General features: G+C 33.5%; 35 protein-coding genes, 2 long non-coding RNA genes and 2 other non-coding genes across 47 annotated transcripts; 16 read left to right on the top strand and 23 right to left on the bottom strand.

The window, feature by feature from the left end:
• The first annotated feature begins 1801 nt into the window (after positions 1–1801).
• Positions 1802–6450, top strand: LOC122579476. The gene is made up of 7 exons (XM_043751657.1): positions 1802–2418; positions 2654–2740; positions 2862–3089; positions 3924–4088; positions 4916–4969; positions 5071–5217; positions 5860–6450. The coding sequence occupies exons 1-7, from the start codon at positions 2035–2037 to the stop codon at positions 6235–6237; spliced, it is 1443 nt and encodes a 480-aa protein (XP_043607592.1). The 5' UTR covers positions 1802–2034; the 3' UTR covers positions 6238–6450.
• A 7061-nt stretch (positions 6451–13511) lies between these two features.
• On the bottom strand, positions 13512–14726 carry LOC122610939 (glutathione S-transferase T3-like). The gene has a single exon (XM_043783889.1). The coding sequence runs from the start codon at positions 14724–14726 to the stop codon at positions 13512–13514; it is 1215 nt and encodes a 404-aa protein (XP_043639824.1).
• A 4472-nt stretch (positions 14727–19198) lies between these two features.
• On the top strand, positions 19199–22496 carry LOC122579358 (lipase-like). Its single transcript, XM_043751522.1, has 8 exons — positions 19199–19703; positions 19905–19999; positions 20242–20345; positions 20536–20636; positions 20791–20894; positions 21209–21646; positions 21936–22067; positions 22169–22496. The coding sequence occupies exons 1-8, from the start codon at positions 19461–19463 to the stop codon at positions 22320–22322; spliced, it is 1371 nt and encodes a 456-aa protein (XP_043607457.1). The 5' UTR covers positions 19199–19460; the 3' UTR covers positions 22323–22496.
• A 5339-nt stretch (positions 22497–27835) lies between these two features.
• Positions 27836–32043, bottom strand: LOC122579234 (lysM domain receptor-like kinase 3). The gene is made up of 10 exons (XM_043751356.1): positions 31404–32043; positions 30675–30887; positions 30224–30363; positions 30056–30145; positions 29866–29971; positions 29632–29783; positions 29030–29127; positions 28639–28777; positions 28410–28508; positions 27836–28173 (listed from the first exon to the last, which is right to left on the bottom strand). The coding sequence occupies exons 1-10, from the start codon at positions 32041–32043 to the stop codon at positions 28009–28011; spliced, it is 1842 nt and encodes a 613-aa protein (XP_043607291.1). The 3' UTR covers positions 27836–28008.
• A 1361-nt stretch (positions 32044–33404) lies between these two features.
• On the bottom strand, positions 33405–38835 carry LOC122579235 (protein POOR HOMOLOGOUS SYNAPSIS 1). Its single transcript, XM_043751357.1, has 9 exons — positions 38521–38835; positions 37339–37455; positions 36380–36445; positions 36219–36304; positions 35907–35966; positions 35309–35505; positions 34489–34538; positions 34362–34389; positions 33405–33837 (listed from the first exon to the last, which is right to left on the bottom strand). The coding sequence occupies exons 1-9, from the start codon at positions 38791–38793 to the stop codon at positions 33776–33778; spliced, it is 939 nt and encodes a 312-aa protein (XP_043607292.1). The 5' UTR covers positions 38794–38835; the 3' UTR covers positions 33405–33775.
• A 16702-nt stretch (positions 38836–55537) lies between these two features.
• On the top strand, positions 55538–57400 carry LOC122610938. Its single transcript, XM_043783888.1, has one exon. The coding sequence runs from the start codon at positions 55538–55540 to the stop codon at positions 57398–57400; it is 1863 nt and encodes a 620-aa protein (XP_043639823.1).
• Positions 57401–63968: 6568 nt separating this feature from the next.
• On the top strand, positions 63969–69299 carry LOC122578914 (protein DETOXIFICATION 29-like). Its single transcript, XM_043750964.1, has 8 exons — positions 63969–64429; positions 67098–67639; positions 67746–67832; positions 68161–68217; positions 68321–68559; positions 68659–68777; positions 68880–68966; positions 69088–69299. The coding sequence occupies exons 1-8, from the start codon at positions 63971–63973 to the stop codon at positions 69175–69177; spliced, it is 1680 nt and encodes a 559-aa protein (XP_043606899.1). The 5' UTR covers positions 63969–63970; the 3' UTR covers positions 69178–69299.
• Positions 69300–79800: 10501 nt separating this feature from the next.
• On the top strand, positions 79801–80771 carry LOC122578371. The gene is made up of 2 exons (XM_043750319.1): positions 79801–80069; positions 80290–80771. The coding sequence occupies exons 1-2, from the start codon at positions 79898–79900 to the stop codon at positions 80670–80672; spliced, it is 555 nt and encodes a 184-aa protein (XP_043606254.1). The 5' UTR covers positions 79801–79897; the 3' UTR covers positions 80673–80771.
• Positions 80772–80822: 51 nt separating this feature from the next.
• LOC122578370 (BTB/POZ domain-containing protein At1g67900-like) lies at positions 80823–86106 on the bottom strand. 2 transcript variants are annotated; one of them, XM_043750318.1, is made up of 6 exons: positions 85829–86106; positions 85303–85496; positions 84862–84931; positions 83481–84677; positions 82439–82893; positions 80823–81041 (listed from the first exon to the last, which is right to left on the bottom strand). In XM_043750318.1, exons 2-6 carry the CDS (start codon positions 85359–85361, stop codon positions 81029–81031), a joined length of 1794 nt encoding a protein of 597 aa, XP_043606253.1. In that variant the 5' UTR covers positions 85362–85496; positions 85829–86106; the 3' UTR covers positions 80823–81028. The 2 variants fall into 2 exon arrangements, with proteins under 2 accessions (XP_043606253.1, XP_043606252.1); XM_043750317.1 differs by lacking the exon at positions 80823–81041 and adding an exon at positions 82032–82279.
• Positions 86107–91710: 5604 nt separating this feature from the next.
• LOC122579563 lies at positions 91711–95540 on the top strand. The gene is made up of 3 exons (XR_006320665.1): positions 91711–91983; positions 93901–94016; positions 95127–95540. It is a non-coding gene; the product is annotated as an uncharacterized LOC122579563 (long non-coding RNA).
• A 2762-nt stretch (positions 95541–98302) lies between these two features.
• Positions 98303–102997, top strand: LOC122609982. Its single transcript, XR_006325436.1, has 3 exons — positions 98303–98370; positions 98686–98750; positions 102614–102997. It is a non-coding gene; the product is annotated as an uncharacterized LOC122609982 (long non-coding RNA).
• Positions 102998–104663: 1666 nt separating this feature from the next.
• On the top strand, positions 104664–107282 carry LOC122609980 (beta-1,4-mannosyl-glycoprotein 4-beta-N-acetylglucosaminyltransferase-like). Its single transcript, XM_043782945.1, has 2 exons — positions 104664–105140; positions 105662–107282. The coding sequence occupies exons 1-2, from the start codon at positions 105054–105056 to the stop codon at positions 106757–106759; spliced, it is 1185 nt and encodes a 394-aa protein (XP_043638880.1). The 5' UTR covers positions 104664–105053; the 3' UTR covers positions 106760–107282.
• A 3847-nt stretch (positions 107283–111129) lies between these two features.
• On the bottom strand, positions 111130–113620 carry LOC122579181. The gene is made up of 3 exons (XM_043751295.1): positions 113375–113620; positions 112268–112610; positions 111130–111886 (listed from the first exon to the last, which is right to left on the bottom strand). The coding sequence occupies exons 2-3, from the start codon at positions 112595–112597 to the stop codon at positions 111245–111247; spliced, it is 972 nt and encodes a 323-aa protein (XP_043607230.1). The 5' UTR covers positions 112598–112610; positions 113375–113620; the 3' UTR covers positions 111130–111244.
• A 1304-nt stretch (positions 113621–114924) lies between these two features.
• LOC122578136 lies at positions 114925–120530 on the bottom strand. 2 transcript variants are annotated; one of them, XM_043750030.1, is made up of 15 exons: positions 120425–120530; positions 119725–119761; positions 119528–119624; positions 119330–119429; positions 118737–118874; positions 118121–118225; positions 117646–117845; positions 117455–117556; positions 117233–117349; positions 116693–116749; positions 116245–116311; positions 115746–115799; positions 115571–115645; positions 115449–115484; positions 114925–115286 (listed from the first exon to the last, which is right to left on the bottom strand). In XM_043750030.1, exons 3-15 carry the CDS (start codon positions 119569–119571, stop codon positions 115173–115175), a joined length of 1209 nt encoding a protein of 402 aa, XP_043605965.1. In that variant the 5' UTR covers positions 119572–119624; positions 119725–119761; positions 120425–120530; the 3' UTR covers positions 114925–115172. The 2 variants fall into 2 exon arrangements, with proteins under 2 accessions (XP_043605965.1, XP_043605966.1); XM_043750031.1 differs by lacking the exon at positions 119725–119761.
• Positions 120531–133118: 12588 nt separating this feature from the next.
• LOC122578872 (sufE-like protein 2, chloroplastic) lies at positions 133119–134053 on the bottom strand. The gene has a single exon (XM_043750921.1). It carries the CDS (start codon positions 133946–133948, stop codon positions 133298–133300), a length of 651 nt encoding a protein of 216 aa, XP_043606856.1. The 5' UTR covers positions 133949–134053; the 3' UTR covers positions 133119–133297.
• A 2963-nt stretch (positions 134054–137016) lies between these two features.
• LOC122579099 (protein PECTIC ARABINOGALACTAN SYNTHESIS-RELATED) lies at positions 137017–143561 on the bottom strand. Its single transcript, XM_043751199.1, has 11 exons — positions 143101–143561; positions 142884–142934; positions 142698–142788; positions 141679–141755; positions 140871–140959; positions 140659–140778; positions 140148–140264; positions 139925–140068; positions 139162–139285; positions 138488–138679; positions 137017–138000 (listed from the first exon to the last, which is right to left on the bottom strand). The coding sequence occupies exons 1-11, from the start codon at positions 143452–143454 to the stop codon at positions 137641–137643; spliced, it is 1719 nt and encodes a 572-aa protein (XP_043607134.1). The 5' UTR covers positions 143455–143561; the 3' UTR covers positions 137017–137640.
• A 12135-nt stretch (positions 143562–155696) lies between these two features.
• LOC122609883 (coilin-like) lies at positions 155697–161467 on the top strand. Of its 2 annotated transcripts, none has more exons than XM_043782832.1 (14): positions 155697–155968; positions 156883–156947; positions 157030–157272; positions 157661–157816; positions 157898–157967; positions 158195–158272; positions 158359–158448; positions 158529–158628; positions 158732–158763; positions 159040–159234; positions 159329–159400; positions 159495–159626; positions 160126–160300; positions 160781–161467. In XM_043782832.1, the coding sequence occupies exons 1-14, from the start codon at positions 155771–155773 to the stop codon at positions 161260–161262; spliced, it is 2088 nt and encodes a 695-aa protein (XP_043638767.1). In that variant the 5' UTR covers positions 155697–155770; the 3' UTR covers positions 161263–161467. The 2 variants fall into 2 exon arrangements, with proteins under 2 accessions (XP_043638767.1, XP_043638766.1); XM_043782831.1 differs by having other exon boundaries at positions 157658–157816.
• An 87-nt stretch (positions 161468–161554) lies between these two features.
• On the bottom strand, positions 161555–164443 carry LOC122609882 (protein-tyrosine-phosphatase MKP1-like). Its single transcript, XM_043782830.1, has 2 exons — positions 161914–164443; positions 161555–161819 (listed from the first exon to the last, which is right to left on the bottom strand). Exons 1-2 carry the CDS (start codon positions 163957–163959, stop codon positions 161727–161729), a joined length of 2139 nt encoding a protein of 712 aa, XP_043638765.1. The 5' UTR covers positions 163960–164443; the 3' UTR covers positions 161555–161726.
• A 7844-nt stretch (positions 164444–172287) lies between these two features.
• LOC122579845 (glycosyl hydrolase 5 family protein-like) lies at positions 172288–174858 on the top strand. Its single transcript, XM_043752095.1, has 4 exons — positions 172288–172719; positions 172957–173204; positions 173305–173825; positions 174241–174858. Exons 1-4 carry the CDS (start codon positions 172294–172296, stop codon positions 174729–174731), a joined length of 1686 nt encoding a protein of 561 aa, XP_043608030.1. The 5' UTR covers positions 172288–172293; the 3' UTR covers positions 174732–174858.
• Positions 174859–175109: 251 nt separating this feature from the next.
• Positions 175110–178238, top strand: LOC122610090 (glycosyl hydrolase 5 family protein-like). Its single transcript, XM_043783080.1, has 4 exons — positions 175110–175652; positions 176593–176840; positions 176915–177435; positions 177668–178238. The coding sequence occupies exons 1-4, from the start codon at positions 175236–175238 to the stop codon at positions 178153–178155; spliced, it is 1674 nt and encodes a 557-aa protein (XP_043639015.1). The 5' UTR covers positions 175110–175235; the 3' UTR covers positions 178156–178238.
• Positions 178239–178525: 287 nt separating this feature from the next.
• LOC122610089 (proteasome subunit beta type-7-B-like) lies at positions 178526–181842 on the bottom strand. Its single transcript, XM_043783079.1, has 9 exons — positions 181736–181842; positions 181460–181613; positions 180189–180330; positions 179989–180085; positions 179834–179903; positions 179273–179377; positions 179055–179153; positions 178884–178971; positions 178526–178727 (listed from the first exon to the last, which is right to left on the bottom strand). Exons 2-9 carry the CDS (start codon positions 181598–181600, stop codon positions 178648–178650), a joined length of 822 nt encoding a protein of 273 aa, XP_043639014.1. The 5' UTR covers positions 181601–181613; positions 181736–181842; the 3' UTR covers positions 178526–178647.
• Positions 181843–185179: 3337 nt separating this feature from the next.
• LOC122580481 (cytochrome P450 86B1-like) lies at positions 185180–186772 on the bottom strand. The gene has a single exon (XM_043752755.1). It carries the CDS (start codon positions 186770–186772, stop codon positions 185180–185182), a length of 1593 nt encoding a protein of 530 aa, XP_043608690.1.
• A 1197-nt stretch (positions 186773–187969) lies between these two features.
• LOC122580553 (cytochrome P450 86B1-like) lies at positions 187970–189559 on the bottom strand. The gene has a single exon (XM_043752823.1). It carries the CDS (start codon positions 189557–189559, stop codon positions 187976–187978), a length of 1584 nt encoding a protein of 527 aa, XP_043608758.1. The 3' UTR covers positions 187970–187975.
• A 2271-nt stretch (positions 189560–191830) lies between these two features.
• LOC122579532 (protein SIEVE ELEMENT OCCLUSION C) lies at positions 191831–199395 on the top strand. Of its 4 annotated transcripts, none has more exons than XM_043751716.1 (8): positions 191831–191931; positions 195945–196078; positions 196164–196250; positions 196330–196787; positions 196898–197010; positions 197267–197397; positions 197864–198352; positions 198687–199395. In XM_043751716.1, the coding sequence occupies exons 2-8, from the start codon at positions 196040–196042 to the stop codon at positions 199299–199301; spliced, it is 1932 nt and encodes a 643-aa protein (XP_043607651.1). In that variant the 5' UTR covers positions 191831–191931; positions 195945–196039; the 3' UTR covers positions 199302–199395. The 4 variants fall into 4 exon arrangements, with proteins under 4 accessions (XP_043607651.1, XP_043607652.1, XP_043607653.1 ...); XM_043751717.1 differs by having other exon boundaries at positions 191840–191935; XM_043751718.1 differs by lacking the exon at positions 195945–196078 and having other exon boundaries at positions 191840–191931.
• LOC122579533 (cytochrome P450 86B1-like) lies at positions 192392–194201 on the bottom strand. Its single transcript, XM_043751719.1, has one exon. The coding sequence runs from the start codon at positions 194072–194074 to the stop codon at positions 192479–192481; it is 1596 nt and encodes a 531-aa protein (XP_043607654.1). The 5' UTR covers positions 194075–194201; the 3' UTR covers positions 192392–192478.
• Positions 199396–199440: 45 nt separating the features above from the next.
• On the bottom strand, positions 199441–199632 carry LOC122580736. Its single transcript, XR_006320877.1, has one exon. It is a non-coding gene; the product is annotated as a U2 spliceosomal RNA (small nuclear RNA).
• A 1041-nt stretch (positions 199633–200673) lies between these two features.
• Positions 200674–200745, top strand: TRNAT-UGU. Its single transcript has one exon. It is a non-coding gene; the product is annotated as a tRNA-Thr (tRNA).
• A 2665-nt stretch (positions 200746–203410) lies between these two features.
• On the bottom strand, positions 203411–204779 carry LOC122580568 (agamous-like MADS-box protein AGL16). The gene is made up of 2 exons (XM_043752839.1): positions 204687–204779; positions 203411–204364 (listed from the first exon to the last, which is right to left on the bottom strand). The coding sequence occupies exon 2, from the start codon at positions 204358–204360 to the stop codon at positions 203452–203454; it is 909 nt and encodes a 302-aa protein (XP_043608774.1). The 5' UTR covers positions 204361–204364; positions 204687–204779; the 3' UTR covers positions 203411–203451.
• Positions 204780–213959: 9180 nt separating this feature from the next.
• Positions 213960–215177, bottom strand: LOC122610937 (protein JINGUBANG-like). Its single transcript, XM_043783887.1, has one exon. It carries the CDS (start codon positions 215175–215177, stop codon positions 213960–213962), a length of 1218 nt encoding a protein of 405 aa, XP_043639822.1.
• A 1477-nt stretch (positions 215178–216654) lies between these two features.
• LOC122579069 lies at positions 216655–218419 on the top strand. The gene is made up of 2 exons (XM_043751158.1): positions 216655–216910; positions 218163–218419. Exons 1-2 carry the CDS (start codon positions 216806–216808, stop codon positions 218247–218249), a joined length of 192 nt encoding a protein of 63 aa, XP_043607093.1. The 5' UTR covers positions 216655–216805; the 3' UTR covers positions 218250–218419.
• A 495-nt stretch (positions 218420–218914) lies between these two features.
• LOC122579584 (vignain-like) lies at positions 218915–220970 on the top strand. The gene is made up of 4 exons (XM_043751773.1): positions 218915–219414; positions 219671–219903; positions 220052–220192; positions 220569–220970. Exons 1-4 carry the CDS (start codon positions 218973–218975, stop codon positions 220821–220823), a joined length of 1071 nt encoding a protein of 356 aa, XP_043607708.1. The 5' UTR covers positions 218915–218972; the 3' UTR covers positions 220824–220970.
• A 7834-nt stretch (positions 220971–228804) lies between these two features.
• On the bottom strand, positions 228805–231812 carry LOC122610936 (protein terminal ear1 homolog). Its single transcript, XM_043783886.1, has 5 exons — positions 231098–231812; positions 230288–230804; positions 229979–230116; positions 229696–229837; positions 228805–229179 (listed from the first exon to the last, which is right to left on the bottom strand). Exons 1-5 carry the CDS (start codon positions 231810–231812, stop codon positions 228871–228873), a joined length of 1821 nt encoding a protein of 606 aa, XP_043639821.1. The 3' UTR covers positions 228805–228870.
• Positions 231813–239161: 7349 nt separating this feature from the next.
• Positions 239162–239925, top strand: LOC122578221 (photosystem II core complex proteins psbY, chloroplastic). Its single transcript, XM_043750131.1, has one exon. The coding sequence runs from the start codon at positions 239257–239259 to the stop codon at positions 239812–239814; it is 558 nt and encodes a 185-aa protein (XP_043606066.1). The 5' UTR covers positions 239162–239256; the 3' UTR covers positions 239815–239925.
• Positions 239926–239942: 17 nt separating this feature from the next.
• LOC122578220 (very-long-chain 3-oxoacyl-CoA reductase 1-like) lies at positions 239943–241915 on the bottom strand. Its single transcript, XM_043750130.1, has 3 exons — positions 241278–241915; positions 241112–241181; positions 239943–240401 (listed from the first exon to the last, which is right to left on the bottom strand). The coding sequence occupies exons 1-3, from the start codon at positions 241913–241915 to the stop codon at positions 240147–240149; spliced, it is 963 nt and encodes a 320-aa protein (XP_043606065.1). The 3' UTR covers positions 239943–240146.
• Positions 241916–243309: 1394 nt separating this feature from the next.
• On the bottom strand, positions 243310–245292 carry LOC122578405 (very-long-chain 3-oxoacyl-CoA reductase 1-like). The gene is made up of 3 exons (XM_043750361.1): positions 244606–245292; positions 244433–244502; positions 243310–243680 (listed from the first exon to the last, which is right to left on the bottom strand). The coding sequence occupies exons 1-3, from the start codon at positions 245241–245243 to the stop codon at positions 243426–243428; spliced, it is 963 nt and encodes a 320-aa protein (XP_043606296.1). The 5' UTR covers positions 245244–245292; the 3' UTR covers positions 243310–243425.
• Positions 245293–249047: 3755 nt separating this feature from the next.
• LOC122578206 (nucleoprotein TPR-like) lies at positions 249048–256237 on the bottom strand. 2 transcript variants are annotated; one of them, XM_043750115.1, is made up of 8 exons: positions 256082–256237; positions 255324–255545; positions 251800–255244; positions 250695–251347; positions 249806–249935; positions 249643–249724; positions 249301–249437; positions 249048–249178 (listed from the first exon to the last, which is right to left on the bottom strand). In XM_043750115.1, the coding sequence occupies exons 1-7, from the start codon at positions 256220–256222 to the stop codon at positions 249335–249337; spliced, it is 4776 nt and encodes a 1591-aa protein (XP_043606050.1). In that variant the 5' UTR covers positions 256223–256237; the 3' UTR covers positions 249048–249178; positions 249301–249334. The 2 variants fall into 2 exon arrangements, with proteins under 2 accessions (XP_043606050.1, XP_043606049.1); XM_043750114.1 differs by having other exon boundaries at positions 249048–249437.
• A 9054-nt stretch (positions 256238–265291) lies between these two features.
• On the bottom strand, positions 265292–270562 carry LOC122609668 (probable LRR receptor-like serine/threonine-protein kinase At1g67720). The gene is made up of 15 exons (XM_043782622.1): positions 270405–270562; positions 269681–270218; positions 268330–268841; positions 268112–268241; positions 267946–268017; positions 267799–267867; positions 267643–267714; positions 267487–267555; positions 267203–267375; positions 266861–267117; positions 266599–266725; positions 266452–266517; positions 266182–266368; positions 265971–266103; positions 265292–265826 (listed from the first exon to the last, which is right to left on the bottom strand). Exons 1-15 carry the CDS (start codon positions 270475–270477, stop codon positions 265509–265511), a joined length of 2796 nt encoding a protein of 931 aa, XP_043638557.1. The 5' UTR covers positions 270478–270562; the 3' UTR covers positions 265292–265508.
• A 1181-nt stretch (positions 270563–271743) lies between these two features.
• On the bottom strand, positions 271744–277039 carry LOC122609669 (probable carboxylesterase 11). 2 transcript variants are annotated; one of them, XR_006325364.1, is made up of 4 exons: positions 276193–277039; positions 274578–275209; positions 274066–274120; positions 271744–271956 (listed from the first exon to the last, which is right to left on the bottom strand). XR_006325364.1 is itself a non-coding variant. In XM_043782623.1 (2 exons), the coding sequence occupies exons 1-2, from the start codon at positions 276828–276830 to the stop codon at positions 274672–274674; spliced, it is 1176 nt and encodes a 391-aa protein (XP_043638558.1). In that variant the 5' UTR covers positions 276831–277038; the 3' UTR covers positions 274185–274671. The 2 variants fall into 2 exon arrangements, 1 of the variants encoding a protein (XP_043638558.1); XM_043782623.1 differs by lacking the exons at positions 271744–271956; positions 274066–274120 and having other exon boundaries at positions 274185–275209; positions 276193–277038.
• A 4146-nt stretch (positions 277040–281185) lies between these two features.
• LOC122578092 (phosphoribosylformylglycinamidine cyclo-ligase, chloroplastic-like) lies at positions 281186–285534 on the bottom strand. Its single transcript, XM_043749969.1, has 9 exons — positions 285431–285534; positions 284926–285309; positions 284597–284691; positions 284407–284508; positions 283856–283915; positions 283339–283511; positions 282868–282970; positions 282359–282517; positions 281186–281639 (listed from the first exon to the last, which is right to left on the bottom strand). Exons 2-9 carry the CDS (start codon positions 285251–285253, stop codon positions 281478–281480), a joined length of 1182 nt encoding a protein of 393 aa, XP_043605904.1. The 5' UTR covers positions 285254–285309; positions 285431–285534; the 3' UTR covers positions 281186–281477.
• Positions 285535–286870: the final 1336 nt, after the last annotated feature.

Here is a 286870-nt window from a genome sequence, read left to right as displayed (position 1 = left end):
TGTGACTATTTCATCATTAAAGTTGGTCTATCGATCTGTCTATAATAAACAATTTAATTTAATTTTGAACACCAATTGCATCGATCCTAGCTATAAAGTCATTTTTCTTTAATGAGCTCATATTTTGGTGTATTCATATCAAACTACGAGTATATATATGTACATAGAGAATGGGTATGTATATAGGTACGTACATGGAAATTAATGGATGTGAAGAGAAGAGTGGAATATATAGATATTAAGAAAAAGAAGAGATCGAACAGAAAGAACATATAGGGAGATGTGAAAGAGAGAGATACGACAGTACTTAAAGCAAGCAGGCAACTTTGAGACCCAGAATCAAGTGTAATTCCCTTCAATTCCCCCAAAGTAAAAGAATATCACTCCCTTTATACATTTACCCATTTTTATATTTGACTACCCCAAAACCCCCCACACCCACCCCTCCTTTAATTAGATTAATTAGCCATTATCACTATAACTATAAAACTTTCTTTTCATATATTCATCAGAAAGTGCATGTATACAATTTTAACATTCACAAATGTATACAAATTATATATAACTTACTTAAGTATGGACAAATAAAAAGATTCATTGTATATACACACTTAATATTGTCATAAACAATATTTTATATGTAAAAAATATATAACTGTTACCGCTGTTAACGATATATAAATCAATTATATACATCCGGTTCTATGCATTTCACCACCGCACAGAAACTTAGCGAGTAGGATTGTCTATAGTACAACACTAACATTTTTATGCATTTAAAAGTTTGAACATTTTTTTAGCCGAGTTTCGGGTGACCCAAACTAGACGTGAGATTGAATTTGCATTATCTTAAAAAAAAAGTTTGTTAATTATGCAAAAATATAATTTCATTTTCCAAAATTTAGAAAATAGTATGTATCTATACTCCTTATTAAAAAGAATAGATCACCTGTTGAAAGTTACAGGGGAGAAAATAAGTAAATTAATAATATTTATATCAAAAAGCTTTTGATTATACGATTCTTGAATACATCAAACATGGTTGTAATATCAATAGAAAAGTCAATGACAAAATAGATAATTACAAACTATGTAAATTAATAAAAACTACTGTATTAATTAAACAAAGCCTTAAGGGCTTTTGTTAAGTTGTATTAATTAGTTGTACATTTATCATAAAATTTAGGGAGTTGACTTTTAATATGGAAATGTATAAATTTTTTATGCACGTTAAGTGAAGCCCTAAAGGCTTTATTTAGCATTTTCCATAACGTAAATCATATTTTGTTGTTTGGTATATTTGTAAAAAAATTTAAACATTCATTATTACTTAACATTTTATGTAATTCATCTATAAATGAAGGTTCCAACTTCTATATTTAATAAATATATTATTTGAGTTATTTGGATTAAACCAAATTATATTTGTAAATCAAACCGATTAAATTGTGTGTTATTTAGGTTAACTCTACTAACAATCCATAAAACGAATAACTTATATTACAATAATCTATTCTTATATAATTATGTACATTTCTATCTATAGATCTCATTAGTGGTTATTTATTTTGGTAGTTTAACTAGCCGAAATTTAAGTATTTAATAAGATGAAAATAAATACCAAAATAAACTTTAGTGGTGAAAAAAGGTAAAGTTGCAGTCTTTGTATTGAAGACTGGAAACAAATCCCTCTCTCTCTACTCAATTTTTTAAAAAAATAAAAAATTGCATGTCTTGGTCACAACCCAATATTTATGTGCAAACCCACATGCTTAAACTCTAAAAAACTCAAAACACTCCATTTTTTGTGCTCATATCATAAATACTTGAGATATTTAATTTACTTCTTGCCTAGAAGAAGTTGTTGTCAGAGCATAGAAATCAAGGCATGGAATTAGAATAGAAACTTTGTGAGAGAGAAAGTGTGTGTAGCACAACTGAGATTCTATCATTTTTATTTTTATAATTATATCATCATTTGAAGCTTTATTGCATTAAAAATGAGGCTAGAGTGAATTCTAAAAACTCTTTGGAATGGCTAGTTTTCATTGGGAGAAAATAGATGAGACTTGCTTTTGTTTTGATTTCAGAAGAAGACAAGAAGAAGGCAAATGCACAAAACAAAAACAAGAAAAACAAAAGCAAGAAACAGAAACTGGTCATTTGTTTGGAAGAACGACACAAGTACATACAAGAATGGGTTATTTCACTTCTAGTATTCAGATCCTTCCAATCATTTCCTCATTTGTATACTTCCTTTTGCTGTTTACCACTCTTTTTCCGACCACATCAGCATCACGATTTGAAGATTTCCAACGAATGAATCAAACGTTCCGGCCAGGCGAAGAATCAAAGAAAATGAGATTGATTAGAACACATCTCATGAAAATCAACAAACCTTCGGTCAAAACAATTCAGGTAATTAACTTTTTTAATGTTTCATAAAAACACCTTATGTGTGTATATATGGTACCTTTTGAGCTACAACATTTAATTATTTACATATAAGTAGAATATTGATCATAAACATGAACATTATTCTACATATCTATTCTATATATAAACATGGAAAAAATATACTATATCTATATAATTTTATATATCTCAGCTCATTCTGTTTAATGTGAAGTAATTAATGAGGTTATTGATGTAGAGTCCAGATGGGGACATATTGGATTGTGTTTTAGCTCATCATCAGCCAGCTTTTGACCATCCTGAGTTGAAAGGAACAAAGCCATTGGTGGGTGTTTATACTTAATAATTTGTTCTTTAAAAAAGTTGCAAGTTAAAACACTGCTACTACTACTTTTTTATTCTTTTTCATTTTGTCTAATGCGCGCTATAATAATTTGAATAATTAGGAACCACCAGAGAGACCAAATGGGCATCATTATCATCATCATGAGGCGGGGATGGAGTCGGAAAACTATCAACTATGGAGTTTATCGGGCGAATATTGCCCTGAAGGAACAATTCCGATCAGAAGAACGACAGAAGAAGATGTATTACGTGCAAATTCCATCAAACGATTCGGTAGGAAAAATATAAGACCAGTTAGACGGGATTTCTCAAATAATGATGGACATGAGGTAATTAATTAATTTCTTACATCGTACTACATTTTTTTCATATAATAATAAAACAGGATTATATTTGATGAATTGAATGACTGATTTAATTTTAGTTTGAAATTTCTACCAATTAAGATGTTTTATATTGACATTTCAAAGATTATTAATTTACTCTTATATGTGAACTATCCTTATTGTCAATTAAGCATAATTATATATGCTGTTATTAATTACATTCAAATATTTAAGAAGTTTTGAAAAGTCAATCAATATATGCTATTCTCATTCAAAAGCTCGTGGCTGTGTATAGACGAAAAGAATATACGGAAGAAATTGTCAACTTTAATAAATACAAAACGAAATATCAAATATATATAACAGTTTCATGTCATCTACAACAAATATACATGTTATACTGTACAGTGTACAACTGTATAGAACACACATTGTTGTGAATGACTAAAAATTATTATAAATATATCACTTTCCTTTTCTTAATTCAGTAGTGTTAAATATTCCTCCATAATTTGGATATGGAAAATGATAAATTCTCCTAAAACTCTAGGAAGGTGACATGTGTTATCCACTATTAATTCTCTTTCCTAATCTTGCCACCTAATTTTGCCACATGTTTTCATCTAATAGTTAGCAGGATTTTTAAGTCATTATATTAGGACAATTAATCATTTCCCGTTGGATATAGTATCAAGCAAGTTTCAATAATACCATTGTGATACGAAGGAAAAAGAAGTTAATTCGTTGTAAAAAGTGTGAATATTGTGTATTATTATATATATATATATATATATAAATTATATATTGTTGGTAATGAATGAATGAATTGATGAACAGCATGCAGTTGGGTATGTAAGTGGAGAACAATATTATGGAGCGAAAGCAAGCATAAACGTGTGGGATCCGAAGGTGACGGATAGATTTGAGTTCAGTCTGTCACAAATGTGGGTTATTTCGGGTTCTTTTGGTGATGACCTCAACACCCTTGAAGCTGGCTGGCAGGTACGTACTCCATCTACATACCATACTTTCTCTCCTGCATATATAACTTAAGTACAACTTCAATCAAAGTCTCTATACAATCTTGGTGCTCAATTAACTCACTTAGTGAGTAGGATTGGTCATTGGTGTGTCTTAGGGTGGGTCAGAGTGGAGTTTTACCTGACACTCAAGGTTTAAGTTCAAGTATTTGACAAGAGGATTTTCCTCTTCGAGAAGTTTAACTAAAGAGAAATTGTTTGTCGAAGAGGCTCTTTATTGCAGACCCGGTTAAAACAACGTATGTTAGACCTCCCGACATTTACGAGTAATTTACACCTAATAAAAATTACAATGTTGGTGCTAGTTAGCTCTTAGTTATTCTTCTTTTTTCTTTTAACCAAATTAAGGGCTCATTTTTTAAAGTCATTAAGTGGCAAGGGTATTAAGTTTGACTGAGTGTATTAAGAATATCTGTATATATTTAGTAAAATATAAGTAATTGATGGTTATTTTTGTTTATTAAATACATGAAATTCGACCGCTGAATAATTAAGTTCGTAAATATTGAGTTTAATAAGTAAAAAAGAAACAAGGCCTAAGTTACACAGATACTTGCAAATTATTTGGTCTTGCGATATTCAAGGTGATTCATCAATAACAAAACTTTAAGTTCAAATCCCATATTAGATGAAATGAATATGCGCAAATCAACGGACGCGTATGATATATATTTTTCTTTTAGAAAGGTTTTTGGTCACTATGATTGTCATTATCCATTAACTTGCAACATATAGATTTTTTTGAACTTTTCTAACGACATTACTATTCAATTATGTTATGTCTAACAGGTTAGCCCAGAGTTGTATGGGGACAACTACCCTAGATTCTTCACTTATTGGACTGTAAGTTTTACATTTTTTTTTTTTGAAATCTTTTGCCCCTTTGTATAAAATGTACTATTAATTTGTCAAAAAGACTTGCTTCTAAGCTATGAAAAATGCAGAGTGATGCATATCAAGCTACCGGATGCTACAATCTGCTATGTTCGGGTTTTGTTCAAACAAATAATAGGATTGCGATCGGGGCAGCAATATCTCCAACTTCATCATATAATGGTGGACAATTCGATATTAGCTTAATGATATGGAAGGTAAATCCTTTAACTACTTCACCAAATCCGTTCTCAAGTTTAATAATACGTACGCACAGTCACACATACTTCGTTGTAAATATCATGTTTTAGCGAGAAAGGGTGCACAAATATACAAAAGTATAATCTTGCATAACAAATGTCTAAACATTTGGTACTGATTATCTATTTTTGAGGGAGAAGTTCAAAATACAAACCTTTAAATGTCATTTCCAATGATAGATGTGCAAATTGTTTGTCAATTTTGAATAGAATAAGTATTTGAAAAAGGGAAATGTAAACGATGAATTAATACTTAAAACTAACATTGATTTTGTATAAAAGTAAAAGGTAAAAGGAAATAAGACAGAATCATTTGGTTTCTTTAGGAGTAGTGGAGGTGTCATCATGTATTGCAAAGTAGTCTTTGCCTTGTACACTACGGAGAAATTATAGCTTAGAAATCATTTATGTTTTTCAGTGTAACAAAAAAGCTTGCATATATTAAACTTCTAGCGAGATGCTTAAAAATTGAAATCATTTATGTATACGTAAGATGCAAGCATGAAAATATATAGAGGAATTTTTAAATATTTTAGAGTTTGATTAATTGATACATATAACAAATTTTCTTTTTATTTTACCTTTTTGTAAACTTTATAGGACCCGAAACATGGAAATTGGTGGCTTGAGTTCGGATCAGGGGTTTTGGTTGGATACTGGCCAGCCGCTTTGTTCACTCATCTTCAGGATCATGCAAGTATGGTACAATTTGGGGGCGAAGTTGTGAATAGTCAAGCCTCGGGTTCTCATACAGCAACCCAAATGGGAAGTGGGCATTTCTCGAGTGAAGGGTTTGGGAAAGCGTCGTATATTAGAAACATGCAAGTCGTAGATTGGGATAATAGTTTGATCCCCTTGTCTAATATGAAAGTCTTAGCTGATAATCCAAACTGCTATGACATTAGAGGTGGGATTAACAATGTTTGGGGTAACTATATTTATTATGGTGGGCCGGGCAGAAACTCGAGATGTCCCTAAAATGGGCCGGGCTATCTGTTTCTTGTGCAGTACAAATACACATGGGTGAATTTTTACAGTCGCTTTTGTTACTTTATTTCGATTGGGTAATCGAAATTCTTGTCATATGGGTTATTCTTTCAATTTTTCGGCTCTTTAGTCGATTTATAGAGTTAAAGAATCATGTAAATTTGAGATTTTGAGTTTTAATGGTTCATATGTTATGGTTTGTCTTGTTATTTTCTACTTTGTGTTATCCACATTGCGTTATATATTCGGTTATATGGTACATAAAATATACCCAATAAACTAATTAAATGGGTATGACCGTATGAGCTCTTAATAATTGTCTCTTATTGTTGAAAACTACAAGTGAAAAGTATAGCATTCGATTCGATCAATAGGACATATGATGATACTTTAGGAAGAGGAGGGTTCAAGACTTTAGATTTAACAAGAACCAGGATTTGTATTATTATTTAATATTGTGAAACATGTTTAGTGAGCTACGGTTAGAAAAAATGATGTACGGATCACCTTTCATATTTGATGCTTGATATTGTGCAACATCAACTATACCTACTTATAAAGTTTATAGTCATTTTTGGAAAATGTTAAAAGTTACTATATGTGATATGACAAAAATATTCTTTTTTTTTATAACATCATCTTCTTTATTCACTGATTTAATTATTTTTAATAATATACCTAAAAAACCGTTAATATCAGTCTCAACTCTTTAAATAATTACACTACTTATTGTATCAGTTACATTTACAACATAACCCACTACTTGTTGTCACCATCACCCAGTCGCCACCACCACTTGTCACCACCACATTGCCGCTATCACCGGCGTATTGAGCGTGAACCACGCTAGTATCTTTTTATTAAAATGCTCGAACTATATATTAGATACTTGCACCGTGCAACTGCGCCACTGCGGTGCTTAATATTGCTTTCGGGCTTTAGCCCATAATAGATTAGTCTATTTTGTTTTGTAGTAGTTATTGGGCTCCCAAATCATGATCCATTTTTTGTTGGAAGACCCAATAATTATACACGTGTTTGTCTTACGAGTTATTCACTTTCAGCTTACTTTGTTAATATTAGACTTATGCTCGCACAGTGCGAGGTAGTGATAACGGAGGTGGTGGGGACGGTGATGGGGGCGAAGATAATGGTGAATGTAAAAATTATTCGGTGAATATTTCCTATTTCCCTTAGTAAAACGTTGGATTGTCAAATTGCCCATGATTCATTGTTCTTTGAAGACGGGAACAACTCTCTCCCAGAAACCAAGTGTAGCTGGTGAAATTGCCCTAAGCGGTCTGGTATCAAACATGAGACATGTAACTAGCAAAGTGTGTTTGCGAGGATGAATCCTTCCTCATTCCCCTAACATTAGAGTTGAATATATAAACAAGTATGCCACTAAACGCAAAATTGCCATAAAAAAAAGAAAACAAAGATATAAAATCTAAACTACTTATCCTATTTATGGTTATGGTCAGTACTCAATAGTTGCAATATATACATCTTTTGTAATTGACTTTAGAAATGAACAAAAACATGAAAATGAGCCATTTGATGATGATGATGATGATGAGGCGGAATGGGACAAAGGTTTGAGTGAATCCAAATCCATTACACATAATAACTCCACATGCTGACATTCCAATGTTAAATGCATCGCATGTGGAATCGATCTTTTTTGTATGGTGACAATTGATAGTTAAAACTTAAAGATGGTAATGGTAATATGTTTTGAAATTGAAATAAACTTTATAACTTTTAGATAAATAAGTATATTTTAAGTATATGTGCTTTTGTGACGCAACACTTACGGACCCGACTATTTGACTCAACAATTAGACGATCTAAAGTAGAGTTTCAAACGGTTTAAACTTCTAAAAATAGGCTAATTAAGGGCTATTGAGCCCAACTATATACCTTGCAACAAAGCCAAGATCCATGAATAAAATAAATATACCTTCTTCAAGCCCGGGAACATAGATCGATCACATCTAGGTCAGTATGAGCCTTGTTTTCCTCTTCAAATTTTTATCGAATTTTATTTAGTTTTTGTTGTTATTATTATTTTTCTTAATCTGAACTCTTATTTTGTTTTTAACAATAATTACCATTCGATAGATCCTATTGAGCAATCAAGCATTTTTTGAAGACTATGGTGAAAGTGATACACATGAGGTGTTGAATAGTTAACCGCACTAAGGTCGCGTTTGATTTACAGAATTTGATAAAATCTGATGGTATTATAACCATTCCTTACTTGAGGAATCTCATGTCGTAAGAATGTAAACATTTCATCAATTGATGGAATCTACATTCCTTGGGGATGAAGGAAGGAATTTCATTTTTTTCGTCACTTGAATTTTCAAAAAATCAAAACATTCCGTCAAATTTCATTCCTTCAAAATTCCAATTCCTTTAATAAATTTTATTCCTTTCAAAAACATCATATGAATCAAACACACTAAAAGTTTTGGAGGAGAGTTTACTTGTTGCAATATGTGTCTTAAGAATTTATGGTCCAGATGAGTCGAGGAAAAAGAATTTAAGTAAGGCTCAAGGAAACTAGTGAGAAGTAAAAAAATAAAAGGATGACCCCAACAATATTCAACTTTGTAACCTAATAACTAATAAGCATCCCTAACGTCTTAGCCATATGATCAGAATACAGATATTTAGAATAACAAAAGTAATTTATTATATAACACCCACACTTTAAAAAAGTTCCGACCAGCCAAAAAATCGAGTAAGCAACCGTCCACTTCGCCTATCCTTAGGTGGCCCTTATATCTTGATGTAAGACGTGTTTTTAGTTGACACCTTACATTTACACGAGAGGAAGATATCTGCACGTTGCGGTGGTGATAAAGGTGATGGTGGGGTGGTGATGTAATAGTGGCGGTGGCTGTGATGGGGTGATCTACCTGACGGACTCGGCCCTCGGATTTAAAAATTCATCAAAAGTATATCGAATGACCTCTCTAATGAAAGAACATGAAATTTTAAAAACACCCTTATATTTTTTATAATTTATCAATTTATGAGCTTTTGAATGAATTAGATAAATAAAATGATTTATTAAGAAGAGAAAAAAAAATGAGTGGTTGAAATTTGAGAAGAGAAAAAAGGTATTATAATTATTTTATGTAAATATAGAATAGATAGTAGGGACATTTTGAGGAAGTAATGATGAAGTTTAAAATGTTAGACAGAGACTATTTATTTTATAATATTATATAGATAAATTTAGAATAAATAAGAGGGATATTTTTGAAAAGTAAATGTTGAAACTTAAAATATTAAACAGTGAATATTTATTTTATAATATAGTATAGATTTAAGTTGTAAGTAAGTTGAGTGGAGCTCATGCTCACTTACACTATGTTTATGAGTTTTTTTATGGATGAAAAAAAATTATAATGAATTACAAAATAAGTTGTGTTCTCAAGTTATTTTTAAGATTAGAAAGAAAAAAAAAATGATAAAAGATTGAAAGGAAATTTTAGTTAGTTTTATTTAAAAGATGTTCTCTTCATATTTAGGGTGATTAAAAATAAATTTCTAACCTTATCTCTATTTTTTATGAAACAATTTTGAGAACACATTTTTAAGATTGAATCATCACATTTAATTTGCATTTTGTGATTAACTGATTATGCTCATGCTTATCAAAGTATGCTCTATTTTGGGTTGAGCATGTTTAAGTTTTGCTAAGATCGAGCTTTTCATGAGTTAACTCGAACAATAACTAACGAATAAATTAGCTCATTTATACTCCATTTTAGAATAATAAGTTTTTTTTTAAAGCAAATTATTACATCATATATATAAATCTAAGAATACCCAAAGAAATTTTGGTTTTGTTATAAGAGACATAACTATAAGAGAAATTTCTTTAACCGAATGTTTATAGTAGGAAAAAACTAAAGTTGTGTGTATTGTATGTAAGCAACTCGAAAAAATATTTATTGTATGTAAAAAAACATACGTGACAACCATATACAGGTGCCACTTGTCAGATTTTAATTAGTTGAAACGAAATTCTTACATACAATAAACATTATTTCGAGTTGTTTACATACAATACACACAACTTTAGTTATTTTCCTACTATAGATATTCGTTCAAAGTTGCTTACATTCTAGAAAACTAATCCCTAACTATTTAGCATCTTTATGGTTCTCAAAATGCTCCACACTACAACACTATTCAGTGGATGTATAAATAGTATATTGGAGACATAATTATTTAGCATCTTTATGGTTCTCAAGATGCTCATCCACACTACAACACTATTTAGTGGATGTATAAATATTATATTAGAGACATAACTATTTAGCATCTTTATAGTTCTCAAAATGCCCATCCACACTACAACACAATTTAGTAGATGTATAAATATTATATTGGTTTGTTTTTTGATTTATTATATTAGTACATTATTTTTGTTATCAATTTTTAATTGATTATAATTTAATTAACATTGATCTTTCTAATATGATTTTAAAACAATTAACATAATCTCATTATCTATATTTTTGATACACTCTATAACCAATGTATTCATCCAAATAAATAATTATAAAATTTCGTCGCAACACACGAATATTATACTCGTAATAAATATGTTTTGACAATTGACACATATAAGTAGAAGTAAACCCATAAGGCTATCTCCAATGGTAGTTACAAAATGCCCAAACATACTGACCATCTCAGCAACACGTCAGCAAACTGTATAGCACATTGAACCAACACATTGAACTTATTTTGCCTATAACCCAACATACCAAAATCCAATTTGCTTATACATTAGTTAAAGAAAATATAATAATAAAAAACCCAATAAAGCACAATCCTCTAGTGGTCAAATGAGAAAAAATAATAAAAATATATCAAAGGTCCACTAAATAAGAATACCTTCAGTATGCTACCAAGCATTTCGGTCGAACAAACTAGACGGCATTTTGAAGCTCCAATGGAGGCATATTGGTGGTCGGTGTGCTGCCCAGTATGCAAACTGGCATGGGATTTTCATTGGAGATGGCATAATACATTGACACTAATATATACTGTGATAGATCATATATACGGTAAAAATATAGAATGAAATGAAATATATAATAACATATAACCCACTGCTCACGTGGATCTGTTATATTTATGGTAAGTTAATTAACTAATTAATTAATCAATTAAGTAATTTATATATGCGGCATTGCTGCGATGCAAAAGCGTAGCGAGATAGGAAGTCAACACAATGGGTCTAAAGTTGATGGGAAAGTCAAAAGTCAAATAAAGAGGAAAGATTTATTCCACATGAGTAGATGACCATGCCCAGAGTTACATACTCTGCACGATCTATCCACTTTCTTCCCTTGAAGTCTAGAACTCTCTTGTTTTTTGTTTTATCATTTTACAAAGATCTATCCTCTCACAACCTCAAACGTTGAAAATAAGATCAGAAGTCATTATTTATATATGTTCTGTAAATTTGCATCATTGATTTTAATTTAATAGATGATGCTATATATCGTCATTACCGCCATACCATAGCATGTCATTATGACCCGTCACCATCATTTTATGTTCACCATTATACAGCCACATCATACAGGTTTTTTATAATATACTAAGCTATGTACATGTAGTTTGGTTAAAGATTACTAATTATATTTTTATTAGTAACCATATTAAAGATGGTCTCATAGTTTTAGACAATATATGTGGCCAATTAGCTACATCAAATTCGTTGGGTTAATCGCATGAATCGAAAAAATCATCCGTTCACTTAAGAGTGTTTGTAATGGTGTTTGTGTGGACAAGGTGGAAGACTTCCACCTTGGTGTCATCAAGGTGGTCCATTACAAGAGTTGGTGTGGTTGTTATGTGGAAGCCTCAAGGTGGGTGTGTCCACCTTGGGAAGAATTGGGTGGTGGTGGTGTGGTTAATTTTTTTATTGTTTTCTTTTGTTTTTGATTGGTTATTCTAATATTATGGGGTATAATTTTTTGGGTTATTGTTATGAAAGTTGTGTGGTTGTGGTGTGGTTGTGGTGGAGTGATGTCATGTGGCACTATCACTTTAGTATGATAACACTACCATTACTAATGCTCTAAAGCAATTGTAATGGAGGAGTGTGTGGACGGCGTGGAAGTTAAGACATCAACCACATGGTGTGAAGCCATTACACCCTCAAGGTCTTTTTGGGGTGGATGGTTCAAGGTTGAAATATCCACCTTGAAGTTGTGTTGGGTTCTTTCATTTTTTTCCTTTTCAAAGTGTTAAAAGTTATGGTGTAGTATGGTTATTGTTATAGATGTGGTGTGGTTGTTGGGTGGTTCTTGTGTTGTATTATGTGGCACTGATGTGTCATACCACCTAGTGTGATGGTGTGAACCTTTGGTTCTTGGATCTCGTATCAGCTACTGCGGTCTGAGTTATTGGTTTTACGAATTCGCGTATACAGTTTATACCCTAGCAAAGAAGTGGCTTATCCATAATCGTTGATTATATTATTTATATTATTATTATTATATTTATTTTATTGGAATAAGATTTTGTTCCATAAAATGATCAAGTGGGCCAGAAATCAGTCATAAAAGGATAGAATCCAAACTACTAACCACCAGCCAACGCGGTATTCCATGTGCTTTCTTTTTTTTTAATCACGATTGTCCAATTGCCGATAAACTCTTTTACTCCCCCACCAATCTTTTTTCGTCCCCAATATAATGCATGTGTTATTATTAATTAATATATAATTCAATTTTTAAGTTAATATGTACAAAATGATAATGTGTTAGAAAACTTTTTTTCCTAAACGGTGATTTAGGCTCACAACGTCTTTTTATATATTTAGTTTTAAACTCTAATTAGAAAAACTATATAGTATTTATTTTGGTAGGTATTTTTCTCACTATAGTATAGAACTATAGATATAGATAATAGATGTTAGTTACCCTATGTTGGATAATTGTTTCTTGTGTAATTACAAAAGTGACTAATTTCTAAGGGTGGGGGAGGACTTGCCCACTCCTCCCCTCCCTGATTTTTCTTCTCCTCCCCCCGCCCCCCTCCCCGATTGTTAGGAGCATCTCGCCACCCCTCCCTTCCCCTCCCCATCCTTTTCTATTTAATTTAATCTCTATTTATTTTTAAAACTAAAACATTTTATTTAATAAATTAAAACTAATACAACAACTAACACAATTAAAACACATAATTTTATTCAAACACACAGAAACAAGTAAAACATACAACTAAGGCGTCAGCCATCCGTACTGCTCACAAAGGGCGCGTTTCTGCGCCAAAACCATCTCCAACATCGGCCCGCTGAGGTGATCGTGTGGCCTGATCACGAAGTCCATATCATTCTGTCGCTGCTGACTCTGGACCATCCGTGTCATCTCCTCCTCCTGTTTCTTCCTAGCCTCCTCCGCCGCCATATAGCTATCCATCATCGCCTTCTGCATCTGCATCTTCTCCTCCCGAGCTCGTTTTTTATCCTCATTGTCGCATTTCAACTCCGCGACCATCTTCAAGAACTCCTCAGATGTAGTAGAGGCGGAAGGAGCAGCCTGCTTACCCTTAGCTTTACGGCGGGGTGGCACGGGTCTAGCATGATGTACTGGTGCATCATCCATGTCGTTCCCTCCCTCCTCTTCTTGCTCCAAGTGGTCCTCATTCAAGTCAATATGGACCGACGACTCCCCTGATGAACGTACATGGACAGACCCTCCCGTTCTTGCCCTTTTGCTACCTGACTCCTCACAAATCCCCTCCAAACTAAGAACCTCTGACCATTTCGGTCCTCTCCTCAAAACCTGCCACGCCTCTACATGCGGAAACCCGGACTTGTTATTGTATTTCCGCATATACAATGCCACGACCGACTTAAACACATCCTCGTCACTTTGGCCACTCGACATCTTACTTTTCTTCACATTGTAGATACCACAAAAACCCGACACCTTATGCTTCAAATCCTTCCATTTCGACCGACACATTTCTGGGGTACATCCCGACTCACGGTTCAAGTGTGAGTCCAACTGAAACTTCACCTTCTTCCAAAACGAACCCGCCGTTTGGGCGTTTCCGACGTATGGATCCTCGGAAACGTTTAACCAAGCTTTTGCCAAACACGCCTCTTCATCCTTCCCCCAATTTCGACACTCTCTTTTACCTTTAACCGAGACTTGGGTCTCGGGTATTGCTTCCACCTCATCCTCCTCCTCCACCTCTTCTTCTTCTTCTTCTTGAACCTGTTGACTCGCGAAGTGTGATGATGAACCACCCGCGAAACCCGAAAACCCGGGTTGAGTTTCATTCGCAAAACCCGAAAACCTGGTATTCGGTTGGACACTTGACGGGACAGATTCGAAAAACAATGGATCCATACTATTCAAGAAATCTTCAACACGTTGTGGCCTATACACATCTTCGGCCGTATTTTTTTGCGAAGGAGGAGGTGGCATAATATCGCGATTGTTTGGCGGTGGCGCGTTTCTGCGTTTTTTGGGTAGATTTGAGTAACTGGGTACTTTTGGTTTCTTCCCCCTATTGATTTTTGTAGGTTTAGATGGATGATTTGATTGAAAAAAAAATAAAGGAAGAAAGAAAGGAGCAGGGGGCGTCGGCCAGAAAAAAAAAAAAAAAAAGGAAAAGTGAAGAAGAAAAGAGAAAGAGAAGAAAAAGAGAGAATTTTTTTTTTTTTGTTTCAACCGTTCATGTGGGACCCACGGCCTTTTTTTTGTAACGTTCAAATACTTGGGCACCCAAACCGGCACCACTGTGCCCAGTCTCCTCCACACCCAACCGGTACCGGGGGTCGGGGCGGTGTGCCATCCGGTACCGGTCCGGTGCCTACTCCACTCCGTCCAGCCTAAATACTGTTGGGAGAGGGGCCGCCAGGAATTGCTTGGATAAGGAATCATCCAGCTCAAATCCAGCATCCCTTGTTTTTATATTTTATTTTCATTTTTCGGTGGAGAGCCATAGAGAATCTTCCATTTCTTTCCAAACTTTACCTCTCGTTTTTTTTTTCACGATTTATGATTTCAAACAACACTTTAATCAACCATGTCATTATCACACCATTATTCACAAATCACATTGTGGTTTTAGGTTTCCCCATAAAAAATCTTCCATCATAAGCTCCTAATGAGTGTGTTGTTTCTTTTCTAATTAATGATTCACGTTAGTTTATATACAACTTTAAAAAATGATACCGAAAGGTTGTATCTTTTATAATACCTGTAACACCCCGAGCTAGGGCTCGAAATATTAGGAAATCATATAGCACAAGGAGGGATTATCGTAGGCAACTAAATGAAAATAATGAATTCGGTGAATCCACAACAAGTCAAATATTCATACAATGCACAAGGAGCAAATGACCATCAAAGTTTACAAAAGAGAATTCTAAATATGGCTATCGATCCTAAGCATTAGTCAAAAGTGGGCGAATGAATCCTTGATCCATAAAGTCCATGCCCGAATCCAAAAGCTACACCAGATCATGCATCACATCCTTGAACTACCTGATTACCTGAAAATTGTTCTACAAGTCAACACGAGGTTGGTGAGTTCGTAGTGGTGGTCCTAGAGGAGCCACCGACAATAACCACATATCATAAAAGCAAGAGCAATCATCGCATACGAGTAGACTTACACGTCATCCAATCAATGCATCACAATATAATGAGCGTATAAAAATAACCAATGCAATATCAATGCCAATGTCAATGTCAATGTCATGATGCAAATGATATGTACGCCAAACCGAAATGCGAGTGATAAGTGTGGCCATCATGCCATCTATGCAACGATACTCACAGGTCATCACCATGACCAATGTGGCATCTCAAAAACATCGGCGAATATACGTCCCGGATGACCAACACCAGTGTATACGTCTATACCTGGATAAACACATTTGTCTCAACAGACAACCAAATCATCTCAAAGCAACCAACACAATGCAAGCCCAACAATCCATCAATCCAACATCCAATAACCAACAATATGATCAAACTATACATACATACACTTGAGAGGGCTTGCTTTCAAAGAGTCCTCGATGTTTGTATACAGGGTGTACAGCGGCTAACCCTCCACATCTCAAACCTTTTGAAAGCGAAGTCGACTTCCATGTCTGTACATCTAACCTAAATATAACCTTTCTCAATACCAACATACACAAAACAATTCAATTCATCCATCAATCATCATTCAATCAACAAACAACTAATTCAAACAAATAAACACACAATGTACACTTTTCAGCCCGAATCTCAATAGAGCAGGGAGATACGAACTCACCTTGATTGGCTAAGAGAGGTTAATACGAATTAAAACCAACTAAAGTTGTCTTGCGTTCACTTCACGTCCACCACCTATCATTAGTATCATATTTGATTATCAACACGATTCATTCACGTCTTAACACATAACGAAAACAATCCTAGCTAGGTTATCAAGAAAGATTACAATTCTAAGCGACTCCCGGAACTTGATAAAGTTGTTAGAAAGTCTAGGTGAGGTCTAAACCAAGTTTAAGTCGGCCACCACGTACCAAAGCATTAGTAACTTCTCCCGTGTAAGGACTTAGACACAAAAGACTCGACCTTTTTAGAAATGGGGGAGGTTTCATCCTAAATGAGGGTTATTACAAGAAACTAGACTCTTTCACGAATCCAACGATAGGTCACACGTCTCGATTGGACTTACAGTTTGAGAGATACGACTATTTTAAGAAACAAGTGAGTTTGCGATGTTTAGGGGTCAGGTGCGGCGCACTAGAAGGGTGGTGCGACGCATTTTTTTGTTCAGAAAACTCACTCAGACCCTGGTGCGACGCACCTATGCCCGGTTCAGTTCCAGATCATCCAAACACGAACCAAACTCGACCCAAACTCAATTTTTGACCTAGAAATCGATTTAGGAGGCTTCGAGACTCATTTTGAAGCATAATTAAACATACCTTAACATAAATAAACATAACCCACCTTACAAATCCATTCCATAACTCAAATCAAACTCAAATTCTTGAATTAACTTCCTAAAACCCTAAATGACACTTGCAAGCTTTTCGACTCGATTCAAGACCCGAATCCACTTGACATCAACTAGAAACAAGTAAACCAAGATAAAATAAAGGTTATGGAACAAGTTTAGCTTACCAAATCTTCACCTAGCACTCAAACCCGAATCTTGACCTGTATGGGATGTTTTCTTGCACCTTGGAGCCCAAATCTTTGATATGGTATTATTATGATGATAAGGTTTATTATTCTTGCAATTTCCAAGCTTGAATTACCATAAACTAAGAATTAATCTAGAGAGAGAGAGGAAAAAAAGAGTGTGTGGGTGTTCTTGTGAGTAAAGTAGAAAGAGAGAGAGATAAGAAAAATGAGGGAAAGGGAAAGAGATAAGGTGGGTGGGGGAAAATGGGTTGACTTGCTTAAGTCTTGGGTCTTAGTTTTTACCCATGGATTGACCCATCAACATAAAACTAGTTAATTCATAACCCGCAACGTATCATCTAGCACACCGTCAATCGACCCAACGAGTATAAAGTTAGTCATTTAATCACAAGATAGACCTAAAGATATCATTAATTTCAATAATCCATTAAGTTACACTTAAAGTCAACGGGTCAAAATTCACGGATGTTACAATACCATTGTATTTTTATCGTATCAAAAATTTCACCTCAATATTATGGTATACTTTATGCACATTACCAACAACTGATGAGGTTGTCATTAGCACGACTCTATAGTTTATATACATTGATAATAGTTTATAAATCTATCTTATAATGATGTTTGGATATTATATTTTGTATTAAAACGATTAAACTTATACAACATGTATTTCTAACTAATGTATTAAAATATAACAAAATATGTGACATGGTTTGTTATATTTTGTATTAAAACGATTAAGCTTCCATCACCATCAACACAACAGGCATCCACTATTGTCCCGCCGTCACCACCGCCATCACCCTATTGCATTATGTGAGCAGCTTGATAGTTAATAATAATGTTTTTCCAAAATTTATGTGTTTTGTTTGTTCATGCTTTTTCTATCTTTTAAGTGGTTATCAATTAATTATGTTTTTTTTTTTTTTAAAAGGTGATTCATATATAGAAGTTTTTTGACATACATAAATATAAAAATATATTTATATTATTTGATTATATCTATACTCCCTTAATAAGCAAACTATCACACCCCTCTTTTAACACCTTTACCTTTAAAATGTCTTTTATGTCCTCCTAATTTACACTACCTTATTTTTTTCTGCATCACGCTCATTACACACACACATCCGATTTCCGATTTTCTCTCCCTCCCCCCTTCTCTGATTTTCTCCCCCATAAACACCATCCACCACCGCCCCAAATACCACCATCCACCGCCGCAATCCACCTTCGATGTACGCTATCCCCCCATAAACACCATCCACCACCGCCCCAAAAACCATCATCCATCGCCGCCGGCTTATTTTTTTTCTTTTTCATCGCCGCCGCCCCACAAACTACCATCAAACCACCAGCGTTTTTTTCTTATTTCCCGCTGCATCGCACGGGTACAACGCTAGTTGTATTATGCATACAGTATACATTTTTATATATGTCAAAGAAATTTTGTATAAAGATTATTACACTTTTTCTATGTTAGCTACAAAACACTTACTATTAACCACATTTATCCACTTTTAAACATGCGTCTCCTACAAAACTAATAAAAATTTTGTAACTATCTGATCAACGTTTAATCCTATGCCACGTGGCACCAATCAATGACAACCTTTGTGGACCACTTTTATGTACAAATTTGATTTGATGTCAAAATGAATAAGTGAAGAAAATCTGCCTTCTGGAATGAGTTGTGACTTCCAGTTTTTTTTTTAGATGACCTACAAAATATACACATGTATCAATGTATGTATATTTTGTGAGAAATTTGTGGAAACCTCTCAACCTCTTTTAACCAACCAACAAACATACCAACCAAACTCTAATACAAATCCTATATATATATAAAAGCAAATTTTTTTAGAGTAATCTTTTATCTGGGGTTTCATTTTCTTGAATTACATTGAAACCCCATAAAATTTTCTTGAAGAAATAAGGGCCTTCTTCTAACAAATTAGAAGAAGGAAGAAGGCTCTGTTTCTTGAAGGAAAAATAATTAAGATGTTTAGATTTTCTGTATTAGCCCTTCAATTAATTGAGTTATTTGTGAGCTCTGTTGTTCATTTATTATATGGGTTTTATATATTTAGCTCCGCAGTTGCTGGGGATGTTTCATTGGCTTTAAATGCTTTCTTTTCTAAGTCAAATATTGAAGAATCAATTAGGGATGATAAGTTAATTGGGTCGGATAATGATTTGCCTCCCATTGTTTTGGTTCATGGAATTTTTGGCTTTGGAAAAGGGGTAATAATTCTTTGTGTTCCCACCTCACTTTTTTATTTATTTATTTATATTAAAGATATGTTAAGCGATGAGGTTGCTGAACCTGATTTATTTACTTGGTATACAAAAGATTTGATTTTTTTGGGTTCATTGATCATATATTGGTTAAATTTGAGTGCTTTATGTAAAAAGATTTGATTTTTATTGTGTTTTCTTGAACAGAGGTTAGGTGGGTTATCTTATTTTGCCGGTGCAGAGAAGAAAGATGAAAATGTTTTGGTGCCTGATTTGGGTTCATTAACCAGTATTTATGACAGGTTTGTTTGTTTCTTATGTTTATTTTTGGATAAGGATAAGGATTTGGCTAAACTCAACAAAATATATGTTGTACATAAAAATAACTGCCCTCTGATAATAAGTTATCTCCAACATTTTACTGCGTTAGTCAAATCTTTATATGATGTAGATTTGTATCCTAATTGTTGTTTTCTTGATTTTATTTCTTTATGTTTGTAAAGATGTTGTGGGTGTTGATTATAGATTGTTGGGTTTGTTTTAGGGCAAGAGAATTGTTTTATTATTTAAAAGGTGGACAAGTTGATTATGGTGAAGAACATAGTCAGGCTTGTGGGCATTCCCAATTTGGAAGGAGATATGAAAAAGGTTAGTTAGAAAATTCCATATGTTTGTAAATATTAAAATAATCAGGCAATGATCAAACCGAAGTCAAAGTATTAAAGACTTGATTACAAAAGTAATCATAGATTAAGAAAACGAATGGGTTTTCGGTTTGAGTTATAGTTTTTAAAGGATTTTAACTAAATGCTATGATATCTGGTTTGATGATCTTTAGGGCATTTTCCTCAATGGGATGAAGACCATCCGATTCACTTTGTTGGGCATTCGGCTGGGGCACAAGTGATTCGAGTTTTGCAGCAAATGTTGGCTGATAAGGTTAGTTTTTTCTTAGGATCAATATCAACATTCTAATTTTATGGCCTTTTACGTGAATAAGACGCACATGATTTTGGTCACATGTGAAACATGACTATAGTGTAAATTAACGGTTTTAAACGTATTGACAACATGAGCTTTTGTAAATTTGCAGGCATTCAAAGGATATGAAAATTCTTGTGAAAATTGGGTACTAAGTGTAACAACGTTATCTGGTGCGTTCAATGGGACTACTAGAGCTTACTTGGATGGAATGCAGTAAGTTTGACTTTATCAATTTCCTCAAATATTTACTTATATTGACAAAACACTTTAAGATATTAATATAAACTTCAAACTCTTCCTGATTTTTATTCATTTCATAAGATGGAAAATCCAGTTAATATTAATACTTTATAGTTTTTCTATATATTTCAAACTTATTGCCTACTTGAGCTGATATCCACAAGATTTCAAGTTTTATACGATAAAATTCACCAGAAGATGAAATTCTAAAAGACTTCAAGTCTAGTTATTGACTGAAAAATATTGCTTATTTAAAAACCAAATGTAACTTCTTTTTCTTTATTCAGGCCTGATGACGGGAAATCCATGAAATCCATATGTCTTCTCCAGTTACTGCGTGTAGGAGTTATTGTTTATGATTGGATCGACATTCCTATCCTGAAGTACTATTACAACTTTGGATTTGATCATTATAATATGTCATGGAGAAAAGCTGGCATTTGGGGACTTGTTGATTGTCTTCTTGGAAATTCTGGCCCATTTGCTGCTGGTGATTGGATCCTTCCAGATTTAACGATCCAAGGCTCATTACGTCTCAACAGCCATCTAAAAACCTTCCCCAGTACATACTATTTTAGCTATGCAACCAAACGTACTAGAAAATTCATGGGCCGTATTGTTCCTTCAAACATACTTGGAATCCACCCATTGCTTTTCGTTAGAGTCTTGCAGATGTGTCAATGGAGGCACCCACCTGATGTTCCTCCCCCTTTCAAGGGCTACAGGTAGGTCTATATTTGAAAAGACGTGCTACATGTGTGCTTAACAGTTCGTATTGGTTAGATGGTCGGTCCGGGAGGGTTGGGTAATGGGTCAAATAGGGTATTGGCAAAATATGTGTCACTTTGTATCTTGGGTACTGGAAGCATCTGAACAATTGAGCCAATGTTTGGTGACTTCTGCTCAGTATCATTTAGAGATAAGAGAGTTACCTGAGTTAATGCTGTCAGCTGTTCTATACAAATGGGTCGCAATTGTGAGATTGTATACTCATGTTATGGATATGATTTTCAGGGATGAAGAATGGTGGGATAATGACGGCGCATTAAATACTGTGTCGATGACACACCCTCGTTTCCCAGTTGAACACCCTAATCGGTTTGTGGTTGAAGATTCTGAATGCCACCCATTGCAACCAGGCATTTGGTGAGTACAGTCAAGTCCTATATAAACAGTAATGATACGTGAATAAAATGCTTTATAAAACGAATAATTAAGGTTTGTAACTCACTTTTTCGCCTTTGCAGGTATTACAAGATAGTGGAGGGGGATCACATTCTTTTCATAGTGAATCGAGAAAGAGCAGGGATACAATTTGATTTAATATATGACAGTATTTTTGAGCGGTGTAGGAAGCACGCGTTTAGAAAGATCCCAACATTACCAGACCATGTTCAATGACAAGATTAGCTATACAATTTAACATTTGTATCTCACAAGTGCGGAGCCTTGTAGTTTCATTTTCATCACATATCCATGTTGTGCCGATAGAATGATGCAGATACACACTGCTGTTGTACAGATGTTTATTCGATCCATACCTAAGTTCTATGAATCATCCTCTTCTATTAAAAACGCATACGTTCCCCTTGCGCAGTTGAGAAAGTATTGTTTCTCGCAATTTGTGTAAGATTTCAACGTAAACTTTGTTGCCATAAACCCGGAAAATTGAATTGACAATGAAGCAGAACATATTACATTTGCTTATGTTATTTGTTCTAATTTTCTTTGGATCAAACCAATTGTCTGTTTACATAATTGTTTAGACATCGTTTCAACCTGGTTCGAAATGGGAACCAAACTGGTTTCTTTGTTTCTTCTCTTGTTGAAACTTGATAAACAATGCCCACTTATCAAATAATACAAGTTTTTGGTAAGACCCTATCCAGATCATCATTTAACACCATATTTGTTAAAAGACTGCTTAGTACGTTACATTATCATGATTTGCTAGTCTGTTAGATAATTTTCATTAAACTTTAAAACAATTTTATAAAAATACCCTTTCCTATAAAGAGAAAGATGGTCCAACAAACAAAAAAATACATTATAACTTGTGTAATTAGTTCAAGGGATTAGTTTCCTGGAATGTAAGAAACTTTGAACGAATGTCTATAGTAGGAAATAACTAAAGTTGTGTGTATTGTATGTAAACAACTCGAAATAATGTTTATTGCATATAAGAATTTCGTTTCAACCAATTAAAATCTGACAAGTGGTACCTGTATATAGTTGTCACGTATGTTTTCTTACATACAATAAACATTTTTTCGAGTTGCTTACATACAATACACACAACTTTAGTTTTTTTCCTACTATAAACATTCAGTCAAAGATAGTTACATTCCATGAAACTAATCCCTTTGTTTAATTGATAGAAACCTTCTATTTAAGACAAACCTCTATGGCTCTATCTAGTGCCTGTTTGGCAAAAAGTCATCTTTTCTTACCATGTCGGACTCAAATTCTGTCTTAGACAAATCTGAAGTGTAGCTATAACCATCATGGAAATTTTTTTGTACAAGTTTGTAAGGATAATGATCAATCCTCCTAAATTATTCGCCTAAAAATCCTCCTAATTAATAGGATTGTGACATGTGAAAAATCAGGGGTGAGATTAGGAAGAGAATTAGTGGATTCTATGTGTCAACAAGTGGATATATTAGGAAGATTGGTTAGGAGGATTTATCATTTTCCAGTTTGTAATATATGAGTCAGAAGCCGCATATCAAGATTTTCATATGTTGATCCGTTTACCCTTATTAATGTTAAATTAAGAGGAGTAGCCCGTTTCTTTTCGTTTTTTTCACCCGGAACGCCCGGGAACGCCCCCGGAACGCCCAATCTCGGTCCCGGGGGCGTTCCACTCCCTTAATTCGCGTGCCCATTCCAATTTCGAACGCTTCCTGGCTTTTGTTTGTTTGTGAGATTTGCAGCCGTTTGCTGCTAATATTCTGCTGCCTTTTTTTTTAAATTCCTAAAATCTATCCTATATATATATATATTCTTAATATATGCTGCCATTTTTATTTTAAAGTATTATACCAGGTACAAAGAAAATGAAAATGGAAACATGAAAGAACAGTGGTGGCATATACTGTAGTTGCTGAAGTAGGGAAGATGACATACATTTATAAGTTTACTCATTTAAGTCCTTTTGGTATAATCAAAGTTTCAGTCTAGTCCCTACTTCCAAAGTTTTTGTTAGAAAAAGTCCATAGTATACTAGTAAAGGAACTATTGGTAAGTATATATCACTAGTTTTTATATTTGAAATTCTTTCTCAAGTTAAAACTGCTTACGAATTTGTCTAGTTTATTTAGGTAGGTTTTTTAATTTACTTAAAATTATGTCTAGCTTAATTTTTTATTAAATGAAATTATTTTCTTGTATTTTTATATTATTTAATGAAATTAGGTTTTATTTAAATTGTATTAACTTTGTTATATATAATATAAATAATATATATAACAAATTTAAAATAAAATAAAAAAGGAATGCCCCTGGAGGCATTCCTCTACCCTAAGGGAATGGGGGGAATGCCCCTCATGATTAGGCTTGGACATGTGTCACGCAAGGAGTGGAGGAGGGGCATTCCCATAACCCTCTACTCCTCTTAGTCTTATCTATCTATATCTATAATACCTATATAAACAAACTATCCTCTCTCCTATTCAACTCTCTACCTTTGAATTACTTAATATACCCTCTACATTTAAACTAACTCTACACATCTTATCCCTGAAATTCTGAAATCACCCTTAATAAAAAAAACTCACAATCTCTAAAATTATTATTGCTTGTATTGCTACGGATAAGAAAAAACATTTTAATTGTCATATATTATATTACAAAATGTTTAAACAATAATGACCTTTTTATAACTCACGAAATTACGAACCAATTATGTCATTTGTAAATTCGTATTAAACTTTAATCTTTGACTATTTATTTTTTTAATTGCTTTGGTCTCCTCCCCTACAATTGTAAGTGGTTATTTTTCATGGTTAGTGTTTTCACTTCATTATTTTTTGCACCTAATCCGCGACTTATTTTTATAATGATATATACGGTTAGATCATGCATTGACGCATCCCATTAAAGTAAACTAAATGTTATAAACCGTTTACGGTGTCTAAAGCGTTATAAACCGTCGCCTCTGCAATGCGCGGGCACCACTCTAGTATCATAATACATTTGGTTGACTCCTAAAATTTCTCTTTTTTATTTAGTGTTTTAAAGATCTTCGTTTTAAATACTTATAATATTTACTTGAAATAAATATAATACCCTTAATGAACTTAATTTACCATATTTCACTTTTAACTCTTAAATGACTACACGTCTACACTATCTTTTTCCGCCGCCCGTCACCACCACTGCTGCCGCCACCACCGCTACACCGTCTCATCGTGCAAAATATGAGTAGTATTTAATAATACAATTGACTTAAATTTTGTCATTATGGTAATAATTAAAGATTTAAAGATATCAAATGAGAAAGATGAATAATTAACATGTGAATCTATACGTTTTTAATAGCATATAACTAAGATATTTCTAAAAGTCAATAAAAATCACATGTGTATGTATGCACATATATTTTGTGCTAACTAATCAATACAAATATTAAATCAAATAGTTTTGTTTTTAGTTTATTTTGTATCGGTCAAATATTTATATTTATCTTTATAAAAACATTATGAAGCATCTAATCAAATAGTATACAAAATGTAATACTTGTAAAGTTGTAATTATGAAAAAGAAAAACGATTTATATCACAATACTATGAACCCGACGATAACCAGGCAGTGTGACAAAAGATAACGTATTAATTGCGGACATGAGATAACAATATAAAGTGTATGACCTGCACACCACATCAAACTACAATGGATAAAGGTGGATATTTACTTATGAAAGTAGAAAATACTTTTGCCAAATCTAGCACTCCTCTAACTAAACTTCGCAAGACACGGTAAGAGACGGAACAATTTTTTGAAGTGTTGTATACTTATAGAAAAGTATTGGCTTAATGGGACGAAAATGAACATTTTGATTGTTGTTTGTTATACTAAATGATTACGATGGAATACAAATAACATTTTGTTTACAATTTACGAATGCAATGATCTAGAACTAACACGATATCTGTGAAATGCGACGTTACGATGACAACGACGGATGGTGATAGTGGTAACAACGTCAAATGATGTAGGTAATTGATGTAAATACGTTTGATTTAAAAGAGTATTATAAATATTTTATAATGTAAGGGATTGATGATGTAGTTTTATATTAAGGGTTGGTGATGATTTATTTCATTAACGATAGTTTATTTAATTCATTTGTCTTATTTTAACTTTTAACATAGGGTCATCTATTAAACAAAATGTGATATATCTTTATATTAAATAAAAGAGGATTGTTGTGACATCATTATTCTATAAATATTGCTTATTTGTCACATCCAAATTATTTATTAAAATTAAGTTTGTTTTTTTTAAATTTACTTAAGATGTCATAACACTCTTATTCTTAACATTTATTGCATTTTTGTTTTTGTTATTTTATAAAAAAAAATTTAGAGATATATATTTTTTAATTTTTTAAGAAAAAAACTCTTATAAATTATACATTGTCTTATAAATTTCATCGTCTAAATAATTTTATCATAACATATTTTTAATTATTCACATATTATATTTTGAAGAAACGAGTGCTCTTAGACTATCGCAACTTCGGTGGCGAAAATGCAATTTTATAAAACTTTGATTGATATGCCCGGGTTAAACCCGGGTTAATTAGCTAGTAATAATAATAAAAGAATATTGATTTTTTGGGTACCAGTGTCTTTTTTTTTCCATTCCATGTGTTGAATCACATCGAAGTCCTTTCATGTTATGTATTTTTTTCTATACCTAACCAAGTTTTAATCACTTTGTATCATACTCACTTATTTGTTTAATTTCATTCCATCAAGAAACTAAAAATAACAAAATGGTAATGAAAAAATGAAAAGGGATAATTAGGTTCTTTTATAATTAAAAATGAGTATACGAAGTAAGAATGTCATTGAACCCAATTTATGATTAAAAAAATAATGAAATTGTAATGATCCATTTACTTACCAGATTTTTTTTTTAGTTTCCATTAACTATTTTATCCCGTCTTTATTTTACTTTGTTCAACCAACCATGACATATGATAATGGTTGTTTCTAGGGTAAATTACACTTTTAGTTATCGAAGTCGGCAACTTTTTGAACTTTTATTCACTAAACTAAATAAATAGCAAAAAGCACATAAACTATCCACCTTTTTTCGCTTTTGATTACCGTGTCCAACTTTATTGGTTTTTTTCTTGTTAACTTGACCACGTTTGTTAGTTGCATCTCACTTTTCATTCTTTCCATAAATTCGACGAGTAAAAGTGATAATCAACCCAACTTCAGGTATAAGATATTGTTTTTGCCCATTAATAAAAATACATTTTCATTTATTGAGTTTTGAAACAACCTTTCTACTAGTTTTCATATATATATATATATATAAACTAGCACGATATCCACGGAATGCAGCGGTCTTCATGTGGGTGACTGTTGGTGGTAGAGACGCATCGAGCGAAGTAGATAATTGCTGTAAAAAATTAATAGATATTTTAAAGATTAAGAACTGTCATTAAGGGTATTTTAGACAATTTTTTAAATGTAATCTAATCATGACTGATTATTTCACTGCTTTTACGTTGTATTTAGGTACAAATTTGACCAGAAAAACCCACCAATTTGAATGAGCCATGCATTAACCATGTTACATGGCTCAGATTCTGGTTAATAGGTTGTTGATCAGGATTCAAATTTTTAACTTAAAACTTTTAATGGGTCCTGTTAGGATAAGAATAACTCCAGTCATTGGCAAAAAGAAAACTGTTACCATTTTCATTGCATCATATGAGCTAAAAACGGCTTACATATCATGCACATGAAAGAAAAATCAATGACAATATCAGTTCTTAGCAGATTCTTTTTTCGACATGGGGACCATGTAATTTCTGTAACTCCAGTCATTGATGTTAAATGATCTTTTATCGCCCATCGAATACACCACTAAAAACTTGGCTACTCCCTCCCAATGATGCTTCCCATTCGATGGAAGACATCACAATTCGAGCTAAAGAATCCACTACTTCTCGTATTTCTGGTCTATTATTTGGGTCTTCACTTAGACACCAATACGAAACTTCAGCCATCTGCATGGACAAATTGCATTATTGGAAGGCCTTAAAAATGCAATACACTTTGTATAGATTGCATGCTGTAAAAGTATAAAACTTGTTCATAATGTGAAACATATTTACACACAAAAAAAGACCGAATTTTGCACACTTTTTAAGACATTTTTACATAAAAGAAACTCCACATTCTGCTACCGGAGCAAAAGAAATCAAGTTTTTTATGTGAGTTATAGGTATTGCGCGAGTCAAACCTTATAAAGATCGTCAATAGGATAACTGTCCCTGAGGCTACCATCTCTAACAGATACTAGTGCACCTTCCGGATCTTCTTCTTCAAATACTTTGGTTATCTGGACATCAAAACTTTGGTAAGATTGATTGATGTGCATAATAAGGACATGATAGCAGTTTCGATTGTCGTAACAAGAACATATATATGATCCTGAAGTTGTTTATGGAGTGCTTCTTATATCAACTTACAACTGTTATGAGTGATTTCATCTTGTTGGTCTCACGATTGTCACGCATAAGAGCACGCTTTCCAGTAATAAGCTCCGCTAGAACCACTCCAAATGCAAAAACATCGGTTTTTGTAGTTACATGCAATTCTTTGACTGACCTGTTGGGAAGGGATAAGGCTTTTTAGGTCGGATTAATTTTAGGTATATATTACCCATTTTTTCTCCTTTCAAACAAATTGAAATGATTGAAGTTTTTCTATTTGGAATTTTGTTAGGTCTAATTCCTATTACTTTGGCTGGATTATTTGTAACTGCCTATTTACAATACAGAGAATACATTTTCGTATGAGGTTAATGAGTTTCCAATGACGCTATAACTGATATAATGATTATCTGACATGGAAACTTACTCTGGAGGAAGATATCCTGGGGTTCCAACAAGGCGAGTTGCTATAAAATCATCATCATTTGTCCTCCCAACAAGCTTTGCCAAACCAAAATCTGCAACCTTGTTAACATTTCTATCTAGGTCAGTCTCAATATGATTCTTTTATTGCTTTTCTGACAATTTAAGAATAGTGTGTTCTTGATTGGAAAAAGTAGAGGTGGCAACTTTAACCCATCTACTTATGAAAGGGTTGATTTGGGTTGCTAAACAGGTTGAAAATTGCCGAAGTCTATTTGTAATGCATACGGCCTCCTTAATAGTTTCATCAAGATTTTACTTGTTATTGTAAAATATATTTACTCTCTAATATTGGACAAAAGATGTGTTTGCAGGTCAACCCAACCCGGCTCATATTGCCCATGTACTAGAAATTGCCTTTTTTCAACCCAAACCAGTTACCCGATCCTTCTGACCCACCCAACTTGCCACCACTACGGAAAATTTAAGAAATTTCAGCAAAGCTAAAAGGTCTCTCAACATACATCAAGTAATTGGTGTTCTGGTTTTGGAAACCACAAAAAATAATCAAGTTGGATACTACAAACTGATGTATTTAGTAGGTACCTTTGCACGTAGGCCTTTATCAAGTAGTATGTTAGTCGTCTTTATATCACGGTGTACATACCGCTCCTTTGTGTGATCATGAATATACTCGATACCCTTTGCAGCATCCAACGCGATCTGTGCTCTTGCAGTCCAAGATAATGGCTGGTGACCTGTTTAATCTTCTGATTAGTAATGGCTTTTCTTGTACATATACTGGATATCCAATTATTTATTTTGACTTCAGTTTGTTACCTTTGAGTAAAGGGTCATGAAGATGCTCACTTAAAGATCCATTTGAAACGAATTCATAGATCAAGTACAAATGGTCTTCTCCACTGGCAAATCCCAATAACTCCACCTGGCAAATCCACTCGTTGAATCTGATCGTCAACAAGTTTTATGATGCTAGAGAAATCCGATATATGAGAAGAATATAACTTACCACATTAATATGATGAATCTTGCACAAAACTTTGAGTTCTGCTAAAAATTCTTTTGACTTGTTGGATCTCATTTTCTTTATGGCAACCTCCTAAAATCATGGGACAGATCATGAGTTTAAATACTGAACGTTTTGGGGAGAAATGAGGTAGAATGATAGCTTTTCTACCTTTTCTCCTAATATACCGAAATATACACTCCCATATCCACCTTCTCCAATTTTCCTGCTATCATCGAAATTATTTGTGGCTTCAGCTATCTCATCAAGATCATATACTAACGGTCTTTCTGTGTCAAAACCTGTGATACCTGTATATATGTTTATACAAGAGTTAATTCATATATGCCTGTGTGTTTCAGCACCCTTTAGATTTAGAGTACACAGTCTTGAGTATCTCATATCTACAGATGCGGGATGGGGATAACTAAAATTGGAAAATAACAGTCAAAACGAGTGCTTTTGGTGACTTTAAACACAATCTTATAAGTTATATTTCCTTTAATGTACCTATTTAACCTGTTAAAGTGATGTGTAACCTGAACCGATCCATTTATAGATAAGTCGGTCAATTGTTGCCCTTAAGAATAACTAGTAACTAAGAGTAGACTGATGAACTGACCTTCTATATTTTCTTTACTCAGGTATCGGGTATGCATGGGACCTGATTTACGAAAACTCGTAGTTTTAGATACAGCTTTTACGCTCTCATTGTCGTGTTGCTGGGATCTTCTTCGCTTCATGAACAATATGAATGACACACATAATAGAAGTGCAACGACTGCTAAGAGTACACCAAATACAATTGCCCACTTGTGATCCTTTCCTGACGAAGCTAAGATAAGATTGGTAAACTTAGTGTATGCATATGATAATGGAGGCAAGAAATGTGGGTTGTGCACATTGGTTCAAGTTGATATGAGTCATTTTATATATGGTTTGAAATGGGTCAAGTTGGGCTGGTTGGGTTGACAGCAAACACACTAATGTCCCATTTTGAAAAGATTTTGTACATAATTAATACATTAGTTATAACTGCAAAAGTAGCTGCTTTCCATAGTAAATACACATAATTGAATAAGAATGACTTTAAGGTTGGGATGCATTAAAATTAAATGTTTGACAAACTTGAACATGTTTGATCCGTCTCCCTTTTAGCTTAACTTTTACTTGACGATTTGCTATCACACAATCTAGATCAACCATTTCATAAGTAAATGTGTTAAAAATTGCCACCTAACTGTTTGAACATTGTAAGTTCATGTAACCCCCAAAAACATTAAGGGTCCATCTAATAGATGCAGGAAGTATATAATTTCATTATATATATCTTCTTAAATAAAAAACTTACCTTTCTTTGATTTTAGTGATGGAGCTCCATTCTTATACATAGGAACAAACAGGACCCAACCAGCCTCTATGAACCCCGCTTTCTTAATCAAACCATTATTAACACTCTCGATCTCATCCACTTCAGCTGAAAGTCGGCTAGCAATATCCGAAAGTGTATCATGTTGCTCTACTGTATACGTAACCATAACTTGAGTATCTGCCTCTGTACACGCACACAATAAATGCATAGTTGCATTTGTGTCAGCTGTAAAGTTTCGACCTTCATTTCCAATCTCCCAAGCTTGCCCACTATAAAACTGATTAGAAACTTCCAGGAATGTATCATCTAGCTTTATTAAATAGGTTGTATCATAAAAGTATGCAACTGTGTTGTTCACATTTTGGCAAGAACACGGGACAGTTATAAGGTGGTCTCCTTGACCTATGGTTTTAATATGTGATGTATCCACCGAATAAAGCAAAGATATATTACTTGCAGAGAGATCATTGTTTTGATAGAGTATAGAATTGCATGGCTTAGATTGTTTAGAGCAAGTAAAAGGGATCTCGTTTGATTGATTTGGAGGAAGAGCGAGGATCATGTGGACCAAAGATGAGATGAAGACAAGAAGGAGAAAAACCTGATTCTGTGAAGCCATAAACTGTTTGCAAGAGAAGCAAAACAAAAGGCAATAGAAATGCTTTTTAGGTTAGCATTATATCTATTGTCACCATGTGTTTGTTTGCTATTTCATTGAAAGATCTATTTTGTATTTTATTCTCTCCATTTGTATAGTAACAAAGTTCTGGTTAAATCAGCTTTGTCGATTTAAACAATTATCGTTGTGGATTAAACAGTTTTCTAGTTGAAAAGTCTGTCACTGTCTCTGTTTATCATGCGACGTTAAGAGGTAAGCAGCTGTACATTGGTTTTATCTTTTTAGGTGGAGTTTTCAACAGGATATTGTAAGTATCTGTTTTAACATTCATATATAAGAAATATTCACCAAACAGATAACAGATAGCAGGTCCGATATGCTAATACGCATAAGTTTCCAATACCTTGATGCTTATGTATCATTATGTTCGTTTTGTATAGTGGGTTACTCTTTGGAACTAAATCCACATGTCAGTTCCCGTTCTTGTCTAACCCAACAGTTTTAGTGGTCGCCCTATTTTTCCATGTGTTTTGGGTATATTCCTTTTGTCTGCCTAGCATTGGTAGTTACATATGTACTGCTTGTGATATGTTTGGTTTGTTGATTAATAAAATAAGTCAATTTAAGTAGAGTATGGACAAGGAGAAGATACTATTCGGCCGGCAAGATTAGTGAGAACATCACTATCAGTTAAGACTCAAGAGTTACTTAACAATGCTATACACCTTGTATGCTTAGTGACCAAGGTTCAATTATGTGCGTTAAAAAGTATAGCACTGTGAAATGTAGACATTAACTTTCAATAAATTCTTGTAGCAACTATGGTATTCAATTTTTGACCAGTTAAATGCTAACAAGCGAGTGTATATTTTCATGTAACATTTAACCTAGGAAAAGTCTATCAATTATCATTATTAAGAAAAAAATAAATACCACATGACAGAATTATATATGCGAGAGTAAGGATATATACGCCTAAAACATAGGTTTAAAAACATGTCTTCAATGCATGATATCTCCTTACCTTAACATTTGATTTAAATACTGTTTTCACTCTACATACATCTCACTGAATCTTGCCTCAGTTTATTGCTTTCCTCTGATGGTGTCGTATATTTTCATCCATTCAAAACTATTTTTTTTGGATTTTTTGTCATTTATTTGTCAAACAATTATCTCAAACACCAAGAGGTCATTCTTCCATTTTCGTGGCAACATTAAGAAGTCACATCTTAATCAAAATATGACAGGAAGCACAACAAATCCAAATTCATAGCTCATTCTCAATATCGTGTGTCGTTATAGATATTTCTCACACAAAGAGGTTCAAACTGCCTAACTGTAACGTGCATGTACTATTATATTTAAACTAGTCACGGGCAACCAACATGATCAATTACTTAAGGCTTAGCCATGCTATGCAAGTCTATACTGAAAACTTATGCCACCAGCCCATTGATTCGGACCTCAAAGTTAGTTCAAACCACTTACGTAATGAGCCAACAGGGCTTTGTCTAATTCTTATTCTTCTTTTAACCATTTTGTTGTTTATTTTTATGCCTACCAATATCTATCTTTTCTAGAAATGCATAATACTTTATCTATCTACTATACCTTAGTACCATGTAATTAATGATGATGCCAAAAGAAAATGGAGCAGATGAACTGTCTTTGACTGCTTGTCAACGCGACTGCGGTTTTGCTTGGTGATGGCTTCATATGAACATGATAGTTACATCATCAGAAGATCGTCTTCAAATTCACTTACAACCTTTTGTACCTTGCTCAGCATATCTATCAGCAAATAGATGTCATAAATAAACTTTTAAACAGTGAGATGTTTTAAAACAGTAACAATACTTCAGCAGCTTATTAAGAACTAATCTCCATCAGTCTGGTCAGCAATTGTTCCAGAATGTTTCATATTAGTTATTACATCTTCTATATATCTACTTTTCATTCTTACGATGTTTAAATGTAGTGAGATGTTTTAAAACAGTAACAATACTTCAGCAGCTTATTAAGAACTAATCTCCATCAGTCTGGTCAGCAATTGTTCCAGAATGTTTCATATTAGTTATTACATCTTCTATATATCTACTTTTCATTCTTACGATGTTTAAATGTAGTAAGTAGTAACTTTATATTTGGTCCACTAGGTTCCACCTATAAAGAACAACATTTAATTAATACTCAAATGCTCTAATCAAACTACAAATAAGGTTAAATATTGCAGATTCACGGTACACAAGGATATTGATTAAAATTGTTTGAAGAACTAGCATGAGCTCAATTACAGTAGCAAGATCAGTACATACCTTGGAAAGAAGAGTCATTCAGATATTTCTGCAGAACAAATGAGAGTTTATTATTGCATTTGCAGTTATAATGTAGAAAAAAATTACGTGAAGTAGAGAAACGTGAATATTCAGCGATATGAAATACCATGATCTCGTTTTTGAGAGTGACTTCCTCTGGAAAAGTTGGCTGTGTTGCTGTAATGATAAAATACAGGTTCATGTCATTGTAAGTATAGAAGTGACTGCACTTTACTTTCTCTTCTACCCTATGCACCCACCTTAAGGTAGTAGTAGACTTGCAAAATGGGTAGGTCAGTGGATTGGGTAATGGTTTGAAACAGTTTCGAGTCAGAACTGATTCTTTTTAATATACTTCTTGAGTGATCCGCCAGCAATATATGTTCCTTCTTTCTCGAACTTTATGAACAATTAATGCGTTAAATAAGATAACAAAACTATATTACTATGACGAGGGAAAGTGCCCGCGCGTTGTGGCGGTGAGATGGTGGGGGTGATAGGTCATAGGAGTTGATAAGTCATAGAGTGTGATAGCCAAATGCTTTAGCCGTACGGGCTTCGTCCTCAGATTTGATTTATAGAGGAGAGAGAAGAAAATGAGTGGTTGCGATTTAAGGGTATTATAGGTATATTAGGTAGAGATGTTTAAATTAGTGAAAAAAGAAGAGGGGTAACTTAGGTAGTTCAAATCATCTTTTGAGATTTTAAAAAAGGGCAAAATGCTTTATAAGATAGTATCGATATTATTATTTTTCCTTTCATTCATGAACTTTTAAGTTGTTGGCATATAGATACACCTACAACCACCCCCAACCAGTTTGACCCAATTCATTTTGAACTAGGTTTTCAAAGACTACATGCTGTTAGATATAAAGTATAGCCCATATCAACTTCTTTACAAGTAAATTAAATTAAATATATAACCTATATTTAGTAGATAAATGTACCATGTTCAGTCACAGGGTAGCAGTTCATGAGTAATGATGTGAAACTAGGAGGAAATGCTGACAGCTTTTGAACATCTTGACTAAGTGTGGTCCCCAAGGAATTTGAGCTTTCACTGGCATTATGGTTTTCGCTTTGGTGCATTGGTTGGATATAAGTGTCGACAGAAGACATGGATGGACTCCAGTCCTGTATTGGTCTACACAAACAAGTCATATCTCGGCTTAACTGCTTGTGTGTTTGCTCTGGGCTCTAAACAATGTAGTTGTAGAGTTGCAGATAAGTTATAATTTTCTGTCTCACCTATACGAGTCTTGAGAATAGTCGGCAGAAGATGTTGTGAAACTAGGAGGAAAGGCCGAAAGATTTTGAACATCCCGACTAACTGTGGCTTCCAGAGGACTTGAATTTTGGCAAGCATCATGATTCTCACCTAGGAACATTGGTTCGATATACTTGTCACCGGAAGTTGCCATTATACTCCAATCGCGTGTAGGCCTGCATAAGCAAGTTAAATCTCAGTCAATCTGCCTACATTCACTCTAGTCTCAAAACAATGTAGTTGCAGACTTGCATACGAATTGTTATATTCACTCCCACCTATACGCGTCTTGAGAATAGTTGGCAGAAGATGTTATCGGGTCCCAGTCCTGTATTGATCTGTAAAGAAATATATGCTCTTAGTTTCATTCCAGTTAAATAATGCAATCAACTCATCATTTTGTCAAGATAAAAGAGACACCACTTTTTTGCAAAAATTTCTCTACAGTTTTTTGTTACATTGTACACTATAGTACCTTCTCTAGCAATTTCACAAGAAGGGTAATTAGTTGGAAAAAAAAATCCATGTTAACTTTTGTTAAAAATCAGATCAATCAACACATGCAGTTAAGTAGGGCATAATATTCTCACCGAGGGATGAACTCAGATTGATATGATGTTTTGGATTTAGAGATACCAGACATCGACCCATCAATTGTATCATGACCAAACATTTCCTAGAAAAGACAAGACAGCATTATACATGGCACAAACCAAAGAGAAGATAGGAGTAAAAGGGAGAAAGTTCAAACCTTCATCAAATTTATAAATCTCTCAGTCTCATCAATTGAGAAAAATCTCACAACAAACTTTTGGTTCTGCAAGCAACGAAATGGCATATCTGAGATCTGATGTTGTAGTATCAATGTAAATATTTTAAGCAATGAGTACCATATCAATGTGTGAAATCATGTTGCCTACCAGAAGTTTAAAAATAGGTGAAAATCATCACAGAAGATCAATTATCTTTACAGGAACAGCATGCAGATATCTATGCTAGTCTAAAAGCAAACATTCTGATAGCAGCACAGATGAACAGGACAACTCGTTTGCTAACTTAGAAAGTGATCAGATGAAAACTCATGATCAGTATACACACAAAATTATACTCCGTATGGACAGTATCTAAGCCATCACATCCACATCCACTGTTGATCAAGTGATTGAAAAAGGGTCCTTATGTTCTATAATATATACACGATTGAACAGGAACATGTTCTGGGTCCAACCCGTCCCCAGTTGTTGACTAACTCTGAGCACTATTCTTTACACTTGCTTTTGTGTAAATGATAGCGGATAGCCATTCTGGCTTTAAATAAGTGATCTATAGCAGTCACCTCAGAATGTATGTAATATTATATGTAAACTAGTTTTAGGCAGAATAGAGGGAAACCCAATCGTGTCCAACAAGTTCATAAAAAAATGTGAACATATGGACTAACAGCCACATGAGCAGCATCTATTTCAAAATCGCTACAAGGATACCTATTTTGTGCGTCATTACATGCATTGCTCACAGATTTAAAAACTAATTCTTTGACATTGATGATCATTGTTATGATCTCTATAATTATATGGAGAGAGAAGGCATATTTTAGCCATGATGTGTCACTTCTCACTACGGGAGTATAAGAAAACGGCGATAACTTTAAATTTGGACATGACAGGATTAAGATATACAAGAACGAAGAGTTCATTTTGAGGGCTTTACCTGGCCATCTTGATCTTTGTAACTCATGAATACAACTTTGCTGCCCCTGGGTGGGTATCCAGACATGCATGAGACCTGAGGCCATGTGAAATGTAGCTTTGAAATGTAATGCTCTTCCTGCAAATTTTTAGCAACCAAAGCTTTGTTAGCTTCGTACTAAAATGAAATACTAAACTGACTAGACAGTCATAAAACCCAGACACAGGAACGGTCATTGTAAAGGAAAAATGTAACCAAACTAATTAATGCTACAGATATACTAGTTAAGTGCAAGAACGAAGGCTAGGATGTCTTTTGATCTTGTGTTCAGTGATAATCAGCATCAAAAACAACAATACGTTATCACAGGGCAAAAGCCCTAAACTATTGGTTCCAGGGACTACGACGATCAATCAAGAACACTAGTCACAAATTACTACCATACATAGTCATTTTTGGAGATATCAAAAGTTGCAAGGCAAACAGGAATGCCAAAGAAAATACCATAAACTCATCAGAAAGCAGTAGTAAACTAGTAATAGCTCCTAACGACAGTGCATAGATCAACACTTAACAAGAAGGTTTGATTTAAACAAGTAATTTATTGTCAGCAACTAAGACCTCAACAGTAAGTAGCTCAATAAACAACGAGAAAAGGTGAACCGACCAGAATTGGATCAATGACTAGTAACATAACATCTGAAACCTTTTCAGGCATCCTGCTACAATTTTAACCAGGAAAGTAGTGAACCAGCCTCACTTGAAACTAAAATCGATACCTGACTCGTGTATATATTTTGACCGAGACTATTCATTTGCCACTGCAAATTTTCACTCTGTGTATATGAACTAATTAGTTGAATCTATTACTCAGGCCTACATACGACAATTATCCAAAATCACCTAACTACAAGAGCCGTTTTTAGTGTTTGTTTCGATTTGTGATCGAATTCGATTGCTACAAACAGAACAGAGCTTTCCTAATGATAGACAGCACAAATTAAGGCCTATAATATAAGGATCCTAAATCAGTTAATCAATTTGAAAAGTAAAAAACAGATCTAGAAAACTAAATGATAATTGTTACACATAAGGCATATATAACGATCCTAAATCAGTAAATCAAATGACGAAAAATATAAGCAAATAATATATAAATTTATAGATATATATGTATAGGTGAATTAGGAAAATGAAAGTTACGATGACGTTGCCGAGAAGAGTAACTGTGAGAATAACAGATCGGAAAGAATGGGAGTGATAATCAGCTGTGAGTAAATTGAGATGAGCGAGTGAAGAGAAGGATGAAATCCAGGTGCCTTTTTCGCCTTTACGCAGCGGAACGAGAGACGGATGAAGAGGCGAAGATGAGTGAGGCGATGGACGGTTGAAGTAACGACCGTATTGAACCTCCCAATGCTCTCCGATTGCGCTAGTGGTTGTTACGATCGATAGGTTTTGAGATTCCGTCGTCATTTTCCGATGTCGATTAGTACTCGTAGTATTTTGTTGATAATCGGTTTCCGTTGGACATATGAAATCCCCCCCGCCCTTTTTGTCAAACAAGCACACGCGGATTTTGTGTATACGAATTGAAGTTTGAAATTTGTTAAGGGTGTGTCAGATTAAAAAAAAAATGTATTGGCTATTTGACTTTTGGTGGTTATTCCAGAATTCCTCCCAATTTCAACATTTTCACTTCCTGTTTCATTTCATTTCACTACGCGCCCCGTATCGTGACCAGGGTTTTTAGTAATTTGACCACCCACATATTGCAGCGAGGGTCGCTATAAAAAAGCCCGCCACGTCAGTATTCCACTAACACCGCTTTAAATGGTTGACCGACTTTATTCCACTTATTGCAACGAGGATCGCTGCAATAAGTATACCCGGACCCAATTTCGAAATAAAACCGATCCACCCATCCATTCCATCATTTTCATCCGATTTTCTTTCACAATTTCTACCAAATCCATTCACCAAAACACCTCCGGCTACTAACAATCCGGCCACGACGACACCACCAAAACACCTCATATTTTAACAATTCAGTCCCCATGGTATAACAATCCGGGTACCACGAAGTTTCGGGATCATCACCCCCGCCAGCCAGTACCGCCTGCCGCCACCGCCAGCCACCGCCACCCATCACCGTCTGTCTTACAGGGAAGTAGTATTAGCAGCGACATCTGGACTTTTAAGAGCCCGCTATTTCCCGTCCGCCATTTGATTATCCGGCTATCCTCCCCTAAATTCCGGCCGGTCGTCCTCCCCGTCGTCCTCCCCCAAATTTTCCAGCCATTTCAAATTCTGGTATGTATTTTATGCTTTTTTATTTTTATTATATGTGTTTTTGATAGTTAATTGGTTATATTGGTATGTTAGTATAGTTTTTGTATGCATATTAGTTTTGTCAATTTGTTAGTTTTGTTAGGATTATTAGTGGTTTATAGGATTTTAATAGGTTTGTTAGTATAGTTAGTTTTGATTTGTTGATAATTTAGTGATTTGTTAGGAGCCACTAATTTGTTTTGTTAGTGATTTGTTAGAATATTTTAGTCATTAGTTTTAGGTGTTTTAGTGTTTGGTTAGAATATATTGTTAAATGCAAAATTACGTAGATTAAAATTTGTTAAAAAATTAATTAAAATAAATAGGCAAGATTATGATCAAAATATATGTATTGAACTAAATACCCAAGATTATGTAAAAAAATTGATTAAAAAAAATGACTTAAAACTTATAAAAAATTAGTTTAATAAAAATATAGATAAAACTATATATAAAAATTAAGTTAAAAAGTATGACGTGTACAAAATTTAGTTAAAAAGTTAAAAATATATTATAGAACTAAATTGCCAAGATTATGTAAAAATTTTGATTAAATAAACTACTTAAGACGTATTAAAAATTAGTTCAACAAAAATATAGATAAAACTAATTATAAAAATTAAGTTAAAAAATATGACGTATAAAAAATTAAGTTAAAAAGTTAATATAAAGACATTGATTTGTTAGAATATTTTAGTCATTAGTGTTAGGTGTTTTAGTGTTTGGTTAGAATATATTGTTAGATGAAAAATGACGTAGATTAAAATTTGTTAAAAAATTGATTAAAATAAATAGCAAAGATTATGTTAAAAATATATGTATTGAACTAAATACCCAAGATTATGTAAAAAAATTTATTAAAAAAAATGACTTAAAACTTATAAAAAATTAGTTTAACAAAAATATAGATAAAACTATATATAAAAAATAAGTTAAAAAGTATGACGTGTACAAAATTTAGTTAAAAAGTTAAAAATATATTATAGAACTAAATTGCCAAGATTATGTAAAAATTTTGATTAAATAAACTACTTAAGACGTATTAAAAATTAGTTCAACAAAAATATAGATAAAACTAATTATAAAAATTAAGTTAAAAAATATGACTTATGTATAAACGGAGTTCTAAAAATTATTATAAAGTTAAAATTAAAAGTATAAAAGTAAATATATATTGTATAAACGGAGTTCTAAAAATTATTATAAAGTTAAAAAGATATATATATATAAGTAATAAAATTTGTGATAATTTTGTTATATGATTTGTATTTTGCAAAAAACGTATCATATGATTTGTATTTTGCAGTATAGATGGCTACTTACCATGGTGGTGATGGTGGTAATGAAGACCCGCATAGACCATGGTGGAAGATTACATGGGGCTGCAAAGGCAGCGGCGGTAAGGAAATTGGTTCTTTATAGTTCATATTTTAATTTAATATTTTTTTACTAATTTGTCTTTTTAATTTTTGGTAGCCCCACGAAAGGGAAAGGGGAGGGGGCCCTGTCAAAACTTAAATCTCGAGGCCGAGTTCGCCAAAAAAGGTCGTCTGTCGATAGACTTTGACACCAGCAATTTAAAAACGTGGCAGGCGAGCGGCCCAAACTACAGCATGTACAAGAGCCTCATTGGCACACTGGTCCGCCACATCCCTCAGACCTACGACTCTTGGGACCATGTGCCTGCTGAAAGAAAGGAGTTTATCATCCCGACTTTAAACGTAAAATATTATTAATTTTTAATTTCTTCTTTGATGTTTGTATAAATTTTTAATTTCGCTAACTATTACTTTTATAAATTGCAGACTCGGTTCAAATTGGACCACTTCATTCAGATTCCTAACCCCGAGGATCCTATCAGGCGGGGATTCAGGCTGTGTGTTGATAGGGACTACTCAGATCAGTATCGGCTCCGAAAGAGCCAGTTCAAGAGAGCCCACTTTTCCAAAAGAGCCAGTTCAAGAGAGCCCACTTTTCCAAAAAAGGGGGCTTGAAAGCAGTTCCCCAGTTGGAACAAGCTGTTCCCCTAGAGGGTATATCGCAGGAGGACTGGAGAGCTTTGTTGGGGTATTACCAGAGGGAGGACCGGGTCAAGAAGTCGGAGACAAACAGCATGAACAGGGGCAAGCAAGTTCTTGCGGGGACTCATGATCGTAAGTCTTACTCTCAGTACGTCCACCAGGAGAAGGTTAGTTATGAAATATATATGTATTAAATATATATACTTGTGTTTAAAAGTATAAGTTAAAGAATGTATATTTCTTATGATATATATATTAAATATATATATACTTGTGTTTAAAAGTATAAGTTAAAGAATGTATATTTCTTATGATATATATGTATTAAATATATATACTTGTGTATAAAAGTATAAGTTAAAGAATGTATATGTCTTATGATAAATTGATGTGTTTACAGGTTGAAAATAACCAGGACGTGGACTTGGTGGATTTGTTCAAGATTAAGCACAAGAAGAAGAAGGATAAAAAGTAGGAACACCCCATGGCTGAAGAAATATATATAGGTGTCTCTCTTTAGGATTTTATATTTTTTAGTATTAAATGTTAATTAATCAACCTTATGTATAATGTAACGTTTTTTACAGTCTCAACTCAAGAAGAAGAAGGAGGAGGCTGAACAGAACCCCGTTCCAACACCAGATCCTGACATTGTCATGGAGGTGCGGGGACCCCGGGCGGGGCATCGTCGAGGCATAGGGCGGGTCATCAGGCAGATGGGTACCCAGGCGTATGACTATACGCATCTTACAGAGGGATAGCCACGTGCAGAATTCGACTTGAACAATGACCCACCTCAAACTAGCCAGAATTCCTCCTTATTTGAGGAATTATTTAACTATGCTAGTTATGCACAGACTCCTTTTCCTCCTCAGCCGTCCCAGCAGTTGCCCACAGCCCCTCAATTCTCAGCCGGATCGTATCATGTCAATTAGGATGATGATGATGATGAGATCGATGATGCTCATCATTAGTACTTTCTGGTTATAAACAATATATTTTGTATCGTATGAATTATGTTTGTGGTGTATATGTGTTTATCTTTTCGGATGTGTTGATGATGATGCTTATAATAACCAAAAAAACGTAAAAAAAAAATGCCTCATCTATATAAATAAATAATAACAAAAACATCAAAGATAGCTATAGAATACGTCAACTATTATTAGTAATCATCATAACAAATATAAGTAAAAAAATACATCAACTATATCTAGTACTTATAATAACTATTATTACATACGTTAAAGAATTACAAACAAATAATTATACGATATAAATAAACTATTCAAGGATCTCATATCCCGTAGGTGCCTTATTAGCTTGAATGTGTCTGTGGTACTCAACCAAACGGTCTCTGTACTTCGGATGTCTTACCCAGGCCTGCGATGCAGGTTTATCATGTCCCCAAGCTGAGGTGTAAGGCATTGGGCAATCCTTATCTAAAAAAAACCGTAACAAAATGTGTCGACCCCGATACCAGGGCAATGCATATCGGGTCGTCTATGTATAGCTCGTCTGGCCCCTTCCAAAAAGGAAAACATGTGATGTTCTCCTCTAGACTTAAACAGATAATGGCCCCTTCCAAAAAGCTGAGGCTGTCACAGATACAACATAAAGCAGGTCTTTCAAACATGGGTAATTGTGTTTACCAGCTCTATAAATCCTGCTTTCCTCCAGTTGGCCCTTGATTTCTGTATCTTGTCCGAGGAGGATATCATTAACACATTGAATTATTCTTTGAAATGTACATCTCCCCTGCAACTCGGACTTGAGGAGTGAATGCTCAGCCTCAACTCTGTTGGTAGTGTAGTTACGGTAGTTGAGGTGCTGATCGACCCAAAAGGACACAAACTTTTCCTTGTACGGGAAAAGCCACTCCTTCTGCAGGTACTTGTAAACCTCTGTCAATTTAACATTTGATTAGCTTGTGTGGGTATATGTGATTTACCAAAAATTTAAAAATAAAAAACTTCAAAAGCACTTCACTTACTGTCTAAACGAGGACCCATCTTCTCTTTTAAATCTTTTTCGTTGTTGGTGTACTCTTCTAGTGTGCGGGACTCGTAAAGTTTTTTCCACCATCCGTAAAAATGCCCCCATTTCCCTTCCCCTTTTAACGATGGCATGCTAAATTTGTCTATGTTCCTCCATATGTGCACTCTACACAGTAAATGGTATGCTTCAGGCATAACGGTTTTGCATGCTTTCATTAGCGCCAGATCCCTGTCCGTGAGTACCACACGCACAGCAAACCCTTCACCTAACGTCGACTTCAAACACTCCAACACCCATCTATAATTATGCTCTTGTTCGCTTATGATAAACGCATATGATATGCTAAAGGTCTTGTTTGTTGGAGTGACACCAACGATCTCGACCAACGGCATGTTGTACAAATTGGTTTTGTACGTGGCGTCTATTTGGATAACATAAGGAAATGCACGCCACAAATTAAATGATGTCGGATGTATAAAAAACAGATTCTCCAACCGACCGGATACACTGTTTGTTGTATGATAATACAAGTAATTATGCTCCTTAAGCAAACTGAACATGACCTGTTTCGTTTGAACAATATGGCGTACGTATGTCGTTTCAGATACTCTATCATAGTAAATAAATAAAAGATATGTAATTTGATATAATATACCTGCATTGGAGTGTTCCCATGTTTTTCGGCCGCCTTCTTCCGCATAGCTTTTTGGAAATTGTAAATGTCATCACTGCGGGTCAAGTTTCCTGGAAAATTTTCTTTCAATAGCTTTAACATCTTACGGGGCGTAGTACCGCGATGATATTCATCTTCCAGAAATGATCTCTCATCTTCAGTTAACCTTCTTGCGTACGCGTAACCCTCCAGATTCTCAGCTGGATAGTGATTATGTGTGTCGTCTATAACGGCCGATTAATCTAAAGGGGCACTGACATTTAAGTATCTTTTTAACGAGCCCGCCTATCCTATCATCCATTTTCCCAGAAAGATTACAGACTATCGTCACTTTATTTTTTACACCAACTAAGTTGGAATTTGTTCGTCGATTGATTAACACATAACCAAGCTGCAATCCTGTACTTTTGACCCAGTTGAACAATTCTTCGTGTGAATCGAACACCTAAATTAGTTTTTTTTTTAAATTATCATTAATTTGTATACTTATAAATATCTAACATTTTAAATATGCAATAAATTTAACAACGAAACACAAATTAAATAGTACTAAAATATAAATATTTTAATGATATTTGGTATAAAAGGTAACGTGATTTCTTTTAATGCAAATATTCTTTATATTAAGTGAGAAAGTAAGTGATTATAAAAGTTAACAAGGATACCTGATCGGTGTGGAAAACCCTAGCGTCGTAGTCAAAATGAGGGGCCGCCTTTGGTATCTCAAATTCTTCATCAGGTTCTTCTAAGTGAAGTTCAAAACCTTCCGCACCCATTTCGCCCCATATACTTTCAAAATCCATTTGAAATAATGATAAACTATAATAATAATACTAAAGATCTACAATTTATAGTATAGAGTCTGCCATATATTGAAAATCTAATGTATATCTATATATCTATATCTCCATCTGAAATAATGATAAACTATAATAATAATAATAATAATAATAATAATACTAAAGATCTACAATTTATAGTATAGAGTCTGCCATATATTGAAAATGTAATGTATATCTATATATCTATATCTATATATATAAATGAAAACAATAACATATACATATATATATATATATATTAAAAACTATAACTATAATAATAATAAGGAATATCTTCCCTACAATTTGAGGTAGCAACTTCTCTATATTACATTTTTAAAAATAGCCCCCGTACATCAACAAAACTTTAGTCATCCTATTCCATCATCAAAATCTCATTTTGCCTTTATAATTAATTTAATATTTAAAATCTTATTTAATATCAAAAGCATTTTCGTTAGTTTGCCTCCGTAGTCAATTTAATAGTTAAATGCATGAATATCTCATTTAATTTAAAAATCAATTTTACTTCAAAAAAAAATACAATATACAAGAATATCCATATTAAAGATTTCATTTGTTTCGAAACCAAGTTAATAAAATCCGATCAAAGAGTGTAGTTTCTTCAATGGCCAACTCAAAAAATAGAGACCATTTTCGACATATTAACTTGAGTTGCTTGACTAATCTATGCATGAATGCAACAATTGTTAGAGAGTTTTTCTTGATGATAATAATTCACTGTTTAAAGAACTACTCCTTTCTATCATATTTCGATGTTGCCATTTTTGTTTTTTCATTTAGCATAATAAAGTTACTATGTATATGTGAATGTTTGATTTATTATTAATTTTATCTTTTTTTATTTATTAATTACAGTATGTTTTTATTTTATGACATAAAAAACACCTCTACTTGCTTTATCATGACAGAATAATATTTGTGATTGTGGAAAAATTTGATGAAAACGAAAAAGAAGCGAAATTGAAAATGGTTTTGAAATTAAATGAGATTTTGAATGTTAATTAATTATGGAGTCAAAATGAGATTTTGGCGGTGGTTTGAAGATGACTAAAAGGTAAACAGATTTTGTTTTGGGCTATTTTTAAAGATGTAATATAAAGAAGTTGCTACCTCAAATTGTAGGGAAGATATTCCCATAATAATAATACTATAACTATAACTATATTGAAAATGAAAATGATAGATAGAACATTTAGATAGAACATACCTGTGGGAAAATGATAGAAATAGAAAGAACTGAAAACGAAACGAAAACGATTGAGGGAAAATGACGCTACGAGTTTACATATATAGAACTGTTCGTACACTGTGGATTGATGGTCCACAGTGGACTTTTGTTTTTATTCACTTTTTGCAGCGAGGGTCGCTGCAATAAGTAGATAAAAACAAAAGTCCACTGTGGACCATCAAGTCCACAGTGTACGGTTACGTACGATGGACTTTTTGCAGCGACCTTCGCTACAAAAAGTGTGGTCATTTTACTAAAAAACTGGTCGGGTCACCAGACGCCTTTCACTACTATCAAGTATTAATTACCGTAAATGTGAATAATAACTATTTTGTCTCTATATCAATTAAAGCTACGGTACATTTTTAAACTTTTTGTTTTCATCATTAAACTTTTAGTTTTTTTACTTTTGACATAAAATACTATTACTTTTATTGTTTTACACATTTACTCCAAACTTTCACATCTGTTATTTTTAATACAAACTTAGAATATTTAGATTTTTAGGTTTCTTAATTTTTGCTATATAACTTTAACCTTTTAACTTTTGTTACATAACTTTAAATTCTTTTACTTTTAGCATGAAAGTTTGATTTTATTTGGTTTTTAAACATATGTTTTTCTAACTTTTGTCACAAAAGTTTCATTCTCTTTTCTTTTTGTCAAAGACACTTTAAACTTTTTACTTTTGTCAAATAAATTTAATTTCTTTTACTTTTGGCACGAAAGATTCGTTTTATTTGGATTTTAAACTTCCGTTTTGCTAATTTTTTGCCACGAAACTTCATTCTTTTTACTTTTTTATCACATAAACTTTTACTTTTTGTCACATAACTTTTATTTCTTACACGAAATTTTTGTGTTTTTTACTTTTTTAATTTTTGCGTTTCTAACTTTTGCCACGAAAATATGATTCTTTTTACTTTTTATCACATAATTTTACTAAAGTTTTCGTCCTTTTACTTTTTCTCACATCACTTTCGTTTCTTCTACTTTTCACACAAAAGTTTTGTTTTATTTACTTTTTATACCTTTTTTCAACTTTTGCCAGTAAAGTGTCATTTTCTTACTTTTTACCATATAAATTATTTTTTTATAACTTTTGTCAACAATTTTTACTACATAATTTTTGGGTTTTTAACTTTTGTCAACGAAGTTTTATTTTCCTAACTTTTTACCATTTAACTTTAAGTATTTGAAGTTCAGTCACCAAAGATTTATTTTATTTACTTTTTACCATATAACTTTGTGTTTTCGACACATAACTTTCAATTTTGTAACCGTTTTCACGAAAGTTTCATTTTTCTTACTTTTCACCACATAACTTTTGGATTTTTTCTTTTTGTCAACGAAGTTTATATTCTTAACTTTTTACCACATAACTTCAAATTTTTTAACTTCAATCACCGAAGTTTCATTTTCTTTACTTTTGACCACATAACTTTTCACTTTTTAACTTTTGTCACAAAATTTTCATTTTATATAATTTTTTCCACATGTGTATATGTTACGTAATGTTTCCCGTGGCAACGCCCGGGGACAAAAAACTAGTTTTGTAAACAAGTATTGACAAGTTGTTAGCGTTTTACTATTTATATTATTTTATACGAGAACGGTACCTGCGCGTTGCGGCGGTGATGAAGGTGATCGATGACGGGGTGGTGATGTAATGGTGGCGGTAGCGGTGATGGGTGATCTACCTGACGGATTCCGCCATCGGATTTAAAATTCGTCGAAAGTATGTCGAATGACCTCTAATGAGAGAGCATGAAATTTTAAGAACAACCATATAATTTTCATAATTTATCGATGTACGGTTTTTAGATAAAAAATTTTGAATGAATTAGAAGAATAAAATGATTTATGAAGGAGAGAGAGAAAAATGATAGCTTGAGATTTGAGGAGAAAAAAAATATATTATAATTATTCTAGGTAAATATGGAATAGATGAGAGAGACATTTATGGCCTCAACCCAACCCAACCCAACCCAACCCGACGGCTCTCATGCCTAATTATGTGTGGTCTGGTTTTGATTTATCTCTTTTTTTTTTATATAGTTCGCGTTTTCATCATCTATATATATCGTTAGTAATAAACTTAATTCTAGTCTTGTCTGGTTATAATATATATAGCATAGCCTACATGATTTATAAGAAAAACAAGTAAGCTCGATCTTATTAATGGAAACTAAATACTCGTATATACGTACCTTATGTGGACGATGATGATGTTAATGACCGAACGTACACGTACAGCAGATGAAGGCAAACAAAACTTGTTTTTTGATGGTTTTTATGTGATTCATATAACTTTTATGACAGTATAGTGTTGTTTGTAGGAGTGATTTTTGATGGTTTTTATGTGATTCGTATAACTTTTATTGCATGAACCTTAATTTGGAAACCAAGTCACAATTACATGTTAGAACATGGAAACATATGAATTAGGAAACTATTTTCTACTCCGATCACCATAGTCTTAATGTACAACTGATTCTAAATCGTTGTTAAATACAACTGATTCTAAATCCTTGTTAAATACACATATGAATATAAAAATTAGTATATGGAAAAAAATACTTATATTTTATTTAATTAAAAAGATATGTTATAAACTATTTAATTCGTTGAACATGAGTTTTATATTTTATATATTTTATTCCAATAAAATTATACTTATATGGAAAAAGTTTAATATATATTGATATTATATTATGACATGTGTTAATTTAATTAAGTTAGTGAAACTGACAGTTGTGATTGATCAATTATGGTTAGGTTAGTTGCCTTTTAGTATACACTAGATTTTAAACTCGTATCAAATACACTAGATTTTAAATCCGTATCAAATACACATATTTTACAACATTATCTATAAAATCAATATATGGAAAAAAAACTTATACGTTAAAATTTTAAAAATATACTTAAAAAATAATCGATATATTCGAATGTAAATACTAAATGTTAAATCATATCAAGGTTGATTATAAACTCTTCTATACAAACAATATCTTAACCTTAATTACAGAATTGACCAATTTCACATTGATGTCTTGCAAAAAAGTAATTGTATGTTCGTTAGTCATTGTTATTACGAACACTAAAATTAAGTAGCAGTTGGTATCAATGATAAATAATACGGTGCAAATTAATTAAATCCAGAGATCGATTTCAATTCCCTTTTATACATATACAAACGTACTGCATGTACTTAATATTTTAGCTAGGGGAAACCAAATTACATAAGCATGCCATAAATAAATTACAGTAATGAGGTTTTGAAGAAATTAACTTAACGAGTTTTGCTAAGCTTTGGTGCTGGCCGGTGGAGGCAACACAGATTCCTTCGTTTCTTAAAATCCACGCCCGGCCTCGGTTGCATTAATGCTTGGAATGGATCAACTCTCCCAATCGTTGAGTGTTATGGCGACCAACAAACACATGATCAATTTCCGCAAGTAGTTATTAGCTAGTCATCATGACAGTAACTTACTTCAGTCTCATGCCCGTGCCATGAATTTTGGGTATCTAGCTCGATAATATATTAATGATGCTCATTAAACGTTAAAATTTGTCATTAATGGCTGAAGTATAGCAAGTATATATAAAAAGTTATCAAAACAACCATAACAACAATGTCGTTCGAAAATATAAAGTAACTATAGCAAAGTTTTCTAAATTATTTTTAAATGCATCAAAATTTAAGTTTTGATAATTAATACCATAAGTTGTTTAAGTCTCACATAAAAAAATTAATCAAAGTATATAAATCAATATATATGTTTGAACAATGAACACTTCGAGTTTGCGTATTCACTCTTTGCGACTATCTGCATATATTAACGTCAAAAAATATAGGATGAGATTATTATGTATGGTATAATAATAAAACAATAATATAATTCATAAGATATTGATGGACTAGTGGACTTTAATATATAAGATAACAATAACATCTTTTGCCTATAGATATATCTTTAGCAGCAAAATTAATTTAATATATCAATATATAGAGTTACTAAGTGACGTATTGTATACAAAATTTGGTGTCCCTTACTTTTTGGTGCCCTGCTCAATTGAGCCTTTCGCACTTGCTCAAGACCTGGCCTTTTCAGTCTTTGGTATATATAGATAGATAGATAGATATTTTCGTTGGAAATAAAACCGGCTTTAATTTTGATGGTGATGCAACTGTGCGAACATCAATTATATGTTTGCAGGAATTAAGCTAGCTAGTTCGAAATAAATAATCATGAAATTAATTGTGTTCACACAAGTTCATTGATGTTATGAAGTTTTTTATTCTTCATGTAATTAAACAGATAACAATGTTCAAAAAAAAAAAAAATAAAACAAATAACTGATCCATTGTTGGTCTCCCACTGACGGAGTCAACAGAATGCGAGAAAAGTTAAATCACGTAATACTATGGTTAAAGGAACATGGGCAGGATTCAAACTCGATCCTGATCATCTCTGTTTTTATATTGCATACCATGCATAACGGGAGCTTGTTATTCTCCTCATGTATATTTTTGTAAAACATGGTTTATACTATATATATATATATATATAACAGAAAGCTAATTAAGTATAGAGTGACAAAACTATGGCTACAATTAGCAGTTAAAACAAATGATCCAATAGAAGATATATATATAGTCAATACCTGAAAGGGCATGACTGGCATGAAGTAATGCTAGAAAGAGAAACATCAGAAGTACTGGTTTAATTTGTAGAACTTAATTTAGCATATATCTTCCTATATACAGTATGCAAGAGTATTTTGTTTTTTTTAGTCCTTCAATTCAAATATATGCATAAACTGATTTTAACAGGTCAACCTTATATATAATGATATATAATTGTTTCTGTTGCTATATTGTTGTTATGATGAGTTGACTTCCTTTAATGAATTAATTGACATCTGGGAATCCTTAGGGTATACTTAACGTGTATAAAAAAATTTGTACCTTTTATATTAAAAGTTCATCATCTAAAACTTATGTTAAGTGTACAACTATTTAATGCACCTCTAAAGGTTGCGTTTAACAAAACTCGGGAGAAAACGTGATAATATTAGCGGTTTAACCTTTTTACGAGTACGTACTTAACATGTTTAAGTGTTTAGCCTTTATACGTATGGAATGTATATAGCACAAATGAGGAAGGGTTATTTGAGAACTTACAAATAAAAAAAAACGCGAGAACAATTCTGGACCACTCATTTTCTTATATTTTCTCTCTCTTCCATTAAATTAGGAAATTCACCTAAATCATTTAAAATGTTTTATCTCACAAACCATAAATCGTTAGACGAAACAAAAAGCATGGGTAGTCTTAAAATTTCGTCCTCTTTCATTAGAGATACAATTCGATATAATTATAACGACTTTTTAATTTTCGTTTTTTTTCCCATCGTGTTCATCCTACACATGTGTAAGATTATTGTTTTCACATGTAAATTAGTAAATGAACATATGTACACAACAATAAAGGTCAAGGGTGGAGCCCGTCAATCCATGGCAGAGCCATGGTAGCCAAGGACGGAGCCCGTCAGTCCATGGCGGAGGAATAGCGGCTAAGGGCAGAGCCCGTTAGGTAGATCACCCTTCACTGGTCACCCCCTATGACCTGTCACCCTCTATGACCTATCACCCTATATGACCTATCACCCTATATGACCTATCACCCCCACTAGCTTTGGTTTATGAATATCCTTAAGGGCGAAGCCCGTTCCGAATCATAATTTTTGTTCAACCTACACATGTGTAAGTTCAACCTACACATGTGTAAGTTATATGTAACTACCAAAAAGAAAACGAAAATTAAAAAGTCGTCAAAAGTATATCGAATTGGATCTCTAATGAAAGAGGACGAAATTTTAAGATTAACCATGCTTTTTGTTTCATCTAACGATTTACAGTTTGTGAGTTAGAACATTTTGAATGATTTAGGTGAATTTTATTATTTAATTGAAGGGAGAAAAAAGGGAAAAAAATGTGTGATCCAAAATGATTCTTGACTTCTTCTTTTTAGAAGTTCTCAAAATAATTCACCCTTACCACAAATAATGAAGATGCATGTGAATCATCATGTTTGTCCTCTATTATTCTGAGTATTTCCATCAAACTCCAAATATAAGATTAAAGGTATTTTTGCATTTTAAGTAGCAAATGAGCGAATTAAGAAAGAAAAAAAAATAGCAACAATAATGGGGATAAACTTGGGAGAAAACGACAACTCATTATTGTAACTTAATTTTCGAAGAGAAAAAATTGGATAAAACGACGTACATACCACATGTACATACGGTGATCATATGGATGGGCCTTGTAATTTACTCAAACTAAAATAACGAGCACTCCTATAAATAAGAATCAGAATCTCGCAGCACCAAAAAGATGTATTTCCTTTGATTTCATATATTATACAATTACTAATCTCTATTGTATAGTATACTATAAACTTCAATAAAACTTCCTATGTCAAAGTAACGTACAGACAAGCACTAAAAAAGCTTGATCGGCTTTGAACATGCATTGCATGTGTTGAATTATTTAATGAGTGTTATTGAATACTTTGTGTATAGTCATTTTATCTAAACATAAAAAAACAAACTAATCAGATTTGCAATAAATTTAATTAGGCTGGTGCTCCGCTTTTTATCTGTGAATTCTAGTTTTCCCTAGCTTAGGTGATGGCGGACGCTTCACTGTCCTTAGCTTTCTTTGAATCTCAGAAATCACAATACTCTGTTGCGGACTGCAAGGATATCGACAACCATCTTCTGTGTATTACAGTACGTACACACCAATTAGTACTTATAAATTATTTAACCATATGTATATATATATAGATTAAAATTATAAACAGTTAAACACGATATAGTTCACAGTTAACAACATACGTACACTGGCAACTAAATGTAAAACTATTACCTGAATGCATAAGTATATATAGCTTAATTACCTGAATTGGCATGAAGTAATGATAGAAAGAGAAACACGAGAATAAGTACTACTTTTGGAGAAAACTTGGCCATCTTTATTCCTTTGAATGGGTGTTTTTGTTGTTTAATGTTCTTGAATTAATAGATAGATAGATGCCTTTGCTAGCTAGCTAGGTTGACTTTGAAAAATTCAACTACATGATGCTTAATTGGCTCCCGGGCTACGCTGTTAGTTTGTTGTTAACTTCTCCGTACTTGTTAGGACTTAATTAGCAAGACTTTATGACTCAAGTATAAATTAAAGGGACTCATTATTGATAGCTTTAATACAACTCATCAATTAATTTGCAAGTGGCATGGGTATGTATGTACTTTCTCAATAGTTTTTAGCCAAATTGATGTATATATATATATTCGGAATGTTTGATACGGAATTTTTAGGAGTTTCAAGTTTCAAACTTTTAAAAAAAAGCTCCTATCTAGTAAAAAGTCTTGTTTGGTTAAAAGAGCTTCAAGCTTTTAAATTGAAAGAAAAAACTTAAAACTTAACGTTGGTTTTACAAACATTTTGGAGAAGCTAGTATTTTTTGTATGTTAATTACATAAGTAACCTTCTATCTTTTTCACATACTTCGGTTTCTTTGCCATTCTGCATTTCTATCCAATAACAAAGGTTTCTGTCGAAATGTTTTGGACGCTAAAGCATTTGAAAGTAATTTTATACATACACCACTTTTTTACATGCATGTTTATTTTTATTTTATTTTTATTTTAAACCGAGCACTTTTTGTATATAATTTATATGTTTATATAAAAAACAAAGTAATTTCACATATAAGCATGTACTCCGTACCACCAAACTCATACGATGCGTTATTATGGCTAAATTAGTTAACAAGTTAATCTAATTACACTAAAATCCACAATATTCTTGTAAGAAATAACAAAGGAATTTCGAATGAACTGAGGCCTTTAATTTTCAAAACATAAACATTATTAAACAATATACACACATCAACATGAACATGACTCAAAGTTTGCATTCAAAGTAACTCAAAATCGTGATATTATTTACTTTTACGTCGTAGGTGGTGGTGGAGGAAGAGCGACATTGAAATTATGATTGTTGGCTGACTTCGGTGGTGGTGGGGATCTCACCGTTCTTAGGTTTCTTTGCTTATCGGAAACTACGATCCTTGGCTTCCAAACCTGATTCAACTTCCTTGATCTTTTGATGTAAAGACAATCATCATCTGAATACAAAAGATCGACTACAACAATATAACCACTAGAAAAACGAATTTAATTGAATAAGCAAAGATCGGTAGATAATAATAGTAATCGTGTATGTTTCTAGCTAGCTTCTTGCTAGAAACTTATTTATGAAAGGATACTTTCTGTCAAAAATAATATAACTTAATTATAACCTGAAACGGAAGAATTGGCATGAAATGGTAATAGAATTAATACAAACACCAGAGCTATAAGTTTTAGAGTAAGCCTGGTCATCATCTTGGTCTTCATGAGTTTTTTAATTGTAAATGTTAGTTTATATCTGTTAAGATGTCGTAGGTTGAGTTTAGAAAAAGGAAAGCAAAAATATACTAGCTAGTATGATGTTGATGATGATGATGATGATTGGGTATTTGGCTTTCAAGCTTTGTTCTGCTACGTTGATATAAGTTGACTTTGTATTAATAAATCACTCGATTCACTCCCATCTTTATCTTACGCTTAGGTTAACTTCATACTAATTTTTAATCACCGTTAGAAAAAAATCTAATCACCGTATAATTAAGCCTTTGGTCGTTGTAGGCTTTTAAAATGTTTCATTATGTTCTAATTTGTAATCCTACACAAACTTAACTTTGGGCTTAAAAAGGTTACATAAAATATAGGTATAGAATTTGGGCTTTGAAACGTACACAGAAAACATATTTGTCTCGTGATAAAAAGAAATAATATTATTTTTATCTCGTTAACATATCTAAAATTGAAAGGAGGATATAAAAACGAAAAGTTAACCGAAGCACGTCGGATACACACCGTCACCAACTCTCCAACTTCCCCAAACAAACCGCCGAGTAAAAAAAAAAAACTTCCGCATTCTCCCCTCCATCAAAATAAAAACTTCCCCGATGCACCACTTCACAGAATCATCACCCAAATCATGAATCCACATTCACTCATCATTCATCACGCCGACCAACCCCAACAACCACCATCAATCACCCAAATCCTCTCCCTCCCTATCCTTCTAACTGACAAAATCCATCACGCCGTCAACGACGCTAAATCCTTCAAACAAGAATGCAACCAGATCAGTAATCACGTCGACCAGTTATCTCATCTTCTCCGGTCCGTCATCCGGTTCAATGACTCCACCGCTTATTTATACGACCGTCCGGTTCGCCGAATTTACACAGACCTCACCACAACTCTTAACCGTGCTCTGTCTCTGGTCCGCAAATGCCGCCGCCGCTCCATCTTCCGACGATTTGTCAGCATTGTCAGCGCCGCCGATTTCCGTAAAGTAACCAACCTACTTGACGCTTCCACCGGCGACATGAAATGGCTTCTCAACATATTTGACGGCGCCGCCGGAGATTCCGACGGCGGCGGCGGCGGTGTTGTTTTAACCTTGCCCCCTGTTGCTAACAATGATCCTATATTGGCATGGATATGGTCTTATATATTGTCGTTATATTTATCTAGTTTAGATGTGAAAATGGAAGCCGCACGTGAGTTGGCTGTATTGGCACGTGATAGCGAGAGGAATAAAACGGTTATTGTTGAAGAAGGTGGGATTTCCCCACTTTTAAAGCTTTTACATATTGACAATTCTAGTTCCTCTGGCGCACAAGTTGCGGGTGCTGTTGCGCTTTTTAACTTGGCTAATGATCGGTATCGAGCGAGATTGATTTTTAATGAACACGGTGTGATTATTGTCGTAAACGTATTTCGTAATTCGGGGATATTAGTTCAAATCGAAGTTGCTAAACTGATAGCCAGAATGGCGGAATTCGACACCGTTTGTCAAGAGGCGTTTGCTAGAGAGGATGTGGTTGGAGTAGTTGTTATGTTGTTGGCGTTTGATGACGAAGACGATTATAGTAAATGTGGCAAGTATTTGAGGAGAAGTATGGGTTCGCTTGACGATATTTATCACCAGATGGATACTAGTATTAAAAGTTATGGTAACAGGAGGGCTGCGTCGTCGTCGATATGGTTAAGGCATAAGAAAGAGAGTAAGACCGAGACACCAGAGATGATACTGGAGTTGAAGACTAATTGTTCGAGAGCGTTATGGATGCTTGCTAAAGGAAACGTAGCGAATTGTAGGAAGATCACAGAGACCAAGGGTTTGCTTTGTTTGGCTAAGCTTATTGAAAAAGAAAAAGGGGAATTGCAGATTAATTGTTTGATGACGGTATTGGAAATCACGGATGCTGCTGAATGTCATCCTGAATTTAGAAGAGCCGCGTTTAAGACTAGCTCACCGGCTGCAAAGGCAATAGCGGAACAACTTGTTAAACAGGTTCATGAATCGGATACTCATGTGATTGTTATTCCGGCTGTTAGGGCTATAGGTCATCTGGCACGAACTTTTCCTGCTAGACAGACTGATCAGGTTATCCGTCCATTGGTTAAACAACTTAGTCATGAGAATCCGGATGTGGCTACTGAATCGGTTATTGCATTGGGGAAATTCACGTGTCCGGATAATTTCTTATGTGCGGAGCACTCAAAGACTGTAGTTGACTTTGAAGGAGTCCAACCTGTGATGAGATTGTTGAGGGGGAGTGACAGGACACAATATCATGCTCTGGCACTTCTTTGTTATATTGCAATGCATGCTGGAAACTGCCAGCCGGTTCAACAAGCAAGGCTTTTGACATCTTTAGAAGGAGCAGATAAGTCGGCTGCTTGTCAGCGTCCCGAGTTGAGAGAATTGGTGACCAAGGCGATATATCATCTTAAGATGTCAAGTGCTGGTCTGATTCGTCCGCAAAATATGTCTTATTCACGTTAAACAACATAATTAGGTTGGTATATACATTTTAGACTAACACTGTAATTACCTGGGAAGAGTTGGTCAATATATGTAGTTATGTACCAATGTCTGTAGGAAAGTTCTGTTTTATCAAGAAATTTTCCAAGAGTAATGTGTCCCCGGCCACCTAATGTATGGTTACATATTCTGATATTGTTTTTATCTTTGTTTTTTTTTACTCATTCGTGTCATTGGCAGTTTGAAATGTTTTTTTTTTTTTGCCTGACTGCGAGTTGAGATTTCATTATATTCTTAAGAGTTTTTAAGGTAAAGCCGTAACTGACCCACAAACACTTTTGTGTCCACTTTACAATATTTTGTTAAGTACATAACTATGTGTTAAATATGTTTACAATGACAATATTTGACATTGATTAATGATGACAACTTTCAAGTTGCTTAACTTGTTTAGCTATTTCCTTTAACTAAACTTTCTGATTTGGCCCGTTTTAGACTTTTTGATGAAATACAAACCAAATCAACGAATTTATATGTGAATGGATCATGGATCAAAACTGCCCCTTTGGTTTTGTAGGGAGCTTAATCCGCACACAAACGTGACTAACAGTACAGCCCTAATTGGAAGAAATACTTCTCTGAAGGTGCATTAACCACACAAAATGCAGACTGCAACCTCTATCAGCAGTTGCATCGTTGCGGGGGCTTAAATCATCTGGGCTTACGTAACTTTCTACTGAAATGAGTTGGTGGGTTATGTTGTTTGAAAATGCTTAAACTAGCGAGGGAGGACAAATGCATGCTTCACATTAATTCATCATATTTGTCATGTTCTGTGACTAAGAAACACAACCTACTAATGTCAAACATAATAATAACAAATAGAACCTAAGGATATATATTACGTACAAAATTCCCATTTGCTAGATTTAAAAAGGAGTCGGCTCTTTCTAACAACAGGTGTAGCATGAGAGCCAATCATTATGTGCTAGATTCGAGAAAAAAGTCAACGTACCCACCTATTTGAACAAACCTAAACCAACAAGAAATAAAAACCCATGAAAAGAAAGATGGCTAAGTTTTCTCCAAAATTACTAATTCTGGTGTATTTCTGCCTATCATTAATTTGTAGTATTTGCTGTCTTTCAGGTACTATTTTCGATCATATATATTTATGTGGATAAATGTTTTGTCAAGTACATACTTGACCTATTGTTGCATATACGTTTACAAAAAGTGCATAAGTGAATTCCAGGTTTTATAAATTTAATATATCTGAAATCCTTGCAAAAGTTGTAAGGATAATTAGTTTGCAACATGAGTCAACTATATGTTAATCATCCTCAAAACTAAATTTATTAATTACTTGAGTTTGGTATGTGTAATTAGATGATGATTATGGAAACACTGGAAGATTTCGAGAGTTGATTCAAGCTTGGCGACAGAGAGTTGTGGTTTCTGAGAGCCGAAGGACACTAAGAACTGTGTTACCTCCACCTGCACCCAAGCCTAGCAAAACTCGATATGTGGTAGTGCAAAAGAATCTCTAAATTTGATTCATTCATAGTAGTAATTGTTATTCTTTAAACAAGTGACGACCGAGTATAAATTATTGGCAATAATCAATTTCTGTAAACAAACGATATTCAACAGGCACAATCTATTGTTTTTGAAGTTTGTATAGTAATAATCAAATGCATGCAATCGTAAATAATTATTCTCTGAATCAAACCAGTAGCTAGTTTTGTAAAGATACATTAGATTTATAATTATGAACCATATTACATGCGTCTGATGTACGGTGTTTGCATCTTGATGCAACAGTAGGTTTTCACTTTTGATCATTTGATGCATCAAAGTGTAAAAAGCTGTAATTCTTATTATCTACTTCTATAAACAGAAGTCAACACTGACTCAAATGACTCTTCTATTTGGATTTTGGATCTTATTTAATGGGCCTAGATAAACAAACCCATCAATGGATACCTAATTTCATGGACATGAAGCAACCAATAGTCCAATACAAATGGGCTTGTATTTGTAATCTCACTTGATTAAAGAAGACCTACGATCGAGAGTGTCTTACGTAAACAATTTCCATTATCGTGGATTGTATAGAAAACTTCTGAACTATTTTCCATGAACCCTTTGACAATTATTTTTTTAAAGTTCAAAAATTCAATAAAAGTGAAATTAAAGAAGACAATTTAAAGCAGACTTAGCAAGAAAAAAAGGTTACTATCCGAAAAGAGTACGAATATGTTTGTTCAACCAAATAAATTCCTGTATTAAATAAAAGGTTATTCGTTAATATTGTCAAATTTTATTATTTATCATATCAATCGCTAAAAAAAAAAGTCTTGACGAAGCAAGAGTTAAATAATGGAAATTTTTTCAAAAAAGACAAAATAAATTACTTGAAATGACAAAATATTGGAAAAAGAAGTAATGAAACTCATACAATAATCATCAAGGAAACATTCGAAACCCATAAAACAACAAAAAATGTGATCACAAATACAATAAAAAATATCAAACAACTAAAAAAGTAAACCCATAAAACAACTAAAAAAAAACCATAAAAACTATCATGCGGCTGTATTAAAAAAATTATCAAACATTTTCACATTTAAAAATGTGAATTTAGTTTGTTACGCTCAATTTCTTCGTACTTACTCTTGTGTGAGAAAATTTGGTGTGAAAAATTATTATATGAACAATTATATATTTTTACATACTTAAAAGCGTAATTCTTTAATTTGTTTTTACTTATATAAGTGAACAAGTTTTAATTTTTTAAATTTGTTCACATTTTTAAATGTAAGTTATTTTCACATATTTATAAGCGTGAATAAATTAATAATTTCTTTGACACTTTTTAAAAGCACGAAGAAATGATCAAGTGTGAACAAATAAAATATTTGTTATAGTGATGATAGTCTCTTACACTATGTTTTTGAGATTGATTTATAAAAGAAATGAAAAGATTAGAAGATAAGTTTGCTTCTTCTCAAATCATCCCAAATATAGGGAGAAATTTTTTTAGACAAAAACAACTAGATTACCCCCTCAAATCATATCATTTCCCTTATTTTCTATCTTAAAAATAAACTCAAGAACACAACTTGTTTTATAATCCATCAGATTCTTTTCTTTTCTTTCTTAGAAAAAACTCAAGAACATAGTGTTAAAGTTGTTCTACTCTGTAATACTCTTAAACATAGAATGGAATAGAAATGTAGTGATTTTATTATGGGAAAGGTTAAGTAAAATATGCAATACCTATCTTAGGTAAAACAGAGAGAGATTAAGTAAAATTCAGGGGGGTATGTAAAATTCAGGGGGGTTATGTATGTTTATCAAATTCAAAGGTTTAATCTGTAACTTTTTTTAAAGAGATAATACCTAAACTTAGGTAAAGTCTGCAGTACGGATCATTTTCCTATTTATTATATGCTAAAATGCAATCATGAATACTTACTTTCTTGTAGCATTTTGTAAACTATTATTATTATTAATAATAATAATAATAATAATAATAATAATAATAATAGTAATAATAATAATGGGCAAGAGAATAAGTATTTGAATATATATATATACACACACACATATATATATATATTAAAACAGTAGTTGACTAAGCTTTTTAAAGCCCTCTTCAAAATTTGTCACATAAAATTTATCCTATGTGTCATTCTCCTATTTTTTTTTTGTTAATGTTTCTCTTATACATGTGAAAAAACACTTTCAAGTGTGTAAAAATATGTCAATAGTTCATACTTAAAACTGTGAAAGTTAATTTGTAACACCTATTTTCTCCACCTAAGGGGAGTGCGAAGAAAACATGTGTTACAAATGATTTTTACACTTTTAAGTGTGAAAATATTTGACAATTACATTTTTAAGTGTTAGTATTTTGTTTACACATTTATAAGTGTGTAAATATTGTGATTTTTTAAATTTCTTCAACGGATTAGTTTGGTTTTCAGTTTGTTCAGTTCAGATTTTTCAAATTTTGATTTTCCAATTCGTTTTGTGCTTACCCCTAATAAATCGTAATGTAATGTAATTCAAAATATTAGTGATATGAGGATTGACCAAGAACTATAACATATCAATTTTTACATAATAAACTTATAGAGTAATTACTAATACGTTAAATAGTTATTGGAACCTGTATATGTGTATATTTTTTTTCTTAGGATAACCTTTTTTATATATGTATTAAATAAATTTTTTTAATTATCGCACATCGTGCCAGTAAAGTAAAGTACTTAGTATATATACATATATTGTGAATGTGATATTGATAATAAGATAATTCAAAAGAAAAACAAAAGAAAGATAAAAATAATGAGAAAAAATAATAAATTGTTTTTACATTTTATCATTTAATAAATAATTAAAATTAGTAAATAAAACCAATCGAAACTTAAAAATAAAAAAACTAAAATATTTCCATTCTTTTTAATTTTTTTAAAAAACGAAAAGAATGAAAATTATTACACCCTATCTTTTCCTAAAGATGGGTACCGATTTATACTAAGACCATAATTCAATATCGATATCCTCAAAACGAGAGTAACCAGGAAAATATCAAAATATACTAAAGATGGGTACCGATTTATACAAGACCATAATTCAATATCGATATCCTCAAAACGTATAGATGACGGAACTAGGACGTTCATCTATGAACCACATTTTAACAAACAATAAGTTGGGAAATGCGCGCTTTTTCAGAAGACAAACTTTTCAAAATCTAGATTTATAATCCAAAAATAACAATCCGAAACATCTTTTTTGTACCAAAGTCTAAAACACCTACTCATAAATTAAGCGGGTTCAACACGCTATTCTATATATAATGCTACGTGGCCAGCTCTAGTAAATTAGTAATGATGCATCATCTATCGCTGTCGAAAAAGTAGTTTATAATTTATGTCATTGTAGTTTCCAATAGACTTTGTATAAAATCTTATTAATTGCGGGTGATTCTAAGTTTCGACAAATGACAAGAAAAAATAATAAATAAATAAAATACACAAACACAAATGATGAATTATGTGCTTCAATATATAATGTGAGATCTTAAACTAGGTATATCTACCTACGTATACAAATTAAATTAAAGATATTGGTTTCTTTTATCTTTTTTGATACAGGAAGCAAAATCAATACGGATAGCATAGTAACATCGAGTTCAATAATGTGACACCATAAGTCACTTATGGACTATCGATTACGTACTATAATGTCACGGACGGCATACTAACTTAATAATAGTATGTTTTAAATTTTTTTTTTATGTTTTTTTTTTTTTTATGTCTATCTAAAGAGTACTTTACGATATATACAGTATGATGATATATAAAAACTTTAACAAAGAGACATGTATGTCTGTAAAATTGTAACCAATCATTACTTTGCTGGTATACTTTTTAATGAGTCAATAATAATATAAAAAAAAAATATTAATGTCTATGAATAAAACCAAAAGTCCAAAAGTACATATATAACTTTATGCAGAATTTATATTAATATAATAATATCAAAACTTTATTATACATATACTTAAAAAACTATGTAAATATACAAGTATTTTATGCGTGAAATGTACAAGTTTTTAAAGCACATACTAATTTTAACCAAATTTTGTTTTAACCCTTAAATTTAAACCAAATTTCGTTTTAACCCCTTAAAATTTCTATTATTTAAATTTTTAGTCCACATCAAACTTTTCGCTTTCATTTTCTTGACACTAAATCTTTAAATTCTCATGTTTTAATTAAATAACTTTCACACAGTTACGGTTTTACTTTTAAACATTTGGTCATTGATTATTTTTATTTGTCTTTTTATGCATATAGCGTTTTCATTATACAATAACTTTTATCATCGTTAGTCCTACGTTCATGTTACATTTAAAACATTAATATAGTTATTATTCATGTTTTTTATACATCTTAATATTCTCTACATTATTTTATTGTATTGCTACATGTTTAATTATTTTTTTAATGAAAGTTTTCATCTTTTTAACTTGTATCCCACATCAAAATTTTATTTTTATTTTTATTGACACTAAACTTTTTGGTTCTCAGGTTTTCATCATACAATTTGTACACAGTTATGGTTTTACTTGTAAAGATTTAGTTTTTGATTATTTTCTTCCGTTTTTATACATATATAACGTTTTTAATACATAATAATTTTTTATCATGCTTACGTCTTACATTCAGGAAACATTTAAAACATTAAAATAGTTATTATTTGTGTTCTTATACGACTTATTATTCTTTTACAATATTTTTAATGTTATTGCTAGATGGTTAGTTGTAATTTTTAAAGTTTGAGTTCGAATATTTGACATAAATTAGCCTAAACTTTATTATATACCCTCCGCTTCCTTAGGGCCTCACTTTCTCACTTAACTCACTCAGACGCTCGCCAAAAACATACCCCGCGACAACGTGCGGGGTCAACGACTAGTTTTCAACTAGTGCAAGTTTACCCTCTAGCTCCATCCATAATTATATTACGACTAAAAAGTTCAAAACAAAGAAAATTGTGTTAGCATGTCTTTTAATGCTCAACAATGAAATATCTATATATTCGAGATCGAGTACACTGCACGTGGAAATTTTATTTGAACGGAGGAGCGGCCTAGTTATAATTCACCTCATATTTGCAAATATACATTATCCACACGTACACCTCATGGAGAATGATCAGCAGCAGCCACTTCTCTCCGGTGATACCTGCCGGAATAACTACACACACTTACCGGCGGCGGCGTCTGACTCATCTCAAAAAGGTGAAGAAGAAGTAGATGTGCAGATAAATGGAGTGGGAGATTTTTGTAGGGAGGTCTATATGGAGTCTAAAAGACTATGGTATCTGGCCGGACCAGCTATCTTTGCCTCCTTTTGCCAATACACCATCGGTGCCACCACCCAACTCTTCGCCGGACAACTCGGAACCTTGCAACTAGCTGCCGTCTCCGTCGAGAACTCCGTCATTGCTAACTTTTCTTACTCCATTTTGGTACGTATTATCCAGGGACGGTACCAGAAAAAATTTAAGCAGGAAGGGCAAAAAATTTTTATAAAAAAACCATAGAACTATTTCTTTTTTGAAAAGGGACAAAATTTTGAAAATACAGAGATTTTTTTTGAGAGGGTATTAGTTCCTCGGGCCCCCACCTTTTGGTACCGCCTTTACTATTATACTCGTAGTATTATATGAATTGAATGAATATATGGGCACGTTTGGCCGGTGTGCCGTGACTAGAACCACAAGGCCTTGGAATTATAATCTTGTAAGTTCAAGCTCATTAATTATTAAGTTTATTATAATTAATTTGGCTACTAAAGTTATTGGTATTTCTAAATCATAATTTGTTTGAAAATAGCTCATAAGATTGGCGTGAGCTTAATTATATAAATGCAAATATTTTTTAGCTAGTTTGAGAGCATGTATCCCGTGACAGTTACACAACTTAAAATCGTGCTAAAAAGTTTGTTGCATAACAATTACACACATAACCTTAACAAACACCAATATCACAAAAATAAAATTATACCACTTTTTCCAACTAAGAATCAAATAAACTTAAAAATCAGCCATTTCAACCTGAAGAAATAAAAAAAAATTAAGCCAAAAAGCAAAATTCCCTAGTAGGCCTTCAATTCCTTCCGGCCGGTGGTTTTCTCGCGGTGATTTAATTGAGCCACTTGGAATAAACCACGCCAACACTACAAGAGTGTTACTATGTTAGTAATAGTTGTGGTATGGACTAGGTGGAATTATGACCGATCGATCCACCACCCTGGGTGGTGGTGTCAATCGTTAGGTGGGTTGATGTCTGGTGCATATGGGTACACAAAGTATCTCCACACCGGGTTTCGGTGGGATGAACAAATTAAGCGAGTCATTATATATATATATTCTTTGTTTTTTTTTTATTTTTTATTATGAGGTATATACTGAGGTAGCTAGTGTGGGATATGGTGTTGAGTGTTGTAAGGTTTAGTTTTTGAGATAATTGGTTAAATTGTATGGTTATGGTGTGGCCGGTAATGATGTGTCACACCAAACACGTTACTTTGATGTGGTAATGTGACCAATACTAATGTTTCGAGTAGCTACGGAAGAAATGCACTACGCCAGGTTCCTAATGTGGTCCTGTCAAAGCAACAAGCATGATCTTTTTGGTTGAGTATATACCACGGGGTGGTCTCGTGATAGAGTGTCGGTTTTTCAGTTTTATTCGTTAAGTAACTATCAATGTGATTGTAAAAGTTTTGGGGGGATGTCAACTAGCCGGTATTGCGTCATTGTTTATCTCTCTCCACCACATATATTATGTTGAAGTTATTTTTTTTAATTTAAAATAAAATCTTTTTTGTAGGTACTTGATAAGTAAGTGTAAAACTCATAAATGTAAACTTTTTACAAAGATGTCTTTATTTACAAAACATCTTTTTTAATTTGGTATATAAAATCTCAGACTAAGAGTTTCTGGCTTTAAATTTTGATGTGAGCAAAATGTTTTTAAGAATGAAAACATGGTTTAGAATTGGAGTTAGACATATGAAAAAACACGTCGCTGAGCCCAAATTTACCGTTTAATAAAATATCTCTTTTACACATTAACTCTATCTATAAAATTTTAGGGAAATGTTAAATATGTGCATAAAAAAAAACTTGTATCGTCCATATTAAAAGTCCGCTCCCTGATTTTCATGGTAAATGTACAAACAATTTATGCACCTTAAATTAGGGTTGTATTTTGCAAACCCCAACCTTTTATACGAGTAGTTATTATACATAGATAAAAAGATGTCTTTACGGATGTCTTTACACATTAACCCTATCTATAACTTTTTCTATAAATAGATAAAAAGATGTCGTTACGGATTATTAGAGGTTTACAAATTTTATTAATCACACTTATTAAAAAGATGTTACAAAAATTTAAGCGATAATTGCGTGGTTTATAATTAAAAGTACGAGTAGTTTAAACGTCACTGTGGGGTTAGTATAGTTGGTAGAGGCTTATAACTCTTATATGGAAGATGCTAGATTATGGTTCAATCTTTGGCATAAGAATCGTTAGGTTAGTTTTAAAAATAGGAATAGATCGATTTGTGTAATATTTGAATAATATTGTAACACATGCATAAAGTTTTGTTTAAGTGTCAGAAACTTAAATGGTGACTTTATTTGATTATACCACATGGATAAAGGAGTTATAAAATGTCTGATAATTAAAAGTGGTATATGTTTTATAAAATTTTATAAATAAAAACACTTTAAGGATATGTAATGTGCATTTTAAGTACCAGAATGGTACATAGAATCAAAGATATCAACGATTTACCTTTTTCTTTAAGCTTATTTTCTAAACGGTATACTCCAAGCTAGTAGCTTATCACTGGAAGCTTATTTTTTAAAATAAACTCTAAACAAATGTGTCAACCAAACAAAGTAGACGCTCAAATTTTTTATAAGTTAGCTCCTTTCCAAAGATACCTAGACATATATATGGAGTTGATTTAGTGTAATATTGAAACGCTTAAAAATAATGAGTTACTAACATATGTCCATATATGAAACAATATGATCACTTTTGTAAAAACTTACTAAAGAAGATACAAATCATGATCCATCTTATTTTCTATCTTTTAAAAACTTTTGTATCCATGTGTAGTCTGGGATGGGAAGTGCATTAGAGACACTATGTGGCCAAGCTTATGGAGCGCGCAAAATCGAAATGTTGGGACTCTACCTACAAAGATCGTGGATCATTCTCAACACGACTGCGTTGGCCCTCACATTTACCTTCATATTTGGCGTCTCAATCCTGCGCCTACTTGGCCAGACCGCTGCTATAGCTACAGCTGCTGGAAGCTTTGCTGTTTTGATGATACCACAACTATTTGCTTACGCTACTGTGATCCCGATATCCAAATTCTTGCAATCACAATGCAACATTATGCCTATAGCATTGATTGCATTGGTGGCTGTTGTCAGCCATGTGTTTTTGAGTTGGGTATTCATCGTGAAGCTTGGGTGGGGACTAACAGGTGCGGCGGTGGTTCTTGATGGATCCTGGTGGTTCATAGCCCTGGCTCAAGTGACTTATGTGTTGTGGGGTTCGTGTGGTCAAGCTTGGTCTGGTTTTACTTGGAAAGCTTTTAGTAATCTCAAGGGGTTCATTCATATTTCGTTTACCACAGCAATTATGTTTTGGTAAGACTGAAATTAATAATCATTTTTAAGAGTTAAAACAGTTTAGTTAATAAAGTAGTAGTTAAACTATACTACAACTGATCATGAAGGTTTTATGTTTTTGTAGCTTAGAGAGTTGGTATGTAATGTCCTTGGTTCTCTTTGCTGGGAACTTCCAGAATGCAGAAGCCTCTGTTGATGCATTATCCGTGTGGTGAGATCATAATCTTGGCTGTTCGTTTTTCACGTCTTGAGGTTTCTTAAACAAAAACAGTATACTGGTCAGACCAGTTAGGTAACAGGTTAATTCGGGTCGGGTTGCTTTCGCCCACCAACACTTCCTTTGTCAATTTTACAAGTATTTTGTTAATTTAGTATATGTCAGTAAAATCTTTATGATTAAAACAGTATTTTGTTTAACCATCTTAAACAATATGCATCACAAGTTAGCAAATAGTCACATAAATAGAGTCCAAGCACTCACTTTCAGGACACCTATGTACCGTACAATTAACCATATATGTATGTTACATACATTGCAGTATCAACATATTAGGATGGGCGTGCATGGTTTCTTTAGGACTCAATGTAGCCGTAAGGTTTGCATCTAATTAAAGTCCACTGGAACTATCATTTATAAGCTTTGATTGTGTGGCGACATATCTAATAGGTTTGATGATTTATGTATTTGTCTTTTAATAGTGTGAGGGTGTCAAATGAACTCGGATACAGAAGACCAAAAACTGCACGGCTATCAGTGATTGTCGTCACCTTGAATTCATTACTAATAGGAGCCCTCTTTACAACACTTCTTCTAGTATACAAAAAGCAATACCCGGCGTATTTTACAAACAGTAATGAAGTAATGCAGCTTGTGGAAGAGCTCACGTTGTTGCTTGGAGCCAGTATAGTCATCTACAATACCGTATCTGTCCTTTCTGGTTGGAAAACTAACTTTACCTAAATCACTTCTATCTATAAAACTATTTGTGACATGTTTCATATTTTTAAGGCATAATGACTTGTTTTGCATATTTCAGGGGTGGCAATTGGAGCAGGGTGGCAGTCTGCGGTCGCTTTTATGAACATTGGGTCATATATATGTGTTGGCATACCATTGAGCCTTTTGCTAGGGTTTAAATTCGATATGGGTGTCAAGGTTCGTCACATATTATAAATTTATGACCCTAACAGATGATGGTTGGAATGATTAATTTAACTTGGTCATACTAACCACATACTTTTTGTCTGTAAAACTTAGGGAATATGGTACGGATTGGTTTCTGGAGCAAGCGTGCAATGTTTCCTGTTGTTTTTGATGGTCTTTCGTACGAATTGGAATGAAGAGGTACAAAGCGTGGTTCATTTGTTTACATTTTTGTTTATAGGAATAGAAGTCTAAGATATCAAAAATATTGAACTATCGATGTGAATAATAGATAATTTGGTCCCTCTGAAATTGCGTGCAGGCAAACATTGCTGAAGACAGGATACAGAGATGGGGAGGCGAAACCAGAGTGAAAGAGATTGATGAAGAAGGAAAAGCCACTAAGTGGTAGTATTCTGAATCCTGGTGTATCAAAGTAGAAACTAACATAAGAACTTATCATGTATAATATAGCTTTTAGGTGAATTTCACTGATATATTCTGTGTAGTGGCTAATGGGAAAACCAATTATCTATGATGGTTTTAGTTCATGGTTCTAAATATAGTACGTTACATATACTTGATCAAAATGCGAATTTAAATTAGAAAATCTCTCACATACCTTTTTTTAAACCATAAAAATCATGGAGCCAAGCATTTATTCAAATTATTAAAATATTAGTATACGAGGGTTTTTTATCGATGCATACAGCCCTATACTCATTTTTTTCTTTTTATATTGTGAAGTTTAATATCAACGTGTTGATTTGATACCAAAAAAAAAAAAAAAAAGAGAGAGAGAGAAAATCTTCTAATAAAGCTTAAAATTCCAGCAAAGAAAATAGATTTCAGAAAGCCCATTTAATGGCATGAGCTCGGTATGTTTAATTGACACAAAAAGCCCGTTTAGTAATCTTTAAAGTGTAAAAAAGAAAAGCCCACGAATTAGTTTTGATAAAAAAAAAAAAAAACCCATAGGATTAGAAACAATGAAAAATGATCGTCTCTTCTTTTCAAGATTTTCTAGTGGAGTCAACTTATATTTTAGAGAAATCAACGTAGTATTCGATGAAATCTCCAAAATATGGTGGGACATTGTGAGATCCAACCCTCACTTTACCAGTTTACCTTCATCACTTACAAATACTGTATAATATTACCATGTCATTTGAACCATCTTATCTTTTAATTCTTCAATTTTTTTTATAGGTGCCATACGCTCACCAAATTTATATAATTTTTTATTAGTTAAATTGAAAAATATATTATCAAAGTAGGTGAAAGTAATTATTACCCTCTTTTTTACCCCAAACTGAACCCACCATCGGCAATGTTACTGCTTACTGCATACCCTTGTGGAACCCGCAACCTTGCCCGTTTCCCACTTCCATTAACTATTCAGTATTAGACTATTAGCTAGGTGCCACTTTTCAAAAAAAAAAAGCTAGGTGCCAAAATGTGCCATGACCTCATTATGTAAAGCCTACTTTCGTACCTGGATGGAGCCAATAAATCTTTATGTTGAATATCAACGAAGAAAAACTTTGAGAAAATGTCACAAATGGTCCCTGTGGTTTGTCACATTCGCATTTTGCCCTTTATGCTTTTTTTTCGTTACAACTAGTCCCTGACTTTTTTGTTTTCGTTGTCAGAAGCCCCTGGCACTAACTTCTGTTAGTTTAAGACCGTTAGTGAGGGTATAATCGTCCATTTACATAAAAAAAAACCTTCCTTCTTCTTTCTTCTTCCTCCTTCTTCTTCCTTTTTTCCGGCCACCACCACCAAATTCCGGTAAAACATGATTTTTAACTGGGTCTTTTGATTATTGTATTCAATTCACTCCTAATTTCACAAATAGTAACCTTAAAAATTCATCTTCATGTACAATACAACACAAACTTGGTTTGTTAGTGTTGTTTTGGCTAGCAGCTGAGAAGCAGGGGATACACACATGCCAACCTTCATTTTTATTTGTATATTATTGTTGTGTTGAATGAGAACACACTCAAGCAACAACACAAAAGGAAAAAGCCCAACAGCTTTACTAATTGAAATATATAAATGGGCCAATCAACAACCAAAGAGAAAAGTCAATTTTTTTTGTTTCTCGGGAATGAGCCGTGACACACATTTTCTTAACTTTTTTGAGTTTTTCCATGGTTTCTAACCGTGATTCAGTAGAGTGTAACATGCAAACATCCATGTGCATTTCGAATAAGCCCAACCCATCACTGTCATCTTTAAGCAAAAATGATATCTGAAAGAATAGGTTTCATTAACTGAATATTTGGTTGGAATGTTGGATTTTTGTGGGTTTGATTATTTGTTGGATTTTGTTAGGTTTGATTACTATGAGAGAAAGAATAGAGAGATAGAGAGGAGAAAGGTAACCAGATTTAGGGATCTTGAATTAATGGTATATATATATATAAAAGAAAAACTGTTACAAATGGTGGATCTGATCTATCTGTACATCACAAAGCTTTTCGAAATGTTTGATGTTTCTCTTTCTTTCTTGAAGTAAGTATGAATATTTGGGGATGATGATAAATATGTGGAATGCACACGCCAGGATACATATAGATCGGTGTATATATATATACACACATACACATATATGATACACAAGGATGGTGATTTTTGGAGAAATTTTTTGTGCTTTGGGTTAAGATTTGTGGAATTTTTGTGGTTTGAGTAATGATTTAGGATCTTGATTTTGGTATTCTGTATATTGAAAAAGAAATATAAAAATACAATAAATATGTATAGATATAGATAGATGGGCATAAATACTGATAATGAAATGGATACTATATATATATATATATATTAAATTAAAAAAAATGATTATTATTACAAATAGTCCCTAAGGCTGGTAAAAAGACGATTATACCCTCACGTGGTTTGCACGTGAGGGGTTTAAACGGCTAAATTTAACAGAAGTTAGTGTCAGGGGCTTTTTGCAACGAAAATGAAAAAGGCAAGGACCAGTTGCAACGAAAAAAAAACACAGGGGGCAAAATGAGAATGTGACAAACCACAGGGACCATTTGTGACATTTTCTCAAAAACTTTTATTAACTACAAGCATGATATCCGTACAATGCGGTGCCATAGCAGTGACAATGATGCGGTGGAATTAACAGATAGTGATAACAGTGGTGACCGTTAGTGGCGGCAAATGCGCAAAGTGGTGTAGGTATTTGATATAAAGATATTTGATTTAAAATAGTAGTGAATATCTTTTTAAAGATAATTGAATGATTGTGTAAGTTAATTTATTAATGGTAAAATGGTAATTTTGCATGTCTAAAAAATCTTAACTTTTGAATTTTGGGGCATAATTTTTGTATAGTGGTACTAGTCCTAACACCCATACGATATACGGTAGTTATATAGATTGTATCATAAATAATTCGAATATGCCTCATACATGTTGATTCGTGAGTATAAAATAAATTGTGGTTTAAGTAAACTGATGATCGAAACTAAATTATAATAAACAGTAATGAAAGATATAATATATGTTTATTTAGAGTTTCAGATTTACCCTAAATTTTTACAATCACATCAAAATCAGAACTTGTAAGCATAGGGGATGACGGTAAATAAACTTGTGATTTCGGATCGTAAACTCAAATTCAAAATTTTGAAGTCTTCATGTTAATTACTTAATTATTAAAAGTAATAGAAGTTAAAGAGCTGAGAAAGAAAAAATGACAATTTTATTAATGAAAAAACAGTCAATCAAATAAGGTTATAATGTGTTTATTATTTATAAAGCAAGAGTTGAAGTTTAAGTCTAATAAGGAAATTGAATCTATATACAATTAAAAAAGATAATTTAATAAAATAAATAAATTAAAAGGACATGTATTGATCAAGTATTACGCCACGTGTCGTAATACCATTAGATTTTAATTTATTGATAAATAGATACAATATTAGATTTTAATGAAATCAAATCATAATTTACCAACAATAGACTATAATCAATACTAACATTATAATAATATTAAGTATTTTTTGCTAGAAAAACATAATTACTCATCATATTATGTATCAACGTCATATTCTCAACATTTATAGGCTTGTCGAATAACAAGTGGTTTTTTGACCAGCAAATTTCAAATCGACGATATTGTTTTTTTATACTTAATTTTAATTACAAGAGAAATTTATTCTGAGAAAATCTGTGTCTCCAATCTAACAATCCATATAACATATCTACTTTATATCAGAATTTGAACCTAAAACCTTTTAAACTCAAGTTTCTAAATACCAATTTATCAATTGATAGTTGTTTAAATATCAAATGTATAATTATTCAAAGAAAGGCATAAATGAAAATAGAAACATAAATGTTTAAAAAATATTGATATATATGCAGAATATATAATCACAAAAACATATTTTTGAAGAATTAAATGTCAGACAAATTTTTATGAAAGACAGAGCAGGTAAATTAACACTTTTAATTTTTATATTGCCAACGTCCTAAAGAATTTACCCTCTCATATGTAGATGAGTATAGTATTGTTAAGGTCCCTCGTCATAATAAAATTCAAATCTTTAATATCTACGAAACATTACAAAATAAAAAACTCCTTAACTACTAGCTATCACCTCAATTGCTGCTGTTAGACATACACTCGTATATTCTATGTATTTTACTAATATTCTATGTATTTTATTAGTAAGCAACATGTTAACATCATAAATTATAAATATAAACATATTTATAAATAAATCTATAAAGAATTTTGCATTTTGCATTTTTCATTTTTTATAATTTGAAATTTTGAATGGTGCAAGTAAAGAGAGTTGGGTTGGTGGAAGGTAGAATGTAGTAGAGAAACACTACTGATGCCTCGAAAACAAGACACGTGTGTGTGAAACTATGAATAACGACAAAATAGGACGACAACTGGACCAACTTTGGTCATACGTGTGTGATCCTTCTTAAAACCGTGTCATCTCAATACAAGGAAAAGTTTCAAGGTTAAGCAAAGTGGATTGGTTTTCAGCTGAACTTCTACGGAGTGTCGGCTGGCTGTCATTGTCGAGGCTTTTAAAATGATTTACAAGCGTATGGATCTGTTTACATTAGAAAATGTAATTAATACTTTTGGAGAATATGTCTTATTCCGTTTTCTATTTTATGGTAGCCACGAAGCCACAGAGAAAGTTTATGATCTTTTTTCTGTTTTTCATGGTCTTTTAAAGTTGGTACACAAAACTAACGCTTGGTAGCCTGGTAGATATCATTTTCATATCAGAGAATTTTGGCAATATATTAGTTATTAAATTACTTTACATAGATTTCAAGCTCATTTTGGATACATAGATATTGAAAGTCGAACCTGATTTTTTTTTAAAAAAAAGTCAGCCAGATTTTTTTTAAAATCAAAAGCAAATAATTAAAAAAAAACGCGTAAGAAGCTAGCTAGCCAGATTAACAGCCTAAGATAGAGATCAAATGAGAAAATATATTAAAAAGAGAAGGTTCGTTTTTGATATTTTTTTAGCTTGTTTTTTTGAATTTTTTTTTTATACTTTTTTCGTTTTCTCTTTAATTAATTAATTCCATATAAAAATTTTTAAAATTTTTAAAAATATTTTTTTTTTCAAAGGACATAGCCCGTAAGCTATAGGCGAAACTTCTCAGTCTATGGCGGAGCCATGATGGCTAAGGGCGAAATCCGTACCGTACCTTTACATGTATAACTTACTAACTCGGGTTATAAAAAAAAATTTCATTTTTGTTTAGTTTTTTTACGGATTGAGTTAATTAAGGAAAGAATGAAAAGTGAAAAAATAAATAAAAAAATCAAAAAAACAATCTAAAAAAAATATAAAAAAAACGGACCTTATCTCCTTTTAGATTTTTCTTTCTAAATCTCTACAGCCTAATTAAAAAAAATCACCGTCTCACAATCCATAGCATTTGACATACATCAAATGTTATAACTAAAGGTGTTCACGGTCCAAGAATCGGACCGAACCGGACCAAATCAGGACCGGACCGAAAACCGATTATAAGAAAATATAGGACCGAGAACCGGACCAACTAACTCGGTTCGGTTCATGTTCGGTTCGTGGTCGGTTTTCGGGTTTGAAGTGTTGAACCGGGACCGAGAAAATATATGTGCAAACTTCAAAACATTTAATTGTTTACGAACATTTTTTAATACTAAAAGTCTACGCAAGATTTAGCTTTTAACATCCAATGAAAATTGATCACATTCCTTATTTTAAAACAAAATCAATTCCATTAAAGAGGTATTTATGATCCAAAATAAAATGAGTGATGAATATGTTACATGTCATATATGAGTAAATCAATTCTATTAGAGATGTAATCAAAGTAATGCGTACTTATATTAAAGCGTGTATGTGGCAAAGCATTATGATATGCATGCATGTCTACGAATTTAGGATACTAGGATTCTAAGATAAAATATGATAAAAGAATTCTGTTAAACTAGAAGAGTGAATCAAAAGGAACTTAGAATATCATTTGAAGTTAATCTTGTATCATGTTCTCGGTTCTGAACATGCAATTTCTCGGTTTATACATGGACCGAACCGAGAACCGAATTAGATGATTTTATAGGACCGAGGACCGGACTGTAAGTTTCGGTTCTGTTCGGTTTCAGTCCAACTTCGGGTCGGTTTTCTGGTTTTCTCGGTTTGGACCGCAATATGAACACCCCTAGTTATGACACTACTGTACTCTAGGAAACATGTGCACATGAATAAATAGAAGGGAAAATTACACTTTTGGTCCCTGAACTTGACATGTTTTTCACTTTTAGTCACTAAACTTCAAAAATTACAAATTATACTGTAACACCCCAATAATTTTAAGATAAATAAATTAACCCCTTTTTGTAGTTTTGACATTAGAATAATTTCCCAGTATTTTATTTTTGGATATGGGGTTTATTTAGTTGGAACTTTAGCGGATAGCGGGTAAAATACCCACTATTTTTATTTTGGGTCGTGGCATTACAGGAGGGTGCCAGCCTCCCATCTTTTTTCCTTAGTCACATTTCCACTTTGCTCCCCATCACTTCTTCATGCATTTTCTTCCTAATTCTTCAAAAATCAAAGCTTAATTCCTTCAAATTCAAGAATAGAAATCACAATCATCATCACCATCAAATAATATTCATTCAAGAATTGAAAAGTTAGGGTTGGTGGCCGAAATTTTGATTGTTTTCAAGTGTGTTTATCCTAATGAATCAAATCCTTCAACAATAATAATAATAATCACTACATTTAGTTAACTAGTGAATTGGAGAATTGTGTGTGTGTGTGTGTCGAACCACACCAAGAAAGAAAAGAGGAAGAAACTTGATTCTAGTTGTTTAATTTCACTATAGTAGATTACTTCTCCAAAGTAAGAATTTATTTAACTTAGTTTTGATTCTTGAGAAATTAGGGTTCATGTATTCACCAAATTTGGGGGTTTTGGGTTGGATGATAATTTGGTTAGTAAATTCCCCATACTCTAATTACATTTTGATATATAAACTTAGTATTGCATGAACTTATTGGTTTGAGTTGTTAGTGACCATTATGGTCAAAATGAGAATTTGATAATTTTGAGCAATAAAATGAAATGGCCACATGATGGTGGTAAAATGAGATTTTTAGCAAAATGATAGATAATTGAGATTGATGAGTTAGAAAGATTGAGCTTTGTTAAGTGAAACTTGATTTTAAGCCAACTCAAGAAAATTGAGTTTGGGTGAATATGATTCTAGTGAATCGTTAGTTTGACTAAGTGAGTTAGCCAAGATTGTGAATAAAGTCTTATGTGCATATTGTATTGAATTGATAGGTTGAAAGCTTTGCACTTGTTGTTGCATTGTTGATTGTTGATAGTCGCGGAAGAGGTGAGTACTCTTGCATACTCTTATATGTGCGTTGGGTCGATTACCATACGATGGTGGATTCCATGTGTGGTAATCGATTTGGCGTTAGGGCCTAATTTGAGGACGGGGCCTAAGAACCCCATAGTTGAGATGAGATAAAGGCCTAAGAACCTTTGAGGCCTAAGAACCTCTTGAGATTATTGTTTAGCGTATATGGATCCATGTATGTTTTGTTAACGCAAAAGTGAGTATGCAAGTGATGATATGACGGTATCATTGGCTACATGCGATAGTCTTTTGTGTTTTTGCCCTCCTTCGTATATATATTTGTATGCAAGTTTATTCACTAAGCATTCGCTTACTTTTTAGTTGTTTACCATTTTTATAGGTAGTTCCGGAAGAAGGAACTAGTTGTTGATTTAAAGCTTGAAGTATTAGAAGTAAAGATTTTGCAAGATTTGAAGGTATTTAGGTCATTCATGGATGAATGACAATCTTGTGGTTTAGAGGCTTAGTCATCCCTCTCCTTATGGCTCTTGGTACATTTTGTTTTGACGGTCATTCTATTGTCAAATTTATGTAAATGGTCAAGTGTGGTTCCATGAATTTGCAAAACTTGTATTTTGACTTAAAAAGGCGTCAAAATGGGTAAGATTACCCGTTTACTTGTAGAAACTTGGTTTGTATAAATGGATGGTATGGAGACTTTTGGAAATATAGTGTTAGTTGATTTATGTCAAAACTAAGTTGCTAATCAGTTGTCGGAAGCTCGGTTTTGAGAAAAAGGGGTCGAAAGTTGTTTAATGTGTCAAAAGTACGAAACTTGAAGAGGACGACCTTTGTGCAGAGGACGACTCTTGTGGACGGCCTCTGCAGGACACAAGAGCTGTGCTCCTCTGTAATTTTTACACTTTTTTTCCGAGGCTTCGTTTGACCTTTCCAAGACCTGAAACTCATACAATAAACTTATATTAACATTCTGAGAAGGTTCAATTTGTCATTTTTCAAATTTGAGAACTTTAATTTTTGGCGAAAATTGACCGTATTTTTCTAAGTATAATTTAACAAATTTGCGTTTCTTTTCTTTTATGTTTATACTTTTGGGACTAAATTGAGTCGAGGCGTTTCATATACACTGAACTTGTCACTTTTTTTCACTTTTGGTCACTACGTCAACTTTGTTAGTTTTTCCCCGTTAACTTGCCCAGATTCGTTAATTTTCATTCACTTTTCATCCTTCCCATTATTCCATAACTAAAATCGATAATCGGTCCAACTTCAGGTTTTATATATTGTTTTGGCCGATTAGTGAAAATACGTATTCATTTACTATGTTTTGAAACAAATTTTTTATGTTTACAGTTACTATCTATTTGTTATACAGTAGTTTGATTAGATAAAATAATTGTTTTTTTTATAAGGACGATGAAATAATTGTTATTGAAATTTTTATTTATAAAGATAGATTTATTTAGTGACTATGTTTGAAGTTCGAGTCTTCTTATGTCTACTTTAACTAAGGGTGTTCATTCGGTCGAGTTTTGGGGAATATAGTTATTCGGTTTGGATTATTTGGTTTTTAAGAATTAGTAAACCACCCGATACCCACTCCATTTATATGACTACCCAATCCAAATCACCCAAATAAAGTTCATGGTATTTGGTCGGGTTTTGGATTACCTAATTAAAAAACACTTTCAAATTTTACTTAAGTATATTTGAATAATCATGCAATCCGATTATCAATTTACACCATTTTATTTATTCATGTGACGTTATTGAAATAATTACGTGTATTTAGATTATTAGAACGACATAATTAAATAATTAGAGTAGTATTTATGTCATTTTGGTTAAGTTATTATAGTTTTTATTAAACATTAATTCCTTAATCGGGTTTGGTTGGGCCCCAACTGATAATTTTCTAAACCAAAACCAAACCATTTAACAATTTCCTTATTCGGGTTCAACAAAACACCAAACCAAATCCGAATAATCCAATCCAAATAGTACAAATGTCAAGTGGATTGGATGGGTTATTCGGTTAATCCGAATAATGAACACCCCTAACTTTAACCGTAATTTTTTTTTTGTGTGTTATATAAACTTATATAGTTTTTCTTAATTCATTTTATTAACTATTAATAAACGAAAACAAAAATAAGATATTGTAATCTTTATCTGAAGTAACGTGTTATAGGTTTTTCTGATAATCTATAACGCCTGATTTAACCATAAATATTTTTGTCTATGTTATATAAATTTGTTATAAAACATATAATAATGAACTAATTTTTAAATATATTTTTCATTGATAAAATTTACACAAACTACTATATATTATAAATTAAATGTTTAGAGTCAAAGTTAAAAGTAAAAATATTAAGAAAAGATCAAAATAATAACATTTAAAATTGGACGAATGAGGTATATATAAAAAAAATTTAGGTAAATTACACTTTTCATCACTGAAGTTTGTCGATTATCGATTTTAGTTATGGAATAATTGGAAGGACGAAAAGTGAAAAAAAAAAACTAATGAATCTGTGCAACTTAACGGAGCAAAACTAACGAAATTGGGCGCAGTGACCAAAAGTGAAAAAAAATGACAAGTTCAATGTATAATTTGTAATTTTTAAAGTTTAGTGACTAAAAGTAAAAAACGTGTCAAGTTCAATGACCAAAATTGTAATTTTTCCTAAATAGAACTTAATTATCATGGTACATATATGAATATAAACACGAACACACCTTATTCTCGGGCCATTATGTTTGGATACAACTCTAAAGAAAATTTGCGCATAAACGGCTTAAATCAGGACATGGTATTAAATAAATCATGTAATTAAACAACATCTTTTTCCCTAGACTGTATATATAAATTAAACCTCTTAGGTACCAAATCCCTTAAATTTCATGTTATTGGTCGACATTACATTCAAGTATATAATATCTTTGAAAAGATATTATTCTTATAATAAAGTCATGTGAATATGATATGAAGAAGTTAGCTTTAATCAAGTTAATTTATAAGTGGACCCAAACCCGGTGACCCATAACGACATACATACCCCACCTAAACAACATCTTACTAGTATCATGGAACCTTAAGATAGTCGACTACATGTTCTATATATGAGATACTAATGGCTCTCCCTTTATTATGCTTCAAAAGAAGAATACAAATAATTCAAAGCCTATAAGTCTACATTCTTGTTACGATCAACGTTGCAACTAGTACAAAATCGAAATGGCAAGAACTTGTTTTAGAACAAATAAACCCCAAACAACAACCGCAATAATTGTCAAATTTCTTTGTAGTTACGGTGGTAAGATCCTCCCTCGTTATCCTGATGGCAAGCTACGTTATTATGGTGGCGAAACTCGTGTCCTTGCCGTTGACCGCTTCATCTCTTTCTCCGGTTAGTCTGATCCACTACAATAATCTTGATCCATTTTTTTAATTTATACTCGTATATATAATGTCTAAAAGCAAAGTTCAGTGTTTTATATTTGTTTTAAAATGTCCACTATAAATTGTAAATAAACAGTTTGAAAAAATAATATAGTGGATACAAAGTGTATAATTTATAATGTTTGACATATGACTTATGTATTAATTTTTTTCTTTTCTACATACAGAGTTATCGGTAAAACTTGAAGAACTTTGTGGAACGCCAGTGGCTCTCCTAAGGTGCCAATTACCGTCAGAGGATCTAGACGCACTTGTTTCCATCACTTCGGACGAGGATCTCGTTAATCTCATTGAAGAATACGAACGAACACAACAACAACCACCAGATTTCAAAGTCAGAGCATTTCTGTCTCTTCCAAAGAACCCATCATCCCCAATTTCGTCTCCAATCGCTTCCTGTTCACCTCCAAGATTTCGAACCAATCATTGCACCCAACAGATGTTAAAAGAACCCAAAAAGCTTCAATTTTGTCACAAAAAATTATCTGCTGGAAATTTGTTACGTTATGCTTGTGCTAATTCAAGCCAGAGTTACGTACCTAGTTCATAATATGGTTACCATTTTTTAGCAACGATATTTTAGGATTATATATATATATATATATGATTGTACTAGATATATGAATGGATTGGATTTTTTTTTTTTTAATATGATCCAATGAGTTTTCGTACACCCGCAAAAATAAATCAAATCAGATACTGAAATATAATTTTGTACCGTATAATATATTTGTGTTGGTATATATGTAGCTATTACTGGTGCTTAATTATGGAATCCATAACATGATGATACCAGCGTGGGTTGGCTGCTAGTATGTAACAACCATATGATAGTAGTTACGCGTCGCGATGCAGGCGTGAGTCCATCGGTCTTTTAAACCATTTGTAACCGTTAACTACTCCTAGCTATATTTTTTTCCTGTCACAGCAAAAATGAATTGAAGATGAAGAGGTATTAGATTTGAAGATCGGCGCTTAAGGTGAAAAGATTTTACGATACCGTCCCGGTTCCAATAACCATCCCGAAAACAAAAAAAAAAAACGAATATTGATTTCGGTCCTGATTGAGATTCAGTACCCCTTTTAAATACCAGATCGAGACGAGATTAGTATAAAATTGGGACTCAAGATGATCTTTTTATCTTTCAATTCTACTTAAATATACTATAAATAGGCCATCAATTTTCCCACTTCTATCATAACTATGCTTTACTAACATAACATTTTTTATTGACATCGCAACAAAAATCATAGTGGATCAAAAAACATTTGTCGACCCAACAACAATATTTAGCTCGTGTATAGCAGGCCCAATAGCTTCATAAACGGAAGATCCATCCATTTTTGAACACTTGGGCTCAACCATTGGTCTTTAATTTCTTTTATAAACTTGTGATACTTTTCAGACCGAGTCACAAGTCGACTCAGATTACACCGAAAACGAAACGACTCTGTAAATGACTCTTCTTTTTTCCCGACTCCTGCGAGTCAGGGTGTGGCTCGGTCCAAGTCAAGGCGCGTCACAAACTCGTTCGAGTCAAAAGTAGAACAATGAATCAATTTTGATACTTTTAGTGCAAATTTAGAGAAATTGTAAGTTTGTGACTCAAAACTATCGAATATGTAATGTTTTGGTAATGTATTAAAATAATCAACTTATATTTTGTTTTTGAATAATGTCACATTTATATAATTATATACTATATTATATTATGCTATATATAAAAATGTTCATATTCTTACAAATCGAGTCACGTTCTGGATCACAGTTGATGGATAAAGGTATTATCCGCGTATGTCATCCCCACCTTTTAAGTTATGTTACCTTAAATTTAGCTTTATGGTCCAGCATGACATTGGGATGCCAAATTAAAGTGATTAATAAGTGAAATATAAAACGAAGTTTAGCTTGGAAAAACAAATAGACCCTGCTATACATCACTTCGCATCATGAAACCTTAAGATGGTTTGGGTCGAGGAACATCTTTCACATATATGGAGCAAAATTATACTCTCTGGTCATTATTGTTCAATATGACTTTCATATAACAAAAAACATCTACCATATATGGGAACATCACCCAAGATTGATGCAATACCAGAAACAGGTTACTTTGTCCATCAGAAACCACCATTTTTACTTTGCACACCATCAAACTACATAACACAAAAGCGAATTAAGAGAGGTGTCGTGTGCAAAGAAAAAATGGTGGTGTACAAATCACCTCGCTATATTAAATATGCAGCATAGCATCATAAGTATTCACAAAAGATATACCAAGCCTCCTATTTACAGTTTACATAAGTAAGGTTTACCTTTCATTTTCGTTACGGTTCATCAACCCCAGCTTATGTAAAATCGACTTTTTAGGCCGAGTAGGAAGCAAACACCGTTGCTTGACCTTCAAAGAATCATCTTCAGAATAATCATCTGCTTCTAGTTTCATCTTTGAACTAGAAACACTCGGGTTTCTTGACTTGGACCATTGTTCCTCTGCATGTCGTGGACTTGTGTGGGAGATCAGTAAACCATGTGGGTTGGTTGTGGTATCTTTGGAGGCTAATAACGCTTTAATGTGGCTGGGCATCTCAGTCAGTTGACCACCAGCCATTGCAACTCGAGCTTGTTCAAAGAAGAGTACTTGTACTACCACGCGTAATGGCAACAACTCATTTTGTGCTGCGTGCATGCATGCTTCCATGGATAGCTTTTTGCAGTCGAGTGTTCGACAAAGGTCTTTCCTTTCACTCTTGCTTAGGTTTGGATGCGACTGTTGACCAATAAGTCAAAATTTTATAATCAAAAGCAGACTCAAAAGGGTATCAAAATGCTCCAAATTTCATCTTAGCTGACTCAAAATATTATAGGTGACAACGTTAAACCGTTCTGTAGAATATGTTGACTCGGGTTAAATTTGTAACAGGTCAAAACAGTTATTAAAGTAATTTACCTTAACAGATTTGAGACTCATCCTTTAAGTTGCCCAAAGTGTATGTATAATGCTTAAATCATTTTTGTGAAAAAAAGGTTATAGATTTATTGAAATTACATAACTGTTGTCATCATATTTGAAACAATAAGGGGCCGCTTGGTTCAAAGATTTCAATAAAATTTGATGGAAAGGAATTTGGGATTTCTTATGTTAAATGTTTTTAACAAGCTAGACTTTTGGACAAAATGTATTTTACGTGAACCTGACCAAAAACTGTTTGTTTCGAGACAACCACATTTCGAAGCGTGATTCAAAGATCCCCAACAACATTTCTTGAACTTTAGAGGTCAAAGTTCAAGAAATGTGAGCTTAAAATGAGTTAAAACTGAAGGCTGATTGATCACGAAATTCAAATTTTTGATTACCTTGAGATAAATATTGATGGCTTTGTAAAGATCATCATGATTTGGCCGTGCAAGTTCAGGAACAGCTACAGTCAATGCAATGAACTTCGACAATGGCACATTCACATCTCTAGCAATCTCTTTTAGGTATCCATCTACAAGCTGTGCCACTTTGATCATGGAACCATTTGGATCTAAAGAAGATATGCAGTTCTCCTGGAGCTTATTATCGCAATTTTCAGCCAATTGCAATGTTCTTGGAGGACTTGTCCGTTGAGTATGACTTTGTAACAAGAACTGCTCTAGAATGTTCTGAAATATGTCAATATCATATATTGTCTCACTATCAGTGGATACAGACGGAATCATCAAATCACAAACTTTAGCTTTGTCCAACTGAATTGCAATCCTTCTTGCTAGTTCCATTCTTGTGGAAACCGAAGCTTGAAGTATATTGGCGGCCTTTAATAGTTTAAGCAAAAAACTACATGAAACCGCATTTCTTTCAATTGGGAGAAGGGTGATTATCGATTCCAAGAGTAATCTACTATTTGAACTTGAAGCTACCATATCACCGCTCAAAACTGAACCGTTTTCAAGATCTCTTGAAATTTTGGGCAGCCATTTTGAAGTATAGATTTTTAAAGAATCACCAATAAGATTCGCAGGCACTTTACCTCCTGATTTAAGAGCTGCCATTGTTCTCCAATAAAGATCAATCCTTAACTCAGAAAGATCATCACCCCACCACCCTTTGTTTGTAGGAGCATCCTCTTTATCCCCATTTTGACCCGCATGGCTATGCGATAAGCTCACTTTTGAAGGGTTAGAAACGACTTTTGACACAACCGCTTCAATACACCGGCTTGTGATCCCCAACTCCTCTGACCATGATTTGAAAGGCTTTGTGGTTTGAAGAGTGACAATGCAATCTTTCCAGCCATTCAGAATGCAAGAGTTGAAAAATACCTCAAGCTTGTGGACTAAATTCCCCTTTTCAACATCTTCTGTCATTTGAAGATACTTGGCTGCACATCTAGCCACTACAATATTGTAGGCACTTATAGTGATTGTAATTCCATAGCAGAACTTTGCACATAACTCAAAAGCATCAGTGCCTCCCGGAAAATCCAGAAGCCCAATTACTTGAAGCTCGGAGGATTCAGGGTTCTCTGAACAAAGTTTCTGCAGCTTCAAACACTTTGACAGAAGCGGAAACTGAAATTTGATAAAACAGAATATCAAGAATCAGAATATTTGCCAAAAAAAGCTACAACCTTTATTTGGTTTCGTATCACTATTTCATCAAAATTAACAATCCTTTTGAGCAATCAAGTAGGCTACTAAAATCATCAAAAAAGAACAATAAATAATGTCTGATTAAATGGAAAAAAGCAATCACCTTGTGAAGCAAATATCTTGTTTCATTCATTTGAATTATAATATCACTTCTAACCTCTGAGGTAACTGACCTGAAATCACACCATGATATATTGGTACCCCCGACAAAATGAATTTAATTCGATAGTAAGTTAAAAAAAAAAAATTTCTAACCACATTACACAACTTATTAATCATATAATAACACGGGTAAGGTTCATGTGAGAACTGAGAACTATTCAAATATGAACGTAGGTATATTAAGTATAACTTTATTTGTTCATATGTGAATGAATTTGTTCATAAATACCATTCATATATGAACATCAAGTTATAATTTTAAAGGTTCTCATGGTTCTTCCAATTCAAATGGTTGTCACATGAACCTTATCCATAATAGTACTATATTATCAAAACTCAAAAATATATACAGAAGAACAAAATGGGTAATAACTTTGCATACCTTACACCATTTGAACTGTAGAAAGTATCAGGCTTAGAACCAAGTTTCATAAACTTCATCACTGACTCTTTTTTTTTTTTCTTGCTCTTATGTTCACCTTCTGATTTTTAACTGAATTTCACTCACTGTTTACTGTTTTCATAGTTTTGAGCTTCTTTTTTTTTATTAGGGATTCTCTCCACAGAAGCATAAACCTGTTCAACGGATAACAAAAGAAGAGCACAATTAGTGAAAACAATGCAAAATTCTAAATTCCACAAGATTCTTGAAATCAAAACAAGCACACAAAAAAAGAGGATTTTCAAAAAAATAAAACAACCCCCAAAATGGTTTTAGTCAAATTCCAATTTCCCAAAATGGTTTTCACATGGACTTCAAGATATAGACGCAATGTAAGCACACCAAAAACAGTGTATTTGATTGCTTTTTATGAAGAAAAATGTGACACAACATTAATTCATCATACCCATTAAATTTAAGCTTTTCTTTACAACAAAACAATGAAAAAGATTCAAACTTTGATTACCTACGAATCCCTTTTAAGGTTGTATATCAGCCAAAAGAAATGAAACAGGAAAAACCCATGAATCTTTTGGGGTTTCTAAAAATGGGAAGTCTATAAAACTTTGGAAAAAGAAAGGATTTTTGAGTGATTGTAGAAAATGGGTGTATACGTAGAAGATAATATCGAATTAAATCGATCACAAGTAAAAATTTAATGGCTTTAAAAAAGTTATGCTAGCAACAACTGTAACTGCCGGTTGGATGGTCCTGCAATTCTGGGTTGCGCCTCTTTCTTGTTTTCATGGCAAATGGGGTCAAGTGTGGATTATGTGATTAGATATAATGCGATATAATAATGGTCCATTTCAGTCATGTGGATGTAGACTTTTTATTTATTTTTAGACAAATGCTTAATAGACAAACAAATAACAAGGTTTAACAAATATACGTGGACCAATGAAAGAAGAAGAGAGAGTGAATAAAAAGAAAAAAAAAATAACTCTATTGGTGGTTATGGATGCCACCTATGTTTGTAAACTTTGTTAGTAAAAGTTTGTTTGTCACTTTAACATTGCTCTTATTTTTACTATTTGTTGTAGTTTTGTATTGTGGTTGCCTTAGATTATACTGTACTGTGATATTTTCATATGCGCCATTTTCATTCCATGCGTTTGTCAATTTTTTAAATTTTATTTTGGTCCCTTTCACACACAACAAAAAGATGCTACCGGTTGGTATGGAAATATAGATATTTATGTTGAAATATGGAGCAAGAAAAAAAAAGCCCCTTTTTCATTGACTTTCAACATATTTTAATTTGATGGCTTTGTATATTTTATGTGTAAACGTAGCTCCTTTTAGATATGTGTATTTTTAAAGGCTATTATGTCAAACATAACCAAATCAATGTTGTAGTAAGTATATTTTATAATAACATATATTGAAGGTACACTTTATAATATATATTAGTAGTAGCATGATGTTTTCAAAATTTGGAATTTGATTAGGTTATTTCTAATGTTAAGGATGTCTTTAGACGTCTTTATCTCTTTGAGATATCTTATCATATCCTTACAAATCCTTGAAATCCACACATCCTTAAAATCCTTTAGTTTTAACTCAAACCATACAAACATTCTTAGATATTCTTACATCTATATACAAACAAAAAAAATAATATTGAAAATGGCTAAGGATATTCATGGACATAAATTAGAAAATCTTTAATTTCAGATAAGTTTCAATGACAAAGGATATCCATGGACATCTATGGTCACCCAAAAACATCCAATTGGAGACAGTCTTAGTTTTTTTTTTTTTTTTTTTTTTTTTTTCATTTATGTATATGTGAAAAATAAGGTTTCATCTCTGTTTAAAATCAAGTGATCCGCATGGACCAACTTGATTTAAGCAATAGTCTACTCGGGTTTGAGTGATCAGATATTTGTCATTGGTATATTGATACTTTGGTAGGAACCTTGCACGATGAAGTTGTATTGAGAGTCAGGGTAACAGTTTTCACCTGTTTCGTGTTATAGAATACATATGAATGTAGAATTTCTATCGTTAAGTAACAAGATGAAGTGTGATTAGGATACACGGTGTAATAAGCCTAGTGTATTCTAATTATTTGTGTCAATAATCTTCATATTGTACTTTGTTGCTGGCTCCTTGTTAGTTTTGATTTCTTAAATAATACCTCATCTTTATTGTTGTTAAAGAAAATATGACAAGATGGTTATCTCAAAGTTGGAAGTACATGGGTTTTGCAACATAATGCATGCTAAATAATCATCTTAAATAGTGTGTACCATAGTTAATGAGCCATTTAACCTTTAATGGTGTAACATGATGAACACATAGTCTATAAGCAAGTTTCTATAGGAAACACAACTCCATAAGGCCGCCTATCATATGCATAAAAGTAATGGTGTAACATGATGAACACATAGTCTATAAGCAAGTTTCTATAGGAAACACAACTCCATAAGGCCGCCTATCATATGCATAAAAGAATACTTCAGACTCGATCAACTTTATTGAAAGTTGTAAGAATCTTAACCCTTAAATAAAAATCAAAGGTCAAGATTAAAACTTGATGTTTAAATCTTTGTCATTGATTGCAATCCATGATTAATGATTGTCTAACTTCACCTCTAAACTTTAGATGATCTCAATCCGTCAAAGATTTTATAGCTAGTTAATTTTCATATATATATTGAATAAAATAAAAGATACTCGATCTTATACCTTAAAAAATCTTCATAATACGTAACTGACTTATAATTGGTCTTCTATATATGTCGATGGGTCACTCATGAGACTAATTAATATGAAAAAAGTAAATCATGTAGCGTCATAATATAATATACAGTATATATAAACTAAGTAATTAACCTTCATGAGATAAGAACATTAAAAGGAAAGAACCCCAAAGTATACTAGTATTTTGACGATAGACAATTATTTGATCAAATATGGCCTTGTGTACGTTCTTCATGTTGACCAATACTACTTGTGGTTTTTTGTATTATTGAGTCATATTTGTACATTAGTGATTTAGTCATTAGAATTAATTGGCACTTGAAGGGATTTGCTATGATATTCGATCCCGTTTCGATACGATTACCAGTACTGCCGCCAATTTATTTGAAAGTATAAAACTGCGATCAGTACCAAATTTTTTAACGTACGAGATGTCAGGACCAGAACGGTCCATGCACAGTACCCCTATGTACACTGGTATTGGTTGAGCCACTACAAGATATGAATGTGATTGAGCCACTACTAGATATGTGGTTGGATATGGACTTGAGGGCCTGGGGGGTTAGAACCGCAGTTTGGGAGGAATTGTAGGGTTAAATCGGGGATATTGAACGTGGGCTTCGAATTGGCGTCCACTTACGTTACGTTATGTAACAACTGACCCACTTTTGTCTGCTTGATATGTAAAACATGGGACCCCTGTTTTACAACTTTTTCATCTTTCAGATTGGATTATTCACCATCGCATTTCTATTTTCTTATTTATTCCTTTATTTATTAGAAAATGCTAAATATTACGAGTAGCAATTAACTTGCTTTAAAAAAATTGCCTAAGAAAATTATACTTTTATGATCAAAATTCAAAACTATTATATGGACCTTAACTATAAAACTGTATTCCATAATTACAGATATTATTTACTGATGTTATAGATATACAAATGTTGAACTTTGATAAAGATAAATACTCGTTATTTTTGTTGATTCACTTTAGTTATAGTTAAGTTTGTAATCAAGATATTTAGTTTGGTGAATAAGCTGTGCTTGTTTTATACGAGTAATAAATAGCCATCAAAGAAGCCTAATACATCGATCATTATTCTCATAAACATCAAACTCTATATGATAAACGATCAAGTTAAATGAGTCCTTCCGTATAGTTAAGTTTGAAGATTATATACGCATCTTTAACTTGCTGTATTATATTATTTATTTATTTATAATCATATCAGGCCTTTTGCCTCTCATTTTATTACTATCCAATAAACATTACAAATCATCAAATTTAAAAACTTGGACACTCCCAACTATAACAAAACATACAACTCATATCTAATCATATGATTACTCTACCAATCTAAAAATCGAATACAATTGATGAGCAATGTATATACATTATTGATCTAACAACATGCAAGCAAGTATCATATGTTCCATTTCACTTTTAATTCTCCATAAGCTCTTCCATCCTAATTAAACTTTAACCTCACCAATCTATGCCTTATAACATCCACAATCATGTCCTTCAATTTTTCCTTTTCTTGCCAAAAATTATTATATGTCTTTCCTTCCAAATCATATATATATACACTTGCAGCCAAACACAATCTTTAAATTACTCACTCTATCGTTGCTCTTTCTTTTTTCTTTTTTTTCTTGTTATACCAAATCTTGATGTCCTGCCACCGATTAGGTGCCCTTTGATCCTCCATGCCCTTTGATCTATTGAGTGACTCTGCTTTTCACATGATATGAATAAGTATGTATTGGTAGGATGTCATTTCAACATTTTATCGTGAGTTGACAAGCTGTCTCTTATTGCAAGCATATGGTATGAAAGCATGGCTTTTCTTCAATTGTCTAATATGGTTTTTGAATCTTGATCAACTACAAACCCATTTAATTTCCAAAATACTACTTAAGATACGTTGGTTGTAGTCAAAGACATACGTACAGTACTAAAATACAATTCTGCAACTATAGCGCATATGCTAAAACACCTTCTGAAAAGTCTCTCATGAAGTCATGTATGTAACAGTTGACGTCTTGGCTACCTATAGCGCCTTGCTAGTTGGTTTTTAATTTATATTAATATATATATATATATATATTTTGTCGTTCAAAAGAGTTAAACTCAATAATTAATATTGTAGAAAGTAGAAACTTCATTAAAGTTGTTGGGCTATGAAAACTTAGCAGTGTGAAAATGGCATGGATCATTCCCATAGTCCCATTGCAGGCTAGTTATGGGCTTGTTGAAGCTCTTAATGGGCTTAAATGAAATGCCATAATTAATATCTATATGAAATCTATGTAAACATCGGCCACCTGTTCACCAGGCACCACCACCACCGGGCTTTTCCCCATCGATGGAAATTGTGCTCGAAGTGGCTCCGTCCTTAAGGGTATTAATAAAATAGCTGATAAGAGTATAAACCATGACTCCACTATGAAACTGGTTGGCGAATAGTGGTGGTTGTGATGCCGACAGATTATGAGAAAGGGAAAGGAAAAAAAAAATAAATGGTTGAAAGTTGTGTCATAACTTTATCACTTCAAATGAGTGTTTACCTATAATAATATTTTTAAAATAATTAAGATACTCGTTATAAATTAAGAATATGACTAAGAAATATTTAAGAGGTTCTTTACATGGTAACCAAGTTTACCCATAGAAAATAACATGATAGATTTTTTAAACAACCATAAAGTATCAAATAGTAATTTAAATTCACAACATGTTAAAATCTTAAATTACATGGTAGGCATTATAATTTAAGAATAGAAATAAGATATATATTAACATCCAAGAAAAATAAGTATAATTCATCAAATTCTTTTCAACGGTAAAAGATTCATAACCGCTATTTGACATTACAAAATTAACATCACTAAACAAGCAAAATTTAAATAAAGCAATTAACATTATAAGATGGATCCTTATTTAATGCAAAGCTGTCTTATTATATCTTAAGTAAAATTTGAAAAAAAACCTCTTTGTTTTAGATAAATATTTGTGTACATGTCAACGTACTCTAGTTACTTTTGAAGACAGTATTAACTCGTAACATATGATAATGGCATGAAAAATTATTGGTTTTTTTAATGAATCATGATATATCGTGTATATATACACCTACTTTATATGTATAAAAATATGTCTACTCCATACATCACATGACACATATTTCTCACTAAATCTTTTTCATTATCTTTATTTTTGATGTCGACACATGGTTTGATTTCTTTTTTAGACATACAAATTAAACACATTAGTAATCTTTTTATTTTTCATATCTAAATTAACAACACTAAAATAGAAAGTTGGAAAAAATAGTGGTTGATTTGGGAAGTATTTATCCCTCCTTAAACTATATGTTGGGATTAACACTGTTTTTGAGATTAATTTATAAAAGAAAAGAAAAAATTAGAAGATAAGTCGGTTTCTTCTCAAAGCACCCCAAATATAAGGAGAAATTTTTTTAGACAAAAATAACTAGATTTCCTCCTCAAATCATATCATTTCCCTTCTTTTTTATCTTTAAAATAAACTTAATAAACACAACTTGTTTTATAATTCATTAAATTTCTTTGTTAAAAAAAACTCAATAACATAATGTAAGTGATTGAGCCTATTTTCTCTTCCCAAACTACCCCTCAATCAAACCCTTATACGCCCTCTACCCTCTTTCTGTCTTATCATACACGCCCTTCATCATCAGTCCTCCATCGCCACCCACCGATCTCTATTACCAATGCCTCCACCACCGCCCCCCATCTCCAGAGGCCGCTATCAACCACCATTTTTATGTTTTTCCTGGTCTTCCACCTATTCTCCTAAAACACATACTATTATCTCTGATTTCCAAGAAGTTCGATATTCAATATGCCATGGATTACAAGAAGTTTGAGGTTATTTATTTTTCCCCCTATCATCTCATATAGCATTGTTTCCACCCCCCCCCCCCCCCCCCCCCCAGATTTTATTGATTCTGATGTTTTTTGAATTTTATTGATTTTCATGTTGTCTGATTAAACTCTTTCCTTTTCAATTTCTTATACAATTATCTTAGATTTTGAGATGCAATTTTAATTATAAAAAAGAATGGAGTTTCCTCTTTTTGAGATGTTTTTTGAATTTTATTGATTCCAGTTTCCTGAAAGGTAATTCCTATTTTTCTAAGTTGTATTGCAGTTTTCATATTTAAATTGGTCTTTTATAGTTGCCTAGACTTTAGTGTTTACATGTTAACAAGAATTAGAATAATGCACAACAAACAAGATCTAGCTCTATTGGTATACAATTGATTGAAGATGTCATAATCATGACACACTGTCTCTAAAAATGATACATGTTGGTGTTTAAGTTTGACGCTAAATGAGGGCAGAATGGGTAAGATGTTAACTATAAGATGTTATTAGGGTGTGACACCGTGGCATGTGTAACTATATAAAAAAACTCCCACGTAATGTAAAATTTTGTGAAAGCTTTTTGACAGGCTTCATAAGATGATAATGAGGCTGTTGTGATTTATAAGACACAATGTTAGGCAACTTAAAGATGGAGAGTGTAGCAAAAGGTATTGACCTGGCCTAAATATATTATATGCACATCTAGGCGGGTTGTTTAATCGTGTCACTTTGTCAAACTAGTCGTAGTTTTAACTTTTTGACCCGGCAAAACAAAAGTTTTGCAACCAACTGGTAACAAAATAGAACCATGAGCACTTCTGGAAATTTTAATGTATGTGAAGAATGAAATTTTTAATTTTGAGCAGCTCTAAAGTACACATTTTTGACATGTCGAGATAGCATGACCAGAGGCTTTAGGATATACCTATTATTGACACATTTTTCACTACATATCGTTATATATTCAGCAATAGTCAAGAGATTGGTAATTGGTTACATACTTGCATGTTTTAATTATCTCACTATTTTAGCAATGTGTCATTGAGTTGGCTTTGCGAATAAAAAGAGGTATTTGACGGTGCTGGGAACTGTAAGCAACTATATACACTTGGGTGACTTTTCACATATTTTGAATATATTAAACTTTTTTTTATGATATCTATTTCACCTGTTAGTCATAGCCCAAATATGCCCATATATAAGTGCATGGATCAAATTGCCATATCCAAGGAGATAACTGCTCAAGCAAACAATATATATGACTAATATAGTATAGACCTATAAAAATTAGCGGTGTGCAAACCTTTAGCTAGCTATCCTGTATTTCTATTACTATCTGCATGAGAAACTGTATAAACTACCATTCGCATAGACACAACTAGCACTCACATAAACATGGTTTTCTAAATGCTCACTAAACCTATTTTTTGGCATATCATGATCAATATTCAGTCAACTCTTTCTAAATCCTCATCCATTGCATATTGATCATCTTGCTCAGAATGTTGGAAATAAATAGTGAAACAGGTTGGATTGATCTAATCAAGTATATATATCTGATTAGGATAATATATGCATGGGAAGAATCTGTATAATACTATAATACCAACCCATATTACCAACCATGGTATGTATATCAGATACTAGATGTATAGGTATAGATCATCTGTAATTGCTTGAGATGGACAGTACAATGGATTTTGTCATCGTTTAGGTTAAATTTGAGATATTTTGAATCACAACAAGCACTACAGTTTTTCACTTTTGTCGTTGTCTTCCAATTCAAATAGCCCCATTAAGTGAGTGTTCCGCGAGAAAAGAGAGGCAGACATCTTTTCTTATCTATCTATTTTCGTAAATGAAGAAGGACCCTTTAATATGTTTTGCCTTATTGACATGCTTTACTCGATGCATCAGGGATTATTGAGCAAGTTTCTTGATGATGTCTAATAGCTAAGACTATTAGGAGGGGGGAATGAGGCACCCTACATAGGGGCGACTTCCGACACGTGGCGTGGGGATCCTTTCAAAAGGTGCCCTCCTTTTTCTTGGAGTGGGGCTTCCTTCAAAAGGTGCCCTCCACTTATTTTATCAATTTTTTTTTAAGTTTTATTTATAAAAAACATATACTAAAATATAAAAAACACATCACACACTTTATTTCAAATAAAAAACAAACAACACAACTAAAAATTATTCCAAACATCACACAATAAAACATAGAATACACACAACACAACAAAATGATTAAATGTTTCTAAAATTCGGATTGCTTCGTACCAATTCCCACTCCTCCATGTGATGAAAATCGTTTCGAGATACCGCATTGTACCCTGCCAAAGTCCTTGCAACCATTGCATCGTGTTCATCGTCACGACCACGGTTCACACGGATGAACATCATATCGAATACGGCAATGTTTGTGCGCATGCGGTGCCATTTAGCGGCCATCGCATCTGGATTTCGATATGTGGATGGTTGGTTTTCATAAGCGAGGAAAAGCTAGGTAACTTTCGACCAGAACGTACGTTCCTTCTGATAATTGTTGCACAACAGGTCTACCATCTTGACCCAAGCTTGTGCCAAACTTATTTCTTCAGACCGGGTCCAAACTCGTGCCATTTGAATTTGGAATAAAAAATATCAAGAAGTGTGTATAATATATAGAGAGAAATATAGGAAGAGTGGGTTTTTTGTTTATAAAATAAAGGAGTAGTATGTATATTTATATATGAAGGTTTAAAAAAAAAAAAGAAAAAAAAAACTTTTGGTCAAAAGAGCCGTTAACGGCTAAAACTTTTTTGAAAAAAAGTGAGTTTGAGGGCGATGAATATTGATCGGGTGAAATGGTTTTTGGCATTTGCCGCCCCTCGGGACGGTGTAGCAGGCGGCAAACGGGGGGCGAAGGGGCGGCGTCGGGTGTTTATCCCCCCACTCCGATTAGTCTAAATGCATCATGGTAGTTTTGTTAGTTGCTTTAATTTGTTTTGTGAAAGTGCTTTTAATCCTATAACTTTGGCAAAATCTAATCACTTTGATTGAAATATAAGGTGAAAAACTAATTTTTGCTGCGTTTTCATGGCTGCATATATAAGGTGAAAAACTTTTGCTCCAAATTTTTGTTATAAATCTTTGTGCACCAGGTTGTTAAAGATAGGGGTGTTCATCAAACCATCAAACCGTAAAAATTGGACCAATCCGGGATGTATGGATTGGTTTGGTCGGATTGAGTTACTAAAGTCTGGTCTGACAATTCAAGTTTTGAAAAACCGGGTTCATCGGTTCGGTTACAGTTTCAACAAAGAAAAAACCGTCATAAACCGGACCGGACCAAAGGTAATAAAAGGAATCATATACATATACATGTATTTTTACGATAATATGTTGGTACTACAATGGATATAATATACATTATGTAAATATTTTGTTTCGACCTTGTATGTTTTTAAAGAAATTAAACTTTCTCATGTATATTAAATGATGTGAAATCTCTATGAAAATATTATAGGATCGAATGTCTTTTGATGGTTGACTCAAACATATATTATATTTTAATAGTTTCATAAATGTTCTAATTTTAAGTGTTTGTTATGCTTTTTGTCACAGATATACACAAAATGGAAATAGAAGAAAGGGAAATAAGAATTTAAAACCGTCAAACCGACCAAACCGGACCGGCTCACATGGTCTGGTCTGGTTCGGTTTGACAACATAGTTGGTCTGACTTGGTTTAATGTATATTAAAAACAGGAATACCGGGTTGGTTTGAGATTTAGTCAAAACCGGATTTTAATGCCAGCGGTCCGTGAACACCCCTAGTTAAAGAAGCCGCTTATGAAGAGCTAGTAGATCTTTCTATTAACAGATTTTAATAATGGATTACATCTTACTGCGAATGAAGAAGCTTTAGTTAATCGATGACACTAAATGAAAAAAGCATAAGAAAAATGTGACAGTTTTTATAATTTGATGTTTTTCCAAATGTTACCATAAAATCGAGAAATTGAGGGTTTGCCGCTGTTATTGCATTTATACTGTGCTTCAAACACAAGTTTGTTTTATATAGGTGCCTATTATGCAATGCTATGAAAACAAACATTGAAGCGAGACGCTATATTGACCTGTTGATTAATCCCAAATCTTCTTTTTCTACATTACTTTTGCTTACATTGTTTTAAGAGCATCAGGTATGGTTGCAGTATACAGAACCATTCAGAATGTCATCTCAGCGCCACATCAGTTTTCATCATTTCATCAACTTTAAACAGTTATGGATGCAGAACCACCCAGAACGCAAAACACCATTTTTTATTTATTTAATATATCACCTATATTATTTTTTAATTATGTTTTCTCTAATAATGTATTTTTAGAAAGATGTTACTAATAATAGAAACAAGGCATTATAAAGATGTTGCAATGCATACAATCAATGCTACCAAGCATTTTAGGAAAACCATGAACTTCTTCATGTTTAGCATATAGACGTTGTATGTCTTGAGCGGTAGGTTTTCTCAAATATCTAGAACCATATATATTAATGACAAATTCACAAAAGTATTCTAAACATTCTTGAGAAGTTCTTTATGAGATTTTTAAGTATTCATCAAATGCATCAGGGGTTGTACCATATGCCAATTGACGGATGGCAGATGTACGCTTTTGAATTGGAGTAAAACCCAATTCATTCTTAGAGTCGGGCCTTTGTACAAACCAATTATTAGGGTGACTAGAAATACTTTCGACAATAGAAAGAAATAGTTGTCTACTCATACGAAATCTTCGTCTGAAGTATTCAGGAAAGTAGCATCCTGGACCGTCGATAAAGTAGTCAAGCATTAGTCGTTCATTGGCTCCACTTGGATCTCTAATTAGTCGCCTCCTTCTTCGTCTTGGTTCCATCGAGCTTTCCGCTTCAACATCCGACGAATAAATGACTAAATTGATAGCTTTTTGATAGATTGTGAAGATATCTGAGTCACTTTCTAACAAACTAGATGATGCATTTTTTGATGATGATTTTAAGTGAAAGTATATGTGAAAATATATAGAGTGACTTATTAGTAGATATGAAAGTATATAAATTGATAGAAATGCATGGTAGAATAGTTAAATAGTATGTCTATAACTACATAAAAGTTTCAATGACAAAATTACGTATAACTTTTATACATATTCATTAATAAATTTACCTTTTTTTTGCAAGGTTATTAATATAGTTACTTTATTGAATATATAGAATTAAATGTTATATTGATTCATGTATATATATTACTGAGATGAATTCATTGAAATAAATTATGATCTACAATTAGTAACTTCAGCCTTAAATTTATTGCATGAAGTATTCAGACGTCTAGCAATGCATGTATATATAGGGTATCATGCATGAAACATTAGACTATCTTCCACCAAAGCAAATATTACTATATTAGTAACTTAACCTTTAAATATACTAAAAGAACCATATTTATTTACCTAAAGCAAAAAGTGGTAGGAATGCCGTGTATCGGCATAAACATGAAGAATCTTGATGATTTCTTGATAAAGTGATCGGCAAAGAACAAGGAGGGATGGATGAAGAACGGCATCGAATGCCATGTATGCTTCCGGGGTTCGGCATATACCCACCATACCCAATGCTCTAAATAGATTAACTTGTCAACTTGGTCACCATATATACTAAGTGACATAAGAGTTGTATAATATTTTGAGCTAGGTGCCACTACCTCCATATTAATACAAGTGTTTGGTGCGCAATTATAGTTACCTCACCTTACATATTTTATATTGTTATCACCTTTTCGCCATCACAACGTGCAGGCACCAAAATACCACCAAACAAAAACGTCTTCTTGTAGAGGCAATGCACAATTGCCGCCCGTTAATCCACATACAAATCTATCTATTCTAAAAGAAAATTGATATCATACCACAAAAGTTGATACATTTATCATACAATATAATTATTAAGGGATTATTACATATGAATGTAACTAACTATGATCAAATGTCTATGTTATGTAAAGATCTTATAAAATGTCTATGTCATGTAATAAACTTTCAATTCTTGATTATTGGACGTAGTTGACCAATCAAAAATTTACACGTGACAAATTATATGGTTGCCACATATAATAACCAAGATTTAAAAGTTCATTATATTATATAGAAATTTTATGAGATCTTTATGTAATATAGACATTTTATTATAACTAGTTACATAGAAGCATACTGTACAAGTTAGTGCAGGATGTCTGTGGTATAAAAGTTGTGGTACCCTTATCCTAAAATATACTACTAGCCTAGGTGCGTACTGTGTTGCCTTTCGAGAGAGAGAGAAAGAAACCACCCATTTTCGTAGAGAGATACGAGTAAATTAAAAACGTAACACCTTACACCCCATTTTTAATTTTCCACATCCCCAATGTTCTCTTATTTTAACTCTTTTTTTATTTCTTTCTTTTTGGGTATTTATTTTTATTCATAAAAATATCAAATCTTTAAGCCAACGATCTAGCGTTATATCCACATTTATTTATTTTTTGATATTTTTTCGAGATCTTATAATAAAGTGCGTGTATGTCTGGGGGGTTTTATCATTATTTTTGGATTTAATTTAATATATAATTTAGTTGTGTTTCTGGAATTGAGATTGGAATGAGATAAATAAAGTAATCGAAAAAGTTTATATGATGGCAGGAGGGGGATCTGGATCTCGTTATTCTAAAAAATCAGATGATTTTTGTGATGATATTTGTGATCAGGTAATATTATTTATTTTATCTATTTCATTTAATTATATTTGCATTGTTTGTTGCGAATTATTGTTTATGGATTTGATTATTTCATTTTATGTTTTTAGGTTTATTTTCTTTAATCTGTTTTTTTTTTTCCTATCATTATCATTTTTTTCTGTTTCATTGATTTTTTAATTGTATATGATTTTAGATTTTCAGGGTTTTACCTTGTATATGATATGATTTTAATCTGGGGTGGGGTGGGGGGTGGGGGGGGGGGGGTTAGTGTATATAGTTCTTGGTAAAGTTGGCTTTCTTTAAGAATCTTGGCACACTGATTTACCGGGTGGGGGGAAACTGTCCTTCCATGGAGTTGCGATTCATGGGTTTGTTTGGCTGTCGATCTATTAATGGGCATCACCATTTTAAGAGGTAAAATTATAGAAAGGAAGTTAAGATGAATACTTGCCTCTTTCCTGCCTTGTAAATTTTTCTGCCTTTGATAATCCACCAAGAAGTGTAGTCTTATCATCCATTAAGATGATGTTGTATGGTGATAAGTTGTTACGGTAAATTCCTATATCGTGGAGATGCATAAGCGCCGTCACTATTTTTTTTTTGTAGTTACAAAAAAAACAAAGATTAGTTAGTTTTAGAACTTTAGGTCATGTTTTGCAAAAAACCACTATAAGTTAAAATACCTAAAAAAATTGACCAACGCAATCGGCATTGTAAATTTGGGAGTTTTATAAGAGGCCAACAAGTATGTCTCTAATGTCCAAGTAAAGTGATCAAACACTAGATAATAATCATCATCTTTTATTAGTGTCCCTGTTGGACGACGGAAACCTTTAGGAGTATTTGTACTCCAAATCTATAGGCAAACGGGTGAATAGGTTTCTGCTGCTTCTAACCGTTTCACAACAACATCCACACCTCCACAAACTGCCTTGAATACTTTAGGGTTGTCAAAAAGAATCTTTATATCCAACTTCCCTGAAACCAAATGGTCAAACCACACATCACTGCAAATCTCGTTATCACATTCTACTCCAAGCATAGTGGAAACATGTTCAAAAGAAAACTTGTCGAAAGAGGGGAATACCTCCAATGAGAAGTATTCTTCATCGATGTAGTAGCTTGCTTCGAACCTAGAGAACTTAAGATGCCAATCAGTCGTTAGAACAGTGAAATTTCTCCGGGTGATTCAGAAAAAAGGTCCCACGTCGATCTCCAACATCATCGTTCTTGTAAATAGGTTTCCCAAATTTGTCTATATCGATTGTTTCTTGCACTGATTTCACTCTAGCTCCGACGCCAAAGTATGCCCAAACATAGAGTTGAAATTGTTCATCAGATGCTGAGTAGAATTACTGTGACGGTAGAGGGCTATCTTGTCATCATCTCTCTTGGCATCAACAAAATCAGACAATTCATCAACATATTGACGGAAGCTCTACATAGATTCCGATTTCTGACGATACGATACACACTTGCCTTTCTCAACCATATACAGCTTTCCAGTCGGAGATACGATCATGACTAAGTCGTACATGGGGCCAGATTTGGGGTGGAATTAGGAGAGATGATTTAGGGATAATGAAAAGCAATGAGTGAGTTGGAAGTTGGGGTAGATGAGTTAGGGATAATGAACTGGAGATGAATGTTGCGATTTGTAGAATTATCTATTGAAAATGAGTTAGGGATAATGTGTGATTATAAGTGTGATCGATATTAATAAAGCTGCCATGTGGAGCTACATCACAGTAATTTACCATCTCGGCTGTGAAGCTCTGATGAAAAATTTTCAACACTACGTCTGGGGATACTTAGGCCTCGGAGCTGAAGTGAAATCAATGCAAGAAACCGATATAAACAAATTTAGGAAACCTATATGTAAGATCGATGATGTTGGAGATCGACGTGGGACCTTTTTTACAAATCACCCGAAGAGAATTTAAGATACCAATTAGTGGTTAGAATAGTGAAATCTCTTCGGGTGATTTGGAAAAAAGGTCCCACGTCGATCTCCAACATCATCGATCTTACATATAGGTTTCCTAAATTTGTTTATATCGGTTTCTTGCATTGATTTCACTTCAGCTCCGAGGCCTAAGTATCCCCAGACGTAGTGTTGAAAATTTTTCATCAGAGCTTCACAGCCGAGATGGTAAATTACTGTGATGTAGCTCCACATGGCAGCTTTATTAATATCGATCACACTTATAATCACACATTATCCCTAACTCATTTTCAATAGATAATTCTACAAATCGCAACATTCATCTCCAGTTCATTATCCCTAACTCATCTACCCCAACTTCCAACTCACTCATTGCTTTTCATTATCCCTAAATCATCTCTCCTAATTCCACCCCAAATCCGGCCCCATGTACGACTTAGTCATGATCGTATCTCTGACTGGAAAGCTGTATATGGTTGAGAAAGGCAAGTGTGTATCGTATCGTCAGAAATTGGAATCTATGTAGAGCTTCCGTCAATATGTTGATGAATTGTCTGATTTTGTTGATGCCAAGAGAGATGATGACAAGATAGCCCTCTACCGTCACAGTAATTCTACTCAGCATCTGATGAACAATTTCAACTCTATGTTTGGGCATACTTTGGCGTCGGAGCTAGAGTGAAATCAGTGCAAGAAACAATCGATATAGACAAATTTGGGAAACCTATTTACAAGAACGATGATGTTGGAGATCGACGTGGGACCTTTTTTCTGAATCACCCGGAGAAATTTCACTGTTCTAACGACTGATTGGCATCTTAAGTTCTCTAGGTTCGAAGCAAGCTACTACATCGGTGAAGAATACTTCTCATTGGAGGTATTCCCCTCTTTCGACAAGTTTTCTTTTGAACATGTTTCCACTATGCTTGGAGTAGAATGTGATAACGAGATTTGCAGTGATGTGTGGTTTGACCGTTTGGTTTCAGGGAAGTTGGATATAAAGATTCCTATCGACAATCCTAAAGTATTCATAGCAGTTTGTGGATGTTGTTGTGAAGCGGTCAACAGAAATCTTATCACCCGCTTGTCTACAGATTTGGAGTACAAACACTCCTAATAGTTTGTGCCGTTCAAAGGGGGCACTAATAAAAGATGTTGTCGGCTATGTGGTGTTTGATCATTTTAGATACACATTGGAGACATACTTGTTGGCTTCTTCTAATACTCCCAAATTTACAATGCCGATTGCGTTGGTCAATTTTTTTAGGTATTTCAACTTATAGTGTTTTTTTGCAAAACGTGACCTAAAGCTGACTAATCTTTGTTTTTCTAGTAACTACATAAAAAAAATAGTGACGACACTTATGCATATTCACGATTTAGGAATTTGCTACAACTTATCACCATACAACATCTTAATGGATTATAAGACCACTTCTTGGTGGATTATCAAAGACAGAAAAATTCACAAAGTAGGGAAGAGGCAAGTATTCATCTTAACTTCACTCTAATGGTATATACATAAGCCAAAAACAATTGTTCAATGACATTACTCCATTGTATTGTTGCTCTTTTGTCTGCTATACCAAATCTTGATGTCCTGCATCCATGAGCTCTATTTTTTTCATCCAAACATCACAAGAAAATTCACAGCTGAAAAGTAGATGGTCCATTGAATGATTCTGCTTTTCACATAATGTGCGTAAGTATGTATTGCCATATTGGTATGATGTCATTTCAACATTCTATTATGAGTTGACAAGCTGTCTCTTGTTGCAAGCCATAGTATGAAAGCATGGCTTTCCTTCAATTGTCTAATATGTTTTTTTGAAGCTTTATCGACTACAAACCCATTTAATTTCCAAATTACTACTCAAGATACGTTGGATGCAGTCAAAGACCAATATACTAAAATACAATTCTGCAGCTATGGCGCATATGCTAAAACAGCTTCAGAAAAGTCTCTCATGAAGTCAAGATAATATCGCATAGCCCGGTTATGTAATAGTTGATGTCTTGGCGACCTATAATGTAATACCCAACTTTTCATTATGTATATATGTTATTAGGATCTAAAACGTGTAAGATAGTGTAGATGAAAATAAACTGTATCACAAATTTAATTTGCAATCACTTCTTCCAAAAGATAGATTAGACTTGCTGTAGTGGGTGGTGTTTTTTCTTGTGTCTTGGATAATCGTTATTGGCACAAATATTTTGCAATCTTTTTGCAGTTAGTTAAAGCTTCGAGATAATTTTAGATTGTGTAAAGTTATTCTTTTTTTAGACCATTATTTGTATCTCTTGATCACTTGCGCTTTGCTAATTGGTTCTTTAATTATATTAGTATAAATCTGCCGTTCAAAAAATTAAACTTAATGGTTAATATTGTAGAAAGTAGAAACTTCATTGAAGTTGTTGGGCTGTGAAAGCTTAACAGTGTGAAAAACGGCATTAAGTAGTGGATCAGTCCCACACTCCCATTACACAGGCTAGTAAGAGCTTAAATGTCAATATCTTATCCGCTGTCATAATAAATATCTATATGAAACATGTTCAAAAAAAATAAAAAATATATCTATATGAAATCTATGTAAACATCGGACACCAGGCCGCCACTACCACTAGGCTTTTCCCCACCGCTGGAAATTGTGATTGAAGCAGTTTCGCCTTAAGGGTGTTAATAAAATAGCTGATGGGAGGATAGACCATGGCTCCATTATGGACTGCAGATGGTGGTGGTTGTAGTGAGTCGGATGGTGGAAGAAGGGGAACCAAAAGGGGAAATAAGTGTCTTGGTTTTTAACTTAATTATTATTTCAAAATGAATGTTTACCTATAAAATAATATTTTTTAAAATAATAAAAATGCTTATCATTTGTTCGTAACAAGTGATTCAACTTACATTGTCTTAACCGGGTCCGCTTTAGAGAACCTCTCACCCTCAATACCTAGTAGGAAGAGAAACTCACAACTAAACCGCCCGAAGGCACAACATTTAATTAGGATAAAACCATGCCCCCTCTGTAGGACTCAAATCTGATTTACTGGAGAACTTTCTTGTGAAACTCTTTTAAATTTCTTTTTCATGTCTCGAACTCGAGACCTACAATGTATAAAGTTAATGCTTAACTACTGAGTTATGATGGAAAGTACAATAAAAATACTTATTATAAATTAAGAATATGAGTAAGAAATATTTAAGAGGTATTTTACATAGTAGCCAAGTTTACTAATGGATAGTTATCTTTTAAATTTGAAAATAACGTGATAGATTGTGTTAACCAACCATAAAATATCAAATAACAATTTAGACTCAACATATTAAAATCTTAAATTGTATCTTAGGCATTTTAATTTAAGAATAAAAATAAGTTATACAATATCAACATCCAAAAAAATATATATATTTTATTTATCAAATTGATTTCAACGGTAAAGGATTCATAGCAACTATTTGATATTACAAAATTAACATCCCAAAACAAGCAAAATTTAAATCAAGTAATTAACATACTTGTGTTGAGAAATAAATGCTATAAGTTCAATCCTTATTTAATGTAAAATCGTCTTATTCTATTTTAGATACAATTTGATAAATAACCTTTTTAATTTTAGATAAAAATTGTGTACATAACGATCTACTTTTAATACTTTTGAAGATAGTATTAAAACTCGTAACATATGAAAATGACACTGGAAGTTGTTTATTTTAAAAATGAGAAATGATTTTTTTAAGTTATTCCAACTTGATTAGGAAAGATCTTGACCTTTTGATGAAAATTAAAAATCTAAAATTTATAAATTATCTTTAAATCTTAACCCTTAATTTTCATTCAAGTGTTAAAAGGATCCTTTTCTTAAAAAATATCTAAATTAACAACACTAAAATAGAAGTTGGAAAAAATAAAGGGTTGATTGGGGAAGTATAGAACCAAACAAAAACATCTTGTAGAGGCAAATGCACAACTGCCACCCGTTAATCCACAGACAAATCTATCTATCCTAAAATATACTAGGTGCGTCCTGTGTTGTGCTGTGTTGCCTTTCTAGAGAGAGAAAGAAACCACCCATTTTCCTAGAGAGAGAAAATAAAAAAACCTCACACCCCCATTTTTTATTTTTCCACATCCCCAATGTTCTTCTTATTTTAACTCTTTTTTTATTCTGGGTTTTTATATTTTTATTCATAAATATCAAATCTTTAAGCCAACGATCTAGCGTTCTATCTACATTTATTTATTTTTTGATATTTTTTTTCGAGATCTTATAATAAAGTGCGTGTATGTGTGGGGGGTTTTATCATTATTTTAGATTTAATTTAATTGTGTTTTTGGAATTGAAATTGGAATGACATAAATAAAGTAATGGAAAAAGTTTATATGATGGCAGAAGGGGGATCTCGTTATTGTTCTAAAAAATCAGATGATTTTTGTGGTGATATTTGTGATGAGGTAATTTCATTTATTTATTTATATATATCATTTAATTATATTATTTGCATTGTTTGTTGGGAACTACTCGTATTCTTTATGGATTTGATTATTTCATTGTATGTTTTTAGGTTTATATTCTTTAATCTTTTTTTCTACTATCATTATCATTTTCTTGTATCTTTTTCTGTTTCATTGATTTTTTAATTGCATATGATTTTAGATTTTTAGGGTTTTTCAAAAAAACTTTTAATAACAAGTGTCTTAATTTTGTGAAAATTTGGGGCCTTTTTTAAGCAAGAACCCACCAAAAATATAACTTTTTTTCCCCTTCTGTATAAACATGACTTTTGGATTTAAGAAAAATAAGTGCTTCAAAAAAAGTTAGTTTACAATGAAGGAATATTTATGGAATTTTAAAAAAGTGTTACTTTTTACTTGCAACTGATCCATGTTGATGTTCTATAGATGTTCTTTTAGCTAGAATGAATCTGTTATTGTTGTGTAGAAAGCTAAATGAAAGTGCACATTTTGGTTTGCAGGATTCGGGAAAGCCATCCACAATGACAAGATTACGCTGCATTCTACGTGGGCTAGAGTTTAAAACAATCATAATTTCCTTAGTAATGGTTCCAACTATTATTCTCGGTTTGTATGTTCACGGACAAAAAGTATCCTACTTTTTACGACCCTTATGGGAATCACCACCAAAACCGTTTCATGAAATCCCACATTATTATCACGAAAATGTATCAATGGAAAATCTTTGTAAGCTTCATGGATGGGGAATTCGTGAGTTTCCAAGACGCGTGTTTGATGCTGTGTTATTTAGCAATGAAGTAGATCTTTTAACAATCAGATGGCATGAATTGTACCCTTACGTTAATGAGTTTGTTCTTTTAGAGTCAAATTCGACATTTACAGGCTTACCTAAGCCCCTGGTCTTTGCCAGTCATCAAGATCAGTTTAAATTTGTTCAGCCGAGGTTAACTTATGGTCAAATTCCTGGGAGGTTTCAGAAAGGAGAAAATCCGTTTGTTGAAGAGGCATATCAGAGACTTGCATTGGATTTTCTTTTAAAGAAAGCGGGTATTCAAGATGATGATTTGTTGATCATGTCAGATGTTGATGAGATACCAAGTAGACACACCATTAATCTTCTAAGATGGTGTGATGACATACCTCCAATTCTTCACCTTCGGTTGAAGAACTACTTATATTCGTTCGAATTCCTTTTAGATAATAATAGTTGGAGGGCGTCTGTACATCGATATCAGTCGGGGAAAACAACTTACGCTCATTACCGACAGTCTGACACAATATTGGCAGATGCAGGGTGGCACTGTAGCTTTTGTTTCCGCCACATCAGCGAGTTCATCTTCAAAATGAAAGCTTACAGTCATGTTGATAGAGTAAGATTTAATAAATTCTTGAACCCTATTAGGGTTCAGAAAGTAATCTGCAAAGGGGCTGATCTTTTTGATATGTTACCAGAAGAGTATACATTCAAAGAAATCATCGGGAAAATGGGACCCATACCACATTCCTATTCGGCTGTTCATCTTCCTGCACATCTTATTGAAAATGCAGATAAATACAGATTTCTGTTGCCTGGAAATTGCATACGAGAAAGTGGGTGAGCGGGTAATGTCTTCTATTATGTAAAGGTTGATGCTCTAAATCTGAAAGACGTATCCTGCAAGTTTGACCAAAAGAATAGTCGACTCTGGTATGTATTCTTGATGGATTTTGTGGGGGTGGTAGTGTATATAGTCTTTGTTTTTCGCTTGTTCTTGGTAGAGTTGGCTTTCTTTCAGAATCTTGGCTTACTGATTTACCGGGTCGGGGGAAGCTGTGCTTCCATGGAGTTGCGATTCATGGGTTTGTTTGCCTGTTTATTACTGGGCATCACCATTTTGAGAGGCCCCCCTTTGAGAGAGATAATCCAGACAGCTTCAGGCTTCTTTTGTATTAGGAAATTTTGAATGCGAGACTAATCTGCCATAAATAATTATTCAAAATTCTGTTTATTTTTTTTAACTTTGTATCTAGAGTTTGTCCTGTTTAAAATCATATATCTTTATTTGAAGAGGGTTGTGCCAAAAATGATTCTATATTGTTTGATCTTTCAAGATTTCTATATGAGATTCATTGGTTTCTTTATGTCGCTTTTAAACATGTGTACTTAGTTACTGCTTTGTTTCATGAATGATCACATTTTTGTGCCGGTTTATGGTTTGTTCCGGTTTATGGTTTTGGACCCATGAAGATATGAAGCATGGAAGAAGTCCAAATTTTTGAGAAAAAAAAAAAGAAAAAGAAAGAGCCAAGGCAATGCTTTGGAAGATGCTCGAGTTCATGAAATGTCAACTAGAGTCGAGGTTGCAAGCATTTCTTTTCAGACTCAGATCGGCCAGGGTCTTGATAAGAGTACCCAGGATAATCTGGGAGTTCTCAGGATCGGAATATATTGTATATAAAAAACAATATATCTTGATTTGTGTATAGAAGTAGACTAGAACGGAAGCGTAAACATAACCCTTCAAATCCTTTAAATTAAGGGGAGAAACTTGACTTTGACTATTTTGACCGAGTGTTTTATAGAATAATAGTGAGTATCAGATATGGTGCTTATGATGTCAGTTTAATTAGTCTTGTATCCAAATAAAATGACACCCCCTGATGGATTTGAACTAATGTTAAACCAGTACTCTTGATTTTATTTTGGCATTAGGCAATTTGGTTCTTGAACCAGATCAACCTTCAAATATGAAGACTCTTGATTAAGGTTTACAATCACCAAACTGCAACAAAGAAAGCAACGATACTACATATGACAAATAAAGAATGCATCAAAAAACTAATTAAAAATGTAAAAGGAGATGAGGACAGAACAAATGCTTTAAATCAGTGAAGGTGAAGCCATGTATGAAGTGACATGAGATAAGATGCTTAAAAGTTGAGTGCAAGATTGGAATAGATTATCGCCCTTGAATTTCCAGGTTACCACGATTTCATGATAAGATAAAGATAATTTCTAGCTGGAATCACTGGCTCCTCCCCTATATATAGAGCAATAATATACACATCAACACAAGAAGCAAATTAGTTCAACAAAATGGTTCTCCAGACTGCACGTTGCCCCGGTGGTTCTGGTTCCCCATTTCAACAGCAAAACTATTTGACTTACCAAGAAACTGGTGGGAGAATCCACGATGGTGGTTACACCAACTTCTTAGCCACAACAGGGCATACAACGCCATACTCAAACTATCCTCAGCACCAACAATCCAGTTGGTCTAGTGGTGGTGGCTACCATGGCAATGAAGCCAGCCACTACTTTGAGAGTTCACACAACCATAGCAACTCGTTTGGCCATAGCCATCATGGTTATGGAAGTGGTCTAAACTACGGACAAGGTCCCAATGGCGCAAACCATGGTTACCAGACCACATCTTGGACAACCAAGAACATTGATGAAGAATGAACATCTATGAATTAATCAAATCGGAAAACGAGTGCTCAAGTTAACTCATAAATAATGTCTGTACTTTCTTGTATAGTATATATGCATCAAAATGCATAAATAATGAAGAATAAACTGCAGTAATGTGGTGTCTATTTGACGCATAACGGAAGTAACACACATGTTACCAGCGTTTGAAGAGATTAAAATGTTGGTATTTTTGAAAATGATTTCACACAACCCTATAGATATACTGACAAATATATATCAGAATGTTTGACTAAATTCTTTTGGGCAAAATGGTAAAGCATATATGATGAAAAGGATGCTCTAGCAAGGGTTAGCTGCACTAAAGTTTCATGACAATCTTTTCTCTAAATACGTCCTGAAAGTAACATTGACACCCATACTATTCTTTCCTCATTAAAAAGACTATAAAAAGGATCAAGTTTTTGCAGTATCAACGACAATAACAGTTTGCTGCTTGAAGTCATCTTTAGTATACAAAGTTTTGGTACAAATTTCCATTTAACTATGCTCTTTTTATCAGTTGCTGTTACTTCTGTTCCCATTGTTTTGTTTCGTTTTGTTGTTTCAGACAATAATAATTACGGATATCCCTTCGCTTCTTGACAAACCTTAAAAGTTAACAATGTAATTGAAGAAAAATGAAACCAATATCAAACACCCCATCAATAACATAAGCTATGGATTGATCTTTTAAAAATGGCTGGGGTCTTATGACCCTTTAGGGCTCTAGCTGGCTTCAACCTACATGAGCATATGGCGATTGGCGTTGTCAATTCATGAAACTAACAAGTCAGATCCTAGAGAAGACAATGCTTTTCAAGCATAAATAACACTAGATCCATTTCAGTTATATAACATTTTTTCGGCTCGAATCTTGTTCTGTGACAGTTACCTCACAAGCAAAATCATACCTTTGAATTTTGATCTGGAAAGACCATATCAGATTCATGGCAACATCATGACATGGCCCAATGATCAAAGACTTCTGAATCAAGCTTCCAAATCGTTTTAGGCCTCTCCGGTCCACAGCTATTTGGTTCAGTGCTTACGTGTGAAGAAAATGATGATCCGGAGATGCTTATTAAAACCATATTCAATTCATGGAATCACCGCCAATTGAGATTCACCTTTTACTTAGTTTACGCCGAAGGATCTGGTGAATCAGGCTTGGTGAAAAGAAGAGGACCATTGAAAGTTTCCAGTAGCGATGATGGTTCTTTCTAGTAGACATGAAAGTTTAAAAATAGACTACAATCTTCAAGTAAAACTTATTTGGAAATAACTAGTCGACAAGGCTTTACACTTGCAACTATCCTTCCCTAAATGTAATATGTAGTTCATTATATAACCTATAAGTTTTTTATACTTTTGAAAGTTGGAGTGAAGAATTGGAGAGACAAACGGCACGTTCCCTATGTAATTCTAATATAACCTATAAGTTTTTGCAATCTTTTGAAAGTTTTGTATTTTTTACATTTCTAGTACCCCTAACGATTTAGCAACAAACTAAACATCAAAAACTGCAGGATAAATGTTATTGGAAAAAGAAAAAAAAAAACTTACTGTTTCAGTAAGATGAATGAGGTTCAGCATGACTGATTACTCTGATTATGCCTTCCAACTGCAAAGCCATTCTCTAGTGTCCTCACAGGAAATTGTCAGCACCACCAATCTGCTTGCTCTGCTGGTGTTGGCTACCATGGCCACGGACCACTCTGGCAGTGGTGTGGTTACTACCGGACTGCAAATACTAGAAGATATGAAAGTTCTTACCATGATATTCAGAGCCATGGCCACTGAGGAATACTACTATGAAAATGTCCTATATTTATGCGGCAACTTATCATGCAATACATGGTGTTGTTTGGCAGAAACTATGAATGTACAAGTTTGAAGTCATCAAAATCAGCACCGACTAAAAAACCACGAGATATCTTATAAGTCAAGAATAATTGTATCAAATAAAGAAGCTTTCATCCACAATGATCAAAAAAATTGAGATACTAACACGATTCCATGATTTGACGAGAAATGCCATTTCTTAGTAATTTTGGAAATAATGGTGAAGGGTCAAAGAAATGCCGTTTTAAGAAAAACATATAGTTATAATGCATCATCTTCAATTACATTATATACTATAAAATTACATACATACGTGAAGGCGTAAAATCCATCACTCCAACATAGTAGATGTCTGATACACAGACGAATAAACCATCAACTTGTTAGCTGAAAGGATTGCAACATTAGAGGCCATTCCATTGATTTATTGAATCCATGATGGGCTTTAAAGTGTTACCTCTAAATTAATCTTTCTGCAATTCATCATCACAACATATTCATAGACCTAGTCTGAGTAAACAAAATAAGAATTTCCTAAAGGAAACAATAGACCTGATAAAATCCGACACCACATTTTTCAAATGAAATCACTACCACAGACTCACAGTTAAACATGATATCCTATGATGGATATACTAATTATTTTGCTCAAGTAATAATTAAGAAAGAGGAAATATAATGCAAAATCTATTAGTCAAGCTAGATATTATTTATATAACTGAAGCATGTTATAGTAAAGACCCAAAAATGAGTTCTAAATAACCTTTTTGACTAATTTCCCATGAGGCTAAATAAGGCCAGATAATGACATTGACACCCATTCTTTTCTTTCTTCATTAGAAAGACTATAGAAAAGATCAAGTTTTGCAGGATCACCAACAATCAAAGATGCTGCTCGAAGTCGTGCTTGTAAGGAAAGGTTGGGTATCCTCTTCAACTCTCCATTCAACCGTCCTCTTTTATCAGCAGCCTCTTTATCTCCCGCCACTTCTCTTCCCACTAGTGATGCCAGAACCGAAAACTGTTCCTCTTGCCTTTTTAGCAGCGCCTCAATTATCTTTACTAACCCTTCCATTCCAGAAGACCAAATTTGACGACTTTGACCCTTTTTATTGTTAGCGGCCTCTGTAACGTCATCTATGGACACATCATCGCCATCATTTGAATCATCAGTCCCCATTTCATTCCCTTTATGACCATTTGTCTCTTCATTGTCGGACTCATTATTCTCATTTTCTGGCACTTTAAATTGTTCGTCCTTTGATATATGACCAGCATAATCACTAGTTTCATATATTTGCCGAGCTCTGTTATCTTCCAATGCATCTTCAACAGTCTTGTGATTGCCTCTGTTCTTTTGAAATATCAGACACAGCTCCTCATAATAAGGAAATGGCTTGTTTCTCAACCCCTTAGCATCTGAATGATCCTACAACCCCATAATGTACATAAACACATAAAACAAAATATTAGTGAATCATTAATGTAATTGACTGGAACAAAATGGATTACTGCTTTCTATCATCAGGTTTGGTTGCCGCGAATTTTGATTATTAATAAAATGTATATTTTCACAGTAATTTTTAAAAATAAGAAAGTAGTCCGTTAAAGTTCAACAATTTATATAATAACATGAACAAAAAACAAGCTACATTGTAACCTCACATTCCATTTCATTGGAATAGAAACACCATGGAGTGAAAATCAGCTGAATGGAAACAAAAATCACAATTCTTTAGTAAAAGTGATTCCATTTCGTTTCAATTTCAAACATACCAAAAAGCTACCTAGGCAAGTTCGTCATGGTTACCTTTATCCAGTCTTCCCATATATCATCATCATAACATATTAACATGCAGTCTGTACTTCTCCACTCAATACCAAATGCATCTTTCATATTGGTTATGGCCTCACAGTGTTTCTTTAAGGTTTTGATCCGTGATTCAATATGAGGACTAGCCTTCAGATTACATCCAGGAAGCTTAGATTTCAATTCTTTTTCCAGGACACTCGTGTATCCACTTCGAAAGCTGTTATTATCTCTTTTCCAACCGCTTTGGCATAACTCTGTGAGTGCAGAAATTAGTGCTTCATCTTCAATTTTGGTCCATTTGTGGCTTTTGACCGACAATCTACCCATTCCTACAAAATTCCTGAAAAACACGAACACTTTCATTAGTGTATAAGACTTAAGAAATATCTTAACATCATAGACATCGATAACAGGGCGATGTATCTATAATATCAATACACTTTTTCCTAAAGTCCGGTAAACCGATTTAGTATCAAGTTATGTCCTTTTTATACCTTATGCAACAAAGCTATCATGTGAACCGTTAAAACCTTGATGACCTGGATATAACGTAACATTATTTAGGTTATGACCTTACGTGAATGAGTTTTTCTTGGTAATGGCAAACAATATAACTGACAATGTTGTTTTGAACGTCAAACAGCACCGTATTGAACACAACTAACTCTCAACGACAGTCAGACGCAAACTAATAGAAACACATGCCACACGACTCGTAGGCTTTTGGTAAGACAACATATGGAAGTACATTCACATTCACCAGTTGCGATCATTAAAGACCTCTAACTTTTCTCATTTGCGAAAATAACAAGTTGATTTAAAAAAGAAAGCCTGACCCGGACCGAAATGATACTGGACTAGAATAGACCCGGACCGGTTACGTACTGTCCATTTCCAGCTAAACAATATAGAGTCTGGTCCAAAATAGATTATTTTATTTTATTTTTTCCTAATATCTTAGTTCAGTAACACAAAGGAGTTTAGGCAAGTTATATTGGATATGAGATTATGTTCCAAAAACTACAAACATATTATGCATATATATATATATATATAAATCAATTACGAAAAAACAAGAAGAGAGATATATAAAGAGCAGGTTACCAGATATAGAAGGGTATGTCGATTGGAGCAGGAAGGTTGGGGAGTTTTCTCACGGTGGCGGTGGAGATCGACGAATACCGACGGCGGAATTGGATTTGAAAATCTAGAATTGGGAATTCCAATTAGGACCGGATTTGGAGATTGAATGGATTCCGGAATTGGGGATGATGGATGGGAATCTTATTCCATTCCTTCCCACCTAATTCACGATTGGAATAGAATTGATGCTCCCACTTCCTTTTACAAAGTGGCGAGTTATGGTACAAAATTTATATAAAACTCTTACTTTTATAATATTAAAGTAGTTTTTGAGCTATATGGAAAGATTACTTCCAGTTTTTACCTAAATGATAAAAAAGACCTTACAACTTTTGCATGAGATGAGAATCGAACCTATGACCCAGTCTTTAAAAGCCAGGATATTTACCACTAATATTATTTGTATATATTTTTTAGTTTAAAAATAATTAAACAACTTCATGTATAATTTAATTTTATATTTGTTATGAAAATTGACCCCAAAGTTAGCAAATATATTATTTTACTTTATTTTTAGATAAGAGTATATTATTTTACTATATTATTTCAATCCTTCTTCCACTAACTTTTATTTTAAAAATCTTTTAGGCTTTTAGAAGCTTTTTATGACATGGGCTTTTAACTTAGAATGTATATCCAAACAAGGCTACCGTAATAAATGGAGCTTCTTTTTAAAAGCTGGGGGCTTTTAAGCTCTTAAAAACCCCCCCAAAAGCCCTCTACCAAATAGACACTTAGGGCGTGTTTGGTTCACAGAATGTTTTGGGAAATAATGGAATCTTTCAAAGGAATTGGAATTTGAAGGAATGGAATTTGACGGAATGTTTTTGATTTTTTGAAAATTCAAGAGATGGAAGGAATGAAATTCTTTCCTCCATCTCCAAGGAATGGAGATTCCATCATATGATGGAATGTTTACATTCCTATGGAATGAGATTCTCTCTTCTTTGTGCAACCAAACACACTAAGGAATGAAATTCAATTCCAATTCCATCAAATTTCATCAGATTCTATGAAGCTTAACCTTGTTGGGTTTTGTTATTCTCAAACAAGGATAATCCCTTTAATTACCAACGGCGATAACGTGTCCACTAACAAGTAAACCCGAGCCCATGTATTTGAACACAAATACAATTTTCATTACTAATGAAGAAAGACGTATTAATGCAAAAGCGGTTAAAGATACCCAGTGATGTCGCGCTCTTCTAATTCAAAAACACCTGGGTTTTCATGTATTTGAACATGACAAATGTTTCATTACTAATGAGTAATGAAGGTAGAGGTATTAATGCAAAAGCGGTCTAGGGTACCCAGTTATGCCGCACATTTCTAAAACCCTATCCGTTTACTCGCGGTGTCGATAGCAAACGGACTTTGTCAAATTTGAACGTAAGACGTTTGGACTCGGTGACGCAATGTACATGACGGAAGTCTAATTCAAAACGATTAAAATTTTCGATGCTTTTACATTGTATAATGTCCTTGTAACGGGTCATATTTTTGTTACTCTATTTTCAAAAAGTAATGTTGTGATATATCTTTGACTTTGACATATATTTTATGAACTCGCCATTTACCATTTGCCAATGCAGGTAGATACTTCACTAGCTCATTTTCTGTCAAACATATACATATATCATAAAATACGCCTCTTCAATACCACGAGTAATATGCTATGGAACTATGAACAACTAGCTAAAGCAGTTAACAATGATGATGTATAATGGCATTTTGTTAAGTTTCTTTGTTAAGTTTCTGGCTAATGAGCCGTAATATTCAAAGGGTCAACCCCAATGGACTTGTAATAATCTTTCTCCGCCTTTTCTACTCGTGCTCCAAATAACTTCCACTCACTTTGACATCTGTCTCTAACCTGCCATCAAAAACCCAAACGTTAAAACCACAACAAAAAATCTATTACGAGAAACCTAAGTATAACATGCCTCTGATTTATTTTATTCTGTTTAGTTACATGCTACAAATTCTAAGTGACTCTACAAGAAGATATATGAGATACAGATAAACTGTTACATACCCCTTGCCATGCGGGTCTCCCATTTTCTCCTGTACCCTGCAAATAAAACAAGAGAGATTAGTCCATGTTAAACTTGGAATCACCTAAGCTATCAGGGACAAATATTGAAATTGTTTCTGTACCTGATTCCCAAGTGAAGGTACGCGTTCATGAACTATCCATTGTGCATCAACTACTCCAATCTTTTCGTGTGCAGGCTACATTGCCAAAAAAGAAAACAAACCAAAAAACTACATTGAGCATCACAAATTCTTACTAAAAGAGGTAAAATCAAACTAAATAGAGGCGGGTGATTACCTCAACACATTTCTGGAGAGCAAAATCAAGACCCCATCCGTGGACCAAATCATTCTACATATATAATTGGAAGAATTAGACAGGGATCATATATCAAAATTTACATAACTTGAACAAGATAATATCAAATTGTAAAAATGGTAATGTCAACTCATTTACTTATGAATGGGTAACTGGGTTAAGCTTTAGCAATGATGAATTGGTGGCTCAAATGGGTCAAATAGAAAAACTTAAATAAGAAAACAGTTAAAACGGAGCAGAGGTCATCCAAAGTGTGATTTTAATGCACTGCCTCCAGGAGCCTAGGCTTAGATTCAAATTTAAACTATTGTTAAAATTGTATACTTTGTTTAATGATTCACCATTACTCATGTAATAATTAAATTGAACAAAAGGTGTTTGCCGGTCAACCCACCAGCCCATACAAAAATTACCCGTATTGACCAGTTACCAACCCACCTGCCCCGTCCATGTTTTCATCTCTAACCATAAGCTATACCTGAATTAAATGCCACACGCAGCGCCAAGCTTCTCGGGAGAAAACTGGAGCCATGATCTCTACAAATCTGTACCCACAAAACACAGAGTCAAAAAAATCCAAAAATTCCAGTATAGTGAAGTTATCAGTAGGTTTCATCCAAAAGATGTATTTATTTAATCATTATTTGACCTCGGATGTCATTGAGGGATTTGACTAATTGGCATACAGTTTCATAAAATTTTAGTTGAATTATCTGTTAGTTTTTCATGGGAAGGAAGGAGCAGTTACTAAAAAGTTAAAGCCTCACTTCAGTAGTCCATGTATTCCAAAATAATCGATTGGAGGACTGAGGTCAACCCTATAAGCCCAATTCAACCTTTTTTAAGTTCTATTTTCTGTGGCCATTGAAAATTTGTGTTATAACTTATAAGTATAGAATTTCATTAAAAAGATAGTTTGAACATACGCTGCACATGGAGGCAAATGCGGGTCGCTGCACCAACCTGGCTTCTCTGTCGTTTCTCTACATAAAAAAAACATTAGAATGCATATAAAAGCTCAAGCGTGTAACAGTAATTAGTCACTTCTGGTAACAGAATACAATTTATCATATTATGATATAGAGGTGGCAGTTTTGATCCATTCACTTATGAACTTTTTATTTAGGTTATGTTTTATCTCCAATGGCAAGAGTTAGCTAGAAAGTGAATGAGTCAAACAAGTCTATAGTCCACCTACTATATATTTTTCATGGATAAAACCTCCTGAAAAGGCTTACTCGAGAAGCGATTTCACTTCAATTATACTTAACAGACTATTAATGAAGAATTCTACTCGTTTGGACAAAAAGTGTTTTTTCAAATGTTGATAACCCAACCATTTTGACACAACCCATACAATACATATTACTTTTGACCTGGATCACCCATTTTGACACAGTAACCAAATGTTGCCAACATTACAGAAAGGCCGCACAATGATATCCTTCTATTATTTGTGTACTTACTTGTGAACTTCACGATCTCCACGCCTCTTGGTCATTTGCCAAGTTAAACCCCGACTACTGGGATCCAAGCCAGGCTGTGATATTTCTAATCCATGCTTCCTTACAAGCTTAATGTATCTGAAACATTAGGAAATTCACAAAAATGTTGTACAAATAGCTTGAGATAATTAATCCAAAAAAAAGGAACTTGATTAACTATGCAGATTGAGTCCAAATACTCACTCTTCAGCGTTAAAATGATCAACTCCAAGATCTTCGTCCCAGATAAATATGTAGTCATACGGTGCAACAATGTCAGGATGAAGGAATCTTTTGGCATACCACCTTTAAAATAAAGATCGTAAACGATCGTGATCATAAAGTCAAGGAAATGAACTGGGTGGGAAAAGAGTTTATTTGCAGTAACTTCTTACCATTTTGTTTGTTTAACCACACTTATATGAATGGCATGCTTTGACCATTCAAATTCATCCCATTCTGTTGTTTTACCATCATAATGAAAGAGAAGGATTGTGAAATTCTCAGAGAATTTTTTGACTGCATTATCAATGTGAGCCTTCTGGCCTTGACCAACAGTGAAAGCTACAAGATACTTTGGTTTGGACGGTAAGTCCTGCAAATGCAAAGAAACAGGGTACAAGGTTGTATTAGCCAAATATTCATAAGATTAGATCGAATATTGATACCAAAAACTATTTGTTTCAGTTATATTTTTGTTTTGGGTGCCATTGATACAATATAACTTATAGTATCTGTTCAGAATTTTTTTTTAAAAAAAAGAAACAACATATTCTAATCCGTTCTCAATTAATTGTATAGCTTTCACTTTGAATGCCGTACTTAGCTTGACCAAAATTATACCTACTACTTATTAAGAGATAGACAGACCTCACTAGGTTTACCGAACAATCTGCGAGGATATAAGTCTGATTCAGAAGCAACAATAGCTGGAGGTAAGCTTTCCGCGCCTCGTGGATTAGATGACACCCAAATCTGCATAAAATAGTTTGCGTTTTACAACAATTATTGGGTCCATTCCAACATCCTTTTTAGAATGTTCAATGACAATCTCCACATTTCCGGTTAAGTTCTCAACAGGATTATATTGCGCATTGTCATCATCACGAATAATATTAATATGGATTCACAATTTCCTTATTTTGTCATTAGTATACAGTATTTTAGATATTTGAAAGAAACTAAAAAACTTCCTTATAAAAAAGAACCTTGCCTTTCTGAAGATTGGAAACATTTTCTTTAAAACAACTTTAAATCTATTTGAAATTAAAATTCCTGATTAAACTAATTGTAAATTTATAAAGTCATTGTTGTTATGGAGCAAAAGAAGTAGTTACTTCTATTCGAAGCATAAACAAGTTATCATAATCTTAATGATGCCTTAAAATAATATAATACTATAACGTATAAGGTCCCTTTAATCTAGCCAATTGTTTCGAATAGAGTATTTACCTACGGAAGGAAACTTATAAGCAAATTTGTATACCTTTGATGGATCATCAACGTTCCGTGCATCCTTTGATACGTTCTCCCTCGTGACAGAAAGTACATTTAAGATTGTTTGTGCAGAGTGGCCCGAATTTTTGTTCCAAAGGTACATATCAATTGGAGGAATTAACTTGATCTGTGAAATTTAAAACACATAAAGCTTGTTATTAAGTTAAGCAATCCTTTGGTGGGTAAAAGAGCAACTAAGAAGCAAACACTCCACATGCATATATAAAAACAGAAAACAATAAAATACCGCAAGAATTTCGGTGTCTCGCTAATTGCATACGTTTTGGATAGTATATGACTATATGTTAAATATCTAAAAAACCCTTCATTACTAACAATATAAATGAACTTTGTGGGCTGATAATAGAATTTTTCAATATCATCATTGTTATGATCATGGGCAGATAAGTAAATCATACTTGAAATCTAAAAGACTGAAAATAACATTTAACAAAGGTATTATTAGCATTCAATTGCAAAGAGAGTAACAATTTTTTGCTTGTAAATGTGACAAAATAACACAATAGTTTGCAAAATAGAAGAATTTTTTGTTATCATATACGTATAACTGCAAAATAGTACCTTTGATGATGAAAAAGCTGGAAAGGATGCCCCAATGAAGAAACCAAAAAAGATACCAACTGTGATCGTTGCTATAAGCTTTGAATACTCTGTCGATTTCCTGTAAGTTGCATAATTGTTCATTCCCTTACAAATAAACATAAAACAGTTCAAAATAGTACTAAAATTCAATCATCAAAGATTCAAGAAAATAAAAACCTTTTATTAAGGTTTCCCTTTCTTTTAATGTCTTCGAAATTCATACTAACAGAAACAATTTAGCCTGCAAGAGCAGTTTCGCATTCTTCACCAAGACCTAGAGAAACCGAAGAAAATTACAAAACATAAGAATCAAGAAAACCATAATCTTTATACTAACAAAGAATTACAACTAGCAATTATAACGAAAAACTAACCCGAAAAGTTAACAAGAATAAATATAAATAACAAGAGCTGCAATGAAAAAAAAGAGATGGTTTATGAGTTCATACTTATAGGAAACAAAAAAAACTCCAAACAAGAAAAAGACCAATTGAAATGTCCATAAAATACATGTGCTTCATTCCCTAATTTTCCTCCAAATAAGTTACTTTAAATTCAGGCAATTGAACCAATCACATGCCTACCTTTTTCAATTTAACATGCAACATACCATGTATTTCCCCATACCCAAAAATCTTTAAAAAATTAAAAAATATATACTGATCATATAAGTTGCAGTAAAATATTGTACACATGATCGTCCCATAAAAATAATTATAAACGACATACACAACACTTTATTCAGTTTTAACCACATACCAAAATTAAAAACAAAAAAGTATGTTTTTTTATAAATAAAATAACATAAGTTGAATAAAACCCAGCAAGGGATTAAGTTAATCTAACTTAAACCATACTAAAACCCTAAAGTCAAATCAATACATGTTTATTTTGCTTACATTCAAAGATTATTACATAAACAGAAAAATCTTTTGGCAGAACAAATTATACAGCTATATATACCTTTTTCGTATGTTTCATAATATAAAGTCATATTTAGGCAGAAAAAATTCAAGAAAAAATATAGAAAAAAATACATGAAATTACTTTGAAAAGAAAAAAGGAAAGAAGTACTTGGGTAACTGTTCTTAAAATTGAAGTGAAACCCACGAATATTTCGAGAAAAACTGAATTGGGTTTATGTGCTTTTATTATGGAGGTTTTGTGACTTGATGATTTTTGCTTTAACTGAAGTACAATTTGAAGCTTTTTTATGTTGTGGTTTGGATATATGTGTAATTTTACAAATATGGAAGGACATATATGTAAATGTACTTTTTATTTACTTATTAATTTAATAATTAATTAACAAAAAAAAAAAAGTGTTTAAAGTTTAGTATCAACAAAAACTGATACATTGAAAGAAGTTGTAAAAGAAAAACGATATAATTAATTGTACCATATAACTTTATGATGCAAAAATTGATTTGGTTTGATCAAAACTAACTTTAATTTATTGCGAAATATACATTTCTCAACAAGTTAAATGAAATGCTCAAAACTTTAATGAAATTTTAAAAACTATTGAAAACACTATTGTAATAAATGTCTCGGTGTATGTAATAATTGTACCATATAACTTTAAATGAAGTTTCTTTTTTTTCTTATGTCGTTAATAAAATAGAAAGAAAAAGAGATTATGACATGATATCGTATTATATGGTATTAAAGCATTCATCTGTTAAAAATAAATAGTACGGAGTAATTGGTAAATTACATTCCTAAGTCCCAATCTTCATGAAAGTTCTAATCACAAATATAACTGTTATCAAAATTTAAAACAATTAAAATCAATAGATTATGATAAGATATTAATTTTGGAAAAGAGAACTTCTTGCAATATTGAAAGCAAATCAATCCTCGTATCCCCACATATATATATTAAGCTTGAATTAGATGTTGTCACTACTAATTAAAAGTTGTTGTTCGTTATCTTAAAAATTTTGATTTTATGATATGTGTGATAATCATAAACTAATATTTGGAAGTTTAAATCGTAAGGTAGGTATTTTTGTAGATAAATAAATGAAACGTGTATAGATTTATATAGTTGACATGTAAAAGAAAATTAAGTTGTCTGGTAATTCTATGTTAAAGAAGTGAAAAAACCTTAACCGGGTCAATGAATCATCTATGATCCTTAAAATTAATGTCTATAACTATTACTCGTATTAGGTAACACCGCTAGATAAGAAGATTGGTCAAACAAAAGAAAAGTCAAAGAATAGTTTATCCTCTTTGAAAGTCAAGATTTTAGGAATGTTGAAAAAGTCGTATGCATTGCGAATTTGCGATACCATTACTTATGATTAACTTACACGTGGCAAGATAGTATACATTGATTGGTGACACAGTGAAGTAAAGAGTGGATGATGTTAGTCCACGTGGCAACTTTGTTTGGTTGACGACCTTTTTTGCTTTCTTTACGTGTTAAGCAGCTCAACGACTATTAATATCAAAGTAACTCATACTCTAATAATTCTAAGTATATTCAACTTTTAATTAATCCAATCTAATTTAAATTTGTTATCGACTCATTTTAAAATTTAATTGATGCAACATGTCATTTGTTTTTTGATAAATAATACATAAACGATACATATTATAACTATACATTCATTTCATTTTAACTGTCTACTCTATATGTATTCAACATACACTAGCGTTGTACCCGCGCGATGCAACGGGAAATAGGAAAAAAACGTCGGTGGTTTGATGGTGGTTTGTGGGACGGCGGCGATGAAAAAGAAAAAAAAAATAAGCCGACGGCGGTGGATGGTGGTTTTTGGGGCGGTGGTGGATGGTGTTTATGGGGGATAGCGTACATAGAAGGTGGATGGTGGTATTTGGGGAGGTGGTGGATAGTGTTTATGGGGGGAGAAAATCAGAGGAGGGGGAAGGGAGAGAAAATCGGAAATCGGATGAATGTTTGTGTGTGTAATGAGCGTGATGGAGAAAAAATAGGGTAGTGTAAATTAGGAGGGCATAAAAGACATTTTAAAGATAGAAGTATTAAAAGAGGGGTGAGGTAGTTTGTTTATTAATGGAGTATAGATGATTGATGACCGTTTTATATATAGAATCCAAATTTGATAAAGGATTGTGACCTAATTAATTTTCTACTTTTGGGTTTAAAAATCAATCAATAGGTAGTTCGTTAATATCACAAAATATTGTTATCAACTTCATAATTCCATGTGAAACATTAAATAGATCTAATAACGATGATCTTTCATTACAATTTACATTTCTTTTTAAAAGTTATATATATATTCCTTAAAAGTTATATGCTTTTGCTATATGTTATACTCATTAATGGGATTTGTAAATTGACCAAATTGTAGTTAATAATTAAATTATACTATCATTCTTAATATTTTAAGATATTTTCATTAACCAATTTAAATCAATAATCTACACCATTCGACGTAGTCACCGACATTGCTATTCATCACCGGACATTACCACAAGTCGTTGTCATCACCACACTGGTCTTTTCGCATTACGCGAAACTGTGTATAACACTTTTTCGCAAAAATGTAACAAACGTATGTAAATCAGATACTATGACATTACATAATTGTTAATTATAAATCGTGTAGTTAATGAAGATGAAAAGTTAACAATTGGTTAATTAATCATTGGTGTCTAGAAAAGTCTTTTGGCGGCCTTTTTAGCCATCCGGTTGTTTGTTCATGGGTTTGAACTTGCTTAAATTTTGTTCCTAAATTCAAACATCGTATAACAGAATTCACATTCATACTACGAGTATTAAATTATTACTCGTAATTATCATGTATTGTAATTGTAACAAGAAGATAAAGAAGTATTTATATTTTTAGAATATTTATATATATATCTTACTTTTTAGACATAAGTATATATCTATCTAACATGCAAATTTTTAATGTTTAATACAATGATTCCAAAGCATGATTTAGGTAGATATGTAATTATGCTTAAAAAATAGGATATATATATAAATCTCTAGAAAATTAAAAAAAAATAAACAGTTAAGTCTTAATTTGCATGTTTTCCACACGCAAAAACCACAAGTCTTGTTATTAACCACTAGTAATTACTGTCAATAATTAAGTTTCAAGACACATGATTGATTGACGTCCATGGGAAGACTATGACAAATACCCATATCTACATAAACCGCGTCCCTTGATCAATTTGATCAACAGTAATTAACTTCTTGACTAATTAATGTACGTGTTAGTTGTCGATATATCATCACAAGTCTTTCATGTATGAACGTGTATTGTGTCCTTGATCGATAGACGTGGTTTCATTTCCATAGATCATCTTATTTAGCGAATAAACACCATGTTTTCGCTCGATGATATATATAGTCTTCTATGTGTTTACAAGTGTTACGGGTTTGTTATTTGAAATTAGAACTCATACAGTCGTACACTAATTCCTTCTTTCAAGTTAAAACATGCAAAACCAGTCAGTATGTTGGATTTTAATTAATTTTAACACAGCGTCCGAATGAGTCATATTTATGAACTTAGACTACTATTTCGTGTAATATAGTAAAATTAGTACTAATACTCGTACGATGTACAGATTTATTAATCTTAATCTTAATCTTAATCTTAATCTTAATCTTATCTTAATTATATACTAAAAGGCAACTGACCTAACTTCAATTGACCAATCAAAACTTTCAATTTTTACAAATTAAGTTATTAAACATGTGACTAAATTTATTATTTATAAAAATCAATCACAATAAGATTTATACACGACAATGATATCTAAATAAAACGTTCGAGTGGAAGAGATCTACTTAAAGACTATAGCACTTATCCTAAAATCTAATGTTTATCTTTATTTTAATAATTATGCAAAGGCTAAATCTGTTTTCAATATAAATAATAATCATAAGATTAAGATAAGTTTTTTTAAAGTAAACCATACCATCCAATCCTTTTATAAATGTAATATATATATATATATATCTATAACTCTTATAAAACAATAGTTAACTAAGCATTTTAAAGCCCTCTTGCAATCTAAAATTAATTTGAAAAATTGCCACATAAGATTTTATCCTATGTGTCAACTCCATATTTTTCTTTAAATAAACTATATATTTAGAAAACAAATGAACGTATATATATTAAAATAAATATATATATATATATTGTAAGAATTTAATGATATCTTCTCTTTAGTTTAAAATGATAAATGTTGAACGTATATATTTTTCTTTAAAATGATATCTTCTCTTTAGTTTAAAAAATCACGTCTATACCTAATGATACTTCATTATCTTTTTTATTCAACATTTATATGAGGTTTCTTTCGTTTTTTTTATGGTGATTATATGAAAGTTTGGTCAGGCCATTGGTTAGTTGAAACTCTCATCGCATTAATCATTAGTGGCAATATTTAAAGTCTATAAGCTTTTTTATCACCACTAAATTATATTCATCTTATATGAGTTAAGAGCTTTGTATAATATCATAACTTTCTGAAAGAGTTATGTTAATTCTTTCGTTCATATCACTATGGAAATTATGTACAATTTTTGGTTTAATTCTTTTATCTTTTTTTGAATTTTATGATAATGGTTAATATAATCTCTTTTTTCTTTTGTTTTTTAACAATACAATTTTTCATTGTGATGATGAGAAAAATATTATGATGGTAGACGAAGAGGTAGTTCAAAACAAGTGTATATAACAATTACTTTAATGATTGGATAATGAATACATTATTGCTAATTTAATTAAGTGAAACTAAATAGATTGTTCGTCCATATGTTTTTTTTACGATCATTATTGATCAATTCCATTAACTCATTTGTTCACATATTAAGCGTTTCATTAAATGTTTTTTTAAGCAAGTTTAACTCAAATCTCACTTTATTAAGCACCTTTTTAAAGCAGCCACACATCATGCGGGTAAAAAAATCATAGTATATATATATATATATATTTTTTATCATTGTCGTAAAAAGAGCTCATGAACAAATAATGTGATTTGACTAATGTAATTTATTAGATTAATATATTCAATCTGATTTTTGTTCCCATACGATTACTATTTATCTAGGTATTAATATCACGGTATTATATTTTAGACACGTATCAAATACACGGGTTTTACACATTATTAGTATAAGATATTGAAAGCTGTGATTGGAATCAAACTATAAATATCACGGTATTATATTTTAGACCCGTATCAAATACACGGGTTTTACACATTATTAGTATAAGATATTGAAAGTTGTGATTGGAATCAAACTATATATAAGATACAAATTTTTCGTGTATAAACTGAACCTTAAATGTAAATTTACAACACACAAAATAATTGAAAATCCACGAACCAGCTGCTAATTTTATAGTTCTTAACAACCATGACTAACAATAATATAATTATTTTTTTGCAAGACATCAATGAAAACTTGGTCAATTGTATAATCAAAGTTAAGATATTGTTTTTTTGGAAAAATTTGTATAAAAGAAACTCTGCTAGAACATCCAGATTTACCATTCAGTATTTATATTTGAATATCTCAATGTTTTATAAGTATATTTTTACATTTAACAGATAAGTATTTTTTTTTCCATATAGTCATTCTTATACTTATTTACTTTAAAACCCGTGTATTTGACACAGGTCTAAAATCTAATTTATATACTATACGAATATTTTTAAAAAGTTTAACTTTAAACATAATTTATTTCATATTTTCTTGATGAAAACTAATATATAATACATGGATCATAAAAGTGTTAATAGTAATATGATGTTAATTATTTTGTTAATAATGAATGTTATGACCTTAAAATCATGATACTAACATATATATGGGAGGCATTTGTTTTTAAGTTTTGTAATTTTTTTTTTTTTTTTCAGATTAACTAATATTTCTTTTAGTAAATGGTAACAACTCTTTTAATTGTTACACTTTTTATTAATTATAGGCTTATTTGTATTTACTTATATTATAAAAAGTTAATAACACCTGTTTGTCTTATAATTCACTGAGATTCTATCAATAAACTAAAACAAGATTGCAACATTATTTAAATAACACTTGGCATATTTTTTTACGTGACACGTGTATTTTTTAGTTTATAAATTAATAATAAGTTAAATAAATATTATGGAAAGTGTTATCAATTAACGAATACTCAAATCCTTATGCTACACAAACTTAAATAGATCTATTATTTTCTATCTATCTAGCTCTGTTAAATATATAAAACATAATATCTTTAAATAACCTAATATCATTATTTATATTTTCATCCAACTATATAAAGCTTCTTAATCGATTCATGCATATTTTGTAAGTATTGTTTTTACCTTTAAACTTTCTTTTTAACCATTTAATTTAATTGTAAATCATTGTTATATTTATTATCTTTATACTATTACGTTATCTAATAACAATAGGTCGTAACCGTAACCTACAGTTTCCATATAGTTTCGATTATACATGTATGTATACTAATATTTGTATAGTATTAGTATTGTTTTCATATTGCATAAATTGTTGTATAACTTTTGTTATTCATGTAATGTAGCGGAATGCATGTTATAATATGTGTTGTTTTCATAACTAATACTTTATCCGGCTCGAATTTTCTAACATATAAATAAAAATCGTATAACATTTATAGGTATTCGTACATCATATGGTACATAACTAATAAAATAGAAACATACATAACTAAAAAAAATTAATAACATCAGTTAACTATTGAGAATATAAAAATAAAAACATGCATGAAAGTTGGAAAGTATACATCGGAAATTTCGAATTACTGTGTCAATTCGTTACGAGTATTATTAAAATACTTAAAGATATATATAGAGATATGAAATTATATTAAATATTAATAATTACCTATTAGTATTTAATAGTAATAAGGTAATTTAAAATTAGAAATTTAAAAAAGGACACATGTCATATAAATAATAAGCCAAATGTCGATCAATAAAATCTTCAATCATGTTTTAGTATATTGGTAAATTGACATGTTTTCCATCTCATAACTAAACTTATGTTAGTAAATTTTGTCATTCACATGATCTTTTATATATTTATTCAGCTAATACTAAATACTCCATAACTTTTTATTGAATAAGAGAACATGGACAAGATATATCACAAATATATAGTTCATATATAAGCTTATGAGCCAAAAAGAAAAAAATAATTTAATCCAGCCAAAACATGAATTCACGTTATCTTAGGACCATGATCCAATATAAAGACTTGGGCCGAATACACTCTTTCATCTAAATCAGGCAGCATCATAGTAGAAAGAATAAATAGATAGCCTACCAACAAAATTTTAAAGAAAAAAAGAACTAGATAACCAAAATGAATATGAATATATGATACAATTCCTGTATGAATATAGTGTCGTTATCATAGCAAACTAACAATATCAAGGACGTGCAATTACACATTCGGCTTTTAATCTACAATAAGTAATTTTGCACACACTTTTTAAAACCCCGTAAGTGCACACCGTACCTCAAATTCAACAAATTAAGCATATCGATCTGTAGAAAGTTAGTTGTACAATGGCACAAAATGCCAGCAACAAACAATATAAACTAGCTAGTTGTTATCCACAAACAGAATTACCCAATTCGATCTAAACGCCTCGACGTGACAAAAGCTTAGTATAAAATCTTCCACAACTTATACTATGTTCGATAGTTAGTATATGTCAAAATATTATAAAGAGCATTAATCTTGATAATATCCTGCCAACTTCATATCATTAAGTTTATTTGTTCCAACAGATTAACCACCACCAGAATTTATTTGTTGCCTGCCAATTTCATATCATTAAAACACAAATTCAATTCGATTGTAATACACAAAGGTTTCAGTTTAATTTTCCAGCTAATAAATTTTCCGTATACAAAATTTCCAGAGAGTGTAATTAATTGAAGGGTAAGACATCTAATATAATGACTTATAAATTTACAAGTCTTTGAAAGAAACAAACATTTTTTTTCCCGAACTATATTACTAAAAAGTGTTTTAAATATTTTTTTTATAAAGTTTTACCAATAAAAAGGAAACTGTTTGAGAAGTTCTTTTTAATTAGTTTTAAACCAATAACATTGTGGAAGAAAACACCACAATTGACAACAGTATTAAAAATCCAGGCATGGCATGTGGCCCAATCTTATTCTTGGTAGTTCCACCCAAAATGAGAGCCGCCTCCAGCCTCTACTGTAGATTTGGTAGGCCCATTTTTCTCGACATAATAATTTCCATCCTTTTTCAATCAACGACGTTTAACCCAATAACTAAAGGGGTTTTTCTACAAGGAATTTTTTGTGTAATCGAAGATTCGGAGTTAAATATATCTATCATCTATAATCCCTTATAAAACATATTGGATTAAAAAATTAAATATTTTTTCATTATTTCTGAAATACCCTTAATTACTTTTTAACACTTTTCATTTTTTCCCCCTAATACACATTCTAATGCATGATATACCATACATCATAGCCACAATACATCAATAACTTCAACAATTCACCGGCGCCGTCGCCACCGCCGCCGCTCACCACCACCACCTGTCATCGCCGCCACCATTACATCATCATCACCGCCGCAACGTGTGGGTATCTTTCTCTCGTTAAGAAATATGGAGTGATGACGTTGACTTTAAATTTACTGTTTAACAACAAAATTAACCAACTCAACCGGTTAAACTGGTTAGTGGTTGTTTTCTTTAACCCACTTTTTAAAACATTGGTTTAACAGTATGTCCTATTGTCCTTAGGGGGGTGGGAGTGGTTTCCCCAACCCCAAATTTCCCTAAATTTCCACATCACCATCTTCCAATAAAAATATTCCACCTCAAACTTTCCCAATTCACCCCAAATCACCCCAAAATGGTGGCGCTACTCACCCCAACCCCAATTTCCAAATCATCATTTTTATTTCCATTAACTTTTACTCTATAAATTTAAAACATAAAAAAACATTCATTAATAAAAGTACATAATAATACTTGAAAAAAAAATAACGAAACTAAAAACAAGTCCAACAATTATTCGAATGAAACAACAATGAAACTAAAAAGGGCATTGCCATCCATGTCTTGCGGCAATTTCGTGTTTCTCGCTAAGAACAATTTCTAACATCACGGGATCAGTTATATGAGCATGCGAGCCGGTGAAAAACAAGATGTCCCGCTGTCTTGCACGCCTCTGATCCGTCTCGTGTTTTTCATCCAAGTATCTCGTCTTCCTTTTGGCGTACTCGCTAATGTCATCCGCCACAGTTGAGGAGGCGGATCCGGATGCCTTTATTTTCCCCCTATTTTGTTGCCGTTGCTGCCGCTTCTAATGGAGGGTTTGGGTCTTCATTCATGTCGGGAATGAAGTGCCCAGTGCTGGTCGTCTCATATTCTCCAGATTTCCTTTTTGAAGAGTCGCTACGTAAAGGTCCCATGTCTTGGTATATTTGGAAACATTCTTGCTCAACCCATTTGTCGTGTATCTTCACAACATCCCATGCGGCGTAGTGAGGAAAGTCCTTATTGGTGCGGGTCTTGAAATCCGCCATAGCGACTCTCATAATATCCAAGTCGTTGTACCCGCTTCCCTTGGCTTGTTTCTACAAAAAAAATAAAAAATACCATATTAAAAAGGGATAAATGCCCAAAATTGCAATCAACTAATGCTCAAAAGTTATTGTGTGCACGAACTCTATGTCAGCTTTATTGTGTTCACGAAACTTGAAGTTTTGGTTATTGTGAACATAAAACGGGATTATGGCTATGTGGGACCGGTTACTTTCACGTTAACCCGTTGACTGCTTACGTGGCATGCACACAATAACTTTTTGGATTAGTTTATGCATACAATTAAAAAAAACAGATTATTTTTCTTTCAAACTCGTCGGAAACTGCAAATACTCGCGGGAAAACTTAAAAATCCGATTAAACCTTCGTTTCTTCGAATTAGACCACGAAATTCGCACCAAAATACTCAAAAATCAGCCGCGAACAAACTCTCAGCAAAAGTTAAACCAATTGAGACTTGCCGGAAAATTCACCAACTCGCCAGAAAAATTAAAATCACCATAACTTTGTTGTTTATTCGAGTTTCGACTTGAAACCAACACCAAACTGCTCAAAATTGTTGTCCGAAACTCGAAGAAACAACAAAGTTATAGTGATTTTAAATATTCCGGCGAGTTGGTGAATTATCCGGCGAGTCTCAATTGGTTTAACTTTTGCCGAGAGTTTGTTCGCGGCTGATTTTTGAGTATTTTGGTGCCAATTTCGTGGTCTAATTCGAAGAAACGAAGGTTTAATCGGATTTTTAAGTTTTTCGGCGAGTATTTGCAGTTTCCTGGGAGTTTGAAAATAAACAAATCTGCTTTTTTTTTAATTGTGTGCATAAACTAATCCCAAAGAGTTATTGTGTGCATAAACTAATCCCAGAAAGTTATTGTGTGCATGTCACGTAAGCAGTGAACGGGTCAACGTGAAAGTGGTGACCGACTAACTTTTGACCTGGTCACTTTTGCATGCTATAGGACTATTGAACAAGTTTTCTGAATACAATAAAGCTGACTTAAAGTTCGTGCACATAATAACTTTTGAGCATTAGTTGACTGCATTTCTGGGTACTTATCCCTATTAAAAAATATATAACTATTAACAACTACGAACAAAACTATATAATTATTAACAACTAAGCAAAAACTATATAACTATTAACAACTACGAACAAAACTATATAATTATTAAAAACTAAGCAAAAACTATATAATTATTAACAAGTTCGAACAAAACTATATAATTATTAAAAACTAAGCAAAAAACTATATAATTATTAAAAACTAAGCAAAACCTGTATAATTATTAAAAACTAAGCAAAAACTATATAATTATTAAAAACTAAGCAAAAACTATATAATTATTAAAAACTAAGCAAAAACTATATAATTATTAAAAACTAAGCAAAAACTATATAATTATTAAAAACTAAGCAAAAACTATATAATTATTAAAAACTAAGCAAAAACTATATAATTAAGAGTACCGCTTGATTGTATAGCCCGTTGAAGAGACCCATGGTGGCGTTCATTTGTTTCCACTTTGGCGTTAACCCATGAATGGTCCGTGTCGTCGGGCCAACAAGTGTGGTGTAATGCTCAAGTACACGACTCAAAAAATCCTCCGCTTTTTTGTTCATTTCCATATTTTTTGCATTCGGAAATTTGAACCCAAGCTTGTGCCAAAGCAACCTCTTGTGTCGGCGACCAATTTTCACGCTTTGTCTTCGTCTTTTTCCCGAAATCTTGGACTTCTTGCACGTCATCATCTTGTTGAACATCATCTTGTTGGGTTTCCGCTACAATTTCAACTTCTTGGTCGTCTTGTTGAACATTTTCCTCGAAAGGAATAAAATCATTCATTCTAGCCATGTTGTAAAATTGGGTGTTGGTTTGCGTAGATGGGCTAGCACCGTACCCAAACGCTTGTGGAGATGCCGGTTGTGGAATATAAGCGGATGGAGTTGAAGGTTGAGAAAGTTGTTGTGGAGATGGATTAGAATAATATTGATTTAGAAGGGGTTGAGAATAAGATTGATTTGGAAGGGGTTGAGAATAAGATTGATTTTGAAGGGGTTGAGGATATTGATTTGGAAGAGGTTGAGATGATTGAAAATAAAATTGATTTGGAGGAGGATTATTTGGTGGAGGCATGTATTGATTTGGATGAAAATTGGCTTGCATTTGCGGATCATTTTGGCGATATTTTGCTTTGTTGAATGGATTTTTTTTTGTTTTATTTGGATCCATTGGTAATAGATGTTTATTTTTTATAAAAATGGAGTGTTTATTTTTTATAAAAGTGATGGGTTTTTGATTTGAAGTGTTGTGTTGGTTAAAAACAGTGTTTGTTATATATAGTGAAATAAAGAGATGGGTGAGGGGTAAAAAAAAACAAAAAAAACAAACGGTCCGATTTCTAGCCGTTGGGCTTGGTCAACATGCCACGTGGCGTCCTTCGATTGGCTCCTTTTCTTGCGCACGGTTCCCACCTGGTTTCTCTCTCCTCGTTGAAGCTACCCCAATTCCGTTCCCTTTTTCCCCACCCCAAACACCTGGCGGCGGTGTGCCCAATTCACCCCACTCGGGCCCGCTGTCTTCCTGCCTCCACTCCCACCACTCTTACTTGTATATGTCTGGATATAAAATCACTAATTTGGTTAGCTTAACCAAATTGGTTACCAAAAGTATTCCTCCCGCACTTTCTCCCCGGCTAAAACCACAAACCACACATACATTGAGTTATAAATAACAAGGTACATGTATAACAACATAACAAAATCAGACATGTTTTTTGATATATATATATATATATATATATAGGGGAAAGATAATTTGAGACCAACTAAAAAAAGTCTAAAAAAGGACAATTGATTTTCGTAACTTACACACCACCATCATCATCTACTACGATATACAAGACTTTTTTGTAAAAACACTAAGACTTTCCAGCGACGGACCCACAGAAAAATCATGTGTAAGTTAACTTACACTTACACATGATTTTCTGGTGGGCCCGTCACCAGAAAGTCTTAGTGTTTTTACAAAAAAATCTTGTATATCGTAGTAGATGATGATGGTGTATAAAAATCAATGGTCCTAGTTGGTCCTAAAATAAGAGGTGGTCTCAAAATATCTCACCCTGTATATATATATATATATAGATTTTTATCATTCATGGAAACGTTTTACCGGCCGGCCTAAATATTGATCAGTTTCAACGCAAGTAAGTAAAACAGTACAATCAACCTTCCCATTCATTTACAACTACAATCAATTGAGAAACCAAGATTTTTCAACCATACAATTTTTCTCTCTCTCTAATCCAATAATTTCTATCATAACCTTCTAAACTACTTTCTGTTTTAATTTAAATTTAACAAAGTTATAGTTTTATTTTGCATGGCAAGTAACACATGATGCCAAGTATTAACTCTAGAACTAACCCTAATTGGCGTTATTCCAACATTCATTTCTTTTAAATCCTCAACATTAATCTTAATTACTTCCTCTCCTTTTTCTCCATCTAATAACCATATCAAACAATAACAGAATCCTTTCGTTATCTCCGAATCGCTATCTACTCGAAACCGAATCGTTCCGTTGCTATCGGCAATTATGGCTTCTAGCCATACTTGAGCTGTACATCCTGTTACTCTATTTGATTCAGTTCTTAATGAATTCTCAAATTCAGGTAACAAGCTGGCGTAGTGGAGTAGCTTTTTTACTCTGTCGATTGGTTCAGGTAATGATTTGAATTCCGAAACGAGGATTTTCAGTTTTTCTGTGACGGTGAGTTTTGCCGGAAAGTATAGCGACGGCGGCGGCGGTTGTGGCGGTGTTACGGTGATTTGATTTTTGTTTGAGTTGATGGAGATAGAGTGATGATTTGAGAGTGGATTTGGTTTGAATTGGATGGAATTTTGGTTAGGGTTTGGGGAAATTTGTTGTGGTAGTGGTGGCCGGAAAGTGGCGGCGGAGACGGCGGTGGAGGTGTTAGTGGTGGTGGAGTGCATTTCTGGTAGTGGCCCGAAGAGTTTGTGGGACGGCGTAGATAGGGCGGACGAAATGTCCTGGAAGTGTGGAGATTTGTAAGAAATCGAAACGATTTTTGTTTATATATATAGACTGTGATTTGATAGGATTTATGGAATTTCTATTTTTTATTTAGATTTAAGTAATTGCGATTAAATTAAATGATTATTATAGAGGAAAGGGGATAAATAATTGAAAATTGGCAGAAGAATATTCTGGGATCATAGGTGGTTTTACTGTTTTCTTGATGTGTTCCATGTAGTTAATATTTTAGTTTATTGTAGGATAATGATTAATGCGCATATTTTTTTTTTTTTTAAAGTCAAATATATTAAGTGACTAAATATATAAAGAATTTTTATATGCATTAAATAAAAATTAAATAATTGACTATTATTTTTATTTATTAAATCAAAAAAGAAACATAAATTTAAACTGAATTTGTGAAATTTTTAACAGTTAAGTATATTAAGTAAAAAAAAAACATGGCCTTAAAATTTTAAATTATTACATACAAATTTTATTAATTATCATTTTATTTTTAGGTTGATATCAGGCTAAAATGATAGAAAGATATATCATTTCGCTTTATTATATCATTTGATAATAAAATTGTATGTCGATAAAGAAAAACCAAAAATAAATGAGAGGACGGGAAAGAGATTTGACACTTTCATCACCCTTTGCTAATAATTTAAAAGAACTAACATAATCAATATCTTTTTATAACTTTTAAATTAACAAATTTTGCTCAGCTTTTAAATTAACATCTGCTAATTTAAATGAATCAAAATTTTTTAAAAAGAAATTGTTAATTTTTATAACAAAGTTTTAACGCATCTTAACTGTAATCTTAAAAGCTATATTTAGCATAATTTTTTCTAAAAATAATCAACTCTACTTTGATTGGAAAATAAAAGACAGCAAAGTTATGGAATCGTAATCAAGGTGAATCTTTTTGTTAAAACTTAAAAGGGTGATGGCCGTCATTATTGAAATGGTATCATGGTTTTATTGGTTTGTCCCCATTAATTCGTCATTGCTTACATTTTAGTTCTCCCACTAAAACACAATATTATATTGGGAAGTAATAGTATAAATAGTTTGATATCTAGTCTTTTATCATACAAATTGGGAATTTTTAATTCAACATTTTTTTCCGACAAAAAATACTGTTGACACAAATAAAACCTTAAATACCCCTCATTTCTCTTTTTCTTCTCCTCCGCCCACATTGCACATACACAAGCACACATATCTCACCCTAACCATCCACTGTCGTCAATCGCAGTCCATTACCACCGTATCCATAAATCCCCAAAATCATCACTGTTTAACCGTCGCAACGCACGGAATTCCATTTAGTCTTTAAAAATATGTCTAAAATTTTGATATTTAATTATTTTTAAATTTGTCTATAAACTTATCAATTTAGTCACATATATTTTATTTTTTTTCTTAATTGTAAGATGGTGGTTAATTTAAGATCTAATTATTTTAAATTTAAATATATTTTTTTAAAATACCCCATCAATAATGATTTTAATTTTTTTAAATGACTTTAGTTTGTTAGGATATATAAGTAACAAAAGGACCAAGGTAACATTAGCCACATTGTTATAGATATTTATCGTTAAAAGGAATTACAGTTTTTATTTTTATTTATAGATGTAATACCTATGAAATTATGTAGAGCACGTAACGATTGAGTATAAGCGTTCCCATCTCAAACGTGCAAGTTTAAAACAAGGAACTTGTACTTAATTTTTACTTGTCATTTTCTAAGAAGAAAAACAATATAAACTCTATAGTCTTTACCGAGTGACATTGTTATTTTCTTAACTTTGTAAACCATCTTATTTGTCTTTTACACACTTTTTGATATGATACCTAAGGAATAAGGAGTAAATATCAACCTTCTTTCTGATTAAGTTGTATTTTTTAATTAAGATCCTTTAAAGTTATAATTAACTTCACTGATTAAGTTAGAGATCTTGACCCTTGAATTTAAATCAATGGTCAAGATTCAAATATAAATTTTGAATATAAACTATTCAAGATGTTTCTAACTTCAGAGGATCTTGATCTGTGTTTTTTTCTTCTTTTCTTCATGATTATTGGAGAACATCCTTTCATATAAATCAACCCTTTTGTAATATAGAAAGGTTAAGATAAAAATGAAATGTATCAGACAACTCGGTATGATGACAGTGTAACCACACCATTGAGAAGTAGCGATGAAGGTTTTATAACCATATATATTATGCTAACAATGTGATGGTGTGAACACATCACTCTACTCGTTGAGTGTTTGTGAGTAACAAACTTGTATAACTGTTACACGAAAGTAAATAACTAAACAAACGGCAAAGACCACCCAAATGTTAGTAATGTTTCATATCTAATATTCTTCACAAGTTGTCCAAACTATATGACCCAAAAGACCTGGCAACCAGCTTTTGTTTCCAGTTTTTACACCTAAACCGAGTTACTTAAAAAACATCTGTGCTATATAGTAGGAGTTTTCAACTTGATACCTCAGTTTGAAAATAACTTGAGGGGATCGCCTCCTATATAGACATAGTAAATACTAATCAAGTTTTGCACCAGTTGTCAATCTAATTCTCCTATTGAAAAAACAAATATTAAAAAAAGTTCACTGACACTTGGACCTCAGTAACACAACACTCACTTTTAGGGAAAAAAGAGAAAAGAAGGGACTTTATTTAATTGTATCTCTAATCTTCTTTATTCCTTCCCACATTAATAACTAGAATGAAAAAAAGGGGAACGTCAACGCATCCGGGAAAAAACGATTAATCTCTATCAATAAACCTGCCAAAGAACCGAACCATAGAGTACTTAGTACCGGTGCCACGGAAAGATATGTTTTTAGATCTCGAATTGAAAAACCTCCTTTTATAGTAATACATATACATTAAGATAATACATATTGGTCACTGATTTTCATCGCAAACACAGCCACACTACGATCTTTGACTAACGATTCGACAGAGACATTATACCATAATTATAAGCACACCACTTATTAAAACCAAAGTAACTTTTTCCCATATAGAAGCCACAAAATTCAAATTAAATAACTACATATACCTATATGAAACAATCAACCCTTACCCGTTTGCCACAAAGTCAAGATACAACAAACATTGGGGATTCCTTTTCATCTACCATACTTGATTTCATCACAAACAAATACCATGTTCTAGCAAAAATGCACAAGTACGCTGTACTTTTCAAAAATCAAATGACCATGGTGGTTCATTTTGCATAATCTTCCAAAACCCACTTTCTTGCAAAGTTTAGCGTCTCTTGACATTTTCACAAAACAATGGTTAGTTTGCAATGAAACTACAAGTAGATAGTTCAAAAAGTTAATCCCCTCAAATCGAAGAGGGCTAATCCCCTTTTATACTTTCTCTCTATGTTAATTTACACCACCAATCCACCCATCACTAATCCAAACATATCCAGCTCTTACGATTACAAGAATCACAATTGATCTATTTCCCCTGGCACCAACCATCTTCATTTCCTCTTTTCATAATCATATCATACATGGGTCCATGTATTGCTGTTGTCTTTGTAGGTTGTAGTTGATAGCTTGAAGATGATTGGATATATTAGCTTCTAAAGAAACCTGACTGTATGATCAAGCTTTGCACATACAAGGTGTTAAAGGGTTCTCCCAAATGTCATAGTTGGGGAACGTTGCCTCTGGAAGCCCAGTGCGGGTCTGGTGGGTCATGACAACATCTTCAACAAAAGTAGCCCAACCCATATAGGGATCACCTAAAGATTTAGAAAGCAGACCTTTATCGGGTTTTATCGATTTTTGGCGGTGACCCATGTACCTCCTCGCACCGATTATTAATTTTGCAAAGTTGCCTCCATGGGTCATCACAAAAACGTCTGATTTCAGGCACACCAAGAAATCTAAGGCAGCCAAGCTTGTGACATGCTTTCTGAAACCGTCTAATTCGTCTTTTGTTGTTAACTCCTCCTTTGTTACCTGTTACAAACCCCCTTAAAAATCAGGAAATACTAAAGATGGTAATTTCAACCCATTTGCTTATGAGGTAAATTTAAGTTCTACTATTATTCCAACGGGTCAAGAGAGTGAAAGTAAACAATCAGAGTAACAGAAAACAGGCCATATGGGTTGATGCGGCCGAAAGTCACACCCAAAGTGTATTATTATTATTGAAGAAAATAACCTAAATCATTTTATCGAAAATATTAAATTATCATCAAGATGACATAACTAATAACTTTCGTAATCACATTTAAAATTCAAATTATGGAAAAAATGTATTTTTAGGTCAACCAAACCCATTTTGACCCATACATAAAATATCCTCGTTAACACATTACCCAACCTGTCCATTTCATCTCCAAAATATTTCACTTAAGATGTTGAATGTAATTTGTTCGATGATCATGCTTTGTCTTAAAATTGGACGAAACTCAGTGGGATATGGTTGAGAAGAGATTCTTACAAGATTAGGGAACATGTTCCTAAGCGGAGCCATGCGGTTCTGCCCACCATAGACCTGGCCAGAAGCAACATATATTTGAGTTTCTTTTGGATATCCCATTGCTCGCAGCATTACTGCCACTTCCCCAGGCTCAAGAGGGCATCGTCCTTCTTTCCTTTTCTGTAGCGCAAGCGGCCATAAATGAGAACCATCCTGCAGCAGAAACCTCTTTTATTAATCCAATTTTCTCTAAATAAACTTCTAACTTCAGTATTATAACATTATAACCATAAGCACATCCTCACATCCTAGAGCAACCACTAGAGGTGAGACTTTCCACCAATCACCAATTTACCTAAAAGTGGATCGACTTGTGTGGTACAAAACAAACTGATTAAAAGAAGTAAGTAGGCTTATAATGAAACAGATTATGCTGGTTGAACTCAACCAAAGCGTTTTCAAGTGGACTCCTATATCGCTTTATTGAAAGAAATCAGTTATTACGTTAACGATATAGTTTTAGAACTTCATTAAATACATTAAGTACTGATAAAACTAAACACTATGAACAAAAAAGTTTAATTGCATGAACAAAACTGGCCCATGCTAAACAATTTGCCAGCTCTAGCTATTACTTTAGGGTATTGCACGTTTCAATAGTCATGTGATCCCAAGAACTTGAAAAGACATCTGACCTTGAACCGCCTAGGCCACTCTTTTAATCTGTATAATCCCATCAAAGCTTTCTCTGCCCTTGTCCCCACAAAGTCACAAAATGAAAGTCCTACCATTCCTTTCTCAAATCTAAGATGAAGAGCCCTGTTGGGAAAGATACGATTGCAAATCTTTAGTCAGTCGAGAGTTTCAAATCACAAAATTGTGTTGCACCACATTTAACAGGGTGTTTGGATGCACGATTTGAAAGTGACTTTATGATTGTCTATAGTTATTATCAGATAATCAGTTGTAGGAAAACAGATGGTAGAAGAAAACATTTAAATGCGCTTTGTTGTTTAAAGTTGTAAAACATACGTATGGCTGTTTAACAAAACTGATGATACAAGGAATTAACCAACAAAATAACCAAAAAACACATTGTTGTCTTCACCAAATCTTGTTGGAAGTGATAGATAAATGACTAAAAGGGACATTGTTGTAAAGCAGAAAATAAGAATTTTTTTTTCTAGGGAGCAAGTCTCCGGTTATGCTTAGTAATGGTAAATAGGTCATTTTATTTTCCATGAATAATAAGGTTTGTTGTAATTATTATAATACTGATGATCCAAAACTGTACTTGACCCTGGAGAAGCAGCAATCAAAAGCAGAACCGGCTTATACAGACACTAAAAATCTAATTATTGTGACTTTGAGCCACAATAATCAGAAAATCAGTTTCAAAATGCAAAACCAAACACCTCATGGAAAGTTGGCATTTGGCAACCACTTGAACACACTTACATAAAAGGATTTGAATTGCCAGTCCGATTTCTCATCCTTGCTACAAGTTGATTAGCCATTTCATTGATCTCAGGAAGAAACTTGAGAGCATGGTAGTTCACCCTGCACCTCAACCTGTTGATTTCTTGAGGGACATTATCATAGCTGGACAAGAACAAACATGTATAAGGTTACAAATTGATGGAATGAATTTCAATACATCAGAAGATGTTCCATGACATACCCAAGTCGATCTACAAAAGGCTTTAAGGCCATTATCTTCTTCTCTTTGATCCGAGGTAAGACATTGTCAATGTAGAATTGCGCGGGAGCATACTTGGGGATGTTTTTCACTGTTCGTCTATCATGCATTAACAAAAAACTTCTTAGCAAACCACATCATGCATCAACATTGTGGTGTCGAAGAAATATCACAAACCAATATGCTCAAACACTAAGAGACTTCAGCCTTGAAGCATAGACAGCTAAGTAGAGGTAGGAAATGAATGGGTCAAACATTTGGAGTACCTAAAATGAATTATTATTGCATATAACCTACTGAATGTAATTATTCAGACAAAATGACATTAATATTAAAAATATATGCTTCTGTAAAAATATATTTTCCCACCTCCATAACCAACAATTTACAAACTATATTCAGGACGTTCACAAATCTGCTTGATAAAACATTAAATCTGAATGATATTTCGTTCAGGTGCAAGTGTATTCGTAGAGAGAGAATGAGATTGAACCTTATGCTTGTGAACAGTTCTGACTTGTCAGTGAACCATGATGGAATATCACGAACAATTTGCACATCATCCTTCAAGTAGTCGATAAAATGATCCACATCAAATATATCCTCGAACTTTCTGGGAAAAAAAGAATGATAAGATCATTAGCAAGGATATCAAGTTAATACTTGCCCATTAAACCTTTTGGTTAAGAACTAAAGATAACTCACGTTTGGTCTTTCCAGATCTGGTCTTGCTTTAACACTGGAAGTATAAGAGTGGCATTCATGATTTTGGCAACTGCAACAGCGTTGCATATCTACATGAAGAAGACATATGATGGTACTGTACCAATTAGTATTTGAGAAAGAAAGGTTGTCACAGCCAGTAATATAACGCTCTAGCAAAAATATAAAGCGAATACTTGCGTATCATTTATACAAGTACATTGGTTGGTTGCAAGAAAAAGGGACACTAGAGAGTAAAAAACGTAAAGATGTTCAGGTGCATAACAAATGGACCAGATGATATCACTTTAATGGAAGTGGTTACTAAAAATACTATTAAAAGGTTTTTGATCATGACGAATGTTTGCTTTTGCTACCTTGTATGAAACTTTAATTTGTAAATTATCACATCCAAGAGATACAAAGACATATAATCAAATAATTCCAAATAGTGCATGCGTTCGACCTTCAAAACAGTGTACAAAAAAAAGTTGAGCTATATGGTTAAATTCAAAAAGTCAACTTAAACTTTGGTGGACCAATTGTAATTGTAAGAGGCAGAAGATACTGTTCAATACTAATAGATTAGAGATAACTATACACTGTTTTTTAAAAGAACTGTGAGTTTGAAGCATTGCAAGAACTTGTAGAAAAGTTAGCATAAATCTTAGGCCTGTATACGCTTACAGAAATACTAGATTATAATAAAGAAGAAAACTTGCACGGACACATGAGGTTTACAGTGATGAGAAATATTGTATGAGATCCATCCAACATTCATTATTAGAGAGTTATGTAGGATAAAACATACAGCAATTCTTTGCTGATTTAGCCCGCCCTCTGCATGAATAAATATATATCCATTTGTTTCATTTGCCTCGAGAAGATCTGCACAGAACCAAGAAATGAAGGCCATGTGAGAATGATCAGTAAGAATGCCATATATGATCTTACATGCTGAAGTTACACTAGATGTTTTGCTTATTCAGAGGAAGATGAGAGAAGGCCAAAATTAAGTGAGCTACAAAATACTTTTCACAAAGCGGAAATGAGAAACACCCGGTTAATTTCAAGTAATGAGCATGGAATGGAATAACACTTGGAGGCTTTCAGTCTTGGTGCTAGAGAAACCGAATGAATCATGTGTACTCATTCACATGATATCAAGTATATAAAAAGGTTTCTAATAAATTTCTAAACAACTGGGTATCAGCTGCTCAGTCCAAAGAAAATCTTCTGGCATTGCATGTACATATAGAATTTCCATGATTATTAATGGGAATTTCAAGAATATTCTGAACTAACTTAAAGTTGACCCCAAAGAATTGAAGAGTCGCTAAATCATAGATGAAATCAGAAAAAGGATAAGTCACTGAAACACCAAAATTCAGGAATCCATGAAAACTGTGTGCAAGGATTGAATAAATGTTTAATAATATTGATTGTCAAGTTTGAGAGACAGAGAAAAGATTTCATGGTATGTGAGGTTGCTACTTGATCCATTAGCTCGTTAAGGACAGAGTGAATCAACTCTAACATCCATGTAAATGTAATTAGGGGAGCTCCCACAAATGATGAACCAAATACTATAATATGTATCATTTCCCCAAGGGGATAACAAATAGAATAGAAAAGGCGTTACTTTAGAATATCTTCTTGTGTTAGCCATCCGTTTTGTAAGTCGAGATAATTTTCTAGCAGTCTCTATAACAATCGATCCTAACGAGGCTCATTTCTTTAACCACTATTCTCATTTCTACTCCATATCAGCATCATTTAATGATATAAAAAAAATCAACATAAAGTCAAGTATCTATCCAAAGACTTCACCTGAAATTGCACCGATGCGTCTTTCTGCACATGACTTCCAAGAAGTAGTGGCTGATAGCGGATTCTCCCACAAAGAAGGTGCCTCCTTCACCTAATGGCAACAAAGGCCCAACACAAATTTAAAGTTACAGATTATCACAATCACATACATTACAAATAATCTCGATCACATGTATTATAACTTACCCGAGGGCAATGAAGCGTAATGCCATCCTTGGTACACAAGTAAGGTGCATTCTACAATTACAAATTAGCATACAGTAAAAACAAACATTAGTTCATCCTTATTTTTATAGATCCCTAAAAACATAGTCCTTATCATCATAAACTATAACTAAAGTAAAATCACCTATCAGTCAGAGATGATGTATATATATATATATATAAATGTAATAAAACTTACAAGATGAGTAATGAGGGAATAAGCGGAATACAATCCAGCAAAAGCGATGAGTGTGGAGAGTAAAAGCAACATCTTAAAATGTGTATAAATATAAACCCTAATTACACCGCTTTCATCTAATAACTGTAAATAAGTATTATTTGAAAATAATGATCTGATTCGATCTCTAGGGTACCGATCTCGACCGCCATCATCATCGTCATCATTGTTGTTGTTGAAATGAGATGGATGTGGATGTGTTTCTGTTGTTGTTGATGATGATGATGATGATAGTGGTGAAGTGACGTCATCGCGTTTTCTAGGTGACGGTGTTGGTCTGCCGCCGATCGAGCTTGAGTGGCGGAGCTCCGCCATGGCTAGTCGTTTCGGACTGAAGGCCAGTTCTTGACGGGTTTTTGTTTGTATGTTTTTTTTTTCTTACTCGCTGCTAGATGTGCGTGCTGTCTACTGTCTGACTCTACTGTTTTGCACTCTTCGTATTTTTTCATTTCGAGGAAATTAATATATAGATAAAGTATAGATTGATACTAATGTTTACTCGTATATTAATGGCTTAGTGCTAATACTAATATAGGTAACAGAAAAAAAAAATACAAAGAAAACAAAATTAAAAAATTCATGAAAAATAAATATAAAATAAATCAAAATGCAAAAACTTATGAAATTTTTTTTAAAATCAATGAAGAAATTAAAAATTCATTAACAAAAACTAAATTTTGAGGGGGCATTTGGCCCCCCTTTGACCTTATGTGGTACCGCCACTGAATATAGTCCTTGGCATAACTTTGCAATTTGAGTTCTAGTATTGCACATCACTTCATGAATACATAAATAAATAAATGTTTAGAAACTCGTTAGTCTTGTAGAGAAATTTTTCATCCCAATCTAGCGATCATGCAACACTGCCTGATTGTAAGACGTCAAAACCTTAGCTGATTGAATATGCTTTTGCAGAAATTTGAACTTGAGTGGCGTTCTCACCAAGTCGCTTCTTATGAGGACAGGCGACACTGAGCCGTAACCCATATGGTTAATACAAAAAAAACTATGCGTTAATACACAATTTTTAAATGAATGAATTTTATTAAACTGAATAGCTTGTAAAGAGATTGTCTGATTCAGTTAAATACATATACAACATCCAACTCTAACAAAACTATTTAAAACACATAAAATACGCAAAAAAATAAAAATAAAAATAAAAATAAAAATAAAAAAAAAAATGAATCAATGTAGTTATGACATACTCGTGTACTAACCATCGACAAATAGTGAGACCATCTTAGATTTTGCAATGAGCGTGATCTTGAATGGATTGGAATACATCAACCATTTATTCAAGTAATTGATATCAAATTTTTAAAGAAAACATCACCATAGTATGGAAGCAAATAAAGTTAATAAACTTATGTAACCAATCAAAGAAAGACGAAAGACCGTCACTTTTTTCGTGTCATAATCATTAAACACCTAGTTATTATAGTAAGTGTTAAACGACAAATTGAAACCAAATACTTTCTCAATGCAACTACTAGTAATAACTAAGACAAACAAAAAAATGCAACAACAGTCAAATGAGTGAATGACATTACCAAAACGTCGAAATGCATCTACTAAAGAAACGATTTCTTTCGATAACATGTCATACACCCCAAAGCAAAAATTCGATAACATGTCATACACTATTACACTCTAAAGCAATGAGCTATAGTCTATCATTCAAGTCATCATGGTTGATTTCATATGAAATACATTAACATTTGTTTAAATCTATCTTTTTTTCATATTTTTTATCACTCGAAAGATTTACCGTCACTTAAGTCATTATTTTTAGCTAATATAAAAGGTTTAGTTGTTATATTGTAACTACAAGTCTATAACCACAAAATTCATTACAACCTATATCTATAATTAAATTATTTATGAAACCAGTCGAATCTTTACTTTTCATGTTTTCTTGATTATTTTTGGCGCAAATGTGTTTCCTTTCCTTTCTAATTATCTCATCTTTGGAGGAAACAAACATGATCAAAAACAACTAAAGATTATCTTGCTTTCGTTTCAATTTTCTATTAAGAATAACGTAATTTATTTTAGAACATTAGAGTTAATTGCCAGATTGGTCCATGTGGTTTGTCTATTTTTGCAGTGGGGGTCCTTTTTTAAGTATCATTGCAATGGGGTCCTCATTTTGAGATTTTTTTACAAGTTTGGTCCATTTTAACATAAGCGTTAGTGAGTGTCGTCATAACTACATGTGGTGATCATGTGTGGGGTTAATCTCGTCTTTTTTGTAACGCCTCGACTCAATTTAGTCCCAAAAGTATGAACATAAAAGAAAAGAAACGCAAATTAGTTAAATTATACTTAGAAAAATACGGCCAATTTTCGCGAAAAATCAAAATGTTCCAATTCAAGAAAAGACACTTGGAATGTTCTTAAAATGATGTTAATAGACTACTATGCGAGTTTCAGGATCCGAAAAGATCAAACGAAGCCTCGATAAAAAAAAATGTAAAAATTACAGAGGAGCACGGCTCTTGTGTCCTGCAGAGGCCGTCCACAAGAGCCGTCCTCTGCACAAAGGCCGTCCTCTTCTGTTGTACACCAAAAATACTCCTTTCGACGTTTTTTAACATTTCGACTCAAAAATACGCAAGGTAAAAGTATCCGTTGACCAAACATTCACTTTACCACCAATGGGTCAATTACCCGAGTTGACATCTTACAAATGACGACGTACAAAATTAGAAATTTCGGCATGACCCATTCGTAAAATCATCATCCAAACCTGTTACGGATTATGAGTTTCTCCAAAACACATTTAAACAAAATCCATACATTACAACTACAAAACGACCCATTTAAAATACCCAAAAACTCGAGTCTAACTCTAGACATCATAATAATTCTCCAAAAAGACATAACAAGAGTACAAAGAGCCAATAGTTCAAAGGGGTCACTATGGGTCCTATTACCAATACCATTATCCGCATTTAACCAAAGCAACCCATATCCATTAAGCATCTTTAACTTCAATCTTTACAATACTTACTTTCTTCCGCATCCGGGACAACCTATAAAAGGGTAAACAACTAAAAAGTAAGCAAAGCTTAGTGAATAATCTTGCATACGTTTATACCTACGAAGGAGGGCAAAGTGCAAGGACTTTCACATGTAACCTATGACACCGTCATGCCACATTTACATGCTCACCTTGCACACTATCAACACATATATGGATCCATATAAGCTAAACAATCATAACAAATCATATCTATCGGGATTCTTAGGCCCCGGAGGTTCTTAGGCCTCATTTCACATCAACTATCGGGATTCTTAGGCCCCGGAGGTTCTTAGGCCTCATTTCACATCAACTATCGGGATTCTTAGGCCCCGGAGGTTCTTAGGCCTCATTTCACATCAACTATCGGGATTCTTAGGCCCCGGAGGTTCTTAGGCCTCATAAACAATGCCCCACATGGGCTTCACGCCAAATCAATTACCATGCTTGGAACATTCACATCTCATGGTAATTGACCCAACGTAAACATAAAGGTATGCAAGAGTACTCACCTCCTCCGCGACAACCAAAATCATAAATCAAGAGGACCGCATGAACACAAAACATGTATGCTTCAACCTAGCAACAAATCACAACGCATATAGGATCATCAATCACATACTAGGCCATCTAGCCATAATCACTAACATTTCAACACCCAACCCATCATTTACAATATTATATTAATCTTGGGTTGGTTCACATAACATGTATCTCTTACATCATTTTCAATTGGCCAAGAGTTACTTTCGTATCAAAATTGTCATTAACATATTTGACCTAGCGGACTTCAAACAAGCATAACTCAAGTTCTACTTGCTCTTTTTACTTGATTCCAGTGGCCAAATTTAGGTGACACATATACCTACCTTTTATCTTTAGTGACCAATATGTGAATTGTCCTTCAAAGGTGACTTCTGGTCGTTTTAAAAATCAAAACTGCTGCTGTTAAACAGCTTTGACCCTACTGCCTTCAAATGACCATAACTTGAGTTCTACACCATATTTTGACCTCATTCCAGTGGCCACTTCTTCTTAACACATTTTAGTACATTTTATATTCAGTGACCAAAACATGAATTAACTTGCAAGAATGTGTTTTACCAGTTTTAATAACAGACATCAGAATCATTTTTGCTGAAAGATCAGCATTGCGCCACTGGATTCAAAAATTCATAACTAGAGTTCTACTTCGAATTTTGAACTCATTCCAGTGGGAAAATTTTGCTAACACAATAACCTACATTTTCTTTTTAGGGCTCAACAAGTGAAAATGCTTTCATGAGGGCGTTTAACTCGTTACAACATCAGGGGCAGAATCTGTCCAGATTTCTTCTTACTTCCATTCATCAAAATTTACCATTCAACCCAATTAAAACCCTAAATTTGATTAACTTACAAGAACCCTAATTCATATTATATCAATTTACTCAATATAAATAAAACCCCCAAATTTTCCAATTCAAGAACCCTAATTTCTAAAATATAATTTAGCAAGAATCAAAATTTGGTTAAAGCATCAATACCTCAAATAATGGAAGACATAAGTTAGGGTTTCAATTTCATACTTTCTTCTTCTTTCTTCCTTGTAATTTCAGCCACCACCACCATAAATAAACCTCCACTTTTCAATTTTATGAGATAAAAGAAGATTATTATTATTGTTCTTGATGAAAATTCCTTAGATTGAATGAGAAATTAGGATTAATGTTTGTTAGTATAGGAGTTAGGAAGAATGTAGAAGAAAAGTTGGTGGAGAAGTGATGAGTAAGAAAGAAGAAGAAGGATTTGGCTGGCACTTCTTAAGAGTGCCACGCCCCATTCTCTAATTTAGTGGGTAAATACCCGCTATCCGCTAAAGTTCCAACTAAAACAATCCCATATTCAAAAATAAAATACTAGGAAACTATTTTAATGTCAAAACTATAATATAGGTTAATTTTCATTGGCTTAATAAATTTAGGATGTTACAACTCTCCCCACTTGGAACGGATCACGACCTCGTGATCCAAGCCGCATCCAACGACGACAATAATTAGAACACCTCTTAAAAGCACACGTAAAACCTTGGCGGCATAAAATTTCATAAAACGAAAATTGTGAGAGATAGGATAAATTTCTTGGAAGCTTCTTGGATGATTCCAAACAATCAGTAATCTTGTCGTCTCGAGCACGTATTATGAATGAACCATTTAAGCAAGATCTGGCTTCTTCGCATGCAGAATTGTAAAACGCCTCTCCATATTATATAAAAACCAAAATTGATCTTAATAAGTCTCACTCTTTTATCTACCTAAGATTCTTGCTGATCACGACCCTCTTTAAGTTGTTATCTTATCGTTTTGACTCTCTCAGTCGATATCATGTCCATACTCATGTCATACAGCTCTAGTTACTCCACTTCTCTCCATAAATCAAAATATCAACTTGGCCATTTCTTCTTGACATTTACTTCAAATGCATGAAGCAAAACGTGCATTTCTGCCAGAAACATTGAATGACGGAAACTCCATGCCTCGTTACAACTTTCTCGACACAAATGTTGACTACCATTCCTGGCTTGTGAGTATTCGAATTGGTAGGGTTTACGCACCCTTCATTAAATGTTAAGCAACAACCAGATAAAATCAGATTGGTCTCCAGACGTCTTGAGAGATTTCGTAACCGTGTCCATCATGATGTACTCCCATTTAACTTGAAGGTTTCCAAAGATTGACATTTCCCATAAGTCTTTTGGTGCTAGGATTTTGCTTATGCAAAAGTGTGGCAACTCTTAACATATTTCATAACCTTCTACTTCATTTCGAGTCACTAATGTCCTTTCTTTAAATCTTGACACACCTTTGCTGTACCTGGCTAAAGAAGTATTCAGGTTTCATGGAGCAAATTCGCTTTGGTTTCGTTAAAGAGAGGATTCTAAGTTCTGTCATGACATCTAGTGAATCCGCAAAATTCTTTAGAAAATAATTCGTGTAATCTGACTCCTCGTTTCATTAGGTTCTCATTGCAACAATCTCTTCGGGCGACACCAAATTTCGTAGACATAATCTTTCGAAAGAGTTAATCATTTTACTCGGCAATTTTCACGAAAAGAAAATACTTTAAGACTTATATGATCAAAAACAAATCGTAAACTTGACGGTATAAAGGTAAAACACGAAAATTTTAAAGTACAAACAACTCCGATGGACTTTGAACCGTGAATGAAACGATTCTCCTTCTGTTCTTTTATTACCCCGATCAACTTCTCATTCTTTTCTCCTAGTTCACTTCGCATTCTTTCTAATTAGTTCAGTCGACGGTGAGACTATCTTCAAGTGCAGAAAGTAAAGTGACATTTATCACCTGTCAATTACGAAGCTTCTAATCTATATTGATCTTGTAGGTTGTCTCCACTTCATCACCGCACCATTCCAAGTCGAATCAACCTCAATCCATCTTCTGGGTAATCCCACGATATAGATAATTTCACTTTTCTTAATCTGCTCGTCTGACGATTTGACAGGGAAGTCTCCCTTTTTATATTATCTCCTTTACTTCGCGTAAACGAACTTATAACGAAAACAATTGCGATTCGTAAGACTCATGAAAATTTGCAAAATCATGGATAAAATCGAAGAGCATAACCACAATTTCAAACTTCTCAAAACAAGTGTAGATAGCATTTCCAGAAACCTCTTCCTCGCTCGTCTTGAGTTGATGATTAAAAGGAACGAAAATTCATCTTAAAGTAATAAGAAGATCGAGTAGAACATGATTCTTGTCGACGGTACTCTTCTTCGACTGTTACCTCTTTTAACTCACGAAAGATAAACGCATGCGCATAATTCCATCTTTGATTTCGTCAAAAAGGATTATTATACCACTCGGAAATGACTAGAACGAATAAAGATCAACGGAAAAGACATTGGGGAATTTCCTGAACAACAAGAACATTTTCCATAGACCATGGTTTCCACTCGGCGTCGGTGATCCAAACACATGAGACTAGACTATCATGCAACGATTATCAATACGTACGGGCGAAAGCACCAATAAAAGTCGACCGTTTCCTTTCTACCGCCAAAGACAGTTACATTCACTCAAATAAGGATAGTCAACTAGGTCGCCTTCTCCTCCCACAAATTTCTGTATCATTCACACTTAACCAATCTATTCTCAAGCATTGCACTACGCGCTTGTGAAGGAAAAGAAAAACGATTTGGCTCGAAGGATTTCCGATTAGGTTTCTAACTCTTATAACTACCATACTTATCAATTACGAATTCATTGTTACCATATTATCTTCATGTTCTCAGTATGCCAATTCCAACTTAACTTCTATCATCATGCATCAAGTAGTCAAATATTCATTCAATAAAAATAGGTCAATCAAAGTCAAAATCACATTCACCATACTCCGTATGGTCTTTTATCATACACATAAATATTCATCGTTATATTAAAATTTCTAATTTCTAAGGCTTTATACCAATACGTAACATGCATTCATTACGTTAGGCTTGCCAATTTAAACATGTTACTACTCAATTACTTTTTATTATACTTCGCATGATCCTTCAACATATCATTTACGCAAATTTAATTAGACTATGAGTCTCCAACTCTACAATCTTATATTAACACACATTATGTGCCTTCATAACATTAATCAACCAATTTAAATCACATCACATCACCACACAATTGATTTTCATTGCCATATCTTGTATGGCCTTCTTAACACAATAATGATGCCACGGGTCTCACTACCCAATGGTCTTACACAAAATAACATCACACTTCATTCGCATACATTCAACATTCATCAAGCATTCAACATACTTTTTCTTTATAAGCGACAAACCATCTCTTAAACTTATAAATCACTTCAGCTTTTCACTTTTACGACCTCATGGCCTATTATTCAAACAAAACTTATGCTCTATCACATTCGCATACTTTTCACATTTATCATGTCTTCTTCCTTACTATCATCAAACAATATATTAAACTCCTAAGCCAATCTCAAATTTTCAATTCTAACCATTCAATAAACCAGTTAGCATGCAAAGCTAATATTCTATCATACTTAGATATTAACTAGTAAAAACATAACACAATTCACATTGCCAAATAAGGTCTCCAACCTATGGCTTCCTACTAACATACTTCCATATTCAACGGACTTAACTTGAGCTATTATAATATGTGATCATAATAATGCTGCAGTCATTATCATGATTACTTATCATAACACCTCAAGTGAACTGCGCTAAATACATCCATATGTCACTAGAAACCAAACTATGCACATAAGGTCAAGTCACATCTATGGTTTAAGTCTAGGTATCCGTGTAATAATAAAATACCTAAATCCCTTAAACCACGGCTCTGATACCAACTTGTAACGCCTCGACTCAATTTAGTCCCAAAAGTATGAACATAAAAGAAAAGAAACGCAAATTAGTTAAATTATACTTAGAAAAATACGGCCAATTTTCGCGAAAAATCAAAATGTTCCAATTCAAGAAAAGACACTTGGAATGTTCTTAAAATGATGTTAATAGACTACTATGCGAGTTTCAGGATCCGAAAAGATCAAACGAAGCCTCGATAAAAAAAATGTAAAAATTACAGAGGAGCACGGCTCTTGTGTCCTGCAGAGGCCGTCCACAAGAGCCGTCCTCTGCACAAAGGCCGTCCTCTTCTGTTGTACACCAAAAATACTCCTTTCGACGTTTTTTAACATTTCGACTCAAAAATACGCAAGGTAAAAGTATCCGTTGACCAAACATTCACTTTACCACCAATGGGTCAATTACCCGAGTTGACATCTTACAAATGACGACGTACAAAATTAGAAATTTCGGCATGACCCATTCGTAAAATCATCATCCAAACCTGTTACGGATTATGAGTTTCTCCAAAACACATTTAAACAAAATCCATACATTACAACTACAAAACGACCCATTTAAAATACCCAAAAACTCGAGTCTAACTCTAGACATCATAATAATTCTCCAAAAAGACATAACAAGAGTACAAAGAGCCAATAGTTCAAAGGGGTCACTATGGGTCCTATTACCAATACCATTATCCGCATTTAACCAAAGCAACCCATATCCATTAAGCATCTTTAACTTCAATCTTTACAATACTTACTTTCTTCCGCATCCGGGACAACCTATAAAAGGGTAAACAACTAAAAAGTAAGCAAAGCTTAGTGAATAATCTTGCATACGTTTATACCTACGAAGGAGGGCAAAGTGCAAGGACTTTCACATGTAACCTATGACACCGTCATGCCACATTTACATGCTCACCTTGCACACTATCAACACATATATGGATCCATATAAGCTAAACAATCATAACAAATCATATCTATCGGGATTCTTAGGCCCCGGAGGTTCTTAGGCCTCATTTCACATCAACTATCGGGATTCTTAGGCCCCGGAGGTTCTTAGGCCTCATTTCACATCAACTATCGGGATTCTTAGGCCCCGGAGGTTCTTAGGCCTCATTTCACATCAACTATCGGGATTCTTAGGCCCCGGAGGTTCTTAGGCCTCATAAACAATGCCCCACATGGGCTTCACGCCAAATCAATTACCATGCTTGGAACATTCACATCTCATGGTAATTGACCCAACGTAAACATAAAGGTATGCAAGAGTACTCACCTCCTCCGCGACAACCAAAATCATAAATCAAGAGGACCGCATGAACACAAAACATGTATGCTTCAACCTAGCAACAAATCACAACGCATATAGGATCATCAATCACATACTAGGCCATCTAGCCATAATCACTAACATTTCAACACCCAACCCATCATTTACAATATTATATTAATCTTGGGTTGGTTCACATAACATGTATCTCTTACATCATTTTCAATTGGCCAAGAGTTACTTTCGTATCAAAATTGTCATTAACATATTTGACCTAGCGGACTTCAAACAAGCATAACTCAAGTTCTACTTGCTCTTTTTACTTGATTCCAGTGGCCAAATTTAGGTGACACATATACCTACCTTTTATCTTTAGTGACCAATATGTGAATTGTCCTTCAAAGGTGACTTCTGGTCGTTTTAAAAATCAAAACTGCTGCTGTTAAACAGCTTTGACCCTACTGCCTTCAAATGACCATAACTTGAGTTCTACACCATATTTTGACCTCATTCCAGTGGCCACTTCTTCTTAACACATTTTAGTACATTTTATATTCAGTGACCAAAACATGAATTAACTTGCAAGAATGTGTTTTACCAGTTTTAATAACAGACATCAGAATCATTTTTGCTGAAAGATCAGCATTGCGCCACTGGATTCAAAAATTCATAACTAGAGTTCTACTTCGAATTTTGAACTCATTCCAGTGGGAAAATTTTGCTAACACAATAACCTACATTTTCTTTTTAGGGCTCAACAAGTGAAAATGCTTTCATGAGGGCGTTTAACTCGTTACAACATCAGGGGCAGAATCTGTCCAGATTTCTTCTTACTTCCATTCATCAAAATTTACCATTCAACCCAATTAAAACCCTAAATTTGATTAACTTACAAGAACCCTAATTCATATTATATCAATTTACTCAATATAAATAAAACCCCCAAATTTTCCAATTCAAGAACCCTAATTTCTAAAATATAATTTAGCAAGAATCAAAATTTGGTTAAAGCATCAATACCTCAAATAATGGAAGACATAAGTTAGGGTTTCAATTTCATACTTTCTTCTTCTTTCTTCCTTGTAATTTCAGCCACCACCACCATAAATAAACCTCCACTTTTCAATTTTATGAGATAAAAGAAGATTATTATTATTGTTCTTGATGAAAATTCCTTAGATTGAATGAGAAATTAGGATTAATGTTTGTTAGTATAGGAGTTAGGAAGAATGTAGAAGAAAAGTTGGTGGAGAAGTGATGAGTAAGAAAGAAGAAGAAGGATTTGGCTGGCACTTCTTAAGAGTGCCACGCCCCATTCTCTAATTTAGTGGGTAAATACCCGCTATCCGCTAAAGTTCCAACTAAAACAATCCCATATTCAAAAATAAAATACTAGGAAACTATTTTAATGTCAAAACTATAATATAGGTTAATTTTCATTGGCTTAATAAATTTAGGATGTTACATTTTTACACAACACAGGGACCACTATTGCAACTTTTACCAACATTTTATTTATTTCTTTTATTTTCCCAACATCATCTAAAACACTATTTTCATCATCTTCAATTTTTCATCTCCTTTTCAACATTTAAACTCTATTTATTTTTTTCTATCCACATCTTATAGCCAAACTACAATTAAATCCAAAACATAATGATCAAAAATCCCCAAATTCAAGATAAAAAACGAAATATACTACGGAAAGCAAAATAACAACTTAACATCAAAAAAGCCTAGATAAATTATATGAGCTTTAAAGCTTAAAAGGGATGACATAAAATAAATATTTTAAAAAAAAAAGCGCTGTTACAGTTTGAAACTTTAAAAGAAAACATTTGACTACTTAATTCTTTTAGCCCATTAAATTCAAAAAGCCATTTCATTTTCCTTTTGTATCACGTGAATTGCCAAGCACAACAAGCAAAATACATACATACATACATATATATATATATTTATTTTTTTTTTATTTTTTTTTGTCAATAGCCCCAACAAATTAATATTGATTTTTTAGCCACAATCATTTACTTTAAACAACCAAATATGAATATGGGTCGATCAAAAGGAGCTGGAGTTCATCAAAGAAGCTTACAAGTGTTTTGTTTTCTCTATCTTGAATTTTAGGATTTTTGATCATTATGTTTTGGATGTAGAATATGAAAAGAAAAAAAAATTAATGTTGAAAAGAAAACAAAAGATGAAAATAGTGTTTTAGAGTGTCGAGAAAATAATAAGAAAGTTGGTAAAAGTTGCAAGAATGGTCACTGTGTTGTGTTAAAAGATGAGATTGACTCTGCACATGATCACCACATGCAAAATTGACGACACTCACTAACGGTTTTGTTAAAAAGGGACCAAACTTGCAAAAAATTCTCAAAATAGAAACCGCCATTACAATGATACTTGAAAAAGGACTCCCCTTACAAAAGTAGAAAAACCACAAGAACTAATCTTGCAATTAACTCAAAATATTATCATACATTATTTATTTTAGTCTTTTAAATTCTCCATCCTTCCATTTTTAAAAAGTGGTAGAGAAAAGTTAATTGTAAATGGACCAAAATATCATTAATAAACCTTTCCCTTTAAAAATTTTTATAAAAATTACATAATTTGTTATTAATAAATTCATTTATAATTTAAAACTTTCTTATTAATTTACATTATAAACTTTTATTTTATAAGAATGGGCCACCATCACCACCAAGCACCAATATACCATTATATATGGCTGTTGTCATCACCGTCGTTGCATTGTGCCGTACGCTGATGGTAAAAACTAAGAACACAGTTTAGATCAGTAGATGGTGCTATTTAAGTGTGGGGTCAGATGTGATTATATTATTATTGTTATTATTACGCCAAACAAAGCAGGAGCACCTTAGATCATCATCGTTTATTTGCAGCTGCATGTAGAATAGAAGAAAAGAAAAGTAAAAAAATGGGGACAGAGACGTTAAGGCTGCGAGTGGTGTTCGACGATGTGACAATTCTCAACAAAACACAAAAATCAGATGGAATGAACCGGACATGGCTCCTCCTTAAATCACAACAACATCGCACCATTTCCGATGTCTGCAATCATCTTCTTCACCTTTTCAAACTTCATCGTTCTTGCCCTAATGGCATCATCCTTTCTGTAACTCTCTCCCTTTTTCCCCTATTCTTTTAATACTATATTTATTATGATTATTATTATTATTATGCTGTAATGTATTTCCTAAAACCCTAGTAAGTTTTAGGGTTTTTGTTTTTTTTATCAGTCCTATTCTTTGATTACATTGTTTTATCTTGTATTGATGAGTGTTTGTTTTAAATTTTGTAACTTTTACAAATTTTTACTTTCAAGTTCACATTTTTTAAATGCTAAGGGTAACATAGTTATACTTTCTTTAAACTGTGTGCTGTTTACATTGTGGAAACTTAAATTTTGGATTTTTAATTACGCTATATGTGGGTTTTCCACTTTTCCTGTTTAAAAGATTCTTTTAACCATCTTGTTTTACATTAAAAAAAAGGATTTAAAGTAATGAAAAACTTAAGTTGAAAATCTAAAATAACCTCTTATTCCAATCTGCAGCACCATTTTGTGTTGTCGAATAATATGCGATCCGTGTAGGTATTCATTTTGTCAGTATAGGGCAATTGCCTAAAAATAGGCAATTGATGTTCTTTTCCGCAATAACGGGGTAACATTAATTTTGACAATAAAAGGGGTCATAACCGTTTGAAACAATTCAAGGGGTGCTACTGCAAAACTACCACCATACACCACCACACTCCCCTTATATGTTTCAAATTGATTAGTGACCCCCTAATCTGTTTCAAATTGGTATTTGACTTATATTGTCGCAAAATTAATGTTACCTCTTTATTGCGAAAATGAACATTAGTTGGCCCTTTTTAAGCAATTTGCTTGTCAGTATGTCATCATTCATTTGGTTATCGGAAGACGTGTAAGTGATCATCTGTGACATGGGTTGAATTTATCTGTAAAAAAGTAAAGTTTAGTGTTTGTTGTGTTCTATGAGCGTGTGTTTTATTTACGTGCAGATGGAGGGCTTTGCATTACCCCCTTTTGAGTCAACTGAAATCTTACAAGATAAGGAAATCATTAGGTTAGTTTTACTGTTTTGTTTTGTATCATCTGTCCTTGCCGCACATGTAAGTATTGATTTAACAATGCACGGATGTTTTTAGTGTGAAAAAAAAGGGCGGGGCCACCATAGAGGCCGCAGATGGTGGTAATTTGCTTGACGAGGGTGAAGATGAAGGGCTGGAGCCAGGAGCTAATGGTTTGCTACTTTTAGGAAATGATAATAAGGGAACTGGGGACGATCATAGTGAATTTGAGGATATTGATGAAGAACCGTCTGATGGAGAATCACCCAAAGAAGCAGTTACTAAGAAAAGAAAAGCCACCACGAATCTTCAGAACTTGAAGTAAGTGCTATGTTCTGTACCTTCATCCTTATTATCTTATGAATATATATATATATATATATATATATATATATTGCATTGAAGTATTGCTGTGGAATTATGGGGGTGTTTGGAGGATGTCTTTTGAAAGTGATTATATGATATTGAATAAGTAGAATCAAATAGTTAGCACATACCAGTAATGAAACAAGCCATAGAAGATGGTGTTTGGATGTACTTCTGCTGTTTGAAGTTGTAATAATAAGATAATCAGTTTTAGTTAACTGGTTGTGATTTCAAGTTGCAGTAACCGGTTTTAAATGCCAAACACCCCTCTTTTTATAAAATGTGTAGCCTTGATTGGTAATTGTTTCCATCTGTTGCTTGCTTTATGCTTTTTGAATAGCAGGAAGAAGAAACTTTGTTTGGAGGTGTTCGATAACAAGGATGACGAAATTGAGGATGTTAACAATGATGCATCTCCCAGTAAAGTCACCAGTAAGGAGACTAATAAAGGTGCTGCAGTAAGTAACAAAAAAGTTAAAACTGCTGTCAGTTTGAAACGGTAATAATGAGAATATCATTATGACGTGTGCACATATTTAATTTTATGTTTGAAATTTCTTTCACTAATTAATGATTACAGGAGTGAACAGCTTCAAGAGAATGTTGAAGAAGGCAATCAAGTCTCTGTCGAAGCTGCTGCTGTTAAAAAGGTTGATTCTAGTCGTTTTATGACTGGATTATAAGTTTAATAGTGACAATAATGATTTCACTTTTTATGGAAGAAAACTGTCTCTGTATTTGTATTTGACATTATAAAGCTTCTTTTGATATAAAGCAGAATTCATGCTTATAAAAATTTGATGGTGGTGCTTTATAATAGCCAACCTTCCTGTCATAAATGCCTGATGCCCACTAACCTGTTGGAGCAAATTGTTAGATGCCTAGTAGAAGCGCTAGACGGAAAAAGGCTAAAAGAGAATGGATGCGAGAAATATCTAAAATAGCAAAGAAGAAGGTAAATATTTTGCTAAAAAATCCGTGTAAGAATATCCATAAAGGTTGAATATTATAATTTACACATCTTGTAACTAAAATGTGCAGCCACAGTCTTATTTAAAGCCTGAATTAACTAAAGCTGAAAGAAAACAGGCTTCTAAAACCCCCGTGCAGAATGGTCGGCCAAAGGGACTAGTAAGTAACAAATCGTGCATAAAACCTTTTCTAACTTTAAGAATTATAATCAATTATTCATTAGCAAATTGAATTTGCAGCTACACTGGAAACAGGCTTCTAAAACCCCCGTGCAGAATGGGGATGTAGACCCCGTTGTAAGCAGGCCAGGACATATACGTTTTGAACATCTTGATGAAGGTATATGCTATATTGTACTCTAAATATGTCTGCTAAGTATGTTGTGTGTTAAACATTAATGTCATTGCACAGTGCTAATTTTCATTGTTCTTGTTTTCTGCAGATCAGCCTACAAAACAGACCAGAGTATCAAATGTATGCGTACCATGATAAAACTCTTGTTAAACATCCCATAGTTAATAATTTTGTTTGTACGTTGGGGATCACAGTTTATTGTTTTGATAAGTAACACCTAAATGGGAACCAAGGAAGCAAGAAACTCACAGAATTATCGCATAACCTAACAAAATATAACACAAGCATATCAAGAATTCAAGATTAGTTATCCCTACTGCTAGATAACTGTATAACTCTTTCTTGACCTTAAGCTGTGATCATCACTATTTGTTTGCAATAACCTCTATGCTTCAGGAAACTATAAAGTGGAATGGTAGTAGCAGCAAGAGAAGGGGTCAAAAAGCGGGTAGAGAAAAGTTTTATAATTCTCAAAGGAACAACCGTAAAAGATTAAATACAGAATCCTTTAAAATGCTGTTTAAAGATACTCAAGTACCCGTAATTGACCCCAGTGATTTTGACAAGCTTCCCCCTTGTTGCGAACCGAAGGTCTCTCTCTGTCTCTCTCTCTCTCTCTCTCTCTCACATACATACACACACAGAGTCACAGTACAAATGCATGATTATATTCTCTAATTCTCAGGAAGGTGATGTGATTGCATACCGTCTTCTTGAGTTGAATTCTTCATGGATTCCTGAGTTTTCCTCCTACCGTGTAACGTTCTTCTCACAATCAACATTCTTCCAAACCTCTATATAAGCGAGTCATTATTTTTTTATTTGGGGTAAAAGTTCAATATACATTGCAGGTTGGAAGAATATCATATTATGATGCCAGGGATATTGTTCTGATTCCAGTGACAGAATATCCTATTGATTCTGAAAAGATTAAAGAAGATGGGCCAAATGGCTCTCTTTATGGAGAAGACGGTACTTTAGAGGTAGTCAATCTTTTAAGTATATGCTATTCCCTAGAGGTGACAAGTTCTACCCATTTACATATAGATGGGTTGATTTGGGTTATGTTGTATGGATCTAATGTGTCAAGCTAAAGCTGAAACGGTCGAATGGGTTGAAACTTTAGAGTGGCCCGAAGTTAATCAATTGCGTTAAAACCTTCTAAATCAATTCGTTTAACAAGGGCTAAATTACTCTTGTAAGATACTTATGTGAAATACATATGTAGCACAGTATTTATTTGTAAAATACCAGAAATTGAATGAAAAATGTGTTTGGGGGTCAGATCTAACTTTTCAAGGCGGTACTTAAAAGTTTCCTGTCATTAACCTGCCTGTTTTGCCACTTATAATGCTCTCTATCTCTTTCTTCTGCTCTGCTTATGCTGCTAGTGTAGTGCCCCATTTGGTTCACAATCCCTTTGGCCTGCACAAGAAGTGAAATACCTTATCTGCAAATAGTTAACGTGTATCTTTTGTGCAGATAAACTATTCAGCTCTTGTCGATGTCCGCAACTTGAAGCAGTATGAACCAGATGCTACGGAAGCAGCGAGTAATGGTGGCAGTCAAACTCCCTTGAGTGTGGACAAAGATTCTGCAGCCAACTTATTGTCAAACAGTAATGACAAGATAGAAGCCTCAAAAGACTCCAACCCAGGTGAATTTTGCATATTTGCCAATTGTTGTACACTGAGGATGTCAACTTTGGGTCTTTGGCCAACTGTTGGACTATCAAATGGCAAGTTAAAAATTCATTAATTCGTAAGTTTTATCCAAGTTAAAATAATAAACAAGAAATGTCATCTTAAAGTGAACCCTACAAGGGTGACAATGATATATACAAGTTTTACGAGGTTGCAATATAAGGTGGAGTGTGTAACTGAGGGTGGAGAAATATATACAGTCAGATATAGCACTAACAAAAAGTTGAGAAACATATTAGCATTGTAGCAAATGAATATATTTCTCAGAAGGACCTGTCTTCTTTATATCTGTTAGTATTGTAGCAAATGATGATGCACTTACAAGTTTTCTTTAATGTAAATGGAGAAATATATTCATTCAGATTATACTAACAGAAAGTTGAGAAACATGTTACAAGTACTAATAATTCTTGCTGTCATTTGACCATTGGTAGGAGATGGAGAAGTAACCCCATGGGATCGCTTCAGCAAGGTAAACCACGAGGTCAACCATTCGAGTATGATAGTTTCTGTGACGAACCCATGTTTGTATGGTGCGCCTGGCCCAAGTACAAGTACAGCTCCAGAAGCTAATGGAGCAGGGTCATCCGAGGATAAAGACGGGCAAAAGGGCAACTCTTTGGACCCATGGTTGAATGCAAATAAGTCGGAGCCATCTCAAGAGAAAGCAGCTAGTTGGACAGATATAAAGAAGACAGGTCCTTCTGAGAACAATTGTGAAACAGGCAGTTCCTGGGGAAGGCCATGGTCGTCATTTGTAGTTTCACGGGGCAGTTCTGTTAAACAGCCGAACCAAGAAAATAGCTGGCAGTTGGGAAGTTCTCGTAGCAATGGGAGGCCATGGTCTCGTGGTGCTCCACGAGGCCGTGGACGTGGTCGCGGTCGCGGTCGAGGGCGAAATGGTAATATGATGTAATTTAGTGGTTGGTTTGAAAGAATTATAACCGAGGCTGAGCCTGTGTTTGTTTCAAGATAACTGGAAGCTATGGCTATTTTGAGGTATGAGTCCAGCGTCCTCTGGAATATGCTTATGTAATATAAAGTTATGCCATGTTATATTAACGAATGCTAGGATTTGGCTATCAAGTTTTGTATAAAGGTTGACTTATCGTTAATAACTATATTATCCGCCTCGATGCCACCATTAACTGCCTACTCTAAATTTCCAGTATATAGTATGATTCTGGATTATAGTTACTGCAAAAATATTGATGGCAGAACATAGAAGATACTAAAATAAATACATTTTGAGGTTAAACTTATGATTTTAGAAGTTGAAACTTGAGTGTGTCTATTGGTTTTGAATAACTCGAAACTGTACAGGATTTCACATAATGAAAAAATGAAACCATTTTCATAGGATATCCCTTTTGCCTTGATTCATCCATTCTGAGCTTTTCCTGTTGTGTTTTGGAATGAGAAACAGTGAAGATGCTTCCATAGTTGTTCCGGTTCCTCGCCTTCTCTGACTATCTGTTTATTACATAGAGAATATTCAGTAATATAATTGAGTGTGCAATAAGCCAAACATGTATATGCGTTGTGAATTTGTGATTAGACATATTACCTGAACAATTGAGCTGGTTTCCAGACCTTTTTTAGCAAGGAACTCATGGCCAATCATTTGCCATTTGATGTTGTCGTCCCCATTGGCACCTGAGACGTCATGCCCCACCCAAACGTACAAAACACCCACGACAGAAATTATGTACACGCCTCTAGAGTCAGGAATACCCGAACCACCTGTCTGGACCTTCTCCATATTAGGCCACTGATAAAGAAAACTCCCTTCTTGGGGTTTAATTTGGTCATGATTTTGCACCCGATGTTCAGCTTCAAACATAGACTCCTGACCATCGTCATCTGGTAAACTCTCTTCTTCAGCATCTTCCATGCTCTTATCCTCCAGGGAAAACGACCAGGTTCTGACCACACCCTTCGGGATCTCACCGGCTCCACCAGCAGAAAGTGAAATCTCCCTGGATTTGGGGTTAGTGTTTAGATTAAGAGTAGGATCAGAGGCTTCCAATATGGATAAATCAGACCAGTTAGATGATGTGGGTGAAAACGAGAATGAATTCGAGTAGTCAGATGTTGAAGGTGAGATTGACGGAGATGTATTATCAAATTTTCTAGGGTCTTTAACAAGAAATGAAGAAAATGATTCAGGTGACATGCATTCAGATTCATCATCTTCATTTCCCTTCTTTATCCAATCATGACCAGTCGATATGGCCGGAAAAGAAGAACAAGAATCTGGAGACTCACAAGGGGATATAACTTCTTTCGACGACGTAATCAACTCCTTCATGACCCCATTAGCAAACTTCCTTCTCAATCTTTCCCACCCGCTTCGTCTCGCTGGCAAACACATCTCAGAATCATTTCCCGATATTGCAAAAGGCGGAACCACCCCGCTATTTGCCGCCTTAGCAAAAACCCCGAAATCTATGTCATAGTCAACGACTTTCCTTTGACCAACAAGACTTTTATATCCCATTAATTGTTCTTGATCTTGATCATTCCCGAGTGCATTCCAAAACTCAATTGGTTCTTCACCTTCTTTAATGGTCAATGCTGGACCGTTTGCCTTCTCATACCGAATAACCTGCGATGCTGCTAGTTTTGCCCTTTCGTGCATTAACAGATCACAGTTCTTCCCTATCCACACATACATAGCAGAAGGAACATTAACAATAAACGCCCCACGAGAATCAAGGGCTGTCACATTAGGTTTAGCCAACAGTTTCGGTACAAGGTGAAGTGGTGCATAAGACGAGTGTGGGGCAATTCTGTACATTCTCAAAACCGAGCTTGGGCTCACAGGCACGGCATGGACCCGTTTTTGACACTGCAAAAGCTGGCTAGCGAAACCCATGTTCGGGTTAGTCACCCCTCGTGCTGCTTTCACTTCTTGAAAAGCTATATCGAAGCTCTTACCTTCTCTCCACATAAGATACGCTATGACCAAAGACGTTGACCGTGATACTCCTTGACAACAGTGCACGAAAACCCTCCCGTTTTGCTCACGGATATCCTCAAAGTAGTCAAAAACATCATACATGATAGACGTAATATCCTCGGAAGGGCTGTCTTGAAGCCAAAGTGTTTTATACACCAAATCATTCTTGAAATACTCAGGACACACAAATCCAACACAGTTCAACACATGGGTAATCCCATTTTGACGAAGAACATCTCGATTCTTGGCAACCGCGTCACTTCCTAGAAACACATGATCTATGATCCTAGAACATTCTTTGTCGAAAAAGGCAAGTTTGTCTTTCTTGAACTCAAATTCCCTAGGTGGTTTCCCTAACTTGTTATCTAAGTTCAATGGAAGAGCAGGTGGTCTAGGCTTAACACCAGGTGTGGTAGCAGCAACATTCGGCCAAACCCCAAGATCATCGGAACCGGCCCGTGGCCACTCCTCGGCTTTCGGTCTGGAAACCGTAAGGGGCTGCAAAGGAGGCAAACTAGCCCTTGCCTTGCCAGCAGCCCATGAAACCGACCTCGAGTATATTTTCCGGTTTTCACCTCCAGCTGCCGGTGGCAGCTGTGGGTCTGGCTGTGGTTTAGGTGGTTGTGAATTGTCTTGTTCTCCTCCAAACATATCTTTTAATCAATTATTATTATCTTTAGAGGTAAAAAAATAATGAGAAATGAATTATAGCCATGTGAGGATGGTTCTAGGAAATAAAAGCCAAATAATAATAATAATAATACTCTAAACACATCACATCATAATTGTAGTAGTTATTGTTATTATTATCGTGTGTGTGAGAGAGAGAGAGAGAGAGATTGAAAGTATTATAAATTTTCTCACCTAAAACCCTTGACTGACTGTGTTTTTGGAGCTAAAAAGAAGACCAAGTAAACGAACTGCTAAGCTATCATGGGGTCATACATCAAGATTGGAAATTTATAAAGAAAACAAAATAGAAAAGATTAGAAGTAGTAGTAGATATGTAATAAGAATTCAGAAAAAGGGGGCTGCAAATTGTTGAATAAAGACTGGCTGGCTTCCTTACTAGAAGAGTGAGATGAGAATCATGAGATGTGATATATTATTATCATGAAGCATAAAATAAAAAAACAAAAACAAAACAGGTGATTAGAGTTAATATATCTTTTTTAACATATTATATAGGGAGGGACTGTGGGTAAGTTTTGAATGACAAATATATATTTGGATGGACTGCGGAAGGTAGCCATATTTGACCGGGAAATTCAGAAAGTGGTCAAACTGTCTGCGTCATCTTGGAATTTCTGTTGCTATATATATAGGGACTGCTATACGCTATTGCACTACTATTTACTCATTTCGTATTTCCTTTAACACTATGAGTGTTTGGACTTTTTACTTCTTTGGGCATAAACTGGTAAAATTAATATATGATGGCCTAACTATCTACATTTTTTTCTTTATCTTGTTTCGGAGATTTTAAACGAAATTTTGTTAAAACTTGATTGTATGTATAACATGTATTTCAATAGAAGGTGTAAATGTGTAATATACCGTGACATCTTTAATCTCTGGTAACATCTTAATACAAGTTATATTTTCGTCCTATAAAGACGACCGTATGAAACTCTCCTAGTATAACAGAACAATAAAGGGCACCATGTTTGAATTTGAGATTCGTAATTTTGATGGAGTCACTTTTTAGATTATTTTTTTTATATAATTTTATTATTATTATTATTATTATTATTATTATTATTATTATTAAATTTTTTTATTTTTTTAATATGGTTATAGATTGATCTATTACCAATTGATTATGTATATTGTGTACCATGTTTGAAAAATCAAAATAGCACGTTGATTGATCAATCCGGTTAACTTTACCACTCATCTTACTTTCTTTACTATGGCTTTAACCTAACCATCCCATTACATGTGAGTACTAGTACTTTAGTAGCCTAGTAGGCCGCGAAGGAAGAATTTATTAAATACTTGTTTCGGTTTGAATATAATTAGTCTTTTTTTTTTTAAACGAGAATGGTACCCGTGCATTGCGTCGGCCGTGGAGTTAGCGGCGGTAAGATGATGGGGTGATATGTCATAGAGTGTGATAAGTTATAGGAGGTGACAGGTCAAAGTGTAATAACCAAATGTGTTAGCCGTACGACCCGAACTCAGATTTAAAAATTCGTCGAAAGTATATCGAATGATATTCCTAATGAAAACATGAAATTTTAAGAACACCCATAAAATTTTTATGATTTATCGATGCACGGTTTTTGAGATAAAAGATTTTGAATGAATTAAAAGAATAAAATAATTTATGAAAGAGAGAGAAAAAAATGAGTGGTTGGAATTTTAAAAAAGGGGTGAAAATGAAAATCGAAAGTTGAAAGTTGTGGGCCTGTGGGGCATTGATGTATGATACATCATGCATTATCATGTATACATTGTTAAAATTGAAAGATGAAAGTTGAAACCTTATTTGCTTTATAATACACGAGAGAAAGTACCTGCGCGTTGCGGTGGTAAGATGATGGGGTGATAGGTCATAGAGTGTGATAGGTTATAAAAGATGATAGGCCATAGAGTGTGATAGCCAAATGACTTAGCCGTACGGGCTTTTTCCTCGGATTTAAAAATTCGTCAAAAGTATATTGAATGATATCTCTGATGAAAGAGTATGAAATTTTAAGAATACCTTTATAATTTTTATAATTTATCAATATACGTTTTTTGAAAAAAGATTTTGAATGAATTAGAAAAATAAAATGATTTATGGAGGAGAGAAAAAAAAATAAGTGTTTGAAATTTGAGGAGAGATATGAAATTGAACGTTCAAAGTTGTAGAGCATTGATGTATGGTACATCATGTATTATCATGTGTACATTGTTGAAATTGAAGTTGAAACCTTACTTGATTTATAATAATAAATATAATAATAAACATGTTGAATGCTTCGGTTTAATTTTATTTTTTTTAAAATTTATTTTCTTAATTTTTTTGTTTTTTTCTGACAGACATGAAATGATTTTGGTTTAGATCGATTAAAAAGAAAAAAAAACCGTTATCAAATTCCTTTTAATTTTACATTTATATCACTTATTAACAATAAAAATATAGTTTGAGATGCATACTCACCATTTTTCCATACAAACATGCTACAAATGTAGTTCTCTATGTTTTGGATTGCAGATATATGTTCGAATTCTAAATCATTATATATAGATTGAATGTTGATTTTTTAGTATGAGAGGTCTATACGTTTGGAGACGACAGACCAAACCAATACCAAAATTAGGAAAAAGTACCTGAGAATCGTGAACCATATTTGGTCCGTTTCTTAGTTTGGTGTTACAAGTAATGGTGGAATTGAAGACTTGGCCTATGATAGAATTAATTATGGAAATACTGGTCAAACACGATTAAATTACACTTTACGATTGCAACGAATCTTTAACAAAAAAGTATAGTGGTTTCATAGTTTGTCAAGAATTGCTATAAAGTACTGCTTTTTGTTCATCTAAGCAACACTGCAGTTAATAATAGATATTTTATGCGAGATATTGTTTTTGGGAGATGATTAACATATACATAGCACCGATGACTATGTTTAAAAACTTATTATATACATAAATGATAAACACTTAAACATAACCATTTCTTATATTTATAGATTCTGTTGTGATGATATAAGAATACAAGAACTTATATATGTTGATAATATCTTAAATATAACCCCAAAACATAAATGATAATTCTTTTTATCATTTTCTTTTATAGTTATTAATATTATATACTTAAATTTATAATAAGGTGGATTACTTGCTGTGTTTTGGCATCAGTGAATGTCTATTTGCAACAAAATAAAAGGACGAAAATATGTTAAAGTTATACAGCAATACGAGTATAAATTATTTTATTGGTTTGTTGCAACTAATATATTCTAGTCCAAGGTATACTAACCAAACGTACACTTGCTCTTTCCCAACCTACTATTTCTACTAAATGTACGTCTAAATACTACGAGTTATGTATGTCTTTTGAGATTATAAAGTCAATAACTATTGGGTTATATAACTATTATCAAATCAAATCACAAAACACGCAATAGAAGACAAGATCTATATAGTTAATTAATTAACCAAGATATAAAACGTGTACCTTAAATTGGAGAGAATAAAGCAAGAAACCTTTATAAGAAGGTTTGAATTAAACATGTCTACGATTGCACACATAACGTTGGAATGTATGTATGCTAGTACTTGATCACGAACCGAACAACCCTTTGTCAATACCCCTATTACTCGAACCAAACAAAACCCGAAACCCTTTGGTGTTGGTGGGATCGGCCGAAGCCAAGAGAGAGGGGAGAAGGAGAGATTTTTAGTGATTTAGAAAACCTAATGAATTGTGTGTTGAAAACAATTAGATTAGGTCTCTATTTATAGTGTTTAGGAAACTTGATGACCAAGTTTAGGGTTTTGGAACCCCTTGATCGACCAGCCCCCCTAGAACATTCTAGAGGGGTTTTCCTAATTGTTTCCTAATTACAACTCTCCTTCGTCAAGTCCGTTAGTTAAGTACCGTTAACTATTAACTCTTTTAACGGACTATCGTTAGTTTTTCGTGATCAAATTAATTAATAAATTACATTTAATATATTAATTAATAATAGTTACATTCACGTTGAGGTGTGACCCCATAGGCTTAAATACTTTCCGCACATACTTTCCGGACATACGTTCATTTTACGTGATCATATTCTAACAATAACTACCGTCTTTTTGTCAAAAGCATTATTTAAAAAAGTTGAACATTTTACTTAAACATTAATAAAACTAGATTGTTTTCTCTGCATTTCTCTTATATACAAAAATAAAATTTGCTAACTAGTTCCCGTGTGTCACTAGTTATTAAACATTTATATACCATGTAAATGTATAATGTAGTGGCGTCATGTAATGATTGTCCATGGTAAAATTTGCAAACATCTGAATAAAATGGTGAGACCAACGAGCCTCTACGAGCCCTCATAATGGTTATTTATTGGCTCGATATTGAGTGTCATCCAATAAATGACAAGACAACATCGTTAGGTGTGACTTGTCATTGGTTACTAACAATTTAAGAATGCTTTAGAGAAATAGTTGTTGGTTAGTGATTGAAGGAGGTTAGTTGATATAACACGTTCATGAAGTAGTTATTGATAAATGATAGATAGAACGAGGCACTGTGAAGGTTCTAAGTATTGTAATGACTGAGCAAAACTGAGTTGGGGCCTTCCCTTTGTCCTATCATGCATTCATCATGGATTGACCCCTATTTATATGTGTGTGTAAATGAGTGATAATTAAGAATTGCGGATAACAATGTTTAAATCGGGTTTAGATAATCATGTTTCGCGCATTTGAACTCCATTTTTATATCGGTTGTAATCAAGTGATGGGTCTTCATCTATTAGGTTTTGGGTTTTCCAAAAGTTATCGTGTATACACACAAGAGTCGGTAAATCCCATGAAAGACTAGAAGATATTTTTGTTAAAATTAAGTATTTAATGAGAATTTTTCTTTAGATGTAATATTTTTATATAAATTAATCTCAATTTGGTAAGATTTTTTTATTTTAAATATTGCTTTAATGATCCATAGAACTGTAGAAGAGTTATATCAAAGTTTTCCAAAAGAAGAAAGAGTTATTTTAAAAAAAATAAAAATAATAATTCCTGTAATGATGCTATTAAGAAATTAAAATTGACAACTTAGTTGAATCCTATCCTCCACTTGAAACTTGTCGCATGAACATTTTGATATTTTGGTGGCATACCGGTTTTAAATATTTTATACATTTTTAAATTGTAGCTAAATATGCGAATGTAGGTACTCTGTATACAACCTTGATAATAAAAAAGACATCCTATATTAAAGGTTAAAAATGCTTTATTATTCATACATCAATACAAGATGTCCTCATCCCGTATCTGTATCTTAATCTTAATATATATTATAAGAGAGTTGAACTAATGACTAATTAACCAATCACATCGTTCGATTTCATCAAATTGACTTTTGATGATGTCATCATTTAGATAAACTACAAATTAAAAATCCTAATAATCATTATCTAAATATATTATTATATTAATATTTATATTAATTTGTAGAAAAAGTCTCATTAGTTTACACTTTTTTGTTTTCCATTAATAATTTACACTTTTTAGCCCTGAATACTTAATTTATATTTATTTTTAGTCATAGAGAATTTTTTAAAATTTACAATCATTTAATTAAATAAAAAAAAATTAACATATGAAATATTTTCCAACAAAAAGTTATTTGAAAACTTAATGACTTATTAACAAATATTAGAAGAGTCCCAAATGTTATCAAAAAAATATAAAAACAATCCTAATTGTTATCATATTATCATAGAACAAGTGATTGAAAATAAACATATGCGTATTATGAACGCATATCATGATTAAATACATATACTTGAATGTTAAGTTCGGGACCACATATATGTTTATATTTTAATTCTTAATTATTTTTCCTAATAATATCACATTATGAGTACATCTGTTTCAAAATATATTATAATGGATAAATTATTATATATAGCATGTGCCTTGTGGAATGACTACAACAAACAATTCCATCGATATATCTAAGCTAATAATGACAGTGAGGAACCTATGATTATTGTACTACAACTTGCAAATTATAACACTTAAAACCGTGTTTTTTTTAAAAGTGTAAGTTTTTATGAGTTAAATGTATGAAGATATAATATTGTTAATATCGTAAATTCCGTGTCCAGTGTTGGACACGGGTCTAAAATCTAGTAAGATATTGAAAATTAAAAATTTAATTAATACGGAGTAGTAACAATTTTAAGAATAATTCATCATCATATATTGTAGGAGTAGAACTCTAAGCTTGTTCTAATAGGGGGATAATAATATGACGATGATAATATAAGGTTGTCGGGTACCTAAGTTTAGGGATCGAACATTCACATATAAAATTTATGAGAGCCTAAACGTTTATTCATTAAACAAAAAATACTAAAACTTTAATTTGTGAAAAATCCATACCTAAACTTAAGTATCAAACAACCTTATATTCACTTTTTCTTAATAATATAAGTAACATTAAATACATTGTCATGAGATATTATATTTTGAGTTAGAAAGCCTAAATATCTATATCTATATCTAAATCTATTTCCTTTAACATTTACTTTTCCAAAATGTCCCCCTATCTATTCAATATTTACCTAAAATAACTATACTATCCTTTAACTCTTATCAAATCTCAACCACTCATTTTTTTTCCACTCTCCTTCATAAATCATTTATTCCTCCAATTCATTCAAAATCTTTAATCTCAAAAATCGTACATCAATAATTTATAAAAATTATATGGGTGTTATTCAAATTTCATGGTCTTTCATTAGAACTGTTATTCGATATACTTTCAACGAATTTTTAAATACGAGTGTGGAGCCCTTACGGTTAAGGCATTTGGCTATCACACTCTATGACCTACCACTATCTCACCGACGCAACACACGGGTACTTGCTCTCGTAAATATAATGATATATTCAAGAAGCCCACATATATATAACCGAGGGAGAATCAATGAAGCAGCCCAAGTGGTAACTACAATAACTCACTATTTCACTATCAATTTGAGATACCTACTGGGCTACTGGTGTAAAGGGCCTTTGGGCTTTGGTAGAACCAGGTCCATGAACTATGTTAATTTTTTATTTTTTATTTTATTTGTGATAATGATTATCTTTACATACATTATAAATGTTTATTATTGTAGAAAAATAAAGGTTGCATCTAATGTGCATATAATTTTATATTTTGTATATCAAAAGTTCATTCTTATATAATAAGTGTGTAACTATTTAATACACCTTAATTATAAGTTCAAAGTTTGGAAACTAATAATATAAATTAATACATACCCTCCCAAAGCTTCTAGATATTATTTCGTGTCTTAATATGGCAAGGATTTTATACGTTTTAAGCAAAGTCATTGAGTGGTCACGAAAGCATTGCCAAAGCTAGAGAAACAGCACTAAGTGGGTTGCCTTCGAAGTTTTTCCAAACCACCCCTAAAAGTCCAATTTGAAGGTTACTTAACATTTAATTTTCTGAGCAAATTTCATGACATGTATATACTGCAATGTATAATTTGTTCAGTTAACAACTAGTACAAAATCAAAAAACCAAGACATGAAAAAGAGAAAATGATGTATATAATATGAACTTAAAGATAGAACTAAACATATGAATACAAATCCATATAGATGACAATTAGCTAGGTTAGGTGTATGTAGAAAAGTAAGAAACTACAGTATATCTTTCGGCCCTTATTTTGTCCAACATTAAAAATTCTTTCCATTGCCACATAGAATTTCATTTTATTTGCCATTTTATCCTTGACGCATAAACAATCAAGTCATCATTGACACATTGATAAATGACAAATTTAAATGATATACGAATCAATAATTGTTTTTTTTTTATAACTTTAGATAAATAAATATTGACTGTAGTAAGTAATATATTGTTTTAGAGAGAGAAAGTCTTGACAATACTAGGATTCCGATTCGGGATGTACACATCAATTTGAGATGGTGTTATCCGTTCTTCTTGTTTTTTTTTTTTTTAAAGAAAGAAGAAGATATACACAAATAATGTTCAGAAATGATGTGTACACAAATAATGTTCAGAATTTAACCTAAAACTTATACTTTTTGGATTAATATCTATAAGAATTAATTAATTATCACGACAAATAAGTATTTTTTTTGAAACACGAAGATAAAAGTGACTTATCACAAGGGAAAAGTAAACAATGCCAACAGAAATTGATAACAACTTTTCTCATATATCTATAATCTATAAATATAAGCTATTTTTCCAAAATATCATACAAGCTAGCTAGCAATAATATTATGGCTTGTCATTTCTCATCGTCAAATGCTTTGATCACCTTCCTCGTATTATTTGCCACCATCGTCCACGACCAACACACAACGGAAGCACTTCCACTGTCGACGAACTCACGATGGATTGTGGACGATGCAAAAGGTGGATCAGAAAGAGTGAAGCTATCGTGCGTAAACTGGGTGAGCCATTTAGAAGTTGTGGTTGCAGAGGGCCTACACAAACAGCCACTGGATGTGATCTCCACCAAAATTTTGGAAATGGGCTTCAATTGTGTGAGGCTCACTTACCCGCTGTTTCTGTTCACAAACAGCAGTTTAGGATCGGTTACAGTTAGACAATCGCTTAAAAAGCTCGGGTTGGTAGAGTCCATTGCTGGATTTCAAGCCAACAATCCTTCCATTATTGATCTTCCACTCCTTAAGGCTTTCCAGGTAGAGTCCCATTTTTTCCATAGTCTTATCCGTTACTGTAAAGCAATTTTGAAAACTTAAAGCAACGTACAAATAACTTAACTGAAAGCATCAATAAGTTTAAGCATCAATTCGATCTGACCAAGCAAATAACTTACAAACAAGAGTCTATTGATGGAATTAGAATACAACAAACCAAAAGCACCTATCAACTAACTAATAAGATGTAGTATTTCTTTATATATATATTTTTCACAGGAAGTGGTTGCAAGTCTTGAGAGAAACAATGTTATGGTAATATTAGATAATCAGATAAGCAAGCCTGGATGGTGTTGTAGCGATTTCGATGGAAATGGCTTCTTTGGTGACCAATACTTTGATCCTAATGTGTGGCTCCAAGGTCTCACCAAAGTTGCCACCATGTTCAACAACTCAACACACGTCGTTGGTATGAGCTTAAGGAATGAACTCCGTGGTCCTAGACAAAATGTTAGCGTTTGGTATAGGTATTATACAAAAAAAGACCCTTAATTTAGAATATGCACTAATGATGCACCTTCCATTGGATACTAGCTAACTGAAGTGATTCTAACTTTATATAACCAGGTACATGCAAATGGGCGCGGAAGCAATCCATGCAGCAAATCCTAATGTGCTAGTTATATTGTCTGGTTTAAGCTATGACAAAGATTTATCTTTTCTTCAAACGCGACCAATAAGCCTATCATTTTGCAATAAGTTGGTTTTTGAAATTCATTGGTACGGTTTTTCAGATGGTGAAGATTGGAAAACTGGCAACCCTAACCAAGTTTGTGGTCGGGTGGTCGATACCATAACGAAAAGGTCAGGGTTTTTGTTGGACAAAGGTTATCCTTTGTTTATAAGTGAATGGGGTGTGGATCAAAGGGGCACAAATGAGAATGACAATAGATACTTGAATTGTTTTTTGGCTTGGGCAGCTAATTATGACCTTGATTGGGCTTTATGGACACTTGGTGGAAGTTACTATTTTAGGGAAGGTGTGATTGGAATGGAGGAGTTTTATGGGGCTTTGAATTGGGGTTGGTGTGAACCAAGAAATTCAAGTTTATTGGACAAGATATCAGCTATCCAATCTCCTTTTCAAGGTAATTTTGCCTTTTCATTTGTGAACTAGATTAACAAAATGTTAACAGCTGCATTCTTGGCTCATAAGTCTCCTTTCGGGTTATCTTTTCTCTTAAATGGGTCAAAAGTAATATGAACAAAAACCGCCTATATAGATTCGGGTCAAACAAGCCCAAAAGTTGTCCATAGTGTACTTTTAGAGTTTTAATGCATAATACATAATGCCCACTTTATCTTATATAAAAAGTAACCACATGTCCAAACCCGTTTTGACCTGTCACCTAACCCTCATGACCTGCCCATTTTGTCACTTATGTAAGTATGAGGGTAGATCAGCTAATTACCATACTTGGGTCATTGACCATTTGGATATCTCCTAGAAAGTGGAAACAAGTCTTGGTATTTGCTAATTATGCAACTTTTTATGCAATGCAGGACCGGGCTTATCAAAAACCCGTCCACACAAAATCATTTTCCATCCAGCCACCGGGCTATGTGTGCAACGTCTATCACTGTTCAAGCCATTAACATTGGGTCCATGTTCTGAGGCAGAGAGTTGGGATTACACTCCAAAAAAGACACTAACAATAAAGGGTACATACTATTGCCTACAAGCAGATAAAGTAGGAAAACCAGCAAAGTTGAACATAATATGCACAGACAATTCTTCAATATGGGAGCCCATATCAGCCTCTAAACTCCACCTTTCATCCAAGATTAACAACGGGACAGTTGTTTGTCTGGACATAGATTCACAAAACACAATTGTCACAAACACTTGTAAATGTTTAGCCAGTGACAACATGTGTGACCCTGCTAGCCAGTGGTTTATAGTAATTAACAGCACAACAGGGTCGGGTGCAGCGCAACCATACAGTCGAATTGGTTCCATTTTTCAGGCCATTGAAGGAAACTTATTAGGGTAAATAATAACTTGAATACTGTAAACTTTGAATTCTATTAACTTACAATAAAAAATAATTTACTGTAAACATTGTAAATTTGAATACCATTAACTTGCAATAATACTATTTATTTACACATTTTGCTTAATACTGCGAGCCAGAAATTACAACCTTAACATTTTTTAATCTGATCTTTTGCATCCTTAATGTGAAGATTAATAACACCTAATTTCAGAATAATGAGAAAAAAAAAACCTACAGATAAGGTAGTCAAAATCATTGAATTAAGTACATAAAATAGATCAAAATTGAGAAAGTTGGACCAATAAATGTAGATTCGGAAAAATTAGGGACAAAATATAAATAAACTCCGTTCAAACCAACTCTAAAAAAAGCCGCAAGACAAGATGTGATAACAAACTTTCCAATCACCAGGACTTGGGCCTTATCATCAGTTGTCACAAATAGATTTACTTTTTCCAAAACCAAACAACATCCTACGACTCACTTAAAAAGTACTGTATTATGTCTTCCAAACCATCATCACTTGTTCCCATCATCATCATCATCCTCAGCCTCACCACCGTGATCCACCACCACTTAGTATCCGCAATTCAACTCTCCACCAGCTCACGATGGATTGTAAATGATGATGATGGTGAAAGAGTAAAACTTGCTTGCGTGAACTGGGTTAGCCATCTTGATGCAGTAATTGCAGAGGGCCTGAGCAAACAACCTGTGGATGTCATTTCCAAGAAAATCTTGGAAATGGGCTTTAATTGTGTTAGGCTTACATACCCTCTTTTTTTATTCACTAATCGTACTTTAGGGGCTGTTACTGTCAGAGAATCTTTCTTAAGACTTGGGTTGATAGACTCCATTCATGGATTTGAAGCCAATAATCCTCTCATTATTGATCTTCCACTCATTAAGGCTTTTCAGGTATTTTTGGTTTTGTTTTTTGGGATTAGTTTCCTGGAATGTAAATATCTTTGACCGAATTTCTATAGTAGGAAAAAACTAAAGTTATGTGCATTGTATGTAAACAACTTGAAAAAATGTTTATTGTATGTAAGAAAACATATATGACAACCATATACAGGTGCCATTTGTCAGATTTTAATTGGTTAAAACGAAATTCTTACATACAATAAACATTATTTCAAAGTTGTTTACATACAATACACACAACTTTAGTTATTTCCTACAATAAACATTTGTTCAAAGTTTCTTACATTCGAGGAAACTAATCCCTTGTTTTTTTATACTCGTAAGAATTGGAGTACTCATTTTCCAAAAGTAATTATTTTGGGGTAATTTAAAGTAGAAATCTCCTTTATTTAGACACAAATACTGAATCTAGTTGTAAACATTGGTGTTCTTACTTTTTGATCCTACAATAAGACATGAAAATAAATGAAAAGATGAGATGAGGTAAGAGAAATGGTCATAGATACGTGTCACGTGCACTTGTTAGGAAACACCTAAAATGTAGAATGATAGAATAATATTAGCAGCGTTACAGGCTAGTGAGCGGGGATTGGTAACAATGCAACATGAGTGGCTGATCAGCGTAGACAACTTGCTGATACCATGGCTCCCTGAACAGCACGCAAAACACTCATTACTTGAGTAGTTGATTGGGTATCGTCCGACTTGCAAGGGGTCCATTTGGGTCTGAGATTTCAGAGACTTATACATCTCCTGACCCATTTTTCCAATAACGACTAGCATCTCCCAGTAACGCTAGAATTACCAACATTATTGGAAATAACAATCTTAGTTACAATGTTTTTTGTCTTCTATATAACTGAAGTAAATAAGACTACAGCAAATTATAAGCATCCGGTGCTAGCTAAGATGTGTATTTTCTATCTCACAGGAAGTGGTTGCAAGCCTTGATAGAAACAACGTTATGATAGTATTAGATAATCAAATAAGCAAGCCTGGATGGTGTTGTAGTGATTCTGATGGCAACGGCTTCTTTGGTGACCAATACTTTGATCCTGATGTGTGGCTATACGGCCTTGCCAAAGTTGCCACCATGTTCAGCAGCTCAGCCAATGTGGTTGGTATGAGTTTGAGAAACGAACTACGTGGGCCTAAAGAAAATGTTAGCCTCTGGTACAGGTATTTATTGAGAACCACAAGAATCTTCATTATTGATATGGGGTGCAATAGTTACTGATTACATTGTTAATTAGATATATGCAAAAAGGTGCAGAGGTAGTCCATGCAGCAAACCCGAATGTTCTAGTCATCTTGTCTGGCTTAAGCTACGACAAAGATCTATCTTTCCTTCAAATCCAACCAATAGCCTTAACTTTTGGCAACAAGCTTGTTTTTGAAGTTCATTGGTATGGATTTTCAAACGAGGAAGATTGGAAAACCAACAACACTAACCAAGTATGTGCTCAAGTGGTTGACACCATAATGAATAGAGCAGGGTTTTTGTTAGATGAAGATTACCCTTTGTTTATAAGTGAATGGGGAATTGATCAAAGGGGCACAAATGACTTTGAAACTAGGTATCTGAATTGTTTCTCGGCATGGGCGGCAGATCATGACCTTGATTGGGCTCTATGGACACTTGCTGGGAGTTATTATTTTAGACAAGGTGTAGTTGAAATGGATGAGACTTATGGGCTTTTGACTTTGGATTGGAGTGAACCAAGAAATTCAAGTTTCTTGCAGAAGATATCACCCATCCAATCTCCTTTTCAAGGTACGATTGCATTTTGATTTGCTAATACTATTTGGATCCATATATATGAGCTGTAAAAGTAAAAATAGATTCTCCTACCAGACTTTGGATTTTGGGTATGTGTTGAAAATCATTCTCAACGAGGGTCCAGTAGGTCCTAGTTGATCCTAGTCTGTGGATTTGATTTTGGAGCTAATTGCACCCTCTGTTAATCTCTAGGTTTTGCTTATGACATGTTTTGTACGCTGTGCAGGACCTGGATTATCAAAAAATCGGCCACACAAAATGATTTTCCATCCAGCCACTGGGTTCTGTGTGCAACGACAATCATTTTCTAAGGAGTTGACATTGGGTCCATGTTCCGGCGGAGAGAGTTGGGATTACACCTCAAGAAATGCCATAACAATAAAGGGTACTTGCTATTGCCTACAGGCAGATGGTGTGGAAAAGAAAGCGAAGTTAGGCACAACGTGTACAGACAGGTCTTCACAATGGGAAGAGATATCAGCCTCTAAATTACACCTTTCCTCCAAAATCAACAATGGCACAGTTGTTTGCCTGGATATAGACTCCGGGAACACCATCATCACAAACACTTGTAAATGTCTGGCCGGTGACAGCATGTGTGATCCTGCTAGCCAATGGTTTAAAATCATAAACACCACAACAGAGTCAAGAGCGGGAACCTACGGTTGGATGAATTGGATCATGCAATCCCTTGGGGCATACTTACTAGGATAAGATTCTATATGTATTTCGTAAATTGTTAATTTGAGTACTAACTGACGATATGATTTAGCAGCTTCATTGACATTTTCAGCTTATTTGTTTGGGTTGATTCAGTTTATTTTCTGTCTAATCAGTAAAACAGCTAAAATAGTACTTGGAACTTTCTGAAAATGGAACATGTAAAAGGTGTTGAATAACATTTGACACGTTAAATATTCATATGAAAAGAAAGGACCAAAAAGAATTTCGAAGACAGACAGAAAGAAAAATCCATACAGATTTAGGGACTCGAATGCAGAAAATAATTTTCCCATGAAGTCATAAAAAGATGCCTAACTTAGATATATCCGAAGTAAATCATGGAATTATGGTAATCCGACAATGGCAAACAACTGAATTTAATGTCATTATAATGCAAGTCTGAACATGGTTGACAACTCAAGCAACTGACTCTAAACGAAAACACCACATAACTTGCTGAAATACAGATTCAAAATGACAAATTTATTCTTCCATGGCCTCTCCTCCCACTTCCACTACTTCAACCAGCTCCTTAAGTGGTGTGATCTTTGTAAGCAGAACTTCTGAAAACGCATCACATAATCAGAAACAAATGATGCGTAAAAATGGAAGCCATATTTTGGGGGCTTGCTTTTATTTTCTTTGGTGAATGCATATCAAATGTCGATTAATCATAACACATGAATCCCAAAATAAAAATCTCAGATAAAACTACTTACCAGTCTTTTTAGAAAACTTATAGCCGTTTGAACTGATGTAAGTACGGGGATTTGGAGTTAAATGATTCCGCAGGTATTCCTTCTTACCCTGCAGGAAAAAAGAATTATATTGTTATGAGGTGACATGGCGTAGACAGCAGGGGTTGTCACTAATGAGAAGAATAAAAATACCTTTTCTATCACGCAGACATCAACATTGCTTCCACTTCCCAGATCATTAAATATGCCAGAGCATATAGCCTTAGTAACCAAGTTCACTCCTTCTTCCCTCTATACGAAAAAGTTAGAACTTCATTAATCATCAAAAGGTTATAAATCAGCATATTAACCATACATTAAACAAAAAGGCAATGCATCTTCCAAAAAATAATCATGCTGTGGAAACTCACGGTAAGTCCTTCACGATACTCTGATTCAAAGATAGCCATTGCAGCAAGGGAACCCGATCCCATTGTAGCATAAGGAAGAGTGTCGGTTGATCCATGAGGATAGATCTAAGATATAGTCATTTGGAAACATTAGCACATTGTCATGATGTAAGAGGAACTTCTGAGATGCCCAAAGCTATGGGTGACAAACTGAGCACGTTGGTTAACTAGTTCCCATCAAATAATGTAGTAATATTTTATGATGGTTTAAACAGGTTAATTCTGATTGGGTTAACCAAACCCGTTGTTTCCGAAATACACTCAAAATATATTTCATATTACTATTATCTTAAAAATGATCTACAAAAAATATATTATTTCAAAGATGATCGAACTTCTTTCGAATAGATGATTTAGGAGGTTTAATCCATTAAAATACATTTTGGGAGACTTTCAACAGTTCCATATTGAGCCATCTTTCTTTATTTTCCCCTATATATATAAAAACAGCCAAATGCCAAATCAACCCATCCATAAGTAAATGGGTCAAATTGCTGCCTGTGTCAAAAAAAATCAACTCACAGTATGTAGATGGGGGCCAGTCACATCAACTCCTCCAAGTACCAAAGCAGCAGATACATGACCTTGGTAGCTGCATAAGCAAACACCAATTTAAAATACTTCATAAAGCTAACCACAGACATTTCAGAAGTAAGCACATTTTTAGTTAAGCTTACCGGAAAAGATGAGACTTCAATAGAGTAAGAGCTGTTACAACCCTTGATTCACGACCAGTGTGGTATCTGTGCAACTTCAGCTGAGCACTGATGTTGTCTGCCAACAACAGGTATTTCCAGTTAAATTCATTAAATGTAGGAGGAAGGCCTCAAAAAGAGTGATAAAGCGCATATAAATGACTATCAGGCTATATGAGTACCAGTAACGGCTTCTGTATCAGCAGCAGTTCCAGCTCCACAACAATAAATGTTGGGTGCCATATAATGAATCTTTTCACAATTCTTGTCAGCAACAATGGGACCCTCTGTGGCTCTGGTATCTGCCCCAAGAATGACACCATTCTGAAGATGAAAAAAAGACAATTAGATTTAGTTCATCTCAAGTGGAAGTATTCGTCAGAGTAGGCACTGTTCTAATGATTCTTCATGTATACAAAAAGGGGGGAAAACGTTTAAGGGCTGTATCAAAACAGTATTAAAAACATATTTTTATGGTTATGTTTGGCAAAACTAGTCATACTTATAGGTAGAGCTGGCAGCCGGATCTTATAAATGTAAGATGACTTGGATAGACACATAATTTCAAAACCTGGTACATCTTTAATTAACGGGTACATCTTTAATTCTGTTCTAATAAAAAAAAGGTAATTCAGTTTACCATAAGCTAAAGCTTAGTAGATTATTATACGCTACCCAGATCATGATCTCATATTGATTATATTTTTCGTTTTCAGTCAAGCCTCTTGGGCTCCTATAGTCCTATGTATATAAATCCACTTAAACCTACTAGAAGGTTACTCCTGCCTATCTTCGCTTGTGGTTTAGAAGACATCATCAAATGAAACAAGTCTTGGATAGGAATCTACAACGCACTGGAATGTGTTTGTAGACAACATCAACATCTTAGGCTCCGTGACTTGTAAATATTCCAACCTCTTACTAAACCTACAAACCTTTTTTGTTAAACTACGGCCAGCACCGGGTATACAAACAGTGAGTTCAACTCCAGAAGCCAATCATGCTTTTATATAAGGCAAAGCTAGTGGAAAAGTTGTCAGATAATTCACACTTAGTACCACTCTAGGGACATGTACATTTCAACTCACACCTCTCGAGGGTCAATTCTTTCACAGTTATCAAATATTATCCCGCATTCAAGAATCCCTCTCCCTTATTCCACAATGTCCCAAATAGTATATATCAACTAGCACTATCTCAGACACCTAATTACTTTCCAATCGAAACACTTTCTTACGCCTTGTAAAACATTCAATAACATAACTGGACACCAAATATATTACAATAAAGGGTAACATTTCGATACAGTAACACATATATTCTACACACACTATTGATCCAAACACCATAAACTTACTTCACATAAACCTAATTCGACCGAAACACGATATAAATAAAGTTAAATATAAACAAAACATCCAAACATAAACAAAAAAAATTAGAGAAAAAATACCTCAAAGATTAAACCAACAATAGTGGTTCCAGTTTTAAGATAGCCAGGTGATTTTAGGCCTTTTTTCGTCAGCATATCGTTTCTTCTACACAAATCAAAGCTGAACCCAGTTTTTGGGACATCCATTCCTTCAATTGTCATCTTCAAATTTTACCTAATTTTCAATTTAAAAAAATCAAATCTTTAATTAAAACAAGATATAACCCTAAATTTAGGTTAATATTAGCGATCGAAAATTAAAAACATATATAGTAAAATGTGTATGTTGTTACTTACGATTACGATCGAGAGTGAAATCGATTTGAAATCTGCAAAAAAAGATGTGATTTTTATTTTTTAGAGATATAAAAATAAGAAATCTTGGGTAACAAGACAGAAATAAAAAGGGGGGTTTATTGTTCATGTGTGTATTATTAGAAGACTTGTTATTGTCTTATTACCCCCTTTGAGTTTTGGACTTTGTTCCGTTTAGGGACCTAACTTCTTACTTTGGTTGGTGTAAGAAATGTCTAACAAGCCGAGCCCGAACCAATCACTACTCTGACTCATTTAAATCGTGTCGACTCTTATTATGTAAACTCGAGCTCCGTGAGAAACCTCCAACTTTATTAAAAGGGATTAATGATAGATTAATGTATTTTTTTTTTTTTTACATGATTGTCAATTAAACTCAAAAATATAGGGTATATCATCAATTATACCTGGCAAAATGAGCGGGTCAGGCGAGTTTAGGTAACGGGTCAAAGCGGGTGCGGGTTGAAACGGGTGCGGGTCTAAGCAGGTCATTGAAGTAATGCGGGTAAAAACGGGTCGGGTGCAGGTTGTACCGAGTCAGACCCGCATTTTAAAAAATTTTTTTACAGGGATTTCCGTTTTACCAATAGTATTTAGTTAAGCTATTTTTATTTTATTAAATTTTGATTAATTAAGTATTATTAAAGTTATATCACCTATCTCATGTAATAATTAAATTAAAGCAGCGAAAGTTATGGTATACCCGTGAAGTTCAATATATGTGTACACGTGTACCTTTACTCTGCCACATAAAAACTTCAATGACCTTGTATACATACAAATACATATATATACAATATATACATATATATCAATTTGTGTGAATACAGACATACAGTACTGCTATCCCATAAAGCTTCTTCATCATTTCACCATTTCTCACAAAACATGTTCGTTACATACATCGCCGATTTTTTTTTATGCAATTCAAGTGTTCAACAATGGCTCTAAAACCCAAAAACTGCTAAATATTCCTCTCTAGGAGGTAAAAGAATAAAAGATGATGGGGATAATGACCGAGATAGCAACCGGCGAGAGGGCGTCGGTTGGGTGGTTGCATTGCCTTGCCAGCCATTGGCGGTGGTTACATCTAGGCGTATTATCATGTGAAGCTTCTTCATGAGATTTATGTGTAATGGTAGTGTTGACCTGCTCGACCCGCATATAAGAGATCGCAAACCCGCTCGACCCGCAGATAACAAATCGAGAATTCAATGGGGTGTATCTGAAACTCATTTTCTTTTCCTTCTTAGTACCCAAATCTACCCAACAAGTGATAAAATTTACCCAAATAGACCCGCTTATCTAGTTACGGGTTTGAATTGCCGGGCCTATCATCAATAGACTATTTAATTTGTACATGACCAAATATTCAAGCAATATCCATGATTGCTTCTCTCTCATCCCCATATCTTCAAAATTGATTCTCTCATCCAAAAAAATCCAAATTTTCATGTACAAACCTAGATTTTCATGTACTTATAATCATTATTAAACAACAACAATTTTTCTTGCCATATCTTCAAACAATAAGTTAAACAAGGTTATTAAAAATAAATCTTCATATATAAAAATGTATATGTATATAGCTATATATTATATTATTAACACATAATCCAAGCAAACACAAATAATAAGTGAAATCAGTGCTACATAAGTAGAGATATATCAACTCTTCCCATCCGATACAACCTATGTAGATAGAGATACATAAATACAATAATTTACTTTTTAGATGAGAGACCAATTAAGGTGCAAAAATTGGGAAATCAAAACAGGATTTATTTCAGCCGCAATACAAAAGACAACCGATCCACAATTAGATTAAAGCCACCAGAAAAGCAAATTAATTCAACAAGCATGGAGATCTGATGTATTAAGATGTATATTGTGTCTTTGGGTTTGATGTATTCCACCATCGCCGCCTCACCTTTCAGATTCACTGTTGTCGCCCTTCAGATCTACCATGGAGACCATCGTTAACCGCCGGCTCCATCGCCCTTTTAGATCCTCCACCACAACTACCGTTTAGAATTGGTGCTGCCAACATCAGATCTTCCACCACCACATCAAATTATACTCTTGTTTAAGCTTTTTTCAAGTTAATTGTAATGTTGGTCATGTTTTACCTCATTTTCTTTTATTAGATTTAAGGTCAATTTATTGTTTTATTAAGTTTTAGGTCGAGATGATTGATTATAATGGTTGGTGATATTAAAAATCTGGGTTTTTATTGATGAGAGATAATTAATTTCAAAGATATGATGAGAGGAGAGAAACAGCCATGAAGATTGCTTGAATATTTGGTCAACCATGTATAAATTGAAAAGTTTGTTAGTAATATGCATCTATATTTTGGGTATAATGGGTAACCATGTACAAGAGGGAAAATACATTAGTCATCCAGTGATTAATCCCTTATTAATATTTTAATCTTTTAAATTATGTTAATAGTTTATTTATTACTCTTCCGTCTCATTTTAGTTGTCGTGTTGACTAACTTTGACCGTAAATAACTTTGTTTGTGTCATGTAACACTTGATATAAAAAATATGAATGGATTGAGTTTTTAATGTATTTTTCGTTCATATAAGTTTCATCAACTACTATATAGTACAAACAAAGTTATTTACGATCAAAGTTTGTCAACATGACAACTAAAATGGGACGGAAGGAGTAATATTTATCTTTATTGCATTCAAACCAATGTTAAGTAAAAAACTTAGGTAACTTTACCTCATCTAAATTTAAAAAAGTTATTTTTGCTAAGTTACACATTGATAACTCGGTCAAAACATGATAAGAGTACTCGTGTAAAAGATAACATTGCTTATTATTTGGTCATTAAAAAGCGCTATGTTGGCTCTGTTAATTAGAAAACTACGAGTAAAACGTAAGCATCATAACATTTTTAGACCATGGTATCTAAAAATTAAGTCATGTCTAGTTATTTACGGAGTTAATCATCTATGTATCAATAGTTTTGTTAGTAGAACATACTCGTATTAACATTTAACAAGAGGTCTTTTCTTTAGATTGAAACAATTTGATGAGCTTAGTTAATAAGGGATCCGCTTATTCAAAAGTTTCTAAGTATCCTTCACAATGTAGCTGGATAAAGTTCCATTCATTAGCTTTTCTTTTGAAAGTTATGTATCATATTCTTCTTTCAATAGTTGATATCTAGATGGATCATTTTGTTTTGTAAAAACATACAATCATTATAAAACTTTTTTATATATGAAAATAGAAGATAAAAGCAAAGAAAGTTGGCAAATAGTAGTATAACTAGAGTCTAGAATTGGTCATAAAGTTTCATTATATCTCAAATACAAATATAACATTGAACCTCACTTCACAATTAATCAAAGTAACTTAATAACTATTACAATACATAACAAGCAAACCCATAATGTCAAAAACACATCAGTCCATAATCTTTGCCCTTGGCTCCATCCTAACCAATAACCCATACAACATGTAAAGTGTGGTGTTCACTTTTGGACATACTTTATGACCTTCAACTAGTTTCAAACTATATCTTAATAATACTGAAGCAACCACCATTTTCATCTGCATATATGCAAACTTTTTGCCAACACATAAACGCGGCCCTGCATTAAACACTGTGTACTTGAACTGGCTCTGGCTCACGAACTCGCCATCTTTGATCCACCTTTCGGGCCGAAACTCACAACAGTCTTTTCCCCAAAGGCTCTCCATCCTAGCCATTACATAAATAGAGTAAATCACCCGTGCACCCTTTTTTACTACAGTGCCATCTGGGAAAATGTCATCTTCTAGCGGCTCTTTGAAGTCAAATGAGACTGGAGGGTACAAACGTAAGGATTCAGATATTGCTGCTTGTAGATACACCATTTTCTTGAGTTCTTCTTCTGTAAATACTATGTTTTCTTGATTTTCCTTGTTGGGGTCTTCGCGTTGTTGTATGATGTTATGAAGTTCTTCTAGGATTCGGGTTTCTACTGATGGGTTTTTGGCAATTAACCAGAAAAACCATGATAACCCCACTGAGCTTGTGTCTCTACCTGCTAAGATGAAACTTATGCAAAAATCTTGAAGTAATTTATCACTAAAAAAGACTTCTTTTTTATCTTGTTCCATTATGATCAGTCTTGACAAAAGATCACACCTTGAACTACCATTCGTTTCATCTTTATTAGACAATAATTCCATCTTTCTTTCTCTTACTGTTTTCTCCGAAAAATCATGCACAATTTTGGCAGATTCATGCAGTGTTTTCTCAAATCCTACTCTGAAATACTTCATTGGCTTCCATACATAACGAGGGACCAAGAACCTCATTAGACTTGCAAAAGTCACTTTCTCAAAGGCCTTTGCAAAGGGAGTCTCTGGTAAATCAACCGCTAAACACCCCGAATCAACACCAAATGCCACTGCACAAGTATTGTCAAAAGTAAAACGTAAAAGCACATCTTGCAGATCAATGACAGACCCTTTTTTAGCTTCCAAAACCTTCAACAACCTGTCATGAACTAGCGATTTTATGGATTCCATGGAGAACTTTATGAAGCGAGTTGAATGCATTTCAGAGTTAGCCACACGACGTTGCATCCTCCATAATTCATCATCTGCATTAAAGATTCCATCTCCAAGAAAATCATAAAATCTTTCTTTATAAGCTTTCCCTTTCGGAAAGTTCTTGAAGTTTGTCTTGAGCATGTATTCGACTTTAACAGGATCACATGTGATATATCCAAAAGTGCCACCCATCCAGACACCTCTAAAGTAAATGGTTCCGCCATACTTGATCAAAGCATTAGTACCCCGCTCATAAAAATTAATTATATATAAGGTAGCTGTTGGATATATTCCAAGAAATGGCCATATCATAGGACCCTTTGTAGTGAGTCTTTGAAGTATGGAGTTGACGATAAAAATGATGGACATTGCCTTGGCTATATCTGAGAACCATAAATGAGAATACAACCACCCGATTGAAGAGAATATGAGGTTAGTGATCATGTTGTGCTCCATCTTTTGTTCGTGTGACGTGAATTAGCTGGTTCATGAATTAATATATGGGTGATCATACAAGATGAGAGTACGTAAGTACTCAGGACGATCTATACAACAATTCAATCTACTTGAATGAAGCAGAAGTACGTGTGTACTTATTTTACATGTTCAGATTATCATTTTAAGCAAATCTTAATGGTGTTATATGGATATTGGTTAAGCATATATAAAATTTTAGTTCCTGAGTATTACTCTTTTGGTAAGTTAGGAATCAGTTTTGAGGAAACCACCTTACCATACAAAATGTGTGATTTACTAAGTTGTTTTTTTATTCCAATTTACGTGTGGAAGAATGTTTTCCTTCGATCACTTGAAAAGAAATGAAGGGTTCTTTTATAGAGGTCACAAAAACCATATGAAAGATAAGGCCGCACGAATTGAGTTTGAATCGTTCTTGAAGCTCAATAATTCACGCAAAATGGTCGGTCTACTTAAGTTGTGACGCCAAGAGTCCCATATTGATTAAAAAATTCGAATTGAATTATAAGTTCTTAATGATTTCATAGAATAGTAAGAAAACGTCATGCGGTTAAGGATTTTGATATGCATGGCCCATTTGAACTAGTCAGAAAAAGGGAATGCATATACATTTTCAACTCTACTTACTAAAAGGGTCTAGCTGTATTGGGTGTGGTCAATTAACCAAGAAGTTGTTGGTTCAAGTCTCAATTGGAGATAATTTGTGTAAAAATTAGGTCTCACATCAAGTCTCTGCCATTGAAAGAAGAACTTTTTGAATCTTTCTTAATTCTAAGAACTTCATCGGCAATGGCAAAAACTTGTTGGTAACTTTAGAGAAATGTATGCTTTAGGAGTTGATGCAACACCAAGTAAAAGAATAGAAGGTAATTTGTTGCTGTCTTGCTGATTTGGATAGAAAGAAAAAAAAAAGTCTGCAATTTTGTATAAGAACGAAGCATAGAGTGATAGGATCATATATAGGATCATACACAGATTTTTTTTTTTGTGCAAATGATGTGGCTAAATATGGTACAAAAAAACACAAATAATATGATGAAAATCGATGTAAGCTTTCAAGATCATTATAGTTATTAATTACATTGAACCCTAATTACGTAGTAATTAATAAGTAACGCTCATAAACATAACATTAAAGATGAAACTAATAACCTTCTTCATGACATCAAATCAAAATCAGCATCAGGCTATAAACATTCCCCTGGGCTCAATTGTAACCAATAGCCCATGCTTCATATACAGTGTCATGCTTATTTTTGGACATACTTTGTGTCCTTCAACCAATTTTAATCTATACCTCAATAAAACCGAAGCAACTACCATTTTCATTTGTACATATGCAAACTTTTTTCCCACACACAATCTTGGACCTGCATTAAACACAGTATACTTGAACGGGCTTTCACTTACGAATTTGCCATCTTTGATCCACCTTTCGGGCCTAAACTCGAGACAATCTTTACCCCAAAGGCTCTCCATCCTACTCATGGCATACATGCAATAGACCACTCGTGCATTCTTTGTCACCGCGGTTCCATCAGGGAGCACGTCATCTTCGAGTGGTTCTTTGTGATCATATGAAACGGGAGGGTACAAACGTAGGGATTCAGATATTGCTGCTTGCAGATACACCATTTTATTCAGTTCTTCTTCTGTAAATACTATGTTTTCTTGATTTCTCTGATTAGCATTTTCTCGTTGTCGTATGATGCTGTGAAGTTCATTGAGGATTTGAGTTTCTATAGATGGATGGTTGATAATCAACCAGAAGAACCATGATAACCCCAATGAGCTTGTGTCTCTACCTGCTAAAATGAAACTTATACAAAAATCTTTAAGCAATTTATCAGTAAAAATTTCTTCTTTTTTATCTTGTTCCATGATTATAAGCCTTGACAAAAGATCACACCATGAAGCATCATTTATATCCTCCTTGTTATTAGATAATAATTCCATCTTCCTTTCTCTTACTATTTTCTCAGAAAACGCATGCACGATTTTGGCAGAGTCATATAGTGTTTTTTCATAGCCCACTTTGAAAAACCTCATCGGCTTCCATAGAAAACTAGGGATCAAAAACCTCATCAAACTTGCATAAGTCACTTTCTCAAAGGCCTTAGCAAAGGGAGATTCGGGTAAATCAACATCCAAACACCCTGTATTGATACCAAATGCCACTGCACAAGTGTTGTCAAAAGTAAAACGAAGAAGGACATCTTGCATATCCACAGAAGACCCCTTTTTAGCCTCCAAAACCTTCAACAACTTGTCATGAACAAGCGATTTGATGGATTCCATGGAAAATTGCATAAACCGAGCTGAATGCATTTCAGAGTTAGCCACTCGACGTTGTATCCTCCACAACTCATCATCGGCATTAAAGATTCCATCTCCAAGAAAATCATCTAATGTTTCTCTATAATCTTTTCCTTTTGGGAAGTTCTTGAAATTTGTCTTGAGCATGTATTCAATATTAGCGGGATCACACGTGGCAACTCCATATATACCACCCATCCATATGCTTTCGTAGTAAAAGGTTCCACCGGATTCAATCAAAGCTTTGGTACCCCATTCGTAAAAGTTGAAGAGATGGAAGACTACCGTTGGAATCATTCCAAAAACCGGCCATACCATAGGACCCTTCGTCGTGAGCCTTTGAAGCAACGAGTTGAAGATAAAAACTATGAGGAGCACTATGGCTACGTCTGAGAGCCACAAATGGGAGTACAACCATCTTGGTGTAGAGAGGATGATGTTAATGAACATGTTGTTGTACTTTTTTTTTTTGTGAGGAAAATTAATTGTTTGATGTCAAGAAATATTTTGAGAGGAATAATTATATATGACTACTATGTTCGTGTAATTCTATAAGTTGCACAACAATTATATCAAAGTTAACAAACAAATCTTATTAGTGTACGTTCTATGGATTTTGGTAAAGCACATATACGTAAATTTTTTAGTGCTGAAATATTACTTTGATGGTATTATATGTATATCATGAAACATTGTGTAACAACCTTACCATACGAAATTTGTGATTTATTTTTGTTGGTTTGAGTGGAGAACTGAGTTACGTGAAAGAGAATTGATCGAAGGTATTTGTCCTTGCTAAGTAACTGGAAAGAACATAAATCAACAGAAAAAAACAACACACAATTCACAAAAGCCTATTATACATACATGAAGATGATGAAGATAGAATAATACGAGTAGAATATTTATTGTGTTTGGATAATATATCTTTGATTAAAGTTACCAATTCTTTATAATGAGCTACTAATCAACTTAGAACACTTTTACGTCGATCGATCTGCAAGTTATTAGAATAATCATAGCTTGTGGGATATCTTAGCTATCGTTTTTCTTAACTATCGACAAACACTTCCACGTCTAATTGCGAGGTGTTACCTACAAGCCCCATATATTATAGAAAAACGGTTGATTCTTCGGATGCTTATAATGTAACCTTTGAAATCCAAGATCCAAAGCCAAAAAGATTCCATAAAATAGTTGAAGTTAATAATATAAGTGATATGGTGAACCCGAATCACAATATAGGAACCACGATAAAATAGCATCTAAAAATATCCATTATCATTCAACGAGTGATATTAATGTAACCATAGAGGTGACGCTAAATTACATATACGCGCCACTAATGAATAGTGTCAAATGTCACTTTCCGGGTCTCAAAACGACGGCAACCTGCTTTACAATTGATATGTATAAGTATAGGGATAATGATCAGTATTATACCGTTCTCACATCCTCTTCTTCGTTTATCACATGATTAAATAAATAATTAACCCCGCCCCCTGAATTTAAGTTTTGCAGTTTCGAAAATTGGTACAAATACTATCCCCATAAGTATATGCATACTTCTTTTGTAGAAACTTTTTTATTTATCAAAATTTGTAGAATTTATAATTATATTTTTTTAATGTGATTGGTTGAATTTCTTTCTAAAATTTTAAAGACGTGGTTAACAATTTTTGCTAATACAATTTCATCTTCACCCTTTCAACTTTATTACTAAAAATGCAAATCTCATTAAAACATTATAAAAATCTACAATGTTTAAACATACTCATTTGATGGAATCTTTATGAGAACGGGAAAGAATCCTTATCAATTTTTATTTTTTCAAATTATAAATCTTTAAAACAAATTACATTTATTTCAAAAACATTATTATGAACGGAATATTTTTCATCCGAAAAAGTAAGCTAAAATCTACCTAAGATTAGGGGTGTTCGTGGTTTGGTTTTAACCCAGTTAAACCGTAAACCGAACCATTTAAAAAACCGAAAAAAAACAAACCGTCTTTGAATTTGGTTTATGGTTTGGTTTGTTACCGAATCCAAATTATATATTCAGTTTTTGGTTTGATTATGAGTATATGATAATGAAGTTGGTTAAACCGAAAAAACTGAATATCTATATTATTATTATATATTTCAAAAAATATTCAATATTTATTTATTTTTATATGGATCATTATTAATGTACTTCTTACATTTGGATGTTCATTTATCTATCAAATTCACCTTTTGCAAAGATTTAAGAAGATTGGATAGACAAACAATGAAAAGTTTGAATATCGAAAATTGAAGAATTTTTATTAATGATGATAAAAAAAAGAATTTATTTGTTATTTATTTATCTATTTTTTACTTGAAGTCTAACTTTACTACTTTGGTGAGCAAAATATTAGAATTATAAACCTATTTTGGTTGAATAGAACTTAGACAAAAATGGTGAAATCGTGTTTTCCATATTTGGTTTTTTCGGTTATAAACCGAAATCGAATCGAATGCTAATTTGGTTTTCGGTTTGGTTTTCCTATTTTGAATAAGGTTTTGGTTTTGAAAAACAAAAATTAAAAAAACCGAAAAACCCGAACCGAATAGACCTAATAACCGAAAACCGAACCGATAAATACCCCTACTTAAGATAAATAAAAAAGATTTAAAAAAAAGCTAAAACATACACCATTCATCTGGCCCCAAAAGTAGTGCCATAAGGCATAAGCTTAGCTGCTTTGAGAGTAAAACATAACCTTATTCGGTTTCTTTGAAGATGGAGCAACTAATTACATCTCGAGGTTTAATGATTCGCTTTTCACGACACATAATGTAGGTACTCCTTCTAACTTTACTGTTTGTTGTTAATTAATTACCTTAAATTAGTTTTCTCTCCTATTACACTCCGAAATGTTTTTTTGATTTTTAACTCCCATCCCATTTGCCTCAGGCTTATAGTGTGATTTCTGTATATATTTTATGGTAATTTTATTAAGTTGATCAGTTGCTTGTAATAATATGAAATTAATTAAGAAGTGAGCATGACATATGTGTTTGATAACAAATGTCTGATTAAATAAACAGACTGTTTGATGAAATGCCTAAATGAGTGATTTTTAATTATATCAAGTGTTCTAAAATGTATCAAACTATAGCGTGGAATCTATGTAGTATGTATATACATATATATTTATTTAAAAGAGTATATTTTGCATATCTAACTTGTAATACATATATGTATGTACATGGATATATATGATCAGAATCAACATGAAATTAGGTTGCATCTTACATGATATGTATAACATATGAACCCCAATTAATAATCCAAATAACTTGATAACCATTATAATAAAAGCAAAAGGAAGCAATTAGCAAATCAATTTGTAAACATTGGCCTAGGCTCCATTGTGATCAATAGCCCATGCTTCATGTAAAGTGTAGTGTTTAGTTTTGGACATACTTTATGCCCTTCAACCAATTTCAATCTATACCTTAATAAAATAGAAGCAACCACTATTTTCATTTGCATGTATGCAAACTTTTTTCCCACACATAACCTTGGACCAGCATTGAACACGGCATATTTGAATTGGCTTTCGCTCACAAATTCACCATCTTTGATCCACCTTTCGGGCCTAAACTCACGGCAGTCTTTACCCCAAAGACTCTCCATCCTACCCATGCCGTACATACAATATACTACTCGGGCACCCTTTTTTATTATGGTTCCATCGGGAAAAACGTCATCTTCTAGAGGCTGTTTGTGGTCAAATGAGACAGGAGGGTATAAGCGTAAAGATTCGGATATTGCTGCTTGTAAGTACACCATTTTCTTCAGTTCTTCTTCTGTAAATACTATGTCTTCTTGATTTTCTTCATTTAAATATACTCGTTGTCGTAAGATGCTATGAATTTCATCAAGAATTCGAGTTTCTACAGATGGGTTTTTGGTAATTAACCAAAAGAACCATGATAATCCCACTGAGCTTGTGTCCCTGCCTGCTAAAATGAAACTTATACAAAAATCTTGAAGCAGCTTATCATTAAAAAATACTTCTTCCTTATCTTGTTCCATGATTATAAGCCTTGATAAAAGATCACACCTTGAAGTATCCTTTATACCCTCCTTGTTAGATAATAATTCCATCTTCCTTTCTCTTACTGTTTTCTCAGCAAAATCATGTACAATTTTAACAGCATCTTGCAGTGTTTGCTCAAACCCTAATGTCCAATACTTCATTGGCCTCCACACGTATCGAGGGACCAAGAACCTCATCAAACTCGCAAAAGTGACTTTCTCAAATGCCTTTGCGAATGGGGTTTCTGGTAATCCAACTTCCAAACACCCTGAATCAACACCAAATGCCACTGAACAAGTATTGTCAAAAGTAAAACGGAGAAGCACATCTTGCAAATCAATTACAGTCCCTTTTTTAGCTTCTAAAAGCTTCAATAACTTTCTGTGCACCAGTGCTTTGATAGAGTTCATGGAAAACTGTTGGAAGCGAGTTGAATGCATCTCAGAATTAGCCACACGACGTTGCTGCCTCCACAACTCATCGTCGGCATTAAAAATCCCATCTCCAAGAAAATCATAAAATCTTTCTTTATAAGCTGTCCCTTTAGGGAAGTTCTTGAAATTTGTCTTGAGCATGTATTCGATTTTCTCAGGATCACTTGTGACAATCCCAAAAGTACCACCCATCCACATACCTCTATAGTAAAATGTTCCTCCACTTTTTATCAAAGCATCACTACCCCATTCATAAAGATTAGAGGTATGTAAGGCTACCGTCGGAAGTATTCCAAAAACTGGCCATATCATAGGACCCTTTGTCACGAGTCTATGAAGTATGGAGTTGACGATGTAGATAATGAACAGCCCCATGGCTATGTCTGAGAACCATAAATGGGAATACAACCATCTAGGTGAAGAGAATATGATGTTCTTGATCATGTTGGACTCTATCATTTGTTTTTGTGATGGGAATTCTTTGGTTTCATGAAATAAAAGGTGGGGGATTATATAAAAGAGAATATTGGTAATGCTATAAACTCAAACAGAATTAATGACACTGATCTATGTACATGTGTTAAGAACAAATTAATCAGTTGTTTGGTGCTTTTTTTTATTTTGGTTATTCATATATATACATGAACTGTTATGAGTTCAAGACGGCTCTTTTGGTAAGTTATAGATCATTTTGTAACAACCACCTTGCCATGCAAAATGTGTGATATCTATGTTGGTTTCTAGGACGTACACAACTCTTTATATTGCCTATGGCAAGTGTTTTTGCTCGAATCACTTGAAAAGAAATAACGAAAGGCATTATAGACGTCACAAGAACCATATGAACATACACTATTGAGTCTGAATCTTTCTTGAAGTTTTACTTAAAGGGGTGTGGTTTAGTTATGATACTCATTCTGCACGAATTACAAACCAGAATGAGGATATTCTTACAACTAGGAATGGCAATGGCCGGGTCCGGGGCGGGTGGTACTATACCAACCCGTTAAGGAAAACGGTACCCGAACCCAACCCGATACCCATTGGGGATCTTATTGGGCCAGATAGTTCACCAAGACCTTACGCGATACCCGTCACTATACCCGAAGCTCAACCCGAATTTGTTTTGAAAAATATGAAAAAAACTTAAAACTGTTTTACTTACTGGTCCACTCTGATCTTATACCATAACCGAACTTCCATTGTACAATTGAAAGAAAAATCTAGTTGAATGGTTGATAACTCACACGCACCACCTTAAGCTCTGTCATCATCTTTAACAAGAGGACACAATACTGAAACATGCAATGCGATCCAACCAGATGAAATAAAAAAATTACAAGAATGAGGCCTACAAAATGTTTTACGGCATTTTCTTTGGTTAAACATGGAAGATTATTAGTTGTCTTTATATATGTATATATATATATATATTTCAGGTGGGGTTGGGTGGGGGTAGGCATGCCGCAGTCCCTGCCCTGAACCCGAATAAAATCCCGTTAACTGCCCTGAAACCCGTTAAGCTCGCCCCGACCCGGCCCAAAATTTCCTGGTATCGGGTTCGTTATTTTTGCTACAACTTGTTGCCTAACTTGATATTTTCATATACATTGCTTATTTGAACACCAAGGTCGATTTTTATATTTTTTTTCTTTATAAAGATGTCATGGAAAAAATATGTCCAGATATATAGAGGATATATGAAATTTGAATCATTCTTATTCAAGTTTTTCTTTAATGTGGCATGTAATTTGGAAAGACCAAATGATCAAATAACCTTATGTGGACATCAATGATTTAGTAACCTTATGGAGATCAATGGTTGATCTGAAGATTTAAACTTGCATTAGTCGCTTGTACAGTTGTACATCATCGTGAAATTCATTTGTCAATTATGTATATTCAGTTCTAAGCTATAAGACTTCCACTTTACCTTTTCCCATTCATTCTTGATTTGCTTTTAGAACGTCTAGCCATATATTACATGCTTACAACAAGGTTTAAGAACCAGCACCTGCTTTTTCTTTTTCTTTATTATACCCTCTACCTTTTGCTTTTTGAAGAATCTGGCTATCTGCCCATATTATAGAACAGGATTTAACAAATGCACATGATGATGTTGTACACATGTTATAAAGCACTTGTACTATAGTATCTAACTAAAGTTTTAGCTTCAAGATAGACTTAAATCTCATGACCCTTTTTACAATAAGCATAAAATATCAGGTGATATATATCCAAAAAGATGTAGAAGTTGAGTTCATTTGAGTAAATTTACCCATGGAGTTAAGTGGAAATGACAGTTTGACCCCTCAATTATCTTCTATAGATCTATCAATTGAACAAGAATTCATCATAAATGAGACTCTACTCACTCATGAATCCGAAGGGCGTCATGTGGATTGCAAGATATTGTTTCAAGCCATGGAAAATGTCATGTTCTACGCTTCTAATTCAAACAATGTATCACCCCTTAGTTCGTTTTATCTTTTTGACTAAGATTGTTTCTTGATCTCTATAACCTAACAGTCATTTCTTTCTATTTCAGGCTGTCGATATGCATACTCTTGCTGGTATTGAAAACTATGCTTTGAAAGAAATTTTGGAGCACTCCATTTATAAGATTTCATGCGGGGTACTCTCTTGTTAAACTTGGTGAACACGAATGTTTGACTCGGTCTCTCTCTTCTTCTAATATAATGGCCGTGTTGCAGATACTATGGGAGTGTCATAACACAGCAGATTTGCACAGACGAACTCTACTGATACTAGAGCTGTTAGGGAACTACAGATGGGATGCAAAAGTGGTTATATTACTCACAGCATTTGCAATAAGTTATGGCGAATTTCGGCTCATTCTTGAGGTTTATGCACACAATTCATTAGCAGCATCACTTGCAGTACTTAAGAACTTGTGTCGGAGGAAATCTGAAGGTTTGAAACCCCAGTTCAAAGCAATGGAACTTCTAATTGAAGAAATGATGGAATTAGCTAAATGTGTAGTGAGATTTGAAGGCCTGCCTCTTCAACTTGTACTTCATGAAGATCATGATCATACTATGATGAAAGCTACAAAGTCTCAGATTTACTTGGCCACTTATTGGATCTTTAGAAGCTCATTGACATCTGCATCTCAGATCATAGACTTGATTGCTATGGAGCAGGAGCAAGTGCATGTTCTTTTTTACACCTCTCTTTGTTAATTTGATGATTTCCATAAAGATCAACTAATGTCTTTTTCTTACTCATCGATGTTATGTTAAAGCTCGAAATTTTTTCCAGGAATTCAAATAGAACTGCAAATGCAGCTTGGGGTTTGTCTAGTTTGGCTCTTAAGTTGACCACAATATGCAGTGGGCTCAGAATGCAGGTTGATGCATATCAAGGATATATAGGTAATAAAGGACTCCCAAATCTTTTGTTAAAATACCCAGAATACTATATTTGAGACAATGAAACCTTTGTCACGTGTCCCTTAACTCATGTTTGGTAACCCACCAAGCAATACCCAAGAGTGGATTTTGAACTCAGACTCTCTAGATTGTATGACAGGACCCCAACCACCGAATATAATCTTGAGTCTTTTGAGAAGGAAAACATTTTCTATTCATTTCTATAAGCTTTAATTTTTCTTTTGTTGTTTTTTTGCAGAGCAGAAGTTATACAAGAAGTTGATGAATCTACTTAAGGGCCACATAGTAACTGACAATCAAGAATTGCTTCACTTATTACTTTCTTTGAATGATGAGTTGCCTCTCAATGATTCTTCTTCTCAAGCAAAAGTAAGTACTTTCTTTACGATTAGTCCATTTAAAGCTAAATGAGGGTACAACCTGTTAGAAGATATTAAGTTTAGGGGCATCCAAACTGACCAAAACACATTGGGACATATCTTAAGGCCATGCCGGTCCTACATGTAAAAGGAGGTGAGTTATCTTAATGGTAGCGTTTGGTTTATAGTTGTTAATCAATATGGATAGTAGGGTGTAATAGGTTTTTTATACCCAACCCCCGGGCAACTCTAAATTTGTTGGTTTCGTTCCTAAATTTAAATTTTGGACACTTGTACAAGGAATTATTCTGATTCACTCATTCTCATACCCTTCAACCAAACACCCCATAAACTTTTCAAGATCAGACTTCCTGAAAAATATATTTTTTTATTGTAATGATAGTCTAATCAAAAAATGCCACATCTGTCATTGCTTGCTTTAATATTTCCTTAACTCTAATTGCCTTCTAAAACAGGTTGGTATAGCTAAACTGAAAAACAAGATAGTTATGCTTATGGTTTCAAAACCAGATCTTTTGCCAACAGATCAAACTCTATTGCTAATACAACAGACACATGAACATCCTCACCAGAAAAACATAGAGCAAGGCTACGAGATAGTGTGGGTCCCAGTCTCGTCTTCAGAAAGATGGACTCTTGATGAACACATAAGTTTTGATTACTTAACAAACTCATTACCATGGTTATCAATCAGGCATCCATGGTTACTAAACTCAGCAGTAGTGAGAATGATTAGACAAGAATGGAAGTTTGAAGATCAGCCCATAATGGTAGTATTAGATTCACAAGGGTCGGTTTCAAGTTATAATGCAATGGATCAGGTGTTGATTTGGGGGGCAAAAGCTTTCCCATTTTCTGATTCGAGAGAGAAAGAGCTTTGGAAAGAAGAACATTGGAACCTAAATCTTATGCTAGATGGAGTAGATCACTTCCTAACAAAGACGGTAAGATACTTTACAGTAGTTAAACACACTGGCTCTCATGTAAACTCGAGCTCATCTACATATGGGGTCATTCTTGTTTACAAGTAATTTTCTAACAACATAACATGGAGTCCTTATTTAACTTCAATTTTATGTTTATATCAATGGTATAGCTCTATCACTGTTTTCCAAATATAATTATGTCTATGACTCCAGAAGAATACATTACAAGTAAACCTCATGTAGATTTGGGCTCATTTCTACATGAGGTGTGTCTTTTTCTTTGTGTGTATCCTCGGAGAGCCTGCAACTTTTTGGGGCATGGGATATGCTCATTCAATAGTATTGTCTTCAGGTACAAGGGGGCCAAAACATCTGCATATGTGGAGGCAGTAACGTAGACTGGATCAATGAATTCGAATTAAGAATTACAAAACTACAAAATCTAGGCTTGCAGCTTCAAGTGATCTATGTTGGAAATCGAAACACAAGTGAAAACATGCAAAAAACACTAGCCAGGGTCAACAAAGACAACTCATTCACTCCCATCAAAATTCAGTTTTTCTGGCTAAGGTTGGAGAAGATTAAAGATTCTATTCTACGGCTAGTCCAAAGTCACACATCTACTAAATATGAAACCATTTTGACACGAGTCTCAGAATTTCTAGACATCAGTGAGCATAACAATTGGGCAGTTTTTGGAGGAGGGGGTTCCAAGGATTTTGTGAAGTTAAATGGAAGCATAGTTATGGAATTACTTGACAGATTTCCCGTCTGGGCCCAAAAAGTGGCAATATTTGGTTTTGTGGAGGCTATCAGAAATGCTTTTGATGAAGCTAGCACGGTCACTTGTGATCACACAACCATGGTTCCATATGATGTAGGAATGGTTCAACAAATTGTCATATGTGAAAAATGTAAGCGGTTGATGAGCCCATATGTAGTCTATCAATGTGACGGATCCCAGTAGAATGTATCTGATTGGAAAAATTGGTTATGCAAAACGTAACAAATAATGTAGTCCTACAACCAAAAGTATGAAATATAAATTATATTTTTCTTTATATTATCGTTTTAGTTGAACCAAGTAAAGCTTAAACCTTAGTTTAAAGGGGTGAGCCAGGCCAAGGCAATAGTGCAACACCAAGGACTCTCACAGACCCCAATAGCAAGCTATTGTGATGGGTCTTTACCCATGAAAATTAAGATTAATATCGAGTGAGCAGATGACTCATACATCAGATATTAAACTGATAAGAAGATACTACACTTGATCTTAGCCAAAAGGCCGAGAAAGGTATGTTTTGTTATATCCTTTGGACCTTGTGTTTAATAAGTATCTGTTGTCCTTTGTTTGCTTCACTCGGCCGATGTGGACTAACATGTGAGTCGTTACCTCACTAAATAATTTTGTTGATGAAAAATGCACCAAATTTGGCTCCCATCTGGAACCATATCGTTTAGTGGGCACTTTGAATTAATTGATAAATGAACCGGATTATGGAATGTTAGTAATTTGAATGCATCGACGGTGTCATAGTAAGTATAACTATACATAATACAATAGAGGAAGTGTAGAGTGACACCACTGATGTCAAGACTCTTATGAGAAGGAGAGTAGAGGTATATTAGTTTCCATTAAAACATACAACTTATCCGAGATCCACTCCTTAATTAACACGATAAAAAAACGCAAAATTTGGTAGAATTACTTAAAGAAGAAAAAGAAACATACTATTCTTCATATGAATATCATGAAGTATGCGCATGTGTAGATGCTTTAAAAAGGAAGAGTGATAAGGTGTCACACACCATATCACTAGATTCACGTGTATATACATATTTCAAATATGTGAAGAAAAAACCGGTTGGTACCTTTAAAAGGATTTTAAAGTGGACAACAACATATTTACAATTGTAGACCATCTATGATTTTTTCCAACATGAACACATTTTAATTAGGAAAAGTGCATTTGTTGTCTCTTACATATATAAAATGAATATTCTTCTAATGTCAACTAATGATTTCTCCATTTACGAGCCTTAATACAGTTCATTCTTGTCGATCTTACTTTCAGATACTTATCTAACACATTAAAATGTAGATGCATATCCATTTATATAATACAATCAAATGTTATCAAAAGTACTTCATATATAGCCTCTAGTTCAAAAAAAACAAAACAAAATAACACTTTATATTTCTTACTGTACAAAAATTAAACATTGTAGGATTTCATTCAAAATTTATCTATCATCAGCCATTATAAAAAATTAATCAAAAGAAGTATACATAACAAATAATATGATATATATGAACACTATATCAGAAATGTTAAGCAGCCCCTATAGCTCAGTGGTAGAGCGCCAGTCTTGTAAACTGGAGGTCTGTAGTTCGATCCTGCATGGGGGCATATTTGATTAAAAGTTTTTTGGACCCCATCACAAAATATTTCGTTTCCATTTTGCCGTCAAAATGTTTCTCCTTTTCATATATCTATCTTTCTTTTACAAACACAACATGACATCAGAAGGGGAAAAAACATGTCTCAAATTTTTCACAAAATTATTCGCAACAAACCCATAACTGGAACAACAATCAGGGCTTTACTCGCCTCTCAAAAACCAACCCAAACCCTAATTCCAAATCTTGTTCATGACCAAAATTCCAGTACAAAAAACTGTTTTCTTGAATCTTTATCTGATGAAAATGTGACCCATTTCAATCGGGTCCATGCTTACCCCAGTTTTTCATTTGGGTATTTCTTAAATCCAATTTCTTCATCTGGGTGTCTGGAGTCTTTTCCCGAAAAGGATCCGAACCCAGATGGGTCGGGTTCGAGTAATGAGAATGAGATGATTTGGGCGGATAGTGTAAAGAAGAAAAGAAAGAAGAAGATGAATAAACATAAGTTGAAGAAACTTAAAAAGCGCCTTCGTCATTGCACTTAAAAGAAAGAAAGAAGGTGTTGTCTTTCTTTTTTTTTAGTTAAAAATAATATTGGATTCTTGATCTGGTGTTTAAGATTGAGATATTAGTTTGATTATGTTTTATTTTTGTTAATGGTTTTTTGATGATACATTTGGATGAAATTATGCAATTTTGGTGATTACTAAGACTGTGAAATGTTTATGAGAGTTTCTTACGACTTTAAAGGTTCTACTAATGGGCAATGAATTCTAAGATTTTGTGATGGTTTGATTCTTATATTGCTTATGTGAAACAAGATTAAGATTTTATCAAATTGAAACAGTGTGTGTTGGATTATGATCTTTAGCCACGTCGGGTCGGTATCTATGTTATATTTAGCTCTTGTGAGCATGTCACTCTGTTAGTTTGTTAGAGTATGTGCAAGTTGTAATACAAATGTTTTGTTTGTTGTTTTTGCTATGATTGAATCAATATTTACCTTGTTGATGGTTAATAGGTTAGTCAGTTTTGAATGGTTCCCAGCTCCAGTTGCACTTGAATTGTTTGATGAAACTAGTTCAAGTTGATTATGGATGTAAATGGTTTAAAGTAATACAAATTAACAATGATGCATTCCTACTCGAATATGTAAACATGCTCTCAATATTCCCGATTATGCAAATCCTGAATGAAATGAACCTCGTTGTAGTATATGAGTGTTCCATATATAAAATGCACCTTTGCCGTCGGAAACGTTATTTTTGTTGTGCTTAACCAGAAGATATTAAGTCATGAGAAGACAGTTAGGGAAAACTGTTAAAAGGATTTGACACCATTGCAGGAGTGTTTAAAATGGAAACATGATTGGTGATGCCAAAACTAGCCCTTAGTTTAAACCTGCCTGTGGTTTTCACGCTTGATTCAATCCAATACTGCTGTCTTAACTGCAGTGATATATTTTACTATGCACTGTATGAGGCCTTCTAAATTTTTAAGTTGGATATACTCACTAGAATGGATCCAATATTCCTGGGTCTTTTACGTTGACGGTTGACATTCCATACCTTCTATCTTCAAATGTTCTGAAATCCACTTACCTGGACCATTGTTTTTCTTGTGCTCTATCACTTGATCCAAGCTCATAATCATCTATATGGCTGCTATCTTGTTATCAACTCAACTTTGCTCTAAGATACTTTTTGCTACAATTATGAGAAATGAAGATGCAGAAGTTTATAAAATTGGACACGTGACCCTTATAGGTCGGAAAAACCCATTTTTGAATCTGCAGGGGTTCGCAATCTAGTGTGTGGTTATGTTTGCCTACTGAAAGGAGCAAGATCGGTTAGGTTTGTGTGATAGGAGGGCTTTGCATAAACGATCAACCTTGTGTATTATTGACAACTCATGTTGTTTGTTGATGATACCATGGTACCAGAGAAATGATTATTTTTAATGCCGAAATAAATAGTATCACCTCTTGTATTTATATTTTTTCTTTCTTCTGGCTGAATTGATTTCTAGGCAGAAAATTAAGGTTTTAAAATATGATACACTACTAAGTTAGAAATGTACATACAGTAAATTACACATTGTACAATTACGTAAAAGGTTGAATTAGTTGTGTATAGCAAAATTGTGTTATTGACATATTACTTCATTTAACATATATATTAGCAATTTATCGAGTATATTAAGATACTTATTGTAGAAATAATTGATCCTTGACGGTAGCTTTTACAATGTTAAAAAACGATTAAATCCCAAATGTATTTACTCTGCTTCTGTTCTTGTATTATATTGTATCTATGAATGTTGGTACATTAAATTTTAATAATCATACAAGAATATTGGCAAAGGCAATGTACAAAGATACAGGCTCATATGAGGCAACCATATCCTGGACACATCTGAGATTTTGTGTTAACCACAACCTCAAGAGCTATGTCTACCAAAACCATACTTGCCAAAAGCATTCTCCAGTTTCAAAAAATAACAGAAGAAAGGGTGATCTAAGCTAAATCAAACAAAATCTATCTGGTAAATCTAAAGTAAAACTGCAGAAGCTCGCAAAAAACTTAAACATATAAGTGGAAAATGGATAAAATGAAAATGATCAAAATCCTTAAAAATACAAAAAGAAGAAAAGCAAATAAAAAAAACCCATGTCCAAAAAAGTCTTAAAGATTAAATCAGCCACAAACTACTATTAATCCTGAAACCTTCCTTGATGATCATTCATTGTGGAAAATTGCCCACCACCATTGTTAACCTGCGATTGAAAATTTTGCCTCACAAGGTCCAGCACCATACTGTCATGCACCACTGGCTGTGGAGATGCCCACTTGTTCAATTCTTGCATTGCAAAGTCTGGCATCCGACCGCCTTGCACCTCTAGCTGTGGAGATGCCCACTGGTTCAAGTTATGGCCATTAACCACACCACCTTCATACTCCAGAGAACTCTGCCCTGTTAGTTCACTCCCTAACGGTAGATACGGTGTTGCTGCTGCATCCTGGAGCCAGCCATTATCATGTGTAGTGTACTGGTTAACCACTTGACCATGATCAAGACCTGCAGGCTGTGAACCTGAACCAAAACCTGCATAATGAAACATATGCTGCATATTGTCAAACATAAAGGGCTGTTGATTAATGCTCATGTTTCGTTTCAAGAGATCAAGACGAGCTATCACTATATCCTCTTTATTTTGCAACCATATGGCAAATTGTGCCAGTTCACTTGTGTTTAAACCATCTAACTTATCAAACCACATCGGGTATTTGGCTTCCATGTTTTTTTTCCTGGCCTTCACAAGTTCGTCTTCAATCTTTCTCTTATGATCTTCAAAAAAGTCATGAAGATCGTAAGTTCTTCTCCCTGTTTCGCCCTTTTTTGACTTGTAAGAGGCAATGGTTTTCTTGATTTTATTATGGTTATCAGGCCAAATATCAGGCTTGTTAGAATCAGGAGGGAACATGATAATGATGGTATCAACATCACAAAGGATACTGAATTCGGATGCTTTCTTTATGATCCCGAGTTTTCTTGCCTGATAAGCCGTGTTTCTGGCTCTCTCTTTCGTTATGAGTTCCATCCTTAGCTTTGCACGCCCCATCGATCTGCAAAACAAATACAAAAACCCCAAATAATAACATGTAAACGTACAAATGCATAAAAAAATTAAACCCAAAACAATGTCTAAACATATATATATACATTAGTTACAAACATAACAAAGACGGGCAAAAACTAGATGAAGCGTATAGAAAAATGAAAAAAACTCAATCCCGGTGTATAGAGATATAGTTATACATTTAAGAAACAAGGGATTTAAAGAGTGACGGCAAAATCTTGTACACAAGAACCACCGCGTAATTTATGATGAAAGGCCACAAAACTTAAAATTGTTGGACAAAGAAGAAAAAAGGAGTAGGGACGTACCAAGCAGAAGAAAATAATTCAGGATTTTTCTTTATTACATTAGTTAATTAATACTGAGATATCTTCATATAATTTTATAGCCATATAGATTTATGCTTATTTTGGAAGAGATTTATATAGGATTTGGTTGCTTGATTTGATATTAACTTTGACAGAGTAAATTTGGACAATGTATCTACGAGTATAACACAATAATCTTATTTCAATTTTTATTTTCTTTTAAATATATATAAACTAGTTCTAATACCGATATACGGTATTCATATTAATTCTATGATAAAGAAATTCGAATATGCCTCTTACATGATTCATGCGTATGAAATAAATTGTGGTTAAAGTAAATTGATAATCAAAGCAAAATTATAATAAACACTATTAATAAATATAATATATGTTTAGTTAGAGTTTTGGATTTACCTTAAATTTTTAGTACCACATCAAAATTGAAACTTGTAGTCATAATGGATGATGACAAATAAACTTGTGATTTTGGATCGTAAACTCAAAATTTTAAAGTCTTTATGTTAACAACTTATAATTAATATAAGTAATAGGAGTTGAAGAATTGAAAATGAAAAAAAGAAAAATTATTAATGAGAAAACGATCAATAAAATAAGGTTATAATGTCTTTTGTATTAATAAGCCAAGCGTTAGAGTTTAATTATAAGTCTAATAAGAAAATTGAATTTATATACAACTAAAAAAAGCTAACTTAACAAAATAAATAAATTAAAATGACACGTGTCGATCAAGCATTACGCCACGTGTCGTTTCAAGAACATGTGAATCTTGTTTCGGTTTATTGGTAGATAAGATAAATAATGTCAAAAAAATTATGGAGATGCCATGTATGATTTTATCCTATGTGACATTGTTTTAATATAGCTTTCGGTTTGTAAAGGGCTTTAGAAAGCCCGGATAACTACTGTTTTTATATAATAAAAAAAATAACTCTATTTTCGGAAATGTTGAAACATATGTAATATTTAAACTTGGCACTCTTAAAATATTTTCACCTACATTAACTCCTTAACATTAATAATTAAATTACACTATCAATCTTTTATATTTTAAAATATCTTCATTAACCATTTATCAATTATTTTTAGTTTTTTACATCTATAATTACACCATTTGATACTGCCTCAGTCACCAACAGTTGTTTCACCACACTGTTGTCATGAAGACCACCACCACATTGCGGTCACTGTGCTAGTTAGATAAAAAAAAAGTATGTTTAGTGACATGACAATCATAATAGTTTGCCATGTCATTTTTTAAGTCACCATGTAATTGATTTGCTAAGATATAATATGTCACATACAACTAGTAAAAACTAAAAGCTTGATATTAAATAGTTACACAATGAATCAGTAGTTAATAGTTAGAAATTAGCATTCGAGACACCACGGTGACATTCAATTATGCAGTATGTGATGCTCGAACATACATGTCTAGGATCAAACTTATGACTCTGATAAACTCCAACCTAATAGTCCACTCTTATAAATGCAAGATAGATACACATGTTAATGAAGCAAATAAATTTTAGACAGAAGTATTAGATTTTGGACTAATACTTGGCTTTGAGGAGCATCATTAGCTAACAGGTACCCCCATTTATTTGCTCGTGAAACTTAGCCGAATTGCTTACTATCTGATCGTTTCTTTGACAACTCATGGACTTGGAACTGGGGAAGGAGCATAAGGGGCGGTCGTGAGGAATCTCAACTAGAGGAGTTGATAGATAACCTACAGGCAGTAACATTGGTTGCAAATCCGGATTCATGGCGTTGGAACCTCAATGAAAACACTTCTGTTTCAGTAAAAGATATTAGACTACACTTGGATCTCTCGATCTTACCATCTGGTGATTACAAAACCCACTGGAACTCCTTGGTGCCTATGAAAGTCAACATATTTCTTTGGAGATTACTCAAAGATCGTCTCCCTACAAGGTTCAACCTTAGTATTAGAGGTATGGAGATCACTTCCATATGTTCTCCTCTTTGTAATAAGAGTGTAGAAACAGTGAGTCATATCTTCAAGGATTACATTGTGTCAACCGAAGTATGTATAATGATGTCAACATGGCTTCAAGTCACAATTCACAATGTCAGATGGGGGACCAAGTGAGTGTTTGGACCAGATATTGGGGACGCAGTTGACAAAGAAAGCCAAGAATATTGTTGAAGTTATTTTATCTATTTGGTGGTAGGTAATATGGAAGTATCGGAACAATGTTGTTTTCAAAGGAGTTACCATGCCCAGCCTAGATATTTTTCGTGAAATTGTTTCTTTTTCTTATTTTGGATATAATGTCATAGTTGAAAACATAGTATAGTCTGGAACTTATGGCAAATCTGCCTCAATTATTTCATGTAATTTTAGTGTTTTTTCGGTAATTCGCTAAAAGGTCGTTATATTATAAAATTGATGTTAAAAAAAAATTAATTTAATTTCATGTATTTATCATTTTTAATTTGTTCATATCCATCAAAAAATGAGACATATTTTTGACCATGTATCAATAACCATAGAGTGTTGGTTTTTACTTTATTTTTTGCTATATCTGGTGTATATTCAACAATATTTGTCACTAAAACTAACCAGGCTTATAGAATTCGATGTGATGGTTGAAAATTTGTTATGTAAATAGTTGTTCACAATCATCAAAGAACTTGGAGATTAATATTAAGTGGCAGATAGTCCTCACCCTTATTACGAGTGGAGTATAATTGTAAATGTAATGTCAGGATTCTCTCAAGTTAAAAATAACTCGAGAGGTAAAGTTGGATGATTATTGACTATTGGATTAAATCAAATGTTATAATTCAATTATAACTTTATAATATTGACCATTGATTTAAAATCAATGGTCGAGATCATCTAACTGTACCCTCAGTGGCGGAACCAGATCGAAAGTGACCTGTAACACAAAATTTTTCGTTAGCCTCGTATTGTCTCAAAGTAACAATAATGTTTAGATTGTTATAATTTTTAGCACTTTATTGAGGATTTTTGTCTTTTTGGTGAGGTTTTAAGAGTTTTTGACATTTTTGGAGTATTCTTTTCATATTTTGAAACGACACGACTCAATTAATAGAAAAATAAGATTATTTTTTTTATACCCACACTGCGCCGCATTGGGGTTGAGCACTCTCCACTGCGCCGCAGTGGGTTGGACACACTCCCACTGCGCCGCAGTGGGAGAAAAGGCATTTCTGAGTTCAAACAAGTTTTAGACATAGAAATAAACATAACAAAGTAAAACTAGTTATAAAAGACAATGTACTAAAAGTTAGAAATTTTGACATGACCCCTTCGTAAAATCGTCGTCAAAACCTGTTACGGATTATGAGTTTTCCAAAGATACATTTCAATCACAATTCAACACATTTCTAATACAAAATGACTCAATAAAAGTAACCGAAACCCTTATTCCTTACATTTGACAAAATGAATAATTATACCAAAACAATTCGATGTATCAAGAGCCATTGTTCAAAAGGGGGTTTCTACGGGTACTATCAACGTTACCATTAACCTCTTTTAGCTAAAGCAAGCATATCCGTTACGCAACTTTAACTTCAATCTTTAGATTACTAAACTTTCTTCCACATCCGGGACAACCTATAAAAAGGGTAAACAACTAAAAAGTAAGCAAAGCTTAGTGAATAATCTTGCATACGTTTATACATACGAAGGAGGGCAAAGTGCAAGGACTTTCACATGTAACCTATGACACCGTCATGCCACATTTACATGCTCACCTTGCACACTATCAACACATATATGGATCCATATAAGCTAAACAATCATATAAATCATATCTATCGGGATTCTTAGGCCCCGGAGGTTCTTAGGCCTCATATCATATCAACTATCGGGATTCTTAAGCCCCGGAGGTTCTTAGGCCTCATAAACTATGCCCCATATGGGCTAAACGCCAAATCAATTACCATACTTGGAACATTCACATCTTATGGTAATTGACCCAACGTATACATAAAGGTATGCAAGAGTACTCACCTCCTTTGCGACAACCAAAACCATGATGACCATCTAACAATCATATTGCTTTCCACCTAGCAATAATTCATAATTTACACATATAAGATCATCAAGCTCAATTAGTTCATACCACATGGTTAACAAACCATACATTACAATCTTTTCTAGCATTTCAATGCTCAACCTCACTTTTACATAATTCACATTCTAAGGTTGGCTTCTTTCAAAATCTCAATTTGCTTTCACAACAATGTGGCCATTCATCTTAATACCAAAATCACCATTTTCTTATTATTCGCAACTTAAGCAAATATGACCACAACCAAATTTTTATAAAAACCTTGACCCACATGTCAAAAGCATTCTCATAATCATAATGATATGTCTATACAACATCCTTACTAAAATTATTATTTTCATCTTAATCACAAAATAGTCAACAAACTTATTGTTTAAAATTATCTTTTTCATATCTGACCAAGCTGCCTTCAAACAAGCATAGCTCAATTTCTACTCACTCTTTTTACTTGATTCCAGTGGCCAAATTTAATAGACACATATATCTACATTTTAGAGACCAACATGTGAATTGTCTTTCAAAGATGACTTCTGGTCGTTTTAAAAACCAATACTGCTGCTGTTTTCATTAACAAAGCAGTTTTGACCTTACTGACTTCAAATGACCATAACTTGAGTTCTACAACACATTTTGACCCCATTCCAGTGGCCACGTCTTCTTAATATATTTAGGTACATTTTATATTCAGTGACCAAGATATGAATTAACTTGCAAGAATGTGTTTTACCCGTTTTAATGACAGACACATAATCAGTTTTGCTGAAAAATCAGCATTGCGCCCCTGAATTCAAAAATTCATATCTAGAGTTCTACTTCGTCATTTTAACCCATTCCAGTGGAAAAAGTTTCGTAACACAATAACCTACATTTTCTTTTTAGGACTCGACAAGTGAAAATTCTGTCATGGGGGTGTTTAACTCGTTTTAAGACCAGGGTCAGAATCTGTCCAACTATTTCTCACTATCATTCAACAAAATCTATCATGCAACCCAATTAAAACCCTAAATTTAATTAAATTACAACAACCCTAACTTGAATTACAGAAATTAACTCATATAGATGAAAACCCCCAAATCATAAAAATGCATAAACCCTAATTCTTGAACAAAAATTAAAACTAGGGTTGGAAGGATAATTACCTCAATGATTCAAGAACAACTATCAAGAATCAAACCCCCAAATCCTTCTCTTTTCCTTTATGTGTGTCGACACACACACATACACAACACACAAATTCTCCCCAATTTGATTTCTAGCAATTTGATGTTATTATTATTATTTTCATTACTTGGATACTTGATTGAAGTTATTATTTGATTTAGATGGGAACTAGAATTTCACACTTCAAGAAAGGATTGAGAAGAAGGATTGAAAGAATTGAAAGAAGTAGGGAAGGAAAGCTTGAAGTGAAAAAACATGACTCACTAACAAAATGTTGCTGGCAACTCCTCCATATGCCACGTCCCATATAAAATTTTAGTGGGTAATTTATCCGCTATCTGCTAAAGTTTCAACTAAATTAAACTCATAATCAAAAATAAAATACTAGGAAACTATTTTAATGACAAAACTATATTAAAGGTTTATTTTCTTTAATTTAAAAATTTTGGGATGTTACATATTCATTACATGAGGGAAGGGAATATATGGCTATCATGTAGCTAAACTTGGGTATAGTTACCATCACATGCCATTTTTTTATACTATTAAAATCATGGAGGCCATGTGATTTATTTATTTTATAACAAATATTAAAAAATTGATATGTGAGAGGATCTACACCTAAGCTTAGTTACATGATAGCCATATATTCACTTTTCCCTTATTACATACATCTTTATAAGTTATATTGATAGGAATATCTTTCGAAAGTTTGAAATTAGTTACATTGACCGGTATCTCATATTTATTTGACTCGTAACACCAATAAAAAAACACCATTATCAGAAAAATTATAATATAAAAATTTAATGTACCCGTAGACCGAACTACCCTTTGTCTAAATGTGGTTCCGCCAGTGTTTAACCCTTAAGTTACCTTTAACTTGAGAGAATCTCAACCCTACATATTCACATTTATGGGAAAATTGCAAAACTAAGCTAAGTGGTATAACAAGAATATCCATAACCCATTGATCTCTCTTATTTTAAGAAATTCAACACTTTTTTATACCTAAAATACATTTATTTCTTAATCATAATTCCTCTATACATCTAATATATACTTTTATACTATTTAATAAATAAAACAACTCTCTCTTTAAAAGTTATGGAGAAATTATTTAAAATACTATTAATGATTAAATTACAATATCAGTCATTTATCCAAAATATTTTTATTATACCTTTACATCAATTATCTACACCACTCGACGCCGCCTCCACCACACCGTTGCCGTCACAACCACCGCCACATTGCGCGGATACCGTTCTAGTATTAAAATAAGTAAGAAGAAGTATGTAGTATAATTTCTTAATCCATATGTAATTAAACAACCTAACGATGGTCATGAAAAGAATCTGCAGCGCAATTATAGGGACCAATATGATAATCATTCACTTATAAGGATTTAAGACTTGTGAAAACCGACGGCCGAACACAAAAAACCAACGTCCCTGCCAACTGGTTTAAGCTACTAATTAGATAGAGCCCACATTTATTCTTAAGCTTATCATACTTTTATATCTTTTTAGAAAAATAAAAATAGAAATTAATCACAAATATTGGAGAGTCTAAAATAAATTATTTTAACCGGACCGTGTTATAAAGCCACCTTGCATAATAAATTCATCATTTAAAAACTTTGATGATCATAAAAAACCTTTATCACGTAGAATCAGAGTAAAAACTCACCGAAACCAACTACTATAAGTTTGTAGAAGTTAAAAATATATCACCACCAAATATAAATATTCCAACTTAACACATTTATTTATATATATAAAAAAAAAAAGATGAAAAAGTATAAGCAAAATTTCAATGCACATGATCGATCAGTTTGCATGAAACTTCATATTGAGAAATGGTTATTGCAATAGCCTTAAGAAAGTACAGTCATATATGAAATTTAATTAGTTATCATGTGTTCATTTTCTCACTTTTATATTTCTCAACCATTTTATTCCTACCATTCCTAGTATTTTTATCCCAAGTGAAATTGGGCTTAATCAAATTAGGCATATATAAAATTTGATAATGACACATATATATTAAGACACTTATTGAAAACTTATTATCGACAGCCTCATAATAATTTTAATCATAACATACTACTATTTATACATATATATCTAGGTAGAAACAACCCACACTATATGACGACGAATGTGGTAGCGGTAAAATATAGGTGAGTTGTTAACGATGAGTATTAGGCTCATATATATATAAAGTACGTTTTTAATTAAAGATTCTAGCATAAACAAGCTAGTGGGAGATAAAATAATATGTACGTAGTCATTCCTAAATCCTATGAGATTTTAATATGAATGTAAGAAACCAAAAGATGAAGGTTTGTCAAAAGGGGAAATCAACTTAATTAACCAAAAGATCATGGGATCGGCAAAGGTTTAATTTGTCACCTTCTAATAAATCACATATAAAATTTAATCAAGTAGCATATTTTTATTATTATTGTTATTAATATATTAATACCACATTTGCAAACTTGATTACGTACTATTCAATGTAGAACCACCACCAAGATGCTCATACTGCAGCTTGATTGTTTGTTAGTAGTTTGGTATTTTGTTTTAAGTTTTTTTTTTAACGTTTTATCTTGTATTATGTTCAATTTCATTATTTGACTTTATTCCTTTCTGTTTTGTAATTTAGTTTTTTTGGGAAAAAGTGCATTTTTCCACCACTTTAGACATCAATAAATATATAGTCGTGTGACATATATTGCGAACCGTTTAGTGGATTTTGTAGTCTCTGGCCAAGGCTACGTAACAAACTAAGATGCGTCCAAATTGGGTTAAAGGTGAATGAGATATCGAGTCTCAAAGTTGTGTGTTTGGTGCATAAGTTGGAGTTGGAAAAGCTTTGTCCCACATTGGTGTGGAATATAAACTTTTACTAGTTTATAAGTGAAGGTTTCTAAGCTATGTCAAGATCTTGTGTTTTGTTTTACTCTGGCTCCTACCCGCGCGCAGGGGTGTAGAAAACGGGTTTCTGGGTCAAAATTCTCTGAACCAATGCATGTACGCGCGACCTGCGGACACGAATGCAGCTCGAAAAATTGGGGCCCGCACGGGGCTCCTTTTTGTTGCGATCCGAGATAAACCCGACCCGGGTTTTGACCCGTTTAAGAAAGATCTAGAATTTCTAACTCTGAAACTGATATCATAATTATCATCTTGTATCACATACACATTGTTCATTCGTGTACTGTTCTGTATCATAATGATCAGTCTTGAAAGATATACAGAACAATACACAATCTCGTATCACATACACATTGCTCATTCGTTCTCGTAGCAACATCCATCCCTGTGTTCCGTTTAAGGGAATTGTGTCAAACACAAGCCCGGTTCTTCTTTTACGTTTCTTTTGTCTTGCAGGAACCTTTTCAGTTTCCTTCTTTTATTTGGTTCTTCCATTCTGTTCTTGTTTAATTCCTTTATCATTATTTAATCGTTTTGTAATATATATATATATATATATATATTTAAGGAATTACATATTGTTATTATACTATTATTTCCAACTATCTTTTTCGTACGTTTAATTCATTCTCGGTTATGTTTGAGGCTTTGAGAGCAACTATATACGTTTACAATGAAGAAACATGAAGTACAATTGATATCCATCGATAAAACACATGTCTTTATTGTTGATTAATTCTTGAGATGCGGAGTACTATTATATATCAACTGAACAGTACGTACGTGTGTAAGGATGTGATTTTAACCTTAGAAGAGTTAGTTATTTAAATATGTATGTACTTAAATATATACTTTGTACACATTATATTTTAAGTAATGTCAATGATTGCATTATAACTTGTAACTTTTTCCTTAATACAAATATTTCATGCAATCGATCAATTTATATATGTACAAATTTGTTTATAACGAAATTTGAACTTACAATATAAGGTTTATTACACATACTCTTACATTAAATGTTCTTTGTGATTATACATTGTAAAAAGCTAGCTAGTAACAAATTACTTTTTTGTTTATACATATGTCGATACAGAATTCGACAAACTCAAATCCTCAATCGTTACCATCCTAATCACTCCATTCGAACATTCACTAAAAACTCGTACAAAATTAGGTCCAACTTTTGACCCGAATTTAGCTATGCCCCGGTCCACTACCAATGATCGAACCGGTCTTTCGTATCCATCCAACACTTTCAAGCAACAAAATTTACCTTCACATCCTCGTTGCCAAATCCTAACTGTTCGATCAGCCGATCCACTAAACAGCAAATCGCAAACATATACCAAACAAAGTACCGCCTTCAGGTGGCCACGTAGCGACGCAGCCAGCACCATATAATTATTACTACCGTGTTCTTTCACCCACACCATAATCACCCGATCAGAACCGCCAGAAAACAACAACGATCCGTCTTCGTTTAGTGCCAATGCATTCACTGCTGACTTGTGTTTTTCCAACGTGACAATGAGCTTATATTTTCCGAACACTTTTCCCCAAATTTTTATCTTGCAGTCAGCAGAACCAGTAAAGATGGTTCCGTTGACTGACACGACAACGCTGTTAACAGCGTCGTCATGCACTTTTATACTATCTAAACATCGAAAATCTGATGCCTGCCAGATTTTTAGATATCTGTCCCAAGAAACCGAACAGATCAATTGTTCGGTTACCAATGCCAGCCCAGACACAGCATCCTGGTGCTGGATCCACAGTTTTTTACAATGGCGCCTTACTTGTACGTAGTTTTTTGGCAAAACTGAACGAAACAACCTGTCTTCAAAAGTAGGAAGTGTTGCAATGTGTTTATGATGATAATACTTGTTTTCGATTAACTTCCATACCCGGATTTTGTTGTCTTGATGAGCCGTGAAAATATGTCCGTTACTAAATGTAACGGACTTAACGGACCCGGATGAGGATCCTTGATCACTAAATGTGTCGAGTATTGCAAATGATGTCGCGTCAATTAAGTGGATGAGGTTACCGGTGGCTGCGTAAAGAAGGTTGTCATGGATGGCTAGGATGTCCACGTGGCATGATGGGAGTGGTTTGAGGGAGGTGATGCGCTGGTGAGAGATGGTTAAGGTTAGGCCTCCGATGGTTGTGTGTGAAATGTTGATGGTGTTTGTGTTGGAGCTTACTAGCTTTTTTAATGGTGGTGGTGGTGCTTGTGGTGTTGTGTTGGTGGTGTTGGTGGAGCAGATGGATATGAATGGCCGGAGTTTCATATTCCGGCAATAAAATGATGGTAGTTAGCTTTGGGAGTGTGGTTGAATGAAACAGTGAACAAGAAGCAACAAAGTGGAAATCAAATATAAAGCCTTGAGAGTGTGAAAAGTCAATGTCCCCGTATCTACCAAGAATGGAGAAATATTCATGAATTGAGTATTGATTTTTGTCTTCTTCAATAAAATTGTTCAAAAAGAAAAAGTGTACATAGATAGGTACAAGAAAAACATATATAATTTACAACTACGCATTTACCATAAAACATTTACAAGTCAGATTTATTAATCTTTTAATAAAGTGTGTTATTTATATTTGTTAATACTCTCGCGCAATGCGGCGGCGCTAGCGGGGATGACGATCTGGTGTAGGAAAGTAGGTTGATGTAAAGTTGATAGTGAAAATATTTTAGAAGATAAGGGTTGAAGTGTAAATTAACTCATTAAAAACATAAAATGTCAAGGACAATTTCGGTAATTTAAAGACAGAATTTTCTAAAAATAAAAATAAGCCTTTTGGTCTATAAGATAGTAAAGATAGTCAGGTGATACTTTTTTTTTGAAAGGTAAATTTCATTGAAAACTTCGTGTCGTGATTCGACAGCGAGAGGTCTAGCATACGTTGTTTTAACCGGATCCGCGCTAGAGAGTTTCCTCGAAGTAGAAATGCCTATTTCAAATAGCTGATGGGAGGAAACTCTGCCCTTTAAACTTGAACCTGGGTATACCCAAGTCAAGCCCTCATAAAAGAACTTAATTCTTATGTCCTCCCTAAGGTTTGAACACAAGACATCATGGAATGGGGAATGGTCATTCAACCATTGAGTTAAAGCTCAAGGACAGTCAGGTGATACTTGATCGACATACGTAGTTACTAAATTTTTTAGTATTATCTTGTTTGACCGGATGTCTTATGAAAGTAGTCTCTTTATTTTTATATAAAGACAAGATTGTTTACATCTCAGCTTTTCATACCCCGCATTTAGAAATTGGGTCTTGTTGTTGTGGTGGTTGTTTTATTAATTTTTTACGGGATGATTTTTTGATAAGAAAGACTTTAAAGACTATCTCTAAAATATTAATACATGTATAATACTAACTAACAGATTAATTAGTTATACATACGTATAACTAAACACTTTTGGAAATTATTTTAAAACGTAAATTCAAAATCATATCCATCTGGAAATAATGAACACATAGACAATAATGTTACTCAATCTCGATCTAAACAATGTATGAAGATTTATATATATATAGTGATAGTTTTAATATTTGCTAGACTAATAACAATAGATGATCAATTACAAAACCATATAAAATTTTTGAATCCGTAATTTCTCATATATTTACATTTGTATCAATCATTTTGTTCCTAAATTTCATTGAGAATGTTAACATGTGACTGTGTTGTGCGAGAGAAAAAAAAGGAAATGATATGATAACAAATGTGTTAACTAGCATTATATACGAATAAAAAAGTATAGGGACTAAAATTAGAAAAGAAAGAAAGCAATTGCCATTTCTTCCCCTTTACCAACTAAGGACGCCGTTCCCCAATCTCGTCATCTGCCAATCGATTGATTCACAAACAATCAAAAATCGGATTAGATCGATCGATTGAAGCAAAGATGGTGAACATGACTTCGTTTTTCGGGATGTCATTAGGAGCATTTGTGTTCTGGCAATCAATGGACAAAGTTCATGTTTGGATCGCTCTTCATCAAGACGAAAAGGTCTTTCTCCCCCTTTCTTTCTTTCTGTATCTATATATCTGTATCTATATCCTTTAAATATTATACTACTAATTGATTTTCGTCTTATGAGTGGGTAGCCCGGAATTGCATGAATTAGGGTTACGTTTTATTGTACACTTTTTTTTTTTTTTTGGAACGGCAATTATTGTACACTTTTAATAGATGCATACCATAGTAGTGAAATAAAACTTTCTTAATTAAATATCTAACACAAACTTGAGAATAAGAAAAACAAGACACAGAGTTTAGTGTTAAGTTAACACGGGTTAAAAAAATGGCGACACGTCTTTACTCGCTACAGGAAGTCATATGGATACAATGGTAGCGAGTTGAAATTTTTTGGATTAAGCCTTTGAAACATATGCTGTAATTTTATGGATATGATATTATTGCCTCTCTAGGCTGAATGTTATTGTTGTGGATTCAACATTAGCTAACCGAAACTTAAACGCAAAAGAAAAGAATACACAGAGCTATGTGATTGGGCTGATAACTTAGATCAGCTTAATTCATGGATAAATTAGAGGAGTTTTATTGAAATCGATATAATATATGTGGACAACCACACTAGGGCTCTACTTATAGTCTAATTACTTGCTCTGTCAACAAGTTACTGCTGGCCATTCTTCTAGCCTACCCGAATTTCGTGCCTAAAAGCTCCATGTGACGTACATCAGACTCCATAACTAAACTGTAATTTTACTTGCTTTTCTTACGCTGATCACTTAATTGTAATTGGCTGTTTTGACTATTACGTATATTATATGAAGTGAAATTTTGTGGCATATCGGAAATGAGCATGAGTTGTAAGCTGTGACATATCATTTGTTAGTTCTTACTATTTAGGATTTAATTCTGCCCATGCTCTTTACTGGCTAGAGAGTGGACAATGTTGCACTGTCCTAATAATGTACTTTTATGATTTTCTCAGACTATTTGAGATTGAGACATTGAATTGACTGATTCCTTAAACTTTTGTGGTAAAATTAGAAAGCTACATTGAGTTTCATGACAAATACTTCAAGTTTGAACAGATAAGTTAAATTTTGTTAGCAACTCTAGTATCAACAAGCCGCAATCCAAATTACAAAGGTGAATATGATTTCTTGTTCTGGGAATCGTATGGTTGTTTAATGAAGTATGTTACTAAATTGTCGCATGGAAGTATGAAAGAGGTCTTGTGACGTGAGGCACTAAGTATGAATTTTTTTTTTTTTTTAAACAATTGCAGCAAGAAAGAATGGAGAAGGAAGCAGAGATCAGGAGGGTGAGAGAACAGCTGCTACAAGAAAACAGAGAAAGAGATCCTATTGCTTAAACTTGCTGCTTAAAGCTGATTGTGGCATTGAATGCCTTACCTTTATGTGTTTCAGTGAATTTGTTGTATTTTCTGGATTTTTCATCTGGACAACACTTCTGTATTAAGATACAAATGGTGGTTGTTAAAGCCTGTCTTTTCTAATAATAACTGAATGGCATTGATATTAATTTGTTAACTGGTGCTCAGATTACTCCTGTTTATGAGTGTAAGTTGTACTGTAATTTGGTAACTTCAGTATCAGTTCTTTACCGCTTATATGGTCATATATTATTTTGCACTTATGTATCTCATAATTTGCACTGTGACCCATCAGGGATTAAACGAGCATAAGTGCATGGTTCTCCCTCATAAATATTGATTTGCTTATTTTAGATCTATGATGACATCAAAGGTTTGTTTCCTCTCTTGAACACTGGATTTCTTATCTAAATCCTTATCAAGTAGGTGTCTAACTGAAAGTTATCACTAGCACGCAAGATGAAATCAGGCAAAAAGGCTTTACATGCTCAAAAGGTGTACTTCTTCTAGTACATCCAAACCTCCTACTAAAAATAGAAAGTTATCGTCTAAAATGTAGCTCATTTTATCCATGAATCCTGTGACAAATTCGTACATATGACGCGAACAATGCCTGTGATAACAAACCCCCTCATTCATTACACTATATAAAGTCGCACAATTTGATTTCATACATCAAATTATTTAGAAGTTCCCTAGAAGATGGAAATTGGAAAAGTTTTCTTTGTAGCTCTTTCTTTTGCTCTGTTTGTAGGAGCAGTTAAGTGTATTGATTTCACCGAAAATGACTTGGTCTCTGACCAGAGCCTGTGGGACTTGTACGAGAGATGGAGGAGCCAGCACAAGATCTCAAGGGATCTTGGTGAAAAGAGGAAACGATTCAATGTATTCAAGTACAACGTGCAATTCATTCACAAAGTGAACCAGATGGATAAACCTTACAAGCTGAAGCTCAACGATTTTGCTGACTTGACTAACCATGAGTTCAGGTCCGGTTTTGATTCAAAGATCCAGCACTACAGGATGCTCCAGGGTGACAGGCGACGGACCCCATTCATGCATGAGAAAACTACTAATCCACCACCATCCATTGATTGGAGGGACAAGGGAGCCGTGAACCCTATAAAGAATCAAGGCCGATGTGGTATGCTATATTTAACTTTTGTATTAAACATTAGAAATTTAGAAGTGAAAAATGGGCAGCTGGGGAAACAGGTCAAAATTGGGTAATATGTCATGTGATATAAAACAGGGTAGGTTGGGTAATCCAAAACACTATTTGTCCATCTATTAGTTAGAGATGAAACATAATCAGGATCGATTTCTTTAGAAGGAAATGGGTTGATTTTGTGAACTATGCTTTCAGTACTAGATACTGAATCTTGTTAACCTTATGACAGGTAGCTGTTGGGCGTTTTCAACCATAGTTGGGGTAGAGGGTATTAACAAAATCAAGACCAACGAACTAGTTTCTTTGTCTGAGCAAGAGCTTGTTGATTGTGAATCTGATAACCATGGATGTGATGGAGGGTTTATGGAAAATGCGTATGAATTTATCAAGGAAACCGGTGGGGTTACAACTGAGCAAATCTACCCTTACTTTGCACATGATGGCCGTTGTGATACATCGAAGGTGTTAGAAATAAAATACTAAAAAGTTCACAAACACAAATATCTTGACAAGACAGATATAGTCTACCTTGGTTAACATATGCGTAAATTCTTGCAACATTCTATTATATACCTTTTCCATTCAGATACATTGAACTGTTGCTGTGCAGAGAAATTCGCCTACGGTAAAAATTGATGGTTATGAAAACGTGCCTGACAACGACGAGAATGCGCTGAAGAAAGCTGCTGCCAACCAGCCGATCTCCATTGCAATAGATGCCGGTGGTCTTTTATTCCAGTTCTACTCCAGGGTAAAATGTTATCTGTAAATATGCCCTATCATGTGCAAAGGTTGCTTGATAATATGCCTTTGATTGAAGCACATTTACAGTAGTATTCTTGTTTTATTATACATAGAACATTATATGGAGCGTCATGGGAATAGTTCCCTTTCTTGAAAGATATAAGCTGTGATAATTAAGGTATTACCAATGAGTCTTTACCCTAGCGGTATTACATTGTAGGTTCAAATTTCACTGAAGACAAATAGGTGTAAATTGTAGGTGGTTAATAGGTGTTGTCAGTTGTCTGTCTTTGCCTACCAGAGGAAAAAAAAACATTGTTGTTGCTAGATAACTTGTGAACTACATCTGGTTTGTATCAGATTTTTGATCTCATGTTTTGTAGGGTGTTTTTAATGGACATTGTGGTACTGAGCTGAATCACGGTGTCGGAATAGTAGGATATGGGACTACTCCAGAAGGGGTCGATTACTGGATTGTGAGGAACTCTTGGGGAACCAGCTGGGGTGAACAAGGTTACATTAGGATGCAGCGTGGGATTAATGCACCAGAGGGATTGTGTGGGTTAGCCATGGATGCATCATACCCCGTCAAGCTGTCAGCTGACAACCCCACCAATGTGGCTAAAGAAGAGCTCTAGAGCCATGGAAATCCCCTTTATATGTTCTTTTGTTTTGAGTTACTGGCTTATATCTAATAATTATAATTATAATATAATTATTAAATAATAAAAATAATAAGCATAGATAAGAAGTTGAAGATTTTGTTATACAGACCTGTTGTAATGCTTGGCATTTTGTTAACAAGTGATGTTTGATAAATATTGACTTTACATGTCTAGGTTTAACGCGGCATAGAGTTATAATGAAGTTTTCACTTCATTTGTCAGTTGTATCAACTCATTACTTATTCCACTGCCGAAAGTGATTTCTTCTTTTTTTTTTTTACTAATTGTCTGTTCATCATTACATAAGTGTTTTGAAACTAACACATCAACTCATATATATTTGACAACGTCACCTCTTCACTTCCTTTGTAACCGATGAAGCTGTCGGCAGCGGTTTTACACCACCGAAATGCTTATTCTTTAGAAAGAAGCAAAGGTAATCAAAAGGAGTACTTTGTTTAAAGGGATCAATCAACAGTGTTTACGTACAAAACTTTTGTGTGTTAAATATACTAGATGATTTTTAAAACGGAAAAAAGGAACTTAGCATATTAAAGGCCCAACTAATTAGCATAGTTCAGTAGTCCTACTTTATAGTCCAGTATAAGTTTTTGTTTACATTCTCATCAATCATCATCATCATTATCAAAGGCCCATTTGACTCTTTATTTTCTTCCCTTTCAGCCTTTCTATCTTCTTTATACATAATAATAATTGACATGCAATGGTGATCCTTCACGAAAAGCCACGTGACCACGTATCCCTCAAAATATATATACACTGGTTATGTTATATTTATTATATACTTTTTAAATATTTATTATAGGAATAGGAATAAACTCATATGCTTTTACCTTGATCTCACATTTATTTCAATTGTGTGATTAAGTATTAAAAAGCAAAATTAAAGATTTTAAGAGATAAACATCTAACTACATATTGCAAGAAACACATTAGTTATTTTCTTTATTATATGGACATGTTGGGTGACACTTGAAACAAAATGTCATATGTATATTATATGGACGAAGAGTTTTAATTGCACAAAAACATGCAAAAAAAAGAGACATAAGAACGTACCAAAGATGGTCTTCCCAAAGTACCCGCGTATCCAAGTGATGTCTGTTTTTTTTTTTTTTTTTCAATATATTATATATTTTCTTCTTGGTATATTTTATATTTTGTTGGAGTGGTTCTGTCATTAGACCATTCATAACCGTTCCCAAAGTAAAAAAACATCATCTTTTCATTTCTTTCACCTTTGATTTTTCCCTTTAACCATTCACTTATTATTTGGTTCCCACTATTATTTAATTAAAAACACAATACCCTACAATCTTTCACTCTATATCCAATCAAAATAAAAGAAAACAAAAAAAAATATATATAAATAAAAAAAGACCTCACATTTTGTTTTTTTACTTAAGTGATCACAATCACCTTCTTCCCTTCACCTACACTCATCACCTACATCCCTTAACCATTCACCCTTTTCACTTTTACCCTTCACCTACCTCTATCACCTACCTTTACAAATAGTCTTAGAATGCGAAAGAAAAGCTATTAATCAAATTTAAGATTTATTGTTGTTCTTACTAAAAAGGTAAAATTATGACTACCCTACTATCGATGGATGTAAAAACATATGAAGAATAACTTAAAGCTAAAAATAATAAATACGACTTTTTTATTACACTTTTAAGGACATTTTTTAAATGGAGAGGTGATGAGTACTTTCAGAGATAAATCAACAATATAATAATATCAGGCGAAAAATTTAAGTCTTAGAGTATCATAAGCTATACGTAATGTTTAGACTTTGGACAAGATATCACTATATGATTTGCATTACGTTAATATCCTTATTGATTTTTGCATCAACCTTTGCATCTTTTATTACTATTACTTCAAATCACATAAGTCGAGATACCTTTTCTTTTTGTTTTTTTTGTTTATTTTAATTTATATGCTAATTAACTAGGCTCATGAAATTGATCTTGTTTAAGGCCTTTAAAAACACCAAACCGACATTGCGTACATTATAAGAGTTGTTGTCATTCCGACTTTAGCTAGATGGTAAAAAGTTTTTATTTCTTGTAAAAATACGGGGTTTATTCATGACATTTGTGCCTCTAAGATTTTATTAAAATGATTAATACGTAAAATCTTAATCATTCGGGATATAAAAAACACTACGAGATCTACTCCGTAGTCCACAACTAGTCATTTAACATAATCTTAATTTTTTTTGTACACTGGTATGTAGAATAGCTTTTGTTTTTAAGAATCATGTTCACGTACATATATAAAGTATCATCAAAAGTGTCATTAAAAGTCATAAAACTATTAATAATATTCAAAGTATTTTATGCACATATTAGGATGGGGGACTGGGGGAGTGCCTTACAAGTTACCGCTCCTCACTTCTCACTCACACTTTTTACTATTTATCACTTTTTATCTTACCATTCTTTCTTGTTCTTTCTCTACTAAAATTAAAAGAAAAAGAGAAAGGCAAAAAAGAAATGAAAAGAAAGATAGTAAAGCAACGAGGTAACCACTCTTCCCACTTTCCTAAGCTATAGGGCAAGGCAGGTGTTCTTAGAGACCAACATATCACCGTTTTTTTCACTAGGACATTCTGTACATCCTTAAGAAGTATAAGTTTATTTTTAATACACAAATTCTTTTTTGTCGTGATTGTTAATATTGCTTGATGGGTGAAGAATGAAATTATGAATTCGAGTTCTTTAAACTTCTTACTGTATTAGTGCTATATATACAAGGGCATATGTAAGTATACGCATGATGTGGAAATGTACATGTGGTGAAACAAACAGACAAGTAAGGATCCGACAAGTAACCGGCCTAGATAAGTGTTGGCTAGAACTTTGTTCGTACTATATGAAGTTTCTATCCACAAAATATATGCTAACCTATAACTCCTCCATCAAGCTTCTCACAAGAGTATTTCTTAACAACTGACCAAAATAAACAAAACAAAATCTAATCATCAAGACAATGACAAAATTTACACCAATCACCCTCCGTAACGCTATCACCGCGAGGGATTGATGGTCATCGAACCAGACCAACCCATTACCAATGGTCTAATTGCCAAACAAACAATTATTATTATTATTATTATTATTATTATTATTATTATTATTATTATTATTATTATTATTATTATTATTATTATTATTATTATTATTATTATTATGAGTAAATGTTAAATTAATGGCTTTCTTTCTTATATAGAGTATTAACTTTTGAACTCTATATATTATAATTTTAAGCTTTCCATTTCATTTGTTAAGAAATTTTGAGTTCATAGATGGAATTCAATTCAAAATTCATTACCATCAATTAGGAAATCTTATGAACAAAACAGGCTATTAAAATTTTGTGATCATGGGATGATGGGAATATAATAATCATACTAAACCTTGAAAGGATGAGCTTTCTAGTTTCTAGTATGTAAAAGGGTATTGGAAAATAGAAAAGGAAAAAGGGTATGGGTCCAAAGTGGGCAATCGTGGGGCTTCGATTTGGTAAAACAAAGACCCACCACATATAATTTGACTATTTACTGTTCCAGTCAAACCCATTCCAAATCCAGACAACTTTGATAGAGAAGTCCTAGGATTCACTCATATAATATTCTTTGCTTTACTTTGATTTAGTTTTTTTTTTTTTTTTAACATTCAAATCTTTATTGATAAAAAGAATTAGCGAGTGGCTAGAAAAGAATACATTACAAGGTAACAAAGGGTAAAGAGAATACATATACAAGGTAATAAGTAGTAGGTTATACTAGAAACGAAGTTAAAACTACACCATTCTTGCAAAGGGATGTTTCTTTTGGGGGAACGATTTGCAATCCAAAAGAAACGGGTGGATTTGAGTTCTTTGAATGCAAATCTTAAAGACGGTGTCTTACTGGAGAAAATGCAGTCATTTTTAATTTTCCATATAACCCAACAGAATGCAAGGATAATCAGGTACATTATTTGGCGTTTGTTGGGGCTGATACAGGGATCTCGATGCGCCATGAGGAGCTCTCGGATATTGAGTGGTTTAGCAAGTGGCAAAGCAGATAAAATATGACCACAAGTATTCAGCAAAAGGGCAGTGCAAGAAAAGATGGTTTGTGGATTCATCTAGACACTTTGATTTAGTTGATAACTAGTAAATTTACCCGCATTTTGTTGCGGGTGTAACATACTGTAAGTGGATTTCGTTAAATTAAAACTCATGTAATCGTTGTTGACGGCTATTAGAGAAAAAATCTTGATGTGCAGCAGATTTTGTGACTACACTTAAAGTTCGTTGATTTTTTTTTAGTCTTTTTTTGTTTTATCTACGCGATACATAGTTGTACCTCAACCTATACTATTAAATATTATTAAAGTTATGTCAAGTAATGTAACGGCCATTAGATAAAAGGACATGTTTTGCAACAGATTTGTAACTATACTTAACAACCATTAAAGTTATTTATTGTTTTTGTTTTGTCTAGGCAATACATAGTTGTATCTGAAGCAATAAAATCTAAAATATTATTTACAGTTAAAGTTGTGTCACGTAATCTAATGGCCGTCATTACCCTTATATAAAAGGACCTGTTTTGCAACATATTTTGCGACTACATTTAACGACCGCTAAAACCATTTATTGTTTTTGTTGTATTCATGCAATACATAGTTATACTTTGTATGCATAAATAACTTGTAGAAGCATATATAATTACCTTTTTTTTTTAAATACTATGTTTCCTTTCACTTAATTCTGAAATCAAAATCAATTGGATACATAAAATTGGAGATAGAAATTTTCTTCATTTCTTGACTGCATACTATGACTAAGCTTTATTATATGTGTCATATATGGAGATCAAGATAGTAAGATTGAAATAAAGATAAAGAAAATAACTACTTATGGAATTGATTGGACAACCGATAAAATTCTTCCTTGTATTAACATTGTTGACTTTTAAAAATAAGTGTGTGTTTTGGTTTTATAACAAAATGTTGCTACAAAATAATGGACGTAGTTCTTTAATTTCTTCCATGCAACCTTATGTGTTTCATAGCGATCAAGTTCGAAAAGGGGTGGTCCAATAGACCCAATTGAACACATAACATTAGCCATGAACATAGGTTATTTACGAAAGATTTGGCAATCTATATGTCTGACCGGACTAGTAGCCCGAAGTATTCCTACCCAATTCCGACCATTAGATACTACCCTATATTTGTGGATCACTTTATACTTTCTATAAAACTGTTCAATGCTGAACACATAATAACCGAAATCTCAAGCCCACAACTAGTTTGGATATATCATTCTCTCCGTAGCATCTATCAATGCTTATTATAGGGTTCCAATTGACTTTTTGTTTGATACCTTTTAGTATTCTTTTTCATATGGTTTTAGATACTAGCTTTCATTTCCAAAATTTGCTTTTTTTGCTACCATAAACCTAGGTCCAAATAGGAACTTGTTTGGGATAAAGATAGTAATGGTGTTTGAACTTTGACCACTGACTTTGACTAAACTTATTTGCACATGGCAAATAATAACCGTCCACGTGTCTAAACCCCAGAGAAACTACAAAAAGGGGTAGCTGAAAAGCAAAAGTGGAACCACAACTGGACCCCTCCCTCCCAGGCCCTCAGTTTTCATGTAAAAAATGACAGGGCAAGGCATCCAAAGGGAGTTCGGACCCCCTCTGCTTATATTTGTACGGCTCAAAGTCAAACCCCCTATTATTTGTCATCGAGTCTTGTATATCTGTTCAAAGCCCAAGTTAATAGTGGTAAAAAAAAAAAACTTTGTTTGGGTATCTATGATCACTCGTTAATAAAAAAAAAATACAACTAGAAAAGTGTATAATGACTAATTAATTAATCAATAGCACCACATATAAAATTGGCGAGTTGCAAGTTTAATGATCATTCCAGTGAGCTATTGAAACACATCTTAATTTCGTTCGTGGGAGATCGAGGACCTTGAATTTATTTATAAAATGTAACGCAATTATGGTTTTTCAATCATATTGTCTTCATATCGATCGGATTCCTGTTCCTTATTGTAAAGTCCCGAATTCACCCTTCATTCAAATTTACAATGTGACATAATGTACCGTTTGTACCATGATCTCCTATTGTTTTACTCTGCGATATCTATTGTAACGATAACGGACTAGAATCACAAGACCCGCATAATAATTGTACAAGTATGTCTCATCCGTACAAGGATATTTGTTAAGAAATGCTTTGAATGACCCACACAATAAAGTACTTCAAAGAAACAAAAAATTAAAGATCCGAATAATCATCTAATATCGATATTTTTGTACCATCCTATAAATTATTTACCCCACTATCTTTTTATAAACTTATGTGATCAGATTAAAAGAAAAAGAAATATCATACATGTTAACTGTTTATCGTATTACAAAAAATAGTAAGCTAATTAATATTTCAAGAACATAAATCATTTCTAAAAGTTTTAATGCAAGGCTGCAATCTACATAAGCATTACAAATTTACAATAGTTACCTTTCACCCAATGACACTGGATGCGTGGTGAAGCACCCATTTTTACTCATAATCGAAGCCAAAACAAAGGTTCAATTAAATCAGTTGGGTTTTGTATGACTAATTGGGCTAGTTAGTTAGCAGTGGGCTTTCGATACGGGTAACCCAAAACAAAGTTTTGACTTAGAATGTTTGTTGACTGTTTAAAATAATAATAATAATAATAATAATAATAATAATAATGTGCAGGTATATATGGATATGGTTTCACCTCCTTCTCGTTTAGTGTTTTAGTTTTACTTAAGTGTTTTAGTTTTATTTAAGTGTTTTTTTTTCGTATTTATTCAATTTCCTTATTATGTTTTTTGGTTTTAAGTTTAATGAAATTATGTTTTATGTTTATATGTATTAAAATTAAATAAAAAAGAAAATGAAATTGGGTAAGAATTGGGTAGTTGTGAGTTAGAGAGTTTTGATTGGAGGATGAATTGGGTAGGATTGGGTAAGCTTTTTGTACTCCCTCCCCTCTTAAGATACTTAACTTAAAACAAAAACGGAGTTTTTTATGGTTAAATTTTTTTGGATCTTTTCATGTTTTATAAACCACATTCTAAAACTAACACAAGCATTAGAAGTCATATTTTTTTATGTTTCAAAATTTTTATGTTTTAACGTAAACAAAGATATTTTCGATTAAAGTCGAAAGTAAAAGACTTAACAGTTAAAATAGGTTTATCATTAGGATGATCTTTTAGCATATAAAGACATACGAGTAATATATTGAAAATCTTTTAACGATATTCTAAGTCAACCACTCATATAAACCTTTAAAACATTTATATGAAAATCTTGGCCAGGTCAATTGTTTGAGTTCACATGGCAAAATTTTTAACTGTATATCGATAAATTATTAAATTGTATGGTTATTCTTAAAATTTCATGTTGTTTCATTAAAGATGTCATTAATTCGATACATTTTTAATAAATTTTTAAATCCGATGACAGAGTTCATACAGTTAAGACATTTGATACATTTTTAATAAATTTTTAAATCCGATGACAGAGTTCATACAGTTAAGACATTTGACTATCATCCTTACGATTTTACAGGCACTATCTCTCGTATGATTAAACAAGGGAACAATGTTCAAAATGTTTGGATGCCAACCCAAGTTAAAATTAACGAAAATGAACGCAGTGTGCATTCGACGCTTCATAAAAACAAAGGATCATCATATCGTGTTGGAAAGAGTTAGACCTAGAGCAACTAGGCCGCCAGTGAAAGACCTGCCATACAACCCATATGCTGATGCACTACAGTATATATCCAAACTAGCTACTATAATTTTTTAACTTTTTAATTTATATTCCAGTATAATGTAGTGCAGCCGTAAATTAATTAACTAATATATTACTAACACGTACGACAGTACAATTTAATATAATTATAAACTGAATTTATTTATTTATTTGTTTCATATCAAATCATGAAGACTATCACCGCTACCGCCGCCGTTACTGCAGGCGGCATAATTACTGTCTTCATCTTCTTCTATATTAACTGTCACACTATCATCATGACATGAACTACTCTCCTCTGTCAAGCATAACTCATCATCATCATCAGGATCAGACGACGTCGTTGTGACGCTTCTTCCTACTATAGGCGTAGGGTCTGTGAGTCTTCGGCCGTCTCTAGGGGGAGCGAACACCACCGGCATGTACTCTTCTGCATCGCATGGAAATCTCGAGTTCTTGAAATGCTCTTTCAATGTCTCCAGCCCCTATATATACCAAAATATATCCCCATATATTAATTAGTTCATTAGTTAAATCCATTGCCACATTTGTGATCGAATATGGATTATAATGACAACTTCAATGTTTCTAGTTACGAAACAAGAATTTTTTTTTGCCTATTGGCTCTTGAACTACATTATGTAAAATGACAAACTATTACTATTTTCGTAATGGAGGATAAATAGTGAAATAATTAAAGAGCATGGGGACGATTTTTGTCATTCAGTCTTTTATATTGGCACACTACTACATGACTAGTCTCCTAGATAGGAAGGATAATATCATTATTATTTATTTAATTTGTCTACTTGAATGATTACTATTTCATTTTCAAGGAGGACTCGGAGACTATCAAAAGATAATTAAATACAACTGTTGATATTCCGAAGAAATCTCAACGTATTAAATGCCAAACGAAAAATCAAACGACATTTTATATTTCAATTTATCCTACATGCATGATAATAATACGAGTATAAGAATGTGAAGTAAAAACCAACCTGCAATCTGGCATAAGAAACTTCGCATATTTTCTTAGAGTTAAAAACCTCCCAATTTTGATGGTGAAACGCCTTGTACAACCTCCATGTTGCCTCCGGTGACGTCATGTTCACAAACCCATATCCCACATTACACTTGTTTCTGCATCACACACCCACAACCATTTTCCATATTTTAATTATTAAATTCCCCACTTTCTAAAATCTTTTTAATTACTTTTCAAGTTACAAATAAATAAACATAAAGTGGAAAAAAAAAGGAAAGAAAAGGAAACACATATACGTGAAATCAATTGGAAGGTAGACAAAATCATAAGCAGACACCGGCTGCTGGCCGCCATTTTCACCGTCGCCGCCGCCGTTAATCTGTTCATTACAGTGAATGCAGTGACTGTCTAGCATGTTCAGCAACAGCTTCTGACTACACCCATTCATGTACATACACATTAAATAAAATAAAAGGTCAATCTACATTTTTAACCATATAAAATTGTAACATAATATATGCATACTGAAAAATTCAAACGCAATACTTACCTCTTAATCACATAACGAGGAAACATATATAAATATGTGAATAAATAATATATACCTGTATTTGTTGGGAATGTTTTTAATCATAACAGTAGTCCTAGTGTCCGAACAACAAGCTTCCGAAATAGCCCCATTTTCCTTGAACAAAAATCTCGGATCATATTTTTCTCTCGTTTGTCGAATTCTCCGTTGTTTATTCCAACCTCCACCACCACCGCTTCCGCTCGGTGGTTGGAAGTCCATTGGTTTCTTATTTCCGGCCTTCTTACTCAGTACTGGCGGAGGTGGTGGTGGTGGTGGTGGTGGTGGTGGTGGTGGCGGTCGATATACACGTGAATCTGGATGCCATTTCCTTGCCCCAAATGCAGTAGACTGTGGCCTAACTTGAGTGAACTTACTAAATTTTGGACAATTTTTGTGACCGCCCGGACGGCTGAACTCGACAACCACAGGCTTGCCGTTGATTTCTTTTCCGTTCATGTTAACAAGTGCCTTTGCTGCATCTCTTGTGTCATAAAACTCGATAAACCTTTGCGTGTTCTTTGACGGCGTCGTTCTCAGTTCCTTTACATTTCCTATAATTGAATTGAATTGAAATTATTATAGAAATAAGGGGAAAGGAAAGGAATGAAGGGGAATATGAATTTATTAATCCAGTCAATTGAAGAACAAGAAAATGCCAAAAATAGAAACAAATATATCAACATCATAAATATTGTTCATGTAGAAAGGGACCTATCACAATGATATCTCACAAACAACACATTATTATTTCACACAATCACCATAATTTTATTTTTATTTTTATTTTTTTACATAACAACACTCTTTTTTTGAGTCTAACTAAATTATATTAATTAAAACTTACCAAAAACTTTAAAAACGTCTCTAAGTGTCCCAGGGCTGACATTAGAGTCCAAATTGAAAACAACGATTGTTCCTTGGTTATAACCGTCGGGAAGACGAAAGGGTACCGGGTAAGTGAACTGAGCCCAGACGGCACGTCCAGATATGAGCCCCGGCGCCGGCGGTGGGACAGGTGGTGAACTGAAACTACTGTTTGTAATGTACGGAAGGGAATTCTCCACTGACAAAATAGTCAAAGCATCAAAGTGTTGTCTGAGACGAGATTGTTGTTGCATGTGTTGGTCTTGGATGACGTGTAACGCATCCGTGGATTGCCGGAGATCGTAAAAATGTACGGTGACTATTCCCTCGCGTATTCTTTCCATTTGCACGGCTCTGACGTCTCCGAACAGTTCTAGGTCTTGCCGGATTGTTGACTCGCTCACGTCAGGTGGGACTGAACTTAGTAGGAGAGTACGTGTTGGGCTCGTCGACGGTGATGGGAGTGGCGGTGGAAGCGACGGTTGGTTTGGTCTGATATACACCGGCGGCGGTGGCGGTGGAGGTGGTAGTGGTAACGGTGGTGGTGGTGATGGGTTGTAGAAGTTGTAAGGAAAAGAGTATGAATGGTATGGTGAAGGGTTGTGAATGATGGGGTATGTTGGCCGGAATTCTTGTGCGGTAGGGTTTAAGGTGGCCGGAAAATGAGAAAAATCGAAGTTTCCGGTGTGTTCCATATATGGCCGGAAAGTAGTTAATTTGTTTGGAATATGAAAGGGTGGTGAAAGTGGAAAGTGAATAGTTGTGCTGTTCAAAAGAAAATTAAAATAGTTGTGGGTATAGATACAGATTCTATATATATATATCTCTAGCTATAGCTATAGCTAGTTTAGAGTTCCTAGGGTTTATGTTTGGAGATCACACTGTTTGTGTGGGTAAAAAAAAATATATTTGGAGGTCAAGTTCTCTAGAAAGGAACAAAAGGGAGGTTTGCGTGTTTCCATATGTATTTTATAAGTAGAAATGTTTCTCAAAAAGTATAATCTAGTCAAGCATTTGTTTAAGCCCCCCAAAAAAAACAAGATACATAAACCAAATTTTTTTTAATTATTCTAAACAGTATAGTACATACAAAACTACAAATGAAGGTACTCGAGTCAATACAAGTTTTGGTTTTAACTAAACGATGTTATTTTAGAAAATTACTGTCCTTAACAATGATCTCATCATTCACTTTCTTCTATTGATTATATGTTATTTCAACGTTACATAAGCGTTCTCACTTTATTCATCATTATTTTACAGATTACAACTTTTGATTTATTTACCATTAACATATATATATATATATATTACTATCTTATATAATAGACGTACACTAATTATTTTTTTATGTGGTAAATATATATATTAATATTTATAATACGAATGGTTTGACTACAAAACCCATGTACTTAAAAAAGGTGAATGTACGTCTAATGTTTGACTTAATTAAGTCATCACTTATCGAAGAGGTGTTTTTAAGTCAATTATAATCAGAAGGCTTATTGGGTTTCTATGTTACGTTTCAAATGCGTTTATGAAACTAGTTAAAAGTTAGTTATGTACTTTGTTTAAATTTATTGTAAAAGCAAAAAATTAAAAAATTAAAATAAAAAAAAAAAGATAAAAAGTGTCTCAAATATATAGTCTGAACTCGAGTCTGCTAAATATAAAACGGGTAATTGACATCCCACTCGACTCACCCCTAGCTAGTTCAAACAACATCGATCGTTTGGGGGGTCAGTTTTATGCCCTCATATATCAGTCTATTATATGTTGTATGATTGTATAGAGAACCAAGATATTTAACAGAAAAAAGATTCCAACAATAATAGGATATGTTGATGACTGATAAGCATGTTAAAGAGAAATTTGTGCTATATGATGTTTTAATTTATTGTACAAAGTTTTCTTTTCTATTGTTTTCTTGTGCAGTTTTATATAGTTATACGTGTTGTTCATGTTGCCGATCTTATCTCTTAAGTGCGATATGATTCATATTAAACAAGAGGAAAACATGTGGAATAATTTTTTTAATTTCTTTAAAATTACTAACAAATTGATTTTACTTTAGTAGATTCACTACAAATAAATATATCATTGGTTCATGTTTTGAAAGGATAAGTGATGTACTCATGTAAATAAATAGTCAAACACTACGAACATGGTACTCACGCAATGTAACGGCGGTGAAGAAGATGCGGGTGTCGATGATGGTATTATTAGTGGTGATGGCGGTGTCAAGTGCTATAGGTTGATATAATTGTGATAGTAAAATTTTTTATAACATAAGAGCTTAAAGTGTTAATTATTTAAATAAAGGTTTAGAGTGTAAATTAATTCATTATGGCAAATTTGCTATATTTTATAAACCTATTTCCATAGTGGGTAATTTATTAAGAGTAATTTAGTAATTCGGTATGTAATTATTGTGTAACTATTTCTAAAAATGAAGGGTGTGATAATTTTTATAAAGTATAGATGTACATAACTTTCCTTTGCGGAACATGATAAGAGCATGATACATACATATATTGTGTATAAAACCAGTCAAACCATACAATATGCATGCCTTCTATACAGTAACGAAGCCAGAAAATTTGTTATAAGAGGGGAAAATTTAAAAGTCAAAAGTCATATTAAAGGCCAGTCCTCATATATTTGACGTTAAGGATGAGCCAATCGAAAATGCCTAATTTAAATCCCTGGATGAGCGGCGGCTCAAGTCATATTGGGATATAAAGCAAAACTTAAAAATGAGGCATATTCACTAGTAAAACGTATTTAAAAAAGAGGGGGAAAAAAGTATTAAATTTATCCGTCAATCAGTTTAAAAAAAATAAAGTTAGTTAAGAAAATTTGATGATGACTTAATAAGGTTCAAAAGTGTTTTAATTGTAAAAGTTAGGCATAAAATCCTTTAAGTTGATGGAGTGATGGGTATATTTTTTGAACAACATATAGGCAGAGAATTAAAAAACAGATAATATAAAGTTTTTGTTAAACTAATACCTTACCATTTGTGATTTGTGCATCCCTGTTTGAAAACTCATTTGAAATTAGACTTAACTTAATAGTGTTAAGCCTCTCTTCTTTATTTTTAGTTTAAATATTTTAAGATTTTATCAAACGAAGTCCTAAGGCTTTAAGGTGCGTTAAATAATTGTATATTTACCATAAAATTCAGTGGGTGGGCTTTTGATATGGAAACATACAACTTTTTTATGCATGTTAAGTGAAGCCCCAAGAACTTTATTTGGCATTTTCCATTTTCTTTTATATGACACTTTATCTATATATAGCAAAGTCTACATATAAAATAAAAAAAGGTACTAACATATATCTAAAATTTGAGGTCTTCGATAATACGGGGCCTAAAACCTTTACTTTATTTGTCTTACCCTTGAGTCACTACTGCTCTGGATGAAATTATCATGATTATACCGTGATTCTTAAAAAGAAACATTAATTTTTTAACACTTATCAAATGGTCTAGTATGTAAGAATTATTTTACCCATCCATTATGGATGAAGATCCTCCAAAGTTGGATAACTTAAGGGGTAAGGTGATAGCATCTTAATCATTTGATTAAAATTAAGGTTTAAGATTCGATTATCATCTTTAAATCTTAACCCTTGATTTCAGTCAAAGGGTCGAGATTTTTTTAACTTTATCTCTCAAGTTGAATTTGACTCCTCGATTTTGAAGAAGAGTTAGATGATAAATGACTATTATATCCTTAACGAATAAATCTGTATTATCAATCATTTATCTTCTAAATTATATCAACTATCCCGTTTAAATCAGTTACCTATACATGTTGTCAGCGCCACCCGGTGTTGGTATCATGCTCGTGTCATGAACTCGTATAAATATCGGAGCTAAGTTTTGTACAAACATGTCAAGGGTCTTACACAATTTGCTCCATCGATCTTTATTCAATACACACTTCAATATGAATGAACTCGTTATTCAATCCATTCTGTTCATTTTTAGACTTCAACTAGTATTTTTATCCGGGCGTTGCCCCGGGAGAAAAATATAACTCTGGTGATAAAAGTTACAAAACATTAAGCCGAAAAACAAATTTTGCGTTACAAAAGTTAAGAAAATAAAAGTTGTGGTTCAAAGTAAAGAAAATGAAACTTTGATAATAAAATTTAGAAATCAAAAGTTATATCGTAAAAGAAAATAAAAGAAAACTTTCAGAGCAAAGTTTAAAAACAAAGTTATATGAAAAAAAGTACAAAAGTTAATAAATTTTATACCTAAAAACAAAATTTGTATGTTGAAAGTTTAAAATACAAGAGTTATGTGACGAAAGGTAAAAGGGGAAATGTAAAAAAAAAAAAATTTGGTGAAAAGTTTAAAAAGTAAAAGTTATGTAGTAAAAAAAAAGAAAATAAGGGTCGTTAAGTCCGTCACCTAACAGTCGTTAAGTCCGTTAATTATGTTGGATGCTTTAAAGGCTTGTACCTTATGCTAAAGGGGAGTACTTTTAGCTACAATAACTCCCCCTAACATTCCAACTTTAGTTTTTAGTATATATATATATAATTATTCACCTTTTAGTTTCTTGTGTATGAGTGTATGACCCTTGCACATTATTGATGTTGATTACACCAAATTAAATATTTAAAAAACAGTTAAATTAATAATTGGGTACATTATTATTTATTGACAGCATATTTTAAGCACATAGTGGGGATTCATGGGGAGCCATATTAGCTTGAGACAATAATCCATGAGACCATCCTTGTTTGCCCCCCCTTATTACAAGGATTAGTGCCCACACTCGTGCAAATTGTTATTACTAACCCAATTCGAAACGGTGCATAACTGCATTTATATTGGGAACCGAGTCTTCGTCCTAAGTGTTGTGCGTCCGAATTTTTTTATAAAGGAGATTTTATAGATTTTCAAGTTATCTCTATAGTCTATAAAGATTTGAGGAAGTGTGTAAATGAGTTCTTTATTAGTAGATGTCCAAGTCATTTTAGAGTTTTTTAAAAGTTATGATGAATTTATTCTTATTTCTATAAAATAATCATTTTATAATGTACCATAAGTTTCATGCGAATTGAAATTAAGGGTTGGCATCACACTCGGGTTTAAGTCATGGGTTAAGCCAAGCTGCACGGTAACACTGTTGTCGAGGGTTGCAGCTTGGCACGAGTTTGAGTTTCGTGGGTTATGATTTATGAAGTCATGCTGCTTCCTCCCGATTTGACTGTTAGTAACGGCTACTCCTCCTTCAAATCCCAACGGCTATTTTACTTTTTTCCAAATATGTATCGCGTTCAAACATCAATTTACACACTCAACCAACATAAAAAAAAAAAAAAACTCAACTGGATTTCACACTCTTTTAAAGGTGACCTGTTTTGAGAAAAACGGTTCATTTGTTATGTAACATGATATGACAATATTGAGCAAAACATTAGACCTTCTGTAGTTCTGTACCACTTCTGGGAACAACGGGCTTGTGGCAAAAGCCCATAAAAGTAAGAGATTTAGCCCATCTCTATTGCTCTAGTTCCAAGTTCCCACAATCCAACTCCATGTCTCCATGTGGTGCAATTTTTTTGCAATGGTTTGCATTTTAGGCAGCGTGTTAACTAAACTAAGGGGTGTTCTTTAGAACTTAATTATCTCAATATATAGTTAAATGTCATAGGAGTAATATAATAAGTTAAACTCAATTCATGAGAAATGACTTGACTAAACAATATTACAATACCACTTTATCAAATAAATTGTTTGAACTATTAATATGTTTTTATACTAATAATTCATTCAAAACACATAAAACAGATAACATACTAATTAATTTATACACAAAATTTACCAATGTAGCACCTTAACGGGTTAGAAAATAAACAACCTAAGTGGTACAATATTTGTAAGTAGTGGGCTATTTCTTGGACATTCATAGTGAATCCTTTGATCATTGATTGGTTAGGTTAATTTAGTTTAAAAAACTATATATAAAAATGTACGGGTAATATCTATTAACGTTTACTAAACCTGTACAAGTACAATACATTTGTTTAGAATGAGTGAACAAAATATTATTGTTTGGATTATTATATCTTAAAAATAAGCAAAGTGAAAACATATATTTGGCATAAATTTATCAACCATAAAAGTAGCAATTCTTTTCCCAAATTTCTATACTAAGAAACATCGGCATTTGTTGGGTTCAGATTCAACATCTACGTTAATTAATCAACCCAACCATAAAACAACCGAATTTGACGCCCAACTATTCATTCCTTTTGACCCCGTGCTTTATATCAAGTCTTGAATGTCTTTCATTCTATGTCACATCAGATATTCCCTGTTATTTGTTATACAAGCGTCTTGCCTCAACCGAATACGACAAAGAAAATGGCCGTTCGTCAATTCACAATCTTTGCTCTTGTATTCATTGCCATGATCGGAATGGCATTTGCAGTCGATGATGCTCCATCTCCCTCATCTTCCAAGGCACCCGCAAGTTCTGCAGGTGATGCTACTGGTGGGGCCACAGATGGAGCCCCATCAGCTACCGTTGATGGTGCAACTGCTAGCTCTCCTAGTGAAGGACCGGCTAGTGACGCTTCAATTTTCAAGGCCTCTATCGTTGGTGCGTCAATATTTGTGAATGTTGCCGCCGCTGGTTTGTTTATGTACTAAGTGTAGTTTTGGACACTATCGTGTAAGGTGTTACCGGATGGATCTTGTCCACTATAGGCTTTCTAATGGGTTTTGAGATAGCCTTGTCTGATAACAGAGATGAGATACGGGCCATGTTGGCCTCATGTATCGAGTGTTAATAAGTTCAACATATAGAGAGTGTTATCTATTGTATGCATTATACAATTTGTGCTAATCTATGAATAACTTGTTATTTGCTAGCATGATCATTTAACAAAATCTGAATTTTATGTTTGCTTGTACTTCGTTAGGAGAATACTTCTCAAATAGTAACATTTCGATCTTTATAATATTGCTCAAACGAAAATCAGCTAATCCGTCTATGAATTTCCCATCATCTTTTTTTTTTTTTTTTTCTATTTAAGCGAATGATATTTGTAACTAAGGAAATATTGAAGTTCGGTTTGTCTGGTCTGGTTTAACCATAAAACGCGATTCAATGTACGGTTTTGAAAATATTGATAAAACATTAAAACGTACCAGATGCCCAACAGGCTAGTAGCCTAATTGGGCCTACTCCTGGAAGGTCCATTCAGTTATGGCCCACTATCAATTAACTAACAAACCGGGTTGATATAGAATGAAGATGGTTACTCCGTATTACTTTTTCTACAATGAAATGAACTAAATCTAACATATGAGACATGGATCTACTATCTTCTTCATTACATATAAGTTAATTCATCCATCTGAGAAAATAGCAATGTTTATTTTTTTGGTTTGTGCAAAAGAGTTATAGCTCTTTGTAAAAAACATTGGGTCCCTACTCCCTACCATTTTTCTACTCAGTATTGGTTATTAAGTCGGCCCCCAATGATATATTCTTCAAGATCCGCCATTGAGTAAAATATACATATTTATAGAAAGATTTGAACCGAAAATGTGATAGGGTGTGGCGGTGTGCAAACTTGTTTGGTAGTTGGATCATTAGTAATTTAGTAACGCTTTTTTTCTTCGAACAATCTATACTATCTTGCTTTGAGGGTACACTTTTAAATCTAACTTCTTGTGATATTCAGTAATAGCACGTATTTTGAACAATGTAAACACATGGTTTGATAGTTTACCATATATTCTGTTTTTTCTCAATCTGATGTTTACCACTTGGTTAATCACAACAACAAATTAAGTAAAAAGGAAACGACTCAATGAGAATGATTGATTTATACGAGTACACAAATAGACTATGACTAGCTTAATCTTTTGCAATCAAACGGTAGAAAAGCTAGAGATAAGAAAAAAAAGAAAGTGGGGTCTGAATCATAAATATAAGGCTCAAATTTTCCCAAAATCCTTGTAAAGATAAGACCACAATCTTCTTGTATCCAATAATCTCATTGGCTCTCACTTCCTATATGCACATTTACACACATCTCACCCTCTGACCACACCCACACATACTTGAATTCAATCTCTTCAACAAACCACAATCAACACCAATGGCAGCCACATTATCAACCACCATGGCCATGCTTAATGCCAAATGCATGACCACCCCCAAATCCTCAAAACCATCAACCCCCAACAAGCCCATTTCTCTTCTTTCCTTACCCAAATCAGTTACCTCAAAGCCCACATCCATCTCCTTGACTGGAACAGCCATTGCAGGGGCAATCTTCTCTACTTTGAGCACATGTGACCCGGCTTTCGCAGCCCAACAGATAGCCGATATCGCAGAAGGTGACAACCGTGGGATCGCCCTTTTGTTGCCTCTGGTTCCAGCCATTGCTTGGGTTCTTTTCAACATATTTCAACCAGCACTGAACCAGATCAACAAGATGAGGACCAAAGGTGTGATTGTTGGGCTTGGGATTGGTGGTGGTTTAGCAGCTTCATCTGGGCTGTTTGCCACACCAGAAGCTGCAGCTGCAGCTGAGGCTGCTGCCAATGATAACAGAGGATCCCTTTTGTTGTTTGTTCTTGCACCTGCTGTTCTTTGGGTGCTTTACAATATATTACAGCCTGCTCTTAACCAGATCAACAAAATGAGAAATTGATTAGTTGACAAATTATATATATATGAAAATTGTGGTACATTGAACTAGTAATCTTGTTATTGGATTCCTTGTTAATCAAGTTCTCTTGAATATATATCTTATTTTTCTGCCTTTTGTTATACTTATATATTATTGTGATAGTGTGTTTGCCATTACATTTTTAAGTGATTACAAATCAAATTTGAGATATATAAATTGTTATACATTGGACTGCTAAGAATACAATGCTTTTTATGAAATAGAAATTAAAAGAGAAGATATTGATAAAAATACACAACATATGGACTTGAAGCAAATTCATATTAGTATTTGTCTAGATGAATCAACTTCTGTCACTCCTTTTTCTGTAAATTTTTAAGTTGTCCCCTCTTTCTCATTTTAAGGCAGAGGTTGAAGCGATATGAATCAACGGTGAATTCAGGTAAAATGTGCACTAGACCACATATGAGGGAATGTCTCCAGTAAGGTGTGCACCGTGGTTCATGGCCCAACCACTGTAACCCTGCCTTTGCATATCCAGTTGCTGATGGTACAAAGAAGGAAGGTCTCTTGATATATGTCATCTTTGTTGCCACATATAATGGGACCTGCAACCAATTTTAAACGTTTAGCTCGGACACGGTTTCTAAGTTTCACGTATTAAAATTGATGTTTACTAGTGATTGTTGAGATGATATATTAATAGAAATCAAATCAGGATACCACAAACTAACATATGAGTATAAGTTATTCCGTCAACACCACCTGTCTTCAAAAAATCACAAACCAACCTATAGGTGGCAAATTGGGCAGGTTGGGTAACGGGTCAAACTGAAATTCAGTATACATTGGGTTGGTTAGCTTGACCCATAAGACATCTAACAAAAAATTTAAGCTCTTAAATTATTAGCGTGCTAAATGTGTTCATGTTTAAGTTGTGTTTTCTATCTAATCTTATTTTTAGCAATAATAAAGTTTAGGAGGGTTTTATGCATCAAGATACATTCTGGGCAACTTTGATCATTTTTATCCATTCTTGTTAAGCTATATATAAGTGATGGATTGGAAGTTCGGAACTGCCACCTATTGAACTTTGTGAGTTAGCGGAACCAAACTGTCTAATTTGTTCGCTTTGACAAAACCTTCCAGACTCATTGATTCAAATTTATTTGAGGCAGGGCTGAACCACCTAATTTCAGAACCAAAACATAACTACCTATTTAGTTTGGTGCAGTTTACTTTCAAGCACTCGACATAAAACAACCCTTTGATTATAACTTAAAGAGAAATAAGGAGCATTAAAAAGTAACACATTTACCTGGCATTGCACATCAATCCCACTATTCTTGTATTCAACATACAAACTCCTCGAAAATTGATAGATATACCTAAATAAACAGAAAGATTAAGTTCAATGAACGTTTACCAAGTTTACAAATAATCAGATAAGTTCACTACGAAACTGCTAAATGATAGTATGATACGCTTTAGTTGCAGCATAAACAGCATATAGAGGAGCAGAAGGAGTGACACTAGCAGCACCAGAACCAATATTCACAATTGCACCTTTCTTTCTTTTCAACATCCCATGTAACACAAGTTGTGTCACTTTAGTAGTCCCTTCAACATTAATTCTAATCAAATTTTTCAACAATTCATCATCAACTTCATGAAAAAACCTTGGATAAGGATATACACTCCCAACGTTATTTATCAAAACGCCGACATCTAATCCCTCAATTACATCACTGATCTTCTTTATACCCTCAGATATATTACCAGAAAAATCAAAAACAACGTTCTTGATTCGGGTCTTTGAGAACTTGGATTGTATTTCGTTAGTAACATCTTCAAGTTTCTTGGGGTTTCTACCCACTAAGATCAAGTTTAGTCCTTTTTTGGCTAATTCAAAGGCAAAAGCTTTGCCAATGCCGTCTGTTGAGCCAGTAACAAGTGCCCATGATCCATATTTCTTGATCTTTTTTGGAGGTCTTAAGAAATACAAGTAAATCCATCTGAGATTTAATATTGAGATCTTCAACAATGATGTGGAACCTATGATCAAAATAACAATGACCCACAAAGGTTGGGTTTTTATTATTTTCAAGAAACTGACATCCATTGTTGTTTTCGTGATTTTGAGTTGGAACTTAAAAGATATGGTTTTGTACCAAGATTATATACAAAGTTAGTTAATGAATTGAAGTTAAAGTTGGCTATTAGAAGTACTTTTAATTATATGCTTTGAGTATTCTAGGACCGAGTTTTACACAAAAACATAATATAAACTTGTTACCCGACTAATAAAATAAATGGATACACAAAACATATCTATGAATTAAAAATTCGATATACAATATACGAGTAAGTTTAAAGAATTGGATACATATTTACATACAACAGAAATATGTACCCTTACATAAACTTGTCCCTAAATGATACACATCTTGGCTTATAGTCCAATAGCTTACAATGTTTACATACAACGTGTCTTTTATACGAACAAGACATCATGACAATAAGAAAGTTAGAATTTGCGGATTTGAGAGTATCAAATAGTACTTCATACTTCATAGCAATTAATAAGTTGCCATGTATAGAGTATTGAGTGATAGCTAATAAGTTAATTGTGTTTTTTAAAATATTTTCGAATTCTAGTTTCATTATTAAGATTAAAATAGCGCCAATGAAGTATACTTATCATCATTTTTATATGTAATGATATATTATATACAAGTCTTTTACTCGTAAGTTAGTGATCGTCTTAGAAAGTCTTTTACTCGTAAGTTAGTGATCGTCTTAGAAAACTATCTTAAACTACACATCACAAATACAATTTAACATAACAGAAGCATTAAAACGACTTATATGCATATAGATCATGTAAACCTACGTCTCTTCTAAGGTTGCCGAGCTATGAGATTTAAGTTTGGCAGCTTGAGATGTTTGACACTTTTGAAACTTAAAAGCATATAATGAAACCTACAGATTAGCATATAGACGTTATATCATGCACCTAGCTAGAAGTGTATTTAAAACGACTCGTAACTTATACTTTCAACTATAAATGTAAAATTAGATATAAATTTGAAAACAAGAACTGACAACTATTAACAATGTAACTCTTTTGAAAAACATTGCACTGCATAATCGGAATAGTCTGTTGTAGCCTTAACTACGGTGTTCATGGATCCCTTGAAACCCATTGAAACATCCAAACTGAGGTGGGTGTTGATGGTTTGTTGGTCTAAAATGTTAGATGCTAATCAACAAGTCTTATAAATTCAAAACCAAGTTGAGTGGTATTCTGTAATTAGACCGTATGAACCGAACCAAACCAAACCAAACCAAACCAAACCCAATTTATAACTAATAGTATATATACCTGAAAACAACTTTTTATTTAGTATTTATCTCACAGGTAGCTTAGATAGTTTGGTTATTCTGATTGGATGATACTTTTAGCCAATCGAGCTAGATTAGCTCACAGGTAGCTCAGATATTTGTAACAAGTTATGTTGGAAAATAAGATCTCAATAATCAAATAAAATAACCATTACAAGTTAAATAGCTCTTTGATAAGATACAACAAATGAACTTGAGCAAAGCTAATCATAATTATTAAACTTCCCTCACTCCTTTTTCCGTGAATCTTTGAGTTGTCCCTTCTTTCTGATTTTGAGACCGAAGTTGAGAAGCCAAGAATCAACAGCAAACTCAGGCAAGGAGTCCAACAGAGCCCAGACGAGTGAGTGAGGCCAGTAAGGTGTGCAACGTGGTTCATGGCCCAGCCACCGTAACCCTGCCTTTGCATATCCAGTTGCTGATGGTACAAAGAAGGAAGACCTCTTGATAGATGCCATCTTTGTTGCTACATTTAATGGGAACTGCAACCAGTTTTCAAATTTTAATCCAGAACCATTTTCCAAGTTTTACATGTCTCCAATTCAACTTCAAAAAATTGTTACTGTACTTTCTTTTGAAAAAAAAAACTCTGTACAATTTTTTGATGGTAAAAGACAAAACCAGTCGCAAACCTCACAAACAGTAACGAGTTCTTTTGACTTAACACTTTAACTGTGATTATGTAATACTGAATAATCATAATAAGCATTTGGTCATGGTCTGTCTATCTAATGAAGTTGTGATAATCAGAGTCAGTTATCCTGTAGGTGCGTTGGGATTGTACCAACATGTTTATTTTAAGAAAAATGATAAATCCTTCTAAAACCGCATGAATGGATTCCCCTAAATCTCTATCCAAATTTATTTTCAAATGTCATCATCTTATTATTAAGAAGATTTTTAGGCTAAGGTTGGATCAAGTGGTTAACCCCCTTTGCCTCTGGAGACAGAGGTCATGGACTCATGGGTTCTATCCTCATCCCTTGCAAGGCCGGAGGTCCTTTTCTATCTTTAGATAGAACCTAGAAGCAGCCTCTCTACACCGTCGTGGTAGGGGTAAAGCTGTCTACATCTTAACCTCCCTCATACACCGTCGAGGTATTGGTCGGTTACTTACTTACTTACTTTAGTTAGGAGGACATACCATTATCCACAAGTAGATACACAGTTAATCGAACTATTGAATAATTAAATAATCACTTGCAGAATGTAATGTCAAGTAAGGGAAGACTACCTGGCACTGGACATCAATTCCACTCTTCTTGTATTCAACATACAAACACCTCGAAAACTGATCAATATACCTGCAGAACACAACCACTTGTATTAATTAGCATTTATCAACATCTGTAGTTAATCAGATCACACTACGAAACCACCAAAAAAAACGATCAAGTAAGAACTTACGCTTTAGTTGCAGCATACACGGCGTAAAGAGGATACGATGGGATAATAGCAGCAGCACCAGAACCAATATTCACAATTGCGCCTTTCTTTCTTTTCAACATCCCCGGTAACACAGCCTGTGTTATCTTAGTAGTCGCTTCAACATTAATTCTAATCAAATTATTCAACAATTCATCATCCACTTCATGAAAAAACCTTGCATAAGGATACGATATCCCTGCATTATTAATCAGAACACCAACATCTAATCCCTCAATTACATCACTAATCTTCTTTATACCCTCAGATAAATCACCAGAAAGATCAAAAACGACGTTCTTGATCTCGGTTTTTGAGAACTTTGATTTGATCTCGTTAGTAACATCTTCCAGTTTCTTTGGGTTTCTGCCCACCAAGATCAAGTTTAGTCCTTTTTTGGCCAATTCAAAGGCAAAAGCTTTGCCAATGCCGTCTGTTGAGCCAGTAATAAGTGCCCATGATCCATATTTCGTGATGTTTTTTGGCGGTCTTAAGAAATTCTTGTAAACCCAATTCAATATGGAAACTGAAATCCTTAGAAGATATGTAGAACCCAAAATAAATAGAGTAATGACCCAAAAAGGTTGGGTTTTTAAGGTTTCCAAGAAACTAACCTCCATTGTTGTTTGTGTGTTTTGGAGTTGTGCATCTAAGATAGATATAGATATAAAAATATATATTTGAGAGATTTTAATAAGTAGATCGAGTTGGTTAACGAAATTATGGGTGGCAGTTAGAGTTGGTTCGAAATTTAAATGCATTGACCATTAGCTCCGAGTATCATAAATATTCTATCTGCACCGCACCATCAAACCACTGAACCACCTTAGTATGCTGTCGTTGTTAATATTTGACCCCGTTTGAGCATATCAGTGTTGTTTGTGCACCGAACCGGGGTTAGGTTGAAAATGGGATGACGAGTGTTTTAGGGCTGTTCGTTGGCAGTTCCCCGAAGATAGGGTTCTAGCCTCTTTACGTTAGTCGAACGAGTAGTTAATATATGTGTGATTGAGTCTGTATTCGAATGCCTTGGAAGGCTTTTAGGTCCTCCTTTTATAGGGAGGAATCGTCTTGGAGAACAAGTAGCTAGGCCTCTTTCGGGTTTCCCTAAGTCTTACGCTGTGACTATTATTTCCCTAATTATCGGCTGGAAATGATAAGATCAAATCCCGAATTTATAGGAAAGCGATTTTTATCTTATTTTTATCTTCTGTGGGGGCCTTCGTTACGGACAAACTTTCGTGTCGCAGCGTGTCACCGTTCCCTTGTGTGGCAGGTGTTGCGTGCCGTTGGGAGGATATATCATTAAATGTTACTTACAAGTTACAAATGGGAAAAAACCAACTTCGGCCGTGATTCACATTTCACACACACAAAAATAAAATTGATGTATACTGTCGTAATAGTTAATAAAGACATGCTAACTAGATTTTTGTTCTAATATACATTTGTTGGGTTTAAAATTAAACTATATCAGCAATTATAAATTAATCTAGTATAAAATTGTTTATGTTAAGTATACATAAAATTCTTCGCAATACATCAAGGTTTGAACCAAAAGAATATGGTTGATGGGTAGATTGAGCCATGTATGTTGTTGGAAATTAAATAAGCAAGAAGTTATATCACGTATACATAAATAATAGAGTAATAATTGATGGCTATGAAAACCTACGCTTCCTATGATGGGAAGATCGCAGTAACGACAATGTGCAACAGACTGTCCGACTCTATGAATACCCGATTCAATCTACTCTATAAATGAACTAAATGAAAGTGAATATAGATATCGATAACGTTTAGTCCTTCATTGATTATTTGTTTACCACTCCGAAGTTAAAATTTACAAACATGTTCAAAGTAAGTTACGAGTCACTAGCCCGGTGTCCTCGCGTTGCGGCGGCTATATGGTGATCGCATACGAAACATGAAAGAAAAACAAAAAAAAAAGACACCGGTGGGGATTTGATTCTGGCGTCGGCGGCATCAGAAGAAAAATAAAGAAAGACACCGGTGGGTTTTTTGTTTGCGTAGTATTTCTAGGATGTGAGTTTTTTTTTTTTTTTTTGTGAAAAGGTAAGTTTGAAACTTTAGAAATAAAGTAGAGTATTTTGATAATAAAAATTATGCTGAATTCCTTAAACTCAATCCTCTTGGATTATAGATTTAAGCTTAAAAATAAACCTTTTACGTTTTTTCCCTTATTGAACTCAACTAGTTATAGAGGTTTGAAGTTATATAAACTTATTAAAGGAGGTTTAATTTGTTCTTTTCACCAAAATGTTAATAACATTACTTTTTTGGTTATTCAAATTGGAAAATTTCCAATATGGTCAAATTTTAATGTGTATATCCAAATATAGACACCTACTAATTTTTTTTACAAATTTAGTCAATGAATTCTTACCACCTAATTTATTAATAGGAAACAAAACTACCTAATAAAATCATGCAAATTGTCCATGATGAATTCTTGAACTTATGTCAATTTGTATTCATGTTGTTAGTCAAATCAGAGCTTAAAACCCCATGATAATGAAAACAAGATTCAAGAGCTTTAAAAAAACAAACCATCATACACACCAATGCGATCTACTCAAACCCCATGATAGAGTCATAAAACAAATTGTATGGTTTTTTATGTTTCTGAGTAAAAATATGTGTACAAAATAATGGAAGAAGAAATTGTGCTTCATGCACCATTGTGTTGGGTCAAGAGACAAAAACGAAGGTGAAGTAGGTTGGGTTGTTGGAAGGGAAAATGCTTTTGTATCCTCATATGTATTCAATTATATATATGTTTTTAAAATTTGGATTGTCTTTCGTTTAAAAAACAACGAGAGACTGAACAAGTACTCACGCGTTGTGGCGGTAAAATGATGAAAGTGATAAGTCATAAAGTATGATAGGTCATAGGATGTGATATATCATAGTCAAATAGCCGTACGGGCTCCGTCCCCGGATTTAAAAATACGTTGAAAGTATACCGAATGACATCTCTAATAAAAAAACATGAAATTTTAAGGACACCCATATAACTTTTATAATTCATCGATGTAATTGAGATAAAATTTTTTGAAAGAATTAGAAGAATAAAATGATTTATGGAAAAGAGAAAAAGTTGCATGCATTGATGTATGGTATATCATGCATTATCATATGTACATTATTAAAATTAAATGTTGAAAGTTGAAAAGTGGATTTGCTTTATAATATAAATGTCTATATTTAAATATACACCTTCAAATTCGACCATTTAGATAATTTTCCCTATTCAAAATATTAAAGTTTCACACTATAACAATAAACATAGTTTTTTTTAACTAACTAGCACCAACTATTATAGTGCTTATCTTATTCTTATTGTATCAACCTTTGTTTTGATTTCATATAAAGTTTAATATTTATTGACAAAAAAAAAATAGGGATTAGTACTTCAAAATGTAAGCAACTTTACACGAATTGTTATAGTGCGTATCGAACTTTAATCTTATGCATTGTATGTAATGAACTTTCAAATCTTGTGCATTGTATGTATTTGACCAATAAAAAACGACCAAGTGGCAGCTTAAGTGATTGACACATATACTCGGATACATACAATGCACATAATTTGAAAGTTCATTACAATCTGTGTAAAGTTGTTACTTTTTTAAGTACTAATCCCAAAAAAGTATTTTTTTTTTTCTAATATCCTACAATCCATTGCCATCCATGTGACGTTGACAGTGAAAATGGCTTGTATTGCAACAAAATAAAGAGAAAAAAAATGATCCTTGGTGTTTGATGGGATGTCCAAATACCAAAGGATTCAATAAGATTGAATTTCACAGCATGAACACACTAACAATGGGGATGTTTAAGAAAAATATATCACTACTCTTTAGGAAGAAACAATATACCATATCATATTTCAGTCAAATTTTATATAGCTTTTATTATCTAATCAACTGAATCACTATGGGGGCAATCGCAGGTCTTCTATACAAGAGATGATATCATACCCCCACATTCAAGGAACTCGGGTCTTTGAAAACAATAGTTTGCTAACAAATGTTATTTCAAAAACAGATCCTGGTAAATGACAATCATACCCTTATCATACAAATAGAACCCAGAAAGATAAAAATGCTAGATTACCAGAAGATTACACATTTATGTAGTGTACACACATGTGACATGGTATATATATTGCCTTTTATTTTACAAATGAAAAAAATATAACAATTCTTCTTGATCCTACTGTTGAAACAATCATATAATTTCTTTTAATAAAAGAAGATACATGATGATTACAGTTTATTTCGGGTTATATAGACTAATAAGAGGGGCATCTATCCTTTCTGAAAGCTTCTAGCTGAATTTCTCTATACTTGATAGTAACATTGATGACTTTCCTATATTTTTTTTTAACATTGTACAGGTTTTGAACAGCAATCTTAAATTCTTGTACTGAATCTCAATATGCCTACAGACTTACAGCAATGTATTTACCATTCTCCAGTAACATAGAGAGGCTTATAGTTATGGATTCTCTGACTTCCTAAAAATCTAACTGCAGAGAATCAAAAGAACAATAGACTATTCATTTCTATACATTTACATTTCTAGAAAAGGTATTGAAAAAATTATGTGAAAAGTAGGAGCTAAGAACTATATGTCTATGGTACAACTTACTCGTTCTTCTTCATTAAAAGTATCATATGGTTGGTCATAAAAATGTTCCAAGAAGCCATACATGTAAGACAAGCCAATAGGCTATGAGCCCTAGCCTTGCCCGAGGCCGACTCATCAAAGCCCCACCACCCGCAACCCTGCCACATCAGAAACTAGGTTAGGTATAGTGTCTATATTCACGTATAAGTAGTCTTGTATCCTACCATTCTTTAGAATATTCATCCAACAAAGATAACACTAATTTTTTCTACAACAGAATCGTCTAAATCGCAAGTAGCAACAATTATCATGAAGACCTGGGCGAAATAGAAATAAAGTGCACGAGTCGGTTTAAGTATTTACCATATCCCATCGAGCCGATCTGCAATGATTTTTCCTTGTACTGGCACAAGACCAGATGTATGCAAGGACTTGAATATATGACCTGGAAGCATGAACATTTGATGCAAGTCTCATACATGATGCAAGTTTAAAGTAAATGAATAAAGAAATTTATAAACCATACCTTTATCTTGAAGAGTTTCATGTTCATCAATCAAACGCTCAGATTCTGGATCGATGCTTAAGGCTAGATGGTCATTTGATCCCCTTCTTGAAGTTCTTGCCAAAGGTGTGACTCTTTTGCCGATTGATCCCTGTAAAAAAAACCTTCTCAAAACTAAAAGAACAATAATAGAAAAAATGAAGCATTCATCTCGCTCCATTCAAGTCAATGATTACATGCAGATTGAATTTTAATAACATTTTCTTAAACCTCTATGAGCTTTTGCGAATCACATAATAGCATTTACAACTATTGGCGACTTGACGTACCACATTTGGAATAGAAATAAGCATCGTAATGTTGTGATTGATTGCACACAACCTCCTAAGTTCATATATTCAAGAAAGCTATATTATTTTTGAAACGGCCATGGGGAATACCGGTTAGGCCACTTACATAAGAGCCAAGTCTAGACTCCTCTCGTGTATCCTTAACAAAGATCCCTCTCTGTTTACCCGCTTCATATAGGTTCTGTACTTATCACACAAACTATTCAAGAAAATAGAGGGAAAACTACAGTGGGTCACTCCAGCCAATCCCAGCCCGTCTTGACCTGTTACCAAACCGACCCATAATCTACCTCTACGACATTATGCACTCATCATTATTGAAGTCCATTTACTTTGCATTTAGAGAAAAAGGTGTCGTTTACAGATGAGCTTAGAATTGAATTTGGTGTTTAGATCCCTAAAAAGCTTTATCTGTTTAATAAACTTGAACTTTTAGCTATGTATTTTTAATTTAACCCATTTGAGATAGAAAGAAAAAAAAAATACAACCCAAATCAACTCATTTAAGCAAGCAGGTTGAAATTGCCACCTCTAAAAACCATCCATGAAAGAATACATACCGAATCTTCAACTTCTGATATCTCTGATCGTGAAGGCAAGGAAGATGCTTCACTGCTAGATCTTTCATGTATTGCGTCTGGTAAACCTGTTTGACTTTGATTAAAATTTTCAAGTAGTTTAACCTTGCTTGCTAATTCTTCAGCCACCTTCTGGGTATCTTGCAACTTGACACCCAAGTCCTCAGCTTTAGCTTTTGAATTTTCGCTTTCCAAGATAATGTAATGAATAAGCTTCTCTAGAACCGGGAGTGGTCCTGCCACATCAGCAGATTTCTTGCCTCCATCAGACTCATCATATCCAAATTTTCTGATACTATGTTCAAAGCCTACTAATAACTCAAATAGTTCCTTCTTCATTTTCTCAAAGTCTTTCTTGTCCTTAACGGCTTCTTCAAGTTCCTCTTTCAAATGTTCAATTTCAAGGGCTTTCTGTGAAAGAGTTGACTGAAGCTCTTCTCTGGAATGAGACAATAGGGTGATATGATCCAGCAATTCAATTACACTATCAATTATATAGAAGAGCTTTTTCATAGGGTCTGAATCATGAGCCTCCACCTCTCCTACCCTTATGTTTGGGAAAGGAATTGTGATCCCATTTATCTTATTAAGCAGAGATTTTACTTCAGAAGCTGGCAGAAGATCATTTTCAGCCTCTGCAAATACAAATAGATGATAGTTAGTACAACATAGAAGTTTGATGTACATGGTACTTCAATATGACGTTCATTGAAAGAAGTGGAGTTAGCACATTGGTCGGGTTGGGTAATGGTTCAAAACAAAGACGGGCTGGGTGGGTTGTCACGAAAGCACCTTTCTGTTCATTTTTTAATTTTTTGTCCAAAAACTTAATTCGTTAATTATATTAACCACAAGTAAATTAGTACACTTAGTATCCAAGTCTTTCAATAAAGGTTGTGTACATTAAAAGAGAGACTTTACAACCCACTTGACCTGCTTTCATTCAACCAAAAAGAATATTTGACCCGTTTGAGAATGATAATAGAACCCAAATCGACCTATTTATAAGTAACTGGTTGAAATTTATGCCTTTTAGAATCTACAAAAAGTATAAAAATAATCACCAAATATAAAAACAATATTTTACCATGATCTTTCATGAATGCAGTAGTTTGCTTAGAAAACTCTGCTTCTCTTTTATCCCGCTCATTCTCTTTTGCCTGGTATTCTTGCAACTTGATGCTCATTTCAGCATGCAGGTTTTGGAATGCTTCTAGTTCAGTCTCCAACTTCAGAACTCTGTTTTCAAATATGTTATTATCTTCTTTGACTTTGTCATACATTGACCTGGTTTTCCCTAATTCAACCTGCAATGCTTCTAGTTCGGTCTCCAACTTTAGAACTCTATTTTCGTATACGTTATTTTCTTCTTTGACTCTGTCACACATTGACCTAGTTTTCCCTAATTCGGCCTGCAATGCTTCTACTTGGTTCTCCAACTTTATAACTCTTTTTCCGTATACATTATTTTCTTCTTTGACTATGTCATACATAGACCTGGTTTTCTCTAATTCGGCATGCAAATCTTTAACTGTGGTGGACATGTTCTGTTTTACATCGACGCAATGTTCAATTACACTTAGAACGTTTCTAGCAGCAGACAACATCTCCTCAGCAACCATAACTTCTGCTACATTATCAACTGCTTCAACATCTGAGGAGGGATTATAATTCAGCTTTCCCAGCCCATCGACAGAGTCAATTTCCAGTATATTATTCTCGCCTATAAATTTCATTTCTTTGGTTACGTCAGCACAAGCAGAATGTAGAGCTTTAAGATCCTGTTCAAGTATAAACACTCTATCATGCTTTCCAGCCAACTCTTTTGTACATGCATTCAACTGAGAATTGAGGGTTGAGATCTGCTGTTCAGCATTCTTCTTTTCTCTTGCAAGGTCTGAAATAGTGTTCTCGGCCTTCAACAATGCATCCTCTAAACTTTTGATAGTAGCAGAGGAACCCACAAAATTATGCTCATGATATGCAGCTTCTCCTTTGAGCTTCTTTATTTCGGTCTCTAATAAGTTCCTGTCATCTACTTCCCTCTCATTTTCATTGGAAAACCGAGAAACATGTAGTTGTAACTGAGACTTTTCATCCTCAAGGGACTTGATAGTCCGGTAGGCTTCATTCAGATTGATGTCATGAACACAAACCTCCTCTTTAACTTTCTGTAATTCCTCTTCCGTGTTAGCTTTTCGAGCTTCCAATTCTCTGTTTTCTTCAGTTAGCTGAAAAACACGTTTCTCTGAAATTGATAATGCATCTTCAAGCAATTTCATGGTTGTCAAGGCTTCATTCACTTTGCTGGCATGAGCGAAAATCTCCTCATTAGCTTTTCGTAATTCCTCTTCTGTGTTAGTTTTTAGAGTTTCCAATTCTCTTTTTTCTGCAGTTAACTGAAAAACACTTTGCTGTGAAACCGATAATGCATCTTCAAGGGATTTCATGGTTGTAAAGGCTTCATTCAGTTTGATAGCATGAGTAGAAACCTCCTCTTTAACTTTCTGAAATTCCTCTTCTGCGTTGGTTTTTAGAGTTTGCAACTCTCTGTTTTCTTCGGTCAAGTTAAAAACACATTTATCTGAAATTGATAATGCATCTTCAAGGGATTTCATGGTTTTTAAGGCTTCATTCAGTTGGATGGCATGAGTAGAAACCTCCTCTTTAACTTTCTGAAATTCCTCTTCTGTGTTGGTTTTTAGAGTTTGGAATTCTCTGTTTTCTTCAGTTAAGTTAAAAACACGTTTCTCTGAAACCAATAATGCATCTTCGAGGGACTTCATGGTTGTCAGGGCATCAGTCAACTTACTAGTCAACATACTGACTTCATCTTTTACCTCTCCTAACTCATGCTCTGATTTCACCTTTGCAGCTTGACATTCATTTGTACAAGTCACACACCATCTGACCTTTTCGACGGGATCTGTTAAATCAACTGGAAGAACAATACCATCAGTAACTTCGACTACGCGTTGTAATATAGTATTGCTCTCAACTAAGAACTGCTCAATTTGATCCCTTTCTTCTCTCACACGTAGAAGATCAGATTCCAACTTTTCAATCAGTCCCAAATCTTTTGACATTTTACTAATCTGATCCCTATAGTCAGTAGTTGTTGCTTCTTGCTGCTTCAACTCAAGCTTTAGTGCCTCGATCTGAGCATTTTTTTCAGCACGTTCTTGAACCAAACCTTTTCCCTTCTTAACTGCCATGGCTAACTTTTCCTTCAATAAAGCAGTTTTATCCTCGGATCGTTGAAGATCAACTTGCAGAGACTCATTCTTATCTTTCAGATTTATTAACTCTTCTTCAAGATAGTTCTTCTCCAGGGCTTCCACCAACAGTGATGCTGTTACACGGTCAATCTCAGCACGTGCAGCCTCTTTTGTCGTACTAATTTCAGCATGTAGCCTAATAGATTCATCTTTAGCAATTCTAAATGATTCCAGCAGCCAACTAACTCGAGATTCCAACTTGGGATACTGTGCAGCTTCGGGTAATTCTATGATCGATAATGCATCACTGACTTTCTGAAATTCCATTCTTTCGTTTGCAAGCCACCTAACTTTGTCAATGATATCTGATGGTGGGACTTCCTCTCCAAAAGTCAACATTTCTTCGCACTTTCTAAGGATCACGTCCCTTTGGATGAGAGATTCTTTCAGTAAATTAGCAGCCTCTAAGGCACTTGATTTTTCTTGCAACTCAATTAAACATTTATCTAATTCATTTGTCTTCTCAAGAATCACCTGCTTCAATGAATCACGTTGTTGAACCAATGACTTCCCTCTAGTCACAGCCAAGTTAAGCTTTTCTTTGGTATTATTAGACCTTGCCTTATGTACTTCAACTTCCCCTTTGAGATTTCCAATCTCAGAATTTAACATCTCAAAGGTTTCTTTGCTTTTCTCAAGTTGTTGCATCAGCTTCTTGTATTCATCTTCCAAATATCTACTTTTATGGGTCAGCTCATATTCTTTTCTTTTTAGAGAAAGCAATTCTTCTCGTACAGAGACAAAAACTTTCTCCATGTCTGTTTGCATATGATAATCTGACTTAACCTCAGCTAAACACCGGTTAAGCATCTCAACTTCATAAACGAAGCGATTGTACATCTGAAGTATAATTGAAGTGTTCTTTTCTAGATGTGATAGTTTACCACCAACTGATGTATCAAGGAGTTGTACCTCACCGAGAACAGTTGTAAAATAAGATAAAATCCTGTCTGCAGTGGTCTCAGCAGAGGACACTTCAATGACCTTCGCATTCAGATTATCAATGTCTCTATCTTTTGAATCTATAGTGGCATGAAGGTCTCTGATTCTGCCATCTGTTTGCGACTGTTCACTCAAAGCAAGCTCGATAAACCTGGAACAGTCATTTATCATCTCATGCAAAGGCAATGTTGACGTCAGTTCATCTGTAAGTGACTCACCATCATTACCACCAATCAATTGATGTTGCTTCACAAAACCCTTCAGCTGATGGCGGAGATTACTCAGTTCTGTCATCAACTGCCGCCTTTCTTCCTGCAATAAAACCTCAGTCAACAGAAGTCAACTTGGTAATGGTGCATATATACTTGACCAAAAAACGCTGATAGCCCACCTGATAATGATGTCGCAAAATTTCTGTACCATCACCAAATGCCTGTTGGCCTTGAAGAATTAACTCTTCTTCTCTGCTTTCATCAAAATCAGTCCTTCCATCATAAGAAACCAAGTCATCAGGGCAATCCACAAACTCTTCATTTCCCCCATCTTCGGCCATTTTCAACTCACTCGACTCGTCCTGTACACTATCTACGCTTGTAACTACTACCCCATCATCCTGCTTAAAAAGCAACTTGTTCATAAGTTTAAAATTGTTAAACACAAATCAAATTCAGCAGCATAACAAACCGATAGTATAGATTTTCAAACCTAACCAGAATTTACAAGCTACAAGGTCTTCCAAAGACTATTCCATTCAATTATAAGTAGTATGACAAAGTTTGTCCAAGATTCTTACTTTCCAATAAAACGGACAAGCACAGCCTTACAAATACACAGAAACACATTCAAGTATTTATTGCACCAAAATAACACAACCAACTTTCACCATATTATTATCACCGTATGTAATATCTACATACACACATTTGTAAACAGAATAAAAGTTTGTTGCATTGTAGATCAAAAATAGTTGGATGACAATTTGGTTATATTATTTTGACTTTAATTTGATTTGTCATATATTCATGATGATAAAATAATAATAATAACTTTCTGAAATCTTTAGAAAAACCAACTTTATCTTGCATTCACTTTATCAGACAAATAACAACAATAATAGTTATAAAAATTGTCTTATATAAAAGAAGATACCTGATTAATAGAATTAGTATTGGAAGAAGAAGAAGAAGAAGAAGATGAATCAATGATAGAGTCAACATGAACAAAACCACTTTCTCCAGCTGTTGGACTTTCCTCGCTCACTTGCTCCTCCGTCTCATTATAATCCTCCATTCCTCTCTCTCTCTCTCTCTCTCTCTCTCTCTGTATATATATATAAATATATTATAGATAAATCTTCTTCTGTTTCTGTAATTGATTTATGAAATCATTAAGTTAAGGGTTTTTGTTTTATAATGAACTGAGAAGAATATGAATGAATCAATTTGGGGATTATGGAAACGGTGGTGATTACGTGTAGGTGATGTTGGCGTGAGGGAAGGTGATCTGTGACGGAGTGTGGCCGACACTTGTCCCCTTCAGATGGAGAACCTCAATACGTCGTCGTATAAGCGACGAATACAGTTTGACAACTAAGTGCCGACTTCCGTTTAAGTATTTTTTTACCATAACAAGAAAAGACAATGCACATATATTTTGGAAAATTATATTATTTTGTAATCATATTGCAAATCACACATTTTCACATGGGTGCCCACAACTCTTTCACACACTTTGGGGTTTAAAACAATGGAGTATAATTTTTATATGAAAATTCATTCTTAATTTTATTTATTTTTTTTAATTTCACACCTAAAAAAAAAATAGGTTTCTTTTAATGGCATTTTATTTTAGTAAAGATTCAGATGAAATCTAAACTCTTCTAATAATCCACTTCCATTAATAAGAAGCAAAACTTGATCCCAGTTAAATCCATCCAAAAGTCATTAAGCTTATCAATTAGCTATCAACCTCTTTGGGTATATTAATATATGAAACTTAAATAAAACATAACACTTAGAATAGTTTAAGAAAATTACTAAAATATATAGTTAATGTTTCTCATCAATGTTCTAAGTTGTATCACTATATCCACATAACATTAGAATTTGTCGTCTCAATAAATTTAAAGAACTACTCAATGATTTCTTATGATTATGCTTTCTTATTAGGATGTGCTTACATTACAAGACTAAAAATGCATTTATTAGACATATATTTAGTTTTAGGTTATGCTACTTTATAAATATAGTCTCTGGTAATCCTTTTTAATCGCAACAATATAATAGAACGATTATAATTACAATTACAATAACCTGCAAGGTTTATCATGGCATCAGAGCTAAGAATCCAGACATAATTCCGGCTACAAGTTTCGACCAAGAAAAAAAAAACCCTAAATCTGGTCGAGTGCAATTAACCCTTAATATCTTCGAATTAAACAACACCTCCACCACCATTAGCTTAGGAATCAAATTCCAAAAAAACCCTTTAAAATTTCGTCTCCGTCGGATATGTCACAAGCCCTCACACGCCTGTACTCATCGAAAAATTTGAAAATCTTGCAATTATTCCCTTTTTCCGGCACGTCAGAGTTCACCGCCGCCACCAACCTTCTCCTTGACGAATTCCGGTCAAAAACCTACTTTCAATTTTGCCGCCCGTTGACTTCTGCCACTGTCATTCGTCGTTGGCCATCGTAGGCCGCCGCCAGAACCCTAATTTTCGAATTTTTATCTTTTTTATTTCAGAATTCACTTTATAAGAAAGGTTTAGAGATCGTTCCGACAACGGCGGTCCTATCCACTTCGCAGAAACAATCTGCATATGAAATACTAGTTAGAGATCGCTCTAGAATACAGCGGTCCCATCCACTACTAACAAATTCCCGCCATACAAAGGCTTCACCACTAATCACAACAACGGTTTACTTATCTTTTTCCGGCACCAATACAAGTCGGAGGCCGAAACGGGGGAGAAAATGTATTTAAAGAGCATAAGTTGAAGATAAAGATATTACTTTTAGATTTAAGTTTTTTTTTTTATGTTTTCTTCTTATTTGTTTTTCAAGCTAGAATCGCTCTACACTTAGCTTGAGGGGAGTATTGGAGATATAATTAGTTTCCATATATTAAGTTTTCATAGTATTAGTTTCCATGTATTAGATTAAGCTACTCTATAAATATAGTCTTTTGTAATTAATTAAACCCAACAAAATTTCCTTCTTTCGATCATACACCATAGTCCTGATTAAAGTGGATAGTGGGATATATTACCTTATATTGATATATGGACGAGTATATATATTACGAGCATGGTACTCGCGCTATGCGGCGGTGGTGGGGAAGACGGTCAAGTGGTGTCGGTGATGGTACTATCGGTGGTGGTTGTGGTGTTAAGTGGTGTAGGTTAATGTAATTGTGATAGTGGAAACTTTTATAAAATAAGGGCTTAAAGTGTTAATTATTAAAATAAAGGTTTAGAGTGTAAATTATAATTATTAAGGACAAAACATAAAAAGTCAAGGATAATTATGTTCAAAGGTAGAATCTTTACTTTATATATACTATAAGACAGTTGAACTAATAACTTATTAACCAATCAAATCGCTCAATTTTAGCAAATTGACTCTCGTTTATGTCATCATTTAGATTTACTTTAAATTAAAATCCTAATAATAATTATCCAAATATATTATTATATTAGTATTTTATATTAATATGTAGAAAAAGTCTTATTAATTTACACTTTTTTGTTTTCCATCAATCATTTACGCTTTTTAATCTTGAATACTTAATTTATATATATTTTTAACCATTAACTTGAGTAGGTTTTTTTTTTAATTTTTAAAAAAGTTACAAAAAGTGTTTATATTTAATTTTTTAAAGTTATAATTGTCACTTAAATCAAGAGTCCCAATTGTTATCAAATAATGACCGTGCTCAGCGTCTGCAGTATTTTCTTCTTGGTGTTCAGCTGTCTGGGAGTACGGCTGTGGAGCACGGTCGACCTTGCTCACGGATACCATTCTTCTATTCTCAAACAAAAATTTTCCAAGCTTCATTCAACTTTTTCAAGGTCTGAAACTTATAGGATATGTCTAATATAACATATTAAGGTGTTCTAATTCGTTAGATTTTGAATTAGAGCGTTTTAAGTTTTTCAAATTTTTTTGGTCAAAAATTTTTCCAAGTGTGGAAGTGGTTAAACAATATCAAGAAAAAAAAAAGTGGTCGAGTCAATCCCGGTACTTTCAAGTCTTGAAAGGACTCGACCAAAAGATTGGGATTTGTTTTTGTTCTGACCGTAAATTTATGGCTGGGAGCCGTAAATTTACAGCTTAGTTACAACTGACCGTAAAAACCTAGCCGTAAAATGAAAACAATCCTAATTGTTATCTAATTATCATAGGACATGTGATTGAAAATAAACTTATTCGTTAATGGGTCCGCATCATAACAAAATACATATAATTGAATGTCAAGTACATGATCACAATTATGTTTATATTTTAATTCTTAATTATCTTTCATAATAATATTACATTATGAGTACAACTGGTTTCGAAAAATTATATAATATGAAAATTATTGTAGCATGTGTCTTGTGTAATGACTACGGCAAATGATTCCATCAATATATCTTAGCTAATAATAACGGTAACGAACATGTGATTATTGTACTACAACTTGCAAATTATAACACTTAGATTACTTGTGATTATTGTACTACAACTTGCAAAGTATAACACTTAGAACCGTATATCTTCAAAATTATAAGATTTCATGAATTAAATGTATGAAGATGTAATATTGATAATATTGTAAACCGCGTGTCCAATATTGGACAAGGGTCTAAAATCTAGTTTTACATAAAATAAAAAGAGTTATTTGCTTTATAAGGGAGCAATGCAGCGGTGGTGGGGAAGACGGTCTAGCGGTGTCGGTGATGGTACTATTAGTGGTGGTGGTGGTGTTAAGTGGTGTAGCTTAATATAATTGTGATAGTGGAAACTTTTAGAAAATAAGAGCTTAAAGTGTTAATTATTAAAATGAAGGTTTAGAGTGTAAATTATAATTATTAAGGACAAAACATAAAAAGTCAAGGGCAATTATGGTAATTTAAAGTTAGAATATTACCTAAAATAAAAAGAGCTATTTGCTTTATAAGGGGGTAAAGATAAAGATCCCTTATATTAATATAACAAGATTGCTTCTAGAAGGTTTTTAAAAAAAAAATCTGATGTGGCAGCCTGTCCCTTTTCCTGCCATACGTTTCTAGAAAACCTTACGTCATCATCCTACCCCAAAAATGTTTCACAACCTAAATCCTCTTCCCTCTTACAAAAAAACCTCATGCGCTCGGGAAAAGAAATCAAAAAAAAAACCCACTCGATCCAAAAACACACTCAGACCAGGACTCACTATGAACCAATCTTCCCTAATACAATCAAGCAAAAAATCCAAACAGAGAGGTTATCAAACCCTGAAAAATTAATTCGATTCTTATTAAATTTTTGTCTTAAACCTAAAAAGTCAAATTTCGATTCTTATTAAATTTTTGTCTTAAACCTAAAAAGTCAAATCGACACATTTGGGGGATTCTGCTTATATTTTCTATTTTAATTCTCTTTTGAGAATCTGCAAAGTTGGGATTTCATAGGTCATGAGGGCTACTCTGATTTATAGTCAAGTCATTTTTGGTCATTTCTATTGGTAAATGAGATCTTTTATAATAAGTTTTTAATGGGTTATTGATGTTTGATGCATATGTATTAATATATATGTATATCTATATATATGCAGATAGAATTGAAAAGGGGAAATAAATGGACCATGAAGTGAAGCTCTAAAAATCTATTGATTATGGGTATGTTTTTTTGTTTATTGTAATGCATTTATTTATTTAGGGGTGTTTGTTGTTTGAATTTATCTATGTTAGTATTTAAAACTTTCAAAATGCTATCTGTTTATAGTATTTTATAAGGAATTTGCAATTCCAAATAGCTAGGTGATGCCCGAATATCTTTAGGCAAATAAACATTTTAATACATTTAACATGTGTATTACTAAGTCTTTTTACTGATATCTCATAATCACTTTTCAACGTTTCGTTGATTGCCTTCAAAGCTGTTAATCACTTTATATGCGCGTACTTACACTTAATCAAATGGCAAATTGAATGGAATAGAAAAAGAGAATGGAAACCATCAGGGTCTTATACTTTTATAGCTTTTTTATGTTCTTATATTAAGCTTCTTATATTAATATAAGGGATTTTGAATCGGAAGTTAGACAGGTGAATTTGCAATATGGTTCTTTTCAAATTGGGACTTCTTTTTTTATATTATTTCCAAAATGCTCAGCGAGGTGGAATTTCAGATACAGGAGCCTGTTGAAATCGAAAATGAAACATGTGTTTCACTCTTCGCTAAGATGCTAGGCATGACTCTCATCTCTTTTCATTCACTTAAAATCTGTTTTTACTAGCAATGGAAAATAGTATAGGACAATTTTGCTAATGATAATTCCATAAACTGCAGGCTCCTGGAATAAGCTTTATTATCATTGTAGAGAAATCCATGCCAGGTTGTGGTTTTATTTTGGTAATTGATTAAATAAATGTTGCAATCTTTATTATCATTGTAGAGAAATCCATGCCAGGTTGTGGTTTTTTATGAACCAACATGTGTTTGTTCATGTTGATCTGAAACACTTCTTAATTAAAATGATTCAGGAGGTTTGTAAATAGGCTGGATGGCTTTTTACCCGTTTGACCCATTTTGTTTTAAGCTATTTGTTGGTTTATTGGTTTAACCTGTTATGATGCAAGATTATCCTAAAACATTGGCCCCATCAGCAAGGGTTGGCTTTACTGTAAGTAAAGTGATTAGTTAGTTCATAGGTGTAAAACGATAATTTATCATTCACTTAATTGCATAAATTTGCAAAATTGCCTTCTAAGTTTATTAGTTTTTTGCAATTGTTATAAACACTTCTGAGTTCTGACTTCATAGGTGTCAGCTCCATGGCTTGCATACGCACCTGTTAAGAACAATCCGATGATGCTGCAAAGGTAATAAAAGTCATTCTTATAATCCAGACAAGGTGACTCCTCACACCCTCTAATCCAGACACTTTTCCATCTACATGTGATTCCATCTTCTTTGGAGCTATTCCTATTTGGGAGAATACTGCAGCACATATGTTGTTTCTAAAGCATGCCATGTCAGCAACACCTGGCGTATTTTGGCCCATCTTTTAGCCTGGTTGCAAGGCCACTGACAATAACATTCTACATGGACTATGACAAAATTTGGGTCGGCTCTTATGATCCACGTAAGACATAATTTATTGGTAGAACTTTTTATCTTATATTTATTTATGTACTATCATAATCAAATATTCTTAGCTTCCAAAACAATTCATATCAAATCTTTTATTTTCTTAAGTTATATTTATATAATATGAGGGACGTAAATTATTTTAGAAACAATCTATATTAACTTATATGATATATTATATATATGTACATTATTTTTTGGAAACAATCTATATACATACAAAGGATTCTGGAAACAATTCAATTAATTATTATATCTATTTTCTAACACAGATTCGTAGCTATCAAAACATATATTTTGTGTAAAACTTTAACAACTTAACAGATCTTTTTTTTAAAAAAAATCTGTATCATCCCTATATAAAGAATACATTACGGGAATTGGTATTCACACACATCCATTCTTTCATTTACATTCTCTCAAAAAACAATACCAATTCCACATGGCTAATAATAATGACATTACTTTCATCAATACCATTAACGCAGAAACAGAAGGCTGCACAATTAAGGTGAAGATCATCCGCCTCTGGAAGCAGTCCTATTCAAACAATCCATCAAATACTGCGAGCATCGAAATGCTACTCATGGATGAACAGGTTTTATTGCATGTTTGAATGCCTTATTTTATACGTTCTATACAACTTTTAGGTTAATTTCAAATTACTGTTACAAAAACTTATGTTACCGTTTTTCTCTCAACAATTACAGTCAAATAAGATCCAGGCTGCCATTAAGAGGAATCTCGTAAGTATGTTTGATATGCTGCTTGAAGAAGGCTCTGTAAAAACAATATCAAACTTTGGTGTAACCAACAACAGTAGGAGGTTTCTTCTAACACATCACCCATGCAAAATCAACTTTTACAGACATACGTCAGTAAAAGCCTAAAAAGGTAAGACATATATTTAGTTATGGTGGAACAGGTAAGACATATATTTGGAAGACTTTATCATCGGCTATTCGTTCAAAGGGTGAGATAGTCTTGAATGTTGCATCAAGTGGTATCGCATCTTTACTGCTAGAAGGTGGCAGAACAACTCATTCTAGATTCCGTATACCGATCAACATAAATGAGGATTCTTTTTGTTCTATAACTCCGGATAGTGATTTAGCATCATTGATAGTAAAGACAAGATTAATTATTTGGGACGAGGCACCTATGATGCATAGACATTGTTTCGAAGCGTTGGACATAACATTGCGTGACATACTTGCTTCATCATCTTGTGCTTCAGGTGATAAACCTTTCGGAGGTAAAGTAATTCTTTTTGGGGGTGACTTCCGTCAGATTCTTCCAGTTATTCAACGAGGCACTCGTGCACAAATTGTTAACGCATCAATAATTCTTCTGACATATGGCGTCACTGTACTGTTTTGAGGCTAACCGAAAACATGCGTTTAAAGTTAGGGAGCCCACAATCATCACTCACTGAAGTCAAGGCCTTTTCAGATTGGCTCATACAAATTGGTGAAGGAACTATCGGAGATAACAATAAAGGCGGAGAAGCTGATGTTCAATTCCCGGATGATGTTCTTATCAAATCTGATGGTGATCATATTAAGGCCATTGTTGATGCAATTTATCCCAATATAACGATCACCTTCATGAACCTGGATATTTTCGTGACAAGGCTATATCAGTTCCAACTAACGACGAGGTTGATCGCATCAATGACCATGTTTTGTCCCTGATAAAAGCAGAAGAGAGGACATACTTCAGTTCTGATCGTCCATGTGAAACCGAATCACTTGACGCCTTTCAACAATCTTTATATTCACCAGCTGTTCTAAATGGATTTAAGATCTCCGGCACACCAAACCATAAGCTGCTTTTAAAACTTTCGAAATATAGATCAGTCTAAAGGTTTGTGTAATGGAACAAGATTGCAAGTTGTGCGTATGGCTCCCCATGTCATTGAAGCAAAAATCATCTCAGGTTCAAATGTAAACAATGTAGTGTACATACCAAGGATGAAGATTACACCATCAGACATACGCATTCCATTTAAGTTTCAAAGGCGTCAATTTCCTTTGGTTGTTTGCTTTGCCATGACCATTAATAAAAGCCAAGGACAGTCGTTAGCTCAAGTGGGTTTGTTTTTACAACGTCCGGTTTTCACACATGGTCAACTATATGTCGCACTTTCAAGGGTTACGACCAAATCTGGTTTGAAGGTCCTTATTGTCGATAAAGGTGGAAAAACTTCAAGCAAAACAACCAATGTCGTCTATAAAGAAGTGCTACAAAAGATTTGACATTTTCATATAATCAAGCTTGGTAATGTTTTCATAAATGTGTTACCTTTGAATGTCTCCATTTTAAACTTAGTCTTCTACTTTTCATACTTTAATTATCATTCAATGTTCACTTAAATTTCAGAGGAATTTCTTGGATCACTGTAACTTCTTTTTTAAGTCTTGATATCTTCCATTAGGTGGTTGTTCAGAACTAAGGTGGGTGACTTTAGAGAAACGACTGAAACCATTGACACACAAATAATGTTACCCTTTTTAGGATTTGTACATATTCTATACCGTTTTAGAATTATAATTAGAAGACCCGGGTTGAACCCGGGTTGATTAACTAGTTATATAATAAACTTCTATTAATTAATTTTGTTCGATTCATTAAGATTTTATTAGTTAAGCCATGGAGTACAGAACCTTATACATCACAGTTGTTTCGGCAAGGGATATCAAGAACATCAATTTCATAGGCGCTATGGACGTATATGCTGTGGTTTCGGTTCCAAGACTACGACTCAAAAACTCAAAACCCCTATTCACAAAAAAGGTGGTACAAACCCTACTTGGAACTTTCCCATGAAGTTCAACATTGATGAAGCCACGATACGAGAGAACAAACTCGAACTCCACGTAACGATTAAGGCAGTCAAGATGTTCGGGAACAAGAATTCGGGTGAAGTTATCGTGATGATTAATGAAAGGCTAATTATTGAAGCTCTTGAAAGCGGCGAGAACACCATGCACAATGTTACTTATGCAGTGAACCGAGGGTTATTATAGTGTGACATACTAACATGCCATCGATCAGTTATTATAGCATGAATGTCATCAATTAACAAAAGTTTTTAATTTCAAAGGTCTTGCTATATATATAAGAGTCAACTTTTCCACAAGAAAAACTCTAAGAAAAAAAAAAGAGATCGAGGTTTATGTATGGGTTTGTTCAGAGTTATATTGGATGATGAGTATGCACCACACTGCCTAGATATCATCTAGCAGAAGGTATTAGGCAATCATTAGAAAGGTCTGGGCTATCAATGTCGAGGAAGGTAGTTAACAACGTTTTCCGTGAAGATTGTCCTCTTGAACTTTCTGAGGTTAGCTTGCCATCGTTTCCACTTTCGATCTTGATTGCATCTTGTATGGCCAATATGATTTCTTGCATCCTTGGCCTAGAATACCCGTGCTGTTCCACACATTGGATTGCTACTTCTGCAATTCTCCATATAGACTCGATTTTCACATCCTGTGCTAATGTAGGATCTATGATGCTCACTACATCCCCCTTACGAACCAGAGACCTTGCCTGCATCATCAGAAAAAAAATATATATTTTCCATTATATGTGCATATATAATCACTATTATATACGGATATGTTAAAAATGTGTAGATTATAGGAGGGCTTATATAGATAATATATATGCATATATAGCTGGCAATATACTTACCCAGTGAACAATGCTCCAATCAGCTCCGAACTCTTCAGGAGATACAGGCTTTCTTCCTGAGATAAGCTCTAACAGAACAACCCCAAAACTATAGACATCACTTTTCTCAGTTAGTTGTTGGTTGGCGTAGTATCTGGTTAAGAAAAAATTGGTTAAGAACTTGATAAGATCATTAGCAAGCATAAATATCTGTTAAGTGTAGCTTAATTACTCAGGGTCAAGGTAGCCAACAGTTCCTCTTGCCACACTTGATATGTGTGTCAAGTCTTCCTCAGTCTGCCTCGAAAGTCCAAAATCTGATACTTTAGCCCTCATATTAATATCTAGAAGAATATTGCTAGTTTTGATGTCCCGGTGAATAATACTTGGATTGCATCCAGTGTGCAAATACTCGAGACCTGCAATACATTAAACTTTCAGTGATATTCTATTTTAAAAAATTTGTAAAGATATTAGAAAAAAGAAGCTTGACGGAATTGACCTTTGGCTGAATCTTCTGCAATACGTAGACGAGCTCTCCAGTCCACGTGCTTCTTGTTCACCTTGTCTGTTGGCATATTTATTTGACTCATATAACTTATCCAAGTGCATAGGAAAATTGGAAATTGTGTTTAAATAGTTGACATACCATGTATATGATCTCGCAATGTTCCATTATGCATGTACTCGTATACTAGCATCCGATGATGATCTTCTTCACAGTAGCCTATTAAGGGGACTAGATTTCTATGGTGAATTCTTGACAAGAGAGCAACCTGTGAATATAGGGCAATTCAAGATTTCAAATGATTATAGCATGTTGGAACTATTTAGCACATCAGTGATCAGTGTTACATATTTGATGTCTCCAAAATCAAAATGACTATACAACTGTTGTTTGCAAATATTACCTCGGTAACAAATTGTTGGGCTCCATGGCTAGATGAATCGGCCATCATTTTAACTGCCACCTCCTTTCCATCTTTCATTTTTCCATAATATACAGGGCCAAAACTTCCTTTACCAATTTTTTTTGAGAACCCACTCGTAGCAGCCTCTATCTCAGCAAGTGAAAAGTAGTATGATACTCCTTCATCCATCAAACTGCCACCTCGTGCAACTGAGTAGCCCGTTGATCCTAGTATGCTCTTGCGTGAAGAAATTGCTCCTAATGTAATAAATAGTTCGATATTTCCATTCAGCTAAACTTGATCATAAATGAAAGTTATCGGTAATATTGTATGATTGCCTACCTTTATCTTCACTTCTTTGAGTAGGTGGTTTTCTCCCAAAATAACGTAATACAAACAAGCTTCCTATGAACAGAATAAATACAACTGCAAGTATTCCAACTGAAATTCCCAAAATTAACTTGAAATGTGACTTTTTCTTCCCATGCTTGCGTAGACCATGATTACCTTCGTAACTGCATACATACATCAGTCAGTATATAATGAACAATTCACTCGAATATCAGTCAGTATATAATGAACAATTCACTCGAATTTTGAAGGAAAAACAATAAGAAGCAGCTTACTTAAAAATTAATTTTCCAGATAATAATGCTGGAGGGATGTCCCCAGACAGATAGTTGTTCTGTACGTACCTGCATAAATATTGGTTAAAGTGACTGCACTGTTCTAAACATAAACATATTACGAATAGAAGTAAAGATATGAAGATTACGACATACAGTTCTTTTAAGTTTGGCAAGCTACCAAAGTAAGATGGTAAAGGACCAGTCAACTTGTTGTCCTCTAAATGTCTGCAATTCAGACAAGGACACAATATAATAGCAAACACTACAAAATGTATCTAGAATGTTAATCATTGTCAGAAAAAAACTTACATAATTGTCAATTTGTCAAGGTTGCTCATATCAGGGATCGACCCATTGAGTGAGTTCCCGTTTAACCACCTGATAGAATAAACCAGTACTGGGGAGTTAAAACAATCCTTATACTTTTATCTGACATTATAGCTCATTGATACTTACACCTCTATCAACCCTTGCAAGTCTTTTATGGCTGGTGGTATTTCACCTTCCAAATTTGAACCTGACAATAAGCTGTTCTTGCATATTAGTATGTACAGATGTATCAATAGTTTAAAGAAAATTTCCTTAAAAACGTTCTCAGCCACTTGGTAATTTCCGAACTCACATTTTGGTGATTCTGGGAGGAATATTTGAGCTACAAGTTACCCATTCCCACTGAGCAGGAACACATGGATCACCTTCTTCGATCAATTCCCGATTGTCAAGCATTGAGCGAAAGGCTCCAAGAACATTCACTTCAAAATTAAACATGAACTTAATTACCATGTATGGAAATTCTCATTAATTTCCAGATATACGTAATTGAAAAGGTCGTTGTATTACCTTCTTTTTTGTCAGTCTTTGAGGAAATTGGTACATATTTACTGATTTCAACTGCATTCATGAGTGGTCCCTGTGTGGAATCTTGTGTCTTTCTAAAAGAAAAGGACAGTACAAAAGATAGCGAGACATTCATATAACTTGGTTCGTATAACGTGAAGCTTCCATTAGCATTCTCTTCGATATTCACCACGGCATTGCTATAGTCAGGTACGTATGGCTCATTCATCGTGAATTTTCGTGTCTCATTTTCAGGTAAATCCTCAATTTCTGCAAAATATGCATATGCTCGAGCATTTGCAGGGAAATCTTCCAAATTTAATCTGTAGCTTAGAGTCCCTTGAGTGCCTACAACAGCAGTTTGCATGACTTTCACAGGTGGGTATTCTCTTGTATTTGTGTTTATTTGCTTTGTTGTATTAATCCTTTTTGTGCCTGCAGCCACTCCTACAAGAAAGTTCTGCCTTTTTGCAAGATCAGAATCCCATATCCGGTCATATGGATCATCTGGATACCTGTTTAAAATTTTGAGTTGATTCAGTTGACATTTGGAGCAATACTGTTATATCTTTACTGAATAGATCGTATCATATCACTATGACTGGGGAAAATGCAAGAAGATGCAGTATGATATTAACATTTTAGCGATATACACGATGTAACTTTTTTTAACCATCTTATAGTTTCTTACCAGAATATGCAATTTGTAACCTTTACATACTTGCCATTCTTTAGCCATGCAACATACTTAACATTTTCCACCATTTAATGCCAAAAATTGTGTCCTTCTATAAAGAACGTTCATATTAGAGTAAAAATAAAATTACAAGTGTGTTGTTTACGGCGGTAAAAGGTGAATATGACATTGCATTTTTTTCTTGTGGTTACACCTATGATATGTTCATTATATTTTGATATAGATATAGAAGTGGAAAATTTGAATCCTTATTGAATTGAGTTATTTACATCAAATGGGTCAAAATTCAAAGGGTAAAAAAATCATCTCTTCAGTGCATAGTTGCATACATCATCTACTCCAAAATATAGATCAGTTTTGTAATAAAATGGTTTTTGTAAACGTGTTTACTGCAACATGCTTTGACCCGTTACCAAGCATGTCCGACCCGCCCATTTTACCACGTGTAGTAACATCCAAGATCAATCAGAGAATACTCTATGGTAATCTGTTTTGACCCATTACCAAGCATGTCCGACCCACCCATGTTACCACATGTAGTCAGATCCAAAATCAATCAGAGAATACTGTATGGTAACCTGTTTTGACCCATTACCCAGCATGTCCGACCCACCCTTTTACCACATGTGGCCAGATCGAAGATCAATCAGAGCATACCTTATAGCTTCCGCACTTGCAGCACCAAAGTTAACTCTAGCTGCTACCTTTAAGTAGAAATCATCCTCATAATCAGTAGCATACATAGAAAGATTTAATGGCCGGAGCTCAAGCGTGGTTATAAAAGGAGAACCGGTTGTGGCACAACACAAACACACATCAATTGAACTCGAAGGTGCTCTAATGATCATCTCTTTACTATATACTGTTGATGCATCCAACACGCTAATGGTCGCCCATCTAGTTGCATCCAAATATAACGGAAATTTCGGGTATGTGTTTTCACTATCAGAACTACCATACAAAAACGTGGCACGGATTATATATCGCCTTCTTTCTGTAGTATTCAAAGTATAACAATACTTTTTATTATCTATAGGGAAGTCTCTTCGCCTTTGATATTGAATTGAGGTTCCATTCAGATTCTCAATCTCTACCGATGTCCCATGGCCAATGAGCCCAGAATCCGTAACCCATGGTAAGCCGGTTTTAGAGTCAGTATGATCACTTCTTCCCCCGCAGTCTATACTTACAAACTCTGCAAGATTTTCAAATTAACATTTACATCATATTGTATCAAATCTATATATTTCCCTTTAATAACTTGCTAATTAACACAAAATCTTGAGAAGATCTTTTCGAGTTTCATACCTTTTTGACACAAGAATCTTGAAAGTTACTATATAATAAAATATATATATATATATACAGGATTTTTGCATACCTGAAACTTGACCAAGAAGAGATGGAATTAAGCAGCCAAGAAGTACTGAAATGAAATGAAGAATTAGACCCATGAAAATTAAGATGAAGTAGTACAAAAGGATTGGAAGTTGTATGCATATAGAAGCATTTCAGTGTAATATTTTTCTTAGTGATAGCCTCTCCACTTGCAAATCAACTTTTTTGATTGATAATGTTTTCATTCACATTTGTCTGTTTTCAAATCTTGCTTTTTTCTTATGGACAGAATCTCAGGTTCACCTTTTTCTTGCTTTGGGTGAAGAATATAAGGAAATGACACCAGCTCATTCAAATAAAGGTGGAAAAATAAACATCACTCCCTCATATGATCATCTATTTTGTTACTTTTTTGTTTAATAATTCAAAACTACACTTTTTACATTCAATTTACTGCATCTGTTTTTACTGGTTTGGTTTTTTCCAAGCTCTGAAATATATGCATTTTGTTCTAGTTATCATTCTTTTATACACAAAGAACATATGTACTTATATCAGTTATAAACTTAATAGTCAAATTTACAACCAAATACTTGTGCTTTTACGATGCTATTAGCTACATTATTAGTCCAAATATTTAATTTGACCATATTTAATTTTTTATATAGGTTGGGATGAAATATATTACTTCATTAAGATATATAATCAAATTTTATGATCTATCACTTTATTTTTTGATTTTCCTAGTTTAGTTACAGGTTTTGGGACATGCATGATGATTAATGATACATGAATCATGATAGAAGCATTGATTCATAATAAATGGTGGTTGGTGGCCAAAGTTGTACACTTTCTGTTGCTATCTTTGACCAATTTCAAATTTTCAGCATGCACAAATTGTGATTTTGTGTTGTATACTTATCCTTTAGTATTTTAGTTTTGGTCAATATTCATTTTTTTCACTTAGAAACAAAGACCATCAAAGGTTGATGTATTGGTAATGTACAATTTGAAAACTACAGTGTTTGTGATCTCTTCAAAATAATGAACCACCGGTTTTAGTTTTTTCTTTGTATAATACAACCTAAATTGGTTGCACTTCGATAAAACTTAAAAAGTATGTTTTCATCATAGTTTGAATTAAAGGATCGAGTACAATAATTTAAACTCCAAAATGTCATATTTTCACTTTTTGCTTTTGATCTTTAACTTTTTAGCCAACTCCTCTTGAGTCTAGATGTCGTACTTTTTTTGCTCGGGTTATGCATAATATATTTTAAGCTTGTTTGTTATGATAGAATTTAATTACGTGTCTATCCATCCCTTACACATCTTTGTCACACAGTACTCCATCTCATAGTGACCAGTTTATTTGGCTCATATGTGATCAATTAATACACTGCTCATAAATTAATGCTAGTTTTACAAAGCTAACGGAAATTTTCAACATTTATACATGGATTTATGTCGTCAATTAACGAATGTATCTGCGTGTTTTTCAATTGTCTCATTTAGAAGTTGACAGTTGTGAATGCATCTTTTCGAGTGGCCTACACTGCTACGCATTTTTATGGGTCCTACACGCCTCAAAGAACCTGCAACAAGAAATGGAGGAATCAACGACCATATGTTACCAAGTTTGAAACCTATATCGCAAGAGTTCGATTGTAGGATAGTGAACGTTCACACGTGTGTCAGTATTGATTAAAAGAATATAAAATTGTACAATAGCCTTAAAAAAATAAAAATATAAATTACAGTATTATTTTAGCTCATAAACTTTTAATATATGATAAGTTGATTAATGTATGTTTCAAGGAGAGAAATTTTACCTAGGCAAAGGCATATATGATTAAAGAAAGAGGATGGAAAAGCAGATACAAAAGGTGCACCATTTAACTCTTATCTAAACTTTGCTTTAATTTTGCTTTTGCTTTTTGGTAACAAAGGAAATCTTTTTCTTTGTCACTTTGGACCAAACTCTCTTTTAAGGCTTTTTCACAGAGTTTGCCAAAAGCAAATGCATTTCATAACCCCACCTTCACATGTTTGGACGTTTGGCTTAAATGGTCTCGATCTACTAACGCCTATACCAACCCAAGACATCATTCTCTATCATCCACACTGTCACATCAGTTTTTTTCTCTCATAAATTACATCTTCCTCACTCACTACCAACCTTACCTTTTCCTCACATCTTCATCATTTCTTCCTCAATTTTTATACTCACACATATATATAACGCCAACCCCACCTCTCTCTCTCTCTCTCCTTAGTCATCTTCCCATCGATGGCCGTTTATGAAGAGCCCGTCGACAAGGGTGTGCCAACCTCTTCCTCATTGAAGAGGTAGTCGACGGTTTGGTCTGGCACCAGCCTAAATAGTATTGATCAAGTCTCTAGAGTTTAATATGCCATTTGAAAGAATTGATATCCATACCATTAATTTTTATGAATGTATTACATCATATAAGTTTTACAGCTGACTGTACAAGCGAATAATACACAGTCATGGTAAATCTAGCAAAAGAAGTAGTGAGCTATCACTTCCCCATTCGAAACGAGGGAAAAAAATTGTTATATTTAAAACCAAAAAAAATATATATATATGTTTATAAAGTTATACGGTATTAATAAATTCAAGAAAGAAAAATGAAGATTTATCACATCAAAAATATACTATGAGCTTTTTATTTTTTACTTTTTATTTTATCAAAAAAATAATATGCTTTTGATAAAATTGCATTAAAATATTTGAAAAAATGTATATCTGTCTATGTCATAATGAACATTGGACATGATTAGCGTCTTAGCGATTGTCTGTGTGGACCTAAGAGGATAAAATTAAAATTTGCATAATCAAGAATACCTAGCCCAAGACCAAATAAAGCCATAACACATGAGTGATTGGTGATTGTCGGATTTTTTTAGACTCTTTAAAGTTCCGAGGGGTTCGAGCCCCTTCAAAAGTTTTTGTTTTTAACACTAATTTTCTTATACATTTTTCAAAAATAAATTTCATAATACATATTAGCCTCTCTTGCAAAGCTAAATTTTATATCTCATAGAAATCCGCCCCTCCATAATAAATGTTCAAGTTCCGCCATTGTGTCTAGTAGATTAGCATTAGCATTGGATGTTAATTTGTAAATTTGATTGTCTCTGTGTTTTTTTTCTTTCTTATTATGTAAAACTATAATTTAACTACTTGATTATTGTCTTAGTAGTAATGTAAGCTACGTGGATTGTCTTGCACATATTATGATTTCTCAATTATTTAGATTTAGATTTTGACCCATGAATTTTATAGAGTTTTTTATATATGTATTATATCGTATTTTAGTGTGTATAGGCTAAAGTAATACGACATACTATTAATATTTTCTTTTATTAAAAAAAAATGAGAGCAACTTTACTAGTAGAATATAACAAAATACAGCAAGCTAGGTTGAGGAGGACTCAACTAAACAAAAATTTAAACCACATACAAAGGAGAGGGTTAAATACATATAACATAACTTTTTGAACCAATTTGCGTAAAGTTAATATATTTCCTGATACTTTTAAATGAAAGGGATTTAATTGGTGGGCGATTTAAAAATAACACAGTAATCAACAGATTTTTTTTTTAATTACTTTTTAGCTTTTTTGGTAAAAGTCAATTGTTGTGTAAGATAACAATGCCGAAGAAGGGTAATTCAAACCTGACTGTTGTGGTAGACTACGGTCAGAGACTCAGAAAGCTCTCGTATCTGCTACCTGATCAATTGTAATGCCAATAGCATAACTAAACAAATACACTGATAGATATTGCAATCAAATAACTAAACAAACAAGTGACTTTATTGCACAACAAAAAGACCAAAATTTACTTCATATACAAAAAGAAAAACAGCAGATATTACTTACTATACACTATAACTACATCACTATTATTGTTAACAAAAGAGAAACAAAAGAATCAGTAAAATTGTGTCAGCAACCTAACCTACAAGACAAGGTTCAAACATGCTAACTCATCACTCCGTTGGTATATACACAAAAAGATATCTGTATGGTTCTTGTGCTGCTATCGAGTCAAATAACTTTTGACCATCGACTATTGAGTATGTTTATTTGGCCATTCCACAATAAGCAACATTGATGCTACGGTTTGTGTAAAACTTACTTTCCTCCATAACATTATCACCAATCAAACACTTTTTCGATTATGTACCTTGACAAAAATTGTTGTGACTTGCCAAATGTGCCATGGCTTGGTGAGCTCAAAATTGCGGCCTGCAAATCTTAAATTTCGAGATTAGACCTTCTTAATACGAAAACTCAAGGCCTCTGAGTGATATATACTTCTTAACCCATATTGCGATATCTTCTACACATGCCTGAGCTTTTGGTGTTTTGAGGAACATTTCAAAGGTTGCAAATTCATGTACAGCATCTTTGTAATCATAGACCGGGGCATCTACATTTACCTTCCGGAGCTCCTGTGAATATGCAATGGCACGATCTCGCATCCAATCATGTTCTGCTACAATTGTAAGTGTAGGAGGCATTTGTTTTAAAGGTACTCTTTTAGCAGACATGAGAGGGTTGGCTGCTGGATGATCCAGATTGAATTGATCTGCAGGCAAAAAAAGTTTCCAAGCTAGAATTGCCATGGTCCTGTCATAAAGATAAGAGTTGGCTAGTTTGATCTCGGATTTTGTGGGAGTGCTTCCAATGACAAATGGGTACATAAGGACTTGTGCAACTACTCTTATCGGGTCCAGGAGGCTCCCGGCTTCCACTGCCTTTTGGGTGACATAATTCGCAATGTTCGAACCAGAGCTTACGCCTAAAAGCACACACCTGTTAAAAACCATAAACACACATAAATATTTTTAATTGAGTAAACAAAGTATATTGTTATAATATTCAGGATTGTATAATTACAATGAAAAGTAAGAGGGATAGCACCGCATACTGCCCAATTGGATGTCACTATAGTGTCTTAAATGCTAACTACTAATTACTAACTCATTGTTCAAAAAAAAAAAAAAAGAGGGATAACATATATTAAGCATATTAGCAAAATCACCCAAACCCTGGATGAATATACTAATTTGGTTGTGGCGGTTCTGCAGTTAATCATTAAGGATGACGCCCATGTACTGAACAATTTGTTGGAAATACTATGGTTTTTTCCTCAAGTATAGTGGAACGTTATCCGTATTTGTGTGTGTGACATCATTAGTCCTCTCGACTTTGTGATACCTCAGAAGTGAGAGTCATATTAACACTAGTTTTCTTTTAGTGACTCCTCAAACAAAAGAGTTTGCAAACCACAAGGTTTACACAGGAATCTAAATTCACAAGTTCCTTAAGTTTTGGTCCTTTTTGGATACTGCATATATGTTTCCAATTCAGATAATCACATGCCTCCAAGTTATGCTTATCTTCATGCTTGGACAATGGATTAAACATTTAACCTAAGATTCGCTTGTAAACTTGGGCGAAGTTTTGAAGGTAACAAGAGCAGTATAACTAAAGGTGAGTCAAAAGTTCTGCACATCATGCTATGTCACGCTTTTCATACGTATCTCTTAACCAAAAAAAAAAAGAAGGTTAACAGCCATGTTACTTAAATTCTATTCACCGTATCAAAAACTTCCCATCCATCCCGTTGTCAACCAGTTACCTAAGATTAGTTTCACAAATCCTTCTTTCATTTCATCCCAAAATTTCATATTAAGATAGCTACCAAATATGCAATAATGAAAATCATGTGTTGATATCACCAAATTAAACAAATTTAACATAATCATAGCAAATCAAATAACAAAGAATTATACCTAGATAGATCAGCATGAGCTGCAATCCAAGGTTCAATGAATGTTTCACCAAAACCATCAACAATCTGTCTCCTTTCAAACCCAACCCGACCCCCCGAACTCTTGCAGTCATTCAAATTCGCCTGTTTAACCAACCAATTCATCACCTCAAACCCATCCTCAAACGCAGCTGGAAACTTACTCTCCGGTGCAAGCCGATACCCTACCGCAATCACAATCGCATCACACGCTTTCGCTATCCGTCTACAAAACACATCATTCCCAACCGAAACACTACTCCCAGTCACAAACCCCCCGCCATGGAACTGCAACACCACCGGCAGTCTCCGTCCACCTCCACTACTCACCACCGGCGAGTAACCTCCGTACACACCGTCAGTTTGACTCAACAAACCGTTGGAAGTAACGGAATTAGGAAGGAATATACGTACAGATAATGATTTTAAGGGATTAATATGTATATCTTTTGTAGCGACGTCGTTTTGAGAGAAAGTAGGGTTTGCCGGAGCAAAGGATTCGTCGGGACGTGAAATGACGCCGAATTGATTGGAGGGATTTTGGTCCGTTAGGGTTTGTAATTGACGTTTTAATATGAATTTGTAAATGATACTATATAATTTTACAGATACTGAAGGCATTTTTAAGTTTTTATTTAGATTGGAAATTATGAATAATTGGTTTATAATTAGATACAGATTTGAGATATGTATGTATATGGATTTGAGTTGTTGTAAGGGTTTTTAAGTAGACTGACTTGTTCCATTCAAATTTGGGGGAGAAGCTTCCATCATCATGGTTGGTTTTTTATTTCTTATTTTATTTTTATAAATTTTTTTGTGTTTTCAAAATGAGGAGGCTGTGCTTTCATTATGACATTGCATTGCATATGCGGATTTTTTTAAATAAATTTCTAGAGGTTTTGACCTTTTATTACGTGGGATTTTATTTTACTAGTGCTCTTGTTCGGAGTTTAATTTAATTAATGATTCATGGACACTGCTATTAAGACCGCGTATTAAATTGAATTTTTATTTTTAAGCATGATTATTTTGAAAAAAATATATTCATAACTAAGTGTTCAAATCAAAGCTATATATAATACGTGTTATGAATAACAAAAAGTTATAATTAACTGCTCGACTAAGTGACTAACTAACTACTCCATTCATTTGTTTTTGAATTAATTATTGTGATGTTTTATACTGGTCATATTATGTGTTTAATAGTTTTTCTTTTCAAAATAAATGGATAAGATTTGCCTTTTCTTTTTTGTTTTTCTCTATACAATAAAGTTTAGGGTTAGTTATATTGTTGATCCGTTTCATTAATCATTTCAGTTTTAAAAAACTTATATCAATGATCCTCGTAGCTGCTTTATGGCTTCATGGTTGATTTAAAAATAGATTGAAACATTAGCCCAGTTTTATTAAAGCTCACGTGATATTAGTCTTTTTACATCTTTAAGGACTATTAGCATAATCAAATGCATAATAAATGTTTATAATAATATATATCAATAATTTATTATTTTGATTGATTGTTAATGTGGTTAATGTAATACGGAGTATATAAAGAGTACAAACATATGTGATTTGCGAATGATGGATGTAATCAGATTCTTATGGTATATTCCTCCTAAAAAATAGTTAAATAATGTTTTAAATAAACGAGAGAGGTATACGCGTAATGCGGCGACGGGTGATAGTGGGAGGTAGGTGTTAGTAAAGGGTAATGTAGGTATTTCATGGTGTGAGTTATAATGATAGTTATAAAAATAAGGGTATTTTTGTCTTTTTAAAGACAGAAATTTTAAGGGAAAAAAAAGATGATTTGGTTTATAAGGTATATAGATAAATTTTAAAACATTCTCATATTAATAGATTGATTGATATATACTAGAGCATAGGTCTTAGGTTCAAATCTAAGTGTTCTCTAGAATTGAAGTTTGAGATATTATATATGAAAAGGCATAAGCTCAAATTTACGACTAAAAGATAAGGAGAAATGTTAGGTAAAGTAGGGGTGAGCAAAACCAAACCACAAAACGCAAAAACCGCAAAAAACTAAAAAAAAAACAAACCACAAAACGGCCCCATAATGAAAAACCGATTTTATGGTTCTTATATTTAGAAAAACCAAGTTAATGGTTCGGATTTTGGTTGTGTATAAAAAACCAAACCAAACCGCATTATATATTATCAATAAAATTAAACTAAATTTTAACATTAATATTAATTAATATATATTTATATATATCTCAAGATATTATACCCTAGTCTTTCATACGTATATAATGGGTCAGTCCATTTACTTTTGTATTGCTCAAGATAATGTACCTTCGACTTTTATGTGTGTGTGTGTATATATATAGAGGAGGGATTATTTGAGAACTCCTAAAAAAAGAACTCAAAAACTCCTCTACACCATTGGATCAAAGAAAATGGATGGACAAGATTAAAAATAAAAAAACTCCTCTCAACACTAGAGGAGTATTTTCATCAGCTCCTTTTTTTCTCTCTCTTACTTTAATATAATTTTATCTAATTCACTAAAAAACTTTTATCTCACAAACCGTAAATCGTTAGACGAAAAGAAAAGCATGGGTAGTCTTAGAATTTCATCCTCTTTCATTAGAGATGCGATTCGATATACTTTTGATGACTTTTTAAATTTTGTTCTTTTTTTCCATCATGTTCATCTTACACATGTGTAAGTTGTACATACCCATGGGCAAGTTGTACTTACCCCTAATACATCTCGCTCTAGGGTTTAGGGTTTTAAGATCGAGGGTTAGCCGTAACCCTCGGGCTTCAAACCCTAAACCCTAGAGTGTGAACCCCCATCCTTTTTAGGTTTTTAGGGTTTAGCATTTAAGGTTTAGATTTTCCAGGGTTTTTAGAATGTAGCGTCCCCCTCGGATTAGCAATTAAGCTTTAGGGTTTAGGGTTTGAAGTTGTAGGGTTAGCCCCCGTGTACCCGCTCTAGGGTTTAGGGTTTGAAGCCCGAGGGCCCTAAACCCTAGAATGGGAACCCTCATCCGTTTTGGGTTTTTAGGGTTTAACATTTAAGGTTTAGATTTTCCAGGGTTTTTAGAAAGTAGCTTCCCCCTCGGATTAGAAATTAAGCTTTAGGGTTTAGCATTTAGGGTTTTACAATGCATCCTCATCTTTTTTGAACTTTATAAGTAACTTACCCATGTGTAGGTTGTAGTTACCCATGGGCAGGTTGTACTTACGCATGGGCAGGTTATACAACTCACTACTTCTAGGTCTTTCCTACACATGTGTAGGTTGTACTTACACATGTGTAGGATGAACGTGATGAGAAAAAAAATGAAATTTAAAAAGTCGTCAAAAGTATATCGAATCGCATCTCTAATGAAAGAGGACGAAATTTCAAGACTACCCATGCTTTTTTTTCCGTCTAACGATGTACGGTTTGTGAGATAAAAGTTTTTTAATGATTTAGATATTTTTTGATTTAATAAGAGGAGAGAGAAAGAGAGTGCTGAACAATTTTTTTAATAATGACAAACATGTCCTTCTTGATCTTGATGAATGGAGGGCTGAGATTGGTTCTCGCGTTCTTTTTTTTTAATGGTTCTCAAAATAACTCACCCCTATATATATATATATATATATATATATATATATTATATACCCTATTTTCTCAAAATATACAAAGTAGACTTGGTCATTATTAGCGGTGTTTACCCTTATTTAGTGGTGCTTCTCCAACATCCAATAACACATATAGGGCTCAGCAAAATCAAATCATAAACCACAAAACCGCAAAAAAAACCAAAACCCAATCCGAAAAACTGAAAAACCAAACCGCTACAAACCATTTACAAATGGTTTGAAATTTTAAAAACCCGCAATAATGGTTCGGTGTTTGGTTTTAACTAAAAACCGCATCATACTCACCCCTATGGTAAAGCATGCAGTACCTATCTTAGGTAAAGCATGGGGGAAATTATGTAAAATTCAGGTGGGGGGCTATGTATGTTTATCAAATTCGGTTTAATTTGTAACTTTTTTTAAAGTGGTAGTATCTAAGCTTAGATAAAGTCTACAGTACGGATCATTTCCGAAAAGATAATAACAAAAAGTGTTAAATCTCAAAAGAGAAACTAGCCATCTAAATTCTAAAACATTGGAGATTGTTTAGAAAGGACACATGAATACCATTTGAGTTTTTCCATTGTATATTATTATTGCCTTTTGTTAATTTTGTCACATATCTATGAAATTTATAGCTCACGTCTAAACATTTGACATCACAACTAAATTGGCCAACCATACACTTAGTTCTCCTTTTCCGAAACTTTAAAATTCATAATTATGCCTTGTTGAAAATGATGCTTTTCGTTGTTACAATTACTCGCTTTTATATGTAGATTTATGACATATTTGAATACTTCATAAGAAAAGTTTATTGTCTTGTTGGTTACCTTGAGACTAGACTTATAGACTAGCAGCCAAAATGGAGTTTAATCCCTTGTGAACTATGTTGACATTCAATGGTCATTTTATCCTCTGTTTCATTTGATTTCTTGTTGGCTACTTTAAGATTAGATGTTAGTCTACAAAAATGGGTTCATCTTCTCTCAACGTACTCATTATCATAAGGTGGCCAATAATCGGTCCACATGGCCAAGAAAAACCCAATCTGGAAGGAACTGGTACTAAATACTAACCGCATTCAATTTGGTTTTCAATTCCAAATTTATTTATAACCGGCATAAAACAGAAAATGTTGATGATACAATACATACATCAACCAATACAAGTTTACAATCTAAAAGAATAGATTCTTAAGTAGTTTACCATTTATTTAAAAAACTTAATCAATGATCTTCGTAGTCACAATAGATGGCTCGCAAAAAGTTTTCAAGTTGCCGTCATTAAGCTGTTTCAAAAAAAAAGGGCTCGCAAAAACAACAAACCTACTTGCACTTTATATACCCTGATTCATGGACCCAAGATTGCAGTGGATGATAACTTACTCAATTTACCACTTATAATCTGTTTTCTGTTACACAGTATAGGGATCCAGGGATTATGCGAACGTTGATGATACAATACATCAGTCTCAAAAAGCTTAAATACACAACCTAGTTTTATGCAAGTCACAAAATTTCTCATGAAACATTTATTTCCGTCTCGGTAATTAGAAGGTACAATGCTAAAAAAGTAATTCGAGTAGAAAGAAATGCCGCAGATTTATATGTTAGTGGATCTCACCCATAAGAGGATCATGATAAGCAACTCGTTAATTGCCCATTATTGATAACTTACGCCCTCACCACTTACCACTTCACCAATACGGTATGCTGTCTCACCTTCATTAAGAATTCTTTCGGCAGCCTCTTTACTTGCAACAAGAACCATCCCGATTCCCATATTAAACGTCCTTTTCATTTCACTGTCTTCAATACTTCCAGCCTGAAAATAAGAGACAAGCATCAAAAAATGAGTGAAATGGACATATGATCCGACTGGTAACCAACTGGAAAACGTAACATATATATATGCAAGAAGCCAAGAATAAGCTTTTTCTAAACCATGTGGGAATATAAAGACAACAAAAAAAAAAAAAATTTAAAAAATCCAAAATCTCTCATTTTTTAGAAGTTTAGTTACTTCCCATTTTCACAAAAACAGCTGCTTGTTGGCAACAAGAAAACAAATTGGTACTTGGTAAACACAACGGTTGTACATCTACAGATGACAGTTTTTACCCATCTGTCATAAATGAATAGCTTGAGTTATGTTTCACCTCAAATGGGTCAAACTAGTCAATGTAGATAGTGTCCCTATTGGGCTGGGCCCTTCCCCATAAGGCCCCACCATAATAAAGGCAAAAGTGGCCCAACGTTGAAGTTAGGACCTAATGAACAGATTTACTCTACAAACTAGATTACTACAGAACATATAATACCTGTAATCATATTTGACATGTTAATATTATTTAAAAAGTTCTAAACTTTAAATTTCTTTACAACAACCCAACCCGAACCATTTTGACTGAGGACCAGACCCGCTTATTTTGCCATCTCTACATACAACGATTATTTCGGACACAACAGATTAACTTGATTGCAGTCAAGCCAGTCATGCTAACGCATAAAACAACCATTGAAAACTGTAAACAAAAACTAAACCTTTTGAATCCATTTGAAAACGGGAGGGACCGGCCAAGAGTTATTGTAAATAAGAGCACCATGTCCTTCAGGAAAAACACGTGGGATATTATCTGTAAAGCCACCACCAGTGATGTGGGCGATTCCTTTTATGCCTCCCTTGCTGATTATATCCAGCACCTACACTAGCATGATAAAATAATGAGATAACCCTTGTACGCGCACATTGTGACAAACCTAAAGGAAGGGAAAAGAGATGGACGTGTGTGCTTTATATTCGAGGTATGTTAGTTTGTGTGTAGGTGTCAGTTTGTTTAATATCGTAAGAGGAAGGACCGAGTTGTTTGATAATGTATTTGAAGATCCAAGGCCTGAGATTTTTAAAGGAGTAATCCAAGGGCTGGGACTCCGTGTATCTAATTTTATGATCGTTGTCTAAATATTTGGGGCACCACAAATATGTGATTTAAATAATCATCTGTAGTAAAGATACACTAACAAAAGATAGAACAAAAAGGGTGGCTAATGACCTGTTTCACGTATATTACAGTTGGAGCCATCAAAGCTTCACCTAACGTAACAGATTCACCAGGGAGTTTGTCCTTTAATGAGAGTCCGCTTCTTGCCAGCACCCTAAATCAATAGTTCAACAAGATGTCAGAGAAGAAAGATAAAAACTGGGTACCAATAGAGGTCACACTTTCAACCCAATTATAAAAAAATGGGCAGTTTGCTTTTCACTCGATCTCAATTGGGTTAATAGCTTAAACCAGAAAAGCAAACATGTCAACTAGGTTGAGCAGGTCAACCAGGATGAAAGATAAGAAAGTTTCTTATCAAAAAAAGAGAAAAACAAATAGGTGTTTGTGGCTCAACCCAACACCACCCGACTATGCTAAGAAATTACATGTAACCCAGACCATCCACTTTCTCACTAGCAACCAATGAAGTACCGTCTAGATCATTCAAAGAATGTAAGATTTATTAAACAAGTGCTAAACCTTCGAACAAGAGAAAAACCATTTGAATGAACTCCGCTGGATGGCAGGCCAATGAGCACATCTCCCACCGAGATATTCTTTCCGTTTATAACTGATTCTTTCTTCACGATGCCAACTGCAAAACCACTGAGATCATATTCACCGTTGGCATAAAAATCTGGCATCTCTGCAGTCTGCAAGCCATAAACAGCAGACCTAATGGTAAGCAAAGTATTGAGATAAGTTGAAACTATGTACGAAAGAAATAGAGTCAAAGATTTGTCTTATGCTATGATAGCTACTGAGTTTTTTTTACGATAGCCACTACTTAACTTCAATTGCCGAACAAAACATGTTTCTACTCGCTAACCAGCCCACCCAGTCAATATTTGCCACATTCAAGTATATAAGGATATCAACCATTAAAAGATTATATGTTTGCAAACCCAAACAAATTCAAGGCAACATATCCAACTGCAGAGTGACCCGGTCCATCAGACTAAAATTATATAGGAACCAGATTAGTAATCAAAGTTACCTCTCCACCCAGAAGAGCACAATCGGATTGTTGGCAACCATCAACAATTCCTTTAATAACCTGAAGAATCATAATATTAGCTCTGATCATGGGTATATAACTCGGCCAAGTTGGCCGATACCTCGGCTAGTTCTCTTACCTTATAGGTAGGCCAAGGTAAATTAAACAAAATCTGAGTAGGAAATCGGTCAACAGACTCAACGAGTCAATATCCAAAAAAAAGTGGTCACGATCTGTGAATATTGGTCAAGCTATTTAAAACCGTTACTAGATCTCTTAAATATTACACAAACCACCACTATGACGACTTATTTGTAGAGACTTTAACTATGTTTTCATATATTTCAGAACTTTTTTTCTATACACATATGACATAACTACGAGTTACATTAACTTTTATATACAAAACAATCTGAGTACTCCCCCGAGTACTCTTACCTCAAAACCTCGACCGAGGGGAGTCCTAGTTGTGAGTTCCCCAACCTTGACTCTGATGAGCATGATGGCCAAAACCAACCATAACAGATTTAGGCTGTAACAAGTTTATATACCTTTTCAGCAAGATCAACGTCAAGGCGGCTAGTAGCATAGTAATCAAGAAAGAATAGAGGCTTTGCTCCAGATGTAATAATGTCATTGACACTCATTGCAACCTAATAATGAATTGTATTAAGCAAGTAGCAACCATCATACATACATTGTAATGTCAAAATAGATGTGTGATCTACGGTTCTACCATACCAGATCAATACCGATTGTGTCATGAATCCCAGTCTCAAATGCCAGCTTAAGTTTAGTTCCAACACCATCTGTACCAGCTACAAGATACGAATCCCCTGCTCACACAATACATGTAGAATTATAGATAGTGTTAGTTACTAAACCATAGTCTGTCTAATTAATTAATTAATATGAATATTTCCTGTCCCAAACACAAACATACTAAGCAAGTACAATAACAGGAACCAGAATACTGAAATATGTAAAGTGGTACCAGCTGTGAACAATAGATATTATAACATGACAAACAAAATCAAGAAAACACGAGAACACGGATAATAAAACCATACCATGCGGAAACAGCCCGCCAAAGCCACCAATCCCGGGTGCCATCTTCGCAATCCTCCGAACAAGCTCTGACCCGGCGTCTATGTCAACACCAGCATCCTTATACGTAAGCCCGTCTTTACTACCACTAGCCGAACACGATATCCCATTTCTTATAGACATTTTAACATCTACTTTCCTAGAAACAAATGACAAGGATGTATTTCTTCTAGAAATGTAACAAAACTTGCATGTGCTTCCATTGAAGAAACAACTGTCCGGTTTCTGACAAGACGGGTTAATTGCATTCTTGGATATCTGTAGATTTGCTCCAAACGTACAAGTGCTCATTATGCCTTATTTTTAGTTAAAATCAAGTGGTTATTAGCTACAACACAATTGTATATCTGCAAAATAAAATTAATAGAACCGTGTAATTAGTACTACTGTACTGATTATTCATTTCTACTTTTAACATACTTGAAATTAAATATATTTATATATATATATATATTGTATATGGCTTACCTGTTGATGATAGTAGTAGAACAACCACCACGAGCGGCGGCAGCAGACCGGAGGTGATGGTTTTGTAAGAGTGACGCAAAGTGTGTTTTCTTTTTTACAGTAGCTTTTTGTGAACTATGCTTTGTGGATCAGGTTTTAAAGTTTATCCAGTTTTAAAGTCCATACTTGTTATCCAACTCAAAAGCCCAGGCCCATTCTGTGTATCACATTTTGGTTTTTATAAGTTATTTTATTTTTACTTTTATACTGATCTCAATTTGTATTTTCTTTAAACATTCGGTAGCAATGTCAAAAAACATATCATCGTATAAATGTAACGTCCTTCCAGTTCCACTCTTTCTCACATGGTTTAAGAGATGAACAAATATTTGATGAAAAATTTGTTACTTTTATAAATCGATAAAAGAGTCAAGTATACTTGTTGGCTGCCCGTTAGCCTGAACCTGCTACTTTGGCTTACACATTTTATTGACGAATCGAGACAAGAAAAATACAGGTAGGAATCTGCTTTTCTACTTGTCTTTCGAGTTTCAACCTCAGAGCATTCAGTTCAGGTACCGGACTTCTTTCTTTCTTTTTTTTTTTTTAGAATTTCTCATATCCAAGGTAGCTTAATTGTGAATGGCGCTTGATAATATTCCATTCCTTGAAAGGTGGTGAATACTAGAGAAGAGCCCAAGCGAGAGACTATAACAGTCAAAAGGCCTTCGACTATCGGTGTGGCGGTTAGACATCCTTAGAATAAAGAGTGGTCTTTCAGGATTGGTCGCAAGCAGGGAGGATCCAGAGCGAAGCCCTCTCCTATTCGGTCGGGTGGCCTTGCCCCACAAGCACCCAACCTTCTTTTTGCTCTTCCTTCGGGTTGCCTCCACGGAAAATCAATAATTCATCACCAATTAGATTGGCATTGTTTGCTAACTTTACAAGTTACCGTTACTCATTGTGTAAGCAATAAACAAACAAAATGCTTGTGAAAAAATTGAGAAGTTATACAACAAAAAGTTATTTATTTTCGTTCTAGTAGATGCACAAGCATAAACAATATTTTCGGTTCATTTAGCTAGACAAACGAACAAAGTCAAGTATCTTATTTGTTTGTTTATAACTGTGAACGTTCATTTATGTGTTTGTTTATTTATATTTATATATCCTATATATGGCTTGTGATCATTTAAAAACTAAAATTTTCGTAAAAACTATCAAACTGGTCAAAACACACTTTGATCTAAATTTAACACAATGTGTTTTTAGTTTTATTTTAGAAACACACATTGTGTTAAATTCATATCATAGTGTATTTGAATAATTTTTTGATTTTCATGCGATATAAATAACACACTGTGATTTAAAACTTAACACAATATGTTTTAATTGTGTTTTTTAAAAACATTTAAAAACACAATTAAAACACATTATGTTAAATTCAAATCACATTGTGTT

The sequence above is a fragment of the Erigeron canadensis genome, chromosome 8 (genome assembly GCF_010389155.1).
Source record: "Erigeron canadensis isolate Cc75 chromosome 8, C_canadensis_v1, whole genome shotgun sequence".
Lineage (NCBI taxonomy): Eukaryota > Viridiplantae > Streptophyta > Magnoliopsida > Asterales > Asteraceae > Erigeron > Erigeron canadensis.
The sequence above is the reverse complement of the archived record's forward strand: the minus strand, read 5'-3'. Positions and strand labels throughout refer to the sequence as shown.

Coding starts and splice junctions, on each gene's coding strand:
- LOC122579099 (XM_043751199.1), bottom strand. CDS start 143,454: ATGGCGGAGCTCCGCCACTCAAGCTCGATCGGCGGCAGACCAACACCG. Junction 140,960..141,678: donor TAAATCAGCAAAGAATTGCT/GTATGTTTTATC, acceptor TTCTTCATGTAG/ATATGCAACGCTGTTGCAGT. Junction 138,680..139,161: donor AGTGGCCTAGGCGGTTCAAG/GTCAGATGTCTT, acceptor TTTCTGCTGCAG/GATGGTTCTCATTTATGGCC.
- LOC122609882 (XM_043782830.1), bottom strand. CDS start 163,959: ATGTTTGGAGGAGAACAAGACAATTCACAACCACCTAAACCACAGCCA. Junction 161,820..161,913: donor AAACCAGCTCAATTGTTCAG/GTAATATGTCTA, acceptor TGTAATAAACAG/ATAGTCAGAGAAGGCGAGGA.
- LOC122578371 (XM_043750319.1), top strand. CDS start 79,898: ATGGCAAGAACTTGTTTTAGAACAAATAAACCCCAAACAACAACCGCA. Junction 80,070..80,289: donor CCGCTTCATCTCTTTCTCCG/GTTAGTCTGATC, acceptor TTCTACATACAG/AGTTATCGGTAAAACTTGAA.
- LOC122609669 (XM_043782623.1), bottom strand. CDS start 276,830: ATGCCTTCAGTATCTGTAAAATTATATAGTATCATTTACAAATTCATA. Junction 275,210..276,192: donor GCTCATGCTGATCTATCTAG/GTATAATTCTTT, acceptor GGTTTTTAACAG/GTGTGTGCTTTTAGGCGTAA.
- LOC122610090 (XM_043783080.1), top strand. CDS start 175,236: ATGTCTTCCAAACCATCATCACTTGTTCCCATCATCATCATCATCCTC. Junction 175,653..176,592: donor CACTCATTAAGGCTTTTCAG/GTATTTTTGGTT, acceptor TCTATCTCACAG/GAAGTGGTTGCAAGCCTTGA. Junction 177,436..177,667: donor CATCCAATCTCCTTTTCAAG/GTACGATTGCAT, acceptor TACGCTGTGCAG/GACCTGGATTATCAAAAAAT.
- LOC122580568 (XM_043752839.1), bottom strand. CDS start 204,360: ATGGGGCGTGCAAAGCTAAGGATGGAACTCATAACGAAAGAGAGAGCC.
- LOC122578092 (XM_043749969.1), bottom strand. CDS start 285,253: ATGAGCACTTGTACGTTTGGAGCAAATCTACAGATATCCAAGAATGCA. Junction 282,518..282,867: donor CTGTAATATACGTGAAACAG/GTCATTAGCCAC, acceptor ATGCTAGTGTAG/GTGCTGGATATAATCAGCAA. Junction 281,640..282,358: donor TTTTCAAATGGATTCAAAAG/GTTTAGTTTTTG, acceptor TCTTATTTTCAG/GCTGGAAGTATTGAAGACAG.
- LOC122579181 (XM_043751295.1), bottom strand. CDS start 112,597: ATGGGTAGATTGTCGGTCAAAAGCCACAAATGGACCAAAATTGAAGAT. Junction 111,887..112,267: donor TATGGGAAGACTGGATAAAG/GTAACCATGACG, acceptor ATGGGGTTGTAG/GATCATTCAGATGCTAAGGG.
- LOC122579584 (XM_043751773.1), top strand. CDS start 218,973: ATGGAAATTGGAAAAGTTTTCTTTGTAGCTCTTTCTTTTGCTCTGTTT. Junction 219,415..219,670: donor AAAGAATCAAGGCCGATGTG/GTATGCTATATT, acceptor ACCTTATGACAG/GTAGCTGTTGGGCGTTTTCA. Junction 220,193..220,568: donor TATTCCAGTTCTACTCCAGG/GTAAAATGTTAT, acceptor CATGTTTTGTAG/GGTGTTTTTAATGGACATTG.
- LOC122609883 (XM_043782831.1), top strand. CDS start 155,771: ATGGGGACAGAGACGTTAAGGCTGCGAGTGGTGTTCGACGATGTGACA. Junction 158,449..158,528: donor ATGGTCGGCCAAAGGGACTA/GTAAGTAACAAA, acceptor TTGAATTTGCAG/CTACACTGGAAACAGGCTTC. Junction 159,627..160,125: donor GAGAAGACGGTACTTTAGAG/GTAGTCAATCTT, acceptor TCTTTTGTGCAG/ATAAACTATTCAGCTCTTGT.
- LOC122610089 (XM_043783079.1), bottom strand. CDS start 181,600: ATGACAATTGAAGGAATGGATGTCCCAAAAACTGGGTTCAGCTTTGAT. Junction 178,972..179,054: donor ATGTCTGCGTGATAGAAAAG/GTATTTTTATTC, acceptor TTTTTCCTGCAG/GGTAAGAAGGAATACCTGCG. Junction 178,728..178,883: donor TAAGTTTTCTAAAAAGACTG/GTAAGTAGTTTT, acceptor ATGCGTTTTCAG/AAGTTCTGCTTACAAAGATC.
- LOC122580553 (XM_043752823.1), bottom strand. CDS start 189,559: ATGTTCATTAACATCATCCTCTCTACACCAAGATGGTTGTACTCCCAT.
- LOC122579069 (XM_043751158.1), top strand. CDS start 216,806: ATGGTGAACATGACTTCGTTTTTCGGGATGTCATTAGGAGCATTTGTG. Junction 216,911..218,162: donor CTCTTCATCAAGACGAAAAG/GTCTTTCTCCCC, acceptor AAACAATTGCAG/CAAGAAAGAATGGAGAAGGA.
- LOC122578405 (XM_043750361.1), bottom strand. CDS start 245,243: ATGGAGGTTAGTTTCTTGGAAACCTTAAAAACCCAACCTTTTTGGGTC. Junction 244,503..244,605: donor GTGTATGCTGCAACTAAAGC/GTAAGTTCTTAC, acceptor TGTGTTCTGCAG/GTATATTGATCAGTTTTCGA. Junction 243,681..244,432: donor GAATTGATGTCCAGTGCCAG/GTAGTCTTCCCT, acceptor AACTGGTTGCAG/TTCCCATTAAATGTAGCAAC.
- LOC122578872 (XM_043750921.1), bottom strand. CDS start 133,948: ATGCACTCCACCACCACTAACACCTCCACCGCCGTCTCCGCCGCCACT.
- LOC122609668 (XM_043782622.1), bottom strand. CDS start 270,477: ATGGGTCTAATTCTTCATTTCATTTCAGTACTTCTTGGCTGCTTAATT. Junction 268,018..268,111: donor CCTCCCAGAATCACCAAAAT/GTGAGTTCGGAA, acceptor ATGCAAGAACAG/CTTATTGTCAGGTTCAAATT. Junction 267,868..267,945: donor TTGCAAGGGTTGATAGAGGT/GTAAGTATCAAT, acceptor TTATTCTATCAG/GTGGTTAAACGGGAACTCAC.
- LOC122579235 (XM_043751357.1), bottom strand. CDS start 38,793: ATGACGACGGAATCTCAAAACCTATCGATCGTAACAACCACTAGCGCA. Junction 35,506..35,906: donor TATTCTCAAGACGCGTATAG/GTGGGAGTGAAT, acceptor TTGTTTGTGTAG/ACCAATACAGGACTGGAGTC. Junction 34,390..34,488: donor CTCTCAAAAACGAGATCATG/GTATTTCATATC, acceptor TTTGTTCTGCAG/AAATATCTGAATGACTCTTC.
- LOC122580481 (XM_043752755.1), bottom strand. CDS start 186,772: ATGGAGCACAACATGATCACTAACCTCATATTCTCTTCAATCGGGTGG.
- LOC122610937 (XM_043783887.1), bottom strand. CDS start 215,177: ATGAAACTCCGGCCATTCATATCCATCTGCTCCACCAACACCACCAAC.
- LOC122578220 (XM_043750130.1), bottom strand. CDS start 241,915: ATGGATGTCAGTTTCTTGAAAATAATAAAAACCCAACCTTTGTGGGTC. Junction 241,182..241,277: donor GTTTATGCTGCAACTAAAGC/GTATCATACTAT, acceptor CTGTTTATTTAG/GTATATCTATCAATTTTCGA. Junction 240,402..241,111: donor GGATTGATGTGCAATGCCAG/GTAAATGTGTTA, acceptor AATTGGTTGCAG/GTCCCATTATATGTGGCAAC.
- LOC122578221 (XM_043750131.1), top strand. CDS start 239,257: ATGGCAGCCACATTATCAACCACCATGGCCATGCTTAATGCCAAATGC.
- LOC122579234 (XM_043751356.1), bottom strand. CDS start 32,043: ATGGCTTCACAGAATCAGGTTTTTCTCCTTCTTGTCTTCATCTCATCT. Junction 30,146..30,223: donor TCGGTATATTAGGAGAAAAG/GTAGAAAAGCTA, acceptor CCATGATTTTAG/GAGGTTGCCATAAAGAAAAT. Junction 29,784..29,865: donor TCATGACCCTTTACTCAAAG/GTAACAAACTGA, acceptor AAGATTAAACAG/GTCACCAGCCATTATCTTGG.
- LOC122579845 (XM_043752095.1), top strand. CDS start 172,294: ATGGCTTGTCATTTCTCATCGTCAAATGCTTTGATCACCTTCCTCGTA. Junction 172,720..172,956: donor CACTCCTTAAGGCTTTCCAG/GTAGAGTCCCAT, acceptor TATTTTTCACAG/GAAGTGGTTGCAAGTCTTGA. Junction 173,826..174,240: donor TATCCAATCTCCTTTTCAAG/GTAATTTTGCCT, acceptor TATGCAATGCAG/GACCGGGCTTATCAAAAACC.
- LOC122578136 (XM_043750030.1), bottom strand. CDS start 119,571: ATGAATTTCGAAGACATTAAAAGAAAGGGAAACCTTAATAAAAG. Junction 118,226..118,736: donor ACGTTGATGATCCATCAAAG/GTATACAAATTT, acceptor TATTTTATGCAG/ATTTGGGTGTCATCTAATCC. Junction 117,350..117,454: donor GATCATTTTAACGCTGAAGA/GTGAGTATTTGG, acceptor CTAATGTTTCAG/ATACATTAAGCTTGTAAGGA.
- LOC122578206 (XM_043750114.1), bottom strand. CDS start 256,222: ATGGAGGATTATAATGAGACGGAGGAGCAAGTGAGCGAGGAAAGTCCA. Junction 251,348..251,799: donor TGCATTCATGAAAGATCATG/GTAAAATATTGT, acceptor TTGTATTTGCAG/AGGCTGAAAATGATCTTCTG. Junction 249,725..249,805: donor TGAAACTCTTCAAGATAAAG/GTATGGTTTATA, acceptor TCATGCTTCCAG/GTCATATATTCAAGTCCTTG.
- LOC122610936 (XM_043783886.1), bottom strand. CDS start 231,812: ATGGAACACACCGGAAACTTCGATTTTTCTCATTTTCCGGCCACCTTA. Junction 230,805..231,097: donor AGACGTTTTTAAAGTTTTTG/GTAAGTTTTAAT, acceptor ATTCAATTATAG/GAAATGTAAAGGAACTGAGA. Junction 229,180..229,695: donor TTTCTTATGCCAGATTGCAG/GTTGGTTTTTAC, acceptor TGGTATATATAG/GGGCTGGAGACATTGAAAGA.
- LOC122578370 (XM_043750317.1), bottom strand. CDS start 85,361: ATGAAGTTTATGAAACTTGGTTCTAAGCCTGATACTTTCTACAGTTCA. Junction 84,932..85,302: donor TACAGTTCAAATGGTGTAAG/GTATGCAAAGTT, acceptor GTGTGATTTCAG/GTCAGTTACCTCAGAGGTTA. Junction 82,280..82,438: donor AACCGTAACGAAAATGAAAG/GTAAACCTTACT, acceptor TGTGTTATGTAG/TTTGATGGTGTGCAAAGTAA.
- LOC122579532 (XM_043751715.1), top strand. CDS start 195,896: ATGGAGTTAAGTGGAAATGACAGTTTGACCCCTCAATTATCTTCTATA. Junction 196,079..196,163: donor ACGCTTCTAATTCAAACAAT/GTATCACCCCTT, acceptor TTTCTATTTCAG/GCTGTCGATATGCATACTCT. Junction 197,011..197,266: donor TGCATATCAAGGATATATAG/GTAATAAAGGAC, acceptor GTTTTTTTGCAG/AGCAGAAGTTATACAAGAAG.
- LOC122609980 (XM_043782945.1), top strand. CDS start 105,054: ATGGAAAAAGTTTATATGATGGCAGAAGGGGGATCTCGTTATTGTTCT. Junction 105,141..105,661: donor GTGGTGATATTTGTGATGAG/GTAATTTCATTT, acceptor TTTGGTTTGCAG/GATTCGGGAAAGCCATCCAC.
- LOC122610938 (XM_043783888.1), top strand. CDS start 55,538: ATGAATCCACATTCACTCATCATTCATCACGCCGACCAACCCCAACAA.
- LOC122579533 (XM_043751719.1), bottom strand. CDS start 194,074: ATGATAGAGTCCAACATGATCAAGAACATCATATTCTCTTCACCTAGA.
- LOC122579476 (XM_043751657.1), top strand. CDS start 2,035: ATGGCTAGTTTTCATTGGGAGAAAATAGATGAGACTTGCTTTTGTTTT. Junction 2,741..2,861: donor TGAAAGGAACAAAGCCATTG/GTGGGTGTTTAT, acceptor TTGAATAATTAG/GAACCACCAGAGAGACCAAA. Junction 3,090..3,923: donor CAAATAATGATGGACATGAG/GTAATTAATTAA, acceptor ATTGATGAACAG/CATGCAGTTGGGTATGTAAG.
- LOC122610939 (XM_043783889.1), bottom strand. CDS start 14,726: ATGCCACCTCCTCCTTCGCAAAAAAATACGGCCGAAGATGTGTATAGG.
- LOC122578914 (XM_043750964.1), top strand. CDS start 63,971: ATGCTCAACAATGAAATATCTATATATTCGAGATCGAGTACACTGCAC. Junction 67,833..68,160: donor GTTGATGCATTATCCGTGTG/GTGAGATCATAA, acceptor CATACATTGCAG/TATCAACATATTAGGATGGG. Junction 68,967..69,087: donor GTACGAATTGGAATGAAGAG/GTACAAAGCGTG, acceptor AATTGCGTGCAG/GCAAACATTGCTGAAGACAG.
- LOC122579358 (XM_043751522.1), top strand. CDS start 19,461: ATGTTTAGATTTTCTGTATTAGCCCTTCAATTAATTGAGTTATTTGTG. Junction 20,895..21,208: donor GCTTACTTGGATGGAATGCA/GTAAGTTTGACT, acceptor TTCTTTATTCAG/GCCTGATGACGGGAAATCCA. Junction 21,647..21,935: donor CCCCCTTTCAAGGGCTACAG/GTAGGTCTATAT, acceptor TATGATTTTCAG/GGATGAAGAATGGTGGGATA.